This window comes from Impatiens glandulifera, chromosome 2 (genome assembly GCF_907164915.1).
Source record: "Impatiens glandulifera chromosome 2, dImpGla2.1, whole genome shotgun sequence".
Taxonomy (NCBI): Eukaryota; Viridiplantae; Streptophyta; class Magnoliopsida; order Ericales; family Balsaminaceae; genus Impatiens; species Impatiens glandulifera.
Window position 1 is genome coordinate 66,942,084 of NC_061863.1, and position 278,423 is coordinate 67,220,506.

Consider the following 278,423-nt stretch of genomic DNA (forward strand, 5'->3'; position numbering starts at 1 on the left):
ACTAGTGAAACCGTATTGGAAGTCGGTACGTTATTTGATACTAAAAAAGAACTTCAACTGACGCTATATAAATATGCGATGACTTATCATTTTGAATTCAAAGTGAAAAAGTCTCGAAAACATCTTTGGTATGTGAAATGTATGGATGAGACATGCAAGTGGAGCTTACGTGCTGTGAAAGGTAAGTTTTCCGAGATGTTTGAGATTCGGAAATTCAATCGACAACACTCATGCTCAGTTTTGTCGAGGCCGGAAAAAAAAATGCAAACACCGGCATGGGTTATTGGGCAGTGCATGAAGGGTAAGTACATGGACCATCACCATAACCACTTGCCTAAAAAAATAATTGAAGACATGCAGTCAGATTATGGGATGTTTTTGACTTATAATAAGGCTTGGAGGGCAAGGGAAACGGCTTTAACGGCGGTGCGAGGAACGGTAGAGGATTCCTATAGAAAATTGCCTTCATACCTATACATGTTGGAGAAGAATAATCCGGGTACCATAACAGATATTCAGACAGACGAGCACGGGCACTTCAAATATATGTTCATGTCTCTAGGCCTCTCAATTAGGGGTTTCAAAGCCTTCTGTCGTCCCGTATTGTGTGTTGATGCAAGTTTTCTCAAGCACAAGGTGGGAGGTCAACTATTGGTGGCTGTTGCATTGGATGCCAATGAGCAACTGTATCCTGTTGCATTTGGCGTTGTTGATTCAGAGAATAATAACTCGTGGACTTATTTCATGGAAAAACTTAGAGAAGCAATTGGATTAGTTGATGATCTCGTCTTCGTATCCGATAGACACCCAAGTATAGCCAATGCCTTGTGTGCTGTTTTTCCAGAAGCAGACCACGGTGCGTGCACATATCACATAAAGATGAATATTAATGCCAAATTCAAAACTGATAATTGTCATGTCGAGTTTGATTTGGCTTCTCGTGCGTACACTATCCCCCAATTTAATCGGTTTTTTGACAAGATCAGGGTTAAAGATCATAGGATTGCTGCCTATTTGGAAGAGATTGGGTTTCAAAGATGGAGTAGAGCATATTTCCCCGGTAAACGATACAATCAACTCACAAGCAATTATGCAGAGAGTTTGAATAGTCAGTGCAGGGAAGCCAGAAAGTATCCAATTTCAGCAATGCTTGAGTTTTTAAGAACAACATTACAAGGGTGGTTTAATGATAGAAGAGAAAAAGCGTCTAACCACCAAGAATTTTTATCTCCAACGTATGAAAAGTTATTATGTGATGGTTTTGAGAAAGCAAGATTCTATACCGTATCATCCCTTAACCGATTTGAGTTGTATGTGCATGATAATGAGGCACATTATAAAGTCAATTTGAAGGACAAAGACTGCACTTGTAGGGTATTTGAAGTCTCCGGTCTTCCTTGTACACATGCACTTGCTGCTGCCCGTCACAGGAATGTGGTTCCTTACGACTTATGCTCAAGGTATTTAATCGTTTTGAACTTATTTATTTAACCTATTTTTAATCGTTTTATTTTCCTTCTCATAGGTATTATACAACTGTATCTTGGTTGAATGCATATGCGGAGACATGTTATCCGGTTGGTGATGAAGAGAATTGGGATCTTCCCGATATTATCAAACAACGCGTGTGTCTAAAACCACCTGTGAAGGTTAAGAAAGGTCGGCCACAAACTAAACGTAGGACATCCCAAGGTGAGGTCCGTAAGGTCCCGAGACGATGCAGTTCATGTGCAGGTCTAGGACATAATAGAGCAACATGCAAAGCAGTGATGCCTGCACCGTCTACCGCAAGAGCAAGAGCATCATCTCAGCAGCATGAGCCCTCATCATCTCAGCAGCATGTGCCCTCATCATCTCAGCAGAATGAGCCATCATCATCTCAACTGTACGAGCCCTCATCTCAGCTCTACGAGCCATCAACTCAATCTTACGAGCCATTAGCTTAGAATGAACTTGTTACCAAATGTCTTGTGTGGAGGTGTTAATGTTGTTTTTGCATCAAGGATTCAAGATTCAAGGATTCAGTAAAGTGTATTGTATTGTTAATGGTGTTAATGTTGTTTTCTGGTATTTTCTGGTGTTTTTGTAGTTTTCTGGTGAATGTAATACAGGGACAGGGTTTTTCTACCAAGTGTTTTTCTAGACGCAGCTGCTTGACGCAGCTGCTTGACGCAGCTGCTTGACGCAGCTGCTTGACGAAACTGTTTGACGCAGCTGCTTGACGAAACTGCTTGACGCAGCTGCTTGACGAAACTGCTTGACGCAGCTGCTTGACGAAACTGCTTGACGAAACATGGTTTACATTAGTGCAGAACCTATTACATTAGACATGATTTATATAACTGTGTACTTCAGGCATTTAATTAATTACAATAACATATATATCATAAACAACATTTTATATCATTAAATCAACCATATTACAAAGGTTTGAGATTAACATTAATAACCCCAAATTTGATATCAGTACAGAACAAAAGTTTCATAAATAACCTATGGATCTACAATACCATGAAATAACCTCACTGCCCACTTTTCTCTCCAAGCTTTCATCTCATTTGAGGTCACTTCTGATAGATTCAGACCTGCAGTCAAGTACTCAATATACATAAGTACAAATACACCACAATCTCCACTCTTTGTTGCTTTGGGAACTTCAGACTCTGGACGTCTTGTGTATGGCAAAACGGAATCAGGGTTGAGCATTGGAAATCGTTGTTTATCTTCAAGAGGCAATGCCTTGTCAAATATAACCGGAATCATTTGGCACATCGGCAGCACAAACTCATCAAGATTAGCATAACATCCAGGATCGCAGTCATATACGTCTACGCGCCATTGCTGTAGACGGACAACACAAAGTACCCAGTGGACGTCTTTGATGTTCAAAGGAATATATATATCATCGCATACTTTCCAACTATTCCTATAGTTGCTGTCATCGCCGAAGAAGTATTCGAAAAAGTTTTCAATGTCAAACTCAATACGACTTTTGTTAAACGCAGCGTAGTCAGCAGTGAACCTGGTGTGGAGCCAACAATCTCCAATAAAGAAGTTCTTCTTATATGTCTTTGGATATACCCAAGCTCTTCTTCTCAGAATGAAGCAACCTGCATCGATTTCCTACACAAGAGAAACACATTTAAAATACAATCTGCAAATCTAAAATTATTGTAACATAAATATTACTTACTTTATCAGTCAGCCAGGTGAACCTTTTTAGCACTCTGCGAAATAATGCCTTATCACCTAATATAGTATGGAGCTCAATTTTGTTGTTGTCAGTGTTTGGATCTTTAAGCCATGTTTGCAATTGATGAAGAAGTTGATCGTCATATTTTAGAAGTGGATTGACGGTGATAGGATCTTTCAACTTGGGCTGTTTCAGATTGGGGTCGGTGAAATCTGGATCATTCTTCGGCCTCCTATTCCTTCGCGTGACCAGTATGACTTTCTTAGAAAGAGGAGGAGGAGTATTCACTATTTCCAGTTCATCTTCGTCATTTTCGTCTTTCTTCTTCCCAACCTTCTTCTTAAAAGTCTTTTGAATCGGTTTTTTCTTCACTTCTTCTTTCTTCTCCACTTCTTCTTCAATCTCCCCTTCTTCTTTCTTCTCCCCTTCTTCTTTCTTCTCCACTTCTTCTTTCTTCTCCCCTTCTTCTTTCTTCTCCGCTTCTTCTTTCTTCTCCCCTTCTTCTTCAATCTCCCCTTCTTCTTTCTTCTCCCCTTCTTCAACAACGACCTCTTTCTCGACAACGGCCTCTTTCTCCCCTGGTAATTCAACATTGTCTTGCTCCAATTCAACATTCGACATTGGTTGAACAGCCTCAACATCCTCTTTCTCCCCTGGTAATTCAACATTGTCTTGCTCCAATTCAACATTCGACATTGGTTGAACAGCCTCAACATCCTCTTTCTCCCCTGGTAATTCAACATTGTCTTGCTCCAATTCAACATTATTAACCTTCTCTTTCTCCTTTTGCTCCTCTTCTTCATCGAGAATGTCATTCAGACCAATGGCATTCTCATCTTCTTCGTCAATCTGCTTTTCTCCCTCTTCTTCAACACGAATATGATTCTGCTTTTCTTCCTCTGCATTGTCACGATTGTCATTCAGACCGATGTCATTCTGCTCCTGCTACAAAAGTGAAAAGAATTTAAATTAAGGATGCGTCAAGCAGCTGCGTCAAGCAGCTGCGTCAAGCAGCTGCGTCAAGCAGCTGCGTCAAGCAAGCAGCTGCGTCAAGCAAGCAGCTGCGTCAAGCAAGCAGCTGCGTCAAGCAAGCAGCTGCGTCAAGCAGCCGCGTCAAAGACATAAAGTAGTAAAACACAGAAAGCTGAATTACCTGGTTGGAGACATGGCTGGCGAACTGGTTGCTTAAACTGAGAATCATCTTTTCAATCCTCGTAAAGTAGTTTTGTTGATTCAATTTGATGTCTCTTATGTCTCTCTTGATTTCTTCAACATCTTTCTTTATCTCTTCGACATCCTTCTTTATCACTTCGGCATCCTTTATCTGAACATGAGATGCCGGTGCAGGTTCACGTGGAGGTGATGATGGAGGTGTTGAAGTTGCGGATGGGGGAGTCATGTTACGCAGGCTACGACGCTTGATGGCTGCTTTGCTGGGGGGGGATATATCATCATATTCAACATTCCTCTTCCTCTTGGAAGGTTGGACAGTATTAGGTTCTTCATCAACATCTTCATCATCATCATCTTCAGCAACATCTTCATCAGCCTTTCTCTTTTTTCCCCCATCAGTAACTCCCTCAAACAAATCATCGTATGAATTGTTAATGTGTTCAAAATCCTCCCCACTGTACAAACTCGTCTCCTCGGAGGACTCTTGCATCTTAGAAAACACAGCGCTGTTAAAGGCAGATTGCATCTCCTGAAATGTATTCTTCCTTTTCGATTGATACAACAGTATCCTTGGGCGAAAAGGGCCATCAACGTCTTTCCTTGTGGCGAATTTAGGGACCAAGTTTTGAATGATCTCATAGCTCCACACTTGTAGTGCTAGTACAAACCCATACACGTTATAAGCAAAGGAATTAGTAACTCCACTCCCTTTCCTGGACATATATACGGACCTGTGGTGTTTCATGTCCTGGTCAAGACCCCTCATGGTGAATCTAAAGGACACCTTCCCCCATGGAAATCGGAGGAAGTCTTCAACATCTTCAACCATATGGATGATTTTGAGATTTAAAAGGCGTTTTGGGTCATATGAGAAGAGGTACTGGTTAATCAAGCAGATCAACCCGATCTTCCATGCGTCTTCCTTATCGGTGCATTTCATGAATATAGATTCCAAATCCATCATTCGAATTGACGTATTCCTTTTGAAATATTTTATCAGCAAGGGTGGACAACCTCGGCATTCATCTTTGTATTCAGGCAATCTGTCGAAGTTGAGGCCTGTAATCAATGCGTACTCTTTCAGACCAAAGGTATATTCCTCCCCATTGAAGTTGAAAATCATCCTATTCAAATTGGCCTTCACCTTCCGAACCAGCAACTGATGTAAAATGGTCCCTGAGAACAACAAGTCTGGGACTCCTCTCAATAAATACTGAAATTGAGAATTTAGAGCCCTCTCCATAAGACCCAGCGCTTCAAACCTATCAGATACTTTTTTCAAGGCTAGGACAGATTTCAATGAAATCCTACCAGGAAAATCATGAACCGTGAAGTCTGCCATCTACAAAAGGGAAAAGAAAAACAACAATGTTTGAGAAAACATTTCACAACAAATATAAACAAACGAGAAGAAAAGCAACCGTCAAAATAGCTAGAAACAACTGTCAGATGCGTCAAGCAGCTGCTTGACGCAGCTGCTTGACGCAGCTGCTTGACGCAGCTGCTTGACGCAGCTGCTTGACGCAGCTGTTTGACGCAAGCCAACCCATAAACCGTGCATGAACCATTTGAAATCAAGAAGCATCCTACCCTACTTCCTAACATAAAAGATGCATGAACCGTTTGAAAGCAGGAAGCAACCTACCCTAAAACCCTAACATAAAACATGCATGAACATTTTGAAAGCAAGAAGCAACCCTAAAAACATAACATAAAACATGCATGAAGCATTTGCAAGCATGTAGCAACCCTAAACCCTAACATTAACCATGAATGAACCATTTGCAAACAAGAAGCAACCAACCCTAAAACCTAACATGAACATAAACAAACATAACTAAAACTAACCTCAAGAAGTCAATGAATGAACGAGAAGATGAAGACGAAGACGAGCAGGAAGAGACGTCGAGGCAGGTGCGTCGTCGAGGCAGGTGCGTCGTCGGGTGCGAGAGAGAGAGAGAGAGCATGAATAGTGGTCGAGGCTTATTTGGGTTTTTATATAAAATAAAAATAAATGTGACGCATCGTCACCTACTTGACGCATCCGAGTTGACGCATCGGAGTTGACGCATCCGAGTTGACGCATCCGAGTTGACGCATCCTACTTGACGCATCCGAGTTGACGCATCCATCTTGACGCATCCGAGTTGACGCATCCGAGTTGACGCATCCATCTTGACGCATCCGAGTTGACGCATCCATGTTGACGCATCCATCTTGACGCATCCATCTTGACGCATCCATCTTGACGCATCCATCTTGACGCATCCAACGTGACGCATCCTACCAAACAAACAATCAATCTGCATTCAACGAATCAGTAAAGGAATCAGCGAATCAATGAGGAACAAACAAACACGAAACAAACAATAACGAAATAAACACAAAATATAGTGGAATGGCCGAATGAAATGTCAATTTGTTCGAAATCCTCAGCGCTGTGCAAACTCGTCTCCATTGGATGTTGTTCGAAGCTATAGGCCGTTGAATATGGTGCCATGGTCGACGGTGCCTCTTCGATTCGTTCTTCATCGCTGAGAAAGAAGAGAAAATCTTCTCCGCCACCATTAGGGTTTCACGGCGGAGAAGACGGGAAGAAAGGGGCTGGATGAGAGAGAAACTGAAACGAAAATGAAAAAAAATTAAGCCTTTATAGGGTTCAGGGTACGTCACGCACCTGGAGGGTGCGTGACGCATGGGTAAAATGGTCATTAAAAAATTTGGGGGTCACCAGCGCTATAAAAATCTTGGGCCCGCACCATCCGCTATTAGGCACTATTTTGGGGTCATTTATGCTGGAGTTTGTGTTTTTATATTTAATGAAATGTTTTTTTTTTTTATTATTATTTATATATATATATATATATTATAAATAAAAAAATGTATTTCATAAATTTAGGACTAAGATCTGTTTGGTTTAGGGTTTAGAGACTCTCATAATCAATCATTCCTTATTAAAAAATGTGACAATTAAAAAAATATAAAAAAAAGTTTGTTTGAAATTTATAATATATTGGATATGTTATTTGAAAATTAGTATGGTATGAATTTCAAATTTTAAATACAAAATATTATTTATTTAATTAATTAATTTATAATATACTACCAATCATATTTCTTCTTTCTCTCTTTCTTATTATATTTTAATTTATGTATATATATATATATATATATTTTAATTTATGTATTATTTTAATTTTGTGTGCTAAAAAAATGTTTTTATATTGAACATTCACATTCACAACTGTCACAATCACTTTTAAAAATTGCTTATAATTAATATAATTATTTTCTCTTTTGTTATGATATTTTATTTTAAAGTTTATAATTAATATAATTGTTTTAATTCTTATATTCTCATTCAAACCTATCAATTATTCTTAAAAATTGTCAAAAATAAAAAATAAATTTTTAGTCTAAGTTATTAAAATAAATATATATTTTTATAATAAACGCAATTGTTTTTTATTGTATTATGGAATATTATTACAAAAAAATTGTCTTATCAAACTTAATTCAAATCATCTAACTCCCTCCTCATATATTATATATTGTTTAATATTGAAGTAGTTGCTTGATTATTGTCCGTCACTATTATTTAACTTCTTAAAATAAAAAAAATGAAAAGAAAGAAAAAATAAAAAGAAAGAAATTATAATATTATATATTTTATTCCTGATTGAGAAGGTGTAATGCTATATCAGACCAATAGGGTGTAAACTAGTTAAGTTGCTGGTGGGCAAACTCTTTGATATTTTCGATTTTTACGTTTTTAGATCTCGAGTAATTTGAATGGTCAACTAACTGTGTTCGAGTATAAATTTTGATACTCAATCGAATTCATATAATACAAATCGAGTTGAGCAGTCCGGTACTCGACACGTTTACACTCTACCGTCAACTATCGAAGATTAGAAACACTTAACAGATTATAATTGAGTCATCTTGGTGCCATCTGGTAGTCAAAACACGCTCAGCAGACTCGTAAATATCTTTTTTTTTAAATCAAACATAGAGAAATTTATTAATAGTCAAATAACCAGCATCAACTTTACAATAAATAATGCATGAAAAACAATCTAATTAATTGTCTTCTATTAAATTATAGATCATCTGCCCCAATGGAACAGTACCCTTAGTCATGATCTCAAACCTGGATCTGTTAGAGGCATGCGCGAACAAAGAAATTCCGAAACCAAGAAGCTCCGGCAGAAACAGCCTAGAAGACAAGAAACCGTGCCAATAACGAGGTTCCAAATCAAAAAACGCATCGAAAAACCTTCTCGTCGATTCTAAATCAAGCTTCAATAAGATATCCATACCAAAACAGAAGAATTCTCTTTGCCTTCTCCTCTCAATTGGCCACAAATCTTTCCAAACCTCCTCTGACAGTTTATCTCCCAAAACTACGCTTCTTTCAGAAGAACCGAGGTATCTAACGATGGCATTAGCCACTATAGGAGCCGCGGCTAGAGTCCTGGCGACCATATAACCAGTTGAAGGATGAACCATTCCAGCAGTCCCACCAATCCCAACCACTCTTTGTGGAAGGATTGGAAGTGGCCCTCCCATTGGAATCACACATCGTTCATCCTCTTCAATGCTCTTCACTTTAATACCCAAATGCTTTAATCTAGCCACCATCCTCTCTTGGATATCTTCAATTGACACACCTGGACGTGCCACCAGTGATGTTTCTTCGAGAAAGATCCGATTTGACGAAAAGGGCATGGCATAGAGGAATGTTGGGATCCTACTGTTTCTCTCCTTTAGATTCTTATTGTTTTCGAGATGGGAATCTCTCCAATCCATGAAGACCATTTTGTTAACATCAAATGGGTGTTCTTCAACTTCAGCTAAAATTCCATAAGCAACTTGATAACCAGGATTATAAGGTTTCTCGTACTGAACCAGGCATCTAGAGAAACCGGTTGCATCCAGGACAACCGAAGCTTGAACTGTGACACCATCGTTGCAAATCAGAAATGACTTAGTTTCCTCATGGATAACTTTAATGACCTTTGCTTGATGAAATTTGACTCCGTTTGTTATGCATTTCTGCATCATTTTCGACTTAAGTTGCTTTCGATTAACCCTTCCATAAGGTCTAGAAAGTTCTTTAGTGGTATGATCGTTAATGTAGACTTCTGCCCCTGACCAAGTTGTATCAAGACAATCTAATAGATCCATGGCTTCAAATTCATCCACCCAAACACCATAATTGTTTGGCCATATCAATTTGGGAGATGGATCAATTGCGCATACAGATAAGCCAGCCTCCGAGACTTGCTGAGCAACCGCAAGCCCAGCTGGACCACCTCCCACTACTGCAAGATCCACCACCAGATTTTTCGAAGGGTCGTAAAGAGGAAGGTCGAAATCAAGATTCTCTTTTTTTGTTTCGGGAACAAGTTCTAAAAGGGAACTACTACTGCTCCTGCACAATTTTGAGTAGGGTTTTTTTGTTCCAAGTCTTAATTCTTGACCATAAGTCTTTGAAGTGATTAAATTGCTAGTCTTTTCGGTAAATCCGTGAACTGGATGAAGAAATTCAAGCTTACTGTGGGTTCTGAGCAAGGAATCCATTGAATTCAACCTTACCCACAAGAAAACCTAACTCGGTTCCAACAATTACTCAAATTCTCCGATGAAGAACGGGTTTGCAGCAATAAACAATCATCTGAAAAGGGTAGTACCGAACTCAAAATGTTTATTCAAATCAATTCATAGACACAACAGATAAGGAGAAAGCAGAGAAAAAACTGGATAATTGTTTAACGATTATCAGAGATGAAGCATATTACCTTACTTATAAGATGTTACAGAGAATTGAAGAGTCATCGTGAATTCGTGGAATTTCTAGGAAAAGAAGAAGAAGAGATGGAGAGAGCGAAGCAGCTAGCTAGCATATGTGGAGGACACAATCACGGAAGAGCAAAGATGAAGAAGAAAAGCTTGTGCGGCCTCACCTTAACGACAATATCAAGTGGGTCTCACAGATTACAAACTCCATAAATGCTTAATTGGGTTATTCAAATTAAATCATTACTACAAAAATAACCACTAATTTCAATATGATTTTATCCTCGATTTTGTATAGCTTGTATTTAGAAGAACAATATTAGCATAAGGTTTCTCTCCCTCTAAAAGTTGAAAAGTCTTGATTGACCTTTTTAATAATTTTTTTTTTTTAACATTTGGATGGTGCCTTTTTTTTTCTATTTTAGCTGATGAAATTTTTTATCTCGAGTTTTATAATTTGAATATTATTCTTGACGGTTGATAGGTCGTTTGTTGTTCATGCCATCTGTCATCTGTCTTGACGATTATTTCTTAAGTCCATATCTATCATCTTTTAGCAGCAAAATAGATGAAATTACTAGATTTGAAGTATTTTTTTCTAATAATGTGTCACCCAAACAAATCTTTTAATCAGAGTTTCTCATTTTTTGAGATGGTTAGTTATTACTCAACATTACATTTTTTGTTTTTGTTTTGTTACCTCTACTTCATTTATCAATGTTATAGATTTTTGGAATCATTCTAGAGAAATTATAAGATTTTTTTATCTTCTTTATTATAATTTTATTTATTTTAAACATTCATATTAAAATTTAATTGTCCCCTCCGATTATTTTTATAATATCGGATGATATCTCGTTTCTCTTTTCATCACTTGTTTCTTTTTTCATCTCGAATTTTTTTGATTCAAATACTCTCAACTATTGGTCTTAACTATTGGTCTTAACTATTGGTGGGTTGTTTGTTGTTCATACCATTCGATTGTATTGGTGATTTTTTCTCAAATCAGTGTTCGCCACTTTCTTAACAACAAATGAGACAAAATTATCGGATCTAAAGTTGTTTTTCATATTTTTAATAATGAGTTAAAACTCTCCTATGATTTGAGTTTCTCATCTTTCAGGGTCACGTAAAGTCAATTATTACTTGGTAAAATATTTTCAGTATTTTTTACCAACCCTCCACTTATGGTAATTGTAATTGCCATCAAGAATATTTAGTAGAGATTATTTTAACACCGTTTATTGGTTCATTTAGCTTGCTCTACTTCAACCATTATTATTTAGGAAATGAGTTCGTCACTCAACAAATTGCATTATTATTCTATCTTTCATATTGAGAATTTTAATTTTATAAATTATGATATCTAGAAATAATTAATTTAGTAGTTTTTATTTTATATTATTTATTAACTATTTTTTTATATGTAACTCTAAATTAAATTTAAAAAAATCTTATAAAAAATAAAAATTAAAATTCACAATCACTTTAAAATAAAGCATAATAAAACTTTGAAGAGGGTGAATTTTTTTTTTTTTTCAGATCAACTTTTTATTCACTCCAAATAATGAAAAATCAATTATAATAATTTTTATTAAGTAAAAAAATTTAGAAGGAGAATAACTTGAAATCTATTAAGATAATTTTATCTATTTTATTATTAAAGAAAGAGATAAAATACATATCTCAATCAAAAAAATTAAAAAAATTAAAAGTATTATTTGAATTATAATATGATCAAATTAGAAAATAGAAAAATTAAGCTAGGCATAACACCAATTCAAATTTGAGATTAATTTAATAAAGTTTTGAAGAATTATTTTTTTTTTTATTTTTTTTTAATATTTGGTTACAATTGTAGGTCAACAAATTTAAGGAAGACTCTATAGTTAAAACGTTTAAAATTGTATTTAAATAGGAAAAAGAGAAAAACTTAAATTAGAAATTTGTTTTAACCTATTAAATAATTTGTTTAAACGCAAATGAAAACGCGAGATTTTTTCACTAGAACGGCGGAGCTGAGAGAGAAGCCAAAGATTTTGTGTTCATATTCTATCGCCGGCCGGAACGTCATCGGACTTTTCAGGTTCGTAAAATTCTTGGTTATTTTTGTGCATTTGAATGATTTCATCTTATATATCCCACCACCAGTCGATGTAACTAGGATTACGATGATATCTAGCAATGAAAAGAAGGAATCTTCAATATATTTTTGAAGATTTATCAACAGTTTGAAAGAGTTTATTATTATTATTAATCCAGGACAGGGATATGCCGTATCTAGTGCGCGAGAATCTGTTTATCGGCGACATAGCTAGCGCAGCTGATGTTCTTCAGAACGCTAGTAGTGAAATCACTCACATACTTTCAGTTGTTAGTTCAGCATCGATATCGTTTTTCTCTGAGTGGCGTAGCGAAATCTCAATCACTGTGAAGGAGATATGTAAGGTTTCTGTCAGGGATTTCGAATCAGAAGATAGTTCTGGTGATGGTGGTGGTGATAAAAGGACGTCTTTATCACCAGACAAACTCCTTTATGCGATGGAGTACGCTGGAAAGGATTTAAAGATAGTTAGAATGGCAGTCCCATTGAGAGATACAGAGAATGAAAACTTGTTGGATTATTTGAATGTATGCTTGGATTTCATTGATAAGAGTAGAAAGGAGGGTTCTGTTCTTGTTCATTGCTTTGCAGGTGTATCAAGAAGGTATTCTTGTTTGTTTTCTAATAATTGCTTTCAAATTAGATGAATTGAATCAGAGAACATATCAGAATGATATAGAAATTCAAAATCAGAATCATCACGTTGAACAATAACTTCTCGGTTTACATGCCTTTATGAATGACTTGTTGTTGCAGCGCAGCGATCATGACCGCATATCTTATGAGGACTGAACAATTATCTCAAGAAGGTATGTAACGTGTGACAACATCTTCTAGGGTTTCAGTTGTGGTTCCTGAAAATGAAGACTGTTAGGATATCTTTAATCATGATTCGTGTCTATAAACTGCAGATGCATTGGAATCCTTAAGGCAAAGCTGTGAATTTGTGTGCCCTAATGATGGATTTTTGGATCAGGTTTTAGTCAAAGCTTTTTCCGCAGAATGTCATGCTGCTGTTTTTATATGTTATGGACAATACACTTATGGTGGTTGCTACTTATTTTGCAGCTGAAAATGTTTGAAGAAATGAATTTTAAGGTCGATCATTCTAGTCTTATATACAAGCGCTTCCGGTTGAAAGTACTAGGTGCGACATTATTCTTTATTTGTTGCTCATTTGGAAACACATTCTCAATATAAGATCATGTTTGGAAACAAAACTTAGTAAGGCACAGTATTGATATGCAAATTGCAGAAAGTGTTTCCAAATGGTCTGTTAAAACATTGATTTATTACAGTAGACATTAATGACAAATCTTTGTATGAATTATGATGTTAATTATTTCTGTACAGGCGATTCCTACAATCGAGGAGAAATAATAGACAGTTCGAAATTTGGGGCAGATCCTGGGATTTCATTGGCTAAGACGAATGTGTCTGCTTCTTCTGAGATAGAATCATCATCAACATCTGTAGTAGACAAGAATTTGTATCGATGCAAAAAGTGTCGTAGACTGGTTGCTTTGCAAGAGAATGTTGTGGGTCACGTCCCTGGAGAGGGTCAGAACTCGTTTGGATGGCGTAAGAAAAGACATGCCAATCCTTTGAGCAAGCCGGAGGAGTTTGAGTGTTCCTCTGTCTTTGTGGAGCCTCTACGATGGATGAAATTAGGTATTTAACATTACAATCAGCTCATTTGAAAACACTTTCTTGACAGGAATCTTGATTTAGAAAATAATTATTTGAAAACACTTTTTTTCTGTTGGGTATCTTGCAAAAATTTGTTAGACAGATTCGGATGCAGAAAGTTTTCCAAATGGATCCATTATGACAAAAACTTATTGGGTTTCTTTCTTTTATACTTTTTAAATAGTTGAAGAAGGTGCCTTGGAAGGGAAGCTGTTCTGCAATCACTGTGAGGCTCGTTTGGGTTGCTTCAATTGGTCGGGAATCCAGTGCAGTTGTGGTAGCTGGATAACACCCGCCTTCCAACTCCACAAGAGCAAAGTCGACATTAGTAGGGTCTGAAATTGAACTAGTGAAGTGTTGAACTATAAATATTTTCAGAAGGTTTAAGTTTTTTCTGGAGAATTTTACTTGAGAAAATGCATATCCATATATATGTATTATATAACCTGGTGGGTTGGTTAAGTATTATGAGAATTATTTCATTTGTATGGAGATATCATTTCAAACCATATTTTTTACCTGGTAATATTTGAGTTGAATTTTGTTTTTTTTGTTATATGGTCAAATTACTTTTGTCTTATTTTTTCTCAGATTCATTATATTATGTGAGAAAACATGGCTTCTGATTATAAATAGTTTTGATATAGAGGAGTGATAGAGTGAGGGAATGACGTGGCATCACCTTCATTAGTTGGAAAATGTAAAAGTGAGAGGAAAGAGAGAAAATAGAGAAATTATTTGATTTTTTCAGCTAATAAGATTATGCCACGTAATTCTCTCACCAAATTCCTTCACCTAATCATTTCTTATTATAATTATAATTGATTAAATTTTTTGGCCCAATAAATCTAACATAATTGTTTTTTCCTAATCATACATTATATTTTGTTATGACACTAAAAGATGTTAGTCTTAAAAATAATAAATTAAATAACTATTGAATCTCAAATTTTAAACAAACAGTAAACAATTTAGAGTTTGAACACTAGTTAATTGTCATATGTCATAGTTCTATCATTTTATTATTCATAATAGTCTTATTATTCTTTTCTTTTTCTTGGTTAAGTTTACAATTTTATTTTACTTTTCAAATTGATGTAAAAACTAAATTTAAACTAATTTGTTATTCTAATGAATTCCAAAATGTATAGGTAATAATATGGTTGAAAGTTATAGCCTAGTTAAATTTTTAACTAAAATTTATAAAAGTTTTCTACACATACAAATTTACACGGATCAAAATGCACAGTGCTTATTTTGTCTTTGGAATTTAGTTCGCTTTTATTTTATTTGTAAAAACAATAATAATAAGATACTTTAACCAATATTTGACTACTATTAATATATTATTAAAAAAGAAAATTTCATTTTACATACTATATTATTTTTCTAAACATTATTAAAAATTTAAGTAAAAAAATTTATTCACAAATGAGGTTTATAATATTTTCAACTTATTTATTTAAAAAATTATTACAGATACTTTAGTTATTTAAAAAGAATATTATGTTTAACTTATTATTATTAAATATTTTCTTAATTTTTCATTTTAGTTAAAATATAATATTGGATTACATGAAACAACATATAATAATATTTTTAATTTACATATTGAAATGATACAACACAACTCACCACAACAGTTGAATCAGCCTACTCTATGTTTATAATTTAAATATTTGTTTCATTAATTTGTATGTTTGATTAATTATTTAATAAACATGAAATATTAACTTTAATTTATTGTTTATAAAAAAGTTAACAAGATAAATAATTTTTATAATTTGTACCAACTAATGTTATATTTATTTGCTACTTTTATTTTAAAAATATTAAATTATATACTTTATAATTAATATTTAACATTTATATTTTTTAAATTTATTTTAAATAAAATATTATATATATATATATATTAATAATTAAATTATTACATATTTTATTTATTTCATAAATTAAATTTCATTATTTTTATTAATAATATTTTTTTTTAAATATATATAAATATTCTATGAATCAATTAACCAAATCACTATTCATTCAGATTTAAAACATGTTATTTAATTTTGCCTAACTGAATTACATTTATAAATACACATTTTTACTGAAAAAGTCAAACCGAATAAATTTATGAACAATATAATATCTATTGTCAATATTAAGCCAAAATATCTACCAAATCAACACAAATATCCAAAGACAACAATTTCACCAATTCTCAAATCCTTCTAAAAATCTTGTTATCTTTTCAAAAACATAAATACAAATTCTAGGACTCAAATAATTATATAAGAACCTTCTAAATTTCTGAAATATTTTAAAACTGCTCAAATTAAAGAAAATTTAAAACACAGTTTTATTTGAAAAATTAATAATTAAAAAATAATATATATTTTTTCATATTTGATTAATAAAAATTAAAACCTTTAAAATTTAAAATTTGAAAGTCAAGTCATACTATATGAACAAATTTAAAATTTGTTATTTTATATTTATTTTAATATATTTGAAATTTTTAAAATTGTCTTTTTATAGTTTATAAGTCTAAATTTTAGCAAATTTTTTTATAGAAAAAGTGTTGTTTTAATAATAGAATTTTCATTATTTTTCATAAATATTATATTCCTAATTGGCTAAGGAAGATGATAAAGCATGTATGTTCAATTAGATTAAAATAAGCTCAAAATGAACAATAAGTTTAGCTGGAAATTTTGAAAAGACAATAATAATTCATGAGAACAAAGAGTTAAAGGTTAAGATTGGAAGAAGAGTAGGGACGGTGAACAAAATTGTTGTTTTTTATATTCACATTTGTTTTTTTATTGTTTGGATAATATCATTATATTAAGTCTCACAATCAAACTAAATTTATTTAAATTTAATGTTTTATTTTAATTTTGAAATTATGCACTCATGCACGATGTGTTGATTAAGATTTGTGTCCTCGTTAAAAATTTGTGTCATAAATCATGTTGAGTCAATTAACAATTGATAATATTTAAGCCAACAAAACATAAATTATAATTATATTGTGGTTACAAGGGACATATTATCCATCTTATATACAATCAATATTAATTATAAAATTTTAATAATTGCAACATAAAAATAAAAAGTTATCTTAATTAATTTTGTTAACCTAAAATTAATTTAATATTTTTTTATAATAATTTATTTCTTATTCTTATTTTCAAATATTGTGCTCCTTCTAATTTTTATTAATGTGATCTGAAACGATGGTTGTGTTTTCTGGACAAACCAATTACCTCAGCGTTTTAGTTCAAATAAAGATTAACAAAATTCTTTTATTTTTTAATATTTTTTATTTCAAATTTAAAATAAATCTTATACTTTTGTTAATAAATTGGTTAAGATATATAAAACAATTATTTTTATTTAATTATATATATTTTTTATAATTAATAATTATATAAATATACTAATTAATTAAAATTTTGTTTATTTAATAAAAAAATTATTTTTTATATTTAAGGAGCTCTTATTTTTATAAATTATATAATATTATGAGTAGTGATAAAGAGGACCTCCTTGGTTGAAAAAAAAAAGTGATGGAAAAATTAATAATTTTTTTTAATTTTTTCTGCTAATCAAGTATTCCCTCTCATATTTTTTATTCTAATTTCCTCCCAATTATTTCACTTTTATAAAGGAACAATGTACTTTGAAATTTTAACCCAACCAGTTTGTTAAAAAGGAAAAATTAAAATTTCCTAAGATATCCAAAATATTTTTAAGAAAATGGCAAGGTATGTTATAGATATCTAAATTATTGTTAAGGTATACATATCAGTTGTAGGTAAATTTATTTATTTCTCCAAACAAATTTGAGATTAACTCTGGAATATTTTGTATTAATTTTCTCCGACTAAAAAATAAATATTTTTTGATATAAATAATATAATATTGATACTTACCGAAATCTCGATATAACACAAATATTTGATAAAATTGGTACAATATAAGTGATTTTTAATATACCGTAAATTCACCTTTGACGTGATAAAAAATTGATATATTGAATGACCCATTTCTAAAATTTATAATAATTATTTTAAAAAACTAAAAAATTAGTTATTAAATTTTTATTTGGTAAATTAAAAAAACAATTTTAATATATCATAATTTTACAAATAGTCTAACATTTCCTTATGAAATATTTGTCTCTATTTAAGCAAGTAAAAAAATTGGTTAGTTTTTCATATCCTTCATTTATTTACAAAATTATAGTAAAATATAAATGAGAAAACACACATCATTTTTTAAAACATTAATTATACAAGTTAGAAATTGCTATATGTGTAACCAAATTCCATTTTCTTGTTTTTTCTTTTCTTGTAACAACATATTTTCACATTCCTAATATATGTTTGGTTAAATAAAAAAGCTAAACAATTTTTTTTCTGCCATAATGAAAACTAAAATAAAAATACAGATAATTACATTACAACTATAAATTTGCTATGGTAAATATTTGATCTACTCTTTTACCTTGATTATGTAAATCTTAATCAACTTCCTCACGAAAGGTTGCAACAATTCAAGGGTATAACCAGCGATGAGATACCAAGCGACCGCAGTCAAAACAACCGGCTGCCATTCGCTATTAACCATGCCCAATGCAAACGAACCGCCTACATGTTCCTTGATCTGCTGCCCAACCATTGCCCCTTCATGAACCTGCAACCTCACAATAACTGCAGCAATAGCTGCTGCCGCAACAGGGGTGACCCGCATTATCATACGGTTAGCCTCTGAACGGTTATCTTTATAAGCTCCAACATCACTGCCCTTTGTTTGGATGGTTTCTTTGATGGGTTCAGGTTCTGGGAAAGTCTCAAATTTGGCGTTGTCTTTCGATGATGGTGGGAGTGAAAGTGCCATTGGGGCCCAGTATTCATCGCCATTAATGAAGCTTGAAGAGTCGACCTTTTTAGCTGCGGATTTTAGGCCGTCCCTTGCTTGTTTTCTTGCCATAACGGCTTCTTGGAGTTTCTTGATGTTTGGTTGTGATGATTTACGGGGCACGTGCATGAGATTCTCGTTGGCTCTTGATGATCCGGGTGATTGCCAGTATAGCCAATTAGAGATTGATCTTATTGCTCCAATTGCAGAGAATCTTGCGTCCGAAACCTAGATTAAAACCATATTTGATTCAGTTTTATTCAGTTTAGTACATAAAAAACAAGTTCTTACATTGGATTCTTCTTTAAGCGATGCCTCCTGAAATTTAGACTGAAATTTCTCAACGTCGACGAAGATGTTCGACACTCTGGCACCGGCAGTGTTACTGGCTCCGATTCTAACATTGCCACGTGGCTGCTTTGACATTAGGAACTCAAGTGCTGCCAGATTGGATCTCTCAACGGTCCTGTGCCACCCAATAAAATCAAGACAATGAAGAAATATTGATAAAATCAAACACAAATCCAAAATAAAGATTGATCCTTTACGAGATGCAATCGACGGGGCAAGCGTCGATAGCTTCCTGGATCTTGTTTTCCGGGTCAGCCCATTGAGCAACGACCCGAGCCCTTCCGTAAACCGACTCGACTGCAAATGTCTTTTCGGCTAGAAGGGCGCATTTCAAGCAGCCAACGCACTTTACTTCGTCAACAAAAACAGCCCTCTCTTCACTTTCGGATCCAAGCCAAACAGAGTACAAAGCTCTTCCTGTGTAACCTCGTAGCTCCGAAAACTTTTCCTGCTCCTGCAACCACCAAAATTTATGCATATTTTAATGAGAATCAAGAATCAAACAAACATGAGACATAAAGAAGTTGAAAATAGTGAGCACCGACCAACCTTGTCATAAGCCATACGAGAGATGGGATCGGAAAGGACAGAGTAGGCTTCGTTGAGGATTATAGCCATGTCATGTCCGGCCGGTCCGGCGATATCTGGGTGACATCGCTTTTGAAGAGATCTATAGGCTAGTTTAACACTCGATAGATTACAGGTGCTTTCGATGCCGAGAAGATCGTACAAATCGAAGTCTGTTATATTCGAAGAAGATGAAGATGAAGCTCTGCAAGTGATATTACGGTTGGGAAATCCAAAAGACTTGGGAATTGGGTAGTTTGTTCTTGCCGGAGATGGGGTGAGGGTGCAGGGAGGAAGGAGGCTGGCAGTCTGCATCTTCTTGATTCCTCAATTCTAGGGGGTTTGATATTTTTGTTTCTTCACTCAATGGAAAACAGAGATATTTAGCATGAGAAAAACATCAAAATCATCAAACAGATATTTCCTACTTTTATCTACGTGGAACAAGCCAGACCTTTCTGTTAAGATTAAGTTTTGTTTTGTTCAATTATAAACTTTGCTTGTCAAATTAGCTCATTTGAGATATTTTATTGTTTGCTGATATTTTTACAATTTTTTTAAGAATTTTCATGTTAATATATACAGATGATATTCATATTAGATAGTTGAGTTGTTTAATACTAATATATCAAATTGGATACAAAAGAGACAATGATGATGATTCATAATATTTAGCACAAACCCTAAATAGGTCAATGTTACAACATATGGGCATTTGAGTTCAGATCCCAGTTTACCGATCATTAAGCTTCAATCAATCACATAAGGAAGACTAATGTTCGATACATCGGGGGATTTTCAACAATTTACAACAATTCCACAAAACCAATAAAGAGACATGTTCTATATCCAAATTAAGCATTATTACTTCTTACAACATCGGTTCACAAAAGGAATGGATTCTGTTGACTAGCTATTTCCAGATGTTGAAACTTCAGTGCTGCAAACCGGACAGATCTACATACAGTTTATAAGTCATAGTGTTATTATCTATCTATCTATAAGTAAAATTTCAATGCATCCAACTCTTCCAAATAATAATATCCCATCTATAGATAGACATCACACAGTTGCAGAGTTTGGTAAATAAAAGTGAAATACAATTTCTAGCCAAACAGTTCAACTTGTACAATTTAAATGTATGCATTATTTTCATTAATCATCTAGAGAAGAAGAAATCTCTATTACCAAATGCAGTCAAAATTAAATTATCCCGAAATCATATTATAATCACGATCATCATGAATAAAAATGATACAATTTTCAAATATGATTGTGACGAAGTAGCAAGTTTCCAACAATACCTTATTAATGTTTAACCAGTTGTTTATGCATTCAGAGTGGTATGAATGCTTGCAAGAGAGGGCAGTTAAGGTGTCATCCTCTTCATACTCCAACCGACATATCACACACCTGAAATATTAACACAACAAACTTCAAAATCATTTGCATTCATCATCATCTCATAAGTTCTTCATGCCATCAGTTCTTTTTCTTCTTTAATTAGTTACGGAAACCATGGACAAGAAGAATTTAAGATGATAATATTTTGTTCATCAAATCATAAATGTATAAAGTATCTATAACTCACGGGTCACAACTTGCATCAGCATTTTTTGCAGTCTTGTAACTAAATGAAGGTAAAGAGGCAATTACATCAGCAGAAAGTCCTCTACTCTCTGTCCCAACTACTTCACCAAGTGCAAGTAGTTCCTACATCAAACATAAATCTATACATTAGATAATCAAGTCAATACTTCAATGTACCTGCCAGCAAGATTTCAATCAGCAAATTACCTCATACGACAATTCATCGGGGTCAACGTCATCCCACATGCCCTGAAAATGGAACAAAATGGTTCTCAACACAATGGCATATAATAAAGACAACTCATTGATAATTAAAGCCTCTGCTTGAAGGGATCCTCTCAACAACAATAGCAGTAGAGAACAGTACCTGAGCATTATTATCATCATCATCATCTTGTTCATCGATATCCTCAACCACCTCTAATAAAACAATAGAGTTTATATATATATATCAGCCATGATCTCCAATAAAATCAAATGCAGAAGGATATATGAATCCCAATAATTAACACTCACCATCATTTAGGCCAGCTAGGGACAATAATCTAGCTGCTACATCTTGATCTTCAATGTCTTGTATGGCTCTAGCATACTCCTCGTCATTTTCTATATCATATTCTGCATCTTCATCTTCATCATCATCTTCAGCATGAGCAAGAACGTCTCCTACTGCATAATCCTCAGCCTCAACCTCTGCATCAGTACCTATATAATCTTCAGTATGATGGTCAAAATCATCATCATCGTCGTCATCATCATCATCATCATGATCCTCATCATAGGAAAACCCATAGTCAGCCCAACCTCTATAAGCAACCCCATCACCACCCGTACTAAGCATCATGTATGCTCTTTCCTACAATTGAGTTATCCAAAATCAGAACTTGACTCCAAGGATGATAAAAGCGCAGTATGAAATAACTCTACCAAAATCAAGTGATGACAAATCTAGATACTTACTCCAATTGGAGTAATTGATTAATTTAACATTCACAACTTAAATTCAACAGAGGAAACCACCTCGCACGCTTGTGAAATATACGTACAAATAATATAGATATGTATACCTGTTCCTGTAAAGTTCTTGCAAGGGCGAGGTCAGCGTCGACCTGACTGAGATTGGTAAACGGAGTCCTGGAAGAGCGACAGGTTCCATTAACGGCGGCGACGTCTGACGGAGAACCTACAGCTGGCACTACTTCTCCTGAGAAATCGTTAACAGGTTTATTGTCATCGGTGGCGGTGGCGGCGGCGGCGGTGGTGGTGGCGGTGGCATAACCGTTTCCGATCTTTGCGTGTTCTTCGTCATTGCCTGATTTAGGTTCCATTACAAGTTTGGATATTAGAAAGAGGAGAATTGAATTAATAATGAAGGAAGGAAGGGGGAATCAATCGTATGGAAATTGATCGTTCTTTCGTTCGTTGAAAGGAATTCAAGACGCCGACGGAAGGAATTGCATTTGAGTGGGGGGAAAGAAAACAAAACAAAACAAAACAAACCGAGATCCCGATTTTCAGAATTCCAAATCTTTTTTTCTTTCTTTCTTTTTCTTTTTATATCTTTTTATATAATCATACTTTTGGGCCGAATTGTTATTATTTTGGGCTTATATTGCTTTGAGATTATAATTCGTTTCTATTCATATTGTTCTTATAATGTCTGTTTTTTCGCAGTTTAACTGGTAGTTAATCGAGGAGAGGGATGGTATTTGTGTTTTTTCTAGATTCGCGTTCTTATTTTTTCTCGAAAATTAATAATAAATTACATTTAAATATATAACCTTAATAATATATTTAATTTTTATATTTTATCAGTTTTAATTTATTTCTTTATAATAATTTAAAATTTCAATATATTATTATTATTATATATATATATATAACATTTAAAATATATTAATAAAATTTTATCAATTTTTTTAATTTTTTTTTTAAAATATGATAGAGTGGTGTCTCGCGAGAATTTTCGGACGTTAAAACGCATTCTCAATCAATGTTTATAGATTTATTATCATCCATATTGTGTACTCTATTAACTTATTTAGCTATGAGCCATAAGTCTTTACTATTCATTATTATTTTTTAAAATAATTTTATATTAATTATTTATATATATAAATAATAATATTAAACTAAACTCTAAATAAACTTGATTGTTTTGATCAGAATTATCACTGTAATTTTCACTTAATTTTTTTATTGAATTGTATAGTTAATTTGACCGGGAAGATGCTTGAATTATATTGATATCTTTCTCTAATAATACTAACAAAAAAATTAATAAATATATGATATTACTGTCTATATATTTATTTTTCTATATAAATTTTTGAATATAATATTATTTATTAATTCAAAATAATAAAATTTTCAATATATTAAATAGTTCATATTATAAAAAATATATATTTAATATAGCTGTTTTATAAGAAAAAATATTAATTTTGTTAAAATTTAATATAAACAGGATTTCATAACTGATTCCTTCTTCAATGCTATCCATACTTGTTAAAATTTGATTCTTTTCCGATGTTCTTCGAATTACTGTGCACCCATCTTCTTCGAATCGTTGATCTTCTGGTTTAAGTCATTTTGTCACTATTTTCATTCATCCTAAAGTGCATTTAGTGTAGTGATCCTAAATCTTGATATAATCATAGTGATTAAAAAAAATCGACACAACAGACGAGTGAAGAGCCTTATTATTGTTCCTCTTTTGTGAATCCTTTCAAGAAGGAGGATTATGATGTCCAAATCATTAAATCTCAAGTTAAAACCTTAATTAAATTGATACATACATGAATTGAAATATTTTAGTCGAAGTTTATTTTAAGGGACTGCTATTTTTGTATTACACATTTGTTATATGGGTGTAATATTAGAAACAATAACCGATTCGAATATAGAGACCAATCTGTTTAAAATTGGGATTTGTGAATCGAACACTCAAAGATTGTGATTCCTCAGTTCAGATACGACATTATTTGATTCACAAAGCTCAAAAAGCAAATCGCCTCTGCATTCAAACCGATTACTATCAAGATTGTGATTCCCCAGTTCAGATACGATAATGTTCGATTCACAAAGTCAAATTTTAAGCAAATCGTACTCTGCATTCAAACCGGTAACTGTTTCCAACATTATACCCATTAGACAACATCATCTCTTACACTAAGCTCTAACCAAAATCTTCAATCAATGTATGCATCAACTTTATCGACGCTTGAACTTGAAATTTAATGATTTGGACATCATAATCCTCCTCCTTGAAAGGATTCACAATAGATGAACAATAAACAATAAGGCTCTTCACTTATCCCGTGAATATATAAAGATTTAAAATTCCAATCCACTAAATGCACGGTAAAATGAATGAAAACGGTGACAAGTGGAAGACTTCACTTCACACGATTCAATTCCAATCAACCCAATATATGTTTCCTCAAAACTTATGAATTCTGTTTTACTATTAGAAAGAAGAATACACATATATATTTAGAATACTAGTAGAAACAGATAAAAGAACAAATAACAAAACATAACTATTTTTTGAAAACAAGCAAGCGCATGCAGTTTTATTATTTATTATTACATATATATATTAGTAGGGTAACTAAACATAAGAACCAAAACAGCTAACAATCCTCATTGGTGTCTGAAATTAAGCTGAGCTTGCGAGACAACCGACACCAACGGTCATAAGCATTCTGCAGATTAGGCCAATCCGATGAACTAGTTATAAAATCCTGAAGCCAGTTGACAAGAACAAGTTCTTGGTCTGGCTCCGGCAAAGTGGATATAACTTCATCTAAAGATCTCTCCAATTCCATCTTCTCATACCCAGATAAAACAGGGTAAGACAATCCATTTCCTCCATAAATAAGAAGTGGAAGCCATAGCATTAACAACCTTAATTTCACTTCTCTCGACAATACATATGTTCCTCCAGCAACTTCTCCAAACAGTAATCCTGAAATCTTAACTAGGAAAGCTTGAACTCTAGGATTCGCAATTAGTGACAGAGAAGCCAAACCAGGGGCCAGACTCCACTGAACAACTGCATCGTCCACATCATCACTAATCCTCATCTTATTCGCTATCCACATCAGCTCCTGCACGTATTTCTCAGCTACGACGTCCTCTCCTCCACCGTCGTCTTCACAATTCTCGCGTTCCTCTGATGTCAGTGCCAGCAACGGCTGTGGTTGTCGTTTCTTTTCAGGTTTTAATAAGATTCCTCCTCCGGGTAGATTTGGTAATATAAGACTCGCCCAAAACCCAACTCCTTTCAATGATTTGCTTAGGTAGTTTCCTAGGGGTAGAGATCGGATTATACGATGGGTCCACCCGTCGTCTTTGGCAGCTGCAGCGGCGTCGGCGGAGGAACGGAGTGTTCTTAGGAGGAGACCGGATGTGCGAGAGAAGGCGGAAGACAGGGCGATTCGATTGACGAGGAGAATTTGGTTGTCGGAAGATCGGGAATTGTCTTCCACGATCTTGTCAGCCATTGATACTGCCATTTGATACTTTCTTGAGGCCACTGGTATCTCGTTGATCAAAGCCATCATCTGACGTACAAAAAAAAATATAAACATGATCCTATAATTAACTTATTTTCAAATAATCCAAAATTTCTTTTAAATAAACAAGAACCCAACATTCCCTTACAGTTAAATTAAATACAATCATTATTGATGATTATATATTAGTAAATATTAGGTTTTATAATTGTACTTTTTCAAGTTCTAGATAAAGATCAATAATATTAGTAATAATTACTTACATGAATCAAAGCTTTGCCGATACCTTGAGCAGATGGGTCAAATTCATTATGAGAAAAAACTTCGGATCCATTCAAAGCCATATCGAGGGCCGGCAACGGCGGCAAATCAAAGGAATTAGAACTAACTCCTTGGAGTAAAAGAACGGGTTGATTTGGAACTAAGGAGATAGGAAAATAATCCATGACAACCCTTATAGCCCAAACCGCCATCCAAGTCGACATCATCATGACATACCGAAAATGATCGGTTACTCCCCACCGCTTGCCGCCGTGAGCCCTTGTCCCTGAAGCCACCGACACCAATGACCTAGCCGCCGTGTTGAGCGTCGACATGAAGATTGAATTCAGACACGACTTCATCCCCGATGAAACCGTCGCCAATGATTTAGCCGCGGTGTTGAGACTCAATGACAAGATTGAATTCAATAACACAGTTGGTTGGAAACTGTTTTTGTATCCATGTTCTACAATCGCCAGTTCTCTACTCATGATCGATGAGAACAAAACCCTAAAATAAACAGTGAGAAGAAAATTATTTTAAGGATGAAGAGGTCATTTGTATATATAAATATAGGAAAGCTACAAAAACATGTAGTTTTAATGTTAATTAGATGTTATATATTTTGTTTAATTTGCAATCGGTCACATTTGTTGTTGGTGTAAAGGAAAGTACACGTACGGCTACTTGATTCTGCATACGTGTTGATTGATAGGCTTCCCACGTTTTTATAATATATATATATATATATATTTATTTGTTTGACTAAAAATTGAAATTCAATATTAAATGACCAAATTAATGGCACTCGGCCACCGCTTTCTTTTATCCTTGTAATTATAGTATCACTGCATGTATATCTTATCTATACAGTACCTTAACTGGTAAGAAACGTTTTTAGTTTTTATTTTTTACTTTTTACTTCACTTAACTGGTGTTTTGTGTTCATATTGTTGCCATTTTATAAATAAAAAATAGTAGTGCAATTAGGAAAACTATTTGATATAATTATAAATTAGAAAAATAACCCTCATTTTTAAACGATGATTAAGTGTAATTAGGACAATGACGAATCTCATTGGTTCACTAATAAGTTTTAATTGTTATATAGGTTGTAATGTTTGGAATGACATTTTTGCCATGTACTGAAAGAAGTATCGAGAAAACTTTTTTTTTTGTGTGGAATACAGGTCCTCGATCGGTCAACTTTTGAAAAAATGCTCGGTAATTGTTGTCACCCATCAATGCGTGACAAAATTGACGTTTATTATGTATTGGGCTATTATTGTGGATACCCTTTAGTGCATTATTTGGTTAGAAGGAAACAACTCACTTTTAATAAATATAGCCACTTAATGTGAATTATCGATAATACTATTAACACGACACCCTCAATAATTTCGGTTCATAAAATATATGGAGAGAGATGAGTAACTCATTGTGTTTATTAGTTTTATTTTGAGATTTTTTTATGTATAATTTGTTCTTCTGACCGACTTAATTTCATCTTTCTATTAATGAATCCTTTTAAAAAAAAATTGATTAAGAGGATCTAACCAAATTTTGTTTTTTTTAATGTTCCTGTCTAACCAAAATTTAATTCAAGCAATTAAATATTGGTTTAAAGAATAAGCAATAAAATAATGTACATATTGCAATAATTAATTTCTTTTTCCTATACGAATAATTTAAGAGTCCGGGAATTGGGAGATGCAAAAAGGTATATTAATGTGGGCTATTATTGACTCACATTGTAAATGGGCTTAAGGAACTCATACTGGTCTAAGATATTTGAGACCAAAGTACAAAGTTAAACTATATTAAAATTATTGTAGAAAACAATAATTTGAAAAAATAAATTATATTTTGAAATTTTAGGGTTTAGCATAACCCTAATTAATAGGCTCCGACTTCAACTTAAAATAGAATTGAAATTTAGACATTTAAGTAAGATTCTTGGCTCATTAACCTTTCATTTGTATTATTATTGCTACATTTCAAAAAAATATTACAGTAAAACATTTTTGTTTCAGTTAAGTCAAATGTCTCATTTATAAAATAACTCAATTAGATATATATTAATAAAATTACAAAACTAACTTTAACTATTGTTTTAGTTAAAGTTTGCAACTAATCTATCATATAGGATCATCTCACATGGAAGGGACAAAACAGTCATTTAAAATAATATTTTTTTTTTACCGAACAGAGAACAAACGGGAGGAGAGGATCCTATGAATTAATCTATAAAGTTGTAAAAATATATTTTCTAAACGACTGAACCTCACCAGTTGTCACCATATATACTTGGTTCAACTGCTCATGCCTACAAACATTGTTATCTTTGTTGAGAGACGAACCAATGAGCTAATTATCAACTCATCACGATCCTTCAATTCTTGATCAACTAGGAACATGCAACACCTTTTTTCGGTTCCAACTTACTACTATGAACTAAGATCTTCAAAATAGTCACGTTATAACTTATAACTAGTGGCCGACGATACATACTTATGAAAAACAGTTAGTTGTCTTATTTATTCTCGAAAATCATTTTGTTCCACCATACCCAAATTGAAACAATCTATATCAAAAGGTCTTTTCTGAAATTGAGAGATTGTTAACAATTGTAGATCAGGAGATTCAACAAAATGTTAATCTATCTTTCCTTCTTCTTAAATTAGTAAGTTTGAGGGGACAATGGAGTGATATATATATATATAATGCCCAACCATACATACAATTATAATAGATATAACAAAATAGAGAATAGTAGTAAAATAGTAAATAGGCTAAGTCACGTTTGGCAAACAGAAACAATTAATGATGAGACACACATGTGCATATAAAAAGATAAAAACTGTAACAGTTTAGGAAACAAACCACATGTGTGTTTGGAAAGGATAAGGCCCCCGACCTGCTAAATGATCTGTAAAACGTTAATATTCGAGCCAAAAGGACTTTATAAATCATTAATAATTAATTCCCTTTTTCAGTTTATAATTATAAGGTACTACTGCAGCAGGACAATATAAATTGTTACACTTCTTGTGGCATATCTATTGCCACGTTTTATTATGCCCTAACACACATCAATATATAGATAATACATCCATCCATGCATGCATTTCCACACTAACTAAAATATCTAATAAAAATAAATTAATCTTTTTAACTCAATTAATATATGAACTTATTTGTTATAATTTTTAATTTTTGTCAAAAATCAAAACATTGTTTAGAAAAAATTGATCACAATTTCTTTTTAGCTTGATTTAAAAAATTATCAAAAATATATATTTTTTTAATCATTTTTTCTCCTAAAATAATTTCATCTTTAATACAAAAATAAAATCATTTTCACTCTTATTTTGTCACTATAATGATGATGGTCAAAATCACTTTTACTAGGGTTCATTCTTCTTCGGAGGAAGTTAACCAGTCCAATCAACAATCCCTTAATTAGTTATAATGATCCCTCATTTAAATGAAAATGTTATTAATTATTAGGGAAAATTGAACTTAAAATATTTAATCACTTAAATAAAAACATTTTACGACTTAAATTACTTCAACGAGTTATTCTTACAACTTAAATCTCACTTGTGTTATAATATTTTTGTTGGTTTCATAATTAATTAATGGCACCTTTTGTGTAAATTTGGATTAATGTAAAAATAAAATGATACTTATACCTCTCAAATATCAAGACAACTACTAAGAAATGTTCTTGATCATATAACCACATGCAGAGCCGTCTCAAATTAATTATTAATTTATATCTTAATGCAGAACTGTCAATTTTGGACACGACATGAAAACACGACCTAGACCGAACACGAAAAAATTAAGTTAGAGTCATGCATTTTTTGTTCGGGTCAAAATCAGGTCGACCTGTTTAACCTGATTAATAAACATGTCAAAATCGGGTCAACCTAGGGCTGCAAATGAGTCAAGCTACTCGTGAGCTACTCGTGAGCCGCTCGGTCAAAGCTCGGCTTGAGCTTGACTTTGACCGAGCTCGAGCCGAACTCGAGCCGGCTCGTTTAAAATTCGAGTCGAGCTCGAGCTCATATAATGCTTGCTCGATGGCTTGTCGAGCTTTTTCGAGCCTAAGTATATAATATATAATTTTTTTATTTAATATTAAAACTCTAATAATATATTTTTTCCCTCTCTTTTTCTTCAAAGCCCATATGAAAGGCCCATAATCCATAATTTCTAACACATCTACGACTTTCAAGTTTCATCTAATCCCTCTTCTTTATTTCTCATCTAACATAATCTGACTATTCATCTAATCGCCTCTTCTTCTCTCATCTAACCTGTTCATCTAATAGCCTTTCTTTCCTTCTTTCTACATTTTCTCTTCCATGCCTCTTCTTTCATTCTTCATTCGTTTTCTCTTCCATCTTCACCATTTCTTTCACTCTTAATCTTTTCTTCATTCGTCTTCACATATTTTTTCAGAAGAGTCTTACAGTTACATTACAGGTAATTAAATTTATTTTCTCTTTTTATGATAACTATTGTTTTTGCGTTTTTATTTAACTTTGATTTTTTTTACTTTAAGGAAATCCAGCAACAAAGAAAAGGAAAAAATTATTTATTGGTGAACTCAGTGGTAAGGTAAGTCTTGTTCATCTTTTTTTCTTAAAAAAATTTATGCTTATATATCTTTTTTTATGTATTAGGATAAACTTAGACTTCGATTATTCTATACCTAGGTTGGATGAATATATAGAATAATACTTATTAGTTTCGATTATTCTATAAAAAGATTAAGAAAAAGATGGAAATAATTTTTTTTAAAAATAAATTATATATAATAAAAGTATATTATATATAATATTGAAAGAGATAAAAAAGGGTTAATATATTATATATAATAAAATAATATTAAGATATAATAATTAGTTTAGTATAAAAAGAAATAAATATGGTTAATATTTTATTTATAATAAAATTATATTATATTTATATTGAAAAGAGATAAAAAGATACATATATTATATTATATTATATTATATTATATTATATTATATTATATTATATTATATTATATTATATTATATTATATTATATTGAAAAGAGATAAAAAGATACTTATATTATACTATATATATTTTTTATATATAATAAAAAAAAATATAAATGGAATGACTTCGACATATAAATGAAATGAAAAAGAAGACTAAAGTAAGTTTTTATAATTAAATTCTTATGTTATATACTGAATTTTATTCTTATTTAATTAAAGAGAAGACATATCAAGAAATTTTGTTGCCGGTATCTACATCTTAAAGTAAGTTAAATTTTAGTTATTTGTTTTAATATTTATTTTCTATATTAATTATTTTTAAGATTAAACATTTCATATTATTGAATGTAGGTAGTTGTACGTGTGCTATGATTGAAGAACATGAGTTAAAAAGATTAATATATTGAATGTTCAAACAATTTTTATTGTTTTGTACTTTAATTTTTGAATTTTATGTTTTAGAATTTTGATTAGTAATGGTGATTTAATGTTTTGGATTATTATGTTTTAGAATTTTGAATAGTTATGATTGTTTCATATTTTAATTTTGAAATATCATGTTTTTATTAATATGTATGAAAGATTGATATTTTAATTTTATAAATAAATTTGGTTCGAGTTCGAGCTCGAATCGAGTTCGAGCTCAAGTTTGAGCTTGAAAATTAAATTTTTGTTCAAGCTTTCGAGTCGAGCCGAGCTTGTAGGTAATATAGTCGAGTCGAACTCGAGCTCAAATTTATAAGCTCGTTCGAGCTCGAGTTCGAGTCGAGCTAATAAATACTTAATCGAGTCGAGCTCGAGCTTCAGCAAGCTTGAGCTCGACTCGGCTCATTTGCAGCCCTAGGTCAACCTGACATGACCCAAAGTAGACCCGATAATCCGTTTACAAGTTTCTTTTTGTTGAGTTTTATGTTATTTTTTCTTAGTCATTCACTCATTTTCTTTTGTAAAATTTTGTATAAATGAATCTGTGATTTAACTTCATTTTTATTTTGTATTGATGTCATTTTAATTTGAAATAGAGAGATATGAGTTAATTACATTGGGTTTGGTTCGAGTTGAGTTAGGTAAATCGGGTCAAACATGTCAGGTTTAGGTCAAGCACAAATAAACAGGTCAAATTTAGGTTAAAGATTTTTGACCCGAAATATTAAATAGGTCAGGTTTAGGTTAGAATCGTTGAACCCGTTAACCTGTCAACCAGAACCCGCAAACCTGAAACTTACCTAAATTGCCACCCTTATCTTGAAGCATTATCCTACAACATTTTATATTTAAAAATAATAATACAATTTTAAGTAAATATTTTAAAATTTTAGTAAATGGGCTGCCCTAGTCTAATGGGAGAAATTTGAGAAAATGACCATAATAACTGCTTCAAATGAGCTGGTGACCAGCGCATAAATTATATTGCGTTGGCGACCATTAAAAATTTTTGGACGAAATTGCCCCCATTGCGAGACGCAACCGGATGCCTGTGAAAAGTCCTTTCGCGAATGCATCTCGCGACTGCGTCTCGCCAATGCATCTCGCGACTGCGTCTCGCCAATGCATCTCGCGATTGTGAACTTTTCAAAAAAAAATTGCGTCTCTCGATTGTCGATTGCTACTCGCAACGGGGGTTGCGTCTCGTGATTTGTGGACTTTTCACATGCTATCCGTTTGCGTCTCGCGACAGAGGCAACTTTCGTAAAAAAAATATGAAATGGTCACTAACGCATTTAAAATTATGCAATAACTCATTTACTCCTATTATGAGGGTCATTTCGTCAAATTTCCCGTCTGATTGGTTTGTTGGGCTTACCCAGGACCGAGCCCGACCACATGCATCGAAAGATCAAAATATCAACTTTACAATCAGGTTTATTTGAAACAGTGTGATCATCACGATGTCTCGTCGAACAACTTGTTTTTCCTTGTTTGTTCTCCTTAGATTTAATCCGGCCCTTGATTCCTCATCCATCGTTCACATGTTTTCTCACCCTATTTATTTCAAGATCATGTCGTTTGGTGCGAGTTAACTTATACCTAGCTAGCTATATAAATCCAGTATAAAATAAATTATACATTTCAATAATTGAATAGACAAGAGCTGTTCTCCATTCAAATATATACCCAATTAACAATAATTTCTGCATGATCCAATCCAAATATCAAGATGAGATGCTTTTATATATGTTCACCCCCCATCAATCAAGATTCAAGACTATATAATTCTCTGTCCATTTCTGCCTCAGCCAATGGGCTACATCGATCTAGCTTTTTTATTTTTATTTTATTTGATGAGACTAGACTAGACTTATCAGCCAAATCTCTAACGCCCTGTTTGGACATCAATTAATAAACATGTGGGTGGGTCGACATAATTGACTTTCATCTCTATCTAGCTATATATATAATTTATAAAAGTAGAAAGAAAAAAAGAAATATCAAAATATTAATTACATAATAAGAAGTGGGTAAGATAAAAAGGGAAAAGATGGGACTGTTTGGAGAACCATGGCCATGCATTGTAGCTTTTCAAATGCATGGTGCATAACAAAAGAAAGCAACCAAACATTCTCACTCTATTTCCATTAGTAAGAGACAAGATGATTGCCAGGTAGGAAAAGAGTTGACACGTGGCGTGAAACAATGGAAGGGAGGCTGATTTTAAGCAACCTGAATGGGGCTGCCAATAGACATGTTGGCCTACTATGAGATCTAGTCATGGCTGATGTGGGGCTTTCATGGACTTCTGATTTGAAACATCTCATGATATCATATCTTCTTAGTTTACAGTTTAGACAATGATAAACCATTAAATTAATTTTTCTCAACCCTTAATGGTAAATTATAATTAACAAAAATTACATTCTTAGAATTATCCACCATCATTCTTTTTTTTTCTCCCTTTAGGATATATAAATAACCTAAATTCGAACAAACTCATAGACTGAGACATTCAGTAGGCCCAAATGGATAAGAATGGGGATATTATAACTTGTCTTTTAATGGTGTAGTTTTTTCACACGGTTAATGTGACTCTTCACACACACGTTGAGTCGTTGAAAAGTCCTTGATAAATGTGGATCTAGAAGTTTGTTAAATTAGTCTTAGAAACTTCTTCTTATAGTCCGAAAAGGGTAATAATTTGTGTGATGATAAAACAAATCAGTTACATTTAAGTATGACAAGAATCATCAACAATTCAAAATGTGAAAAGATGTCATAGACATTCTAACATAACAACAGGTTGTAAGCAATTTAAAAAAATAACACTTTAGAACAAAGGGTTCTAGTGATATGGTCTAAGTCAACTTCACGGTCATATATTATGGTAAGTCGTTGTCATATATGTCACGAGAATATTGAATTGACAACTCATTTACTTTTGTATTATCGAGAGTGACTAGTATATGAAGTCTTTTGTGAAGTATTACTAAAATTCACTTAGTGATGCCCGAGTCTTCGGGTAGTTACTTAGAAATTTGGATTGATGCACCTGATACGACATATACCTACATATTTGAGTTATCAAATTCATACATGTTGAAGAGAAAATGTTGAACCTTCAATGATCATAGTCATTTAGTGCGTATTATTAATAATGATATTATTATGACGTTTTTCGAAATTCGTTCCGGAAAGCCGATAGAATGGGTCGGGAGAGTTAATATTTTTTTCAGATATTTACGAACCCAATAACTTATTGGGTAACGTGGTTTTTTCTATTCTTTATTTTTCTTTTTTTAATTTCATATTGGATAACGTGGTTGTATTCTATTCATTTTTTTTCTTTTTTTAATTTCATGTTTTTAAGTGTTTTTAAACTATTTTTATTATTTTTAATATGGACCATTTTAAGAAAATGGTCTAAGGGGGTGCTTGGTTCAAATAAAAGAATGGGAATAAGATTGAGATTGATATAGATGTGTGGAACGAGAATGAGTATGATTGATAGAAGTGTAGTGTTTGGTTAAGAGTTTTAATCATTTCCATGATCATTGATAACGTTTTGGATTTATAAGAGAAAAGTTATAAATATAATTTTGTTATTAAAATTATGATTAATTTTAATTTTATTTTATTAAATTAAAAATATAAAATATTATTATTTTTATAACATAATTATTTAAAATATATAAAATATTTAAGTGATATCATTTAATAAAATATAAACATATAATATTTTTTCATATTAATTATATTTTTTCAAACTAAAAATACTTATAACAAAAAAATGTTAAATGTTTCAATTTTTTACTAATTATAAATAAATAATTATTTATTAAATATAAATAATATAAAACAAAGTCTTTCAAATATTATATACTTTAAATTAAATATAATATTTTATTTAATAATGTATTATAACATTGTATAATTTTTTTATAATAATTTTTATTAAAATATTTCATATTTAATTTTTTAATATTTTTTATATAAAATTGTTATTTTATTTTTAGTTTTATATTTTTATATTTTAATTTATTTATTTTAATTTTATTATTAATATATAATATTTAAAATTAATTTTATTATTATTAGTTATTGTAATTATTACTAAAATTTTATTTTAAATGATTCCTTAATATTATTTAAATAATTGAAATTATTTATTTATAAATTAATAAAATTTATTATTATGTTAATTATAAAATAAACGTATAATATAATTATAAAATATATATAATATTATAATTATAATTATAATTATAAGAGATAAAATAGGAGAGTGAAGATAATGAGAGAGAAAGTGTATCTCTCCGGAATGAGATTCATTCCTTCCAATTTAGAAAGATTGGATGATTCCTGAATATCCCGGGAATCAAATCAATATTCTGGAATCAAAACCACTAACCAAACATCTCATTTCATTCCTTTTTCCATTTCTGAGTACAAAAACCACGTACTATGCATGCTAAGTTCTTAAAAAAAATAACAAAAAAAAAATCTCAAATATATGTTAACAACTTTTAAACCCTAATATGTTTCTCTCATTTCTTTTTCTCCCTACAAAAGTTTGTTTTCTTTTATAAATCACTTCTATACTACAAATTAATGCAGATTCTCTCTATCACTTTTTAACTAATTTAAAAGCAGCATTAATCCTTAAAAATGATCAACCACCTCCTCGTAGAGTCCTAGATGATTGTATTAATGTTCATCTCAATATCTTGAATATTGAGATTTTAATAGTCGAATCAAATAACAAAAGTTCTAACAAAGACACGATTAAACGTGTGGGGTCATTTCATAAAAAATTTCTTACAAGTTCGTAATTACAATAGTATATGATTCATGTACTTAGTCATTTCTGACTCTAATTATTAAGAAACGGATCGAGTGTTACCCTAGGTTTTGGAGTGGGCTCGACGATAGTGGATTGAGACCTTCTCTAAAATTGACATATGATAGAAATATGAGTGATAATTACGGTTGATGAAGAGTAACAAGCCATGGACCATATAGCTAAGATACTAATAAAAACAGTTCACACATGACACATTCAGGTCCTTTAGTGGCATTATTATATGTTTGTGAAATTGACAATTCAATAATGAATCATGATATGCTAACCATATAATATAATACAATACAACTGCCATATGTTCATATATATGACCCTTATCTTCTCACATGACACGCATGATCCTGTAATAGAGACATCATTATTCAATATATGTGTGGTCATTTTTTTTTTAAATTAATTAAAATTTCATAAATATAAATATGCCCATAACTTGTTTTTATGGTGTTTTGATGTGTATCCCCTTTTTTTCTTCAAGAAAATTTCATTAAAATATGTAGAATGTGAAAAAAATTGTTTCACAAAAATTAATACAACATTACGACCAATACTCAAGTTAAAGATAACAAAGGTAAAAGTCCTGAAATTCTCAAAAACAAATATTTCTATCAAATCAGAATTGACTCGTACAAAGAGAGAATTCAAAATTAGAAACAACAATACTCATCATCCTCTTCAATACAATCTCCTTTTATCGTTAGAGAAAGAGGTAAAAGAATAGGAAGGGGAAGAAAGCCTCGCAATGAAGATAGATGGCATGCGAAAATCCCAGGTTGGGATGATTAGGTTTGAACGTAGTCTTTTTTATTTGTAATCTCTGTCTTTCTAGAATGTATGAATGTTACTAATCAATTTTTTTAGAGTATTTTGATTGTTATCCTTAATTATAGCTAGAGTTTGTCTAACTTTGATTTCTGACCCTCCCACTCTTGGGATTTTAATTAAATGGTTTTAACCTTTTCCCTAAAAAAAGAAACATTACAACCAATAAAACAATTAAACATTGTTTTACTTCGTGTGTTACAATTTTAATATTTTTTTAAGTAAAATTTATTTCATAAAATAAAAATTAGTGAGCGAAATAGAATTCAATTCTTATCTAATCATGTAGACTTGCTTTGTTCTACCCAAGTCATCGAGAAATCCATGCTAATCTTCGACATGAACTATTTGATGCCCAAAATATTTCTTAGCAAGCTTCAAACTAATCTAACATTAGATCTTAAAATGTTATCTCTTATACATTTAGCCTATGTTTGGTATCCTATACAAGGACTGTAGATATAGTATAACTTATCTACAGTAAATTACATTACTTGTTTGGTTAACTAATATTTATGTATACAGTGTTATATTAAGTATAATTTATACCTTAGAGAGGGTATAACATAATACCTACTCACATGTGTTACAAGGTGGTATAATCTCATTTATAACTTTTAATTTTTATTTTTTACCTTTTAATTTTATAAAATTATGAAAATTTTAATTTCTATATAATAATTTAGAAAATAATGATAATAATAAATTATAACTAAAAATTTTATATATTTAAATGTGTTTAATTTTCTACTTTAAATAATAATAATAATAAATTTGTAATTACATATTTTATTTGATTTTTTAATTTAATATATATTTTATCAATGTGGAAAAATGATATTATTTTAAGAATAAAATTTTAAATGAGATAATTTTACATAATTAAATAATACTTATTTTAAAAAAAATAATGTTAATTAAAAATACAAATTTATTAAAATTTTAATTTCTTTATTATATTTTAAAATATAATAATAATAATAAACTATAACTAAACATTATTATTATTATTATTATTATTAATACAACTTATATCTATATAATTTATTTTTGAAATTAATTATAATTATACATTCTAATTTCAAATATTATTTTATAAAACTATTATTCTTTTATTTTATAAAAACAATTAATATTTATTATAAATATACAAATATTTATAATAATATATAAATTTTAAAATTAATTTTCTTTTTATTAATTTCAATATAATTAATAATACAATAAAATAAAATTAAGAATAATTAATATAAATATAAGAATAAAATAATATTTAACATTTCTTATTATTTTTTTATACCAACAACCAAACACAAAATAATAAAACCTATATAATTTATACATACTTTAAATTTCTAACCAAACACTAATAACTTATATAATTTGTACCTCCTAATACCTCATACAATTTATACCTCTTTATAACTTATACCTATATAACTAGTACCACGTACCAAACATTACCTTATATTCATAAGAATGGCCAAATAAACCAAAATCTTTCTTTTTGTTACTTCCACGCAATAAGAAGGAAACAAATGTTAATATATTCAAGATAATAAAGATAATAAACGGTCACAATTTTATCATGTCCAAGATAGTAAAAATGTAATTACATTTATCAAAAAAAATTATTATAACCTAGAGTATTCCAAACTGATGTGTGAAGCTTCCATTTTAATTATTTAAAATTAGGAAACAATTAAATGTCTATAATCTAACTCAATATGTTAGATTAATCAGTGCAGTGATCTCTTATTTAAAAGATTTTTGATAAAATATTTTAAGTTTAGATTTATACTTTTAACAGAATTTGAAGGAAATAATCTTTCTATTCATCCAAAAATAAATCTAAAAGAAAAAATAAAATTGATAATAATATATATATGTCATTTTCACAAAAATCTTCAATAAGGTTATTTATATAATTTTGAAAAAAAATAATAATTCAAATCATGCTTATATATATATAAACCAATATTTCAAAATTTATACCAAAAATGAGTTTTGAAATTCAAATTTTAAAAAATTTTGGCATAAAATTTAAATGTTTTCTCAAAATTTAAATGAGACATCATGTCTTATCTTACACGTGTGGTTACAGGTAGAACAAGTGCAGTAAAGGAACAAATACTAAAATCCTCTTTTTTCAATTTATTTATTTTATCTTTCCCCAAGAGAGATTTATGGGGGATTGTTTGCATGGGCCAAATATATCATACTAAACAAAATTACTAAATTAAATTTTCCAAAACAAAACAGAAAAAATATGCACCACACATTTATAGCTAGACTTCACCTTTCTCCTAATTTGTCTCTTCCACTTGTTGCTTAGTGATCATCATCCCTTGCAACTTGCAATTCTATTAATGTCACATTATTTATCATCTTTTAGTTAACTATAAGAATGAAAATTTAAAAGTTACTTTTTAATAAATTATCAATCTTCTTTCCCTTTCTTAGCTATAGTTATTCTCATCCAAAATGCAGGTATGGGGCTATTTAATTTTCATGATTTTAAATGTTTTATTGTTTTATTTTGATTTTCTGTATTTCATTCCAAAAAATTAGAAGAATTGGTTGTAGAAGATTTGAGTTGTTCTAGTTCTAGTTTAAAAAAATAAATGATAAAAAAATTACTTTTGGTGAAATTTGAAACTAAAAAAAATTATATTTAATAAAACTAATAAATTTTACTATATATATATATATTATGTTTTATATTTAAATGAGTTGTCCTGGACTACACCTGAGTCTGGACTACACGTGAGTTTGCGGAGCTTAACTCAGGATCGCTCATGTTAGAGAATTAACCGTTCTTCTCGAGTACATACGAGTTCAATAACCTATTAAGTTGTACTATACTATTCTTTTATTTATTTATTTATTTTTCTAATATCATGCTTTATTGTCATACTTAATTTATTGTTGTTCTTAAATGATTTTTATCCTATATTTAATATACATGCATCATTTTATTTTTCTTAAATTATCAACCGCTATTGTAAAAAACATGTCACAACGTGTATTATATTGTATATTTTAATGATTTTTCACCAATTTTTTTCTGTAATTTTAAAATAAATATCATCACCACGTTGTTAACCTTGATGTTATGAAGTGGTTACAGGTTAATAAACAAAATACACTTGCCGGATCCGAAAATGATATTTTAATTAAAGAAATAGTAAAGAAGATATAAAAGATTTTCATGATTATGAAAATATAATTTTGGTAGGTCACTAATATATTAATTGTTACCACAATCATTTACAGTTTGACATTTGAGTGAAAAGATAATAAAAAATATATTTTTACTTTTTAAATATCAACTGAATGATTGTGTGTGGTGAGTGTGATGATTAAAGAAAACACATTATTGGCATTTCAAATTTATAGAATTAATTTATCTACCCAACTTTCAATTTTAGAATAAATGTACTGTACGTTTAATAAAAAAATAATAATCTTTTATATGCAAAGTCTCGTGTATCTATTTCAGAATAATTAAGAATGAATTAGTGGGAAGAAAGATAAATTATTTAATGAAATGACCATTTCATTTTAATAAAATGTGGCCTATAAATTCAGATAAAGTTAAAGATAAAATCGTAAAAATCATTTAAACTGAACCGAATAAAAATTAATAAATTAAATATTGGATTCGTGGTCGAATTAAGACCTCTTTTTGAAACTATTAGACTAAAATTGATTAGTCGATTTATTTTCAGTTGAGTAGTGGTAGAAATAGCAAACCGACTAACTCATCATGGTTAAATTATAAATTTTGGCTACAACCATGTAAGAGCTGTAATTTAAACATTTATATTAATATATAGTTAAAATTTTCAACATTTCAATAGTTAAAACTAAAAATAAATTTTCGTTATATATCAATTATTATTATCCTTCAAATTGAAATTTTGATCATAATTATGGGGTAATGCTAATTTCATACATTAAAAAATATATATTATTATTGATATATTTTTTAAAACAAATTTTAAGTACTTATATAATTTAACAATTATTTTTAGAAACGAATAAAATGAATCTACCTGATAAAAATGATATTCTAAACTATAAAAAAAAAGGCTGTAAGTAATAAATTTTGTCAAAGTAACCTATAGAACCTGTTAAACCCTTAAATTGATGCATGCATGATTGATAGTCATCTTAAATACATCAATTCTTTCCTTCAATTTCTATCAATTTTTGCTTTATATTAATTTCATGCACAATTTTTCAAAAGTTACAAAAGAAATTGAAACTATATATATATGGTTTCATTTGCTTAATATATGTGGGAACAATGAAAGCTCTTTATCATGCTCTCTCATATGAAAGTGGTCCAACTAAAATATTTTGATGAAACAAAACAATTACATTGCCATCACAATAATATCAATGAGATTATAAATTCATGCATGTTTGAGAGTTTCCATAAATACACCAATCATTAATTTCCTTAATTTTCCATGCTTTTTATTTCTTTCAAATTGGTATATATATATATATATATATATATATATATTTTATAAAGAGGGGGAATGCCAAAATTTCAAAAGTTGTGGGAACAATGAAAGCTCTCTTCTATAAAAGTGGTCCAAGAAGATAGCTAAATTGTATGCTCAAAGGATACAAACAAACCATGTTCTTTAATCTTAAATTAAATGTCTAAACTACAATTCTCAAGAGTTAATTGATTAATTAATTAGTTCATACCTAAAATCATTTTATTATTAGCATTCGGAGACTCTCGTGAGTGAAAATTCAAATATGACGGAACGGGTTGACCTAGGATGTAGAAGATCTTAACATGAGTAATTCGACATATTTGGATTCCTATAGATCCACTCATGTGGTACTTTCATTATACCACCAGATCTCGATTTTTCATATATAAAGGTAACTAATGTATCTCCTTCATAAATAACCGATGTGAAAATGCTCCACGAAATAAAATGTAATTTAATTTTTTTAAAAGGGTCTATAAAATATTAGAAAATGAAATACGTTTAAACCCAACAAAACAATATATGGCAATAAAAATTATAATACAAGAAAGATAATAAAAGGAATAAATAAATAAATTATAAAACAACAATGTAAAACAAAAGGGCGATGAGCTCTCCAATCGACTTCACATGTTTTCATAACAAATTTCAGATAGTATCATGATAATGGAGTTATATAAATTATAAATATCAGTCGAACACAATCACTCAAAATACTAGATTCTTTTTTAGTCAAATAATTCAACAAAAAAATAATAAAAAAATTAACCCTAACAATTTATGCCACTTTTGTGGCAAAAGGAATATTTATAAGTTCCAAAACATTAATAATCCAAATTAACCTCTATATCCTATAACAATATTCATTTATTAATTTCTTAATATCATTCCAAATAACAATTTAAATATCAAAACAGTCACACACTTTGTTTTATTATATTTAAAATATTAAATGATACTATATATGTTGATCATTTAATCTAAATATATAATATAAATCAATCAATTTTTCTTTAAACACATTTATTTTTTTCAAAACAAAAATTAAATTATTTCAAACCCCAAAACGTGGGAAGCCAACCATAAGCTATAAATAAATGAATGGCAAATAATTCTTCACGTCCCATTTATGATCATTGTCTTTACCTTTTACAAAAGTTTCTTTGTTTTAGCAATAATTTAATGTAAAAGAATTATAGTACCAAATTATGTACCAAAAGTAATTATAAAATAAAATTAATCAATGTAGCTTATATTAACGGTCGAGATTGTTTGCTTCCTAATTAAGCATGGTTTTCACTCGTGCAATTCCTACTTGACACGTTTAAAAAAAATCATTTTTGGTTATACGACAAAACACTTGAATTAAATAGTCAATATTATTAGATTTCAAGTTTATTCTCATTTCAAATAAATATTTCAAATCGATGGTTATGCACATAGTGGATCTAGGTTAGGTTTTAGGTTGATCTGGCTCAATACCACTAAATTTTATTTTACGATAATTTCAATATTTTTTTAATTTAGTTCCCTATTTAATTCTCAAAAATAGGAAAAAAATCTACCTTGATCCACATGTTTCATTCATAATTTAAATATATATATATATATATATATATATATATATATATATATATATATATATATATATATATATATATATATATATATTCAATCACCCTAAAAAATTTTCAAACACCCAAAATACATTATGCAGATGGTGATAAACCTTGTTTGAAACATTTTGGTAATGAAAGAGAAAAAAGGGGATTTAGGGAGGGTTAGATTTATCTTCTTTTCTTGTTACTTTAGCCCACAAAGATACAGTTTTATATTGAAAAGAGGAAGGTGTACAATCTGATTTAATGGGTAAGCACCAATTAAAAGGTGATCAACCCCACCAGCAAGCTAGAAACAGATCACAATCTTTGGAATCCAAGGAAAGGAAAAATTACAAAGCACTTTGCCCCCTTTTTACACTACAAAATACTCTGGATTTCTCACCATCTTCAAAAGAAAGAATGCATGCCCATTAAAGAAATCAAAAAGTAAGGAAGGAAGGTGACTAGCATTATGATGCAGCGTGCGTGGCTAGGATGAATCTTTATCAAGATTCGTTGATTCTTACGAATACCGAAAGTCGATAGATATTGAGGAAACCTCGTTTTCTGATTAATAATCTTCTTCTTCTTTTTTTACAATGGAATACCTTCAGGGTATTTATAGGACTTACACGTATTAAATTAGGAATTACGTCTAATTACAATTTAATTACACTAATTTAGGATATTCCTTCCATAACAAGAATATCCCTACCTAATTTAGAATATCCCTTGTAATCTCTTCCTTAATTAGAATATATATTATAATCCTTTCCTTGATTAGAATATATCTTCCAATCCCTTCCTTAATTAGATTATCTTCCAATCTCTTCGACTCGCACCGCATCATTCCCCCCAGGGTAGAAAAGATTCGTCCTCGAATCTGGAACCGCATCATCCTCATCAGAAGAAGGCTCACCCACAAAAGGAACAAGATGCTTCACATTGAACACATCAGAGGTACGCACATGGCTGGGAAGGCGTAAACGATACGCATTGGGGTTGATCTTCTCCACAATCTCAACAGGACCAATCTTCTTAGCAGCAAGCTTGCTATATTCATGAGCTGGAAAACGATCCTTAGTCAGAATAGCCCACACAAAGTCACCAACTTCAAAATCAACAGCACGCCTTCTCGAATCAGCCTTCTCCTTGTACTTGGCAGTAGCAGCAACCAAGCGGTCATGAGTGGTCTGATGAACCTGAGCCAACTGACCAACAAAATCCGCAGCAGTGGAATGAGGACGCACCTTGCTGGGCAGCGCTAACAAATCAAGAGGAGCACGCGGAGACAGCCCGTAAATCACATGGAAAGGACTGAAACCAGTGGAGCGATTAACAGCATGATTGTGAGCAAACTCGGCCTGAGGCAGCTTCAGATCCCAAGCCTTAGGATGATCCCCAATTAAACTGCGCAGAAGGTTCCCCAAAGACCTATTAACAACTTCAGTTTGGCCATCAGTTTGCGGGTGATAGGCACTGCTAAAATTCAGCTGAGTATTAACCAAACGCCAAAGACTCCTCCAAAAGTGACTCACAAAGCGAGTGTCCCGATCAGAAACTATGGAGGCAGGAAGTCCATGAAGGCGATACACATCCCTGAAATAAAGTTGTGCAACAGCCACAGCATCAGAGGTTTTCTTGCAGGGAATGAAATGAACCATCTTCGAGAATCGGTCAACCACCACAAAAATCGAATCAGAACCACGCTGGGTACGTGGCAGCCCAAGGACAAAATCCATACTGACATCAGACCATGGTTGAGTGGGAATAGGCAGAGGCAAGTATAACCCGGCATTAGTCGAAGCGCCCTTAGCCAACTGACAAACACGACAACGAGCAACAAAACGCCCCACCTCTTTGCGCATCGAAGGCCAGAAATAAGAAGCGGCAAGAAGCTGGAAGGTACGATCACGCTCAACATGGCCTTCTTTGTGGAGTTCCTGAATCATCCTCAAACGCAGGCTGCAATCTGGAATGCACAGCTGCACACCACGGAAAAGGAACCCATCCTTTTTTGGGGTAAGAAGGGCCGGGACAGCACAAGGACTAAGGCTTTCTCGAATGTGTCCCTTAGCCAGTAAGTCCTCCACCTGCCTACGCAACTCTTCATGTTCTTTGGGACTCATGCGGTAATGAGGACGGTTGGGTAGGGCAGCACCTGGAACCAAGTCAATGTGATGTTGGGTATCACGCAAAGGAGGCAAGGCACAAGGCAGATTCTCAGGAAAGACATCTGCAAACTCCTGTAACAGCGGCTGCACTGGAATAGGCACTTCAGAACTAGCACCACAGGTAATCAGCGAACAAAATGGAGCAAACACCATGCCCGATTCGACCATGGCGGTCTGAAAAGGACCCCGAGACAACAAGGTGGTAGGGGGGGCACATGATGAGTGGGGGCAGCACCCTTCTTGGGCTGATTTGGCATCAACACAATCTTGACTCAGCCAGGACAGACGATAAGGCTTGGGGTGAGGTTCAGTGGACAGACCCAGCTTCGAAACTGCAACCTCAGAAATCACATTCTCACAACTCCCAGCATCAATGATGAAGGTGCAAACTTTGCCACCGATGGTACAAGTGGAATGGGACAGATTATTACGTAACCACTCGTTGTCAGGAGCACGAGGGGTTAAACATGATCGACGAATCACCAAAAGGGGGCCAACATCACCAGAAACATACTCCTCCGCTGCCTCATCATCATAAACATCATACACTGGGGCTGAATCTGAAGGAAGAGCAGAGTCAGGATCCTCCACCTCAGTAAAAAGACCACGATTGGTGGACTTTGGGTTGCGACACTCTGCTTGGCGATGGCCAACTTCACCACAATTGAAACAACGCAAGCCACCGGGACGTCCCTGCGGGGGGGCTGTAGTGCTGCGAGGGGGGGCTGGGGTGGGATGGGCCGGCTGGGAAGAAGAACCAATGCCACTAGTGGGGACAACCTGTTTTCCAAAGCTACCCGAACCGCGTCTGGCTAGCTGTTTCTCAGCCTGTGAAGCACGCTGATGTGCCTCAGAAACAGTCAAGGGATCAAACATATTCAAAATATCCTGCAACTGGAGGCGAAGGCCACCAATATAGCGAGAAACCAACTGGAGAGGGGACTCAGACAGGTCAACACGAGCCACAAAGGTGTAAAACTCAGTGGAATAGTCATCCACGGAACGAGAACCCTGACGAAGATTCTGGAACCGCTGGTACAGGTTACGTTCGTAATTATATGGTAGAAACGCAGCCCTAATATGCTTCCTGAATTTGTCCCAATTCGTGAGCTTTGCCTTACCATGACGAACACGTGTCTGTTTCAACTGCTGCCACCATGCTTGTGCACGACCATGTAAGCGGATCGTAACAAGGGGTACACGACGATCTGCAGGAACTTCCTTGAAATCCAGAATCTCTTCAACCTGAGAAAGCCAATCAATAAACTCTTCCGGTGATAGACTACCATCGAACTTAGGGATGTCCACCCTGAAAGCCTGCTCCCAGCGATGATTGGGGCGTTCAGGGGATCGATTCCGAAGACCACCGAAGGGGTTTTCATCTGTCATCGTAACATCATCTTCAGGGTGGTGCATGTGCATAGATGCATCCATCCGTTGCGTCAACCATTCAACCTGCCGCCTCAAATCGTCGTTATCACGACGAAACTCAGCGTTTTCACGTCGCAACTCAGCAAGGTCACCATCATCAGCACCAGGGGTAGGGTTGCGCGGCTGTCTTCGGGGCGGCATACCTCAGGGTCGACTGGAAACTGATACCAACTGATGCAGCGTGCGTGGCTAGGATGAATCTTTATCAAGATTCGTTGATTCTTACGAATACCGAAAGTCGATAGATATTGAGGAAACCTCGTTTTCTGATTAATAATCTTCTTCTTCTTTTTTTACAATGGAATACCTTCAGGGTATTTATAGGACTTACACGTATTAAATTAGGAATTACGTCTAATTACAATTTAATTACACTAATTTAGGATATTCCTTCCATAACAAGAATATCCCTACCTAATTTAGAATATCCCTTGTAATCTCTTCCTTAATTAGAATATATATTATAATCCTTTCCTTGATTAGAATATATCTTCCAATCCCTTCCTTAATTAGATTATCTTCCAATCTCTTCGACTCGCACCGCATCACATTATCTCTACTTATTATATTTTGATGGATAATATATGCACACATCTTGAATTTCTTATCATTACCCGCTTAACAATCTAATTGATACTTTAAGAATTGTTAATTATGTTAATTTATTATTCTTTTGGGACTTAGCTCACGTGATGATGGGTGCAATTAAGGATGTCTTATCTCTTCTTTTTAAATAAATAAAAACTTGTATATTTATAATATTAATTAACATCTAAAATCAATAAGTTATGATCATAGTCAACATGAAAGTAGTCTCTCATGAGAGAATTCAAATTCAACGTAAGTAATTATAAATTATTATCCCATCAGAGTGACTCGGTGGAAATAGTCGACCTAAAATATCAAAATATCACGAAGCGTTTTGAATGAAATCGGATCGAGAGTCGTAACAATGGGGTGACATGTTAGTTATACTTAATTCAAAAAAAATTATAAGTTATTGAGTTCAAATATAAAGTCCAACAAAAGAAAAAGTTAATTTAAAAGTTGTGAAATTACACCACAATACAAATATGTAATGAATGAAAAATATATACATAAATAAAGAAAATATTAGAAAAACATACCAATGATTTATTATTATTTTCTACCTTTGTTAATTAACCACCATATCATCTCTTTAATTATGCTTTACATGTTCTTAATACAAAATGACGATGCAACAAACGAGAAACTTCACTTCTTATGAATGTGATGTGTCTTTTTTGGGGTTGTTGCAATCTTTTTAATTTGGTTGGGCGGTTATCAATGTTGATTTTCATTTTTCTTGTTTTAGGTTTAGTATTTTTTTTTTTTTTGTTACTTAGTGAGTGCCCAAGATCACAAATTCACAACCAAGTGTATAAGAGAAAATAAATATGATATTTTGAGATCATTCTAGTTTTCAACCTTCTAAAACAAATTAAAATATGACAACCACTCAATATTCTAATATAAGATATGACAAAAAAATCAATATGATAGAAAATTAAACAAAACAATCAAATTGAAAGAAAATAGCTTTACTAATAGTCTTTCTTTGACTAACTATATATAGTCTCTTGATTTAAATTGATATTTTGCTAAAAATGATGCACATTTTTAATTTGCTTAGAACATGATTAGAAATATAAGTAAGATGTCTACTATATATGTGAAACCATTGGGATTTGATTTGGAAATCACAATCTTAGTCTTTTAATATGACCATTATCATCAATTATTTAATTAAAAGAGGAAGGAATTAGTTGACACGCATCATCCATCAATAATATTATATTATACGACCATCGTCATCATAGAACATTAGAATGTTTATTTTTCTTATAATAATATATTCTTACGTACGTTTAGAGGTCTCCAAGATTACACATCCACAACTTAACGTCATATAAAAGAAAGAAAATTCAATAATTTAAAAATTAAAAAAAAAAAATTGACATCAATGGGACCCTATAATTGAACCCCATATGTGCGAGCCTTCATTATTTAATGTTATTGTAGAGTTTGCTATTGATCAATCCATCATTATTTTCTAATAAAACTCCATCGAGGACCACCTTCTCTCTATGTCCATCACGGCGGAACAAAACAATAAGATGTTCTTGAAACCTTATCATCGCCGGAATGACTCCGACGAGCTAGATGTTTTTGAGGCCTCTCGCTACTTTTCGGGTGCGACGGAGTTGTCGAACGGGGTCATCCCGACATCCCATAAGGTAATTAATTTGTCAAGCTAATTATATATTATTTCATCATCTATTTGACCTACTTGTTAGACTTAAATGACTCTTGATCTATATAGTATTGATTAACTTTTTTTCAAAAAGACAAGCTAGTGAATTAATGTGTGTTTTTAATTAATTTAACAGAATGGTGAACAAAGACCACGTGTGTGGAGAACCGGTTGTCCTAGGATGAGTTTAGACATGCCGAATACGAGATCAGGCACGAATATCACATCTTTGGAAAACAAACAATCGACAATTATTAATAATATTAACGTTAATAATAATAAGGAGAAGAAACACAAACAACCAAGTTCACCAGGTGGGAAATTGGCTAATTTCTTGAATTCTCTATTCAACCAAACGTCGTCTAAGAAGAAGAAATCTTCGTCGTCGTCTAAAATATCGTCTACACAATCAATGAAGGATGATGACGAAAGCCCTAGTGGAAGAAGGAAGAGAAGGAGTAGCATAAGCCATTTCATAGGCTCAAATAATAATATTGATACGAAATCCGCCATTAATACGCCGATCAAAGTTATCACTATACCAAGTAAGATAATGATGAAACCGGCGACTTCGAATGTGACAAGAAACGACGTCGTGGGTACAGATTATGCTTGGTTGAATGATAAGCTTCAATGGGTAGACAGAAAACATAGGATTTATGCAAATGGGTATTCGGATAAATTAATATTAGATGATTATAAGAAAGAATGCCGAGTACCCATCAGATCTACGGTGGAGAATGAACTAGATGATGATGATGATGATGATGTGGATGAGGATGGACGAAGAAATAGTGATTCAAGTTCTGATCTTTTTGAATTGCAGAATTATAATCTGGGTTATGATTCATGTGGACTTCCAGTTTATGAGACAACAAATATGGATAGCATCAAGAGATCGGCAGCATCAGTACTACCCATTTAGAAAAGATACAATTTTTATTTTCAAATGATCTTGATCTTGATCTTGATGATGATGATGATGATGATGATGATGAAGATAGGGTTCAAATCGATGATCAGATGTGGTATCTGATTTTTTTTGCTCTATTAATTCATCGATCTTTATATTTTTCTTCCATCATTTATCCACCCAATCTTTAATATTCCTGTTTTTGTACAGTCTGGAATGTTTGTTTGTCTCTCTTATTTTGTCCAAAAATTATATATATTTTTAGTGTAATAATCTAATTAATTTGCATCTTTTTTTCAATTTATTACCATATTATAACAAATTAATTGTATTATTGATGTGCATCAATTCATTATTAAAGATGATATATATAAATCCTTTTATTGGTTTCCGGCCGGCCATTAGCAGAGCTGCTGGAGCTTTGGAAGGAGATAATGGAGATAATTATTAATCATGGTCAGAATAAGCTGCTAGGGAACATATATAAATTATATCTGTCTTTTACATGTTTCTCTGTTTGAAAATCTAGATGTCATCCATTATCCGCACTGAACTCTGAATGAAAGAATGTCAATAAATTTAAGATATTTGAAACTTTTTCTAATCCAAATTCAAATTCTTCTTTATAGGTTTTTCTGAGTATTAAATTAGCATGTTCGTCCCCCATTAATCGATAATGAGATTCTTGACTAGACGCACAACAACTCGGTCTGTTGGTTGGGCCACTTATACTCAATCGATTTTTTTGAATTTTGAAAAGTATTTCTCATTCTATCGAGTTAGGAGCGGCTACAATTGATTCAGCGGGAGCTGCGGTTGGTATTGGAAACTTCCTTAACTCTTCGATTCATTCCGTGGCACGAAATCCTGATTGATGCTATTTTGGGCAACTCTATGTCTATATCTAGTGTTTCTAAATTGATTGTTTTTTTAAAAAAAAAATCTTCAATTAAAATTTTCATTCAAATCCATCATAATTATGACTGCAACATATATCATGCTAAATATAAGCATCCAAAATTGTTAATAGATAACAAAATCAACGCAATTATGTTATAATTTACATGCTAGTTTGATTCAACTTATAAATAAGTCAAGATTGTGTAATAAGTTTTATCAAATAAATTACTAAATAAATAAAATCAAACATAAGTTTTAGCAATAAACTGAATAACAATTAAATTTGTTAAATACACATAGTTAACTATTAAATAAGATAAATATTTTCAAACATAATAAACTGATTAATGAATCTAGCCTGAAAATATGTAATGACAAATGTTGTCAACAAAAAAACACAATAGATGAATACCCGTGACTTATTGTCCGTGTGAATGTTTTACTATTTTATTTTTATAATTGTGTGTGATGTTAAAGTTTGTATAAAATACAAAATGTTTAAACAGGACAAATATTTAAGTCACGTGTATATTCTGTATTCAAATTATATTAAACTTTTTTTTAAATGTATAAGTAAATACAAATTTGAATCAAATAACACCAAGTCGTTGTAGTATAGTGGTAAGTATTCCCGCCTGTCACGCGGGTGACCCGGGTTCGATCCCCGGCAACGGCGTTACTTTTTTGTTTCTTCGGTTTTTTTTCCTACCACCACCTTTCCCTAGTATATTGCTTGATTCTTCTTCTTCTAAGATTTCAGAGTTTGATCGATTGTTAATTTGATTTTAACCTATATTCTAAACACATGATTAGGTATTAGGATTGTTCAAAGTTAGTTTAGATTAGATTCATACAGCAGTTGGCTACGATTTTCTTCAGAAAATTTACCAACATCAAATGTTCTTCCTATAAGACTCTTAAAACTGCATCTGAATCATGTTAAAGATACCAAGATCATTAGCTAGGTTAGAAACTGCGTAATATAATAAACACATAACTGTAATCTAGTTGATTCATTATAAAGTGGAAGATAACTTGCTTCCCTTTGCCCTGTTAATCATCTTCTCTTTTCAAATTTTCTTATACACTATATTGCTATATAATTCTAACTACGTGCTTATAAATCAGCAGAAAAAGCTGAAATAATTATGTTTGTTCCCACTTTGGATTAATAGATTGCCTTATGAGATATTTTCACTCATGCATGATGGCTTGCTCTATAGACTTTTCTTCTTCAAGAGTTGCAACTTGCAACTCTAAAATTTTATTTTGAAGCTTGTTAATGAATATGAAGATTAATTTCTTCCTTAGTTTTCCTCTCTAGTACAAACCATCCATGGTAATCTGCTTTTTTTTTTCTGTGGCTTTATGAGAAAAATACAGAAGAATGCATAAATAAACAAGTAAGCACCTGATTTTATAACAGTCTAAACACAGTAGGTATCAGGTAGTTTGGTTCAGATCAAATGTCTCGATTTCCTCAAAGTTGTGGATCGTGCATTAAAATGTCTCAGATTCGATTTCCACCAAGTCGTGGATCGTGCAAGTAAAAATGTATGTGAGTCTTTCTATTTTTCAGGAACACTTGAATATATTTTAATTAACCATGCATTTTTGTTTATTATATAGTAAACATGTTGATTAAAATTTACACTTTTGTAGTAAATGCGTTCAAATCTCAAGAAAATTATTTCAAACACAAGTTTAGTCCAGGACAAAATACAGCTAGTTTTCATTATAAAAAATTGAATCAAGAAAGTTTGCACTATCCATTTTAAGCATTTTTAAGAAAAACTGTACATAAAATCTTTAGTACCAGTGGTTTACATAATGTTTCAATAATTCTAGTAACTAATAAACCATCTTCACCTGAATCTTCATTCATTGACCTGTTAATAAAATTATTCAACTAATATCATGATTCAGGGAAAGCATCACTTGTTTTCCATGGACAATTGATGATACATTCATTGCAGCTGAAGAACCACTTTGACAACAATTGAGCCATTCCTTAAACTAATAATTCAATTCAAATACTGCATAATTCTGAAAATAACATAATATTATTGTCTGCAGGCAGATAATATACTCCTCAAAATGTCAATAGCGTATACTAAAAACCCATATAATGTTTTAACTAATACCAATAACAGAACTGAAAAAAACTGAATGCATAAATAAATAACAGAAGCATAGCTTATCCCAAGTTTAGCCGGAAAATTCAAATGGCTACCAAAATAAAAAAGAAATAAATTGAGCCGAATAATAGTGAGATCAGATATCTCCTACTTATCGGTTTTCTCACCCTTAGAGAGGTTGAGTTCATCCCAAGCTTCGATCCATGTAACCATAGCATCAGCCAGCTTCACAAAGTAAGGATCCAAATTGCTGAGCTTCTCCTTAACCTGCTTGGAGAGCTCCAGATAGCACTTCTGGACGGTTGTGCAGTCCTTAGGGAGAGTCACAGATTGGAAGAATGGAATCAGATCTTCTTGCCAGAATATGCCTTTGTACTCCTTTTTGAGATTGACAAAAGGATTGCTTGCTTTGCTGTGCCAAATGTATGGCAGACCTGTTTTCACTCCCAAACCCAAGTGGTCACATATCACCTGCAAATTACAAAACCATTAGACCTGTTTTAGGATGATCTTATTTGAAAACATTCCAATCGAAATACCTTGATGCACCATCCAGCCCACATATCGTCGTATCGGCCTATTGGCTGACCATCACCCATAAGTCCAAAGTACATAGCTGGTCCAATGAGCTCTCTATCAAATGCCAAATTCATCCCACACATGGGAAATAGGGTTCCCTTTGGTATAGTCAGAACAGCATCAACATACCTGTGAAAGAATAAATTATAATTTGAATCAATATTTCCACTGAAATCAGTCAACACTAGTGGGTATGTAGAGTTCTTAACCAAGATCAAATTTTTCTAGATCATGATCTACAAAAAATAAAGAATGTAGATTTATACCTGGTGTTCTTCTCAAGGGGCTTGACAAGTTGAGTAGGAGCATCATAATCAGGGATGTTAAGCCAGAGTCCATGGGAAACAGCAGTAGGAGCACCATTACGAAGACTAAAAGGATAGCCACGAACAAAGTCAGCACCATCTCTGTATGGATCATAAAGAGTATTGAAGAAAAACGGAGTCGATGGGCATAGAAGATTCTTGATGTGCTGCTCCAAAGCATTGATCTCCTTTCCAGAAGGATCCTTTGCAACCTGTGAAACATTAAAACATAGATGAAACAACAGATCGAGATTTGGGTTTCAAAATTGAAGTAGGACTTACGAAGCAATCGTCGTCAATGGTGTAAATATACTTCTTTTTAGAAACCATATAACCAAAACAACGACAAGCAGAATCCTTGAATGAAATGCAAGAAGCTTTAGGACCTAGAATACGATTGATATCGTTCCGATTGTAAAGCTCGTAATCGAAACCCTCAGGGACATTGATGACCTTCGAAGGATCGCCATCTTGAACAATGATCAAATGGTAGGGTTGAAAGTAAGGCCTCCACATCTCGAGGAAATCTAGGTTTCGGATCGTCGGAATGACGATGTCCAGTTCATCCTTCAGCAACGGCGTCGGATGCACTGCCGACGACGGCGAACTTCCTCCGGCCATACCTTTTCTAGAGAGAGAAAGTCGGCAAGCTGGACTCTCAAGACTTTTTCGAGAAACTAAGGCGGGCGCAGTTTTGGAGAAGACTCGATCGTACTATCTTTCAATTTATAATGGAAAATGAATAATAAAAAAAAGAATTAAAAAAAACAAATCAATTTAGGTTTTATTATAACTTATTACGTGCTTAATAATTATTATTTTAAAAGATATTTGAGTTTACTAATTTATTTTATTAATTATTTTTTCCTAATTAACTAATAGATCAAGTTAGCTTATTTCGGAACTTGCATTAAATGTTTCCTTCCATTTTTTGGGACGGATTTTTTTTTATATTTAAAAAAAAAATTAAATATTATATTGTGGTTAATTGAGTCTTATTAAAAGATTAAATAACAAAGGTCAATAAAAATATATTATGTATATATATGTAGGTTAATTTTAAAATTTGGAAAGTAAATGAGGTTAGTGATGAAAGATAATATTAGTTGATTTTAAAAAATAATTATTTATTTTTTAAAATCAAATAAAAAAATAAATTCAAGAAACAGATTAGCAATAAAGATGCAAATTAAAAAAAATAAATTATAGTATTATTATATATACAGTAAATTATAATACTTGTTTGGTTAGTTAGAATTTTTATATATATAGTGATATTTAAGTTTAAGTTATACCTTGAAATAGGTATAATATAATACATATTCAATTACAAGAAGGTATTAAAATTTTAATTTATTTTTAATATTTTTTAATCCTATTTTTTTAATATTAATATTAATTTGTTTAATTAATTTTTCATTAAAGTTTAATTATTAAGCTTTTATTATTTTTAATTTTATTTTATATTATTATTTTTTTAAATAAACTTATTTTATTAATTTTAATATTTTTTTAAATAAACTTATTTTATCAATTTTAATATTTAAAATTTTAAATAATTTTTAATTTAATTTCTTAAAATAAAAAAAATAATATTTATTATTATTAATTATAATTATTATCTCTTAACTGTTAATTTAATCATTTAAAAAATATATATTATTATTCATATTTTAAATAAAATTATGAAATAATAATGAATATTTATTTTTATATATTATTATTAATTTAAAATAATAACGTAATTAAATTATTATTTATTTATTTATATAATATTAGTAATATTTAAAATAATTATAATAAATTTTATATAATATTAAAATATAAAAAATGTTAGTTAAAAATAATATTAAAAACATAATTAACAAAAATAAAAAATAAAATTATTTTATTCTTTTAAATAAATTTTATACTATCTACCAAACAAAAAATTATAAACTTATATAATTTATATAATGTCTTATACTTTCAACCAAACAATAATAGTCTATATAAATTATACTCTTTTATATCTCTTTATAGTTTATACCTAATATGTTGTACCTCGTACCAAACTTAGCCTTATTGGAGTATGTATATTAATATTAATTGTTACATTTTTTTTACTAGTTGGATTATTTAAAGTTTTTAAAAAATAAAAATTTAGTGTAAACAACACCAAACAAATTTATGCAACCATATTAAAACGAAATTCAAGTTAAGTATTTTTTGTCTTACTTTTTTTTTCTTGGACAAATAATTTATAAAACACTTTATGATATATAAATATTTATAATTTTAATAAAATAAATTTATTATTTAAATTGTGATTTTGATAAATTGCACGTTATAAGCATACAATAAAATAAAAGTATATTTATATCCCATATTAGCTGTGACTTAATGCTACATTAAATATTCTTATATGAAATGAAATTAATTATATAGTATATTCCTACACACTGTCCATAATGTCATCTCATAAACATAAAAATAAAACTATTTAATGCACCATTAAGTTTTATTATTTTGTTCATATTTAACTTTGAATAAAAAAGACATACAAATATACACTATCATTTAATTACATAAAAACACAAAACTATTTATAATATACCATTAACGTTTTATTACGTTGTTCATATTAATTTAACTTTGACATAAGAAAGAGACGTATACTGATACACTATCATTTAATTTAAGATCATAAAAAATATATAATGTTGCATTAATTTTTATTACTTTGTTCATATTTAATTTTACATAAAAAAAGAGTTTTATATCAAATTAAAAAATATATATATAATATTTCACAAACTAAATATAAACAGGGTGCTTAGAAATCTCTCTTAGTCAATGTCTCAATCACAGTTAGAAATCTCTAAAGATTTTGGTTATATTTTGGAAATATTTAGATGGGGGAAATTTGAAGAAAATATTTTAGATTAATTATTAGTTTATAAATTTTGATATATATCTTAATTAACATATTTGAATATTGACAGTTTTATAAAAATAGTAAAGACATCAGTTACCATCACTGAATTTGACCAATTTACATTAAATGAAGTTTACATTACTAAATAAGCTAAAAAAAAAAATTAATTATATATATTATATATTGGAATCTAGCTATTATATATGATCGAAATTAAAGCAGCATATTTTGTTTCATTTTCTATAAAATCATGATCCATTTTTTAAAAAATAATTCAAATTATTTTAGATTATTATATTGTTTAGAATATATAATAAATGTTAATTAGATCATACAAACTAATATGCTTATTGAGAGCATATGAACTCATAAAAAAAGTATTTGAAAGATAAGTCAGATTGTTGTCATCTTAAACATAATATAGTTTATTCTACAATTTTTAGATCATTTTAAAAATTATTTGCTAATAAATTATAAGAATGCTCACGAAATTATAATGAGGTTACTCCAACTTTAAAAAAAAAAACATGAGCTATAGATATTCATCTATATCTTAATATAATTTAAGTAAACATAATTTAAAGAAATAAGGCTAAAGTTGTAGATTAGAAAAAATATCATTTAATTAACTAGAACATATTTAATAATTTTTGTTTAATTCATTAAGACTAAGAATAAATTTTGAAATACAAGTCGTCAACTCAATCTTACTTAATTATTTGATTAAATTATACATCAAAATAACATAATTATATTTATTCACTTATATTTGCTCATTTCATTAAAGTTATTTTACCTATATATTAAAATCATGGGTTAATCTTGAATAAAGTAATTTTTGCCATCATATCTTATCTTAATTAAGACAAACTTTAACCTTTAAAACAAAGAGGATTGTTAATAGAATTGCATATATATAAGAGTGGTGTTATAATTTTAATTTTAATTCTAAAAATATAAATAATCAATTCACATATATATATTTATAAAAATTATAGAACTGTAATTTAATTATATCCTTATAATTAAAAAAATTATATTAAAATAAAATTTGCAAATTAAACCAAAAGGCCTTCCTAATATATAAGAGAAAAAACTTAAATGAATTTTTGCTAACTGAAAATTAAAAACTTAAATTCAAACTATTCTGTTTAAATAATGCCCTTTTTGAAAAATATCAATTTGGATGTAAATAAAAAATATTATTAAATTAATGATACCTGTAATTAAGATAAGTTAATTTCATGCTATTATTTAAAATAATATTTTATTTGATGTAGAAAACATATTTCATTTTATTTAAAAATGTGTTTTTAATGTAAGTATATTACATTTGATTTCTTAAAAACAATTTTTATCACTTTAACTTAGAGTGAGATTAAAAAAAAATTATATTTATTATCATTCTAAAAAAAATTAATGAGGTAAATTTCAAATAATTTGTCTTCTTCAAAGTTCAATAAGTGCATTATCTTGCAATGTATGAATCAAATTGCAATTTGTGTCTAATTTAATTAGTTGAGTGTAGTTGCTATATATTTACCTTGCTGTGGAATTCAACGTTTCACAAAACAAAAAAAAAAAATTGCAATTTGTCAGTAATGAGGCAAGAACATGAAAGAGACATGGAGGGATGGACGTATAATAATATTCCAAAGCAAAATTGGACATTGTGCTGTCAAATCACGTTTCAACAGTTATATAATTAAAGAAATAGAGATTTATATAAGAGAATCTTCTAAAAAAATCAAATCAAAATTATGATGTTAAATATATATATATATATAGTAAGAACAATTTTACTAAAAAAATAATCTGAAAACATATAACCTAGAAGATCAAACGTTCATACCACACACACATATGATGCTCTTGAGTAGCCATCAAAATTAGTCAAACTAATATAAACCAGCTAACACCAACTTTATGATTCATGGTATTGGGCTTTGATTTGGATTTAGATGATTTAAATAATTCATTTAGAATTAATTAAATAATTCATTTAGAGTTATTTAAATAATCTTAAAATGAAATTATGAAAAATTAAATTATTGTTGAAAAAATTAAACTATACTAATATTTAATGGAAAAAAGTTATTCTAAAAAATATATAAATAATTATATTTTAAATCAACCAAACGTGTAAATGTGTTATTTGAACATAGAAGAGTATTTTTTTTTTATTAGAATCACAAAGAACTAAGGGCATTTGTATCAGTTTCCCTATTTTGTATCCCTAAAAATAATATAAAATAATAATATTCTTATTTTAGAGAATCAAAATATAAATTATTCTATATCAGCTTCCTTATCCTTATCTATATATATCATTTAAATATTCATTAAAACAACCAACTTTTCAACCACTTAATTACTTATTCATATATATTTAAATATTCATTAAAACAAACAACTTTTCAACCACCTCAACCACCTAATTTATTTATAACTCTTAAATATTTATTTATAACTTCTCAATCACCTTAAGAACCTATAAGGAAATGGTTACTTTCACTTTAAAAGAAAATTCTGATTTGTATCAAAAGTTTTCAAGGTATGTGTTGGATTGATTTTTGTATTTATTTTAATAGTTCAAACTTTATTTTTTTTACATGATTTGGTGGTAAAAATGAAAGCAATTGTAAAACACAAATTATATGTTTTCATAGCAATTGTAGAAACATTTGATTTTTAATGTCACTAATATACATTTTTTTTATACTTTACAGGTAAATTCACACATAAAGACTGTTAACAATGACTAATGACGAGAGTTTTCTAAATGATTTTTTTAATGAAAGCGATGATGAAGATATAATTGAAATTCTAGCCTTGAGCCGTGAAAGGAAAAAGCAAAACACACATGGTGAAAGCTCAAGGAAATCACGAAGATATATTGATCGGGACACACTAGAAGGGCATAATCGCTTATTCAAAGATTATTTTGCAACTCTACCAGTTTATTCATCTCAAATGTTTCATAGGAGATTTCGAATGAGTCGTGAACTATTTATGAGAATTCAATCTAGAGTGGAAGCACACGAGCCTTACTTTCAACAAAAAAGGAATTCTGTTGGCAAATTAGGTTTATCATCACTTCAGAAAATCACTGCAACATTACAAATGTTGTCTTATGGGATAACAACAGATTTCATTGATGAGTACATACGTATTGGAGAAACCACAGTTATAAAAAGTCTAAGGTGTTTTGTTCAATCAATCATTGATATTTTTGGTCCTGTCTATCTACGAAAACTAAAGAGGATATTACAAGATTACTTAAAATTGGTGAAGTTCGTGGCTTTCCAAGAATGTTGGGTAGCATAGATTGTATGCATTAGAGGTGGAAAAATTGCTCAACCGCAAAAGTTATGTTCACTGGTCATTATCACAAACCTACAATTATATTGGAAGCATTGGCATCTTATGATTTATGGATTTGGCATGCATTCTTTGGGCTACCAGGGTCACATAATGATATTAATGTTCTAGAACGATCTAATGTGTTTTGCGAAATAACAAGTGGGGAGAGTTATCCTGTTAACTACTATATAAATGGTCACAACTACAATATGGGGTATTATCTGGCTGATGGTATATATCCTCCATAGGCAACATTCGTCAAATCAATTCCTTTACCTATGAATCAAAAGACGTTGAACGTGCATTTGGTGTGCTCCAAGCTAGATTTACAATTGTCCGTGGTCCAACAAGATATTTTGATCGTGAAACACTCAATAAGATCATGTTGGCATGTATTATTATACAAAATATGATCATGGAGGATGAACGTGAACTTCATCCACAACCAGATATATTTGAATATGAACAAATATCTGAAAGTCCTCTCATTCCAATCATATCACGCACTCAAACTCCAGAACTTATGAATTTTATTCAATCACTCCACAAAATTAGAGATAGAGTAATGCATAGTTAAATTCAAAAAGATCTGCTTGAGCATCTATGGAATGCATATATAGTATGTCATAAAGTTGAGTATGTGTTTGTTATTTTTTATAATATTTTATATATATATATATATATATATATATATTATCATATTCTTAGGGCATTTGTAGCATAATCTTTAAAATGTGTTCTATCTCTATTATGAAGATAAATAATATAAAAGTTGTAAAAAAAATGTTTTATCAAATTCTCTATCCTTATAATTTTTTAGGGATGATGAACAATGAATCTTTATATTTAGGGATTACTGTAGCATCCCTAAATAATAAAATAATATATTTTCTCTTCATCCCTAAATAATAAAATAATATATTTTCTCTTTCATGGCTAACCATCCCGTCATTTCTCTTTTCATTTTTAACAATCCCGCCATTGTTTTTCTCCGCAATTTTTTTCCTTTTGTTGCTATTTTTCCTATATCTCTCCCATTTTTTCTTAGATCAATAATTTATTTGCTCCCATTTCTATCATGGATATTTCTTCAATTATACGAATGGCGGGAGGAGTAGATAATGAAGTGTATAATGAAACATTTCAATCTCAAACTAGTGGTGGTGATTATGATCAGTTTATGTCAACTTATGAGTTTAATGAACTGCAGACTCAAGATCAATACAAAAAGTCTCGAAGTAAGAACTTCTCTCCAGAAGAGGACCTTCTATTGGTTTCTACTTGGCTTAACACAAGTATTGATCCAATTCATGGAATGGATCAAACCAATAGTCAATATTGGAGCATGGTAGGAGCATATTATAAGGAAGTCATAGAAAAGACTAAGTATGGGCAACGAACAGATAAATCTCTCACAAATAGATGGATCACAATCTAGCAAGCTGTAAACAAGTTTTGCGGCTATTACACACAGCGAGAATGAAACCTCCGTAAATCTGGTGATACAGGCATAGACGTGGTATATTATTTTCTATTTAACTTTATCTTATATAGTGCAAATTGATGAATTAAGTTTGAGATTTATCTTTCAGCTTGAAAATGCCAAGAAGATCTACCATGAGATTTAGAAAACTCCGTTTCGATTAGAAAACTGTTGGAATAAATTGAGATTTAATGTTAAGTGGATAGAATACATGCGTCAAGGACCAACAAAAAGAAAAACATCTTCAAATGACACAACTAATTTGAATGATGAAGAGAATACTAGGGCTGATTTTATTGATTTGGAGAGGCCCATGGGACAAAAGAAAGCAAAAAAAGAAGATAAGAGAGGGAAAGATAAATCAAGTAACATATCTGAATTTGATGCTGCTATTATCAAATGGACGTAGGAAAAAATAAAGAACGAAGGAATCAAAATGGATATTGTTCAGCAACACTTAAAGATACAAAAGGCTAAAACTGAAGCTGATCAAAAAAAAAAAGGAAAAAAATTTGCGGAAAAAAACAATGGCGGGATTGTTAGAAAAACAATGAAAGAGAAAATATATTATTTTATTATTTAGGGATACTACAGTAATCCCTAAATATAAAGATTCACTGTAATCCCTAAATATAAAGATTCACTGTTCATCATCCCTAAAAAATTATAAGGATAGGGAATTTAATAAAACATTTTTTTTTATATTTGGCAACAATTTTACCTATAGATGAAAAAGTATAAATTAAATTTTGAAATTGTGTTTGACTAAATTATATTTTCAAACTGATCTCATATAAATTTACATTGAAATTAAATATTTTGCATACAATTTTGTTTCTTTTCAATTTGGCCTAATATTGTCTGGTGTACTTTACCTTCTAATTTATTTAAAATTTTCAAAATTTAGGGTTTTGTCCCCTTGTCAAATTTTTAGTGACCTTTGTGTCCTTATAATTTGGCAGCTAACTTTATGAACATGCATGACATGTCTCATACTTAGTTTTTTTTTATGTATTTTCTTTTATTAATATATTTGTGTATCTGAGGTGTGGAGGGTTCATGTTTAGATGTGATTTATTTTTAAATTTTTTATGATTAATTAGCAATTTCTCACCTTTAACTCCCTAAATAGGAAGAGGGGTATTTAAATGAGTAATTTATTTTTATTTTTTGAATAATTTGTGATAAATAATGTTAAGACTTGTATTGAATTTGTATATAAAAATTGAATGGTTTATTTTCTTTTTAAATTTATATTTATGTATATCCACACATTCAAATTAAGCTCTTTCCTTCTCATCAATTTATTTTATAAAGAAAATACCTACATAAAAGTTATACACAACACAAGAATTTTGCTGTTTCAGTCCAAACTACCTATTAAAAATTTAATTTTTTCAATATTTATTACTACCCATATTGTAAAAAACTTTTCTTAATTGAAATACAAAATGTCATACCCTGAAAATATTTGTTATCATACAAAGATATAACGAAAACAATGAATTTTGTATACAACTTCAAACATCTGGTTTCTAACTATTTTGGAACGAATTTACATATGTTAGGGACCTAGGGTTTAAGTTTATTCCAAAAAATTAAATAAATAGTTTTTCAAGGTAAAAATGAAATATTACCTCATAATTTTATAAATTTTAAATTTAATTCAATATATGTTTATCTAATTTTAAAAATGCATAATCAAAATACATCCATTTATTTCTCCAATAATTTTAACTTTATTTTAGTCAAACCCATACCAAACTTAATTTTTCATCTTAGGTAGATCTATACATCAATTTTAATACCCTGATTATTTAGATTAATAATGTACTAGTTAAATTATTTGTCTTCCTCAAATATAAGGTCTCAGATAATACTTGCATAATTTATTTATCAAGATCTTATTTGATTTTATTTTTTTACTCAAAATCCAATATTTTCATCAATTTTATCAATCAGTTTATCCACCCAATTCTAAGATAAAACTAAAAAAATCATTAAACAAGCTCCAAGATTCTACTTTTAGAATTCCTTTTAAACAACCCAACTTATTTATAGACAATTGAATCATTTCACTCCACCATAAAATTTAATATAAAAGTTCAATATTCAAATTATTAGTGAGAAATTGTCCATAACTTTCTCAAAGATAAAATAAAAATAAAAATATATACATTTATAATGGGGAGGCTTATTTGAAATAAATAAAAATTATTTCAAACATAAATCAATAAATGATTACATTTCTAACTAAATAAACTTCTTTTATATATATTTTTAAAAAAACTATTAGAAAGGTTTATGGAGAGAGAAAATGAAAACCCTCTTTCAGCAGACCTCATCCACTTCAGACTGTAATTGCTCGTCACTCTTCTGTTAAGGGAAATTTGAGGAAATGACCCCAAAATAGTGCCTAATAGCGGATGGTGCGGGCCCAAGATTTTTATAGCGCTGGTGACCCCCAAATTTTTTAATGACCATTTTACCCATGCGTCACGCACCCTCCAGGTGCGTGACGCACCCTGAACCCTATAAAGGCTTAATTTTTTTTCATTTTCGTTTCAGTTTCTCTCTCATCCAGCCCCTTTCTTCCCGTCTTCTCCGCCGTGAAACCCTAATGGTGGCGGAGAAGATTTTCTCTTCTTTCTCAGCGATGAAGAACGAATCGAAGAGGCACCGTCGACCATGGCACCATATTCAACGGCCTATAGCTTCGAACAACATCCAATGGAGACGAGTTTGCACAGCGCTGAGGATTTCGAACAAATTGACATTTCATTCGGCCATTCCACTATATTTTGTGTTTATTTCGTTATTGTTTGTTTCGTGTTTGTTTGTTCCTCATTGATTCGCTGATTCCTTTACTGATTCGTTGAATGCAGATTGATTGTTTGTTTGGTAGGATGCGTCACGTTGGATGCGTCAAGATGGATGCGTCAAGATGGATGCGTCAAGATGGATGCGTCAAGATGGATGCGTCAACTCGGATGCGTCAAGATGGATGCGTCAACTCGGATGCGTCAAGTAGGATGCGTCAACTCGGATGCGTCAACTCGGATGCGTCAACTCGGATGCGTCAACTCGGATGCGTCAACTCCGATGCGTCAACTCGGATACGTCAAGTAGGTGACGATGCGTCACATTTATTTTTATTTTATATTAAAACCCAAATAAGCCTCGACCACTATTCATGCTCTCTCTCTCTCTCTCGCACCCGACGACGCACCTGCCTCGACGACGCACCTGCCTCGACGACGCACCTGCCTCGACGTCTCTTCCTGCTCGTCTTCGTCTTCATCTTCTCGTTCATTCATTGACTTCTTGAGGTTAGTTTTAGTTATGTTTGTTTATGTTCATGTTAGGTTTTAGGGTTGGTTGCTTCTTGTTTGCAAATGGTTCATTCATGGTTAATGTTAGGGTTTAGGGTTGCTACATGCTTGCAAATGCTTCATGCATGTTTTATGTTATGTTTTTAGGGTTGCTTCTTGCTTTCAAAATGTTCATGCATGTTTTATGTTAGGGTTTTAGGGTAGGTTGCTTCCTGCTTTCAAACGGTTCATGCATCTTTTATGTTAGGAAGTAGGGTAGGATGCTTCTTGATTTCAAATGGTTCATGCACGGTTTATGGGTTGGCTTGCGTCAAACAGCTGCGTCAAGCAGCTGCGTCAAGCAGCTGCGTCAAGCAGCTGCGTCAAGCAGCTGCTTGACGCATCTGACAGTTGTTTCTAGCTATTTTGACGGTTGCTTTTCTTCTCGTTTGTTTATATTTGTTGTGAAATGTTTTCTCAAACATTGTTGTTTTTCTTTTCCCTTTTGTAGATGGCAGACTTCACGGTTCATGATTTTCCTGGTAGGATTTCATTGAAATCTGTCCTAGCCTTGAAAAAAGTATCTGATAGGTTTGAAGCGCTGGGTCTTATGGAGAGGGCTCTAAATTCTCAATTTCAGTATTTATTGAGAGGAGTCCCAGACTTGTTGTTCTCAGGGACCATTTTACATCAGTTGCTGGTTCGGAAGGTGAAGGCCAATTTGAATAGGATGATTTTCAACTTCAATGGGGAGGAATATACCTTTGGTCTGAAAGAGTACGCATTGATTACAGGCCTCAACTTCGACAGATTGCCTGAATACAAAGATGAATGCCGAGGTTGTCCACCCTTGCTGATAAAATATTTCAAAAGGAATACGTCAATTCGAATGATGGATTTGGAATCTATATTCATGAAATGCACCGATAAGGAAGACGCATGGAAGATCGGGTTGATCTGCTTGATTAACCAGTACCTCTTCTCATATGACCCAAAACGCCTTTTAAATCTCAAAATCATCCATATGGTTGAAGATGTTGAAGACTTCCTCCGATTTCCATGGGGGAAGGTGTCCTTTAGATTCACCATGAGGGGTCTTGACCAGGACATGAAACACCACAGGTCCGTATATATGTCCAGGAAAGGGAGTGGAGTTACTAATTCCTTTGCTTATAACGTGTATGGGTTTGTACTAGCACTACAAGTGTGGAGCTATGAGATCATTCAAAACTTGGTCCCTAAATTCGCCACAAGGAAAGACGTTGATGGCCCTTTTCGCCCAAGGATACTGTTGTATCAATCGAAAAGGAAGAATACATTTCAGGAGATGCAATCTGCCTTTAACAGCGCTGTGTTTTCTAAGATGCAAGAGTCCTCCGAGGAGACGAGTTTGTACAGTGGAGAGGATTTTGAACACATTAACAATTCATACGATGATTTGTTTGAGGGAGTTACTGATGGGGGAAAAAAGAGAAAGGCTGATGAAGATGTTGCTGAAGATGATGATGATGAAGATGTTGATGAAGAACCTAATACTGTCCAACCTTCCAAGAGGAAGAGGAATGTTGAATATGATGATATATCCCCCCCCAGCAAAGCAGCCATCAAGCGTCGTAGCCTGCGTAACATGACTCCCCCATCCGCAACTTCAACACCTCCATCATCACCTCCACGTGAACCTGCACCGGCATCTCATGTTCAGATAAAGGATGCCGAAGTGATAAAGAAGGATGTCGAAGAGATAAAGAAAGATGTTGAAGAAATCAAGAGAGACATAAGAGACATCAAATTGAATCAACAACACTACTTTACGAGGATTGAAAAGATGATTCTCAGTTTAAGCAACCAGTTCGCCAGCCATGTCTCCAACCAGGTAATTCAGCTTTCTGTGTTTTACTACTTTATGTCTTTGACGCGGCTGCTTGACGCAGCTGCTTGCTTGACGCAGCTGCTTGCTTGACGCAGCTGCTTGACGCAGCTGCTTGACGCAGCTGCTTGACGCAGCTGCTTGACGCAGCTGCTTGACGCAGCTGCTTGACGCAGCTGCTTGACGCAGCTGCTTGACGCATCCTTAATTTAAATTCTTTTCACTTTTGTAGCAGGAGCAGAATGACATCGGTCTCAATGACAATCGTGACAATGCAGAGGAAGAAAAGCAGAATCATATTCGTGTTGAAGAAGAGGGAGAAAAGCAGATTGACGAAGAAGATGAGAATGCCATTGGTCTGAATGACATTCTCGATGAAGAAGAGGAGCAAAAGGAGAAAGAGAAGGTTAATAATGTTGAATTGGAGCAAGACAATGTTGAATTACCAGGGGAGAAAGAGGATGTTGAGGCTGTTCAACCAATGTCGAATGTTGAGGCTGTTCAACCAATGTCGAATGTTGAGGCTGTTGTCGAGAAAGAGGCCGTTGTCGAGAAAGAGGTCGTTGTTGAAGAAGGGGAGAAGAAAGAAGAAGGGGAGATTGAAGAAGAAGGGGAGAAGAAAGAAGAAGTGGAGAAGAAAGAAGAAGGGGAGAAGAAAGAAGAAGTGGAGAAGAAAGTAGAAGGGGAGAAGAAAGAAGAAGGGGAGATTGAAGAAGAAGTGGAGAAGAAAGAAGAAGTGAAGAAAAAACCGATTCAAAAGACTTTTAAGAAGAAGGTTGGGAAGAAGAAAGACGAAAATGACGAAGATGAACTGGAAATAGTGAATACTCCTCCTCCTCTTCCTAAGAAAGTCATACTGGTCACGCGAAGGAATAGGAGGCCGAAGAATGATCCAGATTTCACCGACCCCAATCTGAAACAGCCCAAGTTGAAAGATCCTATCACCGTCAATCCACTTCTAAAATACGACGATCAACTTCTTCATCAATTGCAAACATGGCTTAAAGATCCAAAGACTGACAACAACAGAATTGAGCTCCATACTATAGAAGGTGATAAGGCATTATTTCGCAGAATGCTAAAAAGGTTCACCTGGCTGACTGATAAAGTAAGTAATATTTATGTTACAATAATTTTAGATTTGCAGATTGTATTTTAAATGTGTTTCTCTTGTGTAGGAAATCGATGCAGGTTGCTTCATTCTGAGAAGAAGAGCTTGGGTATATCCAAAGACATATAAGAAGAACTTCTTTATTGGAGATTGTTGGCTCCACACCAGGTTCACTGCTGATTACGCTGCGTTTAACAAAAGTCGTATTGAGTTTGACATTGAAAACTTTTTCGAATACTTCTTCGGCGATGACAGCAACTATAGGAATAGTTGGAAAGTATGCGATGATATATATATTCCTTTGAACATCAAAGACGTCCACTGGGTACTTTGTGTTGTCCGTCTACAGCAATGGCGCGTAGACGTATATGACTGCGATCCTGGATGTTATGCTAATCTTGATGAGTTTGTGCTGCCGATGTGCCAAATGATTCCGGTTATATTTGACAAGGCATTGCCTCTTGAAGATAAACAACGATTTCCAATGCTCAACCCTGATTCCGTTTTGCCATACACTAGACGTCCAGAGTCCGAAGTTCCCAAAGCAACAAAGAGTGGAGATTGTGGTGTATTTGTACTTATGTATATTGAGTACTTGACTGCAGGTCTGAATCTATCAGAAGTGACCTCAACTGAGATGAAAGCTTGGAGAGAAAAGTGGGCAGTGAGGTTATTTCATGGTATTGTAGATCCATAGGTTATTTATGAAACTTTTGTTCTGTACTGATATCAAATTTTTGTAATGTTAATCTCAAACCTTTGTAATATAGTTGATTTAATGATATCAAATGTTGTTTATGATATATATGTTATTCTAATTAATTAAACCATGCACTAATGTAAACCATGCACTAATGTAAACCTTTGTAATTTTTGTAATGTTAATCTCAAACCTTTGTAATAGGTTCTGCACTAATGTAAACCATGTTTCGTCAAGCAGCTGCGTCAAGCAGTTTCGTCAAGCAGCTGCGTCAAGCAGCTGCGTCAAGCAGCTGCGTCAAGCAGCTGCGTCAAGCAGTTGCGTCAAGCAGCTGCGTCAAGCAGCGGCGTCTAGAAAAACACTTGGTACAAAAACCCTGTCCCTGTATTACATTCACCAGAAAACTACAAAAACACCATAAAACAACATTAACACCATTAACAATACAATACACTTTACTGAATCCTTGAATCTTGAATCCTTGATGCAAACACAACATTAACACCTCCACACAAGACATTTGGTAATAAGTCTACAAAAACAACATTAACACCACAACACAACACTAACAAGTTCATTCTAAGCTAATGGCTCGTAAGATTGAGATGATGGCTCGTAGAGCTGAGATGAGGGCTCGTACAGTTGAGATGATGATGGCTCATTCTGCTGAGATGATGAGGGCACATGCTGCTGAGATGATGAGGGCTCATGCTGCTGAGATGATGAGGGCTCATGCTGCTGAGATGATGCTCTTGCTCTTGCGGTAGACGGTGCAGGCATCACTGCTTTGCATGTTGCTCTATTATGTCCTAGACCTGCACATGAACTGCATCGTCTCGGGACCTTACGGACCTCACCTTGGGATGTCCTACGTTTAGTTTGTGGCCGACCTTTCTTAACCTTCACAGGTGGTTTTAGACACACGCGTTGTTTGATAATATCGGGAAGATCCCAATTCTCTTCATCACCAACCGGATAACATGTCTCCGCATATGCATTCAACCAAGATACAGTTGTATAATACCTATGAGAAGGATAATAAAACAATTAAAAATAGGTTAAATAAATAAGTTCAAAACGATTAAATACCTTGAGCATAAGTCGTAAGGAACCACATTCCTGTGACGGGCAGCAGCCAGTGCATGTGTACAAGGAAGACCGGAGACTTCAAATACCCTACAAGTGCAGTCCTTGTCCTTCAAATTGACTTTATAATGTGCCTCATTATCATGCACATACAACTCAAATCGGTTAAGGGATGATACGGTATAGAATCTTGCTTTCTCAAAACCATCACATAATAACTTTTCATACGTTGGAGATAAAAATTCTTGGTGGTTGGACGCTTTTTCTCTTCTATCATTAAACCACCCTTGTAATGTTGTTCTTAAAAACTCAAGCATTGCTGAAATTGGATACTTTCTGGCTTCCCTGCACTGACTATTCAAACTCTCTGCATAATTGCTTGTGAGTTGATTGTATCGTTTACCGGGGAAATATGCTCTACTCCATCTTTGAAACCCAATCTCTTCCAAATAGGCAGCAATCCTATGATCTTTAACCCTGATCTTGTCAAAAAACCGATTAAATTGGGGGATAGTGTACGCACGAGAAGCCAAATCAAACTCGACATGGCAATTATCAGTTTTGAATTTGGCATTAATATTCATCTTTATGTGATATGTGCACGCACCGTGGTCTGCTTCTGGAAAAACAGCACACAAGGCATTGGCTATACTTGGGTGTCTATCGGATACGAAGACGAGATCATCAACTAATCCAATTGCTTCTCTAAGTTTTTGCATGAAATAAGTCCACGAGTTATTATTCTCTGAATCAACAACGCCGAATGCAACAGGATACAGTTGCTCATTGGCATCCAATGCAACAGCCACCAATAGTTGACCTCCCACCTTGTGCTTGAGAAAACTTGCATCAACACACAATACGGGACGACAGAAGGCTTTGAAACCCCTAATTGAGAGGCCTAGAGACATGAACATATATTTGAAATGCCCGTGCTCGTCTGTCTGAATATCTGTTATGGTACCCGGATTATTCTTCTCCAACATGTATAGGTATGAAGGCAATTTTCCATAGGAATCCTCTACCGTTCCTCGCACCGCCGTTAAAGCCGTTTCCCTTGCCCTCCAAGCCTTATTATAAGTCAAAAACATCCCATAATCTGACTGCATGTCTTCAATTATTTTTTTAGGCAAGTGGTTATGGTGATGATCCATGTACTTACCCTTCATGCACTGCCCAATAACCCATGCCGGTGTTTGCATTTTTTTTTCCGGCCTCGTCAAAACTGAGCATGAGTGTTGTCGATTGAATTTCCGAATCTCAAACATCTCGGAAAACTTACCTTTCACAGCACGTAAGCTCCACTTGCATGTCTCATCCATACATTTCACATACCAAAGATGTTTTCGAGACTTTTTCACTTTGAATTCAAAATGATAAGTCATCGCATATTTATATAGCGTCAGTTGAAGTTCTTTTTTAGTATCAAATAACGTACCGACTTCCAATACGGTTTCACTAGTTAACGCCAATGCAAATGAAGGGTCTGTCGGTGATACGTCTGTAGGGTCTGTCGATGGTGTGCCCATTGACGCTCTTGCACTAGATGGTGTACCCATTGACGCTCTTGCACTAGATGGTGTACCCATTGACGCTCTTGCACTAGATGGTGTACCCATTGCTCTTGCACTAGATGGTGTACCCATTGGTGTAGGTATTGACCGGTGCGGCGTGCGTGCAACTACTGATGCAGGACTAGTAGTAGCTTGGAAATCACTAACCCGTTCATAATTAAAGTCAATAACGCGTTCATGATTAATCAGTTCATGATGAGCTCGTTCATCTTCTTCTCCTCCTCCTTCATTATCACTTTCAAATAAAATCTGTTGAGAAACAACTCGAGAAACAACGCCGGGTATACTTTTTTGAGTAATGATTGGTAGTGTAGTATCTTGACTTGGGTACTTCTCTACTAATGAGACACAAAGTGGTGACGAAGATGACGAACTTCGACCCGATATCAACCGTGATAAGTACATGCCCACATCTTTATCTCCCTCAATAACAACAGGGGGAAGTTTTGCAGAAGGATCATACATGACTTTAATCACTAAATCATATGCAGACTTTTGCACGTTAATCGTCTCATAGATTGTATCAACTAATTGAGCAAATGTAGTACATTGAGGTATATCCATGGTTTTGCATGATTGTGCAGAGAAAGACCTGGTACCATTGGCTGCAATTTGCCACTCTCCATTGTACACAACAAATACGTCAGCAAATACTTCAGCTGCAATTGAAAAAATTATAGTATCAATCGAGAGACACCGTAATAATGAAATCAAGTAATAGTTATAAAGGGTCTGGGGTGCGTTACGCATCTGCGTTACGCAACTACGTGACGCAACTGCGTTACGCAACTACGTGACGCAACTGCGTTACGCACCCGGTTTCCGCCGCGACGGTGGCATTCCACCTACTCATTCACTAATCACTACACCCTAACCTAACAAACAAAGCAATCCAAGAGATAAATGAAGAAGGAGAAGAATACCTGTAGCAGCAGAAAGAGACATGGTGAAGGAAGAGAGGATTCCGCCGTCGTCTTCGTCGATCGGTGGTTCGGTTTTTTAGAGAGAAGGAGGAGAAGGGAAGTGAAGAGGGAGAAGAAGAAAGAAAGAATGAAAAGAACTGATCTTTTTTTTCTTATATAGTAAGGGCATTGTGGACTTTTCACAATGCCCTCAGGTGCGTCACGCAACGGGAGGGTGCGTGACGCAACGGGGGTATTTTCGGCAGAAAAATGTTTGGGGGTCACCAGCGCTATAAAAATCTTGGGCCCGCACCATCGGCTATTAGGCCCTATTTTGGGGTCATTTCCTCAAATTTCCCTCTGTTAAAGCCCTTTCAAAACCCTAGTTTTTTGCTTGCAATGGCTTCTTCAACTTGCCCTCAGTTCCTTCATCTACCCAGGTTCTCTGTTTCTTCTCTGTCATTCCATTACTTCGTCTTTGTTTTACTTAAAAATGAGATTTGATTTTCATGTATCATCATAAACCTTAATAATAATCTATGCGTGATTTGAAACTACATGAAATTGAGCTGAAACCGGAGATTTATCGTCCTCGAATGCGTTCGTTAAGGCGAATTGAAAATCTGCTTATGAAAAACATCTCCAATTTCTGTTCATACAAGCAGGTGGCGTGCAAACTATCCTCCCTTTTCCTCGACGAACTTTCTTCAGCTTCAAGATTTTAGATTTCCTAGAAAATTGAGTCTCTTAGTTGCTGCCAGGAAGAAAGCTTCCGATTCCCTGGCGCAGGAGGGATTGAATTTGAATGAGGAGATTGTTGAAGATAAAAAACCAGCTAAAAGAGGAGCTCCCAGAAAAAGTAGGAAGAAGGTTGAAACAGAATCTCAAGATCTATCACAGGTCAGTGAAATTATCAATGATGCAGATTCTGAACCCGTTGAAGAAGAATCCAGGAAACCCCGAAAAACTCGAACTAAAGGTATGTATGAATTATGATGACAGAATTCCAGCTTATTATATATCTCATCAATCATAAAAAGATAATCTTGCAATTTCACGATGCAGCTAAATCTACTTCTAGTGGATTGACAGAGGAAAAAGTTGAGAAAAAGGTAACAAGGCGGAGGAGAATCAATAAAAACAGTGATGAACAAAAGGAGGAAGAAGAAGTAGGAAAAGAAGAAGAAAGAAAAGAAGAAGTAAGCTGGTTGGAACAGAGTGTTGATGGTGAAGATGATCTTTTCGTTTTAAGTGATGGTGAAGAATCCGATGATCAGGATGATCTAAACCTAGATAAAGATGATGATGATGACATAAGTTCAACTTACGAATGGCCTCCTCTTGTTTGTTGTTTTGGTTCTGCTCAACATGCTTTCATCCCATCAGGAAGGCCAGCAAATCGACTTGTAAACTACGAAATTCAGGATCGAATGGCAGATGCAGTCTGGATTCCCGAGAAATTCGTTAGAGCTCCAGGTGGATCGGCAAGCAATGTTGCCCTAGCTCTAGCGAGCTTGGGGGGTCGAGTTGCCTTCATGGGAAGCTTAGGTGATGATGATTATGGTCAGTCCATACTGTATCTCTTGAACATTAGCAATGTCCAGACTCGATCAGTTCGAATTGACAGTGGAACAGAAACAGCTATAACACACATGAAAATCGCCAAGAAAGTTGGAGGCGGATTGAGATCGACATCTGTCAAACCCTCTGCAGAGGATTCGTTGTCAAAGTCAGATATCAATATCGATGTTTTAAGAGAGGTTAGATTATAATCTATTTGGTGTCATGAAAATGAAGGCTCATTTAGATCAGTTGCTTAAATTTTCTGTATGCATTGCAGGCTACTATGTTCTATTTTAATACATTACCAATTCTTGATCGGAAAATGAGATCAACTACAATGAAAGCGATTAAGATCGCAAAGAAGCTGGGGGAGCTTGTATTTTACGACGTTAACCTTCCAATGCCGCTGTGGCGATCTGCAGAAGAAGCTAAATCGTTTACACGAAAGGTCTCGGTTCTTGCTGATATTATTGAGGTTTCCAAACAAGAATTGGAATTTCTGTGTGGGATTAAAACGGAAGAGAAATTTGATACTAGAGACAACGACAGCTCTAAGTTTGTTCATTATCCACCCGAACTGATTGAACCGATTTGGCACGAAAACTTAAAGGTGTTGTTTGTAACAAACGGGACTTCTAAAATACATTACTATACTAAGGAACATAATGGTTCTTTTCGAGGAATGGAAGAGGCGCCAATCAGTTCTTTCAATAGCGAAATGTCTGCTTCTGGGGATGGAATTGTCGCAGGTATACCTTTCGTTTTTCTACTGCTATTGCAAGATTGAACCTTTTCTTATACGGGTTGATTCTACAGGTTTGATGAGGATGTTGAGTGTTCAACCGCATCTAATCAATGATAAAGGATACTTGGAACAAACCGTGAAGTATGCGATCAACTGTGGTGTTATCGATCAATGGCTGGAGACGAGGAAAAGAGGCTACCCGATTAAAGAAGGTATGGATGAAGTTCCTGACGAAAACGGCTTAATGTCCATCACCGAGAGGGAATACAGAACGCCGGTTCGAGTAAGCTGAATTTGTTCGAGAACAGACTATTACGCATAATTCTTGAATATTTTGGAATTTTTTTGAAATCACCAAAATGAAATTATATTATATTAGCTTACATATCACACAAATTTCAAATAATCTTGTGAATCTATTCTTCTCAAAAACATCAAACATTGATTTGAATTTTCCTTATGATGATCATATTATTAGACTACCATTTAGATTCACAAGAAAAGGATCAAGTTCCGACTATTGAGGAAATTGAAAGCCATCGAGTTTGGATGCAGCCGGCTGATCAAGAAACCAAACCAACTTCCCTTTGGTCGGTTTAACCAACTTGGAGGGAAGTTTGTGTCCATGGACATCATTATCATCATCATCATCATCAATTGACAAATGCACTGCCTGAGCTTTGTCTGCTCCGGCGACTACAACCGCCACGTTCGAGGCGGAGTTGATGACGGGTAGAGTGAAAGTGATTCTCTCCGGCGGTGGCTCAGGAGAATCTGTTATGTAAGTTACCCACTGATCATTGTCCTCTTCCAAGATTGGGTGATTTGGGAACAGAGAAGCCACATGCCCATCCGATCCCATTCCTAGGAGAATCAAGTCGAATTTCGGGGAATCGCTAATATCAGAGACCGCGATCAAACGCGTTCTCACGAGTTGCCTGATGACAAATTCGTAGTTCTCAGCCGTCTTCTCCGCAGAAACAGTATCGTTTATCGAATGTACATGGCTAGGAACAACGGGAACCTGCAAGTAAATTTGAATAAATTTGAAAAACAATCCATTGGAGAAACATAATTGAATCAATCACCTTAGATAGAAAACGATCCTTGGCAAGCTTATAATTGCTGTCGACGTGAGTTTTGGAAACAAGACGTTCGTCAGCCCAGAAAATGTACCATTTGGACCAGTCTACAGTCTTGTTATAAGGAGCTTCACAGAGTTTTCTAATGGGGAAATGAATGAATTAAACACAGATATATGATGATATGATGATCCAAAGAAGAAGAAGAAGAGTTTATTATTACCGGAGCAATCCAATGAGAGAACCGCCGGATAATGCGATAGCGAAAGCGCCTCTGTGTTTAACAGAGGTCTCCGATAAATCGGCAATGTAATCTGCTAAATCTCTACGGAGTTCATCCAAATTCTCGTGAATGCGCAATTCTGCACCATTTCTGCAACCAACCATCATACCCATTTCTTTGCTTCTTCAAAACCAATTCATTATGTTAATATATATATATACACCATGAAAACATTACATTTTAATAAATAAGAGACAGACTGATGAGATGAGATGAGAGAGAAAACCTTAGGAAGCTAGTAGCTGCTGATGAAGAAGATACAAGATCATATGGTTATGATCAGCATATATATATATATAATTCAATTTATAATAAATTCATTTTTATTAGAGATTTTAGAGACAGGGATTAAAGTTTATTTTAAATAGTTTTTTTATTAAATAAAATAATGTTGAATTATCAATTGAGATTTTTTAACGATTTCAAACACTGAATTGACCAGTCTCTACTCTAACTCCTCAATTTTAGAGAATCTATAGTTTTAGATAATTGATAATCCAAATTATATAATTTTAAAGATAATAAGTAATTAAAATTTAAAATACAAATCTTTATTTTGTATAATTTTATTGATAAAATGTATTTAATTCAATAAGTATATATTAGATTTAGTTGAATTATACCACTTACAATTGTAGGTTTTAGTTCTATTTTTTTAATTTAAAAATAAAGTTCTTTCTACTTTAATTATAAATTACTTGTTTAACATTTTTTTTTGTCCATCTTTTGTGCCTTCTCAAGTTATCATACATTCATACTTAATAGTTGTAATTAAACATAGATTTATATTTGTATTGTACTGAATTTAATTTAAAAAATAATAAAAAAAAAAGAAACTTGAATAAATAACTATTTTAACTTTGTTAGCTTCCACGTGCATCCATTCAATGAAAGTGTGAAGAGAGAGAAAATCTGACTTGGTTCCTTAAATACAGCTCCCTTCATTTCTTCTCTCTCCTCAATAAAAAAAATAAACTGCATTTAATTATTAATTGTTTATAAATATTTTCTCTAAATAAAAGGCATATCTAATCATCATTTAGATAAATTCATCTAGTAAATCCTTTTACCTCAATTTTTAAAATTATATAAAGTAAAAAATACACTATTTTGTTGCAAGGTACAAATTTCACAAATAATTGACCCGTTAAATATTTAAAAAATAAAATATATATAAAATATTATAACCTAAAAATTATAAAATATTAGTACATTATGTCCTAGGAATGGTGGACAGTCTAATTAACAAGAAAAAATACTTAATTAAAATATTTAAAGTGTTTAAACTTTACATTAAATTGTTCTTAATAAACTTAAAAAAACTACTCTTAATTATAATATTTTAAAATAATAAATATTAAGAGTTTTAAACCTGTAATCTAAAGAAAAAACTATCATTAAACAATACTAGCATGTAGCATCGTGTAAATGTAATTATATAAAAATTGAAAATAAAAATTATGGTTAAAATGAGATAGCTTTAATTTACTCACATATATATTCAAATTAACCACAACTCTCGATCCCGACAATCTGACACTTTGAAAATTAAGCATCATTATATATATATATATTAAAAAGTTGAACTTATTTTAAAACGTCATGTGTTCATTAAATTTGGTGTTGAATTTAAAAGATAAAGTCTTATTAGCCTAGTTGATTAAAGAGTTATATTTGTTTTTGTTATGTTGTAAATTTGAAACATATTTATAGCATTTTTTATTTTATTTTTAATTATTTTAAATTTATGTGCGGGTCAACTCACAATCCGACCCAAGTATCTATTTACTTTCACAAATATATCCAAATTAACCACAGAAATCGACCCGACAATCTGGACACTTTAAAAATTAAGCATATTTATAAATTATTTGATGTAACTCAAATAATCTACATTAATTATTTCTAAATGAACTCATTTTTTTGCTAAAGTATTTTTATGTGAACTTAGTCCTTATTTGATCTTGACAATGCACTATTATACTCTCACAAGATTAATAAATGGGGCATTTTGATTTTGTATTATTTTCAGAACTCTTAATATTTTATTTTATTTTTAAAGGTAGCAACAATTGGGACCAGTACTGACTTTTGAGGGGTAGGAGTTGGGTGGTTGATTAAAACTGAATGGATAAGATTGTTCAATGTGTCATTTAAGTAAGTGGGTTTTGTGGCATGTGATTGTGATAATTGTAAATTAAATTAATAGTTTTTGGTTCTTATTATTATTATGATAAATTATATTGATGTTCTTTTTAATGATGGTCTGTTGTTAGAGGCACCATTGTTCATTGCCTTTCTCATGATTGTTGCTTCTAATTTTATTTTATTTTAATTCAGATTGTCCAATAATCAAATATTTATAAATGAAACTCACTTAATTACAATTATTTTTCATTATAAAAATACTTAATGAATTAAAAGTTACTCTCATCATGGCCTCCATTCTTGTAGTTTATATAATTTAATTAACATTGATGAATTATTCTTGATAAAAAATTAAATAGTTAAAGATATTAGTGACTTTATTTAATGGTTATTCAATGCAATTTTAAATGTTCTCATATCATTTCAAATCTTATCATTTCTCCTACTGGAATAGTGACTTTGATGTCATTCACAGTATTTGGTTAACTATATTATTTTATAAATCATTGTAATGACTTTGAACAAAAATAAAAATTGTAAAATTTTAATAATAATATAGCTAATAAAAACTCATTAAGAATGTGTCTTGAATGAAAATTGAATAATTTTCTAATAAAAAAAATCAGATAATCAAATTTATAACAAAAAAAACAAGATGATAGTATTGACCCTTTTTTTATCTTGCTTTATTTTATTTTTCTATGATCACTTGAGTGATGTTTCCATTTGTGGGGTTCTTTGTTTGCCTTCAAATTGTTATTATTTCAATTAAAAGCAAAAACAAGCCCTAGACCTATGTATATATAGTATTATAGCTAGATTCCTTAGGCTTTATAGTTAGGGGCCAGATTGTTTGAGCTTAAAATATGCTTTTCAATTTTTCATCATTTTTTTAAATAATAAAATTAAAATAAAGATGGGCATTAGATAAACCCTACCCAACATATTTTGTCCTTATTAGGAACAATATAATATAGTACATAGACAACTTCCTTTGTAATCAATATATTGAAATTTGCTTTATTCATATTTCTATTTATGTGGTAGACATCATTCAATCCCAAGCACATGCAAATATATAGTTAATTTTCCGTCATTTTCTCTTGTACTATCGTGTCAAAACAACTCATATATAACTTTATCTGTTTTGTGACAATTTTATTATTAATAAAATAAAAATAATAATAATAAGAGATGATTTGAAATCTTTGTTAAATAAAAAAATGATACAAAAGTGGGCAAACTAACCAATGGGAAAAGTAAGCGTGTGGGCTTCTCCAACAATAGTAAATTAATTTCCAAAAGTCATAATTAGGTTATGAAAATTCTATACAAATCCTAATCTTTAATTAGCTTATGAAACTGATCAACTCTAGTTGATTCCTACCTAGCTAGCTACCTAGGCATTATTATTGTGTTATTCTTTTACCCATTAATTTAAAGTCAAAGTTTAATATTATTACTTTTGTTTTTGTTCAAATAAAGTTCATTATTATTTTTCTAATACTAATATCAAATTGAAAACACAATTTTAACATTAGGTTATCACATTTGGTTAAATTTGTTCTTAATAGTATTAGTTTGACGATCAATACAATAAAGATAGAGACAAAAAAAAAATGTTTACATAACTATATATAGTTGTCCTTCTTGTTCTATTTAAATAATTTATGATTATTATAAAAAGTTATGATTCATGGTCATTTTGAGAAAGTGATTTTTTTTTTTAAATAATTATTTTAATATTTTAATTAATAAATAATAAATGAAATCATACTATAGTCCACAAGTTTCAAATTTCCAAATAAATTATAAACAAATAATGTTGGCTCACTTCAATAACTTCTCTAGCATTTAAGGATGTCTCAATTTATTAAATTATTTTTTTTTATCGAGGTTTATTAAAAAACTTGTGATTTGGTTGTGATGATCTTATAAAATGATGGATCCATTGAATTTGAAAAAAGTTGTTTCAAACACTTTAGCATTAAAACCAGAAAAGATATTAAAACGCATCATATAAGGCTAAAATTTTAACATTTTTAATTGTATAGAGTTCTCATACAAAATAGACTATCAATAAGGGAGAAAAAATAAGAAGAAATTGATGTTTTTTTAACTAATTAAATATGACATTTAATTATTACATACTAGAAAAAAAAAAAATTGTTATAAGTTAGAGTCTCATATTTTTATGACAACAACAAAAGTTAAACCCAAATAATAATTGGTCATTTTTTTAAATTTAAATAAAAACATAAAGTTAGTTAAAAATAATAGAGATGGACATATCCATGTGACATAGGAATAGCTCTTTCCAAACTATTAGATTGATGTGCACAAAAAAAGATGTCCATTCCTTTCCTTGTGGACCTACCCTACCCCCCTTCACCCTCTCTTTTTTATCAAAATAAAATAAAAATAAAAAAAATCAATAACTATTTTATCTGTTTCTTACCTATACAATTTTAAATCAATATATTTTGGATTGTTTCAGTTTCAGAAACAACCTACCACACCTAATAAACCTAAAAAAAGAGATTTTTTTTATAAAAAAAATTGTGATTGCCAAATATGTCAATGTAAGAACATGAGACTATATGCTCAATCAAACACAACTTCAACACTCACATTCTTAAATGGGGGGATATGCAGATAATAGCAAATTCATAATTGTCTTTCAATAGAATATAAAGCTCCTCTGATTTTGTTTTTCAATGGAGAAAATCAAGCATAGAAGTAAGAGTAGTACAGATTGTTCCACATTACATTGATTGATCCGAAGAAGAAGAGCTTGCAATTGAACTTTTCACTTTCCACCGCCAAAGAGGTAATCTAGGGAAGATCCACCGCCCGGAGCTGCATGAACCTTAGTCGAGGGTCGATCCTAATTCATGAAGACAATCAGATAAATGAGATATTATAGGCTTGTACTTTATTATTCCATATCTTTTCATTCATCGCGACATCTCATATTAATCAAATTATCAACCAAAATATCTTTATTGTTTTTCTTTAAAAAGATTCAATATATTAATACCTTTAAGTTCTCATACCCAAATAACCCACTTTTTCATAACCTTGTTAGGTAGTGAGTTATTTAAACAAACAGGATTTTAAAACAAATTATGATTTTGAGGAAGTGAGATTTCTTGGTAAATAATTCAAAAGGTTATAATGTTTGATTAGGTTGATATTATTTAAATAATCTCAATCGAACAAGGCCCAAGTTTAAAGGATATTTAGTAATTTAACTCGTGTTTTTTCATTTTTTTCGAAAATAATCAACATCAAGCAATTGTTAAGTATAATGATATGACAGTAAAAAGGAAGTGGAAGTGAGTTGACATACAGTGAGAAAATTGCCAGTATTTTGCCCATCTGCCCTGGTGTAGTTATTGGTGGTGCTGCTATGAATTCCAGCCGGAATCTGCTTGCTGGCATCTATTACAGGTGCGGGTTGAGAAGATGCAGCAGCAACAGCAGGAGCAGCGGTAACAACCCTGTTGGAAGAAGGCCTGCCAGCAGCCTCAATCTCAGCACTTGAAGTAGGTTTTCTTTCATTAGCAACGGCAGGTTTTGGAGAATCTCCTCCTCCACCAAATAAGTATCCCAAAGAACTTTGTCCTCCACCAGCACTCACTCCGCGATTCATCTCTATATATATATTTGCCTAAACTGCAAAAAAAAACACAAACAAACCTTTACAAGTATACCAAAATAACTAATGATTATAGACAAGCCAAAACCAGTGTTTGTTATATAAGTGTCTGCAACAAGAGAATGAATGTATCTGGAAAATATTATCTATTAGATATGGACAAATCTGTAGGTTTCTCATTTTGATCTGTATCGAAATGAGATACCACTTACTATGTTCAAATAATTAGATCAATACAACAACCACAAAACCAACCACACCTTTTATACCCATGAAAATGTATATGATTTTCTAATAGATTGACAACTTCTATGTAAGAGTCTTGCATATCCAGATTTCATTATTTAATTGCATATATGTCTAACATGAAAGACTTTCATGATAACACTATATGACAAGAAATTACAACTTTCAAGAGAGCAAAGCAAAAAAAGCAAACTTATGCTTATGCTACATTTTCAAACTTCAATCATCATCAAAAAGGTTTAAGGTTTACATTTGCAAAATCAATCCAACAAATAGTTTCAGAAATCTAAAGATCTATCATCTCACCATGCAAATCCTTTAACTTATGCTACATTTTCAATCTCCTTCAAAATGTATAAGGTTTAGATTTACAATATATTTCAACAAATCATTTCAGGAATATAAAACTAAAGATCTATCATCTCACCATGCAAATCCTTACAATAAAAATGAAAATAACAAATGAAATCTGACATTGCGGAAGTTTAAGAAAAAGTAAACCTACACAAGAATCAATATTAGTTAGACAACAAGTGCAGAAACAATCAACACATCAATAGATCTGACGATCTTTGTGACAACTTAACAGCACAAGCACAAACACGGAATTCAATAGTGAGAAAGTCTGAAAGAGTAAAATCACATTTATCAGGAAATTAAAAATAGTGAGATAAGGATTGAAACGCCATTTGAGGAAAACAAACGAGAAAAGAATGCATGTGGCGAGGATCTAGGTTAAGAATCATTTACCTTTCTTCTATGTGATTGGATCTGCGGAAGAAGAGGGAGGAGGATACAGCAAGCGCAATGAAGGACGTATAGAGAGAGAAAGAGGAGAGAGAATAGAAATAGGCAGGTGCAGCTGTACCGCTTATACGAGCAAATTTCTATTGATACTCGAAACAGGTCAGATTTACCCTACTTTCCATTAACAATGCACCGTTAATCACATACATCCCAATTTTTCAAATTTCAAATCATATATTATAATTTTAAATTTATAATATTATTACAACTTAAAATTACTTACATTTAAAATGGTTTGGGTAAACACTAAAATCTTTTCGGAGTTACATAATCATAATCGAAAATTTATATTCACACCAATACGCAAATTTGTGTCATTTGTATCGTGTTATTTGTTGTTACATGTATGAAAAATTCAAGAGTGGGCTGAAGCCCATCTAAACCTTTACATAGATATACACCACAAATATAGAACTCTTTGTTACATATAACTTTGTAAAATAAATAATTTATTTTAAAATAATCTTAATTATATAATAAATAACAATAAGACTTCATCTTATTTATAAATATAAGAATAATTTTCTACCAACTATATATGACTGTAAATTATAGAAGTAAAAAAGTGAACAAATTAACATCTTATGATAAAAAAAATAATATATATTTAGTCTATACTTAATAGAAAAAAATAAATGAATATTGAAAGACTGAAACAAAAACAAATCAAATAAAATCATTTCAGGTGGTTGCCATCATGTTCTTGGAACTAGTAATGTTCTTATAAAAATACTGAATGCCAACAAGTAAACCAAAACTTGCAACACCAAAGAAGACGGAGGAGGCTGTTTGGTATGCGGAAAAACTTCTACTAGGCTTGTTCTGCTCTACGCTCCAATTTGTCGATCCTGAAGCCTTTTGAGAATAATTTTTCTTCTTCATAAATGAGGAAGACGCATCTACAACTTCCCTAGTAAGGGTTGGTTTTCTCGACATCATAACAGTCTTAAAATGACGGTTAGAAACTATGGTTGAAGATATATCTTCTCGTAAAGCTACAATTCCAACTTCCAGACATAGTCCTTCAAGATCAGCTCCAGTAAAAAATTCAGTTTCTTTCGCTATACTTCTAAGATCCACATCGGATTCCAATTTCATTTTACGAGTATGTAGAGTTAGTATCTCCAAACGAGACTCTAGATCCGGTGGTGGAACATAAATAACCTACAACATACCAAAAAGAAAAATCAACACGATATTTCATAGCAGCCATTTTTACATTCTGACATGAATTACTTACTAGATCAAACCGACCCGGTCTCATCAAAGCGGCGTCGATAGCATGGGGGCGATTCGTAGCAGCCAAAACGAGAATTCCCTAAAAATTAAATTTGTAAACATCGAAAAACCGAGAGTCTAACAACGCAATTTAAATTTAAAACAATATATAATAATACATTAGCATTCTCAAGACCATCCATTTCAGTCAACAAAGTAGATAGAAGCCTCTCTCCTACAGCAATATTACTGCTTGATTTTCCTCCCCTGAAATATTACATCAAAGGGATAAACCCAAATCACAATCTTTGTAGAACTTGGATTATAAATTTGTTCAAATCATTAACAAAATATGAAATAATCTACTCTTCTTATCTTAAATTTTAATGATTTTTTTTTCAAGATCGTAGAAAATGGTGAAAGCCTATCAAACATCAAAATTAAACACCATATGCGATTTATGAAAAGATACTAGAAAGGCTCACTTCCAAAGACGAGCATCAATCATAGGATTTGGCCCTCAAATCACCCACTTTTCTTCGATTTTAAACAAACAAGGTCTTTTCCAATTTATTCACACAAAAAAATACATCAAACAAGCCCTAAAAGAATGGGAAGATGAATAAAACCTTTTTGCAGCAACGACATCTGCCTCGTCAAAGAATATAATGCTTGGCGAGGCTAACCGAGCTCTCCTAAATGTATTACGCAACAATGCTTCACCTTCTCCAACGTACATGGAATATAGTTCTGCACCACTAACCCACCCAAGATTCGTGTTCATAAGTAAATTCTCAATAATAATCTAGAGTAACATAATTATTATACCTCAAAGAAAAGAAAGAAGCCTGGGCTGCATTAGCCGCAGCTTTGGCAAGAGTGGTTTTGGAGCAACCGGGAGGTCCATGAAGAAGGATGCCACGAATGGGCGACACTCCCAGCCTAGAAAAGGCAGCTGAATGTTTGAGAGGCCATTCAACAGCTTGTTGGAGCTTTTTCTAACCAAAGAAAACTAAAATTTTAATAATAATGAAGGCAGAAAGTATAGAATTTTATTAATAAAAACCTTTAAATCTTTTAGTCCTCCGATATCTTCCCAAGAAACTTTTGGAATTTCGACAGTTAGGCCCCTTGTTATACTCGGACCAACGACAGATGTTGCGTGATTCCAGTCCTCCTTGGTTAGGCTACATAATAATGTTTCTTCAGATTTCCTGGAAGCAGACATGGCTGCTTCACGAGATAAATCTTCTAAATCTGCTCCAACGTAGCCATTGCAAGATGCAGCTGTGGCTCGCAAATCTATACGTGAATCCAAAGTCAGCTTCTTTGTGTATAGCTGGAGAATGAATCGTCAAATAAACATATATTATATATATAGTAAACAAAAACTTGAAGAAATTTAAAATACTACCTTGAGTATCTGAAAGCGCTCCTCTTCATTAGGTGTTGTAACTTCAATCTCAGCATCAAAACGGCCTGACCTTCTCAGCGCAGGATCAATTGCATCCACTCTTTTTGTACAGGAAACAAGATTATGAGAAACTAAATGAAATTCTTGAATATTTCAAACGAAAACTTACCTGTTAGTAGATGCAACTACAACTACTTGGGGTATTGATTTTGATGCGATTTTTTTTGAATCCATCAGCATAAAGAGTTGTGAGGTCAAGCGAACTTCTTGTTCTCTTCTGCATTTCATAGATTATCCTGATAAAGTTAACACATTGCTAATGATGTAAATTGTAAACATCAGTAGTTGATCAGATAACCTGGAATCACGACGTGGACAAAGTGCATCGATTTCGTCGAAGAAGATAACTGATGGAATGCCCAACTTCGTATGAGATGACGCCTCTGCAAAAGCCTCTCGAAGAATTCTCTCACCTTCCCCAGCATATGCCGTGTGAACAGTGTGGGGACTGCAACAAGCAACCAAAGATTCCAATTGAAGAAGAAGAAGACATTTAAACACAGAATAGACTACTTAAGCACCACTTTTCTCTGAGATTATTCAGGCAAATCAATTGAAATAAAAGAACTCTTGAAAGAATTAGAAGTACCTAATGACAGTGAGATGGGCACCACATTCCTCAACAACTGCTCGAACCAAACTCGTCTAAAAGTGGAGAAGAGATAGAGATGTGAAAGATCGTCTAAAGTTATCTATGAATTGGGTTGTTAAATTTAGAGTAAAAAAGGTACCTTTCCGGTGCCAGGGGGTCCATAAAGCAGCAAACCTCGAGGCCACTAAGAAGGAAGAAGAAGATAAATCAATCAGGGGGAGTTGCGGCGCCTAAAAGATTAGATAAGAAAGTGTTGTTGGTTTGGGTAAAAGAAAAACCTTGTGACCAAGTTCCCGTGCTTCGCGATAATAGAGATGCGGGTAGATGATGAGTTCTCTAAGGGCTTGGAGAGCTTCCTTGTTTCCAGCAATGGCTTCCTCCGCCCTTGGCATTTCCTTATAGCTGCTGTTATTTTCCATTCAACTTCTAAGGGCTTGGAGAGCTTCCTTGTTTCCAGTAATGCGGAAAATGGATTAGAAAAAAAAAAGTAGAAAGGAGGCTATGTAACTATTGGCGGCGAAGAATTAGGGAAGACGAAAATCCGGAAAAAAAAAATGTAAATTTGGTTGCCCTAAACCCTATGTCTGATAAAAAAAAATTGTGAATTTTGTTAAAGAATTAGTATTTAAATTAGGGACAACAAAAATTATCCATAGAAAATATTTTATAGTAAATATCTTATTGAAATTATTAGTTAGGTAAAGGACGAAATTTTAAAAAAATTTTAAAAATTTTGTATATCAAAATAGTATTTATAAATTAAAATATATATAATATTTATAAGAAAATAATTAAATATATTTCATATTAATTTAATTATAAAAATATAATTTTTTGAATAATATCAAAATATAATTATACTTAAATATTATTTAATATAGGTAATCTCTACCTTAGCCTTATCGATGAGATTGATTTTTTTTTTTAAGATATCACACTGAGACTGTACCAAAATTAAGGTAAGGTAAATGTATGAATTTTTTTTATACCGAAATTAAAGTACATCGAAATCAAGTTATACCAAAATTAAGGTAAGATAAAATCAACATCTTTTGCATATCGAAATTTTAAGTAAGGTATAAGTTAGGAATAACAAACTTATTAAATTTTATTATCATTAAATAATTTTGCTATAAACAGACAATAAAAAAAATAACGGTTCATTTAAGTCTTAATCAAATATCTCGCAGTTGGGAATAACTGTATTTGAATCTGGCTAAAAAGTTTCTAATAGTTCAAATAAATAAAACAAACTTCAAGACGCCTCTTTCAACAACATGACCAATTATGTCTTTTTAGCATATAAGCTCATGAGTCATGACAAAAAACTATGCATGACATAAATAAAAGAATCTTGATTGAGGTTTCATTTTTCTTGAAAATTAGCCCCAAGTTGGAAGTAGGAGACTAGTGGTGATCAACTCATTTGGGAATCGGAATCTCCACACTTCCAGCAGATGCTTGATTGGCTGCACGATTGCTTCCAAAATTCTTGACGTTCGACTCCCTAGCAATTCTTGACCCAAACTGAAATAGAAAAACAAAACCGCCCTCTTTCTTTCAACAACACAATTATTTATTAGGAGTTGTGAATAATCAACTAACCAACCAACCTGAATTGCTCTTTTAGGCAATACAGCTGCTTCATGTATACCAAGCAATTCTGCAACCTTCAATACACAGCAGCATAATAATAATAATAATCTTCTTAAGATAAAAACAATACCAGACAAAGAAGAAAGTAATAATAATAATAATAATAATAGCGGATCCACACATGTCTCAAAATCTTCTTATCTCCCCTTCCACTAGGTAGATCAAGGTCTGCAATCTCCCATAGAGGAATATTGAGCAGAGTACTTATAACCTCCTCATCCAGAAACGGAAATCTTGCCTGAACCAAATCCAAATTCAATTCCTTATTATTAGTATTATTACTATCATCCAATAACAAGTAACAACACACGCACACCAATTCACCCTATGGCTAAAGCTCATGATGAAGGAAGCGGTTAGTTGATTTAAATTGGTTAAAGATATTTCAAGTGCAGAGGAAAAAGTGAAACACAGCTGAAATTTGAATCAAGTTGAATAGGTGTATGAAGATTAATGGTGCCTCCCTAAGGAATGAAATTTGATAGTGCATGATTCTGAGAATCAAGGGCATAACTTTTTTTTTTCAAATTTATATAGGTATACGTTTGCAGCATGCATTTATGAAATTTGGAAGGAATGAAACTCAATCATATTTGGGAGCAATAAAAGATGTACAAGAGTTTGCGAGTGGAATCTGGATCAAAGTAGCAGACTCGTTCCAAAATTAAGTCATTATAGAATAATTAGGGTATTGAAGAATGTGTAATGAGGAATAAAGAGCTAAATACAAAGTCATTGTGGATATAACTTGATGTAATAGTTTCCTTTCAAATGTGTTTTAGAAACGAGTAGGTACCAATTTTAATAAAAGGAATTTCCTTTTCTTGAAAAAACAAACACACACTAGCTCATGTCAGGTCATACCTCCTTTCCATTATCAGCTATACATCGATCATCTCTCCCTAGATTTCTCTTCCAAATCCTCTGCACATCTAGCTTCATTTCCTCATGGAGCCCAACCCAACTGCATATCATAATAATCTATTAACCTTTCTGCCTCTCTTTTTGTCTTTCTTCTTCTTTCCCTCCTTTAACATGTAAAATAAAAAATAAATTAAAGATAATATGCTACCTCCCAGTTCTATATTTTGTCCTGTGCCTCCCATAGCCAGCACATTGTTCATCTGCACCAGCTCCAACTAGGAGAACCCTAGCCTGGGACTTGTAGCTGATTCGGCCACAATTCCTATCATCCTCATCAATACAAGCAGCAGCATCGATGCTTGATCCTCCTTCACATAGCCAACCATTTCCACCAGCTGCCAACCATAAGGCTAAGCCAATGTTCAGATCCTGGCAAAGAGAAAGAGCTTGAGAAATAAATAATAAAGCTTGGACCAATAATTATAAGAGTTGTTTAGTTAGAAACCTACCATGTAGGTTTTTGAAGGATTTATAAGAGACATGACATGCTTTGACTCCAGACTGAGTGTTGATAACTTTCCATCAATCTCCACAAGCTTCCACCTGCAACATTTGCAATTCCATTTAATGATTCACCACATGAAAGACTGGAGGGAAAATATGAACACTTTCGACAATAGGAAAGCCTAATTTTTTTAAGGAAAATTCATTAAAATATACCATAAACACAAAATGAAAAGTGACTTCGAAAAAAAAAGTATAAGAAAACCCTTAAACTAAATACAAGGGAAAACATTGCATGATATACTTACCTTCTCAAAGGCGAGATTTTCCTAAGTTCCTTTAATCCAGCTCGAGCAGAAATTCTATCCGGAGCAGACTCATTATCAAAACTCACATTAAGAAGATCAATATCATCTGAGACCAGCCAAATATTCAAATAACAGAAAGAGAAATTAGAGAAAATAAGAGCATTCCTAAGTGATTAGGATTCAAACAGCCAGGCAAGCACTTGGGATAGCAAGTTTCTGGAAACCAAGGCCATGGAATTAGCAAGTTCTGGTAAGACAGTAAACAAACCAACCAAGCATATGAATAATACCAACATTTCTTTTCTATGCACTGATCCAGTAATGCAGCTAGTATCATTGAATCCAATCCACCAGAAAAGAGCACAGCCACTGGAGCATTTCTCCCATTTATATCACATTTTCCCTGGATATCACATTCAATGAAAATATAAGGAGCCAGAATGCCAATTAAGACCAGAAGAAGGAAGTCCAATCATTCACACACATGGATCCCTTTATCTGGATATCACATTCAATGAAACTGACACAAGGCAGTTGCAAAAAGATAGAGTACAATGATAGAAGAAATGAGAAAAAAAATGTTGTTAAGAAAGTCGACACTAAAAATATAATTTATAAAATGAATGTTAATTGTAGGAGCTTGTTTGATGTGGGTTATTTGGATTTTATCCAAATAACCTTATCCCATAATTAATCACTTCATCAATGAAAATAACAAATTATTCCTCCTTTATTTTTTATAAAATTTAAATATTAAATACAATGATATTTTAGGCATTTAACTCAAATAATCCACTTTTTCATCAAACAAGTTTTTGAATTTATAATCCGGATTTTCTCCAAATCAAACAACCTCTAGATGCTTTGGTGCATATCTATAATAATGTCTCAGAAGGGATTGAGGTTTTCACACCTTAGAGATAACGTTTATTGCACTGCGTCGCATCACTGCTGCTTTTAGAGCCAACAGAACTGTCTCTGCAGGCATTACAACCGATGCTTGTATACACCCTGTATCAACAAAACAGCAGTAAGGATTTATCTGATTCAGAAAACGAGACAGCTAAACAATGAACCTGTGCTTGTTCACAAACTAATAACAGGTATGTCAATACAAGCCATTACACTTACCTTCATCAGAGGCAATTGTGGTCGAATGGGCTGAAAGCATGCATTGTTTCCTGATTCTGCTAGCAGACAGCTCATCAGGACTAGGTTGAACACACTTTCTATCCCATTTGAGCAGATCATTTAACAGGGGATTCGGCCATTCATGTTTTATAACTTCCCCGTCCACAAATTCACCATCATTTGGAGCACTGATATGTGCACTGTATATCCCACAAGGAAGCTCTTCCCATAAAGTTAATTCTCCTAGTCCACTTTCTGTGAAATATGCAATCAGTCAGTGCATAGAATTACTAGAAATTTTAATTTATAGTTAAAATTTGAAGGATCTACAAATTTAGTCTATTCCAATCAACACATTGACAGTGTTTAAGTCATCCACTGTAAACCTGCAACTAGGTTTCTTACCATTATGGCTAGCAGGGGATACAGAAGACAAAATAAATCGCATGTCCTGGGAAGTTGGCCATTTGACAAGAAGGCTTCGCCTCCCAAATGCATCTCTACCAAACCAGAGGATTCTTGAACCAGCCTGCAGATGTAATAATAAATTTGATAAAGCATTTATTTCTAAAACCAGATGTCTAAAACAAAGAGACCAAGCAAAAAAAGTGAGTATGTCAATTGGAACTTACCAATTAAAATTACCTGCCAATAGATAATAGCCCAAGGCCCCTTGATGGTTGAAAGACACTCAGGAACAGAACACTTTCCCTTCTTAGTATCGAGACATAATTTTGTATGTTCCTCACTTGTACAAGAACAGCACTTTGCAAGGGATTGCATAAGAATTTCTGTATCATTTTCAGCATCTCCAACATATATCCCTCCAAATATTTCACCTGAACAATACCCATTGGAAGGTGAGTCTTATAATGCGCACAAGAGAATTAAAACAAGTGATAAGAAACAAGAAAAAGAAAAGAAAAATGGAGAGAAATTTTTAATGAACCTTTTCAATCAGAGTAAAAATAATCATATTCTAATAAATGACCAAAGTTACACAAAACCTTATTAACATACATAACAGTAATGTTAACAAAAATCTGTGTTGCCCCTCTTCTTCACGAAATTTGGTTAAAAAGAACCATTTTTATGTTAACAAATAATTAATTTTGCCTTTATCATGAGAAAGAAAAGTACTGGGAATAAATATGAAAATACTCCATTAAGATATATGTATAACCTAACGTACTACTATAGCAAAATTAGAACAGTCATTGAGATAATTCACTAAATTTTCCAATTACCTATCAAAACAATTCAATCAGTTTAGTACTTGCTTATACAACCCAAAAGATTTATAATTCCTAAATAGAGATTAAGTCACACTAAGTTGCTGCTTCAAAGATAAGCAAATATCAAGACATTCATTCAATCAATAAAAAACTAGTTTAAAATGAGTAAGCAAATATCTAGACATTCAAGAAATATGTCTACATTGATCGATGAGCCCAAACAGACAACGGAAGATGATGTTTACACTGATTTCTTAAACAAAATGTGTATCATACCATTGTAAACAAGGATATTCTCGTCTGCATCGGTGAGTGGCTGAGTAACAGGGTTTACACCTCTAAGTTGCAAAGTGGCACCAACAAAGCAAAATTCTGCAATAGCTTTAGGCCTATCAAAACCATTGTCCAACTTATTATCTGACTCTCCTGACTGTACAAGAGCCAGGCGATCCTCTCCCTCAAGAGAAGTAAAATCCTTCAGATGAAATGAAAACTCTTTGCTTCCCAAGCTATCAGGACCTCTTCTCTTCAGTGCAGTTTTGATATCATCAATGGTGAATAGTAACTGACCAGAGACAACATATATCATTAAGAATTAACACAAAAAATGAAAGAAAGCTATAATTACTGGAAAACTATACTGGAACAACCCTCAAGGGAATTTAAACAGTATTGAGCATAGTAAACTTCAATCTTGAATTTCTATGACATATCAAGAGGTATAAAAAACAAACAAGTAAATGGTGTATGTAACATGAAGAAACAAACTTCAAACAGCAGTAATAAACTGAGTATAGGTGCAAGATAAGGTTTTTATAAGCTGTATACTTACTTGATCAGCCTCATCAGATGAAATGATAAAGTCGGAAAACAAGGACGAACAATGGAGACGTATCCCGGAGGCAATCAGAGCTATTCCACACATCTCTCTCTTTCTTCGCTAACTCTTACGGGGTGGTGAAGTAGGGTTTTACAGTAATCATGCTGTTTAAATATTAAGTCTTTTCATTACCAAAATGCCTCCGTAGCATAGTGGTAGTGCGTTCCCTTCGTAAGGGAAAGGTCGCGAGTTCGATCCTCGCCGGGGGCTGCTACCTTTTTGCTGAGTCTGTCGCCGTTGACTGCTAAAACATTTTTTTTTTACAGATTATATATATATATATATATATATATATGTGATTGGAATTAAAAATTTATTCAATTATAAAAAATACCCTATTCAATTTAGCTCTATTAAAACTAAATTAAGATAAGATGTCCAATAAGAAGAAAAACCTACCTAACTTAATGAATTAGAGCAAAATAAACTTTTATTCTAATTTTAAAAAATATGAATAACAAACAAATGAATAAACACAACCAAAACATTCAAACAAATGAATTATAATTTTTCAAACAAACAATAATAAATTTATAATCTCGCCTTGAAGTTGCTAGATTAAGTGACTTTATTGTAATCAATGTCTAAATTTTGACATAAACACCAATTTTGTTCACTTTTGGGAATTTACCTCAATGTCCACACAAAGGAAATGCAATCAAACTTAATGTTCTTTCAAATTTCATCAACACCACCTCTCACCCTCGTGAAGACTCTTGAGTTCCTTTCCAACAAAACATGGTAACTATAGAAGCAAAACCACATTTAACCATATTTGAATGAAATAGATTACCTTTAACTTTCAAAATGGCTACCCTCTTGATATCAATCCAATCCGAGAGGAAGAAAGCTAACTACATAGCTTTTGTAAACTGCATACATAACTCAAATGTAAACAGACAGTTAACAAATAAATTATTCACCATCTCTTCATTACCATCACAAAGTAAACATTTAGAATCCGGAATATCCATAAAACGCGTAAGACGATCCCTAGTTGAAAGTCTCTTACTAAACAACAACCACAACACAAATTGTGGTCTCGGAATGATTTTGGAGGACCATACAACATGAGACCAACCTATGTCGTTCCTCCTCGCGAATTGACTCCCAAACTAGATTAAAAATGAACTTTCCGTCTCTTTCCACCTTATAAACATGTGAGTCGATAGTTGTTTAAAAGGTAAAAAAATTAAAATTATTTTTTAAAAAGGGCCCAACCGGGTTCGAACCGGTGACCTCTTGATCTGCAGTCAAATGCTCTACCACTGAGCTATGGACCCTTGTGTTCATAATAATGATTTATCATGTAAATAAATGTTAAATAAATAATACCAACTTCAAATTACCCTTTTGTCCATTACTAATGGGACAAATATATTTAATTGAGTTCTAATAATAAAATCACGGATGACTGGAAATTAATTCGCATTATCATATGGTGTGGGCAATCTGAAAAAAATAAATAAATGAGTTTTTGAAGGAAAAAAGTTATTGATACGAGCATCTCAAATAATTTATGTTACACGTGTTCACATCAATCCGAAAAAAATGGTCTTGAACGGAATGATAATTTTTCGATCTCATTAGCATTTAAAATTATTAGGTTGTTGACATTTAAAATAATAATTACAATCTTGATTATCAATATCTAGCTAAATTCTTATGCATATAATATGTGTATTTTTTTTTTTAATATGAACACAAAATGACATAAAAATAATGATTGAAGTTGTATCTTATTCTTTCACATGCCCATGTCATTCATATGCTAACAAACCACCAACTCTTTATAAATAATTAACAACCGAGTCAAAATAATTTGTTGTCACATCATAAAACTTCAAAAAAATAATATAGATTAATTTAAGTTTATATTTAAGTCTATAATTTAGGACTAGCTAGATTGTTTTATAAATAAGATATAATATTATATTATTTTTAATTCATTGAGTAATAAACATATCAATTTGTATTTTTATTAAAAAAAACTCAATCTAGTTCTTATATTTTTTCTTTATAGTTAAGTCATCAATTATTAAATATAATTTGTTATTTAACATTTATCATATACAATTATCTTAATTTTTTATTTCAATTTAAAAAACTAGCACGACACACAAAAGTTGACTTATTTTTATTTGTAAACATATTTATACATATTTATACTTATGAAAAATAAATTAAAACATGATTAGTAACCCAAAAAAGATTGTGTTGTTTAGCTCTAGTACAAAATTTATATTAGACATTACAAACTGCATACCAAACAAAAATAATTGAAATAATAATAGTTGATAGAGATGATTTGATGGTTGAAAAACTTTTTTAAGATACCACATTTGATAATGCCAAATAATAATAAAAATGGTATATGGCCCCATTACTTTCACAATGTCCACATGATTTGTTTGTACACAATTTATGTAGTGTGAAAGGAAATTCAAGTATTTAGTCAATTCTAATGAATAGAGTGGGCCAAATACTTTTGTTCTTATTAGACATTTTATATAATATGTTTGAAAAGTAATACTAAGAAGTTTGAAATTTGGTATTTGTTCCATCATGCTTTTGACCTTTTTTGAAAGAAAAAAAAGTGTAGTATAGAAGGATTTAGTTCCAATTATGAACATGGTAAATAAATCATTTATTATTATAAAGAATAAAGAAAGAAACTAATTAGTCATTAATATATATGATAAAAACAAATATTAAAATTGAAATATAATGTTAGTATATATATTATTTTCATTCATTTTTAATAAGCTGGAATAGCTCAGTTGGTTAGAGCGTGTGGCTGTTAACCACAAGGTCGGAGGTTCAAGCCCTCCTTCTAGCGATTTGTTTTTTTGTTTATAATTTATTTTATAACATATATTTTTGTGTGTTATGTTTTGAAGAATTGATTTTTACTCTAATGAAATACCTTTTAAAGTGAACTATTATACATGTTGATGAATTTTATTACTTATATTTTTGTGTGTTATGTTTCAAAGAATTGATCTTTACTACAATGAAATACCTTAAATTTAAATGAATTATTATACATTTGGATGATAATGTGTTTATAATTATCTTTATTTGTTCACTATTCTAATCTAAAGCTTATCAAGTTAATATTTCTTTTGGTATATAAATAAGATTGCTTTTTTTTTTTCAAATTATGATCTAAATGATACCAAAGAAAGAAAGTCTACTTGGGAAATAATTGTTTGATAAACCAATTAAGAAAAAACATGGGTCATTTCCTGTGGCCGGAAGAGGCCATGAGAACTCCCACAGCAACAATGAACATCAACAACATGCCACTGAGCAATACATAAGTCCTCTTCGAAGATTTCCTATACTCCCCAAACAGAATCACACCCCAAAATGTGCTCACAAGAGGAAGTGCCTACAAATTATTTGAAAAAAATTAAACCAAAGAAACAATTTATGTAACTAGATTATTTAAAAAGTTATCATTTTTACCTGAACAGCATCAGCTGCAGCATAACCAGCAGCTTGACCACCCATAAACTGGAAACCATTACCAAACCCGCAAATAAGTCCTGCTAAAAGAGCCCAACCTCGACCATCCCAGTCCCTTAAGTAAGCCCCGAATGATGATTTAGGCGCGCTTAATACCGGTCGATAAAGAAATAAGACGTTCAAAAATATAGCAAGAACAAAACAGGACACTGAGAAGTAGAAAAAAGCTGTGTAGACTGTTAAGTGAGGAACGCCAGCTTTTAATGCATGCCATTGATCATTCGTAGCCAAATTGAATGCAGGTGAAAATAATGAGAAGCAAAAACCAGCAAAGAATGTAATTGCCAATCCGATCATCGTACTTTTCCCATACACCTGCACCCAACTCCCCAAATTATTAAACAATTAAACGTAAATAAGAAACATTGATCGGAAAATTCGAAACCTTGATCGATCTTCTCTTCTCCAACTGTAGAAGAAATTCAACAGTCCCGAATTTCGCTTTTCCTGATGCATCGACATCGTTGTTTGCATCATCATCGAAATCGGGTCCTATCAATAAAGTTACTTATGACCCATAATCCAAAAGGAAATGAGAAAGAAAAAACCCAAAATCCAGATCTTATATAGAAATTGAGATTAAGAAATTCACCTTTTTCAATGGCGGAGATCTCATCACCAGCCTTGTCGATTGATGATCTGATTCTACTACTAAGCTTTGCTTTGTTATCAGCGGCGTTGGAAGCATGAACGGCAGAACCGATACAAACCGCGATTAAGAAGCACGCCACGCCGGGGAAAAGAATCTCCGCCTTGTTTATTTTGTCATCCAAGAAATAATTCAACGTCGTGCCTGCCACAATAATATTTTTTAGTATTATAATTATTTTTAATAAATTTGTAAATTATGCTATGAAATAAATAATAGTTATAATGTTGTTTTTTAAATGACCTAATTGTTATTTGATATTCTATTCTGTGCCCAACTTTTAATTAAAATTAGAAAGACGAGTGTAAATTCATTTATTAGAAAATCTTGTTTGACTAAAATGGTGACATTTTGAACCTTTAAGCTATCATTCAAAATATAACATTTACTAAATATATATTTTATCGCACCGTGGCATTTTGATCTTTTACCCTATCGACTCTAGGTTAAAGTCCCGCTTAGACCCCTCCCACCTTTATAGACACCAACCACCCACATTAATTTTTTTTTTCGCGGCTATTCCAGGCCCCTAGTGACCTCTTAGGTCAACTTTTCCACTAGTTCAATCTGGTTAGGTAAATATTTTATAAATTATCTAAAACAAATTTATGTAAAACGATGACCAGATTGATTTTTGGACAAAAATGTTTGTAAATTTTGCTGATAATTATATTTTGATCAAATGAGTATAAATAATATTTTTAGCAAAAGTAAAAAAAAAAAAAGGTGAAATAATAATAAAACATACCTATAACAACAGTTATACTGGAAGAGATAACCTCGGTGACCGATAATCCGACGAGCGCCCAAGCATACTGGGTCGCCAAATTGCCGAGGCAAAGAACCACCCCACCGGCCATTGCATAGAGAATTGAAGGCCAATTCTCTTGCGCATGCACCAATTGATCTAAGAAATTGGGTCTCTGATCCCCCAATTCGCCAAACGTAAACGCGATTAAGACTGCGGCCAGGAGATTGGTGATTGTGTAATCCAAGTATGTGTGTTGGGGTAGACGACCGCGTCGTTCAAGCAGCGTTAAGATCGCCGGCCATGTTCCCAAGAACACAAGGGATAATAGCATACAAGCTATTGCCCCTCCTTTGCTTTCTATCATATACATCTCTTTTCCAAATTAAACAGATTCAGATTTTTTTGCTAAATCAGAGATAGAGAAACTCAGTTATAGTGATTTACAATTGGAAATTAAAACATCACTTTGTAATCTCAAATAGTGATCTTCTGACCTTGGGTAATAAAAATGGCCAAACATTTAACTCTCCTTTTCTGTGATTCTGATGCAGGGTCCTATGCTCGAGGAATCATTAAATATTAAAACCACATCGGGGAGAGAGAGAAGAAAATATGATTTTATTACCTATTTTTTCATTTAATATGCTCTATTTTAATTCGTAGTAGCCTTATTGAATGGTTGACTGGTTATTTTGTCTTGACGTGAAAAGTAAACATGCCATGAGTAAAGAGAAGGAGACAGTTTTAAACTTTGCCGTAAAAATTGAACAATATAATAATATATTATTTAATTTGTATACTAATATAAAGTTTGTGTATAAAGTTTGTGGACATCAAAGTATTCTTTTTTAATTAGGAATTCCCATTCATAATGTCTAGAATTATATGATAAAGTTTCAGACTAAAAGAATTCCAAAGTTAGAATAAAATAAATAAATAAGCAAAAATGCATAACATATAGTTTGTTTGATCTTTTACTATTTGACTTTGTTTTTTTATTATTATTATTATAGGGAAAAAATAATTTTTAAAAAATGAATAAAATCTCAAAATAAAATCCCAAAAATCTTGGATTCTTTTATAAATGTTTTGATTAAAAACAAATTTGTCTTGTTTCTGGGTATGGCCTTAAAGTTTGGCGAACTCTAGGTTCGGCTACGGGCTACCCTTAGCCTATTTTCCCTCAATTCCCTATAAAAGTTTTATTTAAAAAAAATAAATAATGATAAACTTAAGTGAGTTAATAAATTAATTATACTAATTTTTAATATTTGTTAACAATATAATATTATATATTTTAATTTTTTTTTTTTAAAAAAATATATAAAAATAAAATGAAGGAACTGTTTATCCCCTCTAGAATTACACATCCAATACATTGATATATGATACATCATATGCTGGAAGGGACACCAAAGGCAGCCAGAAATAGTTCGGCTAAGGATAGAATCGGACTTTTTACAGTCTTGTCTTTCTAACTGGTATTACCAATGCAATTTTATATTTTTTCACCTAAAACTATAAATATTTTTTTTTAAATTTTTTTAAATTAATAATTATAAATATTTCAATTAACAAAATATATATCCAAATTAAATATATAACAACAATATCTTATATAAAACATTTCATAATACCTATCAAAAATATCAATATAATAAATTTTAAATGAAAAAATATACAATAATAATTAACAACTATGAAAACACACTTATTGTTCTAAAAAAAACTATGAAAACATATTTTTCCTTACATTTTTAGAAGCAACTTTTTTATTTAAGTTATCATATCCTAATGGTTCTAAGCACTCATTTTCAATTGATATCATCATTAATCTAAATAAATCTTATTCGATCATTTTAATCTAAAATATTTAAACTAATTTTTAGTACAAATATTTAATTAGATCTAGACTTTAAAAATAGAAAGAAAAATAAAATACCTGTTGATTAGTGTCGAGTGATATGTTTTTCGTAATAGCTGTTATTGATGATACAATATCTATCTCTACTCTCCTCTGCAATAAGAAAATATAATGATAGATATTTTTATTTTTAAAGTGATTAAAATTAAGGATAAATAATAAGAAAAATTAAAAACTAACTGAATAAGTAACATCATTAACTCAAAAGAAGAAATTTAGGATTAAAAAATTAAAAGAAGAAATTTAGGATTAGAAAATTATTATGTGAATTTGAAGATCGATAAAATTATATAAGAGAAGTTAAAAATTTACGGATTAGTATTAGATATAAGGTTAAAAAAGAGTTGAGTTCGATTAGGGCTAAAAAAATTACCATTAATATTATTAATATTAATTAAATATTAGGTTAGAAAATAGTGGCAAAATAAAAGAGATATATGTTATATAATATTTATTTATTATGAAAAGAGAGAAAAAAAAATTAATATTAATAATATAATATAATATAACTATTTTACAAAAATTTGTGTCTATAAATTTGGGGTATGCAACTGCATTATACATTAATAAAATCGAATTACCTGATTATAAAAATAAAATAGAAAAATAGAATCTTATTAACTAATTAATACGAGATTGATATTCAAGTCAACGATGCCAGCTATAATACACTGTCAGAAAGCTATCCCTTGACCATGCTGAAAAAAACTACTTTTATTTTTACAACAAAAACAAATTAACGCATTCTAGTATATATCAATTTTTTAAAATTAAATTACATGATTCATAAATTAATTTTATGATAATGAAAAAAAATATTATATCACTATTAATTTTAGTTTAGTAATTTTTAAATAATATAAATATAGTAACATAATTACTTAGTTTAATTAATTAAGATATTCCATGTTATGGAATATTCCAACTGAATCCACTCATTTTATTGGGTAGCAATAAATTTTATTAATTTGGTAAAGAATCTTAATTTATGTTCATTTATCTCAAAATCAATTCACATCAAATTCCAATATTGCCCTCATTTAATTTGAAGTATTAAAGCATGAATCATAAAAGTCAGTTGTGGGTAGTGGTTATAAATTGACAGAGATATTTATTGCAAAAGAAAGAAATTGACATATATATATTTATTTAGGTAAGCAAATTCTCACACGGCTATGTGAAAATATGTTTATTTATATATGTCACCTTTTTTTAACCTTATCAAAATTACCTAATATTTGAAATAGTAACAAATCTGACGTAGTATAAATAGCCCATTCTTATAACGGATGGAAAATCAATTATTTGAAACTTTCTTCTAATGCAAAAAAATGAGTGAAAAAATAAAAACTATAAAAATAAAATTGAAAAAGAAAACTATAAGGTCTTGTTTGGATTTGGGTTTTCCAAATAACCCAACAAAATCAAGTATCACTTCACTCCCTACTCATATATCAAATAAATCAATTCATAACCAAAATACTAAAATACCTATTATTTTAAATTATTATTATTTATTTTATTTATATAAAAAAACTGATATTCTTACCCTAAGATCCTGGTTCGAATCCGTCAAACAAGTTATACGTTCAGTTAAATAGTTATGTGTATTTGCGGGCTACATTCTTAATCAGTTGTCTCATTTAAACTTTTTATAGCCTACTGACAGCAAGAGGTGAATATTCTCACTCTAAAATCTATAGTTTGAACCCGTTAGGTGACATATTCCGCGTTTGATTAAATGGTTAAATGTGTTTTGCGTGCTACATGTTTAATTTGTTGTCCCATTTTATTTTATTTATATATATTAATACTTTTAAATATTTCTATCAAAAAAATATCATGCATTATATTAAATAACTGAAGGCCTAAAATGGATGTATACAATATTATAATTGTTTCAATTTACCTGGACATTACGGGTGGATAGAATACCATATAAAACTATGTCAAATTAATATATGTAAATAAACCATCATTTTCAGCAAGAATAAAAGAAGATTTTATACTTTTTATTTTATATTTTCAGTTTTGTAAATGATACTACATAAAATAAATAAATAATAATAATACTCCAAATATATTTGTCCCAAGGAAATTAAAATAAAAAATTTACTTAAATGGATGATTTAGTTATACTACTACTAATAATAATAAATCAATTACACAAAAATGAATGATAAAATATAATTATAAAATTACTTACATGATTTTATTTAAATAAGTGATTATTGTTTTTTGAATTTGTACAGATAATTTTACTTTTATTTTTCTTCTTAAATCGTAATAATAAAATAATTTGTAAATTTTAAAATCGTACAAATTTTAACTAGTGTAAAAACTTATTTAAATAAAACCAATTAACCACATTCATAATTTTAACTAAGTGCAATCTAATTTAGTGGTTAATAGTTTCATTTTAGATATAAAAAAAATAGAATAACTAAATATTTTGTTCCAAATAGGTCTCAACCAATAATGTAGCAATGTGAATATGTGAGTGTTTAATAGTAACAAAACTAAACTCATAATTTCTTATTTATAGACCAAGATTTATCATAAATTACTTTCCTTTAATAGATTTTTTAGTGACAAAATTAAATAAAAAATAGGGGCATTCCGAGAATTGAACTCGGGACCTCTTGCACCCTAAGCAAGAATCATACCACTAGACCAAATGCCCATTTGTTATTTAAATTTATTATATATGTATCTATACTAATTAGAATTAGATTTAGTTTATTAAATATATCTTAACCTTTAAATGCATAAAGTGATAAGAATTGTAGTAGTTTGTAAATTCAATACCAGTTTAGGTGTAAGAAAGAGCAATTATTGACTATGCCACTTATTCATAATTCAAATGGAATCCCACTTATATTTATACCTAGATTAAAAAGATTGGATGAAATAGTATTTTTAGTTAAAGTTATTAGTACTCACAAAAATTTCGTACTACTCTATTTATAAAGTGAGCCAAGATCGCATATTCAGAATAAACTTATGATATTAGTGTTTTTAGAAAAGACGAACTAAGTTGGATATTAAGTTAATTATCACGATATAAGCAAAAAAATGTTTTATTTTTTTAGGCACACAAATAATTTTGATCCATTTTGATCTTAATTCATTCAATCATGAGGCTTCAAAGGAGATGTGACCTAAATAACTTCAAACTATCATTGGGGAGAAGATCCAAACATAACAATAATACTTTGTAATTGTTTATAACTTATGTGATATTTTAGGTGTTTAGTGTAAGCATAAAGTTGTATCTCAGACATAGAACATATCGTTGTCTAATTTACTTTTTGTTTTAAGTTTTTTTCATTTTTAAAAATACCACATGATGGTAGCCTTCGAAAAAGTGTTAATATATATAATAAAAACACAAATGAATAAAATCTCTAATAAAAATATAAATGAAGAAACTTTAAGTTATTATAAACAAGGTGGGTCAAATAGGGCCCAGGTTCGTCTGCACCAGCCCAGTGCATCCATCTCCCCTGCTTCATTTAATAAGGAGCCGCCACAAATTAGAAAATATCAAATTTTGCGGGACACATCAAAGAAAATAACTTAATCCATTGATTAATCTAACATATTGCGCCCTAATTAATCTTCCATCCAAACCAAACTTGATGGTTAATTAATAATTGATATTCACTTAAATAGGTTTTCTACAGCTAAATATATTGATTCGAGCCGATTTCTCATCCCAAATAGGTATTTACGCTAGATTTCACTCTGTTAACTCATTACTCACATTCATTGAATTCCCTTTTCTTTTTCCAATTTGAGAAAATCATACTTAATTAGTGATTTCAAAAAAAAAATACCACACAAACTAAGAGTAACTAATATTATTAGAAAAAGGGGACGAGAAAAAAAGTCAATATGATAAAAAAGATGGATATGGAGACAATATAAGTTGAGATAGTTAGATGGTAATTTTTGTTCATTATAATATGTGTTTTGTAATGTGATTTGACTACTACTACCCTTCATAAAATTTTGGGTCTTTTGTTTGTTATCGTACAATCAAAATTAGGAATTGTCTAGTTTTAATTATTAACTATTCAACTTTTTGAACTTCTTATTGAAATAATGTTAAACCATTTTAAAAAAATAATTATTATTATTAGAAAATGATTGAAAAAGAATTTGGAAAAAGAATGACGTAAAAAAATATATATATATTTTTCTTCTATGTAGTTACCCTTTTTTTTTTTTTTTTTTACAATATCATGTCAAAAGTTGTCCCCCACCTTAATCCTACTATTATTATTTATGAAAGATTAAAATATAATATTTTTAAAAATTTAGTCATATGTAGAACCATATATATGATAGGAGAAAAAATTAAAATAAGAAAGTGTAATAACCATTCATTTTCTAATTTATTTTAATATTTGATTTTTTAATTAAATAAAAAAATAAAACTCAACATAACTCGTTTTATTTATAATTTCTTTTTATATTTTAAAGTGGACTTTAATTTTAATTTCTTAATTTATTTTAAATGATTAAATATTCAATGTTAAAAATTATTGAAAATAGTTATTGATAAATAGTTAAATAATGTGAGAAGTAATTTGTATTTTTATACATAGTTTATTAAGTTTGAAATTCATCTAATTTTAAATATTAACATAGTTAGTTAATGAAATATATATATATATATATATATATATATATATATATATATATATATATATATATATATATATATTATTTTGTTTTTCACTAATATTATTTTATTTATTTATATATTTTAAATTTTTATTTAATAATATTTTTTCTTAATTAATATATTTATTTACTTTATAAACAATATTATTAATTCTTATTTTATTTGTATTGAACTTTTATTTTCACTTTTTATTTAATAATATTTTTTCAAAAATAATATAATTACTTTTTTTTATACACAATAATATTAATTATTAATTAAATTTAACAATAATAACATAACATATTATATAAAAAAATACAACTACAATAATATTATAAATTAAATAATAAATATTTATCAACTATTTAAAATATATCAAAATATAGTACAATTAATTATTTTAATTTTATCTGATATCTGAATATATATATTAGTATTTATTATATTTCATGAATATATTTATAAAAATAATTAATAATATTAATATCAATACAAAATATAATAATTAATATTTTTATTGTAATTAAACTAATCTCATTTTTTATAATACATAAATCATTTAAAATAATTTATGTATAAAGATTAAAAAAAATTATGTTAAATATATTAATGAGTTTAAAATGTCATTATATATGTAATTTTATAAATCAAAATAATAAATATATAAAAATATAGTACTTTTAATTATTTGTTTGATATATATATATATATATATATATATATATATATATATATATATATATTGATTTATTTATATTTTTATATAGGAATAATTAATAATTTTAAAATATTTTGATATATTTAAAATATTTGATACATATTTTTTTATTTTAATAATTAATATTATTAGTTTAAATAAAAAATATTTATATTATTTAAAATATAATTTATTAAATAAAATAAGTTGAAATTAAATAAGAAAATATTTAATAATTATATTAATTAAAAGTCATATTTAAGTAATTATATTAATTTTTAAAGTTAATAAAAAATATATTTTATATTTATTTAATATTTTATAAAATAAAATCAACCACAAAATATCTTTAAAAAAAACAAGATGAATTTTAAGAAAAAAAATGCCAATACCGTTTTAATTTATTTGAGATGATGTGTTAACTTCCCATTAAATGGTGAAGGAGATGGGTGTGGGACTATGTCCAAAAAAACATGACAAGTCAAATAGTGGTTTGTTTGATGAGTTTTTTCATGATAACTAGAAGACTTAACCTAATTATTAATAGAAGACTTGAACCTAATTATTAATAGACGTCTCTATTATCAATTATTTATTTTTATTATATCAACTAATCATCAATCAAATTTAGTAACTTGTTAAACTGTTTTATTTAAAATCAAATCCGTTATCAAATTGAGAGTGACTTAGTAGATAAATTTGAACTCATATTTATTTTATGAACAAAACAATTATTCATTTTCCAATCTCTCAAGTAAATGTAGAATATGTCCAAACATCTATCAAGTAAATGTAGAATATGTCCAATTATCATATCTCATGAATTAATCTTAGACAATTTGTTAAAATCTTTAAAATTTATCGGATGAAAATTAAATAATGAGACTAAAATGAAATATGAATGATGAGTCTAATAAATATTTTTTAAATATAATACTTGTCTGGTAATTTTGTATGCGTGTCATTATTTTGATTTAGATATCTTAATTTGTCTAGTTTATATTAACTTTAAAGTTAATATGATTTTACCTATTAAATAAACAAAGTACTGTGAAAAATGCTTTTATTAAATAAAAAAACATTTCAATTCCTCTCAACTATATATAATCTACATTACTATATTTCGGTATAGAATATAAATTTCTAAACAAAGTTTTCTTACCATTGTTCTAATTATTAATTTTTTAATTTATGAAGTTAACTAAATAACAAATTAAAATATTTTTGTAGTTAAAGATTCTTGACAGTTAAATTATCATTCAGGGAATTATTAGACCAATATAAGTATCCTAAAACTGAATTGAATTTTAAGTTCAACTTATATATATTGATTTATTTATATTTTATATCTTATAAATATAACCTTACACCTCTCATAACAAGCCTATAATTTAAAATTACTTTTTAATAACCAATTATTTTTAATAAATGTTTTAAAAAATGTATGGTATACACATATTTATTACAGGCCAGGAACTAATTAAACATCATTCGACACGTAATGACAGTTAATACAAACTACACATATTTAATTCCCTTTCTAAATAGAGGATTTTTAATGAGCTTATTCTGTTCATCTTAAAGTGGTGGGTCTTAAGTGGTTATGGCCTCCCATGTGGATTATTGTTTTAAAGTTCAATCCTAGTCTTCACGTCACCTCAAATTAAGGAAGTTATATATAAAAAAAGAACAATAAAATGAATTATATTAAAGTCTATTTTTAATTTGATATTTTTACATAATTTTTTTTTTGAAAATTACATATATTTAATTTAGTCTAATAATTTATTTTGAATAATGATAATAGTTATAGTGTTATATTTGTTGTTTTGTTTATTTATTAGCATATACATGATTTTTTTTTAAATGATTCCTTAAGTTATAAGTTATAATGTATATTACTTTATTTAGTATAAATATATATTTTTTGAATCATAAATCTGTATTATTTTTTTTTTTTTTAAGTATTTTGATTTTTGATTAACATATATTTTTGAGATGGATCAAACATGAAAATAATGTATAATAAAACAACTCATTTGAAAATTAAAATTCATCTCAAATTTTAGTTGTATCTTATATGAGAATATAAGATCATTTATTTTTTTGAGAAAAATTAAAATTTTAAATTATGTGCAAGTTAAATTTTGATTAGAGCGAGTTAAATAGTTAAAATGGTACTAAATTTATTCACTAAGAAATAAAAAATTCAAGTTCATGTAAAAAGTAAAAAATAAAAAATAAAAACAATTTTTTTAAGATAGATACAAATAAAATTTTAATAATTTTTTTTTTTTTTTAAAATAGTCTATCCCAATAACAAAAATATGACATGAAAAAATAAAAGTTACCAAACATATTATCAAGTTCAATAAATCATTATGAAGAACAAATAACTCTATGAACTATTTCACCAATTTTTCGAAACGAATATCAAAATGAATCATAATAATAGTAATAAGAATGAAACGAATCAGACAATTGCGATAATTGAAAATTTGACAATTTCTCTAACGAAAAAATTAATAAAAAATATATTTAATTGAAAAATATAAATTTAGAAATAATAAAATCCAAAATATTTGTATACAAAAATGGCAATTATTAAAAACAAAGGTGACCCCAGCTTTTAATTTTTTGTGAAAAAAGAAGTTATATATTAAATACTAGTGAAAACCCCCTTTGATAATTGCTATTGCCTATCGTGTCATTTGACATTCTGGCGGGCTCGATAGAGAGAAGCGCTTCGGTCGAACCGACACAGTCGCCGGATTAGACCGGCACCAGGTATGACGACGGTCACCGCTTTCTCACCAGCCGCCGTTCGACCACCAATGTGTTTCCTCAACACTGCCAGATGCCCCAAACCGTCCCGTTTCAAGGTCTCGGCCGATAATTTTCCTTCATTTCTCCCAAAACAAGTAGAGAAAATCAAAGATCCATTTGCTCGAAAGTTAGCTACTAGGATTCAGAGACTTCCAGTTCCTGTAAGTTTATTTTCGCTGTTATTTCTTTGACGATGAGTTACTGCATGGCTTGTTATTCTTTCTCTTTCCGCGTTTCCTATTAAAATAATGTGAATTTTTGGGGTTCTGATACTGCATGCGTGGTTGATTGCTTTTAAAATGTTGAAGATCTCTTCACTGTAACGTTGTTTATGGATTTATTACTGTTACATTGAGTATTTGTTTACTTAAGCATGAGGTTACTTATTTCCTTATTAGTTGAATCTGAAATCAAAACATAGGCTGCTTTTGTGCACACAAGCTTATGATCTGATCACAAACAGGAGAATTTACGAGATCATGTAATGTAACCTCTTTTGTTTATTTCTGAAGAAGATAGAAACATTTTATTTAAGCAAATAAAGTACAAAAAGTCTACTTTCATGCCTTAGAAAAGAGAGAGCACAAATATGTTACTCTGATAAAGGAAGAACAAAGACAATTACAATCCATATGCAAAACCTCACCCAACAAAATCCAATAACTAATTATTAATCATCTCTTTGACGATGTTAGAAACTCCCAGAATAAACATGTCCTGTGAAGAAAGAAATATGAAAAATAGATGCTTTTTATTAGAATGTTCTTCGATTTCTTTCACCCAGAATGATCCACTAAAGAGGAATCGAGATAATTTTTCAGTCTTTTTTAGTTTAGTGGTTTTCACCCAACTCCATTTCTCTTTTGACCGGGACTCTGCCTAAGCAGAATCTATGAAGATGATGTACTTTGAAGCCCATAAGAATCTGCTTGTTGTTTGAGTTCTGATGAAAGAAATAATGATTTATCAAGGTTAACTTTCAGCTCCGAAACAGCTTAAAAAATGATCAAAATCCTCGTAAAAGTTCTCATATATGTGGGGTTAGAGAAGGTGAAAAATACACAACTCTCTTCTATGTGAACTAGTATTCAAAAACCATACATAATTCCAATACTTCCAGCTTTGTAAATCAGAATACTTAGTGCCCCGATAACCATAGTATATAGAAAGGGGATAACAGATCTCCTTGTCTCAATCCTGTAGAACATCTGAAGAATCCATTAACCTTCGGATTGACCACCACAAAGAACAATGGGGAAGATACAAAATTGAATCCATTTGTCGCCTATAATTGAATCCCAAATATGTCGCTCTTTCACAAAGGCGGACCTAGATTCAAATGTGACTAACGAGAGAGTTTGTCTAAGTCAGTTAGATATCACCATAGCTAAAATTTTGTAGAAGATTGAGACCACACTTATAGGCCTAAAATGCTTTACATCATTTGTCCAATTCATCTGCTTGGTTACTAACACATTGCTTCTTATTTTTTATGAATGTGATTGAACAATTGTTCAATAAATGGGCATAGGAAAAAAGGCTAAATAACTGAATGTTTTGTGGCTTCCAAAGGTTAGCTTCTTAGAGAATCCAATCATGAGCAGTTGCGTGAAGCCATTGATGCAAGAGCAATCCACTCCTGTTGTGCTCCTACACGGTTTCGATAGGTGAGATTTTTGTGCAAATGAAATTACCTGGTTTCTAGAATGAAAGATCCTGGTCTTTCTAAAGTTTTCTATGGATTCATTTCAGTTCCTGCTTAGAATGGAGATACACACTTCCTCTGCTTGAGGAAGCTGGTTTGGAGACATGGGCAATTGATATTCTTGGCTGGGGGTTCTGTGATCTAGGTTTGCTTTGATCCCCAGTTCTTTTCTTTTTACCCAGTAATTGCTCTTCTTGGTAGTTTTACAATACATTATCCTTGAAATCATCAGAAAGGACTCCGCGATGTGACGTTGCTACCAAACGTGAACACCTCTATCAAGTAAGTTACGAATCCACAGTTTAATTTGTTTGACATGTTAAGAAGTCTACATTTCCTCTGAATCTATCATGTATCCTGTAGTTTTGGAAGACCTATATCAGAAGACCAATGCTATTAGTTGGGCCTAGCCTTGGTGCTGCTGTTGCTATTGACTTTGCTGTCAAATATCCTGAAGCTGTAAGGATTTCCACATACTAACAATTATTTCATAATATAATAAGAAACTCAGGGACACTTATTACAGGTTGATAGCTTGGTTTTCCTTGATGCAAGTGTTTATGCAGAAGGCACTGGCAACTTAGCAAAATTACCTAAACCAGTAGCATATGCTGGGGTACGTCCTCTCTTTTCTGTCAAATTATGATTATGTTGCTTTCGTTTTGATGAAAATTATGATACTTGGTGAAGTTATTGTTAGATGTGAGAGCCTTATTAACTGTTTAACATAAGATTATTCTTTTGCACCTGTTGCTTCTTAATAATATCCCATTTTGACGCCACTTCTAAAAAAATAATACATTAAATTGTAACAAATTCAAAACTCATAAAACATGCAAATAATTTAAATGGTTTTTTACTTGCTAAAGTTTTCATCATGACATTGATGTTGGCCAACAGGTTTATGTGCTGAAGAGAACCGCATTGCGATTTTATGGGACCTCTTTGACCTATAACAGTTTACCATTTGACACATGCTTAGAAAGGACAAATGTAAGCACTACCTATAAATTTAATCTCAAGATTGTGGACTAATTTCAATTTGATATAGTTCGTATATCTGATTTGGGTTAACACTTATTCCCTCTTAAATTTTAGGTGGGTCGTTTACATTGTCTGCTGCCTTGGTGGGAAGATGCAACTGTGGCTTTCATGACTAGTGGGGGTTATAAGGTATCTTCACAGATAAAAAAGGTATGCCTGTATTTCTCATTTCCAGTGGACAGCTGTAAAGCTTAGAAATAGAGTTCCTTTTGAGCATTTCTTTTTATGTGGTCATGTAATAATTCAGGTGAAGCAGAGGACACTTATCATATGGGGTGAGGACGATCGAATTATCAGCAGCAAACTTGGCGTGGTAAGCACTTATTCAAAGCATGTCCAGTTAATACTTATGCCGTTATTCTAAAAAAGCTTGCAAATGAAATATATATATAAGAAAAGTTACTTTGTCTATTGCATGTTTAACCAGAGATTGCAATGTGAACTTCCAAACTCAAAACTTCGTCTAGTGCCAGAATGTGGTCACATCCCTCATCTAGAAAAGCCCACTGTTGCTGCAAAGATGATATTGGAGTTTTACAAAGAGAACCAACAGTTAGAGAGTTCTGTACGTTCTGCTAATAAAGGTTCCCTTTCTTCTCCATTCAAGCTTGTGCGCCCTTAGAGGTTGGAGTATTTGCTCTGCAAAAACTATTCCATTTCTGTCCGATGCACATTCCCCAAAATTACCGAGTCAGTGTTCTTTTACCAGTTTTTCTAAAGAGGGCTGTGATATCCCATAGTGGTTGTGTTAGTAATGGACACTTGCAATACTTAATTGTCACAAGTTGAGAGCAAAGAACATGAACAATGACATTATAGTTAAAATGTCAAGCTCAATGCAAGTTCTTCCAATGAAATATACAAAATACAAAAACAGACTGGTCCACTTGTTTGGGACAGTGTTGTGGTTTGTAAAACCTTTTTGAGTCGTAATAAACGGTGTTAGGATCCTAGTCAGAATCCCCAGTTCTCATTTTGTTCTCTTTTTTATTTTCAAATAGCATCAGAATGTTTTACTGTGCTTCCTTCCATTTTGTTCTGTGTTTGTGGGGGAACAGGTGTAATTTGATGTAATTGCATATATGTTTAAGATTACCTATAGGGATTTAGGGTTAAAAAATCAACTTAATGACCTGCTTTCTGAATACAAAATTAATAAAAAACAAGACTTTTCTATGTCTAATCTTATCTGATAACTTGGCATCTTAAGGTAGAACTGTTTTACTTTTACCCAAAAACTTAGGTTCTCTTTTTGACTTTTATAATGGTCTAAGGTGTGCCCAACTCTAGGCTATCCTCTAGTAGAAGGGGCAAAACTGAAATTTCACAGGCATCCCAATAATTCACTTAAATAGATTAATTAATACCTCTTGATAATACTCACCAAAAACATAAGAATAAAATGATATATGGTACCAGATTCTCATTAAAAATTAATTAGGAAAAATAAATAATATATATAGTCTTAAGTCTTAGTATATGATGTACAACAGATGGTGACAGTCTAGAAAAAAGAAGAAAAGAGGTTATACCTCTACCCCCACCACTTAAAAAAAGGGGAATCAAATTCCCAAGGCTTTTCTCATAGGTAGGGGAAAGAAAACATATAGCCAGTGGGGGTTGTGTCCAGTCTAGATAGTTCTATGCTACCAACCCATCTCTAGAATATCATCATCCATGGAGAAATCTCATCCACACATCAAATTTCAAGAGCTCATTATCCACTCCTCTCTTCTTAAGCATAAGATGTATGAGAGAAATAGTGTCAAAGTAAATGACCCTAATAGATTTGAATTGTGAAGGGCTGAAAGGGCATTGTTGTCGAAGCCCCCTATGGGTGAGGGGCTGCTGAAGCTTGGAATGTTGCTTCCGTTGTTGATTGTACTCGGAGGCGGCGTGGCTGATGGAATTATACCCGGAGATGGTGTGCTGCTGTTAAAGTAAAAACTTAAGACTCAAATTGTATAGTCATGTACAATGACATAATTACCCTTCACCAAAAAAGATTACAGTAGTTAAGGAAAACATGGCAATTTAGTGCCAAGATTACGCCTATTGAGCATGTTATATTAGTATTATGACACGAATTCCTGGCTAGATATAACCCATTAGGTGTGAAATAGCACTGAAAAATATCTAACATTGAGTGGAAAAACATGTTTGAAGAATGAATAAAAAATATCTTGGCTTTGGACAAGAGGACAACATAGCCATAGAATTTCAACATCATAACAGCTCATACCTCTGAATAGACAATCTTAAGAGTAAGTATATTAATGTCGGTTGTTATTGTCTTAGATTTACCCTTGTCTAACTATTGCTTTCACACCAATATTATCCAATTGTTTTTTACCAAACAGTAAAAAAAAAGGAAGTTTACTGTTGTTATAGTTAGTAGATGATTTGATAGATAAAGAAGGGGATTTGAGAAAATTGCATAAATCAGAAGAATTACCTTGAGGAACTTGATGGGTAAATACAGGAAGCACTCTGGCCTGCAGAAAGGTAAAAATTTGTTCACATAACTCCATGAAAGATGATTAGAAATAGATGAAAGCTAACTAACCAGTAGGGGGAGTTAAAGAAGTCATAGCAGTGCCTGAAAAATCACAGCTACCATTAACCTGTAGTTTTCTCTGGTAATAGCTGTTGACAGCATAATTACAGTGGTCTTTAATTGTGTTTGGGTTATTACAAGTCCCGTTTTGAAGGATGGGGCTGCAATCAGCCCCAGATCCACAAGCATAATCTATGTTTTTCTGAAGAAGGAGGTCACCCTCTCCATCTTTACACACACAGTATGTAGCCCCTGTATTATTTGCCCAAACAAAACAGAACCTTTAGAAATAAGACAAAAACAAACACGGGCAATAGTGAGAAATCTTTACTTGAATAGCTTGCCATGGACAAAAGGAGCACCAGACAAGTTAGAACGTTGATACCCATAATCTTGAACATGTGAAAGAGAGAGAGAGACTGACTAACTTAAAGAGAAAGGGTATGAATGGTGGGTATATATATTAGTAAATAGTGACCCCTTCAATTATAACTACTGGTCCTATAAAAACTATAAATTTAACAACCTGACCATTTTTATTTCAGCAATGATGTCTGAGCATTACCTTCCTTTTTGTCTCCTTGTTTAGACTCTGTACAAGGTTGTACATGTATGTTTTTTTCCATCAGTCTGAAATCCCAGGGGGCTGGGCCTCGAATTGAATTTTACAGAAGAGGGTCCTAATCTCTTCTTCATTTCTCTAGTTCAGTGTATTTACTATTTACTATTTACTATTTACCCAGGGGTTGTTTGGGAAATATCCAAAACCCACATGTGTTTTTTCCATATGAAAATGATAGGCCTCTGAAATTTATGGTAACCTTTTATGTTTGGCGCTTCCTTTTCTTGACTTGTTTTTGGTTATTATGTTTGACATTGCTTTTGTTCATTATAGTCAAATGCATATACGCCTTACAACTTAGATGAATGTATATTATTTGATTTTGAAGGCTTGTTTAGGCCATTTTTTTTTTGTTTAAAAAGAGAAGAAACCGAACCGATATGCAAGATGTTGCAACTTGCAATCTGTTGTTGACTGATTATAATTTGTTTCTTGGCAGTTTTTTCTGGTGTTTGTAAAGGGTTTGATGATGTGATTGTGAAGATATAATAAAGCATGAGCTAACAACTAAGAGATAAATGAGAAAGTGTATGAGCTATCAGAATTCAGATACAGCTAAACTATATTATATGAAGTTGGGAACATTTCTTTGTGATGATCACTTTTAGAATTAATAATAATAATAATGATACTCAATTACTGTGTTGGAAATGTTCAGTTGCTTAAAAAAGGAGAATAAATGATTCAATTTCTTAATAATAATACTCAATTACATATATTTAGATGTTTTTCCCTTTGTACCAATTAGGCTATGTTACTATATGTTCATGATATGCATAAATCATGAATTTATGATCATGGGTTTCATCTGATCCCCTCCTGATTATAATATATGAAATGATATTTTCTTTTGTACAAATTCATCACTACAAAGATTTCATTTTTTTTCTTGAATTTTAAGAAGTTAACACAACATAGACACAAGTTTGAAAAAAAAACGAGATTTTAGTACCATGGTTCAAAATAATTTAGGAGATTTGTGATTTTTTTCCTTTGGAAATTTGCTATGTTTATGACTCCTTGATTTCTTTCATTTTTGTTTAAAATAATTTGTTTTGGGTAGTTTTCTATTATTTTGTTTGTAGTAGGCAGGTCTTTTGAGAATCTTTTCATTTATGAATTAAGAAGTTGGTTGAACCAACTACAAGTTCTTATAATTTTATGTAATTTTTTTTTGAGGTTTTATACAATTTTAAAAAAAAAAACTTTATATATACGAGTCCAAGAAAGACTCACATAGAGCTAACCAGTTTAGATTTTCATTTTTGTTTTTAAATTATCTCTTTATTTATCATATTATTATCCTTTTAATTAACTATAATATTAAAATACTCATAATTTTTTAATAAAGAAAGATATTTTAATAATTAAACTAATTAAAATTTTAAGTATTTTTTTTTTTCATCAAATAAGATTTTTAAATTATTCAAATGTGTGGGTTGGAGGATTGGGTGGTCAAGAGTGGTGAATGATTGAAACCTGATAAATGTTTGATACCTGAATATTATATTTAAATTATTTTTAGAGGATTTTATAGTTTAATCCATTTAATACAATCCAACCCATAACTATAAATATAGATTACAATTATAATTTGTCTTGTTTCTATCAAAATTGTTTGTGTCCTTATTAATATTATTCCAATTCTGCCACATTATTAATAAATATAATTAAATATATAACATTGTCTATATATTTATTTATTTTTCATATTTTATATATTAAATATATAACATCGTTTATATATTTATTTATTTTTCATATTTTATAAGAATTTATATATAATAATATAAATTTTGTAATATTAATCAATATATATATAAAATATAAAAAAACGTATATATTATTTTATCAATTTTATATTTTTATAAAATATTGTATAACATTGTGTTGCTGGTATTTTTTGAAATCGAATGAAACGAGAATGATAATAAAAAAAATTCGAAATAAATTGTGACGAGATGGTAAGCTCATTCTCGGTCTCGATGTCCATTTTTTTATTTTTGGTTTTTAAGAATGATGAGTTTTAAGAATGATGAGTTCTCCTTCTCTTTTGGAATGTGACAAATAAGAGTGAGTTAAATATATAAATCACAAACACATTTAACTAGACAAATAAGCCTCGTCACCTTATGGACTCAAACCTAATATCTTATTTGACCATAGATATGGACTCAAACCTAATATCTTATTTGACCAAGATATCTATGTTTTTTTTCTTGCAAGAAGAGGGGATAGTATATCTAATTGTAAGTGGGTGAATCTCAATACCTAAGGCTAATATGTTTATACTAGATAGTTATAGTGCTTAAATTGTTTTTTCTTAGGGTTATGATAGATTATATTGGTGTTTATCCAAATTTCTAAACCTAATATGTTTTAATAGTATTTTTTTAACAAACCACTATGTAAATATATTATATATGGTTTTCAATTGTATTTTCATCGATTACAAAAGTTTATACAAATAAAAAAAGTTAGAAGAAAATGAAGGGTTAAATAATGGATTATTAAGGTCTTATGCCCATTTCAAGATCCTCACGGCGGAGGCAGCCAGTAACACCACCGACGGCGATAACTCTCTTTTCTTACTCTTATCAGTATGAATGCTATTAGAGGAGGAGGAGGAAGAACGATTGGTAAACAAACCCTAACAAACCTCTTCATCCTCACTCAATGCCCCCGGACTTTCGCCGCCGATTCTCTTCTTCAAACGCCGTCCATCACTCCCGTCGATTCATCGCACCTCCTCCGTGTCTGCACCGTACTTTATCAACAACAGAACGCCCCAGATAAAAAACTCCATTCCAGACTCGATCGTTGCGATTTCAATCTCTCCCACGAATTCTTCCTCCAAGTCTGCAACAAATTCCCCTATTCATGGCGACCCGTTTACCGATTCTTCCAGTTCACCGAAACAAAGCCCCATTTCAACCACACCTCCATCTCACTCAACAAGATGATCGACGTCATCGGAAAATCACACAACATCGATCTCCTCTGGGGTGTTCTTCGCGAGATTGGCCAACGTCGACTCGCCAACGGTAACACCTTTCGAATTGGAATCAAAACGTTAGCTTCGTCTCGTGATTTGAGGAAATGCGTTGAATTCTTTCATATCATGAATAGGTATGGATGTTCTTACAGTTTAGATAGACTGAACATGGTGGTTGAGACATTATGCAAATCAAAACATGTTAATGAGGCAAAACATATCGTCGTTAAATTAAGAGATTACATTAAACCAGATGGGATCACTTATAAACACTTAATCTCTGGATTCTGTGAAACTGGTGATCTAATTGAAGCCTCAAAGGTCTGGAATTTAATGGTGGATGAAGGTTTTGAACCAGATATAAACGCGGTGGAGAAGATGATTGAAACCCAGTTCAAGAAGAATCAATTCGTTGAAGGTTTAAAGATTTATCAAATGCTGACGACAACCAACAGGATTAACGATTTGGGTCTCTCTACATACAAGCTTCTCATAACCTGGTTATGCAAGAAAGAAAAGTTTGGACAAGCCCACCATGTGTTTGAAGAAATGCGTGAGAGAGGAATTGAACCAGATAATGCCATAATCGGTTCTATGATTTACGGGTTATTAACAAAAACCAGAATCAGAGAAGCTTATATGGTTATGGAAAAGGTAGAGAATCCCGATATAAACATCTACCATGGAATGATAAAAGGGTTTTTGAGATTGAAAAGACGAAAAGAAGCTACTGATGTTTTTCGAGAGATGATAAAGAGAGGTTGTGAGCCTATAATGCACACTTATGTTATGCTAATTCAAGGGCATATGGGTAAAAGGGGAAGGAAAGGAGATGATCCTTTGGTGAATTTTGATAGTATTTTTGTGGGTGGTTTGATCAAAGCTGGGAAATCTTTGGAGGCGACTAAGTATGTCGAAAGGATGATGAATAGGAAACTCGAGGTGCCGAGATTTGATTATAATAAATTCTTGCATTACTTTTCAAACGAGGAAGGTGCGGTTATGTTTGAGGATATGTCGAAGAAATTGAGAGAGGTTGGGTTATTTGATTTGGCTGATGTATTTTCAAGATACGGCGAGAAAATGGCGACCAGAGATAGAAGGAGAGACAGAGAGAAAGTTTGCATTGATTCGACTTTGAAGTCGGCTTATAATAGTGGAGAATCGGAGTAATTCGAGAAAAGTTATTTGAAATGTTTTATGAACTTTTTAAACAGTTGTAAACTAAGTTAGTTATAATTTAAACTATGTTCTTTGATTTATAGTATAGTTTTAATATGTCTAGATAATTGTACAAGTATCAATACTTAAATTTAAATAGTTATTTTTTATAATTATTGTCAATAATAAGCATATAAAACATTATTGATAGGTAGTTCAATCATCAAAGTTCAATGTTTTTAACAATGCATCATCTATACTTTATTCTGTGTATACTTTATGAATAGAATAAAGGTAATGTTATGAGATAAAAATAACCTATTTACTCTTAAGAAACTAAAAAGTATTCCTATTCCCAAGTCCCAACAATAGAGTCATAATATTAGAGAGTTTTCTATCTGAAATGTATTGTCCCATTTGAGATGATTTTTTTCGATTTAATTGAACATGTAGTTTGGCCGAAGACGAGACGGTATCCCCTTCCCCGTGTGGCTCGTTATTGTGGGCTGCCTTAAGCGAATCTTTTTTAATAGAATGTCGAAAAACATGATAGTAAAACTTCCATTCACATAATAAACTTTGATTTCAAAAATAATTTTGTGACAAGTCTATTAATACAAAAAGAAATATTACATTGAATTATTTACTATCTTAATTCTTATGATAGTAATAGATCATATATACATAACCCACTACTATCATACTATCATGACTGTGGTTTGCTAACTTCCACATTAAAAGATATATTATATGATTTGTTTTAATGATAAAAATGACAAAGTACAGATCCTAAAAATAGAATTAATCCTAACTAGAAAAAAACAATTCGACCATTAATTTAATTTAGTGGCGCACTTTTATCTCATGATTTATGCACTTAATAAACAAGCAAAATCAAATGTAAAGCCAGTGGAAGAATTGAAGAGAAGAATTACAAGTGTACATTATGATGATTTTTGTGAAGAGAGTCCTTATCGTAGTCTTCTTTCCCTTACCCTTTTCGAGGGTGTGTTTTGCAAGGAATCGAAGAAGAAACACAACTTGGAATGAAAAAATAAAATAAACAAGTGACATGCTTACATACGTGATCAAAATGGAAGAGTATGACACAGGCTATTCGCCAAATTCTAATATACAACCTGCTGCGCGAGATTGTTGGTCGATTCTTTCCAAAACCGCGACAATTAAGTCCACCAAAGAATCTATTATAATTTTATATTAAAAAATTTACCATTTTTGATCCATCATGGATGATTCATCTTCTCAGGAATTGCTTTTGGCACAAAAGTATTCTCTGGTCGCTACCATTTTGAAGGTCAATTACCCTTGCTTCAAAACGGACTTGTGTTGCTAAATATCGTGCTTTCTCTATAAGCCTCGTTTTATCTATAATAATCACCCATCCCTACAAATTCAACCAACCAACCAACAACCTTTTACATTTAAAGAAACACAAAAAAATTAAACCAAATTGAAAACTATTGATACAATAATTAATACCTCAGGACGAAGTATGCGATCCATTTCCAAGAATAAGTTTGTTAAGCTGCATCTTTCTGAAATTATATGCGATAACAGCCCGTTTGCATGAAGCATGTCATATGTCCTAGGATATGTTGGGAATGGCTCACACCTTTCACAAAAATTCAGACAAATTAGGTTAATTTGGATCTTAATCGAAGCAAGGTACATGGCAAGTAATAGATAGCTTACCAATCATGAAAAACACCGGTAAATCCTTGATCAAATAGGAGAGGAAGTGTATTACGTGCTCCGACAGGCACAACATTCATCACCCAAACTGATTTTTGTGCATCAAGAACAGCAGCATTGAAGCTTCCAAAGTGGGCATTCATATCCATTACATTTCTTATCATGTTATAAGGAGGTAATGGATCTTCATCACCAGGCCTCTTTGGATGGTCAGAAAATATTAAAGGTGTAAGTAATGACCAAAAATCTCTAGTCATTGTTCTCCAATTTTGATGATCCTCTAAGAATTCTTCAGGAACAACTCCTGCAATGTTCATATTTAATTCAACAGACTGACTTTGCTGATAATTAATCTATTCAGAAAAATAAATTTAATATAAGCAGGAGCTTGTTTTATTCGAACTTTTTTCAAAGTAATTTGGTAAACCTTGTTCAATGAGACTTTGGTTTATTTGGGAAAAATAACCAAAATACTTTTAGTATTTGAATTTTTAAAATAAAAGATGGGTTATTTTCAAATAACCTTATTCAGTATAGGTTATTGAAAAGTGGTTATTTAGGTAAAAAGACATTAAATGTATAAATAAATATATAATAAATTTTAGTATTTTTGTTGATGATTTAAATGATGACTGGATTGATAATTGAATGATGAGTTATTTGACACTAAATCCAAATAACCCTATTTTGATATAGTGATTTATTTGGATTTAATCCAAGGCTTGTTTGATATGGTTATATAAGATTATTTTCAAATAACTCACTATCCAATCAATAATCTACTCATCATTCAAATCATTAGTTAAAAATACTAAAATATCTTATATTTTATGTTAAGAATTTATTTATTTATTATATATTTATACCCTTATTGTCTTTTTTTACCCAAATAACCTTATTTTTGATAACCTAAATCAAACAAGATTATTTGAAAATACCCAGATCTTTGCTTCAGAAAACATAAAACTCAAAAGATACTTTCCATGAACTTGGAGGTCATTGATACTCAATGAAGTAGCAGAAGACTTGTTCTGGACTGGAATCCAACGCCTGTTATTCCCACTTAAACAAGGCAAAAGTGGCTGATAATATGATTGAGCATCCGAGTTTCCTTTGCAAACTGGTATATCATTTGATTTCCTACACCGATGGATATTACAGAACAAGAAAAGTAAGTCAGGTGACACCTGGAGATAGACAATATGGCTTCAGAAGCCTAAAAAACATAATCATCGCAGTCCACAATCTCACCTTGACGAGTAGCAAAGGGGATCAATAGTTTTCTGCCACATGAACGTCTCATCTTCTTGAGTCACGAGCTTCCAACAGAGTCTTTCAGCAAAACCTTGAATAGGAGACAACATGCTTGCCCTTTTTGCACTCAATGAATTTGCATGAGGCTTGGTTGAAGGTGATGTCAAAACAAAGTATCCTCCAGGCTTTAGGATTCGGTCAACCTCAATGAGGAATATCCCGTCTGGTTTAAGAGACAACGTCAAATTTGACAAACACATAAATGCAAGACCAATATATTACTACAATACAGTTATTCCAAAAGAATATTGCAAAATTAGATACCTTTTTCTTCCCAGATAATGCCACATTGAGCACAATGAACCATATCAAAAGATAATGATGGAAATGGAAGTTGCCTGGAAATAAAGTTGCCAATGATAGCTGGGAGACCTCTCTCAAGGGCCAGCTGAACTTGGCTACCAGATGCCTCATAAGCCGCAATACATGTAGCCATTACGTTTCTTGATAACAGATGAGCCCCAAAACTTCCAAAGCCACAACCAATATCTAATACATTTTGCACCTGCAATTCTAAACAAGTAAGAAAAATATACCAAGGAAACAGAAGTTCTTACTGGTTCTGAATCCACATAGACTTACACCAGCTTGAAAAAAATCTGAGTCACTTCTCAGGCCTATCATCTCTGCTATTTGGTGGGAATAATCTTTAACATCGTCATTTAAAGCTCTATCTTCAGAATGAAAAGCAATTTGGTTCTCCTCCAGTAGCATTAATCTGCAAAAGGTTTGTGATATAAAATGAAAAAGTGGAAGATAATCTAAAATATGACTGATGCTGGTTCTAGTACAATTACCTTTTAGTCATGCTACCAGAAGAAAGGAACTGATCTTTACTAATCTTTACATTTCCACTCCAGATCACATCCTTGCCTGTTGGCCACCTCAAAGGGATTTTATAGTCCTTTGGAGGATGAACCAAACAATATTGTTGATCACGGGACACGTCACAATGCCTATCAAACTCATCTCCGTTATCGTATCCAGCTAACAAATTTGCAGTTACATTGTAGCAAGGTACATAGTTTTCCCTTTCTTTACCACAAAAAGGAAGCTCACTTAAACCAACAGTTCCTACAGATAGTGACTTCAATTCCAAGTAATCAGTTGTCTGCTCCTTCAACCTTCTATAGTTTGTATAAGTATCTGGCTTGAGATTGGAAGTTATAGAATCAAAGGTACTCGAGGAAGATGATCCCAACAAAGCAATTAGTACTAGAATGCTAATCAGACACAATAGCAACCAATTGAGCGGCGGTCTAGGACCGAGGATAAGAGAGAGTTTGCTGAACCAGGAGCTTCTCATATCCAAATTCTTCAGTAAGAAGCAATCCAACTAAGAATCATAACCTATTCTAGTAAGAATTTCAACACTCCAATGATTCTTCCACAAGTCAGCAAAGCAACCTCAAGCTAAGCTTCCTCCACAAACAAAAAATATGTAGATCGCTCATCCTTAAATTCAGATCATGATGAATACACTCAGATTCATCAAAATTGTCCTTCTACAGTTTAAAAAATCAAGTCCGCTATATCTAGTAGCAGAAATTCCAACAAGCTCAAATTACAGCTTCAAACAATCAAATAAGAAGAAGAAAAGCAGAGTAAGTAGTATATATACTCCAATTAAATCGGTTACTTCTCCGCTTCCAGATCAATCTAAACAACACAACAAGTAAACAAACAATAGAACAAGTCAGCAAAAAACAATTCGCAGCTTCACATTTGGAAATTGAGAAGGTCGCAAATTCTTAGAGTAAGTAGATCGGATCTAGAAGTAAATGCTAGTGAAGGTTCGTTCAGTAACCAACTGCTACAATAAAAAGAAGATAACAAACAGTTAACAGAAGCATTAATGGAGTCTGGCATACCAGAAGTAGGCAAATTCAAGTTGAGATTTGTGGTCAGACAATTGGAAGATGACTATGAAGATGAGCTGCGATTCGCCATTGACAACGAAGAGAGAGAGTGTGGAAATATATTCTTAGAGAGAGAGAGGAGAATGATATGGAGGCCTATTTTCTCAAAAGAAGAAATAGGAGACAACCATAATCATTATTAATTAATTATTTCATTCAATTTTCTATTACTTATTTTTTACATTGTTTTGTGATAGTCGGTCCATGTAATTTGGGAAAGTTATCCAGGAAACTATCACATTTTTATCTCAACTTTAATTACAACTTCCAAAACATATATTATAAATAATTCCTCTCTCCAACATAAGTACAATTCCTCTCATAAATGTGTTTTTCTTTTTGGCTCTGTCCTATTCCAAAATGTGTAAAATAAATTACTAGGAGACTTCTTTCATGTTAAATTAACATTCCAATTTTATTCATCTAATTATTCACTATTATTTTACTTTTATTTTTTTTATAAATTCTTATATCAATTAGGGTTATCATGAATCGAGCTGATTGATATATGGATCTCAACTTATTGTTATATTTATTGTTATATTATGATAAGACTCTAAATTGGATATCAAAGAATAAGTTAAACTAATTTTCAAATCTATAAAAAAAATATAAACATAATAATAATTTTAACTAAATTTTTTTTTATGAGAAATAATTTGGGAAGAGAATATTAGAGAAAATGAAGTGAAGTAATTTGATTGGTTGAAAAAAATAAATAATTTCACTCTTTTATCACATTTCTTTAATTTTTCACATGATTATCCCTCTATTCCCTTTCCCTAAATTCCCATATCAGTTCTATTTTCTATTAAACAAAAACGAAAAATTTAACAAAAAAAATTCGTATTATTTGTTTCTATTATATCTATTTTTCAAAATCGGAATATATATGATCTTCGGCCTCGTTAATGTTAGATTTTAGGTTATGTTGATAATTTTTTGTTTATGTTATAATTATTTCTCTCTCGTGTTATTATATTGTTTTTCTCGTTATATATATAAAAAAAAAGAGAGTATGATCTAAGTTTAGTAACAATTACCTTGTGTCTAGAAAACAGTTTTAAATTGGATACTAGAACTTAAGAAACTAATCTAAAAGATTATAGCATTTTGTTCTTCGTCTTCTTCGTCTGTCCATTTCAGCCTTTCGTCTCGCTTTATCCATATCCCAGAGCCTGTGTTGAGTGAGCAAACAAGACAAGTAGTTAAATAATAAGATTGAGTGTATCCTTAAACAATAATGTTGCCAACCACCATCAATATTATAGTTCTAAATAGAATGATTGAAAAAAAAAATGATGAAAGCAAGACAGACAGGAAGTAGTGTGGTTTAATTCTTTTAATGGAAAGTGAAAGCTAGACAGGCAATCTTTATGGGGTTTTTAATTTGAATGTCAAGACTGTTGTCACCACTCACTTGGGACTTGGGAGAGATGCTATTGAATTTGAATGAATGAGAAACAATCAAAATCTAAGGTTATCTTGTCTGCAAAAAGTAAATATTCATTTTATGTGGGGGCTCATTTTACCTGCATTCGATTGTGAGACACGACTAGGGAATTGCCACGACGCAATCTCGGAACGTATCAATGAGGATCGTTTCATTGATTGATTGACCTGCACGAAATGTAGCAAACATGAGGTTTTTGTGTTCAATTCATCTTGGAAATAAAAAATGAGTCAATTGTGTATAAATGTTTTTCCTATGAATACGATCTTGTTCATCCGACTCTCCTCCTTTGTCCATTTCCGTGTAGGAACAATCTCATATATTTCGCGAACAGCCTAGAAAAATAACACATTGATCATAGTTCATAACTAAATAACCCTTTTATTCAACAAGCAGTCAAGCACGCATACCTGTAGTGTATGCAGATGATCAGAGTCTACAACACAAAGAACCCCTTTACATCTATAGATATCCATGGCAGAAATCTTATTCCACAGTATTTCTTCCAACCATAACCGCACCTATTTGATGGAGACTCCTTTAGAAACAGACAGACTCTCGACCATTTGATTTGAAAACAAAACAAAAACCATGATAAATTTCACAAATACCTTATCTAGATTGACTTGTCCTGGCACAGATATGCAAAAGGTTCGAACACCAGCATCATGAAGACTACTTTTCGTAGTCAGAGATTTAGTTTCATCTAACAAGGCTTCTAAATGAGTTGTATGCTAAGCAATATCCAAAAAGAAGATAGAACACTTCATTCATTTATTATCAAATGCATAGAACACAGCAGCAGAAATTAAAAAAAGATGGAATACCGAGGAATCATAAGCTCGGAAATTCAGTATCTTTGACAAATCAACTTGTCCTCGTACAGAATGGATTATATCCGCAAGAGAATTTATCTCATGTATCATATTTTCAAGTTCCTTTAGTTCACTTTCTTTATCACCTATACTAACAAGATCAACCTTGTTAAGAATCACCACATCCTACCAGGAAAAAACAACAAATCAGACTTTATAAGAGGGCTTAAAAGCTAAAATTGATCAACGGAGCAAGAATTTGGATGAATACTGCAAATGCTATTTGAGAAAATGCTTCTGGAAATGAAGACGAATCGCGATGACTTTGTAGCTGGAACCGGAGGTTTTTGGCATCCACAACCTTTCAAAGAAGAAGTCATATTAGAATACAGAATCAAACTGCAAATAATAGAGGAATGGATGACTCACAGTTATAATGGAATCAAGCCTAACATCAGATTCAAGTTCATCATCCAACCAAAGAACAGAAGCAAGGGGAGCAGGGTTTGCTAACCCAGTAGTCTCCAGCAATATGTGATCTAACCTACAACAATGAACAATCCCCCATGAAAGGAAGATGAAAACCTAGTTTAGCAATCTGAAACAGAAACATTAGTCTTATTAGTTATAACCTTTCTTTTCTCTGCACAAGTTGCTCTAATGCTTGAACAAGACTGTGTTTGACAGTACAGCAAATGCATCCATTTGCAAGCTCAACCCATTCCTCGACAAGAGCTCCTTCGTCTCCTTCGTTTATCATTGCTCTCTCAACTCCAATCTCCTCCCCGAACTCATTCAATATCACTGCTATTCTCTTCCCGTGTTGCGTACTCAGTATGTAATTCACCAGCTGAAACAAAAAAATAATAATTCAATCAATTAATGGCATGTGCATTTTACTTACGAATGAACAATCAGCTAGTTACAGTAGATTTTCCAGCTCCGAGATAACCGGTAATAACGGTGACTCCGACGGGTGATGCTTGCGAAACTTCCCTCAATTGTTGATTAGATTCATCAGATGAACGGGGTGGGTTACTAGGAGTGGATTGATCACCAATTTCAACGGCGAGCGGCGGTTCATCTTCTTCAAACTCCATTATCGCCCGGTTCAAACTTCGAAGTCTACACTGTTAAAAGAAAAGTTTTCTAATTTCATAACATTCAACCAGGTCTTGAAAAGATACACAACTGAGATGGGCCTTAGACTTTGGGCCAAATTTCTGTGAGTAAGCTAAAAATTAAAATTTCAATACAGAAGATTCTAAAATTTTTTTTTTTTTTAAGGAACTCCAAATACAAAAACAAATCAATGTGTTAGAAGAATCTTTACAAAAAAAACTTTTGAACGATTTGTCTTTTATCGGTGGTTTATAAATAACGTCGAAAAAAATTATGTTAGATGATAACTAAACATTTACCTATATGGACAAAATAATGAAAATCTCGTAAAAATTAAATGAAAATATATATAAAAGAATTTTTAAATAAACGAATAACTTCAAAAACTCTTTATTAAACAACAATGAAATAACTCAGATCTAACAATTTCATCTCGTTTGTTTCTTAGATTTACACGAACTCAAGAAAACATCATCAAGACAACTAGCGGGTACAAATAGTAAACAACTCACCAAAATGTAAGAATATTATTTGAATTATAAAAATTTGAAACGAAAAAATTGAACTGACTAAAAAATATGTTCGACTAAACAAAATATAACACAAACTCAAATTTAAGTGGTAAAAAGAAAAATAAGACACCCTCAAAAGGAGAAGAAGAAAATGATAATATTTTAAAATTTTATCTTCTATATAATATTTTCAGGAAGAAATAAGAAAATAGTAAAAACTATATATTTAATTTTATAATTTAAATATAATATTTAAAATTTTACAAATATTAAAAATTAAAATATAAAAATTGAGAAATTAAATATAATAATAATTACATTATATAAAATTAATAATTTAAATGTAACTAATTATATAAAAAAATAATTCATAACTTATAATGTCTTTAATTAAACTAGCATTTAGCCCATGCATTTGCACGATTAATAATATAAAAAACCGTGAAAAAAAATTACGGATAATATTTTAAAATTTTATCTTCTATATAATATTTTCAGGAGGAAATAAGAAAATAGTAAAAACTATATATTTAATTTTATAATTTAAATATAATATTTAAAATTTTACAAATATTAAAAATTAAAATATAAAAATTGAGAAATTAAATATAATAATAATTACATTATATAAAATTAATAATTTAAATGTAACTAATTATATAAAAAAATAATTCATAATTATTATAATGTCTTTAATTAAACTAGCATTTAGCCCGTGCATTTGCACGATTAATAATATAAAAAACCGTGAAAAAAAATTACGGATAATATTTTTAATTTTATTTTTAACCGTTTTAAGTTTATGGGTGGGTTAACCCACAATCCGACCCAAGTATCAATTTACTCAACATCATTATATATATATATATAGATTAGTTAGTTAAAAAGTTGAATTTATATTAATATTAAAACGTCCCGCGTTTATAAAATTTGATGTTGAATTTAATTTTACCTTTAGCATTTTTAATTTTATTTTTAACCGTTTTAAATTTAAAGGCGGGTCAACCCACAATCCGACCCAAGTATCCAAATTAACCACAACTCTCGACTCGGCAATCCGGACACTTTAAAAATTAAGCATCATTATATATATATATATAGATTAGTTAATAAAAAGTTGAACTTATATTAATATTAAAACGTTCCGCGTTTATCAAATTTGGTGTTGAATTTAAAATATAAAGTCTTTGTAGTCTAGTTGGTTAAAGAGTTGCATTTGTTTTGTTAGGTTGTAAGTTCGAAACATACCTCTAGCATTTTTAATTTTTAACCGTTTTAAATTTAAAGGCGGGTCAACCCACAATCCGACCCAAGTATCCAAATTAACCACAGCTCTCGACCCGGCAATCCGGACACTTTAAAAATTAAGCATCATTATATATATATATAGATTAGTTAGTTAAAAAGTTGAACTTATATTAATATTAAAACGTCCCGCGTTTATCAAATTTGGTGTTGAATTTAAATATAAAGTCTTTGTAGCCTAGTTGGTTAAAGAGTTGTACTTGTTTTGTTAAGTTGCAAGTTCGAAACATACCTCTAGCATTTTTAATTTTATTTTTAACCGTTTTAAATTTAAAGGCGGGTCAACCCATAATCCGACCCAAATATCCAAATTAATCACAACTCTCAACCCGACAATCCGGACACTTTAAAAATTAAGCATCATTATATATATATAGATTAGTTAGTTAAAAAGTTGAACTTATATTAATATTAAAACGTCCCGCGTTTATCAAATTTGGTGTTGAATTTAAAATATAAAGTCTTTGTAGCCTAGTTGGTTAAAGAGTTGTATTTGTTTTTGTTAGGTTGCAAGTTCGAAACATACCTCTAGCATTTTTTATTTTATTTTTAACCGTTTTAAATTTAAAGGCGGGTCAACTCACAATCCGACCCAAGTATCCAAATTAACCACAGCTCTCGACCCGGCAATCCGGACACTTTAAAAATTAAGCATCATTATATATATATAGATTAGTTAGCTAAAAAGTTGAACTTATATTAATATTAAAACGTCCCGCGTTTATTAAATTTGGTGTTGAATTTAAAATATAAAGTCTTTGTAGCCTAATTGGTTAAAAAATTGTACTTGTTTTGTTAAGTTGCAAATTCGAAACATACCTCTAGCATTTTTAATTTTATTTTTAACCGTTTTAAATTTAAAGGTGGGTCAACCCACAATCCGACTCAAGTATCCAAATTAACCACAGCTCTCGACCCGGGAATCCGGACACTTTAAAAATTAAGCATATATAAATTGGGATTATGATTTGTATGGATGATATTAATATTTCTTTTAATTTACCTTGGTGGTAGAAAAAATCAATAAATGATAAACAAATATTTGATAGGTTAACTTATTATATTGTTTTGACTCAAATTAAATTAAATTAAATGGAAATATGTTAATATTGTTTCAATTAATAGAATAGAATTTTGATTGAAATGGTTAAAAATAATTATAAAAATTAAAATTGCTTAAATTATGCAAAGAATTAATTAATACAAAGGTTGTATAAGCCCGTAAAAGCTAAACCGGTCGGCTGTTTTTTAGAAATGCAATGGTATCTTTTTATTCGATGAATATGCATGAGTGTATGACATTTAGTTTTTAGTAATAAAAATTGCATTACTCTATTTTTATGTAAATAAAAGGAAGAATTGTATATATTTCCTTAAACTTTTTCAAAAGTTAGGATCATCCCTTGAACTTATTTGGTTTGTCTAAATTATTTCAATCAAAATATGAGAAACATCACCTTCAAGTTACACTATTGATCAATTTTTTAAAAAAGCGTTATTTGACGTTTTTATTTTTTCGATTTTGTCAAACAACAAACTTGTTTAATAAAAAAGGTAAGTTATTTAGATTTTTAATGAGTTTAGTTACTTAAAAAAAATATATTTAAATTTAAATTTAATAAAAAAAAATATTTTAATATTTTAATTGATAAAAAAATTATGTTGTTAAAATATATAACATTTTTTTAGACGAGGTATTCTCAAAAAAATAATAATAATAATAATAATAATCAAACAAACTCTACACTTAACTTATGGTTTTACACAATAAAATACTAAAAACAAAAATAGGAAGAAATGACATAATTATCCAGAAAAAACAAATAAGAGATGAAAATGACACATATATTTGCTAGTTTGATATTTATTTATATTTTCCTAAAAAATTATCTACTATATAATATTTTTATTACCATTCAATTATCAATCAAAATACCATTACTTTATTATTATATAATTTAAATTTTAAATAAAAAATAATAATAATTTAATCAATTAAAAATCTGAATTTTATTCTTCATAAATAATATTTTAATCAATAAAATAACCCAACATCAAACAAGTTCTTCGTGTCATATAAATGGTCAGTTTTGACAGTTTTAAGTGTCAAATATTGGTGTACTTTACTTATATTACCATAATCATTAAATTAATCACACTTTTAAAATGTAATCTAAACTACAAAAATCATTATTTTTATTTTTTAGTTTTTAACATTTGTACCTAAATACTGACTTGTAGTTTAAGGAATAACATTATTCTTAAAAGGGAAATTTACGAGATAAGGTCGACTTTTTCATGAAATAAATGCGTGTATAAAAAAAAGAGACTAAACTCAACTAGTATACGCAATGAATAAATATAAAATAATTTTATATATTATATAGTTGTGTCTCAATATAATAAAAATATTCATTATCATAATATTATTTTTTAAATTTAGACTCTTTAAGTTTTATGGACGGATCAACCTGCAAATTAACAACCGACCCGTTTATTCTAACCGAATGGGTAGTGCGTTGTACTACGACGACCAAATAATTTGAGAAAATTGTGTTTATATATATATAAATTATTAATAAAAAAATATATATAAATAATATTACACGTTTATAAAACTTTATTGATTTTAAAATATATAAAATCATATTAACTTAATTGATTAAAATGTTATTTTTATATTATTAGGTTATAAGTTAAAACATTTTAACCAATATAAAGTCATATTAACTTAATTAGTTCAAATGAATTGATATGTCATTTTTAATCATTTTTAAAAAAAATTTAATCACTTCATTTTTGTGAGCGAGTCCTGCAAATTAACAATTCGATCGGTTTATTCTAACCAACAAAACATGCGTTGTGTGCGAAAACTCAGTGATTTGAGAATATTTATATATATATATATATATATATATATATATATATATATATATATATATATATATATATATATAATTATATAATGCAATGGTCACACATTTATCAAACTTAATGACTTATATACATTATTTTTAATTTTATTTTTAAAAGTTAATCGTTTCAAATTTTTTAACGGGTTAATCCGCAAAATAACAAACAGACTCGTTTATTCTAACAAAATAGGTTGTGCATTATGGTGAGATATGATCCCATGATTTGATAATATATATATATATATATATATATATATATATATATATATATATATATATATATATATATATATATAAATTGGAAAGAATATATGATGCGGTGCGAGTCGAAGAGATTGGAAGATAATCTAATTAAGGAAGGGATTGGAAGATATATTCTAATCAAGGAAAGGATTATAATATATATTCTAATTAAGGAAGAGATTACAAGGGATATTCTAAATTAAGTAGGGATATTCTTGTTATGGAAGGAATATCCTAAATTAGTGTAATTAAATTGTAATTAGACGTAATTCCTAATTTAATACGTGTAAGTCCTATAAATACCCTGAAGGTATTCCATTGTAAGGGAGAAGAAGATTATTAATCAGAAAACGAGGTTTCCTCAATATCTATCAATTTCGGTATTCGTAAGAATCAACGAATCTTGATAAAGATTCATCCTAGCCACGCACGCTGCATCAGTTGGTATCAGTTTCCAGTCGACCCTGAGGTATGCCGCCCCGAAGACAGCCGCACAACCCTACCCCTGGTGCTGATGATGGTGACCTTGCTGAGTTGCGACGTGAAAACGCTGAGTTTCGCCGTGATAACGACGATTTGAGGCGGCAGGTTGAATGGTTGACGCAACGGATGGATGCATCTATGCACATGCACCACCCTGAAGATGATGTTACGATGACAGATGAAAACCCCTTCGGTGGTCTTCGGAATCGATCCCCTGAACGCCCCAATCATCGCTGGGAGCAGGCTTTCAGGGTGGACATCCCTAAGTTCGATGGTAGTCTATCACCGGAAGAGTTTATTGATTGGCTTTCTCAGGTTGAAGAGATTCTGGATTTCAAGGAAGTTCCTGCAGATCGTCGTGTACCCCTTGTTACGATCCGCTTACATGGTCGTGCACAAGCATGGTGGCAGCAGTTGAAACAGACACGTGTTCGTCATGGTAAGGCAAAGCTCACGAATTGGGACAAATTCAGGAAGCATATTAGGGCTGCGTTTCTACCATATAATTACGAACGTAACCTGTACCAGCGGTTCCAGAATCTTCGTCAGGGTTCTCGTTCCGTGGATGACTATTCCACTGAGTTTTACACCTTTGTGGCTCGTGTTGACCTGTCTGAGTCCCCTCTCCAGTTGGTTTCTCGCTATATTGGTGGCCTTCGCCTCCAGTTGCAGGATATTTTGAATATGTTTGATCCCTTGACTGTTTCTGAGGCACATCAGCGTGCTTCACAGGCTGAGAAACAGCTAGCTAGGCGCGGTTCGGGTAGCTTTGGAAAACAGGTTGTCCCCACTAGTGGCATTGGTTCTTCTTCCCAGTCGGCCCATCCCACCCCAGCCCCCCCTCGCGGCACTACAGCCCCCCCACAGGGACGTCCCGGTGGCTTGCGTTGTTTCGATTGTGGTGAAGTTGGCCATCGCCAAGCAGAGTGTCGCAACCCAAAGTCCACCAATCGTGGTCTTTTTACTGAGGTGGATGATCCTGACTCTGCTCTTCCTTCAGATTCAGCCCCAGTGTATGATGTTTATGATGATGAGGCAGCGGAGGAGTATGTTTCTGGTGATGTTGGCCCCCTTTTGGTGATTCGTCGATCATGTTTAACCCCTCGTGCTCCTGACAACGAGTGGTTACGCAATAATCTGTTCCATTCCACTTGTACCATCGGTGGCAAAGTTTGCACCTTCATCATTGATGCTGGGAGTTGTGAGAATGTGATTTCTGAGGTTGCAGTTTCGAAGCTGGGTCTGTCCACTGAACCTCATCCCAAGCCTTATCGCTTGTCCTGGCTGAGTCAAGGTACGGATGTTACAGTTTCGAAGCGCGTACTTGTTAATTTTTCCATTGGTTCCCATTATCGTGATGATGTATATTGTGATGTGGTTCCTATGGATGCTTGTCACCTTTTACTTGGTCGCCCTTGGCAGTTTGATCATTCTGTTATACATGATGGGCGTGCTAATACCTACACGTTCTTATTTCATGGTACCAAGATTGTGTTGATGCCAAATCAGCCCAAGAAGGGTGCTGCCCCCACTCATCATGCGTCCCCCCCTGCCACCTTGTTGTCTCGGGGTCCTTTTCAGACCGCCATGGTCGAATCAGGCATGGTGTTTGCTCTATTTTGTTCGCTGATTATCTGCGGTGCTAGTTCTGAGGTGCCTATTCCAGTGCAGCCGCTGTTACAGGAGTTTGCAGATGTTTTTCCTGAGAATCTGCCTTGTGCCTTGCCTCCTTTGCGTGATATCCAGCATCACATTGACTTGGTTCCAGGTGCTGCCCTACCCAACCGTCCTCATTACCGCATGAGTCCCAAAGAACATGAAGAGTTGCGTAGACAGGTGGAGGACTTGCTGGCTAAGGGACACATTCGAGAGAGCCTTAGTCCCTGTGCTGTCCCGGCCCTTCTTTCCCCAAAAAAGGATGGGTCTTGGCGTATGTGCATTGATAGTCGTGCTATCAACAAGATTACAGTGCGTTATCGGTTTCCTATTCCCCGGTTAGATGACTTGTTGGATCAGTTGGGTGGTGCTTCTGTGTTTAGCAAACTGGATCTCAAGAGTGGATACCATCAGATTCGTATTCGCATGGGTGATGAGTGGAAGACTGCCTTTAAGACTCGTGAGGGCTTATATGAGTGGCTGGTTATGCCGTGTGGTCTGTCGAATGCTCCTAGCACCTTTATGCGTATGATGAACCAGGCTCTTCGCCCTTTCATTGGGAAGTTTGCTCACAATCATGCTGTTAATCGCTCCACTGGTTTCAGTCCTTTCCATGTGATTTACGGGCTGTCTCCGCGTGCTCCTCTTGATTTGTTAGCGCTGCCCAGCAAGGTGCGTCCTCATTCCACTGCTGCGGATTTTGTTGGTCAGTTGGCTCAGGTTCATCAGACCACTCATGACCGCTTGGTTGCTGCTACTGCCAAGTACAAGGAGAAGGCTGATTCGAGAAGGCGTGCTGTTGATTTTGAAGTTGGTGACTTTGTGTGGGCTATTCTGACTAAGGATCGTTTTCCAGCTCATGAATATAGCAAGCTTGCTGCTAAGAAGATTGGTCCTGTTGAGATTGTGGAGAAGATCAACCCCAATGCTTATCGTTTACGCCTTCCCAGCCATGTGCGTACCTCTGATGTGTTCAATGTGAAGCATCTTGTTCCTTTTGTGGGTGAGTCTTCTTCTGATGAGGATGATGCGGTTCCAGATTCGAGGACGAATCTTTTCTACCCTGGGGGGAATGATGCGGTGCGAGTCGAAGAGATTGGAAGATAATCTAATTAAGGAAGGGATTGGAAGATATATTCTAATCAAGGAAAGGATTATAATATATATTCTAATTAAGGAAGAGATTACAAGGGATATTCTAAATTAAGTAGGGATATTCTTGTTATGGAAGGAATATCCTAAATTAGTGTAATTAAATTGTAATTAGACGTAATTCCTAATTTAATACGTGTAAGTCCTATAAATACCCTGAAGGTATTCCATTGTAAGGGAGAAGAAGATTATTAATCAGAAAACGAGGTTTCCTCAATATCTATCAATTTCGGTATTCGTAAGAATCAACGAATCTTGATAAAGATTCATCCTAGCCACGCACGCTGCATCAATATAGAAGATGAAATTTTCAAATGAATAACGTGTCGCAATCTGATTGGCCGAAAAATAATAAAATTTCTCTTTCTTTTCTCTCACCCTTTATCATTTTTTCAACTAGTGACATATTATTTCCTCCCCAATTCTTTTCTAAATTCCCTCCCATATCATTCATTATATATATATATATATATATAACTTTTTAAATTTAACAATTCAAATTTTAATTATGTATTTAATTATATAAATTGTTTAATAAAATTATCTAAATATTTATATTTAATTATTATAAAAATATTATTAATACTAACCTTACCAATCTTATCTTTAAAATTTACTCATTTTTTTAAACACTTTAAGTTTAAGCATGTGTAATGACGGTGGGTGTCACGTTAATTCTCATTTATTAAAAAAAAAAAAAAGTTCACTCATTTTTTATTTATTTTTATCAAACTTCTATTTATTTTTAGACAAATATATTCAAATCTCTTTTTTTTACCATCTTTGATTTTTTCATATGTTTAGGTTACATAAGAGTAATGAATTAAACAAATTTAATTATAATAAATTACTTATTTTTTATATTCATATTAATAAAATATATTATATTAGGTAAAAATCAATAACAAATAAAATTAATATCATATTTACTATTAACTAGAAATTCTTTGACAACAAAAATTTCAGGATCCAATATGTAACTGATCCTTATAAAAAAATAAGAGAAAAAAAGGGTTACAAAATTAAAAATACTTTCAATTCTAACATTAATTATAAATTAAGAAATAATCTAGGACTTATTTGAAATATAGCTACAAGTTCAAGGGAAGATATGATTAATGAAGTAAATGACACAAAATTATTTATTTGAAGACAAGAAATGTGGGTATTAAAAGTGGAAAGTAGTAATTAGCTAGACTCACAAGCAATCCCACTTGTTTAAATCATGATTCTCCAAATTTTGTTTTTTTTCCTATAAATTGAATTCCCATTGAAGAATAAATCCAATAAGATCAATATATCTCTTTCCTCATCCTCTCCGAAAATGGATGTTACCGCCCTAATTATGATATTACTGGCTTTGTTATGGCAGCCATGCTTCTCCGATCAGATCATGAGAAGCAGCTTTCCGAAAGGCTTTGTCTTTGGCACCGCATCTTCTTCCTACCAGGTTGGTTATCCTTTTCTTTTGAAACTATCGCAACAATTTCATTTATCCACGTTTATGCGATAATGATGGCAAAACCGAACAAAAACATTTAACACTAAGTAACGCGAGTTGATGAGATTATCGCAACAATTTCATGTATCCACATATACGCGACATTGATGTAAACCCCAATAAAAACATTTAACAATAAGTAACCGACGAACTGAGATTAAACCGCTATATATCCTAAAGTGTACGTTAAAACCCGAAATTCAGGAAAAGAAAAAAAGGGTTTAAAATGAAATATAAAATAATGTTCTTTTAATTATTTAATTAAAAAAATTGTATGATTTGCAGTATGAAGGAGCAGTGAAAGAAGGAGGAAGGGGTCCAACAATTTGGGACAAATTTACACATAAATCTTGTATTATAATTATAATATATCATTGAGCCATTATTTATTAAAATTAAGCAAATATTCACTCTAGTTTAAAATGATTACTAGGGAATATACATGATGGCAGTAATGGTGATGTTGCTGTGGATCAATATCACCTCTACAATGTAAGTTTTATGTTGAAAATTAAACTGTCAATTCATTTTAAGAAACAAATATATTTTTCTTTAATATAAAAAAAAGTGTTTGTTAATTCATAATAATAATGTAGGAAGATATTAAGCTTATGAAGGATTTGGGAGTTGATGCATACAGGTTCTCAATTGCTTGGTCTCGAATTTTTCCTAGTAAGAATTGTTTATACAATTTTATTGTACTTATTTGAAATATATGTATTTGAAATCAAATGTTTAAGATAATTTGTATCATATATATGTTTCTATATTTGATTATTATATAGAAAGTAACGTTTGTTTCTAGTAATGACATCAAATTTTGGGGTGATACAGATGGGACTGGATTAATCAATCAAGCTGGGGTGGATCATTACAATACATTCATTAATGCTTTGCTAGCCAATGGTCAGATTGATCGATTGATTATGTCGAGTTTGAAATATATAGAAGTTAATTTTTATTTTATTTTTGTTGGTCACTCGAAATCGTGTAGGGATTCAACCTTATGTAACACTTTATCATTGGGATCTTCCTCTAGCTCTAGAGGACAGATATGGTGGTTGGCTAGACTCTCAAATCGTGTAAGTATGAGTCAGATATATACGCGATTATAATTTTCTTTTACGATAATCTTTTTTTGAATTTTGCATTGTACAGAGAGGACTTCGCTGTTTATGCGGATACATGTTTTCAGAAATTTGGAGACAGGGTAAAGGAATGGGTCACGTTTAATGAGCCTCACACGGTTGCCATGACGGGCTATGATCTAGGGATTCATGCACCCGGTCGTTGTTCCATCTTCCTACACCTTTTGTGCAAAAGTGGGAACTCCTCAACAGAACCTTACATTGTTGCTCATAATATGATCAATGCTCATGCTATTGCGGCCAAAATATATAGGAGAAGGTACAAGGTAAGAATAAATAGTCTCGGCATTCGATTCTTAAAGAAGACTTTGTTTTAAGTGAGGTTCATGTATATCATTAGATATTGTTCTAGCTAGTCTCTTCTAAAGAAAAGTACAAATATTATTTATAATTTGGGCTAGTTAGTTAATGACAGATCATTTTGGACACTTAGCAATCAAATTGACATAGTTTATTATTGATTACATTTTGATAAGACACTATACTATCTCTTGTCAATATGTATAGGTAGCTCAAAAAGGTTCAATTGGAGTTGCATTTAATGTCATATGGTTCGAACCTTTGACAAACTCAACAAGTGACATTGAAGCAGCGCAAAGAGCACAAGATTTTCAGTTGGGTTGGTAAGAATCAAAAATAAAAGTTATTTTCGCCCCCACAACATAATGTACCTATTACAAAGTAACAATTGATCATGTATTACATTTTTGTGGTCGAATTTGTGTTCATTTGTAATGTTTGTTTAATCATAGGTTTCTTGATCCGATGATGTTTGGCGACTATCCAGAGTCAATGATAAGCAGGGTAGGGAGTCGTTTGCCTAGATTCACTAAGAAACAATCAAGACTTGTTAAAGGGTCATTGGATTACGTGGGTATAAATCACTACACCACATTTTATGCCCACAACATTAAATCGAAAACAATCAACTACCTACTCAAAGACGTTGTCGCAGATTCCGGCGCACTTACCCTCCGTATGATACTTCCATATTGCAATACCTCATTAAGAAACTAATAATGTTCTAATTGTGTGTTTTTTTTTAATTATAGCATTCAAAGGCTTCAAACCTATAGGAGAAAGGGTATGTGAAATATGTAATGATCATATATATATATATATATATATATATATATATATATGATGAAGATTAATTAGTGCTAATTTAACATGTTGAAATACAGGCAAATTCGATATGGTTATACTTAGTACCAAAAGGTATGAGAAGTTTAATGAATTACATTAAAGAAAAGTACGACAACCCTCCCGTTGTCATCACTGAAAATGGTACGTTTAATTAATTTATTTGAATTTTTTTTGTATAAGCTTAACGTATGAGTTATAATTTAGTCTTTTTTTTATGTAGGAATGGACGATGGAAACAGTATGTTTATCTCGATAAAAAATGCTCTGAATGATCAAAAAAGGATAAGATACCATGAAGGTTATCTCTCAAACCTATTGGCCTCAATTAAAGAAGATGGTTGCAATGTAAAAGGCTATTTTGTATGGTCTTTGTTGGATAATTGGGAGTGGGCAGCAGGATACACTTCTAGGTTTGGACTCTACTTTGTGGATTATAAGAATAAGCTCAAGAGGTATCCTAAGAATTCTGTCAAATGGTTCAGCCAGTTCTTGTCCAACTAAAATAATGTTTTTGGTTTATTACTATTATTTATTATTGGACCATATTGCAAGTTTTTATCAATAAAGAGTATATATATATATATTAATATATATCTGCATAATTGAAATACCCTTCTCAATCCATTAGACAATACATTAATATATACTCAAGAAATTAAATTAAATCAAGTCTATCTTTATCATGTTTCTTATGCATTTGTCTAAATTCATGTAAAACCTTTTTAATGAAATCGAGATTCTTAACATGAAGTCGAAAAAATGAAATTCTTGCAATTCACACAAGATCATAGGTTCAAGAATCACTATTCTACACAATGAAATCAATTTATAATAAGTCAAATTACAGTATTGGATTACGAATAAAAATTGCAAAAATAAGAAATTTTATCAAAGCATGAATATTAAGTCACAATGATCATATTATATTCCAAAATTAATAAATTTGTTAAAAACTTGACTTTTAATACTATAAATATTATTAATACTAATTTTTGATGTAATTTTATTGAACAACTGAATCATCAATTTACGTTAAATCGATTAGATTCATTCAACGTAGTAACTTATCAAGGTCTCAAATATTATCGTGGTAATAAGATATTAGACTAATTTTTTATAGGGATTAGTTGTTAGGTACAAAGTCTAGTTGAGACACTTAATTAATAAAAAAATAAAAAATTGATTAGATTTTTTATTTATAAAAAATCTATTTTTTTTTGAATTTTTACTAAATACAATGGACTATTATAGAATGAAGGAACCTATCAGCTTCTAATTAGAATTGGTGCAAATCAATCTTATAAAAGTTATGCGATTAAAATGATAAAATTTAAAGATCTTTCGTAGAGTCCAAATTTAACATAAGATTAGGGACTAAATTTGAAAATCATATCATATGAATTAGACAGGACAGTATCCGGTTCAGTGGTGTAGAATAAACCGATTTTGTAATCGAACCGTTTCATCGTCTACAAAATCAACGGCCCGTATTTTGCAGCCTATCGTCGCCTACGCCATACCCTTTCTCTCAGATCTAGCTTCCATTCTCATCTCAATCCTTAATCAGTTATAAAATCAAACTATAGATCCGATCGATTCTCATCCCGCTCGTTCTATTCATCCCTTTTTCGACCCTTTCCATCAAACTTTCGTATTCTAGGGTTAGGGTTTCGATCTCTTCGATTCACGCTCCTTACTGTCTCTTTTCCTTTCTCGCGCGGACGGGGACGCATATTATTGGGATTCTATCTCGTTTTACCCTTCAATTTCATCGCAATTTGAAAAAGGTATACCGATCCTATATTGTTTTTAGGGTTTCGTGATATTCGATGATTTGTAATTCTTTTCCTGAAATTGATTGAGGGCTTCTTTATATATGCATGTTAATTGTTCTTCTACGGTTTATTCGTTTTTTAATTTGTTGATTTTGGTGTTGGGTTAAGAAACTAGGGTTAGGGTTTGACAAACTGTTAAATTGCTTCGCATACTCGAATTTCCTGTAGTTTAAAGTTAATATTGGGCTTGTAATCTTGATTTAGGCCTTATAGGTGTCTCAATTGTGTATGAATTGTTTAGTTTTTGAAATTTATTGAATTTTTTTTATAAATTAATTTATTGATTTAATGTTTGATGCTCATTAAGTGATGCTCCTCTTACAGTATAGATGGGAACTAAACGATCTTGTGAGGAGGAGCTTACTGAGTTTTCCTACAAGCAACCAAAGCTTGTTTCATCGTTTGCAGAATCATATCATTCGTCGTTTGCAGAATCATATCCTTGTCGTGTAGCGGCTCATGATGCTGATGTTATAGGTATTATTTGTCTGCCTGTAAAAATTACAGAAGCCCACACAGCCTTTCAAAAAATTTCAATCATTTATTGGCCTGTTTCGGTATATGTTTTAGCCACAACTTGATCAAAATGCAGTAAAATCTTAAGAGTTTGTTTTCCTTTTTATAAATTTAAATTTTAAATTCAAAAAGACATTTTAGTAATTTAAATCCCAAAATATCCTATCAAACAAGATTTCGATTTCATAACCTTCAAATAGCCCCATATCAAACACGCTCTAACTGAAAACTGATCCATGAAAAATCAAATTTGCATCAATCACACTTCTCAAACCCCATGAAATGAAAACAATTTCAAAATTAATTTCTTGCAAATTTTCAATGTGATCCTGACAAAATACTAGTTGTCAAATAGACTTATCTGTTCACTTATCATGTCCAGACAACCGATACAATTCTCCAATTCACAAGGAACTGGAGGAAGATAGTAAATGTACGGTTTCAGATTCTTTTGGAAAACTGTTAGACCCAAACAGCAGTTCCCCCAGTGAGGAAGATTACGGATCTGGATCTGGCGTAACTATTTGCTCGTCTCTTTGTCCACCTTATTTCGATCATTACTCTCCAAACGGAGAAGGTCCATCAACATACTCTTGTGATGATGATAAACATTCATCTATTTTAGATGCACCTCCAAGAAAACACATTCCACTTGGACCAAATCACCAAGCTACACTTCCAGCATGGAATCCTCGGCCATTGATGGGGAATAAAACTGGCATTATTGACTTGTCTGTTGATGATGGCTTTAAGGTTGGAGAGGGTAGGAAGGATTGCTACTGTTATGATGCAGGTTCAGTCAGTTGTGTGCAGAAGCACATAAAAGAAGCTAGCGATAAGTTACTAGAAGTTGTTGGCAGCGAGAAATTTGAGCAGTTAGGTTTCTATGAAATGGGAGAGGAAGTAGCACTGAATTGGACCGATGAGGAAGAAGACATTTTTCACGACGTCGTTTATGCTAACCCTGCCTCGCATGATAAGAATTTTTGGAAACATCTATCGATAGCTTTTCCTTACCGAACGAAAAAGGAAATCGTGAGCTATTACTTCAATGTGTTCATCCTAAGAAGAAGGGCTGCTCAGAATAGATCCAATAATTTAGGTATTGATAGTGATAGTGATGAGTGGCAGGGAATCATTGATGAATACATCGCCATCGATGATAATGATGATGAAGACAACACAAGCATTGGAATTTCAATTGATTGCAAATCTGAGTCTGTTGCAAAAGATGTGAAGAAGCAACATCATGCGTCTTTAGAAAGTCGGTATAATAATTTTGAAAGCTGGAATGGAAGTGCGGAGGAGAATGGTTATTTACTAGAGGTGTTCGATGATCCTGTTAGGGTTTGGGAAGATGGAATGAAAGGTGTTGATCTGTTGTTGCCTACATCAAACGTGATGGAGGAGATCTTTGGGGAAGAATCAAACAGTAAGTCAGTCTAGTTTCTAGGTTAGTGAGAGCAAAAACCCTAAAAACAATTTTATTTCTCAATTTGATTTAGATTTAGGGTTCCTCCATATATAAAATGCAGATGCTCTCGCTGCACTATTAGTAATATAGCGTCATCCTCCTCTAACTGCTGCTTACCCTTAAAAATCCTTTAGGGGGTTTGAGTACAAAGTAGTAGTGTAGATTTACTTACATTTTCTATCTATCCATCTATCTATTAGTAAAAAAAGGGTAGATCTATTTGTTGGATGATTTATATTTAAGCAGGGTTTTGGTCTTTATAATATTTTTTTTTTATAGTTTTGGAAGATGATGTTTCGCAAAAACTCAATGTAAATTTCTGTTATTATAATAATATAAAATGGATGTAGATAACCTTTACATTATTCTTTGTATATATAGAATCTGGAAAGTTTGATCATAGTTATTGCTTTATAGACTGGTTTACTTCAAGTTGTTTTAGCATACTATATCATGTGTTGTTGTTCATTAGCTTGAGAAAAAGACCATCTTTGATGTTCAAGTTATTTGATCAGTCAGTAGTTGTGATTAGAACCAACAAAACAAAGAATGTTTGTTCTTGTGTCAGTTAACTTTGATGATGCCTTGCTTATCAGCCAGCCTACCTTACCTTCTTTTGCTTTCTTTTCTCAAGAGAAAAAGACAAAAAGAAACACAATCAACAACCCATATATACATCATGTGCACAATAACAATCCCAGTAGCATTATGATTACTTTGCCCATTCCAGGAAAAAAAGAGAAAAGGATGGATGGAAATGCTTTAACCCATTTTTTTTTTCTTAAATTTTAGTTTTGTGTATGGTGTGTTCAAAACCCATAAAACATAAATTGGAAATTGTTACTTTGGGGGTAAATTAGGAAGCTCACTGAAAAATACTGGTTAAATGGTGACTTTGGATAAAAAAAAAAGGTTTAAAGCTTGGGACTTTTTAGATTCTTACTGAAAAACGAATTCTTCAAATTTTACATTTAATTTCTATACTGAATTAGCAGATCCTTAATCACATGAATTGGTTTACTAATTTAGAAATTATGTTTGTATTATTTCCATATACACAGTGAAATACAATACAATAATAATGAGGAAATCAATTTATTATTAAATGTTGAGATTATGGTTGATTTGATTACTCAAATCTCTTACCCTTTGACCCTACAAATTCTGATCTTCCGATTTGAAGACCGAAATATACTCCGAAAGAACACGTGTTGCCCCATCCTCTTCTCACCCCTTCCTTATAATCGTTTTATTTCCATTCCATGCATGATATTCTCCTTCAACTGCAACTCTTGACTCTGAACTCACATACAAACAGAGACTCACATACATACAGAGAGAGAGAAAGAAAAAAAACAGGGAAATGGTCAGTGTTTCTGTTTTGATGGCTCATCTTCATCTCGATCTTCATCTTCATGGGTATTATTCTCTTGACCGATATTGGCAACCTTTTAGTTCAAACCTTTGATTGATCCCTTCTCTCTTTTACGTTTTTTTTTTCTTTTCTAAAACCCATCTGTTTTGAAAACACGAAGCTTTTGATCAAGCTTCTTGTTTCTTTATTCTTTGCTCTGATCTGGGTTTTGTTCTTACTTTCCTGTTTCATCGTCATTTTCCCTCTTCTCGTTCAAGATCCGAACTTGATTGCCCAAATGAGTCACTGATCTTGATTTTTTTTAATCGAGCTATCTAGTTTTTCGTATCAATGGAGGAAAATCATGAATTTAGATTTGTTTGCAAACTGTGCTACAAGAAATACCCTAATGGAAAGTCATTGGGTGTGCACATGAAGTCTCATGTGATGTTAGCAAGTTCAGATGAAAAACCTGCATACCCAAATTCTCCCAATAAAGAGAAGAATCCTGGTTATGTATTGAGAGAGAATCCAAAGAGATCTTGGAGGACGGCTCCTCCAATGGCTAATGACCATCATCATCATCATCATCATCATGAAGACAAGTTGATGATTTGCAGGCAATGTGGGAAAGGGTTTCCGTCACTTAAAGCTCTTTGTGGTCATATGGCCTGTCATTCTGATCGAGAAAGAGGATTAAAAGAGAATGATTCTTCTTCTTCGAATACTGATCATACCGAGTCCGATACAGAATCCGACTCTTCAAGGCGCCGCCAGATGATGAGGTATAATAAGGGAAATATTATTGATAACTGTTCATCTTCTTGTTCGGAGATGATAGATCATGAACAAGAAGAACTGGCTCTGTGTTTGATGATGTTGTCTAGAGAGTCTGGAAAATGGGTAAACATTACATCATCGTTTGACAGTGATTCCAACAATACAAAGGTACCACCACCACCAAGAGGACAGGGGATTGTTCAGTCGGTGAATTCTGATTCTGGGTATTTCATGAATGAGACAGAGAAGGTGGAATCGGATGTTTCTAGTGGAGGGTTTTACAAAGTTAAGGCTTCAATGGAGGAAGGGCCAAGCAAGAAGAATAAGAAGAAGAAAAAGGAAGCTTCTTTAAGTGTGTATAAATCTCGTGGGAAGAAGAAGAAGAAAGGACATGTGTGTCCAATTTGTGATAAGGTTTACATGTCTGGTCAAGCTTTAGGTGGCCATAAAAGATCCCATTTTCTTGTGAGTTCTGAAGAAAGAAACAATCGTGGTGGATCATTAAGCAAGATCAAGACGACGACTCGTCGGAACTTTTTTGATCTTAATTTTCCTCCACCCGCCGAGGAATGACTGTCTGACTGACTCGAGCAACAACAACAACAAAAAACATGTCATTTTACTAAAAGGTTTGATTGATGGGTTTGTCTGAATTCTATTAGTTTTTGTTTATTTTTCTATAAGCAATGGTGGGTGGGTACTGATTTCTCATGTATCTTCTTGAAGAATCAATGAATCCAATGCTGTCTTTCTTCTTTATTCTAAGCTTAAGGAAGAAGACAACCCACTAGACCTAATTTAAAAATAGCATAGAAATCTCAGACAATCTGTTTTGAAACAGTAATTAAAGGGATCATTATGATTCACGATCGATGTTTTGCAGTTATTGAGATCCCCGAAGAGGATTTTGATTGTCTTCATGAAGGGTAGGATGTTTCCTTTTTCTTTCTTTCTTTCTTTGTTTGTGGTTTGATGGGTCCATTGGTACAGTACAAGTACTTGATGATGGAATCAAACTATAAATATGTGTTTCTTCCAAGTTTCAGCTTCTCGACACAACCAGACACTGCTTCACAATTATTAAGATTTTCAAGGACCATTTTCAAATATATTATTAATTTTTCCTAGATCTTATCAAGTAATCGATGCAGTATTCTCTAGATCCTGGTTTTCTAATTTCTTGATATTGAAGTTTGATCTTTGAATGTTTCATGATTGGAGATGTTTCATTTCTACTTTTTTTTAAATAGTCCACGAAATAGAGTATAGTTAAAGAACAACTAAAATAAAATGATAATAAAATAAAACAGAATTCAAATGTTTTAAGAGAACAATGAGATTATCATCGAGTCTTGCATTGTGAATGAATCTTACCGATTGTCGAAAATTGTCGAAAATTCTCCCCTTTACAGCCAAATAATGCACACAAAAAATAAAAAATAAATAACAGAGATAAAAGTCCAAACCATTCAATTTGGCTGTCTCCGAGCAGGCCTTGAAGTTTGGAATACCTAGGCTAAAAAATAAATATTATTATTTTTTACTTAACTCTGTTATATTAAAAACATATAATGATATACAATAATTTTGTATTTAAATTAACAAAAAAAGATTATATAATTTAATTAATAAAATGGTTTAGCAATACTATTAAGGTTTCAACTTGAAAATATATAAAGCCTTTTTAAATTTTCGGGGGCACCAGGAGGTGGATGGTTCTAGGCGACTGCCTAGCTCACCTCACCTTAGACTCTACTCATTGCTAATGGACTTTGACATAATTCATTGAACCCCAGGATTCAAAGATACTTTAAATCCCAACCACGGACTGACAATGCAAAAGAAGGTGCGAAACCGACTATTCCTCATACGACATTGATATAACATTTATGCTTAAATCTGTCATCCATGAACAGTACTCCACAAAAAAAAAGGACTTGTAATAAGTCCAAATTAAGAAATATTGGTTCACATTGATGATACTATGATTTTTATATATGTCCTACTGATTTTGTTTTCTTTTGAATAATTTATAACTCTTAATAATTTGTATTGAGTTTTTTTTATGCCTTGACTGTTTAGTTGCCACATTTACAATTAATAAAATGAATTTTATCCTTTAAAAAATATATATTACTTAGAACTAAAGAGCAAACGAACTTTTTCTCCAAAAGCAAAAATGAACCTAACAAACTGTTTTTTTTTTACTAAACCGGGACAACAAAGTGGATTTTTAAAGGAACCACTAAGAATTTGTTGAATATGGGTAGTGGGCCAAATCATAATAGACTTGAGTGCTGATCCAAACTATTCTATTTGACAAAATAAATGATCATATATGTCACCATAAAATATAATTCCAAACAAGGTTCAACAAATATTAAAAAGTGGTAAAACTAAAAATTAACCAACCTTATAAGTAGACTACGTACTTTTACTTACAGACTTAAAATTCTGATCCAGATTCATTCTCAACAATGGTTCAAACCTCCCAAAAAGAATATTAGAGAAAGTCAACAATCCAAACAAAAAATGGAAAAGACATAAATTTGAATGAATTGACGATGTTTATGATGTTTATTTGTAATTAATACAACAAAAATGGAGGAAAATATAGCTGCAGCAATCATGATGATCAGTCACCCTAATTCAAAATGAGAACAATAAATCCACAAATCAATAATAAGGGAATTAAGCATGTTCTCTTTGGTTAACAAACAGGAAGAAATATATAAAGACTTACAGTCGACCAAGGAAAGATTTGGAATTGATCTTGAACCAAAGCACCAGATCACAATTAACCCTAGATATCCCATGAATCTCATCTGCACATGATGAAAACATGACCTTATTATATTTCAGTCACAATTTCATTTACAAAATAAAAACAATATTTGATCAGTCACAATTTCAAATAATTAAAATATCTCATTCAACAAATTAAGAGACTTCTTAACCGGGAGGGGGATCTGTTGTTTCACAACATGAACCCTCTCTTATACCACAAGTCAAAAAAGAGAGAAATGTGACCTTATTGAAGAGAGGATTTATATGTGTATTTTGAAAAAAAAATTAACTTATGGTAAGGAGATGGTTCATGCTTTCGAACATATCTTGTCCCTCTTTAACCAGACAAAATATTATATTAATAATTTTGATAGTGTTTTCATTAGGATCAAAGAATCTCAAATATGCTAGCTAGCTCTAGTTTATTTATACAAATTATTAATGTTGCTTAAGCAAAAATAAATGTAATATTTGTATCGGTAAGTTAGGATTTCGATACAAAATATATTTAAATCCTTATATAATTTTGGGTCAATTCAGATTTTCTTGAAAATAATCAAGTAGTGGTGGCAAGCAAAGTTAGAAATTTATCCAAAAGAGAAAAGGAGGCATACATGCATGCATTATCTACCTAGCTTATATATTTATCATATATAATACAATTAAACATATGAATGGCTAAATACAAAATATGATCAAATTAAAGCATAGTACTTAAATATCGGCAACCAAGATTCTCTGCGTACGGTATATGGTGGGACTCAAAGTAATCAGCCAAATCACAACAAAAATGGGACCACATGAAGAGGGAAAATTAGTCACTTCTAGATATATATATGCCATTAGTATATATATAGATAAACTTTTTAATTATTTTCCCCCCCTATTCTTCATGTTATATTCTGAATTCTATCTATCAATTCAACTTAGTGGATGAATTATTCAATGAACAATATTGTTCATATTACATATTACTTGTTCATTTTAAAAGCAAAATATGTATATTAATACTAGCTACTAGCTAGCCTAGCTAGATCAAATTCTTAACCCAATAAAATCTTAAATAGTATATATATTAAACTAGAATTGAAATGGACTAACAGATGATATATAGATGAATTAACCTTTTCTCCTGATTTTATTGCTTAACTAAACATCTCATGACTATGGAATTAATAATATTTGAGCAAACCCACCCGAAATTTATCACATTTTTTCCTCTTTCTATTCTATATACCATGAAACTTAATTTCCTCTATTTAGTACAAACAAACTTTTAACTTCTAAATAAAAAAGAAGAGAACTTTTTGAAAAATGTAGCTTCGTGCATAGATATGACAAATACTTAAGCAATATTTAAAGTAGACTCAAACTCAAATAAACATGATCAAAAGCCAACTACTAACCTTTTGATTGATTGATTGCGCATTTCAGGTGGCATAATGTCAGCAAGAAGTCCTTCGTCCATGGGAAGCTGATCAGGGTTTGGTTGAGGATATGACTGATCATGATCAGGCCATGTTACTAGTTTACTTCTAGGTGAGTGTGACAGACTGCTAGAACCTTGTTGGGAAATTTGATTTGTTGGATAGTGAAATTGGAACGCTGAAGGGTGATGCATTTGGCTCGCATATAAAGAATCATGAGCGATAAAACCGCCTCTAGGGAATCCAATACTGTGGTGACAATGCTGGCCTTCGTATGTAGTGATGACAATAGTCGGGTCTTCAGATGAGCGTTCAACCATTTTCTTTACCGTGCATTTGCTGTTTGTGCATCGGTAGTAACTTCTGCAATAACATGACCAAAAATGGGTTGAGGATCAAGGAGCTTCTGTGCTAGCTGTTAGAAATTTGAACTTACACTAGCTAGTATATATATATATATATATATTATTATCTGTAAATATATTACCAAATGCGATAACTTGTATAAAATATACATATAAGCTCAAAAACAACTTCAAAAACATTACTTGAATTCGAGGTTATTGAATGAGCTCAAGTATTGATATATGGAGCTGGAGCTCCTTTTTGTGGTCGGTACCCTCATAGTTGACAACACCAGAATTTTTCTATTTCTATCTATTGGGCTTTCATATTGCTTTTCTCTTCATTCTTGGCCTCATTAAAAAATTTCAACAATTTTGTTCGTTTTGCATGCCCATTTTAAACGAATACACAAGTACACTTGATAGATAGAATTCTAGTGGGATCTTAAACCGATTTTTGTTTTTGTAAATTGTAACCAGGGTGTCCAAATAGTTTTCACTTGCCTCAATTAATTCATAAAAAGGCCACTACAACAGTCCACCGTCAATAATTCTCACTTCAATCTTATATTTTTAACGAGAATCGAATATGATGATCAAAGGTGTCTTAACCCTGTGTTTGAAAACAAATTAAGAATGGTAACTTAGTAATAGCTATAGGACTGATTTTCTTTCATTCTTCTTACTTTTGAAGCAAAATTATAGTATAACATAAACTAAATTATAAAATTTTGATGATACAATATTATAATAATGGAAGTTCAATTAGTCTTGGGGATGACACTTTGTGGTGATAAATGTTTTGCGAAAGTTTTCCCTGAGGTTATTTCTATTTGTAGAGATGCATCGGTCAAAGATATATTTAACATTCGGTTTAGTGATTTTACTAACCGTATCAGATATAGAAGAAAATTGAACAGTGAGGAAACATGTCTAATATAGACTTTTATTCATGGTTAAAAATTGTTATTAACAAAGGGTTAAACATGTCTTCTCGGAATTCTATGCGGTGTTGTGATCTGAATAACTTTAATGTGGGACATTGTTACATTTTGTTCAATAAAGTTAGTCCGATTGATCTTTATTGGGAAAATTTATGGGAGTCTAAGATGCCTACTAGATCTTCTTTTTTGGTTAGAGTGTTATTCACGGTGGAATTCTCACTGACGATAGATGTATGAAAAAAAATGATTATTCTAAACCGTTGTCGTATGTGTTACAAAGAGATTGAGACGTTTTTTTATCTACTTTTACATTGTCATGTTGTTGCAAATATATAGAGTCTTTTGTAGAATTTGACTAGAATACAATGAGTTATGCTGGAAACCGTTAGTGAATTATGAGACATGTATTTGGACGACTAAAATGCGAGACTTAGAAGACGGGTCTTTATCCCTATAATTTTCTGGTATATTATCTAATTGGAAAGAAATTAGAAAATTTTTAACAACGAAAATAAGTCGTTAAGAATTATTCACAATGTCATTATTATGACAATGTCGGAGATTATATTCCAAAAATCTGTAGATTCATGTGGAGATCTTATTGCTCTTTTAGAAGATTTCCGAGTTAATTAATTATTCTAATTTATTCAATTTGAACATAACTTTTTATATGTTATACTTTTATAGATTGTGTGCTTAAACGATCTTTTAATTAATGAACCATTTAAAAAAAAATATTACAATAATGAGAGATGACAAACCTTGGGAATGGACTATTCTTAACCGCCTTTTGGCCGTATTTCCTCCACCGATAACCATCTTCAAGATGATCAACTTCACTCTTAGTCATGAATGCAAAACGTGGTTGTCGAATTCGCTTTTGCCCCTTCTTTTTTATTTTGCTCCTGCAAAACTTTTGATAGTCAAATGACAAAAACAAATTAAATAATTAATGCACATACTTAATTAAGTATCCAATAGCTAGATTCCTCATTGTTGTATGAAAGAGAGAATATATATATAGAATTATAGAAATAGTATTTAAGATATAAACAAACAAAACTCAAAACTTCATGCAGGTTTTTAAAGAAACTAATGCATGCATAGTTTGAGACAAAGTCATGTATATATGCATGTGATAATTTGATTCAGCCTATTAAACCCGACCATGAATAAGATGCCAAAATCATATATAGGAACATATAGGAGATAAAGCTGAATCAAACTAACCCATATATATATATATACATATTATATGATCCTATATATATATATATATATATGTTTAAATGGCCTCTCAATTAAGTTGTAATGATGATACCCATAAAAAATGATTTCTTTGAGACCATATAAACCAATTTAAACAAATGATAGAACAAGAATGAAGACTGTTGTATCAGATTAACATCATAAATTGAGATGACTCCATATGTAAAATGATGTGTAGTGCATATTTATCTTTGAAGGAGACATTCTACCAAGTATCAAGAGAGAGAAACACAGAAGCACTACTATATATCCAAATCCAATGTAAGCTAATGCAGAGATTTTCGACCCCATATCAAATGCAAGTATTGAACAAATAAAAGAAACAAAAGGTGAGATTTGGTTATGGGATGTAAATCTTGCTTTTATTATTCTTTCACTTTCTATAGTTTTCCTACTTATTAGGTTAGATGAGCTTAGATAACCAAATTCAGTGAACCTGTCACTTTCTCTCAAGTAATTTCTCCGAAATCATTTTTTGTCACCGAAAAAGTTTATAGTGCGCTTTTCCCGCCGCGAAAGACGGTGGTACAGGATGAGCCGGCCGATCAGAAAGAATGAAAAGAGAGAGGAATGGAGCTTCTGCGTGTGTACGGACAACAGATACTGTGTGGTCAGAAGAATACATACAGCTTTTGCTGCCAGTGATGTGTAATAAGTTACGATAGTGCCCTCTCGTGACAAAATAAACAATGGAGTAATCTCCAAGCAAACGTACTCACACAGTCTCTGCATATGTCGTCGGCGGTCTCTCGCCGCACACAATGGACTTTTCCGGCGTCTCCTCCGAAGAACTCGAAGAAACCGTCGGATTTGAAACCGAAGCCGACGGTTCCACTCCTCCATCCTGTGGAAGCTGGTTACATATTCCTGCCAAATCGGACCTATCTATCTCTTCAGAGCCTCCGATTCCAAAGCTGAAGTCATTCCCCTGCTCCGCTGACCCCGGAGACCTGAGATTCCAACCAAATTCGCTCAGTATGATATGCTCCCTGTCACTGCCGAAAAAGTAGGCACCGTCAGCTAATTCATTTCCGCCGATTGTCCAACTCGAATCAGGATCAAATTTCCCGATCGACTGATCGATTCGGATCTTATCGTCCATACCTTAACCGCAATCAACAACACATACATAAGTGATGACCGCAGATTAATATATCATATATGATGGATAATAGGATGAAGATGCTCGAAAAGGATAAATCAGCAGGTAGCTAGGGTTTGAAAAGAAGATGTAAGAGAGAGAATTACCCGTGAATAATGATTTCGAATCCTTTCGTTAATTCTCCGATCTTTTTCTCCCTAAAAATCTCACATAGATATTTGTCTCTTCAATACATCAAAGTGACGAATTTATTAGTAACCATAATTTTTTTAATAATTTTTCAATATAATTTAATAGTGGGAGAAATTATTGAATTTATGATATATTAGAAAGATCTTTGTGCGATGTATACGGATAAAAGTATATTGTTATAAGGTCCTGCGTTTATTAAATTTTGTGTTGAATTTAAAATATAAAGTGTTATTAGTTAATTGGTTAAACCGTTGTATTATTCTGTTAGGTGTCGAGTTGAAAACATACATATATCATTTTTTATTTTATTTTTAACCGTTTTAAGTTTATGGGCGAGTCAACCCGGTAATTCGGACACTTTCAAAATTAAGCATCATTTTATATATATATATATATATATATATATATATATATATATATATATATATATATATATATATATATATATATATATATATATATATATATATATATATATATATATATATATATATATATATATATATATATATATATATATATATATATATTCAAATATTATAAGAGAAGCTGTAAATGAAGATTATATAAAATTAAATTTTTAATAATATATAATTCTTTCATTAGTATCAATGTAATCATGAACTCAATTAGTAATATATATACTAGTTTATTGACTACCGTTAAGATTGCATTTTTAATAATTCAAGAGATCCAACAAAACTTTGGTAGATTAAGATTTTAAAAAATGGATGGAGGGAAAGATTGTGAATATTTTAAAGATTATTTAAAATAATCCAAAGAGTTATGAATGAAACATATACCAAATTAGATTAAATTATTTCAAAATTTGGTTGTCATCGGCCCACGTGAACAATGTTTTCTTCTTTTATATAATATAAGATGGATTAGTTGCTATCATATTAATTAATATCTCAATCTTATCAGCACGATAATAATATATTATTTATTCATGCATAATTCATCAGGAGATAAGGGTCATATATAGTCTCCATTGTATATTCCAAGACTAGGTTTGTTGATAAACAGAAATTATTTTTTATTTCTTTCACATATATAGACATATATAAAGTATATATGTTAGTTTGATTACTTAATTAAGTGTGATATAATTGAATATATATATATAAATATATATTTTATTGATATTATTTATACACTCAATAATTGTGCAATTGTGGTTGAGTGGCAAAGAATAAAGGTGGATGTTATATATTATTATTATTATTACTTATTAGTGGTAGTATTATATATAACGTGACATTGATTTGAGTGGTTGAGATATGTTAACCAAATTAATGATATTGTCATCAAAAGATTTTTTTACATATTTATTATTTCAATGGGTCAAATTAAACCTATATGGATTTATATTACAACAATTTGACGTTATTGGATTTGGATTTTCCATTAAATATTCATAAAAGAAAAAAGTTAATCTCAAATATTACTACTATTATTGAAGTAACTAAACTAGGGAAAATCATGAATGAAGTTATGAACAAGTTTTATAAAATTTAAGTGATGCACTGAAGATCCTCTCTAGAAAATAATAATGAATTATGAGAGATAATAATTAGTGAAAACAAACAAAAAAAAAATATCTCAAACTACTTATAATTAATATCACGATTCAGCAATAAAGGAATAATTATGTTTTTTTTTTAATTTACAGTAAAAGGAACATATACAATAATTAGAGTTGAGTGGGTGAGTGAGCAAGTGAGTGAGTAGATAAGTCAATGAAATAAATAAATAAAAAATAAGAAATTAAATGGTCTCCTCTCCAATCCAGTTTTCAATTTAAATGGATTCGTTGTTAGGATAAGTAATTGACCGATAAAGGAGGGAATGATATTTTGTTATTGTTCCGATTTTACTCTGAATATGTTTCGAGCTCTAATAAACACAATTAAATATATAAAATTATTAATATATTTATTTATTTTTCATAAAATTTTAAATTTATTTTTATAAATAATATAAATTTTCAATATAAGACATTATATATAATATTAAAAAAAATTGTTTATATAATTTTATCAACTAAACTTTTTTTTTATTATAAAATATTGTATAACGGTGTCTCGCGGGTATTCTCCGAAACCGAACAGAATAAAAATGGTAGTAAAAAATTACCAAAATAGAATGAGGCGGGATGATAAACACATTATTCGCCTCATTGTCATCCCTAACTATGTCACTTTTCTACTGTAAATAATAAAAATTTTGAGATAGGATTATGCCCACCTAACCCTAACCCTAACCCTAACCCTAACCCTAACCCTAACCCTAACCCTAACGACACCTCTTGTGTGTCTAAAGTTAATCATTTACATTGTACCAAACAAAGTGACACAAAGTGTAAGAGGGTAATTAGTAGAATAGTGGGGCCATAGGGAATAATATGCAATTGGCAAGAACATTGAACCTTGATGATTACAAAATGAAAGATGATTATGATGATACATATACCGTTCATTCTTTCATGATGAACATCAGTACCACCGTCCATGCACGCCACTTTTCTTAGTAGTAAAATAATTCATTATTAATATTGTAAGATCATGATTTCTTCAACAACACTATTGATCATGTCACTTCATTTGGATGAATTATTTTATCTCATGATCATGTGATTAATGTGATTTTTGTTCTTACAGTAAATCATCGAAAAGATCTATTTTTAAAAAATATATATTTATTTAAGATTATTAATAATTAATTTTTTATTTTCCCATTTGTTTTGGGTCGACCCATACCTAACTGATCAAGATTAAGAGATTGGGTCCATGTATGATTCATTTTTATTTTTAAATATCCTTTTGTTTCTATAATCATGTGTGAATTATCAATTTAATTATTTATTCATTTTTAATTAAATATGACCATATTAAAATTTCAAAAGAATATAAAAGAATGATCACTTGAATTATGCACATTTAAAATAACAATGAAATTTATGATCTTGATGTTAGTAATAGTTCAAGTAGCTACTACCCAGTTTATCGACCCGCCTTATGTACATCCAGACCCGGGTTTGATTTGACAGAGATTATCGATAACCATTATATACAACACGAACCAGACTCGAGGTTTGATTTGACAGATACTCGATACCTAATTCCAGCAACATCAAACAAACATAAATTTCTCAAATCTTAAAACAAACAGTAAAAAATAATCACCACTTTTAAAGAATTAGAATTATCCAATGTTTGTAAATTTAGTCACATATAAATATTATAAACATTCTACTACTACTACCCCCACAACAGAAAGAAATCAACTTCAACAGCTACAACTACAGATCCAAGACTCAAAGAAACAACAAACAGATCTGCAAAGATTGAAATGCTAGCTGCAACAAGACAAACAATAAAATATAAAAAAGTTACATAGTGTTAACTGTTATTTTGAATGGCAAAACCTACAGTGATATATATATATATATATATATATATATATATTGGGTAGTATCAAGTATGGAATTAATGAGTATGTTTGTGGACAATTTAGTAGATTATAAATAATAGAGTATGTATTATTTGGAGTAACCCAATGAAATAAGCTTAGACCATTCTTCTTCTCTTCTACAAATCCTAAATTTCTAGACTGTTACTTGGAATCCCATTCAAAGGAAATTACAATATAGGGTTTGTATTGGGTTTACTCTCAGTCAATTTTTTTTTTTATTATGTATCTAAATATTTTAAATATTTTAATATACTAGTAATCTAGTTATTTGTAAGAGGAAGAAGATACATTTTGTTTATTTGTTTAGGGGTACACATGTATATTAAAAAATAATTATTATTATTTAAACACAACAATAAAATATTAAATGAGATAATAATAATAAAATTAAAAAGAGTCAAAAACATTAAATATGAAAGAAATACAAATAAATTGCTAAATAAATTGCTTAATTGGTTCAACTGTTAGGTTCATCGGTTAAACGGTTCTGGTTAAATTCGTTTTACCTCTTATTTTACAAACTGGTTAACCGACCAGTATTGATATCGGTTTTACCGGTTTTGTGTCTACTTGTTTCGGTCGGTTAATCAGTTTAACCGTAAATGATTTTTTTTTAAAATCGTGTTTGTGTCGTACTTTTATGTTATTATCTATTTTTATTTATGTTATAATATATTATATTATATTATTTTTATAATATATTATATTATAATAATATTCCATAAATTTATTTTAAAATATGTTATAATATATTATATTATTCTAACATTATAATATATTTTAAAAATTAATAGTCATATAAATTAAATTTTTTTAAAACAATTCTATACAAAATATAATTTAAAATTTTAAAAAAATAATATATTATTTATAATATATCTAATATTTATAAAATAATTAATATAAATATATAATTAAATTATTACGGGTTTATTGGTTAAACCGCTAGAAAAATAGTTCAACCGAAAACTGAACCGTTTAACCGGAATCGTTAGAACCGATTAACCAATAAACCGGTAAAATGAACGATTAAATCTCCGACTAACTCCACCGACTTTTCGAAACAAATATCAGACAACATAATAATAATAATAATAATAATAATAATAATAATAATAATAATAATTATAATATTATGAATTATACAATAAGACAATTACTACTATCATTAAAATTTTCTAACGTAAAAAATAATCAATCACAACATCATAAATTTCACAACCAAAATGAAATAAATATTAATTACTAACATAATAATATTCCAAGAAAAAGAAGTAAAATGGATGCCAAATATATATAAAACAGAGAAGGAGGGAAAGGGCGACGGTGCAGAACAAGTATGGAAATGGGAGGTGACGAAGGTGGAGAAGAAAGGTTTGCCTCTTTTTCCGCGCCCATTCTTCTTCTTACCTGATATATCTTCAAAACGCCATTACTTCCTCTAATTCAATCTCTCTCTCTCTCTTGCGCCCCCCCGTAGGAGAGAATTTGACTGCGGCGACTCCCTCCTCTCCCGCGCTTGAATCCTGCTGCTCTTTCATTTGCCAATTCAAATTTCTCAAATCCTGAGACCGAATTTCGACCTCATCCTCAACATTTCTCATCATTCTGCAACTTCCTTCTTCTTACAGGTTCTTACGAGTCTTCTTTTCCTTGTATATCATTCTGTCACATACAACATGATCTATCTTATCTAGTGAATAATCTTAGGTCTGTGTCTTTTTCAGGTGGAACCTCTCCAAGAACTAAGAAATGTTTGGATTCTTAAAGTCACCAGCCCCTGCAGCAGGTCCCGAAGGTGGCTTGCAAGAAACTAAAACAGGGAGAAGGACAGCTTCCGAACCTCAACTCAATGTACCTGACAATATTGTTGAAGACAATGGAGCTGCAAGGAGGCCCACATCAAATGCTGCAAGAAACAGAAATAAGAGAGATTCTGAGGATTTAGACAGCATGTCTGTTCAGGAGTTGGAGAATTATGCTGTCAATAAGTCTGAAGACACGACAAGTAGTGTGAATAACTGTCTTAGGATTGCAGAGGATATTAGAAGTGATGCTACTAGGACGCTCGAGACTTTACACCAGCAAGGAGATCAAATACAGAGAACACATATGATGGCTGCTGATATGGACAAGGATTTGAAAAAGGTAATCATCGTCTTTGTTTGAATGAGAAAGCTTGCAGTTAGTTATTCATTGACGATTGACAATTTCAGGGTGAAAAACTTTTGGGAAATCTTGGAGGAATGTTCTCTTTTGGATGGAAACCGAAGAAGGGAAAAGAGATTACTGGCCCTGTAATCACTCAAGGTCTATCTATATGCTCATCTTTTTCAGCACAAAAGAAAGAAGACATTTTCATATGTTGTCAATTATTTGAAAATGGTTATGATTGATTTGGATGGATGGTTGGTTGGTTTTAATAAGCAGATGATAATGTCAAAGGAAAACAGAACAAGGAGCAAAGGGAGAAGTTGGGTTTGGCTCCGGCACCAAAGGGGGGAAGGTCGGCTCCAGTCACACCACCTAATGGGCAGACAACTGCCATGCAGAAAATTGAGGTTTTCCCTTTAGATTTCGGTTTCAGGAAGAATAAATTCAACGCGATTCTGATTGTGTGTTTGTTTGATGGAATAGATGGAGAAGCAAAAGCAAGATGACGGGCTCTCAGATCTAAGTGATATTTTGGGCGATCTTAAGGGAATGGCTGAAGAAATGGGAGGTGAACTTGACAAGTAAGTTGTCATTCCTTATCATAATAGTTCTTATCAAATATCTACTAAAGTAAAAGTAGACGGATTTGATTCAATGTTTGTTGTATATCTACCATCTTCAGGCAAAACCATGCTCTCGACCATCTTCAAGGAGACATTGACGAGCTGAACTCGCGAGTGAAGGGCGCTAATCAACGCGCAAAACATTTGCTATCCAAGTGATCAATGAATAAATCATCTCCTAACTACCACGAACCCGGGTATCATCTTCGATCTTGCTATTTTTTTTTTACATTTTCCACCACTGTATATGTACTTAGCATAGAATAAAGAAGGCTAATGCCTTCACAAAATAGGATCCATGAATTTGTAGTTAGAATATAATAGATATGCCTTGTAAATTCTCCTCTTGAATCAAATGAGAAAAATATATGTTGAAACTAATATTCTTGTTAATGAATTTGTTTTTGTTGTTATTAAGATGTTTGATGTATCAAATTTCAAACAGCCTTTGAAAACAAATGCTTATTAATACCCAACAAAACATGATTAACATGATCTATGCATGGATGTATCTTCTCTCCGGCAATGAACTCATGAACAATCCCATTGATCTCTATCGAGCTACAACCAGGAGACTTATCAATCCGTTTCTTCTTCATCATCTTCCTTATTCTTCCCGCATTCTCGTGTTCATCTGCAGATGAATACAAGTTCGATAACAGTACATACGCACCACTATCCCGTTCTATAGACATGATCCTTTCTGCTGCAACTTCAGCCAAATTTCTATCTCCATGGTTACAACAAGCACTCAGTAAAGCTCTTAATGCTATAGCTTCTTCAGATGGGTTTCTCGAACCAGGCATCATTTCTATGATTTTATTCGCTTCTTTTAACATCCCTTCTCGGCCGAGGAAATCCACTATACATCCATAATGCTCGCTCTTCGGCTCAATATTGTAAACACGTCTCATCCTGTTTAATACTTCCAGGCCTTCATAGGCCATGCCTGAATAACTACAAGCTGTGAACATGGCGAGAAATGTAATATCGTCGGGAGTGATTCCCGAACTCTCCATATCTGAGAATAACCCAATTGCCCGACGCCCATCTCCCTGCATTGCCCATCCTGAAATCATCGCGTTCCAGCAAATCGTATCTCTGTCTGGCATCTCATCAAACACTTCCTGTGCTAAATCCATTCTCCCACATTTTGCATACATGTGAATCAAAGCATTACTCAATCTGACGCTAGTTTGCAGATTCATCTTATTCATGTAGATTTGAATCCATATTCCGATATCTAGTGCACCCAAATGCGCACAAGCGGATAAAACGCTAACGAATATGGCCTCGTCTGGAACAATGCCAGTCGACTGCATTTGTCGAAACAATAGCAGCCCTTCCTTGAAACAATTGTTCTGTACATAGCCCGATATCATTGATCCCCATATTCCTCTGTCCATTTTAGAAACTTTATCAAAAACCAATCTTGCTAATTCAACATCCCCTCCTTTGGCGTAGCCAGTAATCATGATCGTCCAAGACACAGCATCGTGAGAAGGCATTTCATCGAACACTTTCTGTGCATCCCCCATATCAGCCAAAGAAGTGTACATACCGATCAAGGTGTTAGCCGCGAACATATCAAACACCAACCCCAATTCCAAGCAATGACAGTGAAGTTGTTTACCGAGATGAAGATTTCTCAAACCTGCACTGGCTTTTAAGACGTAAGGAAGAGTGTAATTATCAGGATACATCCCGTTTATAAAGAGGAGTCTGTAAATGTCAATCGTCTTGAAGAATTGTTGATCGTGGAAGAGGGTCTTGAGCATGGTGTTGAAGATGCAGGTAGTGGGATTCGCTATTCGTTCGAAGACTTTCAAAGCGTAACCGCTGCTGCTGTTGTTGTTGCCGCCATGGAAGGGGTTTGAGCAGAAGGCTAGGAATCGGCTTAAGGCGAAGGTGTTGGTTTGGAGTCCACATGTGATGATTTGAGCATGTGATTGTTTCAATTGCTTCAAATTCTTGCATCTCTCCAACAAAAGGAGACATCTTTTGCTCTCTTTTGACATATACAACAATTATTTTAAGATTCAAACTAACCATTTCAATTCTATTTATAAAGATGACATTTTTTTTTTAAACAAAATAATAACTATGAACACATGTTACTGACCTAGGTTTTTTTATTTTAGCTGTCCAAATTGAATTAAACCCTATTTTTTCTTTTAATTATGAAGCTATTTTATTTAAAACGTTTCATTTAAATGGTCCAAATAATAAACTTTTTTTTTTTTAAATATAGAAAAACTAGTATGAGTTTCAATTAAATGGTCCAAATAATAAACTTTTTTTTGAAATATAGAAAAACTAAAAATTTCAGATGAAAAAAAATTATTAATTTTAAAATCAACAAAAATTTTAAAAAAAAATTATTTAAATAATTCAAAACCAAACAAATTAGAAATAAAGACTTCTTAGGTTGTGTTAAATTTTGGTTGTGTTAGTTCCATTTCTTTCTCTTAACATTTTTTTAAAACATTTTTTTGTTGTAAGAAATTGTAATTTATAACATATTACTAATTCAAGCTTTACACTTTTCCAAAAAAAAATTGTAATTAGACATTCAATAATTTTACAAAACTATCATGAACGTATGGGAGAACTTGATCTTTGGATAAGTGAAAAGTAAACCAACTTTTGAATCCAAAGAAAAGAATCATTCTCCTTTACTTCCCTCTCAGGATGGATGATTGATTTATTGATTCAAAGCAGGCCTTGCATGCAAAGCCATCTTCCTTTACTTACACACCATTTCAAGAACAAAATTAAACCCCCACTATATTACATTCCTCTCTAAATCTTCTTCTAATATACACCACAAACAAACAAACTGCTCATTATCAGTCCAAGCCCAGAAAAAAAATGGATGCTCTCTTGAGGCAAACAAGGTAATCTAATCAATCAATCAATCTATTTCGACCAAAGAAAGAAAGAAAGAAAAGGAGAGAAATACTAACCAACTTTTGTATAGAGTGAGATTTTCTGGTTTAGGACAAGAGACTACTATTAAGGAAGTGACAAACAGCAACAGAGAAAGAAGAATACCACCCCAGAAAACGCAATCCTTCAAAGGAGGTAATTATTAGTAAGATCTACACAATTGACTTTTAAAAAAATGTTTAAAGAATCTTGTAACTTTTTTTTACAGAGAAGAAGAGATCCCAGAATTGGTTTAGCAGACAATTCTCCAGGGACATGAGTCAGGACGACTATGATGGAGATGATGATCATGAGTACGCAATGGCAGTAGCCGCAACTGCTTTTGCCATCAGTTCTTCAATTAAGGAACTAACCATTAATAATACTGATGATCAAAGAAAGCCAAGAGAAAGACCACAACAAGATTCAATAACTCGCACATCACAACCTGCCAATAAAGTATCCAGACAAAAATCAGGCATGGATTGATCCATGTTTTAAACTCCATTCATTTATATCTACTAAATCAGGCATCATCAACTAATTGTATTTAATATGGATCCTAGGCGATTTTTCAAGATCTGATACAAAGGAACCAACCAGAAATGTTGGTCAATCTCCATCCTTAAAGAAGAGTCCAACATTTCAGGATAAGAAATCGCCGGTTGTTCAGAGTCCAAAGTATGAAAGTGAAAATATAAAGCTGAATAGTCCGTTTTCAAAGCAGCTTACGTTTCCAGATAAGAACAACCCTGCAAGTGCAAATCCTCTACCAACCAAACAGCCTACGTTTCGGGCAACTGGTTCTATAAAAGCAAATGCAGAAGAAACTGAAGCAGATAAGTGGGAGAAAGCTGAAATGATCAAGATCAAAGAAAAGTACCTCTTCTTATCAAAATACATATGCAATTAGTTCCTTCCTGTATGATGACTATATATGGTACCAATTTTAAACATTTCAGGTATGCAAGTATGAAAAACACCATTCTTGACTGGGAGAACAAGAAAAAGGGCAAGGCTAAAAACAAGAAGGAGAGAAATGAGGTATTTGTACATCTTCAAAGCTTTTAGTCTGACAGGTTATAGGATGTTGACATCCAAGTATTATGTACCTTGATTCAGCAGAGTGAATTGGAGAAAAAAAGATCAAAAGCCATGCAGAAATACCGTGAAGAGATCGACAGAATTGAAAAAATTGCAGGAGGAGCAAAGGCTAAAGCAGATGAGAATGAAAGATATGAAAAGGCCAAGGTCAAGAACAAGGCAAATAAATTCCGAGAAACTGGAAAACGACCTCCAACTTGTTTCTGTTTCTGAATGTCTTCTGCAAAGAGAAAAAACTGAAACTGCAAATTGTTAAAAAAAATCAAATAATAAGTTAATACTTATGTTGTATAGACTTACAATGTATGTTGTACCTTTGCATAATTTGTAATAAAAAGAATGTTCTTATTTGAAACGACTTATGAAAGTCCAGCAGTGTGTGAAATTCATACATGACAAAAGACTTCAAGAAAAGATGATATACATCCTCAAATAAAGCTACAATATTATTATTGCATGAATCAATCAATATAAGCATTCTGCTGAATGAAGACTGAATTCAGCTGGCAATTTCTCTTACCAGCCAATCCAAACAAGGGTATGCAAAATACAACACCAGAAAAGAAGGCAAGGCAACAACAGCCGTGATTATCAAGTACAAGACTAAGATGGTCGCACTAGCAGGCAACACGAAAATAACAATAAACAGAAACCCGATAATCAAAGGGAACTTTCTAGTGAACTGAATCAAGATATCCAACGACTTTGGGATCAAAAGATTCGGTCTTTCCCTGTTGCGAATATTATTCATGCGGATGGCACTGTTCATGTTTGGTCCAGAACTAGCTGTACGATGAGGAAATGAGACCCTTCTGAGATTAGTGTTGCCAACTTGGCTTCCATGTGTTGGAGACTTGGATCTGTCGCCATGTAAGCTCTCAATCATCCATAGGAGAAAGAAATTCTTTCTTGGAAATCTGAGATTTCCACTGTGAACCAAGCGCAAAGATAGTAAATGGCACCAGGGGCATGAAATGAAGAATGGAACTTGGATATGTTGATTGGAGAATTTCAAGGCAGCCCAATTAAGCCCAAGGACACAGTTTTTACACAAGGTATGACCACACCATAAGACATAAGGCACGTTCTCAACAATGTTAAAGGATTCCCAGCATATTGGGCATTCCAATCCATCTTCAGAATTAACATTTGAACAACTGTCATCATCTGAGAATTCTGAAGAAGCTCCACCGAGATTAACAGAGCTTTTCTTCCTTCCGAAGTTTACAACAGCATTGGAGAAAGAGCTCCACATGATAGTAAGGAAGGAAACAAACTGCAAGAACGAACCCACCAAATCATAAACGATGCTAAGTATTGAATATGAACAATTTCTCAAGCACAAGATGAAGAAACCTAAAGAGGGTATTTTTCGAAATTGAAAACATTGAGATGCTTCTAATCGATTATCCAGATATATGTTAACTGGAAAAACAAAGATGCGGAATTTTATCTCATAAATTATGCAATGTAATATCTACAATATCACTGTATAGACCTCCACAGGTTCACATCAGCAACAATCATAACCCAGATCAGTCGAATTGTGAGCTAACAACTCACATGCATGTAACCCAACATATATGAACACATTTGTCATGTATAAATACTTTACGGATTGCGGAGAATTTTGAAACAAAACGATCTTACTCTGTTCAATAGCAGCAACTGCGATGAGAAGAAGAATGTGAAGATGCTAGAGATTACACTTTCTCTCTCTATCTCTCTCTGGCCGTACAGTGAGGAGGAAGAATAGGGCACAACGGAGACGGCGTAGCAGATCGCCGGGATCGGATCTATTTATAATCTACTATTTTATTTTTATTTTTCATTAATCTTTCAAATTCCACATACATGTAAAACATTTTGGTATCATCATGATAAAATAACATTTATATTTCCTTAGTTAATTTGTTAGAAAATTGGATGTCATGACTCTAATAATTAACTTAAATGCGCCTAATAAATATTATGTAAATAACCGTATCCTATTTTTCGGACAAAAATATCCTGGTCGTGCAACGTGAAGTTGTGCGTTACACAACGGAACCCTAATTCGTCGAGTGTGTTATCGCGAGACGCGACTGTGTTTTCGCGAGACGCGTCCGTGTCGTCGCGCGACGTGACCATCATCGCGCCGCGTTACGCGACGAAGTATTTTTGTCCGAAAAATAGGAAATGATCATTTGCGCAATTTTTATTAGGCGCCGGTCATTTACGCAAATAAAATAATTACTATGGTCATTTTACCAAATTTCCCAATTTATTAGATCTCTTATAAAATAGGGATGGTAATTAGGCGGTTCGGAACAAGGATGTATTTACCATCCCGTCCCGTTTTTATTTCATATATTTTTTTACTACCATCCCTGCCTAATTCGGTTTCGGAGATTCCTCGCGGGGCACCGTTTATATACAATATATTCAAAAATAAATAAAAATTTTATATAAACAGATTTTTTAATATAATATATATTATAATATATTAAAAAATTATATTATTATAAAAAATAAATTTAAAACTCTTATAAAATATAATAAATATATATATATATATTAGTGATTTTATATATTTAATTGTGTTGTTAGTGTTCGGGACATAATCGGTATGGAATCGGAATGGTTCGGAGCGAGGAACACAAATACCAACCCAGTCAACTACCGATCAAACTGGAGAAAAACCGTTCTAAACAAGACAATTCAATTCGGTTACCGCGGAGCGATTTTAAATTATCATCCTTACTTACTTGTAAATTTAAGTTATATGTTAAAGAAAAAACAAAATTGTTACATTAATCTCACCATAAATCATAATTGATGTATTTTTTATTTTCTCCTTTATTAGTATAATTATTTATTTTAGAGGAGGCAGTTGATAGACAAATAAATAAATAAATGTGGACTTAACAATTAAAGAAACACATGCATTTGATATGAAAACCAACAAAATCACCCGCACATCTTCCGTGATAGCGACGTTCTTGTCTAATGCAATGACTATGACAATGCGAATGAGAGAAACATGGACCTTGAAATGTTCTGCTCCGAACTTTGCAAAGATTTACTAACATTCCTCCAACACTTTTCTCTCCAACACTTTTCTCTGCAAAAACAATCGACCATTACAAATTTTATTATGATTTTTCAACCTTATCCTTATTATATCAATTATGAACTTACCCGGAAGGATGATAAGTCCTAAAAATAATACAAGACAAACAAATTTATCCATGTTAATCAATAATAATATGTTAATTTATTTTGATGATATAAGTTTAATATGATGAGTATATTCAAGAATGAGAGATCTATTTAAAGGGGAGGAGAATTGAAGATTTAATATAAATATTAAAACAGATTCTCCCAATCCAAAACAGATTTCACCAATATTTAATCTCAATTCAAAAAAAACTTTACAAACTTAAAAAAATATGGTAACGGATTAAGTTTAAGTATATAACCCGCAAACACACTTAATCAGACGCAAAATTTGTCATCTGACGGGTTTAAACCCATGAACTTAAAGTTAATATTCACGTCTTATAGCCGCTATACTAGAATTAAAGCACTTTTACATACTAATCTTATAAACTTCCTACTTAAGCACTAAGGTCCTGTTTATTGAGATATTTGATCAATGCTATTATGTCATTAAATTAAATTATTTAATAATTTTATTTTTCTATATTTTTAAGATGATTTCAAAAGTAAAATAACAAATAAATAAAATGGTAGTTTTGTTAATTTTCACAAACTACGTCATGTCAAAATTTACTATAATTAATTTGATTTGAATTAATCTAATATTAATAAAGTCGAAAATAAAAAACATGTTAAACTAAAATAAGGCCATTTTTATAAAAAAAGAAAAAAAAAAAAAAGGAAGAAGAAGAAGGAACTAGATAGTGATATTTTTATATATAGACACCCATTTGATTTTTTTATTTTTTCCTAAGTGAAACCAATAATTTTATTTTGTTTTTACAAATTTTAAATGTTCATATATAATGTGTTATTTTTATTTTAGAAATAGATTAGGAAAATAAAAATAAAAAAATGAAATATATATATATATATATATATATATATATATTTATATATATATATATATATATATGAGTAGGATGCAATTTCAAGACTAAGAAAGAATTTTGTAGTTCCAATATCTTTGATTTTAAATTTAGAATTGATAGTTCTAAGATTGGGATATGTTCAATATTATTTTCCAGCTATTAATTAACCTATCATCAACATAAATAAGTAATACAATTATAAATTTATTAGAATATGTAATGTATAAATAGTTCAACTTTGTTAAGTCACAATATTTTATCAAAGACATTATCTAGATACTTGCTCAAGTCCATATTGTTTTTTTTTTTGGTTTACCAACTTTGTGTTTAGATTCACATTCTAAACCATCTGAATTTTTCATATATATATATATATATATATATATATATATATATATATATATATATATATATATATATATATATATATTTCAAAATTACATGAAGAAATGCTTTTTGATATTGATTTGATATAAAAAAACATATTTAAAGAGGTGGTGAAGTTATTAATAAAATTAGGAAGATTTTCGTGTGATGTATACGGATAAAAATATAATTAAAATAAATTTAATAAAAAAATAATATGTATTCAATATTTAAAATTTTAATAAATTAAAAATAATATATTAAAATAAATAATAAAACGTTCTCATTTTAGCTATTAAATTGATTTCGATAAAACAACTTATTTTCTCACATATCTCATCACATATTTTTTTCCGAATGAAGCTCTCATCTCGTGACCTTACACTTTCACTTTGGTCAATCAAATATTTGATTCATATTTTTTAATACTTAACATCGTGACCTCACACTTTGATCAATCAATATATATGATTCATATTTTATTAACCACTTTCAATTGATATCGGTCTATTATTCATCGGCAAATCACATCTCAATTATAATTGGTTAAAAGGTTGTACTTGTTTTGTTAGGTTGCAAGTTTGAAACATACATATATAATTTTTAGTTTTATTTTTAACCGTTTTAAGTTTATGGGCGAGTCAACCTACAATCCGACCCAAGTATCCATTACTCTCACATATATATTCAAATTAAGCACAACTTTCGACCCGACAATTTGGACACTTTAAAAGTGAAGCATCATTATATATATATATATAGATTAGTTAGTTAAAAAGTTGAACTTACTCGAGTTCATCTAATTTGGTGTTGAATTTAAAATATAAAATTAGCCTAGTTGGTTAAAGGGTTGTACTTATTTTTGTTAGGTTACAAGTTTGAAACATACATATAACATTTTTAATTTTTTTTAACCGTTTTAAGTTTATGGACGGGTCAACCCACAATCCGACCCAAGTATCAATTTACTTTCACATATATATTCAAATTAATCACAACTCTCGACCCGACAATTCAGATATTTTAAAAATTAAGCATCATTATATATAGGAAAAAACTCATTTAGACATATGTACTTATATAACTAACTCATTCATACGTATATTTATAGATGTTCATATAGCCTTTTATAGATGTTCATATAGCCTTTATTATTAATCAGAGTTAAATTTTTTTATATATTTATTAATTAAATATTAATATATTTTTTTTCTCGTTCTTTTTCATTAATTAAACCATTTAATTTTTTTATTATTTTCATATTAGTTTCTCTTTTTTTATTTCATCTTTTATTTTATTAACTTTTATTTCTTTTAATCCTTAAATTCTCATTTTGAATAAATTTTAACAATTTATTTATGTATTTTAAGTTTTACTTTAATAATTTTATGTAGGATTTCTTTCTTATTTAATTCAATATGAACAAAAATGAAATTAATAATTTTTAACTTTTTTTTATTTTATTTTATACCTCACTCCTACTTTTGTTACTTTTTTTACTTTGTGGGAACCTAGGGCTAATGATTTTGTTTAGAAGAACTATCACAATTTTACATTATTTAGTTTGCGATGTTTATAACGTAAGATTTTGTAAGGTCTACAGTTGCAGAACGTCTACGATAAAAGTCATTACCGGAATCTTGATTGTGATGTCAATACATAATTGGTGTGATTTATTTGAGGACTTTATAAATTTGGAATAAAACTAAATCTTTTGAACCTAATTTAGTAGAGACTTCCATTAATGTTATGTGTCACGGGCTCGGTCTTTCCATTAACGACCCATGCGATATTAGGTACGATCTTCGAAAGAACGAGTAACTAGACAGCCTTACTCGAAGCAACCCTCGATACTTATTAGAATTGACACAAGAATTCTAGAAACAAGAGAAAATAAACTCTTACAAAGAATATTAATATTATATAACTTGAATGAATACATGGTGCTTTACTAATAATACATTTGAGTATTTATAAGACTCATTGTAGCTACCATATTAATGACGCACTAATTTAGGATATTTCTTCTAATTGTCAATTAGTGATGCATTAATTGTCTTTAATTGCGGATGGGTATACTTAGACGATTGGACCTTTCATTGAACTAGAAAGATGAGGGCAACTATGACATATGTCTATGGATAAATATGAGATTTGTTTCGATTTCTCTCTAATTTAGAATTGTATGTATTTTTTTTTAGCATTTCCACACAATTAGGTGTATCCAATAATAAACCTAACTCATTTGTATTTTATGATTTTATTTTATAATTTTTATTAGAAAAAATGGTTGGTTAAAAAAATAAAATAATTTATCTCTTTACTTTTATTCCTCACACTTTTTACAATAATTTCCAACAAATGAAGTGATGTCACGTTATTCTCTCCTCCAAAATTTTAAAATCTCTTTAAAATAATAATCATGTATACACCATTAGTGTTGAAACTATTTTCTTAATATAAATATACGATGGTTTAAATAACTATTTGTAAAAAAAAAAAAAAAAAAAAATATTTGAGAGAAAATCTGGGTTCGTTCAATTATGGTGGTATACATACTCTATTTGAATTTATACACGAAGTATTAACTGCTGTTATAGTTTATAAAGGTTTTTAATTTATTTTCTTCTATAATAATGTAAATTTTCATATATTATAATATATATTAAATTCTTTTATATAATTTTGTTTAAAAGTAACTTTTTTTTTTTTTTAGATTATGGTATAATAAACAATAGTGTATCATGAAGATTTTATGAACGAGTATAATGAGACCGATAGTAAATAAATTCATAAATTCAAATAATTGAACCTTAAAATCTTTATATGTAACATTTAAAAAAGAAAAAGAAAATCTAAAATTTTAATTATAAAATGTAAAATAATATTATTTATTGATGACTGTAGAAAATTAGCCGCTTGGCAATATTACAACCAATCATTCTTAAGCTTCTTCTTCTTCTTTTTCTTGTCTCTCTGTAATTGCGAACACTGATTGGAAGAGAAATGTCGACTCTGTGTGGTGGTACTGCTATTATCATGTTTACTTCTTCCTCTTCTTCATTTTCAGTATTATCATCAGCATCAGCATCGCCGGCGACGCCGTCTCGCCTTCCGAACAAGTCTCATCCTGCCGGAACAAGTACAACAACAACAAGGCGGCTTCTTCTTCAGACGCTTACAGCTTCCATGGTCGCAGTTCCCTTCACCTCCTCCCCCGGTAATCTCTCTCTCTCTCTCTATATATATATACCCATTAATTATGCTGCAATGGCAACTCCATCCATAGTTTATAGTTTTGTTTGATCTGGGCAGCTAAAGCAGGGATTTTATCGGGTTACCCTGGAATTGAATCTGTTCCTGGCCCTGATTTACCATCTATTGAGTTTCTCAATAAATGGAACGGTAATACCTACCTACGCTTTACTTAATTTGTTTTAAATGATGTTCAGGAAAAAATGAATTAGAATTCTGCCCTTTATTTTCTGTACGTTGTTGTAGATGAGAATCAGAAACTCTATACTGAAAATGATAAGAGATTCAAGGATTCCCCCATTCTCAAAAAGCTTCTTGAGCAATCAAAGCTCAACAAAGACAAGTAAGTATTAATATATAATCGTTGATATCTTGAATGATCATGAATCATTCATTATATAAGATATTGGCAGGAATAAACAACTAGTTGCTGACAAATACTGCTTAAGAGGAGCAGAATGGGGAGTGGGAGATTGTTCAGCAGAGGGAATGACACCAGATGAAAGAGATAAGTTCATAGCCATGTTGAAGCAGAAGGTCGGCGAGAAAGACTAGATCACTTTTTAATTCCATTTTTTATTCTTTTGTTAAAAGATATAATCTTTAATCTTCATTACCCAAATCAATGCCATTGGATCTGTATTTATTTGTATTTTATATGCCCACTTTTGAAACTAACTTAAGTTTTCATCCCAATTCGGAAATAAATTTGACGGAATGATCCTAGTAACAGGGGTAAATGAGGGGGTGAGGCCCCGGTGACCACTTTCATATTTTTTTTTTTTACAAAATTGTCCCTGTCGCGAAACGGACGCAACCGGATGCATGCGAAAAGTCCACAATCGAGAGACGCAACCGGTAATCGCGAGACCAAATTTTTCAAAAAAAAGAAATTTACGTCTTACGAATGCCGATTGCATCTCACAACAGAGGTAATTTCGTCAAAAAAATAAAAATAGAGTAATCACCCGCGCATTTAAACTTATGCGTTAGTCACGAGTTCATTTTATCCTATTTCCCTCCAAGACTGGACACAATAAAAATGTTAATAAAATATAGTTAAGGTCTTGTTCTTTTGGTTTTTTTTTAAAAAGTCATCTAAAATTAATTATTAAATCAATTACTTCTCAACAATCACATCACTCATTTAATTAATCAAAATACTAAAATATCCTCTATTTTAAATTATTATTTTTTATTTTATTTATATATATCAATACCTTTTAAGTCTTTTTACCAAAAATAATCATTACCTCTTTAAAATCATTATCAATCATTACTTTTTTCTGCTCTAAATTTTTTCAAAAACTCGAATCCAAACAAGGCCTAACATATAATTAAGTTAATTAGACATGAGTTAAATAAAATTGTAAAAGGAAAAGAAGTTATTGAGAAAGAATTATTGGAGTTGGGAAATTATAAAGTTGCCCTTGGAAAAGACCAAAATGACGGTTCAGAATTGACGCGCGTCTACTAGAGAGAATTACAGCAATAACGAGGGCAGTTTGGACCAATGGTCAATAACAGACAATTGTATTATTAAGTCTATTTTATTTCTCGTCTCGAAATTCAGGCCAAGCTGACTCTGTAGCGACCTCATCAGGTCCAGCAAATTCTCTGCCTTCGCTGCTCAATCATCCTTCGTTGTTCAACCCATCCCCCCGTATGTTCAAATCATCTTTTCTTGCTTAAATTGATTTTGGATTCTTGGAATTTCAATTTTGTTTCTTCCAACTATTTACTACGTCTAGCTAGCCCTAGGGGAATTTGACTATCTCTGTTGGGATGATTCTTTAGATGGGTGTAATCCCAAATTCTCAATTCACCAAGAAACCAACTTTAAATCAGATTGTGATTAAGAATTGATATACTTAACTGGGTTCTTGTACTTTTTTTATTGTGATCAAATCTTTGTACAGGATTGTTGAGGAGTGGGTAGTTTATGACGAAGGATTGAGTTTCTAGCTGAGGGCGTAAAACAGTTGTAGTTGCTGCTGGAGTATTAGAGTCACAAATATGTACAGAACTGTAGCTAATGCTGCTGACAGGGATGGATCACCTATTGACAATGGTGATTCCATTGTCACATTGGATCAATTACCCTGTTGGAGTGATACTGAGTTCAGAAACTCATACGAGAATGAAGATCCAGCTTTCCCAAATTTGTACTTTCCGGACCCTTTGGCATCTCCTTCAGACGCGGAGAGCAGTGGCAATGGAATGATGTCTAGATTTCCTGTAGATCATGAAATCAACTCTAAGATATATTTGTGGAGAGGGAATCCTTGGAACATTGAGGTTGATGCTGTTGTCAATTCCACAAATGAGGTGAGCTGTTAAAACCTTGCAAAGCAGTATCTTTGCCTTTTGAGTTAGTTTCTGATTGCCGATCCATTTCATTAGTTATTTAGATCCAACAGAAATGCACCTACAAACCAAAGTTGTAATCTAAATTAGTAAATACTTTCAACAATCTCATGTATCACACAGGGCTTAGATGAGGCACAAAGTAGCTCAGGGTTACATGCAGCTGCTGGGCCTGGTCTTGCTGAAGAATGTGCAACTCTGGTAAGAGAACAATATTAAAATTATAGGAACACCTTCTCTTTTATTACTAACTTCCTTTTTACTGTGTGACCTTAATTATCGAATAGAAAATATATGTATAGATGTTAAATCTTACAAGAAGATATAGATTTCAAACTAGAGATTTGATTTAATTTAATATTACGTCAGTTCTTCTTAGAAACTATTGCTGATGCTGGAAGCTGGACGGGAAAGTGTATTGGATGTTTTAAGGATGAATTGTCATTGAACATCTGACGATTGATCTTATTTTGTTTATATTCATAGGGTGGCTGTCGAACGGGTATGGCAAAGGTTACTAATGCATATGATCTTCCTGCTAGGTGAGCATCTAGTTCATCATCAGCTACTTTTCAGTTACGTGCTATTCATACTAGGGATATACCTTTTGGATCATATACTTCTTTACTAGAAGTATATCTTATTTATTGTTCATCCTGTTTTAACCTCTTCATGCTGAAATGCTCAACTGAAATTTTACAATTTCATTTCAACAATGTTTAGTATTATATTTATCCCTTACAAATATATCACCAACTATATCTTATACTCATCTACTGCTGTATTTAAGGAAGTTTTTGAAGAACAAAGATCATACATAATACACATTTTTTATAATGTTTCCAGGGAAGATCTTCAAGTATATCAGAGAATTTGTAACTTGAGAGTATTTTCATGTTTCTGAATTGTTTGTTTTATTGGGAGTGAATGATTCTTGTTTACACAGGTTAATTATTTATCTCAAGAATCTTTTTGAGACGTGAACTTGTACTTAGTTCATCTAGAACTAACCTACTTCATATTCTTTAGGAGGGTTATTCATACTGTTGGTCCAAAGTATGCTGTAAAATATCATACTGCTGCGGAGAATGCATTGAGTCACTGTTACAGGTCTTGCCTGGAACTTCTTGTCGAAAACGGTCTTCAGAGGTCAGTAGCAGCAAAACTATCTGTTAATGTATTTGAAGTTGGTCTATCAAAAAGGTCATGAAAATCATATAGCTGGATTGATGCAGTATTGCCATGGGGTGTATATACACGGAGGCAAAAAATTATCCTCGTGAACCAGCAGCACATGTGGCTATAAGTGAGATTTTCTCTTCTTATTTTCGCTGTTTAAGCTGTTGCATGTCTTTTTATGTGCATGTTCTTGCTGTGAGTTGTATAACAGATCATTAACATGCTAAGGGCAGTATGATAGAACTAAAAAAAGTAACTACTGGATAATGAAGATCAGCGTTTCTAGAGAATATGATTATAAAGTGTCATAAAACCTAAATCTCTGAAAATGAAGTGTTGAATGCAGGATACTGATTTTTAAGTGCCGAATTAGTCAAGTTTATCAAAAATAAATGTTGAATAAATCAAATGAAAATATCTGAATTTTAACTCTTTTGAGTTGGTTTGGTAAAATGTGTAACTAATGTCTGAAAAGTACTTAAAGACTGTTTTATTTTTCTGAAAAAGGTTAACTTTTATTAAAAAAAAGCGAAAGATGCGTTCAAACGTTACAAAATGGAAGGAAAAAGTACTTAAAAAGACTGTTTTACCCTTGTAGTGACGTGATTTGATTATTTTCAAGGGTTAAAGTTGTATTTTGTACGCACCTACTATCTTACCGAGTTAAGCCATGTATAGATCAACATATTAAGCCCATATTTTAACTTAATTTGAGTTGGAATCTAAATAATTGATTGACTTAGATAATATTTATGAAATAAACTTATTTTAAATAAGCACTTAATTGCTTAGATTAAATGATAAGTTGTGTTGTCAAACAATGCCCAAGTAGAATACATGTGAGCTAGGTTAACTATAATGTATTTATGAACCTGTTTATTATGTTGGTACATAAACTTATTATCCTTGTCGTCGTTCTAATTAGGAACTGTACGAAGATTTCTTGAAAAACAAAAAGAAAAAATAACAGCTGTAGTGTTTTGTACTACAACAGTACTTGACACAGAGATATATAAGAGGTACATTACTCTAAATTTGACTATATTCTTAATCTGGATTCATGTGAAATTTTACTGCGTCTGTATCTCTCATAGCATTTTCACAATGTAGGTTACTTCCCCTTTACTTTCCTCGGGATCAACATGAAGAAGAAGTAGCCATATTAAAGCTTCCTGCTGATGTTGGGGATGAAAATGGAGAGACTGTTATCGTTGAGCGCAAGATCAGGATAAAACCTTTGCCCAATGTAAAAAGGAATGTTGCGAAACCACTCCAAGAATCCATGGATCTCCCTGTTAGTGATGTTGGTTTGACAAGACGGTTAGTATGCATGGAAGTTTTCCTTGTCTTTTAAATTCTAGTTTTTTTCTTTCTTTCTCTTTTTTCCTTCGTCTCTTCTTGCATTCTTATTGGTTAAGTTTATTTGTCAATGCCATGCCCTTAATCCAGTGATTATATGCATGCAGTTTCCATTACCTTTCTTTCTTGGTTTCTTACGCCTTTTGTCATTATTTTGTATATCTGGAGTCATATTTGGATCCATTGATTTCTATTTTTTTTAAATGGTCATGAAGACTAGAACCCATTACCTTGTGTTCATAAGCCTTGCGCTCTACCAATCACCGAGCTAAATGAGCCTTCCATATTTGGATCCATTGAACTCATTCATTTTTTTATAAACAGAAACTCTGCATATATGGAGTCATATTTGGATCCTGCTTTCATGTCACTAATCAAGGATCCAGATCAAAGACGTAAGGAGCAATGGGAAAAAACTGCTCAAGCACAGAACAGATGGAATTGTGCTAAAGTACTTGGTTTTGGCGACCTGGGAGGCCCTCCATTGTCTGCTGCAGAAGAATACTCACTTCATTCTCGTTATCTTGCTAAAGCAAATTCTCTCAACCTGTCTGAAATTGCAGAAATGAAAATTGTGTAAGCAAATGCTGTGTAGTTTGATAACTTGTTGACTTTGTAAGCTACTGTTTCTCCCATTGAATTTAATCAAAAATTGTAGTATGACTTTTATGAGGGCTTTTCATAAGATTAGTCTTTTCAAGCATTGTTGACATTCTTAAAATGGCTTTCAGCTATCGTGGTGGTGTGGATAGTGAAGGCCATCCAGTGATGGTTATAGTGGGAGCACATTTTCTGCTGCGATGTCTTGACCTAGAGAGATTTGTCCTGTATGTTGTTAAGGTGAAATGTCCTCTGCTGCTTTTCCTCTTTAATTCTCCATTTCTTGCTGCACTGTTTCATTCTTTTTACTCTTCCATTGATTATTGGAGTTTAACAATGCAGGAGTTTGAACCCCTGATCCAGAAGCCATATACTCTTGTTTATTTACATTCTGCAGCATCTTTACAAGTGTAAGTTTCAAATACTTCAATAAATCTTAGGACTTCAACTTATCCTTGTATTTTTCTTTAAATAAGTTGAGACTTTTCATAGCTTTTTGAAAGTAGACCCATGCTAAGAGACCTTTAGTTTCTACTATTCTCTAAGAATTTCTAGATTGACTAATTGTTGAGTTAAGAATCTTTCTATTTGGAAACACTTTTTCTTTATGATAAAACGCCAATAAATATCTGAAATTGTGTCTCTTGATTTCATCTGGATACACATCCAGATAAGAGAATGTTCTCTTTGTCTCTCAATTAAATGATGTTGTCTTGCCTTTGAATTATTGTTGGAGAAAACAGGCAACCTGACTTGGGATGGATGAGAAGATTACAGCAAATACTTGGAAGAAAGCACCAAAAGAATTTGCATGTATGCAAAAGTTTTGTAGCTGTTTTCCCATTAAAAGAATCAAAATCAACTAGCCGATCTGTTTATGCTATGTGCAGGCTATATACGTTCTTCATCCTACTTTTGGGCTTAAAGCTGCAGTCATGGGTTTGCAACTGTTAGTAGACAGTGTGGTATGTCTCTAATAATTTACATATATAGTAATTATTGTGGTTTAGAGGCACACTCATTTTTGGAAACTTAAACATTTAGGTGTGGAAAAAAGTTGTATATGTTGATAGGCTTTTGCAGCTATTCAAATATGTTCCACGCGAGCAACTCACCATCCCTGACTTTGTTTTCCAGTTAAGTTTTTTCTTCTTCTTCTTTCCCTTCATTATCTGGGCTTTAAGACTGCGTTCTATCTGACTTTTGAAGTTCGATTTCGTTCCAGGCATGATTTGGAAGTGAATGGAGGAAAAGGCGTAATTGTGGACCCCAGAACAAAGTATGTGTATCAACGTCCTCAGAGCTGAGACTGTTCTTGGGGTTTAATTCGTATATTTTGGGATTCTTTGTGGTTGAGTTGTTATTTGTTGATTTGTTCACTAGTTGATCTTCATTCCTTTATTTGTGGCACTTGATTCTTTTATGTTTCTAATGGGGTTCTATGTTGTTCACTGGTATTCATATAAATATATATTTTTTTCTTTTGAGGGGTGTGATTTGTGAATGACAATAAATGTTTGCTCTCTTCTGTACTTTTTATTAATGTCTGATGATGCAGATAATTGAAAATGGTTTCTATTGATGAACTGTTTTTTTTTTTTTTTTTTTTTTTTTTTTTTTTTTTTTTTTTTTTTTTTTTTTTTTACTTTTCTCATGTTATTTTGTTCAAATTTTAATGTTAATGCAGGAGTGGTGGCCAACGGACGTTTTAAATAAAAATGGTTCTATTGTCCAAATCATTTATTAAGACAATATTTTATGAGAATACATAAAATGTTCAAGTGTTTAACTATAGGAGGACTGAAAATGAGTCAATTGGTTAAATTTGTTTTATTAAAAAAAAACATATAACTTAAATTTATTTTTTTTAGTGAGAATAGAACATAAAAGGTATTTTTGTTGAGAATATAAAATATTCCACCTAAAGTGTTTTAATAAATAAAATTGACTTTTTGGACATGTACTTTTAGTTATATATATTTTAAATTAAAGTTTATTTTCTAAAAAAAAAAAAAACTAATAAGACTCTCATTTATAACTTAAAAGGCATTTTTAGGAATGGAACAAACTATTTAGGTATGTATAGTTTGGATTCTAATAGATATTTATCTGGCTTAGAGATTCTTTATATAAATAATTAAATTTTATTTATTTTGTTAGATTATTATAAGAGATTGTTATTGAGTGGTGGATATTTAAAACTAGAAAATTTCATTCTCAAACGAGCCTTAAAATATTCTGCAAATTTTATATTTTTTAGCTTGAAAGAAGAGAATTAAAACAATTTTTTTTGGTCGTTGGAGATAATAATAATAATAATAATAATAATAATAATAATAATAATAATAATAATAATAATAATAATGTAATCCATCCAAATCCAATGGTTTTGTTTTCTGCGAGAGTGAGAGGAGGAGAAGCAGAAGACCTGAAAAATCTCCCGTCCGGCGGTCGGAGGTAAGAGTTCTTTTCTCCGGCGACATAATGTAAACATATTCCTCTATCTATACCTCATATAGCATGATCGTCGTTAAAAAAAAAAATGCCTTGTTAATATTTCAGTTCCTGGAATTCCTTCCACAAATTGTTTATTCCTTCCTACTCACCAATTTCTGTTCAAAATTAGCCGAGGCAGGCGCTTTTGTCATCACATTTGCTTCTGGTGTTGATTTATTCTTTCATTCATTCATGTGATGTACATCTCATTGTCTGTTCTGTGAAATCCTATTTGTACAAGATTTAACCTTTTTTTTTTCTGCTTTTGTTTTTGCATGAGAAGGCCTATGTTGTAAGGGTGGTGCTTCTTTTGAACAATGGTGCCAGTTAATCCAGCTAGTCCTACATCAGTTCCAGGAAGCAGTGGCATATACGATTCTGTAAAATTTATAGGGGGGCAGTTAAGGTTTATAAAGAGAAGCCGTCCTTCTTTTGAAGGCTCGTGCCCTAGGAATTTGGATGTGAATAGAATAGCCTCAACATGGAATGTTAATGGATTGAGGAAACGAAATGTGAAAGCTAAGGCTAGATGGTTGTTTAGGGGAGGTGAAGAAGAACTTGATGCTAAATCAGAACAAAGTGAGAGTGCAAACGAAGATATATTGATTTTCTTTTTCCAGCTGGACTTGCAAACTCAAGTACAGGTTTGATGATCTTCATAAGTTGTTCAGTTAATGTTTATGTTGCAAATTGTGTTGTTTACTCAAAACCCAACGGAATTTATTCTGGCAGCGTGCTTTGAACCTTGAGCAATATGATATTGCCAACAATCTGAGGAAGAAGCTTTCACAGGTTAGATCATTTGGAGCTCTTCAAAAAGTGTTGTTGACAGGGCATCAAATCTTTTTAACTAAAAATTACCAACGTTTTAGATGGTTTGGAAGCTTCACTAATAAAATGTTTGTGATTTGGAAGGTCGAAGAAGAACTGGTAAAGCAACAAGAAGTAAGAAGGGGATCATCCTCAAAAAGTGAAGCACAGGATATCGCTATAAGCTTGTTACGATTGAGGTACTTCTGATTATTGTGTAATTGTATCCGCTCCTTTATCTGTTGTATTATGGCTTTATAATGTTTGATAAAATTGGAAATTGTGTACTGAATTCATAATTAGTTTGTGTAAAATATTATATAGAATACTTCTAAAATTACTTTTAGTACAATTTAACAAATTAAGTGTTTAGTTAAGTAATGTTGACTTAAAATTCAACACTTGTTTTTGGATCTACTTGATGATTTAAAGTGGGTTACTCAATTCAGTTATCAAACTGTCTTAAAGGAAAAGTACTGAACCTATTGAGATTAAGGGATAAGTCTGGATGGAAGAACAATCAGAAAAATAACAAAAGAATATTTAATCCCTTGTGCTCTACCACTGACCTAAGCGAGCCTTTCGATTTTCTGCTATTCTAATCCTTAGGTTTTGCTGTAATAATAAATTTATGTTATACAGATGTTATCGCATTCATTGATAACATGTAAAGCCTTAAACTGCCTTTTGTTGCTCTCTTTACTACAGTGCAGATCTACAGAATGCAATCCAGAAAGAAAACTATGGCATGGCAGCAGAATTACGGGATAGAATTTCTAAACTCGAGGCAGAATCCCTTGCTGCCACAGCAAAAGCTCAACTCTATGAGAAGGCTCAGTATGCATTTAGATTGGGACAGAAAGTAAAACACAAGATTTTTGGTACATCCTTGTTGGTAAACTGATGTGGATAGAATTGTCTTTTGACAGCCTTTTCAAACTCAGTTTCAGTTCTACATTGTTTCCACTAGATTCTTATATAAGTTCCTGGTTTGTATGAAAATACGCAATCAACAAAATGACTTGTTGTTTTGAGTATTCTGAACAAATTTTGAGACCTGATTTTGTGACATCTCCCATCAGGCTATAGAGCTGTGGTGTGTGGAATGGATCCAATATGCTGCGAGTCAACTACATGGAGAGAAGCTGCTCAGGTTAAAAAACTGTCTCGTGGTCCAGATCAGCCATTTTACCAGGTCAGAATTGTTTTGATGTTTGTTTCCAATAACTGTAAATATCACTTGGGACAGAGATTTCAACATCTAAGATGATCAAAACTATGAATTTTACTTCAAATAAGTAAATAATCTGCTCCATTGTAGTAAAATATTACACCTCAATACAAGACAACATCTTTCCTTGTTTTTGCTTTAATCCAAGTTTCAGCCCAGGAGTTTGACTTGTGGCCACAATTTTGTGTAAATTGAGTCTTCGAAAACTGGTAATTTGCCACAATTTGGTTGGAAAATCATCAAAACTAAAATTTCATGTTTTTTTTTTGTTTGGTATAAGTTTGTCTCTTTTCATTATGATCCAAATAATTTTTTGGATGATGATTCAGATTCTACTGTTATTTTTTACTTTAATTGGTTATATTTTATGGATCATAATCCAAATTATTGTATAGATTACTGTGATTTTTTGCAAACATAACAAATGTATGTTTTTCCAGCTCATGATCCAAATTATAAAATGTGATGAAAACAGCTGGTTATATATGACATTTTTTAGCCAATGGCCATATCTAGAATCAAATATAGAATCTAGAATCAAATATCTGAAAATCAGGGATAGAAGGAAATCAAAGATTGTATACATTCTTTCCATTACAGTTATAACCTTGTATAGGTTCAAGTTGTTATGAAGCCGAGTTCCTATAACTTGGCACTTCTTTTGCAGGTATTAGTTGACGTACATGTTGACCCCAATCTGCTTGTTACATACGGTAATTAAGATATCTTGATCTTTTTGTTCATCAGATTGATAATAAGTGGAACTTAATACAATTTCCTTTGAACAATTAATTAATATGTTGTATTTTTTTACAGTTGCTGAGGAAAATTTACTAGCGATGGAGGAACCAGACTTGAACGGATTTGATCATCCTTATTTGTCTTTCCTATTCTATGGAGCGGATGCAGCTGGTGATTTCATCCCAATAAAGCAGTTGAGAGAAAAGTTCAATCGACCCAGGCATGAGCTGCCATACGATCCCACGGAAGAGGGTGGTGGACAAGCTGCTTAGTTAGGCCCTTCGTCGCATCAAGAACAAAATAAAGAAAACACTTTAAGCAGCAATTATTTACATATAATCTTAGTTTAGCTCGTTTCCAAATCCTAAAACAACTTTGTAGATGGGAATGAATCTGAAAATTGTAATATGATGGCACCAAATAAAACTTTTTGAGACTACAAATTTTATAGTATGTAAAGAAAATGGCTTCTTTTCCCATTTTTGAATTTTTGAAAGAAGAGATGAAACTGAAGCAAATCCTAATGGTTTGTCAGGTTTGAAATGAAAGTCTTTTTATTATAATATAACTATAAAAATATATTTTAATTAATGATTGGAGTGATTTTAATGAATGAAAAAAAAAATGATTTTGATTAAACTCGTAATTGAAGAAAAATCTTTAGGATATACGGATCCTACCAGGTGAAAGAAATGAGTATTATTGTATGATGGGCCGGATCTTTGAGTTCACTATCACCTACAGGCCCATAAGTGTATGGGCCAATACTATGGTCTTTGTGTGCTGGTCTTAAGCCCAAACCAAAAAAATAGGGGAAATGGGGGTGATTTCGGAATACTAAATTGAATCACAATTCGTCCGGAGCACTGTCGGAACGCACACTGTGTAAGGTCTCCTTAAAAACCCTAACTCCGAGAGTGGCGGTTCGAGAAATTCTTATGGCGATTTCTGGAGATCTTAGAGTTTCTGCAACACTCGGATCACATCCTGCTCATCATCGTCAGCTTCGGACCTCATCTCTTCCTTCTCGGGTATAATTTCTTCGATTCCTTCTCAATCGGAGTTTCTCTGTTGTATAATCATCGATTCAACATCAAATCAATTCCATCAAACTGTTGTATTTCCTTGAATTGTTTGGATCTGAATTCCATCATACAGGTGGATTTCGTTCATTTTCTCGGAACAGCGTCTTCATCACGAGGTGACTTCAATAATCACATATTGCATTGCAAACCTAAACGTTCATCCTCCAGTCTGTTCAAGGAATACCAGCTCTCTCACAATTCTCTCAGCCAAGAAGCAGAGAATTTCCTTCTCAACGTGGTGAAAATGAACTTCTTCGAGCGTCTAGGTTTAGCCTGGAAGATAATATTTCCAACTCCGAAAACCGTAAGGAATTCAAATGCAAAGATCGCCAAGCAACGTCTGAAGATGATACTATTCTCCGATAGATGCGCAGTTAGCGAAGAGGCGAAGCAGAAGATAGTGAGCAACATTGTTAACGCTTTATCGGATTTCGTGGAGATTGAATCGGAAGAGAAAGTTCAGCTTGCTGTCTCCACCGATGCCGATTTGGGGACTATTTACTCGGTAACCGTTCCCGTCCGGCGAGTGAAGCCGGAATATCAGTTGGACGATGAGAGTGGATCGATAACCAATATTGAATACAGAGACGATGGGAAAGGTGGATCTGATACGGTTGATGTCACCTTTGATTTCTATCTCCCAACTGATCAATTTAATTAATTATTATTATTATTATTATTATTTGTGTACATATTTTCCAAAAAAAAATCATACATCTGTTTGTTGTTGTTTGGTAATTGTATGAACTTTGTTTTCTTTTATTTGGATTAATGAATTAATTATGTTTCTCTTTAGATTTTGAATTTCTTTTCATCAAATCTCATAATTTAAAATTGTAAGTTAATGGTGTTTCTAACTTTATATAACTTTAATAATAAAAAGTTTTCAAATTATGAGATTTGAATTAAGGGTCCAAAATTTCAATAATTAAAACACATTTTAAATTTAAATTATTATTTAAAAATTAATATAACATATAACTATTAAACCAAAAATTTATCAAAATGAGGAAAACCCATCCTACCACAATGATCATCACTTTAATCAAGACTTATTTAATCAGAGTTAAACTAGTTCAATAAAAAGAATGTATATATCCATTCAATTTAAACTTTGAAGATTTCTAAAGAGATCTTAATTGCGACAAGATTAAGATTCTCAAACACATGACTTTGTTTTGACAATGTTTACCACGAAAAGAAAGGCTTTGTTTCTTCTATCTCGAAAATCTGATAGCAGTGCCAATCCAGTCTTCTGGGATTCCATCTTTCAATTCGCCTTTCAAAGCCGTCAAGGAGTGGCTTGATGCAGCCTGAATGTAATATGTATCAAACCAAAACTTGCTTAACTCAGATCATACTCAATGCACACAAAGTTAAATGGTCTCTGACAAAAGAAGAAAAAAAAATTACCTGCACGATGAACACGTCAATTCCGAGTTTTGCTATCATTGCAGCTTCCGATATTTTGGTCACCATACCGCCTGTTGTGTCGTGCGCTGCCACAGTAAACGTAACTGCAAACAATGTTTAATTATTTGTTAACTGAAATCATAAGACATGCAATTAAAATTTCACACAAAATTAGATGAAAAATACATTCGCATTAATCACTTTTGCAACTTTTATAGGTTTAATCCTATATAAGATGCAAATACTGGAATCATCTCTTGATGTGTTACTAAAGCCTTAATATATTGCAGTTCTAGTTAAAAACATACATTGCTAAAAGACATTCTTTTTGAGTGTAGGGTAAAGAATCAACCTTTTTTGTTGACGTTTTCAGGTTTCAATACCGACCAGCTTCCATCCTCGTGGACTTCTGTTGCGTACCAAATATCAGATATCCTGTTCAGAATACATCATACAACTGACAACTTTTTTTTCTTTTTAGACGAGGGTTTATTTAGTGGTTGCACAAAATCCCATATTCATAACTAAGAATCAAACATGAAACTTCAACATCTTAAGTTCAAAATTCTTTACCAATTGAGCTACTACACTGGGGATTTAACTTACAACAAAAAATTGAAGTGTGGATTACTCACCAATCTCCCTCAGTAGTACTGCATTAGGCTCTGAAGGTGGACGGTCATAAACTCCAGGAACATCAGTCTTCAAACAATATATATAGGAACATCAAATTACTCCAATCATAAAAAAGAAGAATCTAGAAAGTGAAAACAAGTTGAATAGAGACAAGCAAGGATACAATAAAAACAACGAACTCGGGTTTCAATTCTTCTGCAAGGTGGCGTATAATTACATCTCCGCTCAGTATAGTGCACTCCCGAGCTGTATCGAGCACAGCATCGCCATGAAGAACCTAGAAGGAAAGGGGGTTAGTCAGAGGTTCGTAATTATAGTCCCATATATAAAACTTACAGGTATAAGTCCAGAATCAATTGCATTAGCGACCATTTGTATGTCAGCTGATTCGATCTGCAGATAATAAGTTATTAGATTCCAATATGTAAAGAAAAGAACATTTCATTTTCGAGGTGGGTACTGACATTTCGTTCATTAGTAAGCCATCCACACGCAAATGGAGACATTCCAACCGAAGGGATACCCTCTGCAAGGAAATATAAAAGAAAATATAAAAGGAAATATGATTTGGCAATCTCTACAAACAAAATGCAGCAAATAGATTCTACCTCTGGCTAGAGCTCTGACAATGTCAAGATTTAGAGAAGTAACCTGCAGAAGAACAAATGATGGTTTATTGTATTATCAAACTTCGAAGCTTCTGTTTAGATGTAAAGATGAAGAAGTGCTTACAGAGATGCGTGTAGCAACAAAACCAGCCTTAACAAGAGGCTGATTTAAACCTCCTTTATGAACACCAGATTTACTTGCCTGAAAGTGTCCAAAAGAACCTGAAACAAAGAGCAACATTTTTAAGGCATGAATGAATGAATGTTATACTGCATATGTTGTTGTACCAGCTCCATGAACAACTACGAAACGTTGTCTCAACCCTTCTTCTTCTTCATCATACTCGTTATTAAATTCTTCGATATGGCAAGAAGTTTCTGAGAATCCAGGTCGTTTGCTCCAGTCCATTCCAACAACCTTACAAGAAGAAGATCTAGACATTGCTTGTCTCAGTTGTGATGAGACTATCTTTAGATTTTCTTCATTAATTGTCTCTATTTCATTTTTGCAAGTAATTGCCGCACCCCCTAATAATTAACCCATAAAAACAAATGCAGGTTCAGTGAGAGGTCTGAAAAAAACCCCATCAAAACAATCATTCATATCTACAAGAGAAAGGATCATTAGGTTTGGTTGACCTTAATGTACTGAAAATCACAATTATTCAAGCAAATTACATAAAAGGAAATCGGAGAATTAACATAAGTGGAATTAAATTTTCAAACAACTCCCGATCCCCACTATTTGCAGCGGGAAATTTGTGGGTTTTGCTTACATCGAGCTTATAAAGAGATATCTAATCAATCGTATAAGTAATGATAAGCTCGCACTTTAAAGTTGCAAGATTTGTTACAAATATGCAGGAGAAGAATAGAGAAAGAGAAGTGCTGACCCAGTTTAACAATACAATGGATTCGTTTAGCCTGGATTGAAACGGAAGAGTCTTGACCATCGCCGCCGCGGGTATTCATTATTTTACTAGTCGATTTTCCTCAGTCTGAACTCAAATTCACCATCGTCCCACCACGCCCAGGTAAGTAAAGTGTAAAAGTTCCTGCCACGTGTCGGTCATTTTCTAGAATGCATATCATATTTTATCACATCATGGTAGGTAGGGTGTGTTTGTTTCGTCTATTATAATGTAACCATATAAATCTTGTTTGATCTAATGGTTATTAGTTTTTTTTTTATTATGATTTTATTCAAAATTCAATCATCATTTCATCTATTTAATTACTATTTTTATCTATCAAAATAATAAAATTATCATTTATTTAAGTATTCTCTCATTCATTCAAGATATATAAGGAAAAGTTAGAGATATTTTTGTTTTTCAATAATAAAAATTGAGTTTTTAACAAATTTAATCAAATTAGATTTAAAATAATAATAATAACTAAACGAGCTCTAAGACCTTGTTCATAACAAATTCGGGTTATTTAGCTAATTCGATTAATTAAATATTTGACGATGATTTTGGGTAGCTATTTTTTGATAAAAAAATTGAAAAAGTATTAATATATAATAATAAATAAAATTAATAATTTTAAATATATAATATTTTAGTTAATAAATTTAGTGATATAAAAAATATATATATATTTTAATTATGACTATTCAAATAGCCACAACCAAACAAGGCTAAGTACTACACTTTTCTTCCTCAAGTACAAGTACATGGAGGGAGGACCTCATAGGCTATGTTTGGATGGTAATTTACCATTTCAATTTAATTCCAATTTTGGAGTTTATTTGATCATTTAAACTAATTTTGAATATTTATATTAATGATGAAGAAAGAAAATTGTGATGTAATGAAAACCTAAAGATTTATAGAACTGAAAATAAAATTCTTATTTTAAAAATCCAAACATGGCCTTATGTTTTTCTTATTAAGTTAAATTTGATATGAATAAATTGGTCATAAATTTAATTTTTAATAATATAAATAATATTTTCACAACACACGTTTTTACTTGATTATAATTGGCTATACACAATATATATAGTTATTTATAACAAATTTAGAATATTAAACTTAAATCATTAGAATCACAAATAAATACTCATATATTGGTTTTCTATTAGTTTGTCCCGCCGTTTAATATGAGAGGGCAGGTCAAGATTAAAACTGAATTATCTTTAAAAAAAAAGAAAAAAAAAAAAGTAAAAGGGCATGCTTGAAGTTTTTTTTAATGTTTAAAAATCAAAATCAAAAAAATTGAACGCCAATGAAAAATGGGAGCAAAAGTCAATAATATTATAATCTGCATAAGGCTTTAATTACAATTCAAGCAAGGGTTTTTAGTATATTAAAACCATTTAATCAACCATTAGCTTTGACATATTGATATACAAGTGTAATTTTGTTAATTGTTAATAATATTTTGAGTTTTTCTCAATATGCTTAAGTCATTTTGCACACGTCTCATCAATTCAAACTTGGAAAGCATAATAATAATAACAATTTACTTTTTTTTTTAATTGCTTTTCAATGATATTAAATATGATTATTAATCTTACTTAAGTTTTTTTTAAATTCAAATATATTTTTTAATTTTATTACTATTTGAAACTAAAAACATTAAATAAAATTGACATGTGATTTTAAGAGTTATAGTTTGTTTAGTTGTAACTTATTTAAATTAATTTTGATTTATTTAAATAATATTGATTGAATGTGATTTTGAGGATTTAAATTGGTTTAAAGTATTTATTTTTTAAATGATATTAATATATAGAGAAATGATTAGGTAAGGGAATTTGGTAAGGGAATTTGGTGAGGGAATGATGTGGCATAATTTTATTCGCTGAAAAAATCAAATAATTTCTCTCTTTTCTCTCTTTCCTCTCACTTTTACATTTTCCAACCAATGATAGTGATGCCACGTCATTCCCTCACCAAATTCCCTTACTAAATTCCCTCACTCTATCACTCCTCTTAATATATATATACTAAAATAAAAAAAATAAAATTATTTTAATTAATGAATTAATTAAAGCGATGGATAAGAAACTACATGAAGTTATATTAAATAAGTTCTTATGTTTTTTTTTTAAATGATCCATTTAATAAAAAAATTGTTTAAACACTACGATAAAAAAAATTATATACAAATTGAATACATTAAAATAATTAAGTGACTCGAAAATCTTAAAAAAAAGCAATAAGATCTCTGCACGAATTCATAGGTTTTTCAAATCTAATTCTTAACGGTATACTTTTGTTGTTAAAAGTTCTCCAAATTTTTTCAAACCATGTAGTTCATTAGAAAATTATAATTATATTGACCCATATTCTAAGTATTTTTTTTTTGTTTACCTCATAATAGACAGTAACAATTTCAGAGCTAACTTGGGGTTATTTAAATAACTCAACCCACTCAAACATCTTTTTACTCCACCTCTCATCAATTACATCACTCAATTCATTACCCAAAATATTATTTATTTTAAATTACTATTTATTATTTTATTATTATATATCAATATCCTTTAAATAATTTTACCAAAAATATTATCATCTTCTCAAAATCATCATCAATCATTACTCATTTTCTCTCTTTAGGTTATTACAATAACTCAATCTGAACAAAGCCTTTTAAGAGAATGAATTTATTATTCTAAAAACAATAAAATTAAAGTTTTTATACAAATAAATAAAATTTGTTTATGAATTATATAATAAAGAAAACAATAAAACTTGTTTGGATACATGTTATTTAAAAATAATAATTTATAGTAATTTTTAAAAAATAAGTTATTTTGCATTGTAAAATTATTTAAAAGTATTAATATCTAATAATAATAAAATAATTATTTAAATAAATATTATTTTAACATTGTTGTAATAAATTGAGTTAGATAATAATAGTATTTGAATTTAGAATAAATAAATAAATATAACAATGCCTAAGTTTACCACCATTGTTGATTAGATTACTTGAGAAAAGTTGATGTATTTGTCTATACAGTATTTCGATAATAGAAGAACTCGATAATCTATTTTGTATTATTATTATTTGTCATGTTTATATTGCTTAAGAATGTTAATAAAATAAATAAATAAAGTTATGTGTATATGGAATGATATGTAGCTATGTTTATTAAAATAATGGTGTCCGGTAAAATGAATATGAAAACAAACAAAGCTTACCGTGTAAATAACTTGCACGTTCACATCGTGGGCCACTTCAACTTGCAAGAGGAGAGAGAGAGAAGAGAGAGAGGGACCGTGATTCCAAAAGTCATCGCAGCAGCGGATGCCGTCCAATCACGGTTTTATTTAGAGAGAGAAGAGAGAGAGAGAGAGAGAGAGAGAGAGAGAGCATCTTCCTCTTTCCCTTATTTTCCTATCTTCTGCGTGGACTTTTGTTTTTACTCCATTTTCAGATCCTTCTTTTCCAGAATCAGCAACACAAACACAAACATAAAGGGGGGTCGGTCCGGTCCCCTTCTTTCAACTAAGAACAACAACACACTTTTTGTCTCAATTCAATTCAATTTAATTCAATGGCTGACAAGAAGAAAGGATCTGCTCCTCCTCATCCTCCTGTTCGTCCCTTGATTAAACTACCATCTCGCAGTTCAATAGAAAATCTCTTCACCGGAGCTCCAGGGATCAGTCCTGGTCCGATGACCCTTGTTTCCAATTTCTTCTCTGACACCGACCCAGATTCAGATTGTCGCTCTTTCTCTCAGTTACTCGCCGGAACCTCTACTTCTCCAAACTTTCCTCCTCCGCAGCCGCCGCCAGAGTCAAAGTTTAGAAATACAATCGACGGACCCAGACCGTCGGGATTGATGGTTTCTCAGTCGCCGTCATCGTCGTCGATGTTCACAATACCTTCCGGTCTAAGTCCTGGAATCTTGTTCGATTCCTCCGCTTGGTTCTCCTCCTCCTCCTCCGCCCAGGTATTCTTTCTTGGATTATAGCTTTTCAATAAACTCATAATCTCTTATTAATTAAATCAAGATTATGAATACCCACGTTGAAGTGAAGGATCAATGCGGTTGAATAACCTTTCATTAATTTACAAGTAATTAAACTAATTAAAGTTGGTGTTTCATAGTTTTTTAATTTAATTTTATCTCTTTTTTTTTGGTGTGCTTTTTATCTAATATTAGGAGGCTTTTATTTGGTTTGTATTTTCTTGTGCAGGTGTTTGTGGACTCTAAAAAAAGTTGTTTTTGAATGTTTTATTTGTTTGTTATTTAGTTTGAAATTTGTTTTGGAACAGTAATTTGGTGTTATATGTTTTGTTTTGTTGTGTTTTTTATTTTATTTTATTTAGATGGAGTTTTATTTTTAATGATAATTTTGTACATATTTTGTTGTTGTTTTTGTTTAAACAATTAAACCTATTTTTTTAAATCTAAATAATTAAGGAATAAAAACAATTTTACTGTTAGTTACTTAAATGTCTTATATATATAAATAAATGTAATAGCTAATTCTTATATTTTCTCATTTAAATGAACAAAACTAATTCATTACCATTTTTGAAGGTTGGATGGATACTCCAATTTTACTTTGATTAATTGATTAATTTCCTTATAATTTTTCTTTTCTAAGTTTGAAACAAAATATTATTGTATTTTTTTTTTGTACTGATACTCATTCAATCTTTTACATTGATCAAATCATTAAAAACATCATTTCTTTCATTAGCATGTTATTTTTCAGTTAAATTCTTCATCTTAAGCTTGAACCATATATAAGAACATTGTGACAGAGGCCAATGTGTCTTACTGTTCTAATCTTCATCATGTGTATAAATAGGGACAATTTGGAATTCCACACCAGCAGCCGCAGGCATTAACACATTCTCAACCCCAATATCCATCTTCCTTATTATCATCATCATTATCAAATGCAGTATTGGAAGGCCGTAATAATAATTCGAAGGATCCTCCATTAGAATTTGTCCATGCTGATCAGAGATCACAACAGGCAGCAGTAGCAGCAGCAGTAACAGCTTCCTTGATTGTAGATAAGCCTGCTGAAGACGGTTACAATTGGCGTAAATACGGGCAGAAGAATGTGAAGGGAAGTGATTATCCAAGAAGTTATTACAAATGTACACATCCAGATTGTCAAGTGAAGAAAAAGGTGGAAAGATGTCAAGATGGACAAGTAACAGAGATTATATACAGAGGAAAACACAACCATAATCAGCCTATTAATAAACGTGGAAAAGATGCAGGAAATACTACTAACGAGATCTCTGATTTCAACAGAACATTAGCCATCATGGATCACGAGTCTAGTCAAGCTATATCAAGCAATAGCGATGAGACATCCGGTGGCAGACCCCATGAAGATGAGCCCGATGCCAAGAGAAGGTATTATCAAAATTAAGTTCTCAACCTCGGCTCAAATTACTTGTTGTCTCATTTATGCATGTTTTCAGGAACATGGAAATGTTGGGGGCAGATGGATTTGCTACGCGCAGAACGGTTACAGAACCAAGAATCATCGTGCAGACAACGAGTGAAGTTGATCTCTTGGACGATGGATATAGGTGGAGAAAGTATGGACAGAAAGTAGTGAAAGGAAATCACAATCCAAGGTAAAAAAAATATTAACAAATTTGTAATGAAAACTTAGATGAGAATGTTTCTTGAAGAGGATTGTTATTGTTTGAACTTGCAGGAGTTACTATAAATGTACATCCACTGATTGTAACGTGCGTAAGCATGTTGAAAGGGCAGCAACCGATTCAAAAGCTGTTATAACGACCTACGAAGGTAAACACGATCACGAGGTACCTGCAGCTAGAAACAGCAGCCATAATACTGCAATTACTTCTGCTAATTCCCAGTTAAGGCAACAACAACAACAGGGCTATGTGGCTGATCATCACAACAATAATATTATCATGAGAACAGAACATCAACCTGTAGCACTTTTACGGTTTAAAGAAGAACGTAACAACTAACTAAACAAACAAACATTTTCTATACAAAGGTAGATTTAACACATGAAGTGAGAGAGAGACCGCATTACATACATTTCACAGTACATTTCACAGGTAGAATTAGAGAAGTAGGAATTATAGATGAAAAAAAAAGGGTGACTAGTATTCATTTTTAAATTTGTTTGCTTTTTGTGTGTACATTGTGTGTTTGTGTGTGTGTGGGAAGTGAAAAGGGGAGAATATATTATATATTTGTAAGTTGTAACTTCTAATTTGAAATTGTGTTTTTATTTAGTTTGATGTACTACACCTTAAATTGAAATTGAGAGTCTAACTTTTTGTACAATTTTTTTTTTAAAACCTCAAACTTTTATTATAATAGATAAAAAATTTAAATCTTAATAAGATCAAAATTTTTTATTAGGAAATTTGACGAAATGACCCTAAAAAGGGGGTAAATGAGCGCATAATTTTAAATGCACGGATGAACATTTTATATTTTTTTTAACGAAATTGTCCCTATCGCGAGACACAACCAGCAATCGCGAGACGCAACCGGATGCCAGGTGAAAATTTCACAATCGTGAGACGTAACTGGCAATCGCGAGACGCAACCGGCAATCGCGAAACTCAAATTTTTTATTTTTTTTTAACCTTTTTTTTTGATTTTTTTTTTAAAAAAAATTTACGTCTCACGATTGTATACTTTTTACATTACATATGGTTGCGTTTCGCGATTTCCGGTTGCTTCTCGGGACATGAACAATTTCGAATTGTCAAAAAAAAATATAAATTGGTTAACAACGCATTTAAAATTATGCGCTGGTTACCGGCTCATTCACATCGTATTGAAGGGTCGATTTTTCTAATAAACGGATGGCCAACAAATAACTGTGTTGGTTTAATTAATCACAGCCTGTTACGTTAACTTCTTCCCGTAACTACATGACGTTTCTTTTTCCCGCCCTTATTTTTTGCGTCCGTCTGTCCTAACAACTAACCCTGTTCAAGCGGAGAAGACGAGCCAAACGGCGACGTTTAGCATGCTGGATTCCATGGAAACCGTGTTAGGTTTTACTCTAGCTCTAGCATCGTCGGACATCAGATTTGGTCACGGTCGTCACGGATGCTGCTGCTGCAAGTATGTATGTTTGGTCTAGAAAGATAGATTGCATTCATGTTAGAAGTTATCATGTGTAGGATTTCTGATCAATGTATTTCTCCTTTACTACTAATTGTGGAGGAAATGGAAAATGAATTAAGAATTGTAACGTTGTTGTCTGTCTACCTTATTGAGTTATTGATATTCAGTTCGTCTTTTCCCTTTGATTGTGCATCATCATCTCATTAGATGGACTTGTATATGTTATCGCAAGGATAGAGGATGTAAAACAATGAAAGTGTTGTTCCATCATTTAGTTTCAGTGATCCGTTGTTAGTTTGATTGCGTTTGTGGCCTTTGCTTTTTGCTGATTGTGATTAAGTGTTGGTGACTTCATGGTTTTACATAATTCTGTTCGTTTTAACATATGAAACTGTTTGAAAACGAATTGAAGGAAGACAATCATGCTCTATATTTATATTTCCATGCTACTTGTTTGACTGTTGATGACAATGTTAACAAGATGATTCATGGTACTGTAAGATGGAAAACTGAAAATTGTATTTCTTATTGAATTGATCAGATTTGGTTCTTTTTTATAACAACTCTAAACTAAATCAAGGCAAATAAACAAGAAACTAATTAACCATTCTTAACGAAAACCATATACTTCCTGAAGACTAACCACTATGTTTTAAGAAGATAAGTGATTATTCTTATTTGTCTACACTTACCATCTCTGTTTTGTTTCTGTTTGTAGACTAAAATGGGCAGGAGGAACTGTCTGGAAAAGGTGCAGAGATTTTGTGGGAGGTTGTTGATGATCGGCTAAAGCAAGATCTTGTCCATATGCTATTTCAGAAAGGTAAGATGTCAAGTGGAAATCATCATTGATATATGCTCAAACATGGCATGGCATATGTTGAGAAATCACACTAACACTAGTTTATTTTATTTTTATGTAAATGCTCTGGACTCTACCACTGAGCCACACTAAAACTATTCTAAAAATGATAAATATAGTCTGCTATTACTACATTGTATTAGTTTGATTAATGAAAGGTTACCCAAATAACTATATGTAGAGAAGAGCCTGTCATAAGAAAGGGGTCTGGGCTTTAATAACACAAGAAAAAACATAATACAAAACTATTATTCTAACAAAAGAGTACATTATTCAAGTGTCAAAATTCACAGCCCAATGATAATAAACTCTAATTCCATTAATTGTGTATATGAGACTATGAGTCAATCTAACTGCATAACATGGCATGGCTGAGATTGAATAGATATGGGTTTGGGTGGTGGAATAGAATAGGGTTAACAAGGTCTAAACTGAGGATGTTTGGGTTTGGATCTGGTTGAGAATTAGGATTTCAAACCATCGTAGGATTAGGATAACTGATGGAGATCTCAGAAGAGAATGGGCTGCCAGCAAATTGGCCCATTTGGGTATTGCCTGCTTACAGATACATCATCACAGTTTTACTTCTCTTCTTTTTCTTCTATGCAAATAAAGGTCTTTAATTAATTATGTCATAATTAGAGCAGTTGATCTTTGTAGGAAGAGCTGAAAAAATTAAACACTTTGTGAGTCAGTCAAGTCAGTGATAACAGGGGTAAAGTATCACGGTAACACAGTGTGGCGTGTGTAGAATTGAATGGGGCTCGAGGATCAAAGTTGAGGGCTTTTCAGGTGGCCCAGACAGACAGGCAGGTCCTCTCTAATCTCTACTCTACTCTACTATTGCTATCTATCTTTGGTCCCACTCCTCTGTTCTGAAGCAATGCCAATTAGCATCCACAGAGAAGAAACCACAATGTATGAATGGATTGTCTGTCAATAGAGGTAAACACTTTTGATTTCTGTATTCCAATTAGATTAAAAAAAAAAGAAGAGAAAAAAATGTTTGAAAACTAGATATATAACAAGGAACAACTTCATAAATTTATTTAAATGTCTAATACAAAAACATATTTTAAAAGTTTCTACAGAAACAGAATTTAAAACTTTTTGCAAATGGAATCAATGATAGTGACGAGGCGAGTGAGCAAAAGCTGAAGAGACAAAAGGGGAAGTTCAAACTTCAAAGTCAGTCAGACAGAGAGCTGTTAACTGCTCTGCCTTGCCCTGCCCTTTCTTCCACCCCCATGTGATGCTCTCTCTCCATATATATTTTTTTAATTTTCTACAAAGATAAGACCACGAGATTCAATAATTATCAAATGATTACCCATTAGTATTACCATTCATAATGATTTTCTAATATAATTAAATAACACCATAAATGGTTGCTTAACAATGTTTATTAACAGGTTGTGGAAGATGAAGGTGACTAGCTGGTCAGAGACCTCTTCTCACTCACTGGGTTAGTTTCTCTCTCCATCCTTGGTTAATTTGCATTACAGTATCCTTTCATTCAAATGAAAAAAAGAAGAAGATTGTTTGACCTTTCATTCAACAATACAATGATGAAATGTTTTACAAAAGAAGCATTTAAAATAAAGAACTAAAGAGGTCAAAAGTATAATAATTATGTTTTATTCTTCTTTAATAAATAAGATTGTGTTTAGAAGAAACAAGGTCCCCAAGTATGGCTGAGTTCTTCTACACTAGAAACAAAAATACACTAGTCATCAGAATTATCTCTCCTCCTCCTCTCTCTAGGCTGTAGCTTCTTCTTTGAATGCCATTGCATTGCATTGCCAGCCAGTAATAATAATAATGTGACCACTCCATGCTAGTACAGATTTTACCTTACAGAGAGGATTATTAAGCAGGCCTCTTCTCTTTAACCAAACCTAACCAAACAAAGAATCTTATCCTGCTTACTCTAGAAAGCTACTATCAGAAGTATATGCACATATCTCAAGACATCCTTTTTCCTATTACCATTTTATTTGACTTTACAAGTTAAATAATAGCAATAAATAGGTTGTTTGGTTACTCAAAAACCTTTGAATTTCAATCAATACATTTATCAAAGGCCTTGTTCTGGATTACTTGAGATTAATTTTAATAAAATAATACACTACCTAATTATATATTTATTCATCAATCGTGTTATTAAAGTTATTAACTAAAAAAGCTTTTTTAATTATTGTATAAATATATTATTATTTTTTGTATTTTCTTTTATTCATATAAGATATCCAAATAATGCAACTAACAATACCAACAAAAAGATTTGGTTTGTTAATAAATAAAAATATTTTAGTTAATAATTAAAGTGGAAAGCCATTAAAATTGCACAAAATAATAATAATTTGATTAATTGAATTAAATTTACACCTAAATAATAAGTCCAAAATAATAGAGTATAATTTTGACAGATCTACTTTAGAAGGAGACAAATTTATTACAAGACTTAATTTACTTTCTACTTTACAAAATGTGTAGTAGGATTAATTGTTACGTGTTGTCATGATCACCATTTTTGGCACATTCATGCTTGAGGTATTGCCACAACCTCTGTACACATGCTATTGATTTTACCCATTCTTGTGTTCTACCAAATTCTATGAAACATATTTGAATTATTATTGTTTAAGTTATAGTGTGATTAATTACAGCCACGTTTAAATGAAGACTTGGGTACATTTTGAGGAAAGTTTAACTTCAATTTGCAACTACCCACCCACCATAAGTGAAACAATTTTCCTACCCTACGTACATTATATACACAAGCCTTTATATAATAATAATAATGCATGTAGGAATTAGAAATATCAGCAATAAAACATGAGCTTCTTAACATTCTCACTTAGCTTAGGCAAAGGGGCGGTTTTGGGAGGTGCAGCCCGGGAAATGCTTGATTTCCTGAAGAAGGGTGAAGGATCAGAACGATCGAGGTATAGCCTTCCTCGATAGGCAGCAAGGTGTGCATAGTAAGCAGGTGGCACCAAAGAAACGGGCTTTGTACATCTTGCAAACGTGAAACAAAGGTGATAAACAAGCTTCTGCAATTCGTCCGAACTGAATTCGTTTTCGTCCCATAAAACATGGTAATGAGTGGGCCTGCTGGTTCCCTTCACTCCCCAATGCGAGCATAAGTAGAAGTCGAATTCCCTCGGGTGGGTTATCACGCTATCCACCACTGTCCCCGGTGGGATGTTTTCGTCCAAGTTTTGATTCCGTTGTTTGTTCTCGTTCGGGAACAGCCTCGTGTGGTGTCTCTTCTGAACGACAGCGAACGTGATCGGCGGGTTGTAGTTGGGGAATGTAGAACAAGCCGACCTTATGCCTCCAAGTTCTTCTTGGAGAACTTTGTAGAATTGTGTCTCGCTCACTCCGTCTCTGAAAAAGATTATTCTTTTCGGGAGCGTCTTTAGTTCATGTAAGAAATCGTTTAGGATTTCAGATACCATCGTGGATAGATCTTGTATGATCTCTTTCCGATGCGTCTGCGATCTCATACGGGAGATGTATTTGTTTGCGGATGGCCAATTGATGCTGCCGACTATTGCAGCTACAGATGGGCTGAAATCGTCGAGAGGATGGGGATGAGTCACGTCTGCTCCCATGAAGATTACGGGCTCGTCGACCCCGAAGATACGTGGAACTTGAGCCGTGAAAGGGTTGTGAAGAGAAACCGTGCAACCTCCCACTTTTGCATTGATCTTGAGTCCTAAGTTTGCGAGGAATTGAGAAGTTAACTTGTTGAGATTTTGGTATAAGCAACATTGGCTAACCACACCCACGCTCGTCTCCGCTATTCTCTTGAAATCCGCGTAGCCTTTATGTTTTCTCTCCATTACGCAGATTAAGAGCTGGAGATTGTTTGACGCCGACCGGTAAATTTTCTTCAGTTTGGATTCTAGGTTCGCTACGTTGTTGAGTACTTGCATCGGTTCGAAATGATGCCCAACGATTGTGTTCTTGTTGAGGAAGATTCCTAATTGCTCACATCTTTGGGCGAGCTGGTTTACGAACTTCGGGACGCATGATCTCTGCTCCGGCGTACCGCCGAAACTTATCAACGCCCATCGATCAATCCTAGTACCTTCGAAAACCTGACTTTCTAGAAGGTTCCATTGTCTGTCTTGTCGGGAAGGAGTTAACTCTCTAATGTGGCCTCCATCGCCTAGTTGCAGCCTCGGTGGCTGCAGGATTCTTCCGTTCAATCGTGTCATTTCTCTCGAAACATGAAGCTTGAATTCTCTTCCCTGAATGCCACTGCCAAGTGAATGAAGAACAAAGAAGGATTTAAGGATGTTTTTTTTTTATGTATATAATATTTATATATATACATACCTGGTTGGTCCGACGGGGTCTGTCATGACTTGATTAATAATGGCCTTACGTTCTCTTGGTCTTTGGCATCCCATTTTAAGGATCTTGGCGGTTTGATCATCGGAGAGCTTGCCAAGAAACTTTTGACCTTCGCAGATCATACAAAGCTCCATGGGTAGATAACATGGCTTACTCCGACTAATCTGCAAACAAGGAAGGTACCTAAACTGTATGTCATAGTTATAATGATCCTTAAAGTAGTTCACCAGCCTCAAATTCGTCCCATCTCTATCTGGAAACCATAGATTCTCAGTAACTTCCTCAGTTAGGCTATAAACGCGATATCTCTCCACAGTTTCCCTATGGCAAACGAAGACTCTTATGTTCTTCAAAGCTTTCTCCACTTCTTTCCTCTCTTCTCCATTCAACCCTCTATTCTTCCTATGAGAAAGGTCGTATAAGAACTCGACCCTCTTCTGCAGATAAGGGATGACACCTATGCTCTCGTGGAAGGATGTGACGGAGAAATCTACGTTGAGAACAAGCCCTTGTTGTGTGGGTCTAAGACTTTGAAAGAAGCCTCTCATTCCGACGGCACCACCTCCGATATCCTTAACGCCGCCGCCCATTGAACTCGAGTATAATGATCTCCCAACGGCTATGCATTTCTCGGTGGGGCTCTCTCTAAGAACGACGTCCAACGCGTGAAGATAATCCTGAGGGAGAGGGGCGGAATCGTCTCCGTCTTTGCTAAGGTAATCGGTTAGGTGTTTACCGTCGAGCTTGGACACGAGCTTGACGTTTACCTTGAAGAGCTTGTGCTTGATCTGATCTTTGGTAGGAATAGGGAGGTTGATGAAGATTTCGAGTCTGTCGTGTTGGAATTCGATTGGGCTGTAGAGATTTCTTGTTCCGTCGTAGGCTGGATGAGCTCCGGAGAGGAGAAGTGAGTTTTCATGAACGAGTTTGGTTTTGATGATTCTTGCGATGTCTTTGGAAGTGGGATTAGGTGTGATTTGAAGATCATAGTGGTAGATGGGTTGTGAAGGATCGAATTGAACGGGGAAGTGATTGGCGAGGAGTGAAATAAGTGAGCCTTGTACGCCACCGGAATCTGGTCTCCTTGCCACTGTTGTTGTTGTTTTTAATGGCGGCTTGATTGAATATTGATCGCAATTATTATGACGATGAGTAATAATATTACTTGCTCTATGATTTGTTCTTCCAATTAATGGCAAGACGTCGACGATATTGTTGTTGTTACAGCTCGCTGTTTCATATGACAATTAGTAATTAATGAAATAGGCTTTGCTAAATAAATAATGGGATAGATATATAAAATAGTTATAAGTTACCTGGTGTAGGTGGAGAGGAATGAGAAGAGGTGGCTGGAGGTGGGAGGTGGCGGTTATTGAATTTCCATGGCGGTGGAGGAGTGGTGAAAGCGAAGTGCAGTGGTGGGAGAGGGAGGAGAGCTGGGTATTGGTTGTTTTGGCGGTGGTTGAAGAGCCAAATCCCATTATTATTATTATTATTATTATTACTATTATGGTGGTGGTGGTGGTGATAATAGTTGTTATTGTGGGGATAGGGTGGAGGAGGAGGAAGAAGGGGGTTAGTAGTAATAGTAGTAGTAGTCCTTCTTCTACCTTCCCTAGCTAAAGTTGTGGGTTTAGGATTGCATTTGTTGGGCTCCTCTTGCTCCTTCTGTTCTGTGTTGTTGTTGTTCTTCTCCTCCTCTTCCTCCATTGGATTTGGACCTAACTGAGAAAGAAAAAAGGAGAGAAATGATGATGATGGTAATAATGAGTCGGAGCAAAAAGAATTGCCTCCCTCCTTCTTCTTCCTCTGCTGCTCTGCTTCTGCTGCATGAGAGAGGGAGAGAGAGTAAAAAGAGAATATGCACTAATAAGTGGAAAAGTTGTATCAGATAAAACTGTAGTTATTGCAGGGACGCAACACAAATAGATAGAAAGAAAAGAATGGTTGTGGGTTTTCTTGCAAGGGCAAAAGGGAGAGAGAGAGAGAAAGATAAAGAGGTAACAGAGGTAACAGACAGTAAATAGTCTGTAGAGGGGAAGGGGGAATGCCTTTTTTTTTTTCTCTTAACTTTTTGGTATAGAATTGAATTTGGTCAAATGGGTGTGTACTCTTTCAATGTTCCTTTTTCCCATCTTCATGCCATGTCATGACCTTTCTTTTCAACAACCCAGTTCCAGTGATTAAACCACTCTATCCATTAATATTTTAATTAATGACATAATTTATAGGTAAAATTATTTGAAATTGATCTTGGTAGGGTTATGAGTTAGGGGTATATATAAATCAATCAAGCTTGAAAGTGAAAATGACATTGAGAAAGAAAGAAAGAAAAAGAAGGTAGTCTTGAGTCTTCCCCTTCCATTTTCACCTATAATCATGTTGATTGTGATTGGCCCATTATGTAAATCACATTTCTCTTCATCCTCCTCCTGGCCTCCTTTCGTGAGTCCTGACAATCATCATCTTTTCTATCTATCTATCTATGTCAATTACATTGAAATTATATTTAGAAGGTTTCATTCATTCATTCTTATTATATATATATATATATATATATATATATTTGGAGTAGCACCACTTACTTTAGTGGGTAGAGACATGAGAGCACTTTAATTAAATAAGATTCCACATGACATAGTTATGTGGTAAAATCTAATAAATCAAAAAAGAATACCACAAATCTCAAGACCCACTTTTGGCTAAATCTCAAATTACAAGGCGGGGGGACTACTTCGAAAATTGAATATTATTGAATGATTCGAAAACAAAAAAAAATAATATTTGTTTATTTATTCATTTGTCCCTACTACTACGCATTATGTTTCCCACTCTTTACTATCTTTTGCCTCATCTTTCCTCAGCAGGCTTTCTCAGTGGACTGGATGTTGCCACTTGCCAAGTTGCCATTGACAAAGGTGAGTTCATTTTTACCCTAGTTTTGAAGATAACACATTGTTGAATCATGCATGCGACAATATCATTACTTTGAACTTAAATCCTAGATATGACCTTATATTAATTGTTAATTTAACTAGGTAATAAAATATAAAAAAAATAATAATAATAACTTTAACTATTGTCATTTGTGAACGTTATTTATAAATTGAAGTACCTTTTCTCCACATTAATTTACATTTTATCAAATCAAATCATGTAACCTCCTTAAACAAAAACTTTAACCTGCATGTTGTGGACATAAATTGTCCCAACTTTGGTCCATTTCACCGTCCTTTTTGTTTATAAAAATATATATTTTCATCATGAGTACTTGGTGATGTTCTATAGGCTTATTTTTTGGATTATGTTTTTCTTCTGTTTTACTGATTGATTATGTTGAATGGAATGAAAGGAAAAGCCCACATGTACCATTTTCTGCCTTTATTTATTATTACGACTAACATGCATAAGCATAACATCATTCATTCTAATCCAATACAAATAATTAATATATATGCTAATTAATATGTGACATTTTAATGTGGACCCATTTTGACTTTCTTTTTAGAAGACACTGAGGAGATGCATTGGTTGCATTTTCAATGACAACTATAGGATAATGTTAGTAGTGTGTTGTAGTAGTGTTCAAGATTAAAACGAAAAAGTAAACTATATAGATAATAAATAAAACTTCTCAAAGACCCAAATTTTGTAACTAGTTAATGTATCAAACCACATTCTTTTTTATTGCAACCTTGACGTTATTAGAGTTTAGATATTTGATCCCTAAGTTTTTTTTTTTTTTTGCTAATATTACCACACTTTAAATCATACCGCTCTCAGTGAAAATAGAACTTTGAAACATTGTATTTGATTATATTTATTTATACAGTTAAAAAAAAACCTTTTACAAAAAAAATGAAAAAAGTAGAGATGTGGGATTAAGATTACAGTTTACAAAGGAGATATGGTAATTGAGGGCTAAGATCGAAGATGATAAAATTTTGTAAACACATAATCATATGTTGTATATTTCTCTTTTCCTATTTTTTGCTGCTGCATCATCATCATCAACCTTGGATTTCATGAGTAAGGAGAGGATCATAACTAGAACTGCTTTCGTGGGGGCCTACTGTTGAGTATTGAATTGGCATGAAAGCCGGGTCTTCATAAGCAGTCCTCAGCTTCTCATAAAACTCCTCCATTTCATTACCAGTCTCCTGCTTCAAGTCTTCTCTATCCTTCTTTATCAAACTCTGAAACAATATGATCAAGATTAATACTATTCCAAGGGGTTGCAGTAACTACCTAGAAGTAATTAGTCATTAAAAAATTACCTCAGCTGAGTAGCCATTGAAATTGGGTAGAAAACGTTTACGGCAATATGCATTGAAGATCAGGGTTAAGATGGGAAGAGGGAAAACCAAACTTGCTGCCATTGGAAGTTTCTTAACTGTAAATATCCCCACAGCAATGGCATGCATAAGCACTAGTGAGAATATCATCGCATTATGAACTATTGGCCAAAATCTCCCTCCTGTCTCAAACTTTGGAGCATACACATTTATGAACTGCAGGCAATGGATGGCTATAACTTAGTTACAATTACAAAACTGAATTCTACACAAACAAAATTGATCCAACTGACTGACCTGGTTACGATAAACAATGTAAGCCATGCAGAAGTAGATCAAGAGGAAGGGAAGAATAAGAGGAGCCAGGAAGAAATAGGTAATGCCCAGCAATCCAAACAGTAGAAGCCTTGGGATGTCCTTATGATATGGAAAATCCGGGACTTGAAAATTTTCGTCCAAACTCCTTCTATTGCACGGTTTTGTTACTAGACTCCAAATGAAAGGGAACATACGGAATAGTTCTAGTGAAGCACTTGTCCATCCCGATGTAACAACATAAGCGACAAAGAAAGAAGCCTGCAAATTAAAACCATATCATATGATTAGATCTTATCAAAGAATCTATATAATTAAGATGAATTTACTGATGGGGTTCTAATTCTTACCTGTTGAGGAACAAGGACACCCAGCTTCAGAGGGATGGTTTTGGGGTCCAAGAAGATGTAAAGATTGCTAAAGGCACTTCCAGACAGAACATTTGCAAAAAAGACGTTCCATATGGTAAACCAGACAACCTTTTCACAAGCGCTTCTCAAAATCTGGCTGTTAGATATGTAACCTTGTACAGACGAGAATAGCCACATTATAGGGGGGACTATTTTTAGGAATAGCAGAAGAATAAGACTCGGAAGGTACCCTGTCACCACTTCAGCAACAGTTCTCCTACCAACCCCAGTACAAGGATTAGGACTAACTTCTTTTTTTATCATCTTATAAAAGTGGTTAAGGAAAAAAGATGTAACTTACGATGATAGAATTCCTTCCAGGAAAGGAAACCAAGCTTCTAACTGGGACAGGTTACTAAGACCTTGCACGAGTACCACAGGAAGAAGAAATAATATGGTGAAAATGATGCAAGCAAATATGACAACCAGCTTAGAAATCCATCTTCCCATGAATGTAGACGAAAAGAAAGGCCAATTAACATCATCAGGCTCCGGTGCCTGTTCTGTTATCCATTCTGTCGGGTTTGTTGATTGTTGCAAGTAGAGAGCAGTTGCAGCACCATACCGAGACTTAAATGAGACAAAGGCAGCCCTCACTTCCTACATTATTTTAGGATCACATAGCATATAATAAGTATTATCATTTTTTTTTTTGTAGGAATTCAAATAGTAAGAAAATCAAGTAAAAATCCCCTTTTGTCTATTATTTATTTCCTTGTTTCTATGGCTATATCACATGTTCCAACTTCCTCCTAGTGTTTAAGGTTTGTCAATTAAGTAGTTTTTAATAGATTACCTTTTCTGGAGAAAATAATAGATTAACTTAATCTGTCATGTTCATGTATTGAGTCCAGATTTCAATATTTCCGCCAGTTCACTCCAATCCTATTTTTACCCCATATGGTTTATGCAGAGCATATGTAGGATTGAATATTGACACTTAACATTGTTTGTGTTTCTTTTTCAACATTACATTAGATCACGCTTGTTGCTTTGAATTTTATCCCTTTTTATTTTCAGATTCAGTTACCCAAACTTGTATCTACAAGTATAAATTCCAAAAAAAGATACAGAAGGTACTCTAGTGAACTCCATTTCGACTGAAATTTGAGAGCTTCTAAATCAGAAAAGAAGAAAGTGAAGCAAACATACAGTTTTCTGTGAATTCTGCGATTGTTCCAATCTCAGATGGTCCTCCAAGTTTTCCAACTTCTTTTCATAATGGTCTAAATGGTCATTTTTATGTCCCAAGAGCCCCAACAATCCACAAAAGCATCCATTACGAGCCTTGGGTCGTGTTCTTTCTGTTCTTATGTCGATAATCCTTTTGTATAGATTTTGCATTTCATCCTACACACCAACCAAAGAGTACAAAACATCTACAGCAGAATGCAGAATGAAAGCTAATCTTGACAGAAGGAAGTAATAATGACAGGTTAAACTTACCATGAGATTTCGTATTCTGTTTGTTCGGCAAACCACCACATAGGACAAATAAGTAGATGGGTGATATTCTCCAAAGAAGCTCTCCACACTGGAACCTACACTGCTTCTTTTAGAAACAGGGATACCGCGAACTAAAATGGTGAACTGTTGTGGCTGAGGTTTGGACATGTGGAAATAAGCAACTCTCTTTGCAGATATATATCCGTACTCCTGAAGAAAAACATACACTTCGTCACTCACAAATCTACTGAAATAATGATATGAAGGTTGTCTGACAATCAAATATCGCAACTAACGAAAAGCTGGCACTTACATGATAAAGAAGGCAACAGATGAAGATTGTAACAACATATACAGCAGCAAAGTGAATCCATAAACTGCCACAAAGACCAAATTTAACCATGAAATTTCTTCACTCTTCCTTGCTAAAAAGACAAAATATGTTAAGCTCAAGAAGAAAAAGCAGTCACTCACCTATTTGAACCATTGTTCACATTCGAGATACTAAATACATCGAGGGAGTCATTGGTGAAATTGGCAAAGTCAATAATCTCCAACTGATTTCCCGAGCAGTTCACTGGAAGAAGAACAAAGAGCCCAATGATCCCAGCAACACAAAATACTCTCAAACTGCATTATTTAGATGGAAAATGAGAAAATGGAGTTGAAAAGTATGGCCGAATATGCGATGGGTACACAGTCTGCTCTAGATTTTAGTTCAGTCCAATTTGTATTGGCATATTGGATTACCATTACCTGAAGACAATGATGCGCATAAACACGACAGCGTCCAATCCAGAGGATTGTAGAAGATCATCCTCGGAATCCTGCCATACCTTTCCCACCCATCCAGGATTAGGCAATAAACGCTCTAATTTGAAGTGACTCCTTTCTCGATATTCTTGATCATTAACCATGCGTGGAGCATAAACATCATTATTACCAGGCTGCTTCCTCAAGATAGAGTATAATGTAAAGAATATGACACACAGAGCAAAATTGATCCCAACAGATGTTAGGAGAGCATAAACAAGCATTTCCAATTCCAAATTATCTGCAATCAAACAGATAAGAAGATGAAACCCTAGAACAACAGAAGACAGTTACAGAGTTGGATTGAACAACTTACACTTGCATTTTTCACAGGATAAGGTTGCTGTCTGGTGTCTGGGATGAAAGGTCTTGCCTTCATGCACAAGTAAAGAAGAAGACCTAATGATTGGTTGAAGAAGATGACGGTAAAAGCGTAAATAATTGGAGTGAAGTGTGAGTCTAGAGCCTTGTAGAAGAGATCCAACTGTCAGTCAACTGGGCGCCAACTTTACAAGGTAGATATGCGAATAGAAGACCAACAACTTTAAATGATGTAATCAATAATAAATCACCATTAATCCCATTTTTTAAATCCAATCTTCTTTACTTAGAACGCCATAGCTTCATACATTCAAGACCAGTTGGTGCTATTAATCATAGAAAAAGACAGAGGTTTAATTAATTCGTTTTTTTGAATAATATGTTGGATCTAGATTAAAATCTTAATTAATTAGATGATTATCGAAAGGTATTGATTATATAATGGATCTGAATAAGTGTTGCATGCTCCAAGAAAGGTTTTTTTTATTCCCGATTGCTACAACGTCTTCATCCATATCTAGTTATGTAACATAGACTCTTGACTTAATTTCAACCATCTTCCCGAATTATTAGATAATACAAATAAGTGAGTCTCAATATAAAATAACAGTGTTCCTAACTCCTTGTTGAAAAATAAAATCTAAACTCAATTATTTTAAATTATTTACGGTTAAGGATAGAATAAGATATGATAGGATGAATACGGACTCAACAAAGGATTACACAACAAAAAAGTAAAAATAGAAACAAAACATCTTATGAGAGTCAACATTAACAAACTTTTTTTTAAACAGAGAAATCATAAATTATTGTTTATTTTTATTTTCAATTTTTGGAGAGTAATGTAGAATAACAATACATAACATATTAGTAGTTAAAGTGAGAATGAGTATCTTAGAAATTAATGTTAGTTAACTGCATAAATATATTTAAATAATATAAAATGAATCTTAGGATTTAAGAGGATTACTGCCCAAAGCTATTAAGTTTTAATTTTATTGAAAAAATCTTATTTCATTCTTAGAAGTTGTTGTAAATTTTAATAGTTTGTCTTAATAATCAATCTATTTAGTCATTTAAAATGACTTGGATACATTAAAAACTTGTTATTGAGTTTATTTGAATAAATGGGTTGTTATGAATTTGTTTAAAATTTGAGTTATTTTGATAAAAAACAAATAAAGGATATTATATATAGTAATTTTTTTTTTTAAATAAAAATATAAAATGTATTTTAATATTTTTAGTTCATAAATAGAACTTTGTTTTGCCAATAGTGTCCCCTTATCCCTCATGTTTTTATATAATCTATGATTTATTCCGATTATATCTAACATTCTCACACTCTCACTTTATACTCAATTTGTTTTTTTGTCCCATTTCAAAACTAACCATATTTTCTATCCAAATTTACAAATGATTTAATTTTAAAAATATAAAATATAATTAAAATTAAAAATATTGAATTAAATCATTTAAATAAAATATAATATAATTTAAATACTATAAATTAAAACTAAATATATTATATAGACATTAAATTAAATATATTACATAAATATTAAAAATAAAATATATTAAACAAAAAATTAAATAAAATTATTTACTTAATAAATGTCAATTTATTACTTATAATTTTGTAATTTTAAAGTATATATAACTATATAATAGGTTTATGTCCAGGACAATTCAATATATTTAGTTACTACAATGTTTATGTTGCACATGTTTAACATGTTAATTTGGATGATACATATAAGTCATTATATGTATCATATGACTTATATGATACATATAAGTCATTATACCAATTAGTAATTACAAGTACCACACAAAATGACTAATATATAATATATAATTATATAATAAAAAAATAAAAAAAAATAAAATATTGATAAAAACTGTGATCTTAATTCGATATGATGATAACGCTGCAGTTCCAAGAATTGTTTTTGATCCAATCCGTAGGAATAGAGCGAGACATCGTTATAATTATTTTATTTATTTATAAATTTAAATTAATTTAATACGTTAAATATGTTATTTAAAAAATTAATTAATATATTAAGTATGTAAAATGGTTGAACATATAATTTTATAAATAGTAATTTGAATGAGAATTATTTAAAATTTATAAATAATTATTCATTATAAATAGATTTAAAGCTCGATTCGAGTTCGGTCAAAATCGAATTCGAACCGAGCTCGAGCCAGCTCGTTTAAGATTAAGATTCGAGCCGAATTTGAGCTTAGGTAAGACTCGCTTGATGACTCGTCAAACTTTTTCGAGTATAATAATATAATTTATTTTTATTATATTTTATTTTTTATTTAAAATTTGAAACACCCATAAGACTATTTATGAACTTATTGTTAATATCGATACCAAAATTATTGGTACATGAAATTTTTAATATTTTGGTATATCAAAATATACTAAAATAATATTTATAAATTAATATATATATATATATATATATAATACTTATAAGGAAAAAAATAAATTTTATATTAATTTAATTACATAAAACATAATTTTTTAAAAATTAAATAAAAAATATAAATATATTGTAATATTATTTAATATATACAATCTCAATATATTATATTTTCTAAAATATAAAATTATTTTTATTTCACTATAAAGTATTTTATTTTTTAAAATAAACCTAACAGAGTCTAATAAGTTTTTAAGTTTATCTCAATTACAATACATGGCTTTCACAACCATTTTGCAAAAAGACTCAAGAGACTGCCCATTGATACTTCTTCAACAAACTTATATCTCGTTTTGAAACCTTAAATCTCGCTCCGGTAAAACCCTAAATTTGGTTCAATTATTTTTTTTAATATAAGAAATTGATATTTAAATATATTTAAATTTGAGTCTTTCGAGCCTTTTGAGCCGAACTCGAGCCTATGATTATATGATCGAGCCGAGTTCGAGCTTAATATTAAAAGCTCGATCGAGCTCGAGCTCGAGTCGAGCCAATAAAAAATGAGTCGAGCCGAACTCGAACCAAGGCTAGTTCGAGCTCGACTCGACTCGTTTACACCCCTATATACGATAATAATTTTAATTTTAATTTGAATAATATAATAATATATTTATAATTTCTACACACCTTTCTCACTTTATTTCCCACTTTCTTACTCAAAATATTCACTTTTATATTAATATTATCAATGATTTTTTTTTATTATAATAAGAAAGAGAAATAGAATTAATTTTAATAAAAGATAATATAATATATATATATATATATATATATGAGAAAAAAAATTAATTATTATTATTAGTGAATAAAAATTAATATGATAAAAAAACAAATTAATTATAATATATATATATATATATATATATATATATATATATTGAGTAATAAAAAAAAAATTAATTAGTTAAGAATTGTAGAACAGATAAAATCAATACATTGTGAAGTGAAGAGGGCGTATATCCCTTTTATATATATATATATATTTAAGATATGTAGAAATTATGTTTGTTTTATATTTTATTTGATTAAATTATTAAGTTTTAAATAATTATTTTTAACATAAAAGTATATATTAAGATGATACAAATTGTTATTTGTATTTTAATTTAATAAAAAAATATTTAAATTATAATAAAATAAAATTTTATTTAATTATTTAATTAGTAAATTTTAAGTTTAATTATAATTATATATATTATATTTATAAAATTAAATAATTTAAAAATAAAGATGGAAATATGGGTATTTTGGGAATAAAATGATTGGAATATAATGGGAATAATGGTGTAATAGAGGAATTTGACTCTCTTTTCCCAAATCGAAGCCGCCTGCTGCAATCCAAGGCGTACATCTTGCCGCCGATCCCAATCCCAATCCATCTGGTACTTACTCTTCAATTAGGTTTCTCTTTCTCCATTTTTCATGTTTGTAGTGAGTGTATTGATGTCAAACCCTAATCTCCGTATTCTCAGAAGATAAACTTGACTGAATTACTGCTAAACCCTCATTTTATCAACATCATATGATTCTTTGTTTCACTTACAGCCGCTAAACTATCTTCATTTTTGTTTTCTTTTGAGCTTTGGAGAAGTAAAATGATTGAGCCTAGGTACCTACCTACTTAGAAGTTTTAATATATAATGTGTAAAGCTTGAGGTATTGTTCTTGATCTGCAAAGAACAAGGTAAAAATGAAAACTTTCCTTTCCTTACATTATATAGCTTTGTTTGTGTATGATGGGAGTGTTTTATGTTTAGAAACTTTTGTTAGTTCTTCAGATTTTTCATCCCGAATCTTTGATAATTGAGAGAACTGGTTGGTTGTTTCGACACTTTTTGCTTGTTTGTGAGTGTTCTATGTTGAATATCATTTCTTCTGATAGCAGTCCTGGTTGGGGACTTCTGGTTTTGTCTCTCTCGATATTGCTTACAAAAAATCTGCAATGTACAAAGCTTTCTTGCAAAATTGATATCATCTTAATCTTGCAGGGATTTTAAACATGTCTTCATCTTATCTCCCTGCAACAACTGAATCACTCGATCAGGCTCTGGAAGCCAAAACACCATCTGAGACAATTGCTATCCTTTATCGCATACTAGAGAACCCCTCATCTTCTTCCGAAGCTTTGCGTATTAAAGAAAAGGCCATCTCTAATCTCACAGATACGCTTAGAGAAGATAACAGAGCAGAAGAACTCAGGAGCCTCTTGACCCAACTGAGGCCGTTCTTTTCTGTTATTCCAAAGGCAAAAACTGCTAAAATAGTACGCGGTATAATTGATGCAGTAGCTAAAATACCCGGTACCTCTGACCTACAAATTTCCCTCTGCAAGGAAATGGTGCAATGGACTCGATCGGAGAAACGGACATTCCTTCGACAGCGTGTCGAGGCTAGACTTGCCGCTCTTTTGATGGAAAGCAAAGAGTTCTCAGAAGCATTGTCTTTACTTTCTGGACTAATCAAGGAAGTGAGAAGATTAGACGATAAGCTTCTACTAGTGGACATAGAATTGCTGGAAAGCAAACTCCATTTCTCGCTGAGGAACCTTCCCAAAGCCAAAGCAGCACTTACTGCTGCGAGAACTGCCGCCAATGCTATTTACGTCCCTCCAGATCAGCAAGGTACAATCGATCTTCAAAGTGGCATTCTTCATGCTGAAGAGAAGGACTATAAGACTGCCTACAGTTATTTCTTCGAAGCATTCGAGGCTTTCAACGCCCTCGAAGACCCACGAGCAATTTACAGTCTCAAGTATATGCTGCTGTGCAAAATCATGGTGAATCAGGCTGATGACGTGGCTGGAATATTATCGTCAGCTAAAGTGGGCTTGCAATATCAAGGGCCTGAAGTTGATGCGATGAAGGCTGTTGCTAATGCCTATTCGCAACGCTCTTTGAAGCTTTTCGAGACTGCGCTAAGAGATTTTAAGGCACAGCTTGAGGAAGATCCTATTGTTCACAGGCATCTGTCTTCTCTGTATGATACTCTTCTGGAGCAGAATCTGTGTAGGCTGATTGAACCATTCTCGAGAGTTGAAATTGATCACATTGCTGATTTGATTGAACTACCTAAGGATCATGTGGAGAAGAAAATGTCACAGATGATCCTTGATAAGAAGTTTGCCGGGACTTTGGATCAAGGTGCTGGGTGCCTTGTTATCTTTGAGGATCCTAAGACGGACGCAATCTATCCAGCTTCGTTAGACACAATTGGTAACATCGGTAAGGTTGTCGACAGTTTGTATGTCAGATCTGCAAAAATAATGGCATGATGCGTTTCTTTGTTTCTTTCTTTTTTTTCTTTCAATTCTCTCTACATGTTTCCGGTTTTGTTAGACTTGAGGCATTGATACTGATTTAGAGTCTGATGTTGAACTTTATATTTCCTGGATTCTAGGGTTTTTCGAGAATCTTACATTGTATGTCCTTTATTGGGTTTTGGAGATGGATGGATTTGCTGTTAGAATATGTTTAATTTTCTTTTGTACTAGTATATGAATGCCTTTTGATTGGCATTTTAGAATGGCTTTCTACTGTCGGTGAGGAGAATTCAAACCAAAATTCAATTATTGGATAAGACAGGCAATAATAACAGTGTCAACTGCTACAAAGTCCAACCAAAGCATCATCACTAGAGAAAAAAGCATACAATATTTCTTTTTTTTTTTCTTTCAATAAAATTAAAATAATTAAATTAATTTATATGTTAAATTAAATAACCGAAAAGAGAGGAATTAAAATAATCTCTATCAAATTTTATAAACAGCAACAAGTGAGAATTTATTTTTTCTTCTAATGTCATTTTTTTTTTGTTAAACAATACTTATAATTTTTAATATACATATACCATCTAAACAAAATAATAATAAAAAAAGTAAGAATGTTTGAAATTTATATATATTATCAAAATAATAAAAACTCATATAAAGAATATTTATAAGAAGATTCTATAATTTCATATTAGATAAATTAATCTTTTACGGTTGAAAATGAAATTTACAAGTAAACTACTAATGTTAGAAAATATTATTTGAAATTTAATTAGTCAAAATAAGAAGACGTATCAAGTAAAACACAAAAATTTTTACACTCAAATGTGATTGAAATTATAAAATTAAATTTAAGACAACTCCAAATGACTATCATAGTTATAACTTATAATAGAGAAAAGACAAATAATAATATTTGAAAGAAGTTATATATATATATATATATAAAATGAAATCTAATAGAAACTATAATTAGCAATGAATCTGAACAAAACAAGACAAGCTACCGGACAAGCGCCGGGAGAAAAGGAGGAGGAAGAGGGGAGGAGAGGTGAGAGAAAGTATTTATTATTATTTTATTATTATTAATTTTTTTATTTATTTTTAAATGGCAAGAAAGTAACTACCTGTTTGTTTCCTTTCCCCCACTTCCCTCCCTCCCTCCCTCCCTCCTCCCGTTACAGTTACAAGTTACAGGTTGGTACAACAGATTAATTAAATCTCTGTGAATCGGTTTCACACTTGTCGAACCGTTAATCAACCTTTTTGTAGCTATCTATCTGAATCTGAATTTGATCTGTAAGAAAGAAAGAAGAGAAATATGAGTGGTAGTGAAGGAAGTCCGACTGTCGACGGCGCCGGCCATTCTTCTTCCGCTTCCGTGGAAAAGAAGAAGAAGGATAAGGCTAGGGTGAGCAGGACATCGCAGATATTATGGCACGCGCATCAAAACGATCCCTCAGCTGTCAGGAAGCTCTTGGAAGAAGATCCAACGCTCGTAACCGCTAGGGATTACGATAAACGAACACCTCTCCACGTCGCCTCCCTCCATGGCTGGATCGACGTTGCCAAATGCTTGCTTGAGTTCAGAGCCGATGTTAATTCTCAGGATCGTTGGAGGAACACGGTAAACTCATTTCTCAATCATCCTCTCTCTCTCTCTATCTGTTCAATAAATTCGCAAATCCACGACATACCTTAGATCATCGTTGGAGGAACATGGTAAATGCTGCCTAATGATGTGAATCAGCAGCCATTAGCATTTCAAAGCAACCTCCAGTTCCCTTCCACATCATTTGTATCCTAGATGCAGGAAAATAGTTATTGTTTTGAGAAAGGTTAGGGAGATTAGAGGATATTTATGTGCACTTCAGCTGTCCCTTGCAAATTTGACATAATTAATTTGCCTAATTCTTTATATTTTCTAACCAAACTAAGAGAAGAAGAAGAGGTTTAACCAATTGACAAAGTCAATTATTAAATAAAACATTTGATATTGAAATATAAATAATAATTTATACAACAACTACCTATTTCTATTATCATCTTTATCATTCCTGCAAAATCATGGTGATCAGGCTTTTCTAACTTGTATGATCATGCAGCCTTTAGCAGATGCTGAAGGAGCCAAGAAGCACAGCATGGTTGAGTTGTTAAAGTCCTACGGTGGAAATTCCTATGTAAGTTGTAATTTATCCTCTTCCGTTTTTCCATTGTTACTAAGTCTATCATGATGAAACATACAAACTCAAAATATATCAATGATGGAGCCAAAATTACTAGTAAGTTGTCTATGTTGAGTGAGTGGGCTGACTACTATTTTAAATGTTTTTGAAAGTCAGTAAGATTGTCCAGCTACTTATGTGTTCTAAATATTCAAGGGTCAGAGAGCAACTAATATGACCAATAATTGGTCTTAAGCGAATTAATTGGACACAATCACTTAGATGATCATAAGAAGGTCAATGTCTAGAATTAATAGGAGAATCTCTGTAACAATCACACATTTCATTATCCATATCCAGATTCAATGAAAAGTCTGGTTTCTTGTAACCATTGTTTGTTGAATAAAGAAAAAGAAGAATTCTGCTTGTTGCTCATCTAAATTTTGATATTTATTGAACGTGTTGTGTGCCCCAGAACTTTCCACTGTGCACTGGTGATTACCATATTTGACTCTAAAATATTACTGTTAGTAACTTGCAGGGACAAAATGGAAGTCATTTTGAAGCAAAGCCTGTCGCTCCACCTCTACCCAACAAGTGTGATTGGGAAATTGATCCTTCTGAATTGGACTTCTCACTAGCCCATGTCATTGGAAAGGTTTACGTCTCTTACATGATCTATGATTTATAATTTAGAATATCTCATTGATTGAACCAGTTTAGTTATTGAGTCACTTTAGCAGTACATATGCATGAAAACAAATGTGGGTTATGTTCTCCAGGAGAGTAACATCTTCATCACTCCCTGACCAGCTTGTGTTTTTTTTGCACAACGATATTTTACATTTGATCATGTTGTTACCTATGCTCACTCGCGTTCCACTTCTGTTGTTCTGAGAAAATCTCAAAACATTTCCCATAACCGATGAATCCAGATATGATAGTAATGATAGATGATAGGAGTGGTGGTTACAGTTAGCTTGACATAAAGTTTGTTTATCTGTTTTCCTTTTTTGCAATTGTGGTCTTTCTCTTCTTTCTAATCTTTCTTTTTCTTATATCATAAGTTGAAGTCCCTCGAATGCTGCATATACATGTAAACTTAAGTCTGTGCTAGATTACTCACTACTATTTACAATATCGGCAGGGGTCTTTTGGTGAGATAGTAAAGGCAAGCTGGCGTGGAACACCAGTAGCTATCAAACGTATTCTTCCAAATCTATCCGATGATAAATTGGTGATGTAAATTCCTATACTCTCCGAGCATACATATCTGTAAATTATTGTATATCCTATAAACAAATTAATTCTACTTGGTTGCATTAATGAACTGGATATATTATAGCAGATAAAACTGAATAGTCAATATATAACAACATTTATCTTCAATGCGGATCATTTCTAAAGCTTTAATACATCTTTCACTTCACAGTATAATCATATTTTGTCTCCCAATAAGATGTTTCTTTTCTTAACCTTAGCTTCTTTATGTTTGGATTCAGTCAGGACTTCAGGCATGAGGTGAATTTACTGGTAAAGCTTCGTCATCCTAATATTGTTCAATTCTTAGGAGCCGTGACTGACAAAAAGCCTCTAATGTTAATAACTGAGTATCTACGTGGGGTAAGCAGACACTTGTGTTGGATGTGCATGTATATGTTTAGCATACATAAAAAAAATCCTCAAAGAAATATACATAACAGTACTTATAATGTTGGTACAGGGTGATCTTCATCAGTACTTGAAGGAGAAAGGCCCACTTAGTCCATCAGTTGCCATTAATTTTGCACAAGATATTGCTAGGTAGTTATATAAGGCTACAAGCTTCCAAAACTTCTAAAAGGAAAGATCTAAGAAATCTCACCTCACACTTCCAGTTTGTTTTTCATACAATATAATGGGCACAATTGGAAACACTTTTGAATCTGGATGAGAATCCAGATCTAGATGAAAGCCCGTCAATAAATTTCTGAATTTGTGTCTAAATAAAGTTGTATTTCCAAACGTGATCTCATATGGATCCACATCCAAAAAAAGTGTTTCCAAATAAATTTATTGACGGTTTCTTGGTTCCAGATCCAAATCCAAAATGTTTTCAAATGGAAAACCTTGCTCTTATACATACTAATATGATGATGATCTTGCTGCATTAGGGAAAATAAAAATGATTATTTGATTCAACCTACTGAATTCTGCCAGTTCAGCTTGCATGCATGCTGATGAAACTTTGTTATGTTGTACCCAGAGGCATGGCTTATCTTCATAACGAACCAAATGTCATAATTCACAGAGACCTGAAGCCAAGGTCTGTTTCCTTCCAAATTTTTTCATTCTTCTGTTAAATCATTTAACATGGAGAAATTATCTGAAAAAATGAAAATTTGTGGACTGATCGATCAGGAACGTTCTTCTAGTCAACACTAGTGCAGAACACTTGAAAGTTGGGGACTTTGGATTAAGCAAACTCATTAGGGCAGAAAAAGCTCATGATGTCTATAAACTGACTGGAGAAACTGGAAGCTGTGAGCTCCTTTATTTTTACAACTTAAACTGCCTTTCTGTTCTGTGGGAATTACTTCAGAGACTAATAATATATCTTCATCTTTGTTGAACATAACCAAAATAAAAAGATCGTTATATGGCTCCTGAAGTATTTAAGCACAGAAAGTACGACAAGAAGGTTGATGTTTTCTCCTTCGCAATGATTCTATATGAGGTAAGTATGATTAATGTTTCAGTATGAGTTATACCACTACTAATAAAAAAAGTTATTGAAACAGCAATGTTGCTTCTGATTGATTGGTTCAGATGCTTGAAGGCGACCCACCATTGTCAAACATGGAACCTTATGAAGCAGCAAAATGTGTATCTGAAGGACAAAGGCCCAGCTTCAGGGCAAAAGGATATACTTCTGAGTTGAAAGAGTAAGGATAAACATTGCTTAAAAGTTTTAAATTTGTTTCATATCATTTTTACAACCATGTTTTGGTTTTTTCAGGTTAACAGAACAGTGTTGGGCTGCAGATATGAGTCAGAGACCATCTTTCTTAGAGATTCTTAAGCGACTCGAAAAGATTAAGGAAAGCTTACCATCAGATCATCACTGGAACATATTTTCTTGATTGGTTTGGTTCATTGAAACCTAAGATGTGACAAATATTTAAACATTTCCTAATCTAGTTATATATATCTTCATCCTGATTTATCTCCTCTTCCTCATGATTCCAGCAGCTGATGAGTGAGTGCTAAATGGACCAGTAAATTCAAATTGCATGTTTTGTTTCCTTGCTTAAGATAAGCATCCTCCCTTGATCAATGTAAAATGTTTATATGTTTTATGATACAACTTATTAGTTATTACTGCTGTTAATTGCTTTACCCTATTTTTTTGACAATTGGGACTACTCTGTCTTTTCAACTTATTGCATAAACTTGCATTGATATGGATTGTGTCAATTGCATTTTGTCTTTACTAAGTAGTAATTACTTTTAGTTTGTAAATAGTTTATTTCATGTTTTCAAGTTTCAAAAGGAGAAGACAACTTTATTACTCATTTTTATTCAACTTTTTTTCAGAGGTCTTTTTGATCTTTGGTTTTTAAGATTTTATAAAATAAAATATTGTTTAATAAAAGTATGGTTATTTGAGATTTTTAAGGATAAATTATTAAAATGTTATTTTATATTTAAAATGTAAATTTAATAAAAATAAAGTATTTACATTTTGATATTTTAGTTAATAAATTAATTAATTCTATAATTAGATTGTAATAATAGTTAAAAAAAAATTGAAAAATAAATTATTCAAAGTTCAGTCAACTCAACAAAGTTCAGTATTGTTATCAAATAGACTCAAATCGGTCTAATGTTAAATTTAGACTTACTAAATAGTCTATTAATTTATACTAACTTTTATGAATTTTAGTTAATTTAATAAATTTTACAAATAAAAAAGTATAACCAATTATCTAATAATCATAATCGATTAATAGAAGTATTTAGTTATAAATTTGATTTATGAATATGAATTGTGTATTACCAAATTAGTGAAAATTAAATAATAGTCATAAACAAATAACAATACATATATTATTAATTTCAGAATCTTGAACACCCGGATTTAGATATGAGGTCTTTAGATGTATTAATACTCATAATAAATAAAGCAGGTTACTGTTGTGAGGGGCATAATTAAATAGATTTTAAAGTTTGAGGGGCAAAATATAAAAAAATCCTCTGGTCTTTCTTTCTTTCTTTCTTTTTGACAACCATTTGTTGTTACTGTTAGATCTCTAATTTCTTGCGAACGAAGGGGAAGCTGAAATCTAGCTAAGTTGACGATGATGATGATGATTGATAGGTCTAGAGTCGTTTCAATTCTGTTAGTTCTAGGGTTTCTTTCTAACGTAGCTGAATCTCTTCGATTTGATCTTCAATCGAGCCATACAAAATGCATATCCGAAGACATCAAGTCCAATTCAATGACCGTCGGGAAGTACCACGTAGTCAACCCTAACGAAGACCAGCCCCTACCGGAGTCTCACAATCTCACTATCAGGGTAAACTAACTATTCACAATCTGGATCTTACTTTCTCCAAAATGCTATTTAATTAATGAAGGAAAAGGAACACTCTTGTTTAGGTTACTTCGGCGTCTGGGAACAGCTATCACTTCGCGGATCATGTCACTTTTGGGCAGTTTGCTTTTCAAGCAACGGAAGCTGGGGACTACGTTACTTGCTTTTGGGCTGTTGATCACAAGCCTCAAGTTACTATAACTGTTGATTTTGATTGGAGGACCGGTATTTCTGCCAAGGACTGGTCTAATGTTGCTAAGAAAGGCTCAGTTGATGTGAGTCTTCTTTGTTCATATCAATTCAGTTTTATCTTTTATCATTTGAATATGTGAGAACATCTTTCTTCAATGTTTAGCCAAATTTCTATGTGTAATTTTGGAACGAAAGTGAAGATCTGGATATAGATAGATGCATGCTGTCAACGTGCTTCATTTCTTACACAAATAAATGGTATAGACAGATTATACTTCTAATTATCATTAGCCCGAGATTGATCTTCTCCTTTTATAGTCTTTTCTTGCGTTTTTCACAGCCCTGATCTCATCTTTGTTCAATCCTTACTTTGTGACATAATAGTAGTATAAAGGAGCTCAAGATGATCAACTAATTGGTAACATTCAATTTTGCTGCAAGCAGTCTCTTGGTTTATTTGCGTAACAAAGACACCAAGTAAGAAACTGATTAGAACATGACCTTGGATGCAAAATAATTTTGAGATCGGAAGTTTACTTGCTGGAACTCAATTGTTAGGGTTTTCAAGCCATTGTTATAAGCATTTATCTATGTTAACATTTTACATATTTTTGTTGGAAGCTGTCTTCTGTACATAGGTGTCTCATTGAGATTGAATCTATCTAATGAAGTGCTATTATGGTCAGCTATGGGAATCTTACCTTGTCATTTAGTTGCCTGTTTTTGGTATTTTAAGTATAATCTGGTTGAGAAAATGATGATTTGATAGGTTGATGGGGTAATCTTTTGTATGAATTGTTGCTTATCATCATCCCCATGGCTTCTTAACTGGTTTTTGTCTGATTTATGTTTGTTGTATATAGTCCATGGAATTTGAGCTGAAGAAGTTACATGAGGTGATTACTTCGATTCATGAAGAGATGTTTTATCTGCGTGAAAGGTGAGTACTCTCTTGACTGGAACATCAAAATAACATCTCGCGATCAAGCAAAACATATAAAATTACAACTTTGTGTGTGCAGGGAGGAAGAAATGCAGGAGCTTATAAAGAGCACAAACTCGACAATGGGTTGGTTAAGTTTTCTTTCCCTGTTAGTTTGCCTATCAGTGGCTGGTTTGCAGTTCTGGCACTTGAAGAGCTTTTTCGAAAAGAAGAAGCTCATTTAGTGTTTTTTATAGACCTTTCTTTTTTCCCTCTTTTGTAGTTAGTTTCCACTGAAATGCTCATGTTCAATGTTCTGTCAACAGCATGTAAAAGATAACTAGACATAATATTTGGAAACACATACATTTAAGGGTTTTGTTTCTCGTTCGGATGTTGATCTAGACGGACGAGACCTATTTGGAAAATGAACTTGTCTTACCCCCTTTTACGATTTTATCGGCAGTTTCTTATCCCGATCTTTATCCAAATACAAATAAAAACATTTTTATTTTTGTCACTGTATTTGGAATTCTAGATTCATAAATATAAATAGGTTTCTGAATCCAAATGCATAAATAAGAATCTTGACTTTTGTGGAATTTTTAGTTAAAGTCCTCTTTTTGTTGATATTTGTACTTTGTCAAAGCCTTTTGCTAGCTTTGACAATTAGTAAAATTAAAATATAAGAAATAATGGGCATTTCTAGAAACAACTGATTATGTTATTTGGTAAGGTAATTATATCATATAATTGATGAATCTGAGATATTTTAATACCAAATTGAGACTCTGACTTTAAGAACAACAATCAATTAAAAATATAAATATATTTCCAGATGATTTTTAATATCTATAAATTTATTATAACATTGTTTTCTGGCTCAATGAAATCCATTTATGTAGACAAATTTCTCATGATTTATTGACATTTATGTTAAATGGGCAATTAAAGTGATAATTTTAGGGTTCAAATTTAAATCGATTTTATTATTTAATGTTTGAATTTTGAAATAAATCATATAAAATTTGAACTTATAAACATTTAACTAATGAGATTTTTTTTTTCTGAATACACTCGAATGTGACATTTTTTTTCATTTTGTCAAATAGGTTTATTTTATAGGCCGATTAAAATATAAAATAAATTAATTCTTAAATTAATTTTAGAACCTCTAAGAGTTGGTTTGATATTATTTTTCTTTTATGATTTTTATTAAATTTTGATTGATTAAAAATGATTTTTTTTTGAAAATTTTATAATATAAATTATTAAAATATCATTTTATATTTAAATTTTAAATTTAATAAAAAAATAGTTGCAAACATAAACTTTTGTGCCAAATCATGTTAAAAAGAAATGAAACTTTATATAAGCTGTAACTCTATAAGGTATTATAATGGGAAATTTGAGCAAATGACCCTGGTAAAATACGGTAGAAGATAAAAAAAACGTTGGTGACCCCTTTTACTGTTTTTGGACGAAAATGCCACAGTTGCGTGACGCAAAATTTTATTTTTTTATTTTTCAAAAAATTTTAATTATGAAATTTTTTTGGACGAAAATGTCTCAGTTGCGTTACGCAATCGCGAGACAAAAAAAAAATTCCGGTTGCGTTACGCAAAGGTACAATTATCATTATAAAAAAAAGGATCACCAGCTATTTAAATTATCCACCCGCATAATTGATAATTCACCCTATTAGTGGGGTCATCTGTTCAAATTTCCCATTACAAGAGTGTAATAATTCCATTTCACCTTTAAACATATAAACAAAAATCATATATCTTGTTTCAATGTTCTACTCATAAATATAAAATTAAATTTTGAGTCCAACATATCACTTATGCCAATAAATAATTATGTCAAATGATATACCTTATATAACTTATGGTCCCACCCACCACCATTTGGGCCTAACAAAGTTTAACACTACATACAAAGATAAGATTTTTTACTTTTCTTTTTTTAAGTGAGAAATAACCTCATTTAATTATATAAGTTTGAACTTTTAAAATAATTACATTTGACATCGTCATCAATGAGATCATTGGTGGCTAGAAGAATAATAAAAGGCTTATAATAACTCTGACAAAATTCTTTTATACATATAATATTAATTAGTTGTTAAATAAATTATCCAGTAAGAAAACCTAGTTTTTCTTTATTATATATTATTTGTAATAAACTAACCCTCAAATCAATAGAAATTAGAAAGAATTAATCTAAATTTGTATTATATTATTTTGACAGGACTGAATTAGGAAAGTATGAATAATAATGAAAGGAAATGCAGTGTGATCATCTATGGAGTTTGGCCCTTTTTCTCGGTAATCTCTCTTTCTATGGCGACCCATTTACAGGCTTAAGCTTCTCTTCCATCTCCCCATCAGCGCAGGCGCAAAACCCAGAAAGAATCGCAGAAGAAAGAGAGGATTTTCATTTTTCTCTGAAATCAAGAGAATTATAATCACAAGGTCATTCCCACCACCGCTTGATCATTTAATTTGATCTTCTCTTCCCTTCCCTTCCCTTCCCTCGTGAATCCCTCACCTCTCGTCTCATCTTTCATCTTCCATCTTCAACAACTGTTTAATAATTTCATTCCCTATTCTTTAGGGTTTTATCCCACCTCATACATAGAGTTTCAATTTAGGACCTGATTCCAACGATTCATGATTTTGGGTACTGAGGATATTATTTGTTAGCAAAATTCATTAGCATTTCGCTTCTGATCCGAGAATGTTGAAATGAAGAAGGCGCGATGATGATGAAGAAGTGTGCAGAAGAGAAATGGAGGTTAGATCTGAGAGTGTTCAAGTGAGACTGGATAAGGTACCGCCGACGCAGGTTATACCCAGGACGCGTTTGCAGGTCTGGTTCATCAGAGTATGTTCTAGCATTTTGATATGGACTTGTTTGGTTCAGCTTGTCGCTGTCGGAGAGCTTTGGCATCCCAAGTTTCTATCCGGATTCTCATACACTTTCACCGGAGTCACTAGTAGAGATTCATCCATTCTTGATAAACACTTACCCTCTCCTCCTCCTCCACCACCTCCACCTCCGCCATCACCTCCTCCTCCTCCTCCTCCCCTCAGGCCAGAAAGTAAGTGTTTGTTTTGAACCTGCCATTTCACTTTCAATTGTTTGATCAACCATCATGAACTTCATGTAGTTAACTGTTTTGGCATTGGATCAAATATCAGCCCTTTTTATGTTTTTTTGTTTGTTTTGCAGGGAACTACAAAAGTAATGGGTTTCTAAAGGTGTCCTGCAATGGAGGATTGAACCAGATGCGTGCTGCGGTTTGTAATTATTCTCTTACAATCAATTCCCTTGTCGATCTTGTAATTCAGGCTGCTGCTAAAGATGTATTGTTATTTCAGATATGTGATATGGTGGCAGTTGCTCGACTTTTGAATCTCACTTTGGTAGTTCCCGAGCTTGATAAAACCTCCTTTTGGGCTGATCCTAGGTAACTTCAAACTGCATCGTCCTCTCATTGTCATGTTCTTGACATTAACCACACAATTATGGTCGATTGCAGTAATTTCGAGGACATTTTTGATGTGACATACTTCATTAATTCATTGAGAGATGAGGTTAGAGTTGTCAGAAGATTGCCAAAGAAGTTTAATCGAAATAATGACTTTCAGCCTCTGAAAATGGCCCCCATAAGCTGGTCGAATGAAAACTATTATCTGCAACAGGTATTTAGCATTACTCCATTTTAAACTAAGATTTAACTAAGAGGTTGTTGTCTCATGTACAATTCTCACTAAGAACATTTTGACTGAAGTGGGGTCGTAACAGTGAATCATGATCTTATATATACTAATCCCATTTCAATACGGACGCAGATATTGCCACTTTTCAGTAAACACGAAGTTGTGCATTTCAACAGAACAGATACACGTCTAGCCAACAACGGGATTCAACCATGGCTTCAAAAACTTAGGTGTCGTGTTAATTTTGAGGCACTTCGGTTCACTCCTCAAATAGAGGCTCTAGGATCCAAGTTGGTTAACATACTTCAATCAAAAGGATCTTTTGTGGCATTACATCTTAGATACGAGATGGATATGCTAGCTTTCTCTGGTTGTGCACACGGTTGTACAATAGAGGAAACTGAGGAGCTTAAACGTCTGAGGTACGCCTTTCCTTGGTGGCGAGAGAAGGAAATAGTTTCGGAAGAGAGAAGATCGCAGGGATTATGTCCTCTAACTCCGGAGGAGGCAGCATTAGCTCTTCAAGCGTTGGGGTTCGATAATAGCACGCAAATATATATAGCGTCTGGTGAAATTTATGGGAGCGAAAGGAGACTATCAGCATTGAGAAGCGTCTTTCCCTTAATTGTGAGTATTGTTTTATTTTGAGCTGTGATGATTGATATATTAGGCCTATGCTTTTGTTTCTGTATCCAGATCTGCATGGGAAACTTTTTGTTTGACTTAATTTAGTTTCGAAATGTGATCCTACCTGAGTATAGGAAATCATCAACAAATGATGGAATCTATTTTTTGGCTTAATTTAGTCTCCAAATATGATTCACATCTGTATGAGAAATCAGACAGAAAAATGAAGTTTTCTAAGGAAGATATTATAGAATCTTTACAGATTTTTTTCCCTTGTGATGAAAAAACAATCAATCTCAGGTGAAAAAGGAAAAATTGCTGGATCGAGAAGAGTTGAGGAATTTTCAGAATCATTCTTCTCAAATGGCAGCTCTTGATTTCATGGTTTCAGTTGCTAGTGATATCTTCATTCCCTCTTACGATGGGAATATGGCAAGGGTCGTTGAAGGCCACCGCAGGTGTATATATATGTATCTTTATTCTTAAATTAAAGGAAATGTTTTTTTTGAAATATTGGTTATTAAATAAATCATCATCATTTGCTGTTGTGCAGGTATCTAGGATTTAAGAAAACCATCAAACTAGACAGGAAAAAGCTTGTGGAGTTGGTTGATAAGCATCTAAACGGAACAATATTATGGGATGAGTTCTCTATGGCCGTGCGTTCATCCCACGAGAAAAGGATGGGGCAGGCTGATCGTCGAATAATCATCCCAGAAAAGCCTAAAGAAGAAGATTATTTCTATGCAAACCCGTTAGAATGTTTTTGTGACAGAACAAATTGCAGTCACCTGTTACCTCCAGATAATAATTCAACCATCATTGAATAAGGGATTACGACTACAAATTTTGAGAGCCATTGACGATCTTAACAGAGAAATGACGACGGTGCCATGTTTGAAAGGTGCATTTATCGTCCCTATATGATAACAAGGTTTGCTGCAAATCGTACATTAGTTTTTGGACTGAGGTTCACAATGAAAAGCAGAATGAAAACAGAAATTCTTTGCTGGCCTAAGAATTTGCTTGCTTATTCATTCATTTATCCCACTGTTGAAAATGTTTCATTCTGCAAATTTTGTTATGTCTTATTAAATACATTTCTTTTGTAAAGTTCTTCTCTACATTTGTGAATGCTAGAGATCCTATTTGTGAACTCATGTTTACTGTTCAAGATTCATTGCCCATTCTGATGACATGAAGCTTTGGGATAAATAGCTCAAATTAAATCTAGAGCTTTGAGTTTTAGCCTCTTGATTTTTTTGCTATAATATTTTTATCTTGATATTTCTACGCAGATACTGTCGTTTTTCAAAAAAAATATGCATCTTTTGAGTTGTTTTGTCTGATCAAACTGCTCTAATCTAGCTAAGAAACTATAAATGAATATCTGCATATGTACAAATTTAGATACTTTGGATAAAAGGTGTCAAGATTGGTTGGATTAGTCATTTTTCATTGACAATTTGTAACATTTTTTAAAGCATATTTGAATCTGGGCCATTCTAAGATCATTTACACCAGATTTGAATAAGAAATCTGATCAAAATGGTCTTTGTAAACCAGCCATATTCTGATATCTCTACTGGTTGATGCATTAAGATGTAACAAGATGACATGCAACAACAATTTCAGAGACATTTGTGGCAGAAGAATAAGAATGATATCATTCAGATCTTTAACCTAAAGCATTAAGAGGCAAAAAAACAATGAACCAAATAGGACTCCATTCCCATAACAATTTTGAATGTGAAAATGTGATCAATCCAATATTCTTATTGGTCAATAATGACATAACATCTCAATTACTTCAATTACCTTTGGAAGTATATAATTAATCTCTGTAACAAAACTTGCTCAGTATTCTCCAGAACCAGGAAAAATGGGCAAAACTAACATCTTGATTGTATAGTTATTCTGGGTTTTTCGAATCAACCTGTTGATCTTCTTCAGAAGAAGTCTTGGCTTGTTTCTCTCTTTGTAATTCATTGACAGCTTCCTCTTCTGCCCTCTTCTCAGCATGGAGAATAGGCTCATAATAATCACTATGAGCTTCCATACATTTCTTTAGAGCTGTTGTGACCTCAAAACATTTCTCGACTATATCTTCATTCTTCTTCTCAGCCTCTTCTATGCAATTCTCCCACCCAATGAAGCTCTCCTTGCAACCACCTCCTTTCATAAACAGGCAAAACCCACATTCTCCTTCCTCTTCCTCCTCTTCTTCCCCAGCCTCCTCCTTCTCGTTTACAGAATCACCTGCATTGATCTCACCTTTATCTTCAACGATTTTGGGTTCCTCCGAATCCGGGGTCTTGCCATCTTGTTGGCTCGATTTCACTTCTGGGGCATCCGAAAGCTGAGGAGACGAAGACATTGCCTTCAAAATGATATTGTTTATAAGATGGAGCAGTTTAGAGCTAATTAAGTCAAATGAGATTAGGGTTTTACAAAAGGTAGGGTTTTAGGGAGGTTTCCAAGTATCTGATGCTTTTTGATTCACAATAACCTTATTCTTGCAGATCAAGAACAGTAACTCAAGCTTTGAGCATTATAAGTTTCAATTTCTACATCTGAAGTAAATCATTTTTACTTATCGAAAGGTCGTTATACCACTACTACAGCGCAGGACAAAATCAAAAAAGAATATAAGAAAGCAAATCAACATCTGAAGAACATATGATTTATCGAGAAAAGAGTGTACGAACGAGAGAACCCTAAACCTACCTGAAGAGAACCGGCGGATTGGGATCGGCGGCAAGATGAACGCTTTGGACTGCAGGCGGCTTCAACTAAGAGGAAGAAGAAGAAGACTTTTCTAAGCCAAAATTTTGTATACAAAGATACCTTTTTTAAAATATAATTATAATTTTCAACTTTAGAGAGAAAACCTTTTTTTAGTTTATTTATCATTTATGTTAATAAAATATTTACTAAAAGTAGGAGGTTTTTGTTATATATTTTTAATTAAATATTTATAATAAATTTAATTGATTAATATAAATAAATAGTAAATTAAATGATTTATAATATTTTTTTATTTACTTATTATATTAATAAATTATTTATTAAGAATTAAAGTTTTAATATATTAAATTATATTATGAGATTATAATAATATCTTATAATATAATATATTAATGTATATAATTAAAAATAATAATAGATTTAATTTAGTAAATTGGTCAACTATTTGAAATTAGCTTTAGGAATACTCAAAGGCAAAAGCCACGAACCCTAAGTGTGCGGCGCACCCAATTGATTCTAAGCTTTCTAAAAAGCTAGTAAATGAATTACATATTTTATTAATTAAAAATGATTTGTTTACTCTTTTACAATAATATTTTTGGTTTTTTATATTTTAGTATTATTTTAAAACAATGAAGTATAACTTAGGTTTCTCTTCTACAAAGTCAATACAAAGTTAAATTATAATGTGATCTCTCTATTATAATTCTCAATAGATCTCTTCTAACTTAACAATGAGATGGAAATGGACATTAGGGTTTGCATTGTTTACTTTGGTTTGTGCCTCCCTCATTTTCTCAAGAACAGTCATGGACTCCGGAGGATTAGCAACCATGGTGTTGCTAAGTCTCAAAATGAGGTCCATGAAAGGTGAGATTCGAGTCCTTTCGGATTATATTTCTTTGTTAATCTAGCTAAAAATTGCCTCGTTTTTTTATATATAGGTATTAACGTTGAAATAACCAATGACATGATGTCGCTTGGGGGACTCCTCGAAGAGGATTCCATTAAAGGGTCGTTTTGCTTAAGCAAACGCGAATTAGCCCTTTATCGTAAACCTTCACCATACAAGCCATCTTCCTATCTTGTTTCGAGATTACGAAAATACGAAGCAATGCATAGAAAGTGTGGCCCTAACACGAAAAAATACCAAGAAGCCGTCAAGTTGTTGATATCTAATTATTCAAGCAATGAACATGAAGAGGATTGCAAATACCTCATTTGGATTCCTCCAAAGGGGTTGGGCAATAAGTTAGTGAGTCTAGTCTCTACATTTCTATACGCACTCCTTACCGATAGGGTTTTGCTACTCGAGCAACAAATAAGTATGAAAGATCTCTTGTGCGAGCCGTTTGAGAATACAACGTGGCTACTCCCCGAGGATTTACCTTTGAGGAGTGAATTCGGGAGTTTGCGACATGGTTCTCCCTTTTCTTATGGAAACATGCTAAAGACGACGAACACAAACAACCAACGTCCTCCTTTTGTATATCTTCATTTGGCTTTCGATTACGACACTCACGACATGCTCTTCTTTTGCGACGAGTATCAAACTCCATTACGCAATGTTCCGTGGTTGGTGACGAGATCGGACCAATATTTCGCACCGTCGTTATTCTTAATGCCCTTCTTCGAGGAAGAACTCGGAAAGCTATTTCCCGAGAAGGATACCGTTTTCCATCACTTGGGACGATACTTATTACACCCTTCTAACGTCGTGTGGGGGCTTGTAAAGAGGTACTACGACTCGTATTTAGCCAACGCGGAGGAGAGAATAGGGATTCAAATAAGAGACTTCCGCACCACTCCATTGGGATTTACGAGGATGAAGAAACACATATATAACTACTATCTCCCGCATTTTTCTCACGACGAATCGAGCAGCCGTGAGATAAAGGATCTTTGTAACGTAACTAGCTTGGACCTACACATGATGGATCGTATCGTCTCGTGCTTTCTCGAAAACAAACTCTTGCCGAAAGTAGTACATAATCGAAATTACGATGACACCCTTTCGACAAGATCGAAAGCGGTGTTGGTAACTTCTTTGACATCATCATACTACGACAAAATAAGCGACATGTATTGGGATCATGCGACCGAGACTGGTGAAGGGATCGGAGTGTACCAACCGAGCCACGAGGGGGTCCAACATAGCGACATGACGAGTCACAACGCGAAGGCGTGGGCGGAGATATATTTGTTGAGTTTGATGGATGTGGTGATAACGAGCCCGGTTTCGTCTTTCGGGTATGTGGCTCAAGGACTTGGAGGGAAAAGAGCGTGGATGATAAACGGGCCACACCGAGAATTTGTGTCGGATTCGGAACCATCGTGTTTTCAAGTAGCCTCGATGGAGCCTTGTTTTCATAATCCTCCATATTATGATTGTAAGGCTAGAGGTAGAGCTGACACTGGATCAGTGGCTCCTTATGTGCAACATTGTGAGGATTTGAAGTGGGGGCTTAAATTGGTTGATGCTCATTAGTACTTCTAGCTTTTATTTTTTCAATGAGAAATATATATATTATGGAAAAATTATACCAAATTAACATGAGACACTTTCAATGTAGTTTCATTTTGGTGGTTTTATTTACAATTGTTTAAATAATATGTATTATTTAATCCCTCAAATAACAGTCTATTATTGTGAAAGATCCAACTAATGCAAGAAAAGACAATGAAATCATCTTATCATGATCATATTTTAAGACCATCAAGCCCACATTTGATCTTACATGAAGAATAGAGCCAGCGTTTATCAATTGGTCTAGCAATAATAAGGCACAAAAGATCGATTTCACTTGACGGGACCTTCCACCACCATAATTTGTCACCAAGTTCAGACCTTTCAAGTCCTAGCTAGCTCAAATTATACTCATGATCAAGTGTTGTAGATGCTAAGATGGGCTTAACTTTAAGAGTAGTTTAGTGATTGTGATTACTCTTATAAATATATACTATATAACTTAAGATTATTGGAAGTTGGAACCATTATTTCATGAAAAAATCTATAGGATGGGTTCCCCGAGGAATATAAACATTGTTTCCCCGAATCTTGTTAAATCTTGTGTTTATTTACTTTATCGTATCTATATTGTTTTCATTTTAATGTTATTAGTATGCGATTTCAAACTTTAGATATGTTTTTATTTAAACTTTAAAAACAAAATAACTATTATTTTTGTATAGACTATTTGCTATATATCTTAATTAAACTATACCTATTTCATATGATTACTCTAAGAAGTAGTGATGAAATGTAGTAATTAAGTGGACTTTGAGCTTTCAACAATCAACACTAAACCTTTACTTTCTTCCACAACTTATGCTAACATGATAACTTACAATAAGGAAAGGAGATATCCAAGTGAGAATCAGCATTTAGAAATTAATTTGAGTAAAGAATACTGTTTCACTGATTCTTTGAATCTATAGCTAGTATTATAAATTTAGTATAAAGTTTGTATGATTCAGACTAATTTGGAAGGAACTTAAAGTCAACTTGTCATAAATTTGATCAAAGCTAATTACTTAAAGGATACTCAAAGGCAATGCAACAAAAATATGAATATGTTTCGTACGGCGCAAATTAGTTTAGAGCTCAATATTGGGTATCAACAACAGTTATTATTCATGTGTGAAAATAAACTGGAATCAAATTGTTACTTTGAGCTGTTCTTTCCTAGGATTCAGAGAGATTATGGGTCAAACAATGAAGTGGAGATGGATAATAGGATTAGCTTCTTCTTTTCTTCTTGTCTGTTTTATGTATAATGAACTATCTGCAGTTTCCGACATTGGTGCAGGATTAGCAGCTACAATCCTGCTTAGATTAACTTCTCATCAGAATCCCAGATCAGGTCAATAGATTTCATAATATTAATTAAAGATTTGATCTTTCTTGTTTTATGATCATTATTGGGTTCTAATTATTCATGATCAATTTATTTGTTGATTATAACATATAACAGATCAATTGCACAAGGACAGACTGCTTGGAGGATTATTAGAAGAATTGGGATCCAATCATGTTTCTTCTTGCATTAGCAAACGCGAATCTGTCCTCTATCGCAAAACCTCGCCATACAAACCGTCGTCTTATCTTGTTTCCAGGCTGCGAAAATACGAATCCATGCATAGAAACTGCGGCCCTGGAACTAAACCCTTTGAAGAATCATTGAAGCTTTTGTCCCAGCTTAATATGAGCCATGATCATGATCATGATCAATGCAAGTACCTCGTTTGGCTTCCTTCTAATGGATTAGGAAACCGACTCGTCAGCATCGTCTCCACTTTCCTCTACGCCCTCCTCACCGATCGAATCTTGCTCATCGACGAGTCCAAGAACATCGAAGATCTCCTTTGCGAGCCCTTCGAGAATGCCACGTGGTTGCTCCCTCCTGATTTCCCTCTGAAGAACAGCTTTCGAAATTTCCGGCGCGGGTATCCTCATTCTTACGGGAACAGGATCATGAAGAACGCGACAAATTCGATAATTCATCTGCCTTTCATGTACCTTCATCTTCTCTTCGATTACTCCGAACACGACAAGCTATTCTACTGCGACGAATACCAGATCCCACTCCAAGAAATCCCGTGGCTGGTTTTGAGATCAGACGAGTATTTCGCGCCGTCTCTGTTTTTAATGCCTGGCTACGATCAAGAACTCGAAAGGCTATTCCCGAAGAAGGACACTGTTTTTCATCACTTAGGAAGATACCTTTTCCACCCTTCAAATGATGTATGGGGACTAGTTAAAAGATACTACAACACATATCTAGCGAAAGCAGATGAAAGAATTGGAATCCAAATAAGGGATTTCAAGACCACTCCAATGGCTTTCAAATGGATGAAGAAGCAAATCTTCAGCTATTACCTTCCACATTTCACTAAGGATGAATCAACTACTAGTCATATTCGAGACATTTGTAGCGTAGCCAGCTTGGAAAAACACATGCTGGATCGAGTCATATCTTGCACCTTCGATCGTCAAATTCTACCTAAACTACGTAAAACCAACAACGACACGATTCCGAGTGGGAGAGGAAAACGAGGATCGATGGCCATCTTGACAACTTCCTTGAGCTTGTCATACTATGACAACATTAGAAACATGTGTTGGGAACATCAAACGGAAACAGGAGAGGTGATTGGAGTTTACCAGCCTAGCCATGAAGATAGCCAGCAAAGTGAGGAGATGACACACAACATGAAGGCGTGGGCGGAGATCTATCTTCTAAGTTTGATGGATGTGTTGATAACGAGTCCATTTTCGACTTTCGGGTATGTAGCTCAAGGGCTTGGAGGTATGCAATCATGGATTATAAACAGTCCTTACAGAGAAATCGAAAGCTCGGAGCCTTCATGCATTTTGGGTAAGTCCATGGAGCCATGTTTCCACTCCCCTCCTTATTTTGATTGCAAGGCTAAAACCGGAGCCAATGCCGGGTTGATTAGTCCGTATGTGCAGCATTGTGAGGATTTGAAATGGGGGATTAAGTTGGTTGATGATCATATATAACCTTGAGTTATAAATAATTAATGGGAAGAAGAATGTCAATTTTATTTATAAAGTTGGAGGGAGGTGTTAAATTTATTTATAAAGTTGTAAAATTCTATTTATGTATACAAACTTGTCAAAATGTGTCAAAATTATTTAACATAACAGAATGTTTTAAACGGAGTTAATTTTTTATCTACGTGGATATTTATTTTATATTTTGTTTTAACTTATTTTTTTCATTTCAAACAGACTTTTTCTTTACATTTAATAAATAAATAAAATAATTTCATTCTCTCCTCCTTCACCGATTCATATTCTTCTCATTTAAATCTTAATCTCCAAAATCTCATCCACCATTTCTCAGATCCACTTTATCTTCTCTCTCCGAATTTCACCCTATGTTCTTCTCAATTGATGTCAAAAGTAATAGGTTATATATTCAATGCGAAACATCAAATTAGAAATTCTGGATTTCATTTGAATAATTTGCCTGCAATTTCCGATTTCTCTAGGGGATTAGAACAATAAGTTTTTAGCGGTCAACTGTGATGGTTAGAATTTTGAAAAATAAAATTGAGATTCTAGAAACGGTTATTGAGATTTTAGCTTTAATTATAATCGAAGTTGGAGTTGATAAGTTAAATGTGATATGTCACTTGTTTGTCATTGTTTCTGATTGTTCTTCGTGAAGGAAAAACTAGTTCCAAGATCGCTTCAGCTAGGGTTTTGAAACTCATTTAGTTAAATCCTCAATCACAGAGTTCAATCGCAGACAAACGAGGTTTATTACAGATATTATATTGTTTGATCGAAACTGGTCCATCCGATGATCAGATCACGAAACAAGTTTATATTATCAGGCCTAACAGTAATATCAAAGTCTATGAATGATCTAGTTAAAAAAGGAATAGACATTCTCTAGAGACTGAGATTCGATTTGTTGAGTTCTTGAATGTGAATAGATTGGTTGCGGCGGCTGTGAAAGAGAGGGGATGAAGATGATGGTGGGCTGCCTGCTAGTGAAGAGAGGGGATGAAGATGATGGTGGGTAGAAGAAAGAAAATTTTATTTATTTTATTTTATATATTAAATAGAAAAAGAAGGTCTGTTTGAAATGTAAAAAATAGGTTAAAAAAATATAAAAAATAAATATCTACGTGGATAAAAACTTAACGCCGTTTGAGACATTCCGTTATGTTAAATAATTTTGACACATTTTGACAAGTTTATATACATAAATAGAATTTTACAACTTTGTAAATAAATTTGACACCTCGTTCCAACTTTATAAATAAAATTGACATTCTTCCCAATAATTAATTCAATATTAACTATCATTACTCTTTCCTATAATTATTTCAAATTTGAACATACTTATTTCATTATTTATTATAAACTATTAAGTTAACTTTAGCAAAAATTCCATTTTATTAAAATAAGAGCTCAAAAAAGATTAATAAGATAAAAATTTTTATTAAAAAACAGGTCCATTCTTTTATTTGGCCGGTGCTTTTTTTAAAATAGAAAAGAAAGAACAAATAAAATAAGAAGTTAAACTTTGTTGTTGTTTTAATATCCGGACTTTCATATATCCTTGGTTCGACCTATTAATGGGAATTGAGTATTTACTCGTCTATCATACCAATTTAGATGACTTCACTTTCAACATATTTACAAATAATCTCATTATTACTCAAATCTTCTTATCAGGGGCCGGCCCTGGGGTAAGCCCGGCAAGCCTTGGGCTAGGGCAGCTCACTCCCAGGGCAACCCATTTATTAAAAATAATAAGATTTTAATTAAATATATTGTAATTTTAAACATAAAATATTATAGTACAGTGGTTTTAGATAAAAAAATTTAAAACCTTTGTTTTGGTTATGAGTTCAAACTTCACAAAAAAATAATTTTTTATTAAATTTGTTAACTCGACCTAGGGCAATAAAAAATATCGAGTTTTTTTTCTAATGGGGGCTGAGGCAACCCAAAACTCGGGTCCGGCTCTGCTTCTTACTTTGCTCAACCAACTATTTCATCTCTATCTTTATCGATATTTTATTCTCACATATTCTTTGTAACATCACCTCTAGCATTTGCACCAAATATTTAAACATTAGTATATTATTAATTTTTCTTACTTCAATTAACTAACTACTTAATTTAGTGAACTTATTTTTTAAATCTTGCACCTAATTGTCTCATCATTACATATAATTTACCTCACTTTGTCAAAAAAAAAAAAATATTTACATATTTAAATATTAATAATTCATATAAATTTTTATAATTATTTCTATGATCATTAAAATAATATATTGGTAATATATCATCCTAATATTATAATATTTTGATAATATTATAATATTTTGATAATATTATTATTATTATATTAGTTTTCTTATAAGAATATTAGTGTATCGTTAATATATTTGATATAAATTATGTAATTTTATATTATTTAACCATCATAATTTGTCATTGTCTCCATGATTACTTTTTAGTTATGATGGAGGCTCTAATACATATATTACTATATTTTTTAATAATCCTTTTCAAGATTTTATTGTTGACGTCAATGCCCCATTGTACCCATTGGTTTTTACATATTTTGTTGGACATTTAGAAATACAATGGATGTCATCTCATCCTTGATGATTTATATTCTTACTGTCTTGTTTAGTTGTTGTTTTACTTTATGAAATTTTTTATTTTTTGTTTGTTTATTTAGTTAAACACATTTTAATTATAATGTTATTTGATGAATTTCAAATATACATATATAAATATTTTTTAATTTCATTTTTAACCTTAAATTGTCAAATTCTTTTTCATCTTGAGTCTGAGATATAAAATAATTGTTTGTAAAAATATTAGATAATATCATTATTATTATATTATTAGATTTCTTATAAATTTAATGTAACTTTTATATATTATACATAATATATCTAATTAGATATGACATTCAATATAATATTTATCTATATTTTAAAAGTTTTAAATTTGTATATGATGGTTTCGAATTTTTGTATAAATTTGTTATATACTATGAACACTCTATAACTATTAAACCACTTAAAAGTATTGATTTATATTTATAATTTTGTGTAAATTATTGATTCATATTTATAATTTTGTGTATAAATATATAATTATATAATTATATGATTAATAATTAAAAATAAATTATTTAACTAATATGACAAATAAATTGCATCCTCTAACCTAATAATAATAATAAATAAAACTTATAAGAAATTAATAAATAAAAAATGACGAATGATCATTGTAGTATGTTTATAAAATAATTTGACTGTATTTTAAATATAAATGCCAAGTAATTTAATCAGTTATAATGTTGAACATGTAAAGATAAGTTCCAAATTTTAATAATTATATATATCATTCTTAATATTAATTTTGGGTGCAAGAACAAAAACTTAACCTCAAGTAATATTATTATATGTATTCTTAAAATTTATATAACATACTTAATTATTACCACAAAAAAAATCTAATATATAACTTTATAGAAGAAGTTTCAAACTCCAAAAATTTATAAAGAATTGAAAATGTACCAAGTTTTCAAAATCTATAAAAATATATATTAACATTACAAAAATCTAAAAAAATGTATACAAAAGTCTTCATCTTTCTAATAATAGACAACAATCTATAAATTAAGATAAAGAATCAAACCATACAAATTTTAAACATTGTAATATATATAAATACAATCTTATAAACATATATTTAATAATTTTAATTACTTTCTAACATAAAATTAATAATAATAATAAATATTTGAGATTCTCATCATATGTTTAAGAAATCATTTATTGATATATATATTTTAAATATAATGATAAAGTAACTTTATATAGGAAGTTTCAGTCTTTAAATTTATTAAGTGTTCAAAATGTATCAAGCTTTCAAAATTTATCAAATATACATTAACATTACAAAAATCTATGAAAATATTTCCAAAAGTATAAATCAAGATAATCAAACAATAAATTTTTTAAATAATTTAATATCAAGTTATACAATCTTATAAACAAATTTAATAATTTTAACTAATTTCTAACATAAAAATAATAATAAATAAATAAATGTTGGAAGTTCATCATATATTTATAAGACTATTTGGGTATTTTAAATATAAATATTAAATAATTTAGTTGTTATATTATTTCACATGTGAGAATATGTTCAAATTTGATATATATATATATATATATATATATATATATATATCATTTTTAATTTTGTATATTTTTAATTAAACTTTTCAATTTTTCAGGAATAATTAATTAATTCTCAAACTTTTACTTTAGACAAAAATAAAATGAGTTGTAAAATTGTGGTGCAATAACCCACTAAACTAACATTAAGAATATATTTAATTTAGCACATAAAAATAATATTGAGTGAGTAGTTTTGATAAATATTTTGGGAGAGATTGAAATTTAGCTATTTTATATGTGAATTACTTGTTTTTAAAAAATATCCCCTAGATGCTAAATCAACACAATTTTCAAAACTGAATAAATACATGTTATTAAATTTATTGATATATACATAATTAAAGTATATTATAAAATATTAATTATTTTAAGTCAATATTCCAATAAAATATTTTTAAAATGTATATTATTTTAAAATAAATTTATAAAAAAAAATGGTTTATACTTAAAAAATATTGTTTTTAACTTAACTTTTATTCTTACTTATTGCCAGATTTGATTTTTTTGAGAGATTGATTTACTTATGGTTGAGTTGAGTTCTGATTACCCAAACTACTCAAAAAAAGGTTTTTTCAATGTCTAGATTTTCAGGACTCTTCGATCATCTTTATATAAACAATAACTAGTCTCAGACTAAAAAAAAACTTTCATAGAATGATATGTAAAAGACTTACCAAGATTATAAATGACAAGAAAAAATGATTATATTAATATTTCTTTATAATAATAATAGGTTATCCAACCCATTTTAGGTTGGGCATAAGTTCGGCTAAATTTGGTTTGAATTGATTTTATTTATTATAAGAGAGTACCCATAAAATGAGATTAACCATTGTTCATTGACCAAATGAGCCCTGTTTTGAATGTCTAACCAAACTTGAAGTCCCAATTTTGACATTAGACTCTGATTTTTCTTTTTTTTAATATGTAGTCAACCTTTATAACGAGCGACGTGCATGTCAGCTAATTCCTGATCATATATATGAATTTAGGTTGTTTCTCTGATCATCTGTCTCAGATTATATATGGGTCAAACAATAATCATGAAGTGGAGATGGATATTATTATGCTTATCATCTTCTTTGATTGTTATTGTCTGTTTGATGTTTAATCAATCAGTTTCCAATTATGGATTCTCATCAGCTAAACTATTCTTCCATACTTTAACAACCTCCCAGAATCAAAGAGGTTAGTGCCATAACCAAAACCATCATCACATCTCTTTCAAGTTTTGTCATAACTCATAATTTGTTTGTTCATGATTACCAGATCATGATATGTATAACAAGGACAGACTACTCGGGGGCTTATTGGAGGAATTAGGAACCAATTGCATTAGCAAACGCGAATCGGTTCTTTATCGCAAAACCACCCCATACAAACCTGTTGGGTTTTGGGCTCATATTTAATTAGAGTTTATATATTGTAATTGGGCTTTAAGCCTTTATTGGGCTTAGGAGTAGTAGTTTAGTCTTTTGGCTTTTGATGTACTCCTATAAATAGAGACATTGTAACCTAGGGTTACTTGGACCATTATTCCATGGAATATCAATAGAATGGACGACTCCCCGAGGATGTAGGCATTGTTGGCCGAACCTCGTTATATCTTGTGTTCTTTATTATTCTTTACCACTATATCTTTATATCTTCTTTTATCGTGTGTTTAGATTAGATCGTTTCTCAACAAGTGGTATCAGAGCATGTTTTGAGAATGTTTAACCTAATCTATTTGTGAAGATATGACGGAAACCCTAACCACCATTGAAGAAGTTGTTGATATTTGTGCTTTTGTTGAAGATGGCTGGTTATTTGAGAAAACGACATTGGTTGGAGAAGAAAAAGGAAAAATTATATATCTCCATATATATCTCCATATATATATCTCTATATATTCCATATATAGATATTATATTATGATATAATATAATATATAGAGAGGAGCCAAGAATCTTTGAAGCGGTCAACAACTAAGACTTTTTCAAGTAAGATTTTTTATTTAAGTCTGTTTGATTTCATAAAATAGGTTTGAGACCTATTTGATTCCAATTTTCACAAGTAAGCCTTGTTTGATTTTAATCAAATTCTCAAAGTTTTGTATGCTTTGATCTTGGATTTATATTGAGGCTTGTTTGACTTGAATTTCTCAAATATGGAGATTTGTGTTTATCTTCTAAGAGATTTGATATTCGTCAATATGGAGATTGAAAATTGAAGTTGAAAAAGAAGGTGGAGTACTTATTCGATGTTGCAGATTATAGAAGACAATTGATGCAACATGTAATGGGTTTTCTAATTAAAGCAGGTGGCTTTAATGTTTGTTTGCAAGAGTGTATTTTTGATATGTGTGTTTAAGGGCCGGATTTGGATTTGCATCAAACCTTATGAGTAGGTTTTGATTGGCAATCCCGGTAAGTGTTGGTGCGAAGTTGTCAAGTGGGTGTTGATGCCTCAAGGGTTCTCTACCAAGAATGATAATTTCTAAGGTATGAGTTGAGGGTGCACTAATCATATATATGGTTTGTTAGATTCTTTCTATGCAGGATTTTGCTAGAAGAATATGGAGAACAAACGATACATCTTCATGCTTATTGAATTAGTTGGAGGTTTTATTATAACCGATTATTGTCTTGGCATACATGGGTGACATTATTTCACTATGGCGAGGGCTTTGACTTGAAGAAATTCTCGGCTGAAATAAGTTTGGAGAGATTTTTCTTTGGAAACCGGTTATTGAAGAAGTCAAATTAAAAGAGGGGTAGAGAGAAAAACTAGTAGTAGATTTTCGCCTACAGCCGCGCAGGGTTCATCAAACTGACGATCGGAGATTCAAACAGAGTCCGATTGCGCTGAGATTTTGTCGAGAGGGTTGGTAACTCATTACTCTACATTTTCAACGGTCGGATCAAGTTTTGGACGTCTCAAAGTTTGTTTTTCTGGGGCTTAAAGTGTCTGCCTAATTTTAATTTTATTTGACTTATTTGGGACCAAAAAGTTTGTATCTTTTTGGTTATGACCTTATCTTATTGGAAGAGCTAATCAAGATGAAGACGGTGGTGAGATTATGTGCTTTTACACTTGACAAAAACATGATCAAATATGGGAAGTTATTATCAAAATGGTGTTTACCGATGATAACATTGTCGACATGTTGACAGGGCAATCCTTCATGCCAAAATTGCAAGATTGCATTGAGTTGGCGGTGATTAAAGATTGAAACAATTCCAGCTAACACATATTATGAATGAAAGACCAGGAAGAGGAAGACTAATGAAAGACACTTATAAGTTGAGGTGGAGACATCTTGAAAGCAACTCTCAAACGACCGAGAAGAAATCATTGCATTATCTTCTAATGTGAGAAGATAAATAAAAACCTTGAGTGAGATTCCTAGTCATGAAAAAGGGGCTAGATGGGAGACTCGGTTAATTCGAAGGTGATGATTTTGTTACTTCTTTTGTTCTATCTTAATTGTCTATACATTGTGGATCATATATTAGATGAATGGGATGATTGAGACTTTGAATAGGGATTCCTAGTCATGAAAAAGGGGCTAGATGAGAAGTTCGATCAATTCAAATGGAAGGATATTTGATTTCTTTCAGAGAAACTATAGATGATCATTTGAAGCATTGGTGAAGACAATTGAAGAGAGATAGTGAATCTTGAAATAATATTCTTGGATTGCTAGGCATTTTTGGATTCAAGAAACTAGCAGATTGCAAGCTAATTTGGTCAAGGAGAAGTATGGGGTTCAAGTTGATTGAGTATGCAATGTTTAAGGCAAGATGAGTGACAAATACTTTGTCAGATCTTGAGCTAGAGAAAAGAGATGTCGTGATAGCCTAATTTATTTGTTATGAAGTAGACGATAAAGGTTCGTCTTGGGTCTTCTCGTTTTTGATCGATATCTTATTTTGAGGAAGTAGACGATGGAAGTTCGTTTTGGGTGTCCTCAGTTTTCGATAGATATCTGATTTTGAAAAAGTCGACGATGAAAGTTCGTCTTGGGTCTATTCGGTATTTTTCTTTCAGTCGGTTGTTGGACTTGAAAAATAAGACACTCAGTTTGTGGCAAACAAAGGTAAAGATTATTTTGACATAATAAAGAATTGTTAATTCTAGTTTCCGCATATGTCAACGGGTATGAACAAAGATTGGGAAGAGTTGTTGAATGTCTCTAGTCGCTGAAGTAGCGTAGTTGCCAAGTTTACTTGGTGTTATAAACTCTATGATTTTATCTTCTAAGGGCTTTTGAACGGAAGTGGAGGTATAATGATTTATCTCGTGAATGGCTCGAACAGTGAAGATTGATGTGTGGCTCATAACTTTTTGATGGCGCGATATACTGGCGGAGATTGTTATTCTTCTAAGGGCTCTTGAATGGAGTGGAGGTGAAGATTGATGGGTACGACTCGTGTATTTCCTAAGGGACGTGAAATTCGTCAAGGTGGAGATTTGTAATTTATTCATCACATCTCAATAAGCGCAGTATTCGCCCAAGGTGGAGATTGTTGGGTTTTGGGCTCATATTTAATTAGAGTTTATATATTGTAATTGGGCTTTAAGCCTTTATTGGGCTTAGGAGTAGTAGTTTAGTCTTTTGGCTTTTGATGTACTCCTATAAATAGAGACATTGTAACCTAGGGTTACTTGGACCATTATTCCATGGAATATCAATAGAATGGACGACTCCCCGAGGATGTAGGCATTGTTGGCCGAACCTCGTTATATCTTGTGTTCTTTATTATTCTTTACCACTATATCTTTATATCTTCTTTTATCGTGTGTTTAGATTAGATCGTTTCTCAACACCGTCGTCTTATCTCGTCTCCAGACTGCGAAAATACGAATCCATGCATAGAAACTGCGGCCCTGGAACTAAACCCTTTGAAGAAGAATCATTGAAGCTTTTGTCCCAGGCTAATATGAGCCATGGTCATGATCATGATCATGATCAATGTAAGTACCTCGTTTGGCTTCCTTCAAATGGACTAGGAAACCGATTTGTCAGCCTAGTCTCCACTTTCCTCTACGCCCTCCTCACCGATCGAATCTTGCTCATCGACGAGTCCAAGAACATTGAAGATCTACTTTGCGAGCCCTTCGAGAATGCTACTTGGCTGCTCCCTCCCGATTTCCCGCTCAAGGCAAACTTTCGAAATTTCAGAGGTGGGTCTCCCGATTCTTACGGAAACAGGATCATGAAGAACACGGCGAATTCCACCGATTCCTCGATAATTCATCTGCCTAATAATAGTTTCATGTACCTTCATCTTCCATTCGATTGCTCCGATCAGGATAAGCTCTTCTTCTGCGACGAATACCAGATCCCAATAGAAGAAATCCCCTGGCTAGTTTTGAGATCAGACGAGTATTTCGCGCCGTCTCTGTTCTTAATGCCCGGATACGATCAAGAACTCGAAAGGCTGTTCCCGAAGAAAGACACTGTTTTTCATCACTTGGGAAGATACCTTTTCCACCCTTCAAATGATGTATGGGGACTCGTTAAGAGATACTACGACACATATCTAGCGAAAGCAGATGAGAGAATTGGAATCCAAATCAGGGATTTCAAGACCACTCCAGTAGTCTTCAAGAGAATGAGTAACCAAATCTTTACTTATTACCTTCCCCATTTCAAACAAGACCAATCCAGCACTCGACAAATTCAAGACATTTGTTACGTAACCACCTTCGAAAAACACATGCTGGAACGAATCATTTCCTGCACTACCGATCGTCGGATTCTGCCTAAACTACGAAAAACCAACTACACGATTTCAAGTGGGAGTGAAAAGGGAACCTCTAAAGCTGTCATGACGGCTTCTTTGAGTTTGTCATATCACGACAGCTTAAAAGACATGTATTGGGAGCATGAAACCGAGACAAGGGAGGTGATCGGGGTTTATCAGCCTAGCCACGAAGACAGCCAACATAGTGAGAAGATGAGTCACAATATGAAGGCGTGGGCAGAGATCTATCTCTTAAGTTTGATGGATGTGTTGATAACGAGCCCGTTTTCGACTTTTGGGTATGTGGCTCAAGGGCTTGGAGGTATGCAATCGTGGATTATAAACAGCCCTCATAGAGAACTCGCACCTTCCGAGCCGTCGTGCATTCTGGCTAAGTCGATGGACCCGTGTTTTCATTTACCTCCATATTTTGATTGCAAGGCGAAAACCGGTGCCAATACAGGATCGATGCGTTCTTATGTGCAGAATTGTGAGGATTTGAAATGGGGGATTAAGTTGGTTGATGATCATAACCTTGAGCTATAAATAATAATATTTGTTCTTTTTGGTATGTAGGTATTAAAAGGTTTATTGAGCATCCTAAAGTGTAAAATTCAGAGACTAATAGTAACATGCCCTTAATGAGGGTATACGATTTTAATTTTTTTTAAATATTTAATATATTTTTGGTATTTTTATAAGAAAAAATTAAAATTTATAATTATAATATTATAACGATTTAAAAAAAAAAGAAAAGTGGAATATAATTGATTAACTCAAATTTGGGTGGACCTAGGGTTCGTCTAGTTCTCCTTGTTATAGAGCCGGCCCAAAAGCCTAAGCTCAATAACTCGTTTGACTAGCTACTTAAATTATTTAATTTATAGCTAAAAATTTAAAAAATATATTATTTATTTTATATAAATATAGAAGAACACCCTAATAATTCAACTAATTCAAAATTTAACAACTTACTTTTTCACCATTTTTTTTTTTATATAAAAACTTATTAAAATCCCTAATAAATGAGATAAAAATATCTCTTAAAGATTTTTTTTTAATTTTATCTATTTTTTTATAAATTATTTTTTTATAAATTATTTTTGTATTACATTATTATTTTTTTAATTATCAAATAACTCATTTTATTAACTAAAATACTCTTTTTTTATTTTTAAATAAATTGAGTTTTAAATAAATAATAAATATTATAATAATTGAACAAATTAAAAACTCAACTAACCTGTTTTTTTATCAAACAATATTTTTTTTTAGAAAATTAAAAAAATATATATAAAAAAAGTTATGTTAACCTTCTTTTTTTCTCAATTTATTTAAGTAGGGCTGTGATCAATCAATGCTCTGCTTTATTATGTTCTTTATATTGAAAAAAAAGGACGAGCTTGTGGGTCAAACTTTTCTTTAATATACCCACGAGACTGTATTTATTGTAAATAGTGAAAGAGATTATTTATTAATTTGTATGGTTAGAAAAGCATGCATGAGATCCATTTCATTCAAATAACTTATTTTTTTCAAATTTTTTATAAAAAGAAGTTAACATAATCCTCCACTATCTCTTGCTTTAACATTTAAATTATTTTATTGAGTTTCAAAATATAAAATTATTACTTATATATAAAAAAGATGACAAAATTATTACTCTCATGTATAAAAAGAAAAAGAGAAAGAGAAACAAATTTGACTAATTTCATGCCTTGACATCATTATACAAGATATAATAGATTACATATTATCTTATTAATATTAAATATTGAGATAATTATTAGAATAATTAAAATTTCTTAAAATGATAGTAGTATATATCTATTTGATTTAGGGAAGAATGCCAATTTTAAACACCAAGTTGTAAGAAGGTGTCAAATTTACTTATTAAGTATCAGAATTCTATTTATATATACTAACTTGTCAAAAAGTGTCAAATTTATTTAAAATAACAAAAAAGTTAAACGGAGTTAAAAGTTTTGCCATATCTAATATCCACCTATTTTTTATTCAAACAAAACATCCAAATTGGCTAGAATAAGAATATATATATTTTGATATTGTGATGGAAGAATAATCAAAAAAAAAAATTTCATTCAAACAAAACATCCAAATTTTTCCTTATCCATTTTTTCAAAATTTGACGTCGACATAGCTAGTTCATTAATAGAGATTTCAGAAAAAATAGATTACTTATATTAGAGATGAAGAGGAACAGTGAGAAGAAAATGAAGAATTGGGTAAAGAGAGAAAAAATGGATATGGAAAAATTTAAATGTTTTGTTTAAATGAAAAAAGAATTAAAGTAATGTAAATTAAAAACAAATAAAAAATAGATGGATATTACATGTGGCAAAAATTTTAACTCCGTTAAATTTTTCTGTTAGTTTAAATAAATTTGACACTTTTTGACAAGTTAGTATATATAAATAGAATTTTGATACTTAATAAGTAAATTTGACACCTTCTTACAACTTGGTGTGTAAAATTGACATTCTTCCCATTTGATTTATCCTTAATATTGATGTGATACATTATTCTCTTTTAAAAAGCTAAAATTCCTCCTTAAATTTGTCCGTTTTTTCAGGATCCGACATCAGAAGCATTTACGTTTTATCACAGAAAGAAAGAATCAGTATCTCCAGTGAAGACGACAATGGAGTCTAAAAACATTACCTTAACAACTTGCTCCATTTTTCTTCCATTTTTATTCATTTTCTGGTTCATTCTCCAAACCTCTGATACTTTTCAACTCAAACACAATCATATTGCATCATCTCAACAAGGTATAATAATCTTACTTAATCCAACAACATTGTTTTAATTAATCATATCCTTGTTTGTTCTTTAATTACCTCCTAATCCTACATACAGGTTCCATTGATGGTCTTCTTGCATCTGGTTTCAACAGAGAATCATGTCTAAGCCGATATGAATCATCAACATATCGAAAAACGCCTTCAAATTTCAAGCCTTCTTCTCATCTCCTATCGCGTTTAAGAAGGTATGAAGATCTTCACAGGAGATGTGGGCCTAATACTCATCTCTATAACAAAACCATTGAATTGATTACTGGCAGACAATCTGATTCAACCGGTTTAGAATGCAATTATGTTGTTTGGTTACCTTTTAGTGGATTGGGAAACAGAATGCTAACTCTTTCATCAGCTTTCCTCTACGCTCTTCTCACGAACAGGGTATTGCTTGTTGATGCCGCAAATGAAATGACAAATCTTTTTTGTGAGCCTTTTTTACAAACATCTTGGTTGCTTCCTAATAACTTTCCATTGTTGGATCAAATAACCAAGATTGAGGAAACCCCACCACAATATTACGGTCAAATGATGAAAAATGGAATCATTGGATACTCAAACAATTCTGTCCCATCTTTTCTTTATCTCAATCTAGCTCATGATTATGATGATCATGACAAGTTGTTCTTTTGTGATCAAGATCAAGATTTTCTTTCTAAGGTTCCTTGGTTGGTTTTGAGGAGTAACAATTACTTTATACCGTCTCTGTTCTTGATCCCATCTTTTCAGAATGAGTTGGAGAGGTTATTCCCTGAAAAGGAAGCAGTGTTTCATCACTTGGGTCGGTATCTATTCCATCCAACGAATGAAGTTTGGGGATTAATCACTAGGTATTACGAAGCTTACTTAGCTAAAGCAGACAAGAAAATCGGGATACAGATTAGGGTTCTTGAATCTGGAGATGGTGAAATTGAGCCATACCAACATGTAATTGAACAGGTATTAGCGTGCACATGGAAAGAAGAAATACTCCCAGAAACGAACTATGAGATGAAACCCGCCATTTCCTTTCCAAAGAGGAAGAAACACAAGGCTGTACTGGTTACATCTTTGAACTCTGGATACTATGAGAAGATGAAGGATCTGTACTGGGAAAATCCAACGGTGAATGGGGAGGTGATGGAGTTTTACCAGGCGAGTCACGAAGAGTTTCAACACAGTGAAAATCAGAAACATAATTCGAAGGCGTGGGCTGAAATATATTTACTGAGTTTGACAGATGAATTGGTGACAAGTTCGTGGTCTACTTTTGGATATGTGGCTCAAGGACTTGGTGGATTGAGACCGTGGATCTTGACTATGCCAGTGAACAAGACTGTTCCTGAACCAGCCTGTAAACGGGCCATGTCCATGGAACCTTGCTTTCATGCTCCTCCACATCCAAAATTTAATTGTAGAAGAAGAAGAAAAGAGGAGGGGATCGATGAAGAAGAAATTGTTTCACATGTCAGGCAATGTGAAGATAGGAGTTGGGGCCTCAAACTTTTTGACTAATTTTGTTCTTGCATTAATTGTACAAATATAACTTAAAAGTAACGCCATGATTCTATTCTTCATTACTAATTGTGTTGTGTTATGCATAAATATGCTTTTTGTTTTCTTTATTGGATTTGATGTTTCTGATTTATGAAGAATTGCATGAAAAGCAACAAATATTCATTTTGCTCACTCCCCCAATAACAATTAATAATGTTCTCAATTAAAAGAAAGCAATAATAATTATATATATATATATATATATATATATATATTATGTTTAAAAAAAATATTCAAGGAAGTTAATATGATCTAAAACTATGACATTCATTTTAACTTAAGGCGTTTTAAGTGAGAATAAACTCGTAAACACTAATTTAGTGGGTTATAAATGAATGTTACTGTCCGATCAACTTAATTTCGTTCTTATTGGTAGGATGTTAAGTTAGTTCTAACTTTATTATGGTAAAAATAATTATTATAAAAATAAATAAATTTAAATTTTTTATAAAATATAAAAATAATAAATATTGATAATTTTATAAATTTATTTGTGTTTATTAATAATCAGAAATACTTTTATAAAATAAATCAATATATTAATGATGTTATAAATCTATTTGTGTTTATTAATATTTTGAAGGATGTTAAAAGACAAAATCACAAATATTATTTCAGGTTTGTTCGAACTAAAAAATAAAAATTGCTTAAGGGATATTCGCATTGTGGGAAGGAAGTATTATATATATAGTTGGCTTTTTATGTGAAGGATATTTTGAGGTTTTATTTGTTATACTTAAAAAAATATTTATATAGTTATTTGAGTTCTTAGTGGATTGAATTGATACAACTATTAATACGTATTTATAATTTAAATTTTATAAAAATAAAATATGTATTATAATATTTTTATTAATATTAAATTAGTTTATCATATTTGGATATGGAAAGAAATTCAAGAATATTCACGAGGTTAAGAAGTGGTGTTGACGATGTTTGAAATAACATAAAGTTTGATTGCAATTTTCTTAGGAAATATAATTATTATAAGGTTAGAATAATCCCAATTTTTATTATTAAGTTTTTAATAATAAAAAATATATCATAGGAAATATAATTATTCTCTAATAGCTCATATGAAATTTTCTAATTGATTGTGTTTTTGCCTTATTTCTAGTTTTATTCCTTTATAGTAGTTTTTCTTTAATTCATGTAAAATCTTTTGTTCCCATGTAACAAATTTTGTATAAAATCACTATTTAAAAGTTCATTTGGATATCTTTATCATTATTTATTTTATTCATTTAAATAATAGATATATTATAAATATAATTAAAAATGTTAAATATATATTAATTTTCTTACATACATAATTAAATATTTATAAAGTAGACATAGTTTAATTCTAATTCTATTGATGGGTATATTTTATATAAAGCCCTTTGCTAATAAACATGGGCCTTGTTAGGCCTGCATTTTCTTATCAAAAGAAAACCACACCTTAGTAATACCTTTATTGTTAAAAGAAAAAAAAACTATTAATGTAAAACCATGCATATAAACAAGACAAACATCCCTAACAAATTATTTAAAAATATATATAAATAAATGTGATGAGATAAAAATGTGAATTTTTATTTATTTTTCCTATAATGGTCATTTGACAAGAAGATTAACTCATATCAATTCTAAGAACAAATATTTTATTTGATGTACTAATAGTAATTTTTTTAACAATTTAATTAATTAAAATGTTTTAAGTGTGAATTGAATTTAAAATTTGGGTCTCTAAGTCAATACTCAATCATATTTTTATTTATTTGATGTAGGGATAGTAGATCTCTTAACAATTTAATTAATTGAAACGTTTTAAGTGTGAATTAAATATAAAATTTGATCCCCAAGTCAATATTATTTCTACTTATTTGATATACTATAGTAGATTTCTTAACAATTTAGTTAATTATCTATAAAATATATTTAAATAGAGATACCAAATTTTAGATTCATTTCACACTTAAAACGTTCTAATTAAAATGTTCTAATTTGAAATGATTAATGACCGTAAAAGTTATACTATTTTATTTAAAGAGAATAATAAATTAAAACAAAACTCAGGAAGTTATATTATTAGGGAAGGAGATAGAAATAAGAATTAAAGAATTTAAACTTACGTTAAGACAAAAACTGAAAAAAAATAAAGAAAACTTAAATTTAATGTAAGTAAAAATATTTATAAAAAAAATACAATTGAAATGAATTAAATCCCATAACAAGATTTATATGTATTTTATCTTACTAACCATTAAGATTATTAATACCAAATTATTATATATATTTTTTTTAAATGTGATACATCAAAATTTAGTAGATAATAACAGCCTTTGTATAATTCTTAGGATATTCCAAATTAATACAAGTTTGTTTTGACTTACTCCTTTTTTTTTTATTACCCAAATGGATGTGTATGAATATATTTTATATAGGAAAGAATCTAAACGTGCAGCATTGAATTGTTTTTATTAATATTGTAAATCTACACAATACTATAAAGTATAATTGCTTAATCATATTCCAAGTTAGGGCATTGTATTTTAATCACTTTTAGGTCATATTTAATTATGATAGCTAAACGACAAGAACCAATGGCTACATGCATTGTACACTCTATTAATAATAATAATAATAGATAAACATCGTTCTACTTTTTTAATTAAAGATTTTCTTAGTCAATTCTGTAAGGATTGTTCTTAATTAATTTATGGTAAATGTTTAAAATGATGACCTAATTACATTTCCAATTTTACTACTATGGCTTGAATTGTATTCAACTAACTCAAATATGAAGGCTTTTCATTTAATTAAATAATGAACTTGTTGTTGCAAATAATACCAAGGGTTTTCTTGAAATAAAAATTCAAATTACTTAGCCTTTATTTGTTTATCCTTTTATGTAATTAAGAACACTAAGTAACATATAAATCAATTCATTCAATCAAACTACAATATTGTTCCATTAGAAGTAATAAACAATTAAACTAGGCAAAATAATCTGGATTTAATTAATTGCATCAGCAATATATTTCTTAATTATAGATTCCATTCAAAGGAAACTGTGACACATAAAGTGAAGCTAGTTTGTCAAGAAATTGATCTTTATCAACTCCACACTTTTTTTTGCCTTCAAATTTTATTTTAAGTTTTAACTCAATAAACTTCTTGATCTTATTCTTATGAATCTTATTAAAAATAAAATATTAAGTAACAAATAAACACTAAGGGTTTGTTCGGTTGAGATAAGAAAAGATCATTTCACTCTTTTTTTTATCAATTACAATTATATATCTTCAAAATAATCACAAATCATTACTTTTTGAATAACCAAGTTATTTCAAAAACACCAATCATACATTAAATTTCTTGTTTCATCCCCTCTTCTAGCCTAGCGACAACAAGAACTGGATATCCGCAACTTCCTTGAGAGGTCCTAAATTTGAGTCTGTCATGCGACAAGTTTTACGTCTAGTTAAATGATTAAGTGTGTTTACGGACCAAATTTTTATGGTCACATTTTTTAAAATATCTTGTTTCATCGAAACACCAAAATTTGCGTCAATGGTGGATTTTCTACTTGAAACAGACTTAAAATTCAACGAAAAGCCTTGAAATACATTCTTTACCCAGTCAAATAGATTTAAACTAGAACATGTGAGAATAAAGGGTAGGTTTTATATATCTAATTTCCCGCTAATTAACAAAACAAAACCATAAATCAAAATAACATCATTTTATAAAAGTGATTATTGATCAATTAAAAACACTAATGATTATCTTGATAAACAAAAGTATACCAAACAAAGTTAGATCTGGTTGAATTTATATAATTACAAATATTGAGAAATGATGACGAAATGGGAATCTTTTGTTCTTACCAATAAGAGTCGGTCTTATTTAGAATGAGATCGACATGCCTCAAACTCATCATCATTATCAACATAAAAAAAAGTGGCGTCAGATACTTATCTTCCAGACTATTAATTTCCAATTCTTTTATTTTAAATTTACAAAGGCAAAATTTATTTGAAAAAACAAAACCATAAAAACTAATATTAATATATATAGTTTGTAAACCCACATAAAAATACTAATTATGAATCATTATATTAACAATATTAAAGATCTTCTACTGATAGTTTTTTTTTTATAAACCCTCTTATTTTTTTCACCCAATATTAATTATCCATCAAAATGGGATAAAAAATAACCACTATTTAAGTTTGATTGTTTTAGTCCAACCAATCTATTTTGGGATGAGATAGACGCAACGTCCTACCAAAGATTTAAAAAAAGAGTGATAAATTAATTTGAACTTGTGATTAATCATTTATTTTTGTAACTAATAATTTTGAATTAATTATGAAACTAAGAAAATAATAATATATAAATGCATTAAATTCTCTTAAGAATTGAGTTTATAAAAACATTTTTAACTTTGTAAATCTATTATTATTAATATTTAAAATAGAAGTTAAAGGCAAACAACGTAGGAGACGTCGAAACGTGTCCAAGGAGAAGAGATAGATCAAAGGAATAAAAGGTGAGGGACTTTTCAAATATGTAAGGTGTCATGGATAAGAACCACAAACTCTAATTTTACCTTTTTCTTTTCTTTTTTTATTTACTATTATTAATTATTTTATTCAACACATAATTATCCCTATTTTTTTTAGATATTTTTTTCTGCTTTTGACAAGTGTCCACAATTCATTGACCAACCAACCAACCCTGATTTGCTGACGCCTTCTTCCCTTCTTGTTTGACTCGCGAGAATTAATTTGTTTGGTTTATAAATCTTAATGGTTAATAAATAATAGAACGAATCAAACTAGTCACGTATTTGAAAAGATAATATTAATTATTTGATTTTTATTCTAAATTAAACTTAGGACTTTTAATTGTAAGAGAGATTTGTATTTATTTATTTATTTTTGCACAAATGCATTTTGAAACTAGAATTGTTATGACTTCACTTCTCTTTAAAATATATTTATTATGGTAAGACTAATGACGCCCTTAATCAAACAATTGAGAATAAGAATATATTATAAAAATGTAATATTTAGTTATAACAGTGTAATCATTATCATTATAAGTGAGAGTGTTTGAATTGATTAAATTAAAATTATTATTAATATTTTGTAACAAAATTAGTATTAATATCTCATCTCATTTTACTATATTCTATTTTATTAAAAATATAAAATATTATTATTATTTACATCATATACTTTTTTAAATAATATTTTTTCAACTATATCACAATTTAATAAAGATATAAACACATAATATATAATTAATCATACAAGTTACATTAAAAAAATTAAAACAGAATAGTTTGATGATCCCAAAACTTTTCAACTACATTATAAAAAATTTCAACAAATTAACAAAGTATTTTTTTCTTTTGTAGAATATATTTAATAACATATATATATATTATAATGAAGTATAATTTTTTTATAACAGTTTTTGTTAAAATATTAACTTTTAAAATATTTTTAAATAATTCTTTTATATAAAACTATTGTTTTTTAGTTTTTGTATAAGTTTTTTAAATTAAATAAAAATGACTTATATTATTATTATTATTAATTATTATAATTATCATTAAAAATATTATTTATTTTATTTTAAATAATCACTTGATATTATTTAAATAATTAATATATTGTCTTTAATAAACTAAAATTATTATTATTATTTTAATTATAAAAAATAGTAATATAATTATAAGAATATAAATATGAGAGAAAAAATAAAAGACATCAAATTTATTCTTCTCAATTTAAAGAGGAATAAATTATTACAAAATATTGTGTAATCAAATTAATATAGTAGAAACAAACTTCAACAAAACAATCCAAAATTCCTATTTCATTGAAATAAACCACCCAAGCATCTTACTAGAAATTGAATGTATAAATATTATTAAATTTATTAATATATAAATAATTAAAATAAATTTCATAATATTATTTTATTTAAATTAATATTTTAATAAAATATTGAAAAGAAAAAAGATTATTTTTTTTGCACAAACAAATTCAACTCAGAAGGTAGACATTTCCAAATTGATCATTATATTTATATTAACATATTATATAATCAATAAATTGGATTTTAAAATTATTTTTAAATTTAAAAAAATAGATAGAAACTCTTAATTTTCCTCTAACAACGAAAAGTAAGGATTGGTTCTCTTTGAGTTTTCAAAAAACAACCAACCAAAATCAATTTTCAAATCAATTAATTCTCAACAATTACATCACTCATTTCATTAACTAAAATACTAAAATACCCTTTATTTTAAATTATTATTTTTTATTTTATTTATAAATATCAATACTCTTTAGATCTTTTTACCAAAAATAATCATCAACTTTTTAAAATTATCACTGATCATTATTTATTTTTTCTCTCAAAGTTTTTAAACCTGAATCTGAACAAAGCCCAAGGTCTTGCATGAAATTCAGTTATATTAAGTCTTTTTTATTTATTTAGAAAAATACTATTACGTTGTCTCTAGTCAAAGTCTTACCTATAATTAAATCATAATTATCTGTAGGTGAAAAAACAAGATTTTGAATTTTGGTTAGAAATGTAATTTTTTTTGCTAATTAATTGTTGTATGAAATAATTATAATTGAGATACCATATATTGGAGAGAAAAAAAATGACTAGTTGTGATTAGAAAATGTCTTTAATTTGTGAAAGTATATATATGAGAAAACATTCACTAATATTTATTTCATTGCGAAGTAGTATATTTATATGATGGGAGGCACACATTCAATTGCCAAAATGGAACTCATTCTTTTCTGGTATAAGGTTACTTTCTTATATTTTATAATAAAAATTAAAATTAAAATTCAGATTCACATATGTGATAAAATTTGAAAATTCGTTAAGAAGTGGCCAATGTAAATAAAATTAATAATTGTTGCACGTGTATATATTAATATAAACTACAAACTCTTCTTACTCTCTTCACCACGCCATTGACCCACTTTTGTTTTTTTAGCTTCACACACTCCATTTCTTGATTTGGTTGGTAACATGTATAAAAGGGAATTATTCATTTTGTGTTACTTTAAATAAACACAGCAAAAATTCACAATCTTTTCATTTATCATCTCATTAATCAAATTATTCAATGAAAATACTAATATATATATATATATAATTTAAGTTTTTTCAAAAAAAAAAAAAAAGAGAACAAGTTTATTTCAAATAAAGTCAATCTGAACAAACCCTAAGCGGCGCGGGAGTTCATAAATATTTGTGGCCAGCGATCATTTGAAATCACTAAATATTTATTTGTGTGTGTGAGGATCATGAAGGTCAAAAGAGTGGCGGTTCAATTCATAGATTTTTCTATCATGGCAATCAAATTACAACAATTTCAAATAACTTGTTAGACTGGATTTCCTTCATGTAACTTATATATCCTCCTACCTTCTTGGATCATTACAACTGTCCCACATATGTAGGAATTAATCAAGATCATTAACGACAAAGATCATGTCAATGTTGTTGTTGGAATATGCCCTTTAATTCTTTGCTTCACACACACACTATATATATATTTAGAAGATTGTGATTAATTAGATAAGTATATATCACACACCCCACACAAGATAAATTAGAAACTAGCTAATCAATATTAACTTGTTGGACAGTCAAAGAAGACCAATTATTACATATCAATCATAAAATTAATTATATACTCTAAAATTATCCCTTTTTCACCTTATGCTATTAAAAACCACAACTAGACCTATGAACATATCTTCGCCATGAATGAATCATGAACTAGTATGTTTAAAGAGGGTCACTTCATCACCGGGTGGTGTGACTTAAACTTGACTTATCATGAATTTAATGTTAAAACTCTTGCCAATCAAATTGAGAAGGACAAAAGAAGAGAAATCAAGAATCACATATTCAAAGTGAAGTATTTGTTGTAAATAAAAAAATGTTTTCCCTTTAAAATATATGTATACAAAACAAACCATTATTATTTTTATTAATATATGGTTAGTACCAATTATTGAGGGAAAGAGAAATATCCTTGAGTTAAACATAAAATTAAATTAAGGAATATAATAGTAAAGGAATTATATATAACCAATTATTGAGGGGAAGAGTCTGAGTTAACCATAAATAAAATGAAGGAAATTATATAATAGGACTTGTTGATTCATAACCTAAATTTTTATAACTAGTCTGAAAAAAAATATTTAACTTAACTCATTCAAATAACCCAAATCCTACCTAAGTGGGTAACTACTAACTTATTATTATTATTATTATTGTATAATTAATAATAAAAAGAAAAATGGGACTAAATAATATCCACTTGACTCTCGCAAGTACTGCCAAATAGCCAAGTACATCCTGAATCTTGACAAGCCACTCATCCCATCCCATGATCAGTCCCAATTAAATAAATATTATTATGAACACAAAAAACAAATCTAATCAATTTGACATTTATGAGATTTTAATTTATCAATTAAAATGATAGAAATACCTTTTATTTTAATTTTATAAAATATATATTTTTTACAATAAATCAATTAAATAACATATTGTTTTATTCCAATAAAATCCTAAATAAGTGATCAAACATCAAACAAGGTCTAAAATCTGATATGGGTTATATTTAATTTGTACAGCCTCAACTATAAATAAAATGGTGACCCATCTTCCTTCTAACATTTCAAACTCTGATCTCATCTCTTCTTCTCTCTTCTCTCTTCTCTAGCTAGCTTTAGATTAATAATGGTGGTGGTGGTAGCAAACAAGTTAAACCATGAACTAATGCTTCCTCCAGGTTTTAGATTCCATCCAACTGACGAAGAGTTGATCATGTACTATCTCAGGAACCAGGCCACTTCACGCCCATGCCCTGTTTCCATCATCCCCGAACTTGATCTCTACAAGTTTGATCCTTGGGAGTTACCAGGTAATCTTTCTTTCTTTTAATCCATTCATTCGTTCATTCTTTCTTCTTCTTTAACATATATAATTACATATATACATAATTTTTACAGACCAGGCAGTGTTTGGCGAGAAAGAATGGTACTTCTTTACCCCACGCGATCGCAAGTACCCGAATGGTGTTAGGCCAAACAGAGCTGCTGTCTCCGGCTACTGGAAAGCCACTGGAACCGACAAACCCATTTACAGTTCTTCCAAATACGTCGGCGTTAAGAAAGCTCTGGTTTTCTACACCGGTAGACCTCCTAAGGGTCTCAAGACTGACTGGATCATGCATGAGTATCGCTTGACTGATGGATCCCGCACCTCACAACCACTTCCCAAGCCCAAACACACCAAATCTATGAGGGTAATTCACGTTCTTTAATTCATTTTACTACTCGGGAATCTAATCGAATAGAATCGAATCTCATGATGATAAGTATATTTGTTTTGCAGCTGGATGATTGGGTTCTGTGTAGAATCTACAAGAAGAAGAGCTGCCTGACCAGGGCCATTAATGATCATCATGAGCTCATCATGAATTTGAAAGCAGAGGAAGTTTCATCTAGCGGCGGCGGCGGAGGCGGAGGCGGAGGAAGCGTCGGCGTTCAAACGACGGCGGCTTCTAATGATGTCTATAATAATGCTGCCCTTGATGATATCGAGTTGTTGGATTTGAAGCATCTTCCAAGGGTTTGCTCGATTCCACACCTATGGGAATTGGATTGCTTTGGATCATCATCATCATCAATATTATTCAAAGAGAATGCAACGTTTCATGATTATCTGAACAACAACGCTGCTGCCGCCGCCGCCATAGGTGGTGGGACCCAGGGTGTCGACTCACCATCTTACACGTCACTTAGCCCTCAGGATGCCGTGTTTGGATTCCAATATTAATATTAGCTACATCAGTTATTAGCTAGGGCGTGTTTGGCATTTGGTGAAATTTATTTCAGTTTAATTAAGACGCCGTGTTTTTATTAGAGGCTAACTGGGTAATTAAGTAGTAGTAGTTGTTGGGTTGGGGTTACTATCTTAAATTGTATATAAAAAATGTAAAATTTAGAATATTGTTCAATGGAAATTATCATCGTATATTTTCAGCTCCGGCTCCATCATCTTTATTGACTATAGATTCATATAATACAAAACTTCATTTATTATTTTCAAATAAAAAAAAGGAATGGCCCATTAGTTTTGTCCCATTGGTTTTGTCTTTATCCAAGTAGTTAGATATGTGTAGAGATAGATACAAAGCTAATTAATAGTAAGATTAAAACACATGTAAATAATTAAAGTTAGTTTTACTCCAGAAATTACTTCTTAATTCTCCTTAATTATTGACTTTTAACAATGATGCTTAATTGTTAGACTTCAATAATAAAACTCAAACTCCATAACTACTCATTTTTCTACCTTATCTTAAGAACCCATACATCACCATGTCACATATATATATATATATATATAGTTGAACCTAATTACAAATGAATTTAATATTTTACCAAATCAGTAATTGTTTCTCAATCAAAATTATTTAACAAGAAATATGCACATGATCAACAATATATCCAAAAATTCAATGACATTTTCATAAATTCACTTTAATCAATTAGATAAACGCAACTTTAACCTAAACTCACTTAAAAAAAATTAAGAATGAGACTGGTATATTAAAAAAAAATTAATTCTATTTTTTTATCGTGATATTTAAACTGTTTTTATTTTATTTATATGGATTATTTTAAAAACAAAATAAAACAAAACAAAACAAAAGGGTAGACAATAAATAGAATAATATTAAGTTAATAAAATTCATTTTTTTTAATATTAAAAGTAAAATTTAAATCATTAACATTGCGCTCAATAATCCAAAATATATAACTCATCAAATTTTAAGTGGACAGAACTTAGTTTATTTGAGAATCTTGATTTAAAACATTGTGTGGTTGTTTTAAAATTTTTTTTTATATTTTGATTAATAATAATGTCAATTATGGTTTTTTTTTTCTTACAATTTTTGTGATTGAATTATGGATAGTTAAAATATTCTCCCTTTTTATTTTAAATTATCCAAGAATCTAGTTAACCTAATATTCTCTAATCAAATCAGTTGATAATCTTCAAATTAATGTGCTAATCCTAGCCACAAAACCATTATTTTTCATTTATCAAATTTCTGTAGAATCTACTTTTAATTATATTGTATATTAATATAAGCATGTGCAGCTAGGTAGCTAATTAATTAGATAGATGACGCAGATGATAAATGGATGACAATAGAGCTTAGCTAATAAGGTGTGTGATCATGTGAAGGTGCATGTATTAGAACCATATATTAAGTATTAATTAACATTAACAATTGATTTATTACTGGCTAATTAATTTATTAATGATGACGTTAACAAAAAAAAAGAAGATTCTGTCTATTTAGTCCCTTAGTTAATTACAAATTACTCCATATGATTTGATAACTTAATTGGATAAAGTTTAGACAATTTGTCATCTTTTAATTTTTTTTTTTGACTTGACTAATCTCATCAATCCTAGATTAGCTAGATTAATTAATTACAATATCATAGTGTATTTCACTTTCATAGATCAGGCATGACGTCCCAAACTACAAATTAAAGAATATTACATCTCTTATAATCTAGTTACTCATAAAAAACAATTTAAATATCAAGATTTTTTTATTAGAATATAATAATATTCATCCTAATCTTTTTCAGAAATAATTTTTTAATAGTTTTTTTAAGAATTGTATTGTTAACTAAATATTATCAATCTCACTGGTTGAGTGAGATTATAATGGGGCGGAAATTATATTAATTATTTTGGCCGTTTAATTTCAATATTATTTTTACTATTATATTCGTCTTTTCACTCTGTTTATATATATTCATATTATTATAAATAAAAAGGGTGATTTTATATATCTAATATATCTACTAATATTTGAGACGAAATCAGAACGGGAACATAAATATCAACTTGTCTTATTCTTATTTAACTATTGGTTAAACAAGAAAAACAATTATTCAGACCATGACAATTTGATTTGAAAACTGCATGATGGATAATAAATGATATATTTAGTAACCACTTAGTTTTTAAAGAGGTTGAATTGTCAAATTATGATAAACAATAAAGTAGTCCTAAATTCTTAACAATAAGCCTTATTTGACTATTGAAATTCTGAATTTAACTCATTTTATATAATTTTAATCATAAAAAATTTCAAATTGTGAAGTTGAAAAAAAATCTGAAATCTCATCTTACCCAAAAAAAAAAGAGCCAAATTTGACAATTTAACTGTTTCTTAAATATATAATTTTTAAAATAAAAATATATATAGAACTCTAATGATAAATTCCCTTAATCCGTCTGTTTTTGATGCTTCACCCCTTTGTTTATGGCGGGACTCAAATTAGTGAGGAGGCGGACTAACATAGAGGTGAATATAGCTCTGGTTGTTCTTTCTTCCTTGGGCAGGCCTGCCTTGTTGTGATAGTCCGGAGTGATAGAACACAAGGAAAGTAGTAGTTGGACGAGGTGCTTACTCTGCGTTGAATTGGCCAATTCAACGTATATTACTTTTAGCTCTCACCATCAATCCTGGCATAGAATATAAGTTCAACAATGGAAACTCAAATCATCAGCTGGCTGTTATGTTAGTTGTAGCGCGCCTTCCCTCCTTCTCTCACTTCGGTTCGGAAAGATTAGTCAGTATTTTCTTATGATGACTTGGTCGAGAGAGTACTTCTGTCTATCTCTAAGAGGGGGCTTCCCGACTACAGAGAAAAAAAGAAATGCATCTCGTTGAGACGATAGGCAGATTGACCTTACTAATCATATGCCCCAAACCATTGGAATCTCCTTCTCTGTGCTCTGTGAGGAAGTGAATCAGAATCCGCAGCTATTGAAGGGCCAACCCTAACATCTTTATCTGAGGAGCCGGACGACGAAGCCTCCTCTGATGATAAAGATGTCTCCGACGCGACCGGCAAGCTTTCTCTATTGTTCTTTTTTTGGCGGGTTCGGTCAGGCTCGCCGAGAAGGATAGAGATACCCGGAGATTCGTTAGAATCGTAGGGAATCTGAATCCATTACACCAGCTGCAGCAACCGTTGAAAGAAGAGGGGGACAGACCAAAACATTTGACTCTTTACCCATTCCAATATAAAGGATTAGTTAATCAAATAATACATAATAAATGGGTCGGTTTGAAAATAAATGTGGTAAAGAGGGTGGGATCGCGATCGACTAAAAGGAAAGTAGCCCGGAGATATTGGTTCAAATCCAATTCGTGAGACCAGAAGAAAGGTCAGTGTAGAGAAGGTCTGATACCGTACAATACGAGACGATGGAATGCAATGGGATAGATGGTAGAGGGCTGCCTGCGCCCAAAAGGGATGATGAACTTGTCCCCTTGTCCATAGGGACCTCGTGGCATACAACCGAAACGACTCCCGCTAGATAGCCGCCCCTTTATCTCTTTTTACTTATAAGATGCATCAAAATAAATCAAATGTGCATTAATTTAGTTAATTACTAATTAAGTACACAACCCTATATAGCTTGCAATTCTAAATTTAATTGCATTTTTAGAATAATGAATAATAATAATTAATATATACAGATAAAATTTGATGAGAAGATAAGGAAGGATATTGAATCAAAGGTCCATGTTTGATTAACGGGCAGCTAGGGCAGAGGCCATGAAAAACCTGTCTTTAGACTATACTATACGTACGTACACATCGTCTTCTCCAAAGTTCCAATCTTTCTTAGAATTGCATTCTCAATATGAGCAGCTTCGCCGGCCCAACAAGTCTCATCATCCGTCAATTCATCTCCACCACCACCACCCATAAGAATAGAAACAGAGGTCCTCCGCCGCTAGCAGCAGCAGCTGCCATTAATGGAAGCTCAAAGAACCCAATTTCCGACCGACGACAACGAAGACAAGTATTGACCTCTCTGTTATCAATTTCCGGAGCATCAATTTGTGGGTTCCAGTTAAGTTCTCCGGCGATGGCGGAGAATTGGGGAACTCATTCGTTTATGAAAGAATGGTTCTTTCAGCCAGAACTTTCGCCGGAGGATTCAGCGGCGAGGATAAAACAGACGGCGGAGGGGCTGCACAGCATAAGGGAAATGTTGGAGACTATGTCGTGGCGGTATGTCCTGTTTTATGTTCGGCTGAAACAGGCTTATCTTTCGAAAGACGTAAGGAATGCATTGGTAACTGTTTCACAGACGAAGAAAGGACCTTACATTAAGGCTGCTAATGAACTTGTCGACAATATTGCAGAGGTAATTTTGTTTTCTTAATTAATTCTTATATATTATGAATCTGTTTTATTTTTTTTCAATTTAATGACAACAAATTGATTATTATTATTATTATTAATTGTCAGCTGGATTATTATATCCGCACGCCCAAGGTATACGAATCATATCTGTTCTACGAGAAGACCTTGACATCAATCGACGAATTAGTGGCATTGCTAGCATAAGAATATATGTTGGCTGTTAGTTTCTTTAGTCTAAATCTTTAATCCTTAAGTCTATAATCTGTATATTCTATGTCGATAAATCGAGATAAACTGTAATTGCGGAAACGTACCTAGATCTTGAATGAAGAACGGTTCATTAAGCCGTTCTTCGTTATTCTCTTCTTCTTGATCTTGGATCTGGATCTGAATCTGAATGTGGATCTTCTCGTTCTGGATCTGGACCTGGATCGGAATGTTTGATGTGGTGGGGTTTAAGTCTTCCAACCCTATATTGATAGCCCTTCTTTAGTGTTCTTGAGAGATGAACATAAACCTTATTTTTTCGATGAGAGAAACAAATCGGTAGGCTATCTATATGGGTTGAGGACCTAGCCCTAATATACTCATTTATTATTCGGCCCATCAACGAAATAATAAATGGTATTTCTACTTCTACACAAATATGTCCCCATATTTATTATAGATGTCTAAATAAGCCCATAACTCATATACTTTAATAGATCACTTTAATTGGGCTTTAATCTTTATTACGATAACAACTAATATACAATTATTAAATAATATATGTACCCAAATATTGGAAATAATTCCAACAATCTCCCACCTGGGTCATATAATATTTCCTTCAACTGTATATTATAACCTTATGAGCTCAAAATATTGTTATCATTTCTAAATACATCTATATCAATCTCGTCCATCAATTATATCAACATAGGATTAAAGCGGTTTTTGTTACATTAATTCGTAACTAATCCCTCAATAGTCACATATGTCAATACAATCAAATGACATAGATTAAACATGGGTGTGTAGTGTGGATTAACATGTAGTGTGATCTTTAACATGTCTAATACCAACTGTTCCTCCTTTATTCCTTATAGAGATCAATCTGAATAACTTTAAAATCTTGATTTTCTTTAAAAACTAAATCTTTAATTTTTTAGAAACTAATTCTTTAATGTGCACATAAATTCTAAATTGTATCTATACAAGCATCACAATACAAACTCCCACTAAAACTGTATATCATCTAAATATGTAATATCCATATGAACAATATGTTCATGAAAGACCTCGGATAACAAATATTTAGAGAACGGATCCGTAATTTTAGAGTTTGTCCAAATATGCTCAATAGATAAATAAACATTCTGAATTCTTTATTTTCCAAATAGTTCGACTTAGTCAAACTCATATTACTATTAAAGTAAAAGAACTGCAAATTATTGTCACGTAATAACTTTAGTGGTCTTTCTATATCATCCATAATTTGCAACCTCGTGACAAAATTTTGCAGTCAGATTCTTTAATTGGATACCACAAAACACCTAATAAATTCTGCCATCAACTTGAAATAATTTCGAGTGTCTACTTAACACTCTTCCAAAAATTAACTCTTTAAACTAAAATGATGTGGCACGAATTTTCGACTGTTTTAGTATCCAACAAAATTCGAATCAATATACCAAATGATCTCTATCCGATTCGATTTCACTATATGAGTATGCAATGTTTTGTTCTTAAAATATCACATTAGTTGTTTGGTTGCTTTCTTAATGATCCAAACTAGGATCCTTCAAGTATTTGTCCAACATCATAAATATTCTTAATTTCTTGATTCATATAATCTAGAGCATACATTAAACTCTTGTTTAAGGAGTATTATGTATATATATTTATTTTCAAGACTAATCTTGAAGTACTTATGAGACTAAATTTATTTCTAGATCTTTCAAAATATCCAATAATTAACATCTAGAAATTCTTTAGTCTAGTTTATTTTCTTTAGACCTATAAGGCCTGACCTTAACTGGACAACCCCAAAAGAATTTACTAGTTGTTTTAGTTGAATCTTTATTCCATATATAAGTTGTAATTCTTAACTCTTCCTTCCAAATGAATCAATTACATGAAGATATTCCATAAATGTTTGTTTCCAAATAAAAAAAAAGGTATCTAAAGTAATTCTTTATTTCTTCATCTTTAATATGAATTGTCAATGCCCACGCCGATGTTTCTTTCACCATCAATTGACTTTTGACAATTAACTCAACCGTACATCAACACATTTACTTTAGTAATACTGAAGTTACCATTAAATGTGTATGAGTACTGAAGTTAAATTACTCTTAGAACAAACAAAACAAACTATAATATGTATTCTTTTATGCACCACTTTCTTTAGTAATTTTCTTTAAGGTGCAATATCTGCAATTCTTACAACTTCATTTCTTTATTATGTATTAAGGTATTTGCTAAGTGAACACTATTTATGTTATTTTTGTTTCAATCTTTTATTTTTCTTACACACAATTGATGTGAGTTCATATAGAGACTATGTCTCCCTTTAGACAACTACAATTCACATCAATTAACTTAAGTGTAAATAAGAAAATCCAAATTAGATGCATGAGAATACATTATTGTAACTCTGACTTTAATGCATTACTTTTGAAACAAAATAAAACATATATTATTTATGAAATCTTTATTCTAATAATACCCTTAGCAATTTTAAGCATTTTAGATATAATTCTTAAAAATACAACAAATTCTAAATATGTCTTAAAAATTATATCATATAAAATGAACTTAAGATGTTGACAAAAAAAAATAATCCGTATAAGCAGAAGTGTTAACTTGATTAGATAACAAAACAAATGAACAACCATACTCACAAAATTTTAATAATCACATAAATTCAAAATAATGGTACGTCTCATCATAAGATACCAAACGCAACATTAATATTTAGTCTTTGGACATTAAATATTAACTTGCAAACGGTACTCTTTTGTAGTAATCAAATATTAACAATAAGTCCTGTCAAATAATTGGTTATCTTTGGATATTCCAATTATTCACATGGCCCACCGAATAATTGTTACATATTTATTACCACATGTGCATAATGTTATTCTGACCAATTATTTATCTTCCTTTGGGCCGATTAAATAACCGCATGAAATACATACACACTACCTTATTAATTTATAAAACATATTAACCTTCACAAGAGAGCCTACTTTGGTAGGATGTTGCTTCAATTAATTTATTTAATAAATTAATAACTTATGTACATACTTTAAGTGTGTAACTCGACCAATTATTAAACTTCCTTTTGTCCGATTAATAATCGCATAGTTACAAACACAACCGTCTTAATCTTATAAAACAAATATGTTCTATAAATTAATAATTTGTACATTATTTAAATTTGCAATCCGACCAATTATTAACCTTCCTTTGGGCCGATTAACAACCGCATAATTACAAATTTAAGTGGGCCTAAAATTGTACCAAATTTTGAATGTGTTATTAACACCGAAAATCCGAATGTTGTTTTATGTATCAAAATTGCATAAATTCCATATGTGTTACACAAAACAAATAATTGTGATTTTACTAATCACTCAATTATTTCTTAATATCAATCAACACAATATATACATAAAGACCGAAATATGTATATATATTTGAATGTGTAATATAACATGATTGATTATTCATCCAAATATAATAAATAATTAAATAATCAATTACACAGATTACTCAAAATTCTAAATTTATCAATTATTAGGTTAATTGATTTATTTATTCTTTAATTGTAAATTATTATTATTAATAAAATAATAATCTCTTTATTCTTGTCTTTTCTTAATTTCTGAATATATTTATATAAATTGACTTTTTCTTAATTTTTGAATATATTCCATACATTAATTAAGTCATAAATTAAATGGATGATACATCCGTTTTTATACTAATTCATTAAATATATTAACTTAATGTAATCAATATTTATAAAAGATTATAAACATGATAAGTAACTATTTTTCTTTACTTAATTCTCAAATCATAACCTATATCATAGATATATATTAAAGTTTTAAAATTCTAGAATTCCATAATATATTTTACTTTATTCTTAATTGTATATAAATGTATTAATACATTAACAATTATTACTCTCTTATGACTTAAATTCAGGTTATTAATTTGAATTATTCTTTTCAAATTAATAATTAAATTCAATTCTTGAAATAAAACTTTTCCATCTTCTTTATTCTTTATGATTCTAAAACCGTTTATTCTTTATGATTTCTGAAAAATCGTTTAGATGTCTAGAGTCTTTCATTCTTTACTATAACATATAATTTAATAAAGATCGTTTCTAAACTGTTCATCTTCCTCATGCTTTAACAAATATTCTTTAACAAATCCTTTCAATATTTGATATCTTTCTTTATAACATATAATCCGTTCTTTATTTTAACTTCTTTATTATATCTTTCTAATTAATTAAATATTCATATATTATATCTAATTAGAGAATATGAACCATTCTTTAATCATAATTCTTTAAACAAAATATATTAATCTGAATATCTAAAATTATTTAGATACTTGATGTCTTTTCTTTATTTTAATCTAATCCAAAATTTTAGATTAATATATACATCAAATATTGTTGTTACTATTCATTAATTCATTCTATCATTATTCGTTCTAGCCAAATTAGATGAAGAACATAACTAGCCAAATTAGATCAAGAACAAAAAAAAATGTCTAATCATATTCTTAAAAATTCTTATAAACTTAAATCTCAATAGATCGACATAGAGAGGGCTCTGATACCACTTGTTAGTTTCTTTAGTCTAAATCTTTAATCCTTAAGTCTATAATCTGTATACTCTATGTCGATAAATCGAGATAAACTGTAATTGCGGAAACGTACCTAGATCTTGAATGAAGAACGTTTCATTAAGCCGTTCTTCGTTCTTCGTTATTCTCTTCTTCTTGATCTTGGATTTGGACCTGAATCTGAATGTGGATCTTCTCGTTCTGGATCTGGACCTGGATCGGAATGTTTGATGTGGTGGGGTTTAAGTCTTCCAACCCTATATTGATAGCCCTTCTTTAGTGTTCTTGAGAGATGAACATAAACCTTATTTTTTCGATGAGAGAAACAAATCGGTAGGCTATCTATATGGGTTGGGGACCTAGCCCTAATATACCCATTTATTATTCGGCCCATCAACGAAATAATAAATAGTATTTCTGCTTCTACACAAATATGTCCCCATATTTATTATAGATGTCTAAATAAGCCCATAACTCATATACTTTAATAGATCACTTTAATTGGGCTTTAATCTTTATTACGATAACAACTAATATACAATTATTAAATAATATATGTACCCAAATATTGGAAATAATTCCAACAATAACTAGATAATCCAAGGTTATTTGTAATTATTATTTTTTTTCATTCATTAATAATAATACAAGGAATGATAGGAGTTTGCAATTGTAGAGTAAGGAATCATGTGTTCATTTCATTAGGATTATGAGTTTCAATCTACAAAATATGAGTATTTAAAAACAAAAATTATGAGAAATATCACAAATTCAGTTTCTATTTAAATTGTTTCTAGTTAAAATTTTAAGAAAATATATGCAATTGTAGTTATAGATCTAGTTTATATACTTGAGCTAGTTTACACTCACAACATGTCAACATGTCCGGCCTCCTCCAAGGTTGGATATCAATGGAGGTTCTGTTCAAATTTTATTTTTAATTTTTTTAACTTTTTAAAATTTAGTTTAGTTTGATATTATATTGGGTTATGATCTATTTGAAGTAATTTTGATCACTAATGTATTTTTTGGTTCCTTCTATGATGGACCAATGTAGATGTAGAACGAAAACTTAGGCCCAATATGTATTTACCTGAATCTGGATTCTAGGACATCTATAAAACGAACACAAATTCACATTGGCCCATCATACCCTACTTTAGTTTGCAATATCTTTTCAATATAATTGTAAAATTAAATTAATTAGTAATTTTTTTGTCTGGGAGGAGGTGGTTTTGAAATGTAAATTTTGTGACTGACAATATTTACAATTACAGAATTGGTTAAATTCATAAAATATGTTATATTCTGTCTCCGAAGAATGGACTTTCTAAAATACTTAGGTCATTCCTATTTTTGTGCCTTAAGACCCGGGTTCTCATTGAATAGTTTGGTAATGCCCAGTTCAATGGATTTGTTTGCTTAACAATTGTATGTATAATTTATTAATTCATATATTTGTTCTTTTTCTAATTTTATTTTTGGAAATGGACCTTTCCCAGTACTTTTATCTATTTTTGTAAAAATTTAAATATATTATAACATTATATTAGTTAAACAAATTAAAAATTCAAATAAATTAATCTTAATCAAACAAGATTTTCATGCAAAATTTGATTAGATGATTTTTACTGAAATCTATATAAATATATAAGGTTTTTGGGTATCAGTTTTTTGGAATAATCTATAAATTATTTAAAAAAACGTTGATAACTGATTAGATATTTTTTTTTCTAAAAAGTTTGAAAGGGATTTAAAAATATAGTTTTCAAATAAAAATATTTTAATTAAAAAATTTAATATATACGATTAAAAAAAGACTAATAAAATAATGTATTATTAGAATAGTTGAATTTTATGAAAAAACTCGTCCGAATATATGTAGATATTATTTGTTAGCGCAATAATGCAATATATGTACTACCCTTTCCAGTTGTAGAGTGCATTGTACTTTGAACTATTTTTTATCATTGTGGAGACCAAATGTTCCTCCTAAACGGGGGACTTTTTGTATATCATGCATTTTACAAATCCCACAAAAAATATTATTCCAAACATTTTTAATTCTAAAATGAAAAGTATATACATAATCTAAAATACCCTAAAACCACTAGAGACCTTATTTTGATAAAAATCATTTCATTTCACTGTCTCCTTTTATATAGTTTTATTTAAAAAAAAAAAATTACTCTCTCAAAATCATCAATCAATATTTTTTTTAAACTTTTGTTGGTTTTTTTTTTTAATAATCTCATTACGAACACGTAATTAGAGCTATTTATAAATTATATATACTAACATCTCACTTATTTTATGAGCAATCATATCAAAATAAAAGAGTTTACTTTTGTTTATTTCATATTTATTACAATTTTTATTTTATTTGGTATTTGAAATAAATACGGGAAAATGTTCGACAACATTGCATAATTAATATGATCTTCGTTTTAAATATCCAATAATTAATTAGGACTATAAGGAGTATATTCAATAACAAGAAACCAATGAAACTTTATATTTAGAGATGTTTTAACATCTAAATTTTGAGAATGGTAACACCTTTTAATTAATTTATTGACAATTTGTTTCAATAAAATGTATTAATTTATGATTGTTAATTGAAAGAATAAATTATATAATTGGAGACAAGCCCACATTAATCTATTTGTAAAATAAATAATTTGCGTGTATTCAAAAATTAAACAAATAATGTACTATTTAAACAATTAAATTGATATCTGGTTGGTGTATTAACAAAAGTTAATGTTTACAAATTACAAATATTAATAAAAAATATAGAGAGAGAGTATATATATTTTAAACTAATTGTATCTTTTTAAATGAAATTAAGAGAAATAAAGAAAAATATACAACGTCAAAAGTAAATGGTCAATTATAAAATATAAAATAATTGATACACAAAAATGTTAGCAAAAATTAAAATACAAAATGAAGTTTCAACTAATTTAATAACTATGTTTGAATAACAAACAAAAAAAAAATACTCATACATTTTAACCATGGTACAAAATAATTAAGATTTTGATATAATTGAAAAAGTAAATAAATATTGAAATTAGATAACTGGTTGGGTTACGAAGTAAAATATTTCCCTCTCTTTATGACTAAACCTTTTCAAAAAATGATTTGTATTTTAAAGTATTTATTTTATAAATTTAAATAAATTAACAAATTATTTTATAAATTAAATTATAAAAAAAAAACTATTATTGTAGAAAAATTATATTTTAAATCATTATTAATTTAAACAAAAGTTTGTTAATATTTTTGTATTTTGATCAATTTCTCTTTAAAATATACTTATTTATATATAGTTATATAGTTTATAATTCTATGTAACTTACATTTATTTTATTTTTATCTAATACCTAACTAAATCTCAAGAATAAATAACATGTATTCAAATTAACTATTAGTTTTCAACTTTATATAGATGAGTTTGAAAAAAAATTAAATTTGTTTTTTAATGGTTAAAATCTAGCATAATCTGTCACATACCTACATTCATTAAAACTTAAAAAGTTTTAAATAAAAATTGAATATATCTATTAAGACTATGATATTTTACTAATTTAACTTAGTGATTTTAAAATTTAAGACTTTTATCCTAATATATTAATTAGGAATTAAATAATTGATAAAATAACTTTACAATCTAAAACTACAAGATTAGGCTTCAAACTAGCAATATATATATATATATATATATATATATATATATATTAAAAATACCAAATAAAATGGTGATTATGACCGATCTGATATGTACCCCTTCTAAAGGATAATTTTATTTGCTTTATGTATCCATCATTCCATGTGCAACTTTTAGTGGAAGATATGTTCCTTTGGATTATATTTCTTGACCACAATCACATTATCCATCCTAATAAGTAAGGTATATTTGAAAAACAAATTTTATTTTTATAAACAACTAAATTTATAGATATATAATAATTAGATAATTAATTATTCTTAATAGTTGTACGATATCAAAAATATGTTTCTAAGAAACAATTTATTTATTTTTGAATTAATATGAACTAACGTGACACCATATAGTTATGACATCGCTTTCATTTAAATCGTTTTCAATTTGATTGTGACCTTAGGGTCTTCTTAACATTGTGTTAGTTTTGTGGGTTCTAAATAATAATTCTTCCTTTTTAAAAGAAATTGTATTATCAAAGAAAATTAACATTACCCAGCTGAGTCACTTTTAGAAAAAAAAATGACCATAATAGAGTTAAGCATTATAAATTGTTAAGCCCGCAAACACACTTAACAATTTAATTAGGCGTGAAACTTGTCGTCTAATGCGCTCGAACCCATAACCATCCGAATCACTCTAACTTATAAACTTGGGGATCTTTGTTCTTTAGGTATGATTATTATAAACGGTATTGATATTAGGTATTTCACAATTATTTCAATGAAATGAAATATAAATAATTGATGGTTGAGAGAGTTTGGTGTATGTGATGTGAGGCAATTTGAATGAATTGATATGTGAAAACGATGATTGAGAGAGTGTGCACGTTCTTTTGCTTAGCTTTATTATATGTTTGAAGATGACGATGATGATTAGTATGTATCAAAAGTGGGGTTTAGATTCTTAAAAAAAATAAAAAATAAAGAGATTTAGGGTTTTCAAAAGTTACCGCGTGCGGACATTTAGTGGGCTAAAATGGCCCAATTTATTAGGCCTGTGGACCATTCTGCTTATCTTTAATCAATTTTCATGTCCGTCAACTTTTAAACAATTTTCATATACATCCTCAAACATAAAAAATTAAAAAAACAATCTAGATAGTTTAAGGATATATAAAATAATAAATTAATTGCATATTATACTGCATTTAAACTAAATGAGTTCAATTTTTGACAATGCTTATTTTATAATATGAAGGTTTTATACAAAATGTCAACATAAAACAACAAAGACCAATAGAAACAAACAACAAAATTATAGTAATTTTTTTTAATGAGTAATGATATATACAACACATTTGCATAACACATAATTCAAATACTGAGTTAATATGAAATATTAATTTGCAAATAATACAAAATAACATCTAAAAACAATTAAACAACCAAATAATAATTTAAATATTTACTCCGAATAAAAATTAGTTTGAGTTCAATAAGAATGAGTAAAGAAGTAAAGCAAGTCAAACAAACTAGTCATGCGGTGTCGAAAGAATCTCTACAAATTATGAACAACATCGAATTTTGTCTTTGTCTGTAGGTTGGTAAATAACGCAAAAAATAGTATTACAATACGATAACCGGACATTTATATATGGTCAAAATAATGAGAAATTGTATAAATTATGGAAGGATAAATACATATGAGAGGACCTTCAAATCAAAAATCAACTTAAAAAACTCTAAGTATTATAGAGATTATAAAAATTTGATCCGACTAAATAAAATGTTGAATCAAACAAAGTACAAAACCAACTCAAATATAAATGATGGAAAAAAAATAAGATACATTTCGATATTAAAGAAACAAAATGAATTTCTACTTCTCTGGTCGATATTTAGATTGAAATAAAATATATTAATTAAAAAAATATTTAGTAGATTTTAGTGATATATATATATAATAAAATTAGCTTTCTCCACTTATTTAGTGAAATTTGTATTACTGATCTCCAAATTTTGATCAAGTGCACGTAAGGTTAGCATTATCATTTTAATTATAAAAACTCAAAATATTGGTTGGCAATGAATCTGATATTGCTTCAACTTTTAGTTTTGTTTTAACAAGTCTTGTCCATCAATTTGTTCGCATTAATCTTAATTTAGTCCTATTAACACAATAATTTATTGTAACAATTCGATGCTTTCAATAAACATCTATGAAATATATTATTTTTAAATTATTAATCATCTCACCAAACATCACATTTCTTTTTAAAAAAAATATTGAAATAATCAACTAAAATATTAAACTATGTTTATTTTAATTATAAAATATTATGTATTAAGATTATTTTGATAATTTATACAAATAAATAATGATTTTGATAAAGTGAAAGATTATTCATAATTTAGAACATCGATCATGAATTTCTCATGGATTATGATTGAGGGGAAAAATGATGATGGGTATCACGTGTAATGTGGGAAAAAGTTTCAATATTTTCATTATTTGTATTTGACTTGTCTATTATCTATTTGGCATCTTTTGTACTAATAAATCAAGCTTAACGGCCACATTTTCTTTATAAATCATCATTGAATTGATTATATATATTCAGAATAATGTAATTCTTCTTTATTTTACTTTTCAAATACATCAATTAATAAAATTTATAATTTTGTAGTCAATCAAAAAGCAGTTACTCTTATCATTTTTAAAGTTAATTAATTAACTATCAAAAAAATGTAATGCATAGAATACAAATTATTAAAACATGTCATTAGAGTTAATTAAGTAAATAAAACTATTTACAAATAAAAACATGACAGAACCAGCTTTTTATTACAATTTTATTATATAAAAATTACAAAAATGTTCATTATTAAAATTTAAACACTCATTTATTTTCTTTTAAATTTTGTATAATATCAAAATGAAACAAAGTAGAGATAATTAATAATAAAAATTAACTTTGTCTTAATTATAAGCTAGCTTTCTAAGTATATATTGTTTCAATATTACTTTAATTATTTACTTAAAAAAAATATTAAATACACTTTCTCACTAATTTTGAAATTAACATACATTAATTTAATTAGACACTAACCTGATTATTTAAAAAAAAAAATTGACAACTTTAATTTATATTATATTTTCTTAATTTAAGTTTTTATTAGATGATTTCATTTTAAAATAAAATTCAGTTTTTTACTATGTTTATTTTAACTCGCAGTTTTTATTTTATTATTTTTTTAGTTTAATTTTATGTTCATCTTTTCTTAACTGATTGTTTAAAATATAAAAATTATTTAAATGCAATTATTTTTTTTATTTCAGTTTCAAATACAATTAAATTATTTTATTTGAAAATATTAATTTTTTTATAACAGTAATCTATTTAATTTTTTTATTAACAATTAATATGCTTGATTAGTGATTTTAATTTAGATATGTAGTTGAAAGTTTTAAGCAAAAATATCATGGTCAATTATTAAGTAAAGTTTCAGTTAGATATCTAAAAAAAAGTAATAATTTGAAAGAAAAAAATTTACATGGATTAAAACTCTAAATTAAAAAAATATATTTTTTCTTCTTTTTATTAAAAAACAAATAAATAAATCAACTAAAAACACTGAAACAAAAAAAAAAACATAGTTAAAAGAATTAAAAATAAGAAAATAAATTTCAAGAAAATAAATAAGTCACTGTCGTCATTATAATTAACTATTTAACTTTTAGAACTTTTCTATATTTTTTAACCTAGAAACTTAAACATTAATTAATTATACCTTCTTTTCATAAATCAAATATTTTATTTTACTATTATTTAAGGATGATTAAATAAGTAGCTCTTTTAAAAATTAATTTATTTTAATTTACAGGATTTTTTTATAAAAACAAATAACCCACATAAAACTCGAGCTCTTAGAGTTTTAAAATTAAAATGAATATAGATATATTTTAAGCTTTTTGTATGTAAGTATATATGTACACCAATATTTAACCATATCTATATTTTAGGAAATTATTCAATAATTAAAATAATGTTATGAAATAAACTAATAATTATCCCATCAAAATATCTACAATAACTATCGAGAGGATACTAACAATAAAGAAGTTGACTTAATTAATATGCAATATCTTGCAGTTGCAGTATTGTATTTAAAAATAAAAATAAAAAACAGCATGTGAGATACCAATTTTCTATTATTATTTTCAACATAGATACCAAATTAAAATTTGGGTCTATTTGGATATTTTTGCTTATTCATATAAAAGAATGATGATGTAGGATTGAATTGTGAGTTAAAAAAGAAAGTAGTATGAATAGAATTAGGGGGTGCATATATCATTTTTTCGTTTAATTCCTTTCCAGATAATCGATGTGGTACACTGTTTATATCATATTTAATATAAACAAATAATTATAATAAAATAAATTAAAAAATAAAATTCATATTATAATAAAAAATAAATTAAAAAATCTTCTAAAATATAAAAAAATATATATATTTTAAAAAAAAATTATTACTCATTCACAGCTATTCAAAAATATTTTAACATATGTTTGGTTGTAAGAGGCCGAGTTAACAATAACCTGAGTTATTTGAAAAATGGTGATTTGAAAAGTTATAAATTTTATTTTATTTTTATAAAAAATACTTATAAGTTATTAATATATAATGATAGAAATAAAAAATAAAAATTTTAAAATAAATTATTTTAATATTTTAGTTTATAACATTAGTTGTAAAAGAAAAAGATTTAAATGATGTTTTTTTAATATTATTTTGTATAATTTTTATTTGGATGTGTTTAAAAAAATTAGACGAGGGAACATGTCCACATGGAATCGACAGGATCCGATTTGGGTATCGCCAGGTGATCACTTGAGTGATTAATTGGAATATATAATCATTTCCAACTAATTACAAGAATAAGTACTTTATTATTAGATAATCATCTTAATTACCCGATCTTTCAAGTGGGACCTCCTCTTATTACAACAAATTAATTAATTAAAGTGGCTATTTTTTTGAAATTCGAGGAAATGACCTTACAGGCAAAGTCACAACGCATAAATTAAATAGCGTTGGTGATCTTTTTTTTTTTTTTTTTTGTTTTGACGAAAATGTCTCTATTGTGTCACGCAAGCAATTTTCTTTTTCAAAAAAAATTAATTATGATTTTTTTTTGAAAAAAAATGGCCTATAGTTGCGTCACGTAATCGCGTCACGCAACCTCCGAAATGGACAAAATCGTCTAAAAACAGTAAAAGGGATCACCATCGCTTTTTTTTTAACCTTTTCACTTTCCGCATTTAACACCTTTTTAAGGGTCATCTCCTCAAATTTCCCCTATTTTTCCATTCAAATAAAAACAATTAGTATTATAGTTTGTAACCTAGCTAATCAAAATTGCCTTAATAGTTACATGAGATTAATTTATATCTTGTATTAAACTTTGATGAAAATAGAAAAAGGGAATAATAATTATATATATATAGGTTAGGTTAAAAGGAAAATAGGTTAAGGAAATTTAAAGACAAAAAGATAAGTAATCTAAATGTAAAGATTATACGGTCTCCATGGCCTTCTATATCCAATGAGAATTCCGGCTTTCCACTGATTAAGGAGGTGATTATTGTGTGATTACGGTTGCTTAAACATCCTTATCACAAACAAATGAAAAGAAACAACAACTAATTAACAAATTCAAATTTTGGAGATAAATCTATATGGACATTAATTTGTTTATTTAAATTATAAATGGATTTGATTGTCGGCAAGTTAATGCTTACTTAGTGTATATTATTAGAAAGGCCTTCCATTGATTAAGCATCAATTGTCCCTTGATTAGTGGATAGAATATTGTTTGTTATTAGTTTTATATACACTAGCATGTATACCGAGCAAATGCACGAATAATAATATAAAAAACCGAGAAAAAAATATTACGGTAAAAATGTTTATGGGTGGTCAACCCACAATTCGACTCAAATATCTATTACTTTCACATATATCCAAATTAACCACGGTTCTCGACCCGATAATTCATACACTTTAAAAATTAAGCATCATTATATATATAGATTAGTTAGTTAAAAAGTTGAACTTATATTGTTAAAATGTCTCGCTTTCATCAAATTATGTGTTGAATTTAAAATATAAAATGTTATTAGCTTAGTTGGTTAAAAGTTTGTGTTTATTTTGTTAGGTTGCAAATTCGAATCATATATATATCATTTTTAATTTTATTTTTAATCGTTTTAAGTTTATGGGCGGGTCAACCCACAATCTGACCCAAGTATTCATTTACTCTCACATATATATCCAAATTAACCACAATTCTCGACCTGACAATCTGGACACTTTAAAAATTAAGCATCATGTTATATATATATATAATTATTTGTAACATTTTGAGCAATACATCAAAATAGTTATATAATTATGACATCTAAGTTTAGTTTAATTAAGGATCAATATTATCCTCTATAGACCGTTTGAATCCTCTAAAACATATATTTGTTTTGGTGTACAACTGCATCTTTATTGATTAATAATGTTATAATTAATATCAATTGAAGTGAAATATTTGTTTCAAATGAGTAAATTAGGTCTCTTATTTTTTTTTTACTTACGATTCTTCATAGTTATATCTCCTGTTTCATTTTCAAGCCCCTGTCCTAGTAAGGATAAAAAACAATAATTTTGTTATTTTTAATGATTATGTTTTGGAATGTGTTTAAAAGTAACTCACATCAATAACAAGGAACGCATTATTGTAAGACTATCTGGTTAAAATATATAATGGCACGGTCTTTCAAATCAAATTTTGTAATAAAAATAAATAAATATTAGAAAATTAAATTTTATTGCTTCTTTTCTCCACTACAAACTCATTATATTTAAAATATATATATATATATATATTTATTAGTGTCGGACAGCTAATATACATATGTTAATGCAATTAGAAAGGGAAATTAAGAAAGGGCACAATTGATATAATCATATAACCCTTTTTCTAATTCATAAAATTGTTTTATAAAGATGGAATGAAATATAAACTTTTGATTGTAAAATAAAACTAGGCCGACCATATATGAATAAATATTAAATAATATATATGTTAATAAAAATTAAATATTAATCATATAATTTGAAAAATAATATATATTCTGGATTATTTTAAAATAATATTTGAGGTTAAAGTGAGGGAAAAGACAAAGGGCGGGAAATGTAACAAAGGGCACGGTCCTCAATGTCTGCAAGAAGAGTGAGGGACAAAGCAATGGACGGTCCAGATCAAGTCAGGACCTACTACTAGCCTTTGCAGTTGATAGGGTTACAGTCAGATTAATTAATTACATATAATAATAATAAAAAAGGTGTCGCACATTGTAATTGACCGTTGAAACTGTATTTAACGACCTCGTATAAACCATTCCCTTCATCCGACCCCCACGGTTTTCACTATTTATTATTTTATCTTCTTCTAACGAAATCATAAATATGGACTTTTAGTTAGCAATTTTCTCTAGGACAAATTCAATTTCAATTGCTCTAGTTGAGAATTTATTATAAATTTTATATTTAAAAAATAATAATTTATTTATATTTTAAGATGTGCTTAAACTCAGTGCCGCTTAATATTTATGAGCTAATTCAACTCAAAAATATAATTGTCAGTTATAAATTTGTATAACTCAAATTTAAATAACTAAACCAAAAACCGCTCATTCAAACTAATAAAGTATAATACCATGCCGTTGTTGGTTTGTTTTTTCTTCTTATGCCTCAAAATTAATCTCATTCAATATATTTAAAATAAACTAAATTTTATTTTAATAATCCATAATATTTGAAAAGAAAGTATAAGATGTTTGTGAAAAAAATGTAATTTGTTCAAATCATAATTGTCTTAAATAGTGACGAACCAGAATAAAATATGAATGACATATATAACATATCAGAATAATTATCACTATACTATAAGTAACTAATGTTATATATTTCAACATTTATTTAAAACCACTCATAATCCATGAATTAGCCGATGCACATGCCATGCTGCTGGCACCAATTTGGTTCCGCCACTGGTCTTAAACAATATTCCATAGGACTATTATCAAAATTATTAGATGAAAATAAGAATGTTCTCAGTCAAAGAATAATAAATGGGGTTGGGTCATAAATACGCTCGAAGGATTTATGAGATTGTTTGATATATATATATATATATATATATATATATATATATATATATATATATATATATATATATATTTTAAATTTTATTTAAAATTCAATAATTTTCTATATTTTATTTCATCTATTTCATCAACATAATTTGATAAAGTGTTTAAAAATTGCGATTGCGATTAAACATATATGTAATAAGCGGCTACATTTTAATAACTTCACTCACAAATTATAATCTAACACATTTTGCGTTTAAATTTAATTTTTTTCTTATCACATTTTTCAGTGTTTAAGTTTTTAATCTTAGCGATTTTTACCTTCATTACTTTTAAATATTTGTTTATTAATTATTTTCATCTATTTAATCTCTTTTCATGATTTTATTCATTCTCTATTATTTATTTAATATATTTTTAATAATTTTATTAATTCTATTTTATCTATTTCATCATTTTCTAATAATTTTATTTAAAAGAATGATAGAGGCAAAAAGACAATACCACTAATCCTATGTGACTTGCCACATAAGTAGAAGAGAGAAAATAAAAAAATATTTATCTTTCAAACATTTCATTTATCTCATTCCTATCCCCTCTTCTAGCCTAGCATTAAAAAAAATGATATCTCTAGCCTCTTTTGAGAGGTCTTGAGTTCGAGCCCAATTAGATGACAAACACGTCTGGTTATTTTGTTAAGTGTGTTTGCAGGTTATTTGTTTTCAAATATATTTTTGTTAATTTATTATTATTTAATTATATTATCTTAAAATTTTTTATTTTAAAATATCATTAAATATTTTTATATATACCTATATATTTTTTATATCATATTTATATTAAATATATTTAAAATTATATTTTTATAAAAAATAATATATTATTATTTTTTATTTTCAAATATATTATTTTTTATTCTAAATTATCTATTAATACTTAAAATTAAATTAATAAAAATAAATATAATATTCATTATTAAATAATATTATAA

General features: G+C 31.2%; 48 protein-coding genes and 5 non-coding genes across 61 annotated transcripts; 29 read left to right on the plus strand and 24 right to left on the minus strand.

Annotated features, from left to right (window-relative positions):
* Positions 1 to 2,493: 2,493 nt before the first annotated feature.
* LOC124925278 lies at positions 2,494 to 6,866 on the minus strand. Its single transcript, XM_047465247.1, has 8 exons — positions 6,735 to 6,866; positions 5,381 to 5,708; positions 4,780 to 5,023; positions 4,347 to 4,626; positions 4,069 to 4,138; positions 3,743 to 3,990; positions 3,194 to 3,526; positions 2,494 to 3,123 (listed from the first exon to the last, which is right to left on the minus strand). The coding sequence occupies exons 1-8, from the start codon at positions 6,864 to 6,866 to the stop codon at positions 2,494 to 2,496; spliced, it is 2,265 nt and encodes a 754-aa protein (XP_047321203.1).
* Positions 6,867 to 8,346: 1,480 nt separating this feature from the next.
* LOC124924019 (lycopene beta cyclase, chloroplastic) lies at positions 8,347 to 10,328 on the minus strand. The gene is made up of 2 exons (XM_047464050.1): positions 10,171 to 10,328; positions 8,347 to 10,046 (listed from the first exon to the last, which is right to left on the minus strand). The coding sequence occupies exon 2, from the start codon at positions 9,950 to 9,952 to the stop codon at positions 8,450 to 8,452; it is 1,503 nt and encodes a 500-aa protein (XP_047320006.1). The 5' UTR covers positions 9,953 to 10,046; positions 10,171 to 10,328; the 3' UTR covers positions 8,347 to 8,449.
* A 1,798-nt stretch (positions 10,329 to 12,126) lies between these two features.
* Positions 12,127 to 14,453, plus strand: LOC124925654 (dual specificity protein phosphatase 12-like). 2 transcript variants are annotated; one of them, XM_047465720.1, is made up of 7 exons: positions 12,127 to 12,254; positions 12,431 to 12,876; positions 13,029 to 13,081; positions 13,184 to 13,248; positions 13,341 to 13,419; positions 13,626 to 13,943; positions 14,146 to 14,453. In XM_047465720.1, exons 2-7 carry the CDS (start codon positions 12,440 to 12,442, stop codon positions 14,298 to 14,300), a joined length of 1,107 nt encoding a protein of 368 aa, XP_047321676.1. In that variant the 5' UTR covers positions 12,127 to 12,254; positions 12,431 to 12,439; the 3' UTR covers positions 14,301 to 14,453. The 2 variants fall into 2 exon arrangements, with proteins under 2 accessions (XP_047321676.1, XP_047321675.1); XM_047465719.1 differs by having other exon boundaries at positions 12,140 to 12,254; positions 12,436 to 12,876.
* Positions 14,454 to 18,281: 3,828 nt separating this feature from the next.
* Positions 18,282 to 20,217, minus strand: LOC124925361 (chaperone protein dnaJ C76, chloroplastic). The gene is made up of 4 exons (XM_047465343.1): positions 19,785 to 20,217; positions 19,433 to 19,689; positions 19,176 to 19,350; positions 18,282 to 19,112 (listed from the first exon to the last, which is right to left on the minus strand). Exons 1-4 carry the CDS (start codon positions 20,115 to 20,117, stop codon positions 18,459 to 18,461), a joined length of 1,419 nt encoding a protein of 472 aa, XP_047321299.1. The 5' UTR covers positions 20,118 to 20,217; the 3' UTR covers positions 18,282 to 18,458.
* A 218-nt stretch (positions 20,218 to 20,435) lies between these two features.
* On the minus strand, positions 20,436 to 22,911 carry LOC124925362 (E3 ubiquitin ligase BIG BROTHER-related-like). The gene is made up of 7 exons (XM_047465344.1): positions 22,460 to 22,911; positions 21,909 to 22,248; positions 21,760 to 21,812; positions 21,600 to 21,641; positions 21,394 to 21,515; positions 21,107 to 21,215; positions 20,436 to 20,759 (listed from the first exon to the last, which is right to left on the minus strand). Exons 1-7 carry the CDS (start codon positions 22,718 to 22,720, stop codon positions 20,712 to 20,714), a joined length of 975 nt encoding a protein of 324 aa, XP_047321300.1. The 5' UTR covers positions 22,721 to 22,911; the 3' UTR covers positions 20,436 to 20,711.
* A 2,116-nt stretch (positions 22,912 to 25,027) lies between these two features.
* Positions 25,028 to 26,659, minus strand: LOC124925279. Its single transcript, XM_047465249.1, has 2 exons — positions 26,176 to 26,659; positions 25,028 to 25,960 (listed from the first exon to the last, which is right to left on the minus strand). The coding sequence occupies exons 1-2, from the start codon at positions 26,533 to 26,535 to the stop codon at positions 25,028 to 25,030; spliced, it is 1,293 nt and encodes a 430-aa protein (XP_047321205.1). The 5' UTR covers positions 26,536 to 26,659.
* A 22,468-nt stretch (positions 26,660 to 49,127) lies between these two features.
* Positions 49,128 to 50,418, plus strand: LOC124927801 (protein BIG GRAIN 1-like E). Its single transcript, XM_047468276.1, has 2 exons — positions 49,128 to 49,310; positions 49,464 to 50,418. The coding sequence occupies exons 1-2, from the start codon at positions 49,161 to 49,163 to the stop codon at positions 50,250 to 50,252; spliced, it is 939 nt and encodes a 312-aa protein (XP_047324232.1). The 5' UTR covers positions 49,128 to 49,160; the 3' UTR covers positions 50,253 to 50,418.
* A 1,326-nt stretch (positions 50,419 to 51,744) lies between these two features.
* Positions 51,745 to 51,816, plus strand: TRNAD-GUC. Its single transcript has one exon. It is a non-coding gene; the product is annotated as a tRNA-Asp (tRNA).
* A 1,368-nt stretch (positions 51,817 to 53,184) lies between these two features.
* Positions 53,185 to 54,860, minus strand: LOC124926803 (probable UDP-arabinopyranose mutase 2). Its single transcript, XM_047467106.1, has 4 exons — positions 54,445 to 54,860; positions 54,124 to 54,374; positions 53,818 to 53,986; positions 53,185 to 53,749 (listed from the first exon to the last, which is right to left on the minus strand). The coding sequence occupies exons 1-4, from the start codon at positions 54,781 to 54,783 to the stop codon at positions 53,426 to 53,428; spliced, it is 1,083 nt and encodes a 360-aa protein (XP_047323062.1). The 5' UTR covers positions 54,784 to 54,860; the 3' UTR covers positions 53,185 to 53,425.
* Positions 54,861 to 59,836: 4,976 nt separating this feature from the next.
* Positions 59,837 to 60,406, plus strand: LOC124925280. The gene has a single exon (XM_047465250.1). It carries the CDS (start codon positions 59,837 to 59,839, stop codon positions 60,404 to 60,406), a length of 570 nt encoding a protein of 189 aa, XP_047321206.1.
* A 3,809-nt stretch (positions 60,407 to 64,215) lies between these two features.
* LOC124925911 (fructokinase-like 2, chloroplastic) lies at positions 64,216 to 75,170 on the plus strand. Its single transcript, XM_047466046.1, has 6 exons — positions 64,216 to 64,300; positions 72,836 to 72,916; positions 73,142 to 73,455; positions 73,542 to 74,236; positions 74,317 to 74,788; positions 74,856 to 75,170. The coding sequence occupies exons 2-6, from the start codon at positions 72,876 to 72,878 to the stop codon at positions 75,074 to 75,076; spliced, it is 1,743 nt and encodes a 580-aa protein (XP_047322002.1). The 5' UTR covers positions 64,216 to 64,300; positions 72,836 to 72,875; the 3' UTR covers positions 75,077 to 75,170.
* A 36-nt stretch (positions 75,171 to 75,206) lies between these two features.
* Positions 75,207 to 76,306, minus strand: LOC124925912 (probable 6-phosphogluconolactonase 1). The gene is made up of 3 exons (XM_047466047.1): positions 76,090 to 76,306; positions 75,873 to 76,008; positions 75,207 to 75,808 (listed from the first exon to the last, which is right to left on the minus strand). Exons 1-3 carry the CDS (start codon positions 76,260 to 76,262, stop codon positions 75,302 to 75,304), a joined length of 816 nt encoding a protein of 271 aa, XP_047322003.1. The 5' UTR covers positions 76,263 to 76,306; the 3' UTR covers positions 75,207 to 75,301.
* A 4,595-nt stretch (positions 76,307 to 80,901) lies between these two features.
* Positions 80,902 to 83,106, minus strand: LOC124926023 (protein SPIRAL1-like 1). Of its 2 annotated transcripts, none has more exons than XM_047466178.1 (3): positions 82,955 to 83,106; positions 81,650 to 81,975; positions 80,902 to 81,184 (listed from the first exon to the last, which is right to left on the minus strand). In XM_047466178.1, the coding sequence occupies exons 2-3, from the start codon at positions 81,950 to 81,952 to the stop codon at positions 81,107 to 81,109; spliced, it is 381 nt and encodes a 126-aa protein (XP_047322134.1). In that variant the 5' UTR covers positions 81,953 to 81,975; positions 82,955 to 83,106; the 3' UTR covers positions 80,902 to 81,106. The 2 variants fall into 2 exon arrangements, with proteins under 2 accessions (XP_047322134.1, XP_047322135.1); XM_047466179.1 differs by having other exon boundaries at positions 81,650 to 81,970; positions 82,955 to 83,072.
* Positions 83,107 to 83,637: 531 nt separating this feature from the next.
* LOC124925921 (cell division control protein 48 homolog B) lies at positions 83,638 to 86,802 on the minus strand. The gene is made up of 12 exons (XM_047466056.1): positions 86,574 to 86,802; positions 86,435 to 86,479; positions 86,293 to 86,348; positions 86,002 to 86,151; positions 85,813 to 85,920; positions 85,644 to 85,743; positions 85,296 to 85,568; positions 85,058 to 85,227; positions 84,859 to 84,987; positions 84,409 to 84,496; positions 84,252 to 84,329; positions 83,638 to 84,175 (listed from the first exon to the last, which is right to left on the minus strand). Exons 1-12 carry the CDS (start codon positions 86,712 to 86,714, stop codon positions 83,693 to 83,695), a joined length of 1,821 nt encoding a protein of 606 aa, XP_047322012.1. The 5' UTR covers positions 86,715 to 86,802; the 3' UTR covers positions 83,638 to 83,692.
* A 685-nt stretch (positions 86,803 to 87,487) lies between these two features.
* Positions 87,488 to 93,107, minus strand: LOC124927460 (asparagine synthetase domain-containing protein 1). Of its 2 annotated transcripts, none has more exons than XM_047467871.1 (14): positions 92,826 to 93,107; positions 92,270 to 92,558; positions 91,404 to 91,597; positions 91,164 to 91,287; positions 90,759 to 91,013; positions 90,541 to 90,638; positions 89,922 to 90,030; positions 89,628 to 89,733; positions 89,325 to 89,418; positions 89,024 to 89,244; positions 88,816 to 88,915; positions 88,073 to 88,189; positions 87,909 to 87,965; positions 87,488 to 87,822 (listed from the first exon to the last, which is right to left on the minus strand). In XM_047467871.1, the coding sequence occupies exons 1-14, from the start codon at positions 92,916 to 92,918 to the stop codon at positions 87,718 to 87,720; spliced, it is 1,962 nt and encodes a 653-aa protein (XP_047323827.1). In that variant the 5' UTR covers positions 92,919 to 93,107; the 3' UTR covers positions 87,488 to 87,717. The 2 variants fall into 2 exon arrangements, with proteins under 2 accessions (XP_047323827.1, XP_047323826.1); XM_047467870.1 differs by having other exon boundaries at positions 90,759 to 91,022.
* On the plus strand, positions 93,012 to 93,083 carry TRNAT-CGU. The gene has a single exon. It is a non-coding gene; the product is annotated as a tRNA-Thr (tRNA).
* Positions 93,108 to 94,084: 977 nt separating the features above from the next.
* On the minus strand, positions 94,085 to 94,156 carry TRNAC-GCA. Its single transcript has one exon. It is a non-coding gene; the product is annotated as a tRNA-Cys (tRNA).
* Positions 94,157 to 95,638: 1,482 nt separating this feature from the next.
* TRNAN-GUU lies at positions 95,639 to 95,712 on the plus strand. Its single transcript has one exon. It is a non-coding gene; the product is annotated as a tRNA-Asn (tRNA).
* A 214-nt stretch (positions 95,713 to 95,926) lies between these two features.
* On the minus strand, positions 95,927 to 98,407 carry LOC124925878 (ureide permease 1-like). Of its 3 annotated transcripts, XM_047465998.1 has the most exons (6): positions 98,299 to 98,407; positions 97,802 to 98,209; positions 96,997 to 97,197; positions 96,790 to 96,911; positions 96,345 to 96,719; positions 95,927 to 96,267 (listed from the first exon to the last, which is right to left on the minus strand). In XM_047465998.1, exons 2-6 carry the CDS (start codon positions 98,172 to 98,174, stop codon positions 96,115 to 96,117), a joined length of 1,224 nt encoding a protein of 407 aa, XP_047321954.1. In that variant the 5' UTR covers positions 98,175 to 98,209; positions 98,299 to 98,407; the 3' UTR covers positions 95,927 to 96,114. The 3 variants fall into 3 exon arrangements, with proteins under 3 accessions (XP_047321954.1, XP_047321953.1, XP_047321955.1); XM_047465997.1 differs by having other exon boundaries at positions 97,802 to 98,394; XM_047465999.1 differs by having other exon boundaries at positions 96,790 to 96,896; positions 97,802 to 98,392.
* A 3,932-nt stretch (positions 98,408 to 102,339) lies between these two features.
* On the minus strand, positions 102,340 to 102,411 carry TRNAP-AGG. The gene has a single exon. It is a non-coding gene; the product is annotated as a tRNA-Pro (tRNA).
* A 5,391-nt stretch (positions 102,412 to 107,802) lies between these two features.
* Positions 107,803 to 111,663, plus strand: LOC124926422 (uncharacterized hydrolase YugF-like). Of its 2 annotated transcripts, none has more exons than XM_047466645.1 (10): positions 107,803 to 108,087; positions 109,499 to 109,593; positions 109,679 to 109,776; positions 109,864 to 109,913; positions 109,995 to 110,090; positions 110,143 to 110,247; positions 110,532 to 110,624; positions 110,730 to 110,825; positions 110,923 to 110,988; positions 111,103 to 111,663. In XM_047466645.1, exons 1-10 carry the CDS (start codon positions 107,890 to 107,892, stop codon positions 111,295 to 111,297), a joined length of 1,092 nt encoding a protein of 363 aa, XP_047322601.1. In that variant the 5' UTR covers positions 107,803 to 107,889; the 3' UTR covers positions 111,298 to 111,663. The 2 variants fall into 2 exon arrangements, with proteins under 2 accessions (XP_047322601.1, XP_047322602.1); XM_047466646.1 differs by having other exon boundaries at positions 110,158 to 110,247.
* Positions 111,664 to 112,069: 406 nt separating this feature from the next.
* On the minus strand, positions 112,070 to 113,707 carry LOC124926423 (PLASMODESMATA CALLOSE-BINDING PROTEIN 3-like). 2 transcript variants are annotated; one of them, XM_047466649.1, is made up of 4 exons: positions 113,564 to 113,707; positions 113,242 to 113,484; positions 113,131 to 113,170; positions 112,070 to 112,604 (listed from the first exon to the last, which is right to left on the minus strand). In XM_047466649.1, exons 1-4 carry the CDS (start codon positions 113,631 to 113,633, stop codon positions 112,382 to 112,384), a joined length of 576 nt encoding a protein of 191 aa, XP_047322605.1. In that variant the 5' UTR covers positions 113,634 to 113,707; the 3' UTR covers positions 112,070 to 112,381. The 2 variants fall into 2 exon arrangements, with proteins under 2 accessions (XP_047322605.1, XP_047322604.1); XM_047466648.1 differs by having other exon boundaries at positions 112,070 to 112,607; positions 113,564 to 113,706.
* A 2,668-nt stretch (positions 113,708 to 116,375) lies between these two features.
* On the plus strand, positions 116,376 to 118,127 carry LOC124928029 (putative pentatricopeptide repeat-containing protein At1g26500). The gene has a single exon (XM_047468553.1). It carries the CDS (start codon positions 116,457 to 116,459, stop codon positions 118,020 to 118,022), a length of 1,566 nt encoding a protein of 521 aa, XP_047324509.1. The 5' UTR covers positions 116,376 to 116,456; the 3' UTR covers positions 118,023 to 118,127.
* A 773-nt stretch (positions 118,128 to 118,900) lies between these two features.
* On the minus strand, positions 118,901 to 123,048 carry LOC124928028 (probable methyltransferase PMT5). Its single transcript, XM_047468552.1, has 10 exons — positions 122,909 to 123,048; positions 122,659 to 122,696; positions 121,835 to 122,542; positions 121,620 to 121,755; positions 121,302 to 121,542; positions 120,975 to 121,200; positions 120,706 to 120,863; positions 119,724 to 120,027; positions 119,511 to 119,643; positions 118,901 to 119,415 (listed from the first exon to the last, which is right to left on the minus strand). Exons 3-10 carry the CDS (start codon positions 122,341 to 122,343, stop codon positions 119,266 to 119,268), a joined length of 1,857 nt encoding a protein of 618 aa, XP_047324508.1. The 5' UTR covers positions 122,344 to 122,542; positions 122,659 to 122,696; positions 122,909 to 123,048; the 3' UTR covers positions 118,901 to 119,265.
* Positions 123,049 to 123,960: 912 nt separating this feature from the next.
* LOC124925943 (COBW domain-containing protein 1) lies at positions 123,961 to 126,366 on the minus strand. Its single transcript, XM_047466088.1, has 10 exons — positions 126,151 to 126,366; positions 125,857 to 126,074; positions 125,654 to 125,768; positions 125,496 to 125,585; positions 125,237 to 125,410; positions 125,021 to 125,143; positions 124,820 to 124,930; positions 124,663 to 124,744; positions 124,489 to 124,576; positions 123,961 to 124,134 (listed from the first exon to the last, which is right to left on the minus strand). The coding sequence occupies exons 1-9, from the start codon at positions 126,322 to 126,324 to the stop codon at positions 124,512 to 124,514; spliced, it is 1,152 nt and encodes a 383-aa protein (XP_047322044.1). The 5' UTR covers positions 126,325 to 126,366; the 3' UTR covers positions 123,961 to 124,134; positions 124,489 to 124,511.
* A 9,549-nt stretch (positions 126,367 to 135,915) lies between these two features.
* LOC124926941 (beta-glucosidase 40-like) lies at positions 135,916 to 138,923 on the plus strand. Its single transcript, XM_047467275.1, has 12 exons — positions 135,916 to 136,062; positions 136,399 to 136,465; positions 136,547 to 136,605; positions 136,710 to 136,785; positions 136,948 to 137,019; positions 137,108 to 137,195; positions 137,272 to 137,527; positions 137,769 to 137,884; positions 138,014 to 138,237; positions 138,314 to 138,345; positions 138,446 to 138,548; positions 138,628 to 138,923. The coding sequence occupies exons 1-12, from the start codon at positions 135,937 to 135,939 to the stop codon at positions 138,906 to 138,908; spliced, it is 1,500 nt and encodes a 499-aa protein (XP_047323231.1). The 5' UTR covers positions 135,916 to 135,936; the 3' UTR covers positions 138,909 to 138,923.
* Positions 138,924 to 139,837: 914 nt separating this feature from the next.
* On the plus strand, positions 139,838 to 142,677 carry LOC124928155. Its single transcript, XM_047468683.1, has 3 exons — positions 139,838 to 140,194; positions 140,567 to 140,719; positions 141,141 to 142,677. The coding sequence occupies exons 2-3, from the start codon at positions 140,572 to 140,574 to the stop codon at positions 142,202 to 142,204; spliced, it is 1,212 nt and encodes a 403-aa protein (XP_047324639.1). The 5' UTR covers positions 139,838 to 140,194; positions 140,567 to 140,571; the 3' UTR covers positions 142,205 to 142,677.
* Positions 142,678 to 143,522: 845 nt separating this feature from the next.
* Positions 143,523 to 145,119, plus strand: LOC124927626 (zinc finger protein ZAT1-like). The gene has a single exon (XM_047468079.1). It carries the CDS (start codon positions 143,938 to 143,940, stop codon positions 144,937 to 144,939), a length of 1,002 nt encoding a protein of 333 aa, XP_047324035.1. The 5' UTR covers positions 143,523 to 143,937; the 3' UTR covers positions 144,940 to 145,119.
* A 1,625-nt stretch (positions 145,120 to 146,744) lies between these two features.
* Positions 146,745 to 150,814, minus strand: LOC124925281 (probable WRKY transcription factor 57; the record flags this gene model as incomplete). The annotated part of the gene is made up of 3 exons (XM_047465251.1): positions 146,745 to 147,191; positions 148,560 to 148,943; positions 150,630 to 150,814. Coding segments are annotated over 3 exons (573 nt in total), but the record flags the coding sequence as incomplete, so codon positions are not given.
* A 550-nt stretch (positions 150,815 to 151,364) lies between these two features.
* Positions 151,365 to 152,373, minus strand: LOC124927327. The gene has a single exon (XM_047467724.1). It carries the CDS (start codon positions 152,237 to 152,239, stop codon positions 151,853 to 151,855), a length of 387 nt encoding a protein of 128 aa, XP_047323680.1. The 5' UTR covers positions 152,240 to 152,373; the 3' UTR covers positions 151,365 to 151,852.
* Positions 152,374 to 157,232: 4,859 nt separating this feature from the next.
* On the plus strand, positions 157,233 to 159,066 carry LOC124927233 (putative SNAP25 homologous protein SNAP30). The gene is made up of 6 exons (XM_047467617.1): positions 157,233 to 157,539; positions 157,636 to 158,056; positions 158,125 to 158,218; positions 158,339 to 158,469; positions 158,546 to 158,643; positions 158,745 to 159,066. The coding sequence occupies exons 2-6, from the start codon at positions 157,661 to 157,663 to the stop codon at positions 158,842 to 158,844; spliced, it is 819 nt and encodes a 272-aa protein (XP_047323573.1). The 5' UTR covers positions 157,233 to 157,539; positions 157,636 to 157,660; the 3' UTR covers positions 158,845 to 159,066.
* On the minus strand, positions 158,924 to 160,727 carry LOC124927232 (pentatricopeptide repeat-containing protein At2g20540-like). The gene has a single exon (XM_047467616.1). The coding sequence runs from the start codon at positions 160,701 to 160,703 to the stop codon at positions 159,123 to 159,125; it is 1,581 nt and encodes a 526-aa protein (XP_047323572.1). The 5' UTR covers positions 160,704 to 160,727; the 3' UTR covers positions 158,924 to 159,122.
* A 732-nt stretch (positions 160,728 to 161,459) lies between these two features.
* Positions 161,460 to 163,076, plus strand: LOC124927602 (uncharacterized protein At3g61260-like). The gene is made up of 6 exons (XM_047468044.1): positions 161,460 to 161,582; positions 161,666 to 161,769; positions 161,843 to 162,091; positions 162,180 to 162,492; positions 162,576 to 162,657; positions 162,736 to 163,076. Exons 1-6 carry the CDS (start codon positions 161,557 to 161,559, stop codon positions 162,928 to 162,930), a joined length of 969 nt encoding a protein of 322 aa, XP_047324000.1. The 5' UTR covers positions 161,460 to 161,556; the 3' UTR covers positions 162,931 to 163,076.
* Positions 163,077 to 163,121: 45 nt separating this feature from the next.
* LOC124927603 lies at positions 163,122 to 164,476 on the minus strand. Its single transcript, XM_047468045.1, has 2 exons — positions 164,368 to 164,476; positions 163,122 to 163,993 (listed from the first exon to the last, which is right to left on the minus strand). The coding sequence occupies exon 2, from the start codon at positions 163,970 to 163,972 to the stop codon at positions 163,217 to 163,219; it is 756 nt and encodes a 251-aa protein (XP_047324001.1). The 5' UTR covers positions 163,973 to 163,993; positions 164,368 to 164,476; the 3' UTR covers positions 163,122 to 163,216.
* A 5,686-nt stretch (positions 164,477 to 170,162) lies between these two features.
* LOC124925282 lies at positions 170,163 to 171,063 on the plus strand. The gene is made up of 4 exons (XM_047465252.1): positions 170,163 to 170,354; positions 170,453 to 170,561; positions 170,658 to 170,754; positions 170,825 to 171,063. The coding sequence occupies exons 1-4, from the start codon at positions 170,163 to 170,165 to the stop codon at positions 170,964 to 170,966; spliced, it is 540 nt and encodes a 179-aa protein (XP_047321208.1). The 3' UTR covers positions 170,967 to 171,063.
* An 871-nt stretch (positions 171,064 to 171,934) lies between these two features.
* LOC124925778 (protein GDAP2 homolog) lies at positions 171,935 to 177,499 on the plus strand. Its single transcript, XM_047465870.1, has 15 exons — positions 171,935 to 172,074; positions 172,331 to 172,739; positions 172,902 to 172,979; positions 173,265 to 173,320; positions 173,808 to 173,927; positions 174,014 to 174,084; positions 174,883 to 174,976; positions 175,068 to 175,277; positions 175,641 to 175,892; positions 176,048 to 176,156; positions 176,259 to 176,326; positions 176,660 to 176,729; positions 176,807 to 176,881; positions 176,961 to 177,052; positions 177,142 to 177,499. The coding sequence occupies exons 2-15, from the start codon at positions 172,428 to 172,430 to the stop codon at positions 177,221 to 177,223; spliced, it is 1,689 nt and encodes a 562-aa protein (XP_047321826.1). The 5' UTR covers positions 171,935 to 172,074; positions 172,331 to 172,427; the 3' UTR covers positions 177,224 to 177,499.
* A 695-nt stretch (positions 177,500 to 178,194) lies between these two features.
* LOC124927027 (clp protease adapter protein ClpF, chloroplastic) lies at positions 178,195 to 181,673 on the plus strand. The gene is made up of 8 exons (XM_047467364.1): positions 178,195 to 178,373; positions 178,696 to 179,056; positions 179,145 to 179,204; positions 179,328 to 179,422; positions 179,931 to 180,103; positions 180,305 to 180,417; positions 181,121 to 181,166; positions 181,270 to 181,673. The coding sequence occupies exons 2-8, from the start codon at positions 178,730 to 178,732 to the stop codon at positions 181,464 to 181,466; spliced, it is 1,011 nt and encodes a 336-aa protein (XP_047323320.1). The 5' UTR covers positions 178,195 to 178,373; positions 178,696 to 178,729; the 3' UTR covers positions 181,467 to 181,673.
* A 355-nt stretch (positions 181,674 to 182,028) lies between these two features.
* On the plus strand, positions 182,029 to 183,074 carry LOC124926067 (cell division topological specificity factor homolog, chloroplastic-like). Its single transcript, XM_047466232.1, is given in 2 exon segments — positions 182,029 to 182,190; positions 182,192 to 183,074. Coding segments are annotated over 2 exon segments (807 nt in total). The 5' UTR covers positions 182,029 to 182,132; the 3' UTR covers positions 182,941 to 183,074.
* A 286-nt stretch (positions 183,075 to 183,360) lies between these two features.
* Positions 183,361 to 185,485, minus strand: LOC124926490 (isopentenyl phosphate kinase). The gene is made up of 10 exons (XM_047466723.1): positions 185,225 to 185,485; positions 185,061 to 185,158; positions 184,937 to 184,979; positions 184,793 to 184,854; positions 184,665 to 184,721; positions 184,492 to 184,605; positions 184,328 to 184,394; positions 184,045 to 184,101; positions 183,693 to 183,796; positions 183,361 to 183,592 (listed from the first exon to the last, which is right to left on the minus strand). The coding sequence occupies exons 1-10, from the start codon at positions 185,376 to 185,378 to the stop codon at positions 183,497 to 183,499; spliced, it is 852 nt and encodes a 283-aa protein (XP_047322679.1). The 5' UTR covers positions 185,379 to 185,485; the 3' UTR covers positions 183,361 to 183,496.
* A 3,771-nt stretch (positions 185,486 to 189,256) lies between these two features.
* LOC124925861 (probable WRKY transcription factor 3) lies at positions 189,257 to 192,104 on the plus strand. The gene is made up of 4 exons (XM_047465979.1): positions 189,257 to 189,851; positions 190,720 to 191,282; positions 191,351 to 191,509; positions 191,593 to 192,104. Exons 1-4 carry the CDS (start codon positions 189,450 to 189,452, stop codon positions 191,876 to 191,878), a joined length of 1,410 nt encoding a protein of 469 aa, XP_047321935.1. The 5' UTR covers positions 189,257 to 189,449; the 3' UTR covers positions 191,879 to 192,104.
* A 4,535-nt stretch (positions 192,105 to 196,639) lies between these two features.
* On the minus strand, positions 196,640 to 200,112 carry LOC124925785 (protein argonaute 7). Its single transcript, XM_047465884.1, has 3 exons — positions 199,548 to 200,112; positions 198,214 to 199,462; positions 196,640 to 198,135 (listed from the first exon to the last, which is right to left on the minus strand). Exons 1-3 carry the CDS (start codon positions 199,939 to 199,941, stop codon positions 196,689 to 196,691), a joined length of 3,090 nt encoding a protein of 1,029 aa, XP_047321840.1. The 5' UTR covers positions 199,942 to 200,112; the 3' UTR covers positions 196,640 to 196,688.
* Positions 200,113 to 202,014: 1,902 nt separating this feature from the next.
* On the minus strand, positions 202,015 to 205,771 carry LOC124926641 (CSC1-like protein HYP1). Its single transcript, XM_047466907.1, has 10 exons — positions 205,454 to 205,771; positions 205,172 to 205,327; positions 205,011 to 205,074; positions 204,698 to 204,907; positions 204,404 to 204,601; positions 203,553 to 203,851; positions 203,192 to 203,468; positions 202,824 to 203,102; positions 202,509 to 202,742; positions 202,015 to 202,427 (listed from the first exon to the last, which is right to left on the minus strand). Exons 1-10 carry the CDS (start codon positions 205,732 to 205,734, stop codon positions 202,242 to 202,244), a joined length of 2,184 nt encoding a protein of 727 aa, XP_047322863.1. The 5' UTR covers positions 205,735 to 205,771; the 3' UTR covers positions 202,015 to 202,241.
* A 3,826-nt stretch (positions 205,772 to 209,597) lies between these two features.
* LOC124928096 (26S proteasome non-ATPase regulatory subunit 11 homolog) lies at positions 209,598 to 211,818 on the plus strand. 2 transcript variants are annotated; one of them, XM_047468627.1, is made up of 2 exons: positions 209,598 to 209,711; positions 210,318 to 211,818. In XM_047468627.1, the coding sequence occupies exon 2, from the start codon at positions 210,329 to 210,331 to the stop codon at positions 211,598 to 211,600; it is 1,272 nt and encodes a 423-aa protein (XP_047324583.1). In that variant the 5' UTR covers positions 209,598 to 209,711; positions 210,318 to 210,328; the 3' UTR covers positions 211,601 to 211,818. The 2 variants fall into 2 exon arrangements, with proteins under 2 accessions (XP_047324583.1, XP_047324584.1); XM_047468628.1 differs by lacking the exon at positions 209,598 to 209,711 and adding an exon at positions 209,924 to 210,013.
* Positions 211,819 to 212,861: 1,043 nt separating this feature from the next.
* On the plus strand, positions 212,862 to 217,128 carry LOC124925646 (integrin-linked protein kinase 1-like). Its single transcript, XM_047465708.1, has 11 exons — positions 212,862 to 213,224; positions 213,703 to 213,777; positions 214,304 to 214,420; positions 214,910 to 215,004; positions 215,265 to 215,385; positions 215,486 to 215,565; positions 216,008 to 216,067; positions 216,163 to 216,284; positions 216,393 to 216,478; positions 216,571 to 216,686; positions 216,761 to 217,128. The coding sequence occupies exons 1-11, from the start codon at positions 212,919 to 212,921 to the stop codon at positions 216,882 to 216,884; spliced, it is 1,302 nt and encodes a 433-aa protein (XP_047321664.1). The 5' UTR covers positions 212,862 to 212,918; the 3' UTR covers positions 216,885 to 217,128.
* Positions 217,129 to 218,046: 918 nt separating this feature from the next.
* Positions 218,047 to 219,905, plus strand: LOC124923786 (transmembrane emp24 domain-containing protein p24delta9-like). The gene is made up of 4 exons (XM_047463757.1): positions 218,047 to 218,321; positions 218,405 to 218,614; positions 219,395 to 219,471; positions 219,554 to 219,905. The coding sequence occupies exons 1-4, from the start codon at positions 218,103 to 218,105 to the stop codon at positions 219,696 to 219,698; spliced, it is 651 nt and encodes a 216-aa protein (XP_047319713.1). The 5' UTR covers positions 218,047 to 218,102; the 3' UTR covers positions 219,699 to 219,905.
* A 1,823-nt stretch (positions 219,906 to 221,728) lies between these two features.
* Positions 221,729 to 225,056, plus strand: LOC124923785 (rhamnogalacturonan I rhamnosyltransferase 1). The gene is made up of 7 exons (XM_047463756.1): positions 221,729 to 222,559; positions 222,691 to 222,758; positions 222,840 to 222,928; positions 223,001 to 223,163; positions 223,314 to 223,808; positions 224,109 to 224,266; positions 224,362 to 225,056. Exons 1-7 carry the CDS (start codon positions 222,247 to 222,249, stop codon positions 224,636 to 224,638), a joined length of 1,563 nt encoding a protein of 520 aa, XP_047319712.1. The 5' UTR covers positions 221,729 to 222,246; the 3' UTR covers positions 224,639 to 225,056.
* Positions 225,057 to 225,518: 462 nt separating this feature from the next.
* On the minus strand, positions 225,519 to 226,647 carry LOC124923787. Its single transcript, XM_047463758.1, has 2 exons — positions 226,536 to 226,647; positions 225,519 to 226,188 (listed from the first exon to the last, which is right to left on the minus strand). Exon 2 carries the CDS (start codon positions 226,183 to 226,185, stop codon positions 225,721 to 225,723), a length of 465 nt encoding a protein of 154 aa, XP_047319714.1. The 5' UTR covers positions 226,186 to 226,188; positions 226,536 to 226,647; the 3' UTR covers positions 225,519 to 225,720.
* Positions 226,648 to 227,365: 718 nt separating this feature from the next.
* Positions 227,366 to 229,044, plus strand: LOC124925283 (galactoside 2-alpha-L-fucosyltransferase-like). Its single transcript, XM_047465253.1, has 2 exons — positions 227,366 to 227,426; positions 227,501 to 229,044. The coding sequence occupies exons 1-2, from the start codon at positions 227,366 to 227,368 to the stop codon at positions 229,042 to 229,044; spliced, it is 1,605 nt and encodes a 534-aa protein (XP_047321209.1).
* Positions 229,045 to 230,271: 1,227 nt separating this feature from the next.
* On the plus strand, positions 230,272 to 232,080 carry LOC124925284 (probable fucosyltransferase 9). The gene is made up of 2 exons (XM_047465254.1): positions 230,272 to 230,419; positions 230,531 to 232,080. The coding sequence occupies exons 1-2, from the start codon at positions 230,272 to 230,274 to the stop codon at positions 232,078 to 232,080; spliced, it is 1,698 nt and encodes a 565-aa protein (XP_047321210.1).
* A 9,082-nt stretch (positions 232,081 to 241,162) lies between these two features.
* On the plus strand, positions 241,163 to 242,587 carry LOC124925285 (galactoside 2-alpha-L-fucosyltransferase-like). The gene has a single exon (XM_047465255.1). It carries the CDS (start codon positions 241,163 to 241,165, stop codon positions 242,585 to 242,587), a length of 1,425 nt encoding a protein of 474 aa, XP_047321211.1.
* Positions 242,588 to 244,621: 2,034 nt separating this feature from the next.
* On the plus strand, positions 244,622 to 246,468 carry LOC124925746 (galactoside 2-alpha-L-fucosyltransferase-like). The gene is made up of 2 exons (XM_047465826.1): positions 244,622 to 244,833; positions 244,922 to 246,468. The coding sequence occupies exons 1-2, from the start codon at positions 244,704 to 244,706 to the stop codon at positions 246,352 to 246,354; spliced, it is 1,563 nt and encodes a 520-aa protein (XP_047321782.1). The 5' UTR covers positions 244,622 to 244,703; the 3' UTR covers positions 246,355 to 246,468.
* Positions 246,469 to 255,143: 8,675 nt separating this feature from the next.
* Positions 255,144 to 256,489, plus strand: LOC124928130 (NAC domain-containing protein 2-like). Its single transcript, XM_047468658.1, has 3 exons — positions 255,144 to 255,364; positions 255,453 to 255,748; positions 255,838 to 256,489. The coding sequence occupies exons 1-3, from the start codon at positions 255,181 to 255,183 to the stop codon at positions 256,279 to 256,281; spliced, it is 924 nt and encodes a 307-aa protein (XP_047324614.1). The 5' UTR covers positions 255,144 to 255,180; the 3' UTR covers positions 256,282 to 256,489.
* Positions 256,490 to 260,082: 3,593 nt separating this feature from the next.
* On the plus strand, positions 260,083 to 260,924 carry LOC124928131 (photosynthetic NDH subunit of lumenal location 2, chloroplastic). Its single transcript, XM_047468660.1, has 2 exons — positions 260,083 to 260,703; positions 260,808 to 260,924. Exons 1-2 carry the CDS (start codon positions 260,194 to 260,196, stop codon positions 260,904 to 260,906), a joined length of 609 nt encoding a protein of 202 aa, XP_047324616.1. The 5' UTR covers positions 260,083 to 260,193; the 3' UTR covers positions 260,907 to 260,924.
* The last annotated feature ends 17,499 nt before the right edge of the window (positions 260,925 to 278,423 follow it).

What these genes read in the sequence shown, in the direction of transcription:
- LOC124927233 (XM_047467617.1), top strand. Translation starts at nt 157,661, where the DNA reads ATGTTTGGATTCTTAAAGTCACCAGCCCCTGCAGCAGGTCCCGAAGGT. An exon ending in TGGACAAGGATTTGAAAAAG is followed by an intron (nt 158,057 to 158,124) that starts GTAATCATCGTC and finishes TGACAATTTCAG; the next exon opens with GGTGAAAAACTTTTGGGAAA. An exon ending in CTGCCATGCAGAAAATTGAG is followed by an intron (nt 158,470 to 158,545) that starts GTTTTCCCTTTA and finishes TTGATGGAATAG; the next exon opens with ATGGAGAAGCAAAAGCAAGA.
- LOC124923787 (XM_047463758.1), bottom strand. Translation starts at nt 226,185, where the DNA reads ATGTCTTCGTCTCCTCAGCTTTCGGATGCCCCAGAAGTGAAATCGAGC.
- LOC124926023 (XM_047466178.1), bottom strand. Translation starts at nt 81,952, where the DNA reads ATGAATCGCGGAGTGAGTGCTGGTGGAGGACAAAGTTCTTTGGGATAC. An exon ending in ATACTGGCAATTTTCTCACT is followed by an intron (nt 81,185 to 81,649) that starts GTATGTCAACTC and finishes TTCATGAATTAG; the next exon opens with GATCGACCCTCGACTAAGGT.
- LOC124925285 (XM_047465255.1), top strand. Translation starts at nt 241,163, where the DNA reads ATGCATAGAAACTGCGGCCCTGGAACTAAACCCTTTGAAGAAGAATCA.
- LOC124925361 (XM_047465343.1), bottom strand. Translation starts at nt 20,117, where the DNA reads ATGCAGACTGCCAGCCTCCTTCCTCCCTGCACCCTCACCCCATCTCCG. An exon ending in TGCCCCGTCGATTGCATCTC is followed by an intron (nt 19,351 to 19,432) that starts GTAAAGGATCAA and finishes TGGGTGGCACAG; the next exon opens with GACCGTTGAGAGATCCAATC. An exon ending in CGCTTAAAGAAGAATCCAAT is followed by an intron (nt 19,113 to 19,175) that starts GTAAGAACTTGT and finishes GTTTTAATCTAG; the next exon opens with GTTTCGGACGCAAGATTCTC.
- LOC124928131 (XM_047468660.1), top strand. Translation starts at nt 260,194, where the DNA reads ATGAGCAGCTTCGCCGGCCCAACAAGTCTCATCATCCGTCAATTCATC. An exon ending in TTGTCGACAATATTGCAGAG is followed by an intron (nt 260,704 to 260,807) that starts GTAATTTTGTTT and finishes ATTAATTGTCAG; the next exon opens with CTGGATTATTATATCCGCAC.
- LOC124925654 (XM_047465719.1), top strand. Translation starts at nt 12,151, where the DNA reads ATGAAAACGCGAGATTTTTTCACTAGAACGGCGGAGCTGAGAGAGAAG. An exon ending in TGAACAATTATCTCAAGAAG is followed by an intron (nt 13,082 to 13,183) that starts GTATGTAACGTG and finishes TATAAACTGCAG; the next exon opens with ATGCATTGGAATCCTTAAGG. An exon ending in ATGATGGATTTTTGGATCAG is followed by an intron (nt 13,249 to 13,340) that starts GTTTTAGTCAAA and finishes CTTATTTTGCAG; the next exon opens with CTGAAAATGTTTGAAGAAAT.
- LOC124925911 (XM_047466046.1), top strand. Translation starts at nt 72,876, where the DNA reads ATGGCTTCTTCAACTTGCCCTCAGTTCCTTCATCTACCCAG. An exon ending in CCGAAAAACTCGAACTAAAG is followed by an intron (nt 73,456 to 73,541) that starts GTATGTATGAAT and finishes TTCACGATGCAG; the next exon opens with CTAAATCTACTTCTAGTGGA. An exon ending in ATATCGATGTTTTAAGAGAG is followed by an intron (nt 74,237 to 74,316) that starts GTTAGATTATAA and finishes TATGCATTGCAG; the next exon opens with GCTACTATGTTCTATTTTAA.
- LOC124927232 (XM_047467616.1), bottom strand. Translation starts at nt 160,703, where the DNA reads ATGTCAAAAGAGAGCAAAAGATGTCTCCTTTTGTTGGAGAGATGCAAG.
- LOC124925878 (XM_047465998.1), bottom strand. Translation starts at nt 98,174, where the DNA reads ATGTATATGATAGAAAGCAAAGGAGGGGCAATAGCTTGTATGCTATTA. An exon ending in AGAAGAGAAGATCGATCAAG is followed by an intron (nt 96,720 to 96,789) that starts GTTTCGAATTTT and finishes AGTTGGGTGCAG; the next exon opens with GTGTATGGGAAAAGTACGAT. An exon ending in CTGCAGCTGATGCTGTTCAG is followed by an intron (nt 96,268 to 96,344) that starts GTAAAAATGATA and finishes AATAATTTGTAG; the next exon opens with GCACTTCCTCTTGTGAGCAC.
- LOC124925362 (XM_047465344.1), bottom strand. Translation starts at nt 22,720, where the DNA reads ATGGAACCTAAATCAGGCAATGACGAAGAACACGCAAAGATCGGAAAC. An exon ending in CCGATGAATTGTCGTATGAG is followed by an intron (nt 21,516 to 21,599) that starts GTAATTTGCTGA and finishes TGTTTGATGTAG; the next exon opens with GAACTACTTGCACTTGGTGA. An exon ending in GCTGATGCAAGTTGTGACCC is followed by an intron (nt 21,216 to 21,393) that starts GTGAGTTATAGA and finishes TTAATATTTCAG; the next exon opens with GTGTGTGATATGTCGGTTGG.
- LOC124926490 (XM_047466723.1), bottom strand. Translation starts at nt 185,378, where the DNA reads ATGTCTAGATCTTCTTCTTGTAAGGTTGTTGGAATGGACTGGAGCAAA. An exon ending in TGTCAGAGCTCTAGCCAGAG is followed by an intron (nt 184,855 to 184,936) that starts GTAGAATCTATT and finishes ATTTCCTTGCAG; the next exon opens with AGGGTATCCCTTCGGTTGGA. An exon ending in CCGAGTTCGTTGTTTTTATT is followed by an intron (nt 184,395 to 184,491) that starts GTATCCTTGCTT and finishes TATTGTTTGAAG; the next exon opens with ACTGATGTTCCTGGAGTTTA.
- LOC124928096 (XM_047468627.1), top strand. Translation starts at nt 210,329, where the DNA reads ATGTCTTCATCTTATCTCCCTGCAACAACTGAATCACTCGATCAGGCT.
- LOC124925278 (XM_047465247.1), bottom strand. Translation starts at nt 6,866, where the DNA reads ATGGCACCATATTCAACGGCCTATAGCTTCGAACAACATCCAATGGAG. An exon ending in ATACAAAGATGAATGCCGAG is followed by an intron (nt 5,024 to 5,380) that starts GTTGTCCACCCT and finishes GGTTTGTACTAG; the next exon opens with CACTACAAGTGTGGAGCTAT. An exon ending in TCACCTGGCTGACTGATAAA is followed by an intron (nt 3,124 to 3,193) that starts GTAAGTAATATT and finishes TCTCTTGTGTAG; the next exon opens with GAAATCGATGCAGGTTGCTT.
- LOC124925284 (XM_047465254.1), top strand. Translation starts at nt 230,272, where the DNA reads ATGAAGTGGAGATGGATAATAGGATTAGCTTCTTCTTTTCTTCTTGTC. An exon ending in TCATCAGAATCCCAGATCAG is followed by an intron (nt 230,420 to 230,530) that starts GTCAATAGATTT and finishes AACATATAACAG; the next exon opens with ATCAATTGCACAAGGACAGA.
- LOC124927327 (XM_047467724.1), bottom strand. Translation starts at nt 152,239, where the DNA reads ATGGACGATAAGATCCGAATCGATCAGTCGATCGGGAAATTTGATCCT.
- LOC124923785 (XM_047463756.1), top strand. Translation starts at nt 222,247, where the DNA reads ATGGAGGTTAGATCTGAGAGTGTTCAAGTGAGACTGGATAAGGTACCG. An exon ending in TCCTCCCCTCAGGCCAGAAA is followed by an intron (nt 222,560 to 222,690) that starts GTAAGTGTTTGT and finishes TTTGTTTTGCAG; the next exon opens with GGAACTACAAAAGTAATGGG. An exon ending in TCCTTTTGGGCTGATCCTAG is followed by an intron (nt 222,929 to 223,000) that starts GTAACTTCAAAC and finishes GGTCGATTGCAG; the next exon opens with TAATTTCGAGGACATTTTTG.
- LOC124925943 (XM_047466088.1), bottom strand. Translation starts at nt 126,324, where the DNA reads ATGGAGTTTGAAGAAGATGAACCGCCGCTCGCCGTTGAAATTGGTGAT. An exon ending in CTTGTGCAGAGAAAAGAAAG is followed by an intron (nt 125,769 to 125,856) that starts GTTATAACTAAT and finishes TCATTGTTGTAG; the next exon opens with GTTAGATCACATATTGCTGG. An exon ending in TTTCTCAAATAGCATTTGCA is followed by an intron (nt 125,411 to 125,495) that starts GTATTCATCCAA and finishes TTTTCCTGGTAG; the next exon opens with GATGTGGTGATTCTTAACAA.
- LOC124924019 (XM_047464050.1), bottom strand. Translation starts at nt 9,952, where the DNA reads ATGGATTCCTTGCTCAGAACCCACAGTAAGCTTGAATTTCTTCATCCA.
- LOC124926641 (XM_047466907.1), bottom strand. Translation starts at nt 205,734, where the DNA reads ATGCTTGTTTATGCTCTCCTAACATCTGTTGGGATCAATTTTGCTCTG. An exon ending in ATGCGCATCATTGTCTTCAG is followed by an intron (nt 205,328 to 205,453) that starts GTAATGGTAATC and finishes TAAATAATGCAG; the next exon opens with TTTGAGAGTATTTTGTGTTG. An exon ending in ACAGAATACGAAATCTCATG is followed by an intron (nt 204,602 to 204,697) that starts GTAAGTTTAACC and finishes GTTGGTGTGTAG; the next exon opens with GATGAAATGCAAAATCTATA.
- LOC124928155 (XM_047468683.1), top strand. Translation starts at nt 140,572, where the DNA reads ATGGGAACTAAACGATCTTGTGAGGAGGAGCTTACTGAGTTTTCCTAC. An exon ending in TCATGATGCTGATGTTATAG is followed by an intron (nt 140,720 to 141,140) that starts GTATTATTTGTC and finishes TATCATGTCCAG; the next exon opens with ACAACCGATACAATTCTCCA.
- LOC124925282 (XM_047465252.1), top strand. Translation starts at nt 170,163, where the DNA reads ATGTCGACTCTGTGTGGTGGTACTGCTATTATCATGTTTACTTCTTCC. An exon ending in TTACAGCTTCCATGGTCGCA is followed by an intron (nt 170,355 to 170,452) that starts GTTCCCTTCACC and finishes CATAGTTTATAG; the next exon opens with TTTTGTTTGATCTGGGCAGC. An exon ending in TCAAAGCTCAACAAAGACAA is followed by an intron (nt 170,755 to 170,824) that starts GTAAGTATTAAT and finishes AGATATTGGCAG; the next exon opens with GAATAAACAACTAGTTGCTG.
- LOC124925280 (XM_047465250.1), top strand. Translation starts at nt 59,837, where the DNA reads ATGACTAATGACGAGAGTTTTCTAAATGATTTTTTTAATGAAAGCGAT.
- LOC124925861 (XM_047465979.1), top strand. Translation starts at nt 189,450, where the DNA reads ATGGCTGACAAGAAGAAAGGATCTGCTCCTCCTCATCCTCCTGTTCGT. An exon ending in CCTCCTCCTCCTCCGCCCAG is followed by an intron (nt 189,852 to 190,719) that starts GTATTCTTTCTT and finishes GTGTATAAATAG; the next exon opens with GGACAATTTGGAATTCCACA. An exon ending in AAAGGAAATCACAATCCAAG is followed by an intron (nt 191,510 to 191,592) that starts GTAAAAAAAATA and finishes TTGAACTTGCAG; the next exon opens with GAGTTACTATAAATGTACAT.
- LOC124928029 (XM_047468553.1), top strand. Translation starts at nt 116,457, where the DNA reads ATGAATGCTATTAGAGGAGGAGGAGGAAGAACGATTGGTAAACAAACC.
- LOC124925646 (XM_047465708.1), top strand. Translation starts at nt 212,919, where the DNA reads ATGAGTGGTAGTGAAGGAAGTCCGACTGTCGACGGCGCCGGCCATTCT. An exon ending in CCTACGGTGGAAATTCCTAT is followed by an intron (nt 213,778 to 214,303) that starts GTAAGTTGTAAT and finishes AGTAACTTGCAG; the next exon opens with GGACAAAATGGAAGTCATTT. An exon ending in TCCGATGATAAATTGGTGAT is followed by an intron (nt 215,005 to 215,264) that starts GTAAATTCCTAT and finishes GTTTGGATTCAG; the next exon opens with TCAGGACTTCAGGCATGAGG.
- LOC124927460 (XM_047467870.1), bottom strand. Translation starts at nt 92,918, where the DNA reads ATGTGTGGAATAGCTCTGATTGCCTCCGGGATACGTCTCCATTGTTCG. An exon ending in GGGCTATTATCTATTGGCAG is followed by an intron (nt 91,288 to 91,403) that starts GTAATTTTAATT and finishes TTACATCTGCAG; the next exon opens with GCTGGTTCAAGAATCCTCTG. An exon ending in AAAATCTCGCCTTTGAGAAG is followed by an intron (nt 89,419 to 89,627) that starts GTAAGTATATCA and finishes CAAATGTTGCAG; the next exon opens with GTGGAAGCTTGTGGAGATTG.
- LOC124925279 (XM_047465249.1), bottom strand. Translation starts at nt 26,535, where the DNA reads ATGAAGTCGTGTCTGAATTCAATCTTCATGTCGACGCTCAACACGGCG. An exon ending in TCGGCAAAGCTTTGATTCAT is followed by an intron (nt 25,961 to 26,175) that starts GTAAGTAATTAT and finishes TTTGTACGTCAG; the next exon opens with ATGATGGCTTTGATCAACGA.
- LOC124925778 (XM_047465870.1), top strand. Translation starts at nt 172,428, where the DNA reads ATGTACAGAACTGTAGCTAATGCTGCTGACAGGGATGGATCACCTATT. An exon ending in CTGAAGAATGTGCAACTCTG is followed by an intron (nt 172,980 to 173,264) that starts GTAAGAGAACAA and finishes TTATATTCATAG; the next exon opens with GGTGGCTGTCGAACGGGTAT. An exon ending in GCATATGATCTTCCTGCTAG is followed by an intron (nt 173,321 to 173,807) that starts GTGAGCATCTAG and finishes CATATTCTTTAG; the next exon opens with GAGGGTTATTCATACTGTTG.
- LOC124928028 (XM_047468552.1), bottom strand. Translation starts at nt 122,343, where the DNA reads ATGAGAAGCTCCTGGTTCAGCAAACTCTCTCTTATCCTCGGTCCTAGA. An exon ending in TCTGGTAGCATGACTAAAAG is followed by an intron (nt 121,756 to 121,834) that starts GTAATTGTACTA and finishes AACCTTTTGCAG; the next exon opens with ATTAATGCTACTGGAGGAGA. An exon ending in CATTATCTGGGAAGAAAAAG is followed by an intron (nt 121,201 to 121,301) that starts GTATCTAATTTT and finishes CTCTTAAACCAG; the next exon opens with ACGGGATATTCCTCATTGAG.
- LOC124925912 (XM_047466047.1), bottom strand. Translation starts at nt 76,262, where the DNA reads ATGGGTATGATGGTTGGTTGCAGAAATGGTGCAGAATTGCGCATTCAC. An exon ending in TCTCTCATTGGATTGCTCCG is followed by an intron (nt 76,009 to 76,089) that starts GTAATAATAAAC and finishes TTTCCCCATTAG; the next exon opens with AAAACTCTGTGAAGCTCCTT. An exon ending in AGGATCGTTTTCTATCTAAG is followed by an intron (nt 75,809 to 75,872) that starts GTGATTGATTCA and finishes ATTTACTTGCAG; the next exon opens with GTTCCCGTTGTTCCTAGCCA.
- LOC124926422 (XM_047466645.1), top strand. Translation starts at nt 107,890, where the DNA reads ATGACGACGGTCACCGCTTTCTCACCAGCCGCCGTTCGACCACCAATG. An exon ending in TTCAGAGACTTCCAGTTCCT is followed by an intron (nt 108,088 to 109,498) that starts GTAAGTTTATTT and finishes TGGCTTCCAAAG; the next exon opens with GTTAGCTTCTTAGAGAATCC. An exon ending in CATGCTTAGAAAGGACAAAT is followed by an intron (nt 110,625 to 110,729) that starts GTAAGCACTACC and finishes CTTAAATTTTAG; the next exon opens with GTGGGTCGTTTACATTGTCT.
- LOC124928130 (XM_047468658.1), top strand. Translation starts at nt 255,181, where the DNA reads ATGGTGGTGGTGGTAGCAAACAAGTTAAACCATGAACTAATGCTTCCT. An exon ending in TGATCCTTGGGAGTTACCAG is followed by an intron (nt 255,365 to 255,452) that starts GTAATCTTTCTT and finishes TAATTTTTACAG; the next exon opens with ACCAGGCAGTGTTTGGCGAG. An exon ending in AACACACCAAATCTATGAGG is followed by an intron (nt 255,749 to 255,837) that starts GTAATTCACGTT and finishes TTTGTTTTGCAG; the next exon opens with CTGGATGATTGGGTTCTGTG.
- LOC124927626 (XM_047468079.1), top strand. Translation starts at nt 143,938, where the DNA reads ATGGAGGAAAATCATGAATTTAGATTTGTTTGCAAACTGTGCTACAAG.
- LOC124925785 (XM_047465884.1), bottom strand. Translation starts at nt 199,941, where the DNA reads ATGGAGGAAGAGGAGGAGAAGAACAACAACAACACAGAACAGAAGGAG. An exon ending in TTCCTCTCCACCTACACCAG is followed by an intron (nt 199,463 to 199,547) that starts GTAACTTATAAC and finishes CATATGAAACAG; the next exon opens with CGAGCTGTAACAACAACAAT. An exon ending in GACCCCGTCGGACCAACCAG is followed by an intron (nt 198,136 to 198,213) that starts GTATGTATATAT and finishes TTCACTTGGCAG; the next exon opens with TGGCATTCAGGGAAGAGAAT.
- LOC124927801 (XM_047468276.1), top strand. Translation starts at nt 49,161, where the DNA reads ATGTCCATCACGGCGGAACAAAACAATAAGATGTTCTTGAAACCTTAT. An exon ending in TCATCCCGACATCCCATAAG is followed by an intron (nt 49,311 to 49,463) that starts GTAATTAATTTG and finishes TTAATTTAACAG; the next exon opens with AATGGTGAACAAAGACCACG.
- LOC124926423 (XM_047466648.1), bottom strand. Translation starts at nt 113,633, where the DNA reads ATGTTCAAGATTATGGGTATCAACGTTCTAACTTGTCTGGTGCTCCTT. An exon ending in TTCTTTAACTCCCCCTACTG is followed by an intron (nt 113,171 to 113,241) that starts GTTAGTTAGCTT and finishes ACCTTTCTGCAG; the next exon opens with GCCAGAGTGCTTCCTGTATT. An exon ending in TACCCATCAAGTTCCTCAAG is followed by an intron (nt 112,608 to 113,130) that starts GTAATTCTTCTG and finishes TTACTTTAACAG; the next exon opens with CAGCACACCATCTCCGGGTA.
- LOC124927603 (XM_047468045.1), bottom strand. Translation starts at nt 163,972, where the DNA reads ATGTGGAGCTCTTTCTCCAATGCTGTTGTAAACTTCGGAAGGAAGAAA.
- LOC124925921 (XM_047466056.1), bottom strand. Translation starts at nt 86,714, where the DNA reads ATGGAAAATAACAGCAGCTATAAGGAAATGCCAAGGGCGGAGGAAGCC. An exon ending in GATGTCGTTGCTGCAAAAAG is followed by an intron (nt 84,497 to 84,858) that starts GTTTTATTCATC and finishes GTAATATTTCAG; the next exon opens with GGGAGGAAAATCAAGCAGTA. An exon ending in GACCGGGTCGGTTTGATCTA is followed by an intron (nt 84,176 to 84,251) that starts GTAAGTAATTCA and finishes GGTATGTTGTAG; the next exon opens with GTTATTTATGTTCCACCACC.
- LOC124925283 (XM_047465253.1), top strand. Translation starts at nt 227,366, where the DNA reads ATGGACTCCGGAGGATTAGCAACCATGGTGTTGCTAAGTCTCAAAATG. An exon ending in CAAAATGAGGTCCATGAAAG is followed by an intron (nt 227,427 to 227,500) that starts GTGAGATTCGAG and finishes TTTTATATATAG; the next exon opens with GTATTAACGTTGAAATAACC.
- LOC124927027 (XM_047467364.1), top strand. Translation starts at nt 178,730, where the DNA reads ATGGTGCCAGTTAATCCAGCTAGTCCTACATCAGTTCCAGGAAGCAGT. An exon ending in ATAAGCTTGTTACGATTGAG is followed by an intron (nt 179,423 to 179,930) that starts GTACTTCTGATT and finishes TCTTTACTACAG; the next exon opens with TGCAGATCTACAGAATGCAA. An exon ending in CAGATCAGCCATTTTACCAG is followed by an intron (nt 180,418 to 181,120) that starts GTCAGAATTGTT and finishes CTTCTTTTGCAG; the next exon opens with GTATTAGTTGACGTACATGT.
- LOC124923786 (XM_047463757.1), top strand. Translation starts at nt 218,103, where the DNA reads ATGATGATGATGATTGATAGGTCTAGAGTCGTTTCAATTCTGTTAGTT. An exon ending in CTCACAATCTCACTATCAGG is followed by an intron (nt 218,322 to 218,404) that starts GTAAACTAACTA and finishes ACTCTTGTTTAG; the next exon opens with GTTACTTCGGCGTCTGGGAA. An exon ending in ATGTTTTATCTGCGTGAAAG is followed by an intron (nt 219,472 to 219,553) that starts GTGAGTACTCTC and finishes TTGTGTGTGCAG; the next exon opens with GGAGGAAGAAATGCAGGAGC.
- LOC124925746 (XM_047465826.1), top strand. Translation starts at nt 244,704, where the DNA reads ATGGAGTCTAAAAACATTACCTTAACAACTTGCTCCATTTTTCTTCCA. An exon ending in TATTGCATCATCTCAACAAG is followed by an intron (nt 244,834 to 244,921) that starts GTATAATAATCT and finishes TCCTACATACAG; the next exon opens with GTTCCATTGATGGTCTTCTT.
- LOC124926803 (XM_047467106.1), bottom strand. Translation starts at nt 54,783, where the DNA reads ATGGCCGGAGGAAGTTCGCCGTCGTCGGCAGTGCATCCGACGCCGTTG. An exon ending in CCCCTTGAGAAGAACACCAG is followed by an intron (nt 53,987 to 54,123) that starts GTATAAATCTAC and finishes ATTCTTTCACAG; the next exon opens with GTATGTTGATGCTGTTCTGA. An exon ending in GGGCTGGATGGTGCATCAAG is followed by an intron (nt 53,750 to 53,817) that starts GTATTTCGATTG and finishes TGTAATTTGCAG; the next exon opens with GTGATATGTGACCACTTGGG.
- LOC124927602 (XM_047468044.1), top strand. Translation starts at nt 161,557, where the DNA reads ATGGATGCTCTCTTGAGGCAAACAAG. An exon ending in GCTCTCTTGAGGCAAACAAG is followed by an intron (nt 161,583 to 161,665) that starts GTAATCTAATCA and finishes ACTTTTGTATAG; the next exon opens with AGTGAGATTTTCTGGTTTAG. An exon ending in ACAAGAAGGAGAGAAATGAG is followed by an intron (nt 162,658 to 162,735) that starts GTATTTGTACAT and finishes ACCTTGATTCAG; the next exon opens with CAGAGTGAATTGGAGAAAAA.
- LOC124926941 (XM_047467275.1), top strand. Translation starts at nt 135,937, where the DNA reads ATGGATGTTACCGCCCTAATTATGATATTACTGGCTTTGTTATGGCAG. An exon ending in CAAATTTACACATAAATCTT is followed by an intron (nt 136,466 to 136,546) that starts GTATTATAATTA and finishes AATGATTACTAG; the next exon opens with GGAATATACATGATGGCAGT. An exon ending in TTGGTCTCGAATTTTTCCTA is followed by an intron (nt 136,786 to 136,947) that starts GTAAGAATTGTT and finishes GGGGTGATACAG; the next exon opens with ATGGGACTGGATTAATCAAT.